This window comes from Peromyscus eremicus, chromosome X (genome assembly GCF_949786415.1).
Source record: "Peromyscus eremicus chromosome X, PerEre_H2_v1, whole genome shotgun sequence".
Taxonomy (NCBI): domain Eukaryota; kingdom Metazoa; phylum Chordata; class Mammalia; order Rodentia; family Cricetidae; genus Peromyscus; species Peromyscus eremicus.
In genome coordinates, this window is record NC_081439.1 from 115,662,167 (window position 1) to 115,944,521 (window position 282,355).

General features: G+C 41.4%; 3 protein-coding genes and 1 non-coding gene across 8 annotated transcripts; 1 reads left to right on the forward strand and 3 right to left on the reverse strand.

The window, feature by feature from the left end:
• The first annotated feature begins 53,665 nt into the window (after window positions 1–53,665).
• Cd40lg (CD40 ligand) lies at window positions 53,666–66,583 on the forward strand. Its single transcript, XM_059251443.1, has 5 exons — window positions 53,666–53,838; window positions 55,855–55,986; window positions 60,572–60,626; window positions 62,693–62,755; window positions 66,142–66,583. Exons 1-5 carry the CDS (start codon window positions 53,683–53,685, stop codon window positions 66,516–66,518), a joined length of 783 nt encoding a protein of 260 aa, XP_059107426.1. The 5' UTR covers window positions 53,666–53,682; the 3' UTR covers window positions 66,519–66,583.
• A 10,076-nt stretch (window positions 66,584–76,659) lies between these two features.
• Window positions 76,660–198,242, reverse strand: Arhgef6 (Rac/Cdc42 guanine nucleotide exchange factor 6). 5 transcript variants are annotated; one of them, XM_059250485.1, is made up of 22 exons: window positions 198,010–198,242; window positions 196,723–196,806; window positions 163,721–163,805; window positions 161,446–161,570; window positions 158,907–159,108; window positions 146,017–146,087; window positions 129,025–129,119; window positions 124,592–124,687; window positions 122,553–122,675; window positions 98,928–99,066; window positions 95,864–95,923; window positions 93,571–93,717; window positions 90,478–90,564; window positions 89,650–89,728; window positions 88,555–88,700; window positions 87,315–87,440; window positions 85,700–85,720; window positions 84,407–84,500; window positions 83,030–83,107; window positions 80,873–80,972; window positions 78,099–78,153; window positions 76,660–76,877 (listed from the first exon to the last, which is right to left on the reverse strand). In XM_059250485.1, exons 1-22 carry the CDS (start codon window positions 198,172–198,174, stop codon window positions 76,737–76,739), a joined length of 2,319 nt encoding a protein of 772 aa, XP_059106468.1. In that variant the 5' UTR covers window positions 198,175–198,242; the 3' UTR covers window positions 76,660–76,736. The 5 variants fall into 5 exon arrangements, with proteins under 5 accessions (XP_059106468.1, XP_059106469.1, XP_059106470.1 ...); XM_059250486.1 differs by lacking the exon at window positions 85,700–85,720 and having other exon boundaries at window positions 198,010–198,241; XM_059250487.1 differs by lacking the exons at window positions 85,700–85,720; window positions 87,315–87,440 and having other exon boundaries at window positions 198,010–198,234.
• A 49,300-nt stretch (window positions 198,243–247,542) lies between these two features.
• Window positions 247,543–254,567, reverse strand: Rbmx (RNA binding motif protein X-linked). The gene is made up of 9 exons (XM_059250819.1): window positions 254,411–254,567; window positions 253,032–253,163; window positions 252,736–252,842; window positions 252,151–252,322; window positions 251,095–251,247; window positions 249,882–249,996; window positions 249,671–249,796; window positions 249,204–249,286; window positions 247,543–248,561 (listed from the first exon to the last, which is right to left on the reverse strand). Exons 2-9 carry the CDS (start codon window positions 253,138–253,140, stop codon window positions 248,251–248,253), a joined length of 1,176 nt encoding a protein of 391 aa, XP_059106802.1. The 5' UTR covers window positions 253,141–253,163; window positions 254,411–254,567; the 3' UTR covers window positions 247,543–248,250.
• LOC131900292 (small nucleolar RNA SNORD61) lies at window positions 252,913–252,984 on the reverse strand. The gene has a single exon (XR_009376194.1). It is a non-coding gene; the product is annotated as a small nucleolar RNA SNORD61 (small nucleolar RNA).
• Window positions 254,568–282,355: the final 27,788 nt, after the last annotated feature.

Sequence of the window (282,355 nt, forward strand, 5' to 3'; positions counted from 1 at the left end):
ACACTTATTACAAAATCAACGATGACTTAGGCCCTAATGGGAGTCTACTATTGTTTTGTTAAATAGTCATATTGTCAAAAACAGCCTTCTAAACATTCGTGATTATACCCATAGATGTGGGCTGCTCTTAATTTTAGTTAGAGGCTTCTTTTTTTTAATTTTATAATTTGATTTAATTTTACATATCAGCCATGGATTCCCCTGTCCTCCCTCCTCCCGCCCCCCTTCCCCCAGCCCACCCCCATTCCCATCTCCTCCAGGGCAAGGTCTCCCCTGGGGATTCAGCTCAACCTGGTAGATTCAGTCCAGGCAGGTCCAGTCCCCTCCTCCCAGGCTGAGCAAAGTGTGCCTACATAAGCCCCAGGTTCCAAACAGCCAGCTCATGCACTAAGGACAGGTCCCGGTCCCACTGCCTGGGGGCCTCCCAAACAGTTCAAGCTAATCAACTGTCTCACTTATCCAGAGGGCCTGATCCAGTTGGGGGCTCCTCAGCTATTGGTTCATAGTTCATGTGTTTCCACTAGTTTGGCTATTTGTCCCTGTGCTTTTTCCAATCTTGGTCTCAACAATTCTCACTCATACAATCCCTCCTCTTTCTTGCCGATTGGACTCCCAAAGCTCCACCTGTGGCATGGCCGTGGATCTCTACATCCACTTCCATCAGTCATTGGATGAAAGTTCTAGCATGACAGTTAGTGTGTTTGGCCATCCTATCACCAGAGTAGGTCAGTTCGGGCTTTCTCTCGACCATTGCCAGTAGTCTATTGTGGAGGTATCTTTGTGGATTTCTGGAGACCTCTCTAGCACTTTGCTTGTTTTTGCAATGAGCAGTGAATCATACCTGGTCAAAGTTATGACAATAAGTGACTGTGAGTACTCAGCTCAAAATGAGACATATTTATCAATAGCATCATCACTCACACACAGCTCATGGAACATTTGGGAAGTGGGGATCCAGAAAGAATGGAGGAAGTGAAGGATGGAAAGAAGTGCTATGAAATGGTTTCCTCTGGATATGACTTAGATGTTGTACTCATGAACTCACCACAGTTGCGGCCATCTGTACACCACCAAGTCAGTCAACATTCCAGCATGGCTCATGCCCCATCCCTAGCATCACTCTCAGACAAGCTAAACTGCAAAGAAGTCCTTAGATAAGCCCAGCTGCCTTGAAGAAGCAGAAACCAGCTGAACTACCTAGAAGAAATGAAGACCAGCGGAGCTGCCCAGATGAGGCTCAGACCAAGGGAGTCACCTGGAAAAGACACTCTCCAATCTACTGAGCTGCCTGCAGGCTGTGCAGTGTGCAGTGGGCTCCAGGTTTCCAGCTGTGTGAGCTGTCACCTGTGCTGGCATAGGCTTTGGTGATGCAGCTGTTTTTGAGGCACTTCTGCTCCTGTAAGTGACCCCTCTCCCATATTGCTGAAAGTAACCCCAATTCTACTCATTGGTTCACTGAGTTGGAGGGTCCTAGTGAATCTGGTCAGTTTCAGGGACTTACTGAAACTATTTTGAGTTGTTTACTTTTTGCCTTAGAGTGTTTCCCTGAAAGATGGAGTGTTTCACCTCCTCTTAGGAATCCTATATCTTAAAGTGTTTCCCTCCAAGATGGAAAGTTTTAACCTCAGAGGAAATTACTATAAGCATGTACAGCCCATACATGGTACCACTATAGTCACTAACAACCTAGCTAAAGAGACTCAAGGTTTGAATGCTTTTGTTCTTTTTTCATCATTTGACAATACCCACTATGGTGGTTTGAAAGGAAATGGCCCCCAAAGGGAGTGACGCTAGTAGAAGGGTGTGGCCTGGTTGGAGTAGGTATGGCCTTGTTGGAGGAAGTGTGTCACTGTAGAGGCAGGCTTTGAGGTTTCATATATGCTCAAGCTAGAGCCAATGAGACAGACCACTTCCTGTTGCCTGCAAGTCAAGATGTAGGACTCTCAGCTACTTCTCCAGTACCTTGTCTGCCTGCACGCCTCCATATCATACCATGATGGTGATAATGGACTAAACCTCTTGTGGAGGCCCACAGAGGCTTCCTAGTAAGACCTTACTCAGGGTCAGAGAATCTGAGCTTGCTTTACCCAGCAGGGCTGCACAATCGGATGATTTGGCCACCAGCGTGGTTACCAGGTGTTTTGAAGGGCCTACACTTGGCTGTATGTTGTGCTTTGATCTTGAAACAGGAAGCCCTTTGGAATAAACCTCGAGGTGGCTGGGTACTGACCCAGGGCCCTCCCAAAGCTATCCTGTGTCTCTGTCTTTTGTCTCTGTCTCCGTCTATATTTCTATCTAATACTTCCTCATTCCTCTCTCCTTCCCCCAAGAACCCTTCGACAGGTCGGAGCTGGACTCCGACAGACTCCCACAACCTTTGAAAATGTAAGCCACCCCAATTAAATGTTTTTCCTTTACAAGAGTTGCTGTGGTCATGATGTCTCTTCACATCACTAGAAACCCAAACTCAGACACCCACTAACCAACAAATCCTGGCAGTGGTGCCCTCACATTCATCTCCTAAATGCAATCCACTTTTAAAGTTTGGTTTTCATCACTTTTTTGAGGCAGGTTTGGGTGCTAGTTCTCATATGCCTTTTCTAAAATGTAATAAAGTAGAAGACAAATGCATAGCAATTGAGTAGCTCTTCTCTGGAAGCTTGCAATTGCACTTCACTTTTGGAAGAGGCACATTGTAAATTGAGTGAGGGCTGGGTCAATCCCAACGAAATGACTGGGGGAGGACAGTGAGGTTCCAGTTAGACGGAACTTTGTTTATCCTGACATAGGATCAGGATATCTTGCCACTATCATCCTCCACCTGAATGCCTAGAAAACAGAGTTTCTGTAGAATTGTCAACAGTATTAATATCAACACAGATTCCATAAGAAAATGGCTTAATGGAGGTACTTATTGGACAATGAAAGTCTGAGTATAGAAGTTTTGTAGAGTATAAAAGTGTCATGAAATGGCTAAGAGGATAAATGCAAGAATGGCATGAAGATGGTGTTGAAGTGCCTTATTCCTTTGGCATTAATATCCAACCAGAAGGTTTCATCTTATGCGTTAGCTTCAATGAAGTTTGCCTTTGTAAATTACCACAAACTGCACCACTTGAAACAGTAGAGACTGATTGTCTTGTGGATTTGGAGATTTGAAATATGAAATCAAGGTATCAGTAGAGTTGATTTTTTTTGGAGGCATTGACAGTGAACATGTGTGTGTGTATGTGTGTGTATGCCTGCGCATGAGCAGTTTTTACAAGGCTGTCATTGGATTGGATTTAACCAGACCAATGTACTCCAACCCAATATGATTTTATCTCAATTTAACTGATTATTATCTGCAAATACTCCATTCCCAAATACAATCATGCTCTGGGATCCTAGGAGTACAAGTACCTTAAATTAAGTTTGAGAATAATTATAGCACCATACAAAGCAGATGTTTGATATGATACCTATACTCTCTTTCACTATTTCTTCAAGAAAAACAAAATTCTTATCCTGAGGGGAGTGTGTGCCATATCGGAATTAAAACATCACGTTTCTCGTTGACATTTCTAAGCATTCCGTTTCTTGGAGATACCCAAGTGTGAGATTGCTGACTTCTTTATATTGGTACTTTGAAAGACTGGCCCCAGATTCTCTCTGAAGTCAGCTAGTCTTAAGATGTCTTCCTGTTATCCCCCTCCTTGTCTCTTGGTCAAGGCACCATGCAAAACAGCTTCCAGAAGCACCCACCAAGTAATCACTGTAGTGTCAAGTAGACTAGAGCAGGTCTCACTGACTTAGGAAAAGGCAAAGCAAATATGAAGAAGTTCTTTACTGATAATTGATACCACTCAGGTCCTTGTATAAGGTGAAGTATGGCAGAGAGACATCAAGGTTCCATCATGATGAAAGCTTGAGCTCTTCAGTGGGCTAGAGAACTTTCTTAACATTTTTTTTTTCTATTCAACATGTTGTTGTTTACTCCCCTCTCCAATCTTTTCACTTTGGGAATCCTAGAGAGAAAAGTAAAGGCCATGGAAATGACCATTGAAATTCTTCTCCTAAGTACTTGAGCTCTTCAGTGGGCTAGAGAACTTTCTTAACATTTTTTTTCCTATTCAACGTGTTGTTCTTTACTCCCCTCCCCAATCTTTTTACTTTGGGAATCCTGGAGAGAAAAATAAAGGCCATGGAAATGACCATTGAAATCTTTTTCCTAAGTACTGATGTAGAGAGAGAATCCTGTTGCTTACTCTTTATTTTTAACTAGACCTATGCAGTTAGTTTTTTCCAGTTTCCAATCACATAAATTGCTTCACTTCCCATGGGACCAAAGATGAAGGAAGATTACTAGCTATTCTGGGAAGACACTTTTGAGGTGATAGATACTTTGAAACTCTGTCATGCCTGTGAGCAGCAAGTGTTCTCAGTAGGGGTACGACAAAAACTAGGCAGAGACAAAGCTTTAAGAAGATCTGTTGCATGTTAATGGCTTGAGATTGTTATGTAACTGAATGAGGAGAAAAAGTTTTGCTGTAACACCTATCAAGAGTATACTGTCCCTATTCTGTACACCTGACTCAGCCTGCATTTGTAATAATATGCAAGTGGAAAACAGTGAAACACCGTAAGTGGCCCAAGCATCTAGTGAAAATCAAAGATGACCCCCAAGCCTCCCTCACATTGACCTCCAGTAGCCTACCTCCCAAATGCAAGAATCCTTATGGGCATAATGATGCTAGTCAACAAGGGTGGTGTGGCTCATTTCATTCATTTTCACTGGACACAAAATATGAGCATTTATTGCCCTAGTAATCTTGGACAATATTTTTCTCTCATTTTCTTTATTCAAGCTACAAAGCTTGAATCCCTTTTCATACAGCATGTTGTGACAATGCAACTGTCTATCGATAAAGAACTGGAGAAGTAAGCTATAGTGTGTCCTTCCCTGGATTTCTGTATAGCAGTAAAAACATGAATTAGATATAGACCAGTTCATGTGAAACAACCTCTGAGTTACTTTGTTTTGTTGGTCTGGGTTTGGTTTTTTGAGACAGAGTGTCACTCTGTAGCCCTGGCCAGCCTGGATCTCACTATATAGACTAGGTTATCCTAGAATTCATAGAGATTTGTGTGCCTCTTCCTCCAAAATGCTGGGATTAAAGGTGTGCACCATCATGCCTGGTAAGACACAGATTTTCATTTTATATTTCTGCGTATTTGAGATTGTGTTTTTGTTTATCTGCTGTTTGAATTTTCGTCAGTGACCTGGTTTTATTTTTCTAAGTTTAAAGACATTTTAAAATCTAGGTGTGGTGACACACATCTGGAATACCAATACTTGAAAGGCTGCGGCAGGTCTATGAGTTAAAAGTTACTCTAAATTACATAGTGAGACCCTGTTAAAAATACTCCAGAAGATATTTCAAGTACATGCTTGTAAGAATATGAAAGTAGGAAAAATTGAAAAAAATATAAGTGGCCTAGAAATCTGTATTTTTAAGAAATATTCCAGATAATCTTGATGCTGGTGATACAAAAAAATTAGTTATTTTTTATTTACATTTCATTTAAAAATTTGTAACATTTTTCCATGCATGATAATACTTGTCTTTAATTTCAGCACTTAGGAGACAAAGGCAGGCTGATCTCTGAGACTTTGAGGCAAGCCTGGTCTACATAGTGAGTTCCAGGGCCTTCAGAGCTACACAGTGATACCCTTTCTCCAAGAAAAATGACATTTTGACACATGTCTTCTATCTCTCTATATACCCTCTTCTCCCTGGCAGTAAATTTGGGAGTTTGAGAGTAAGTTGCAGAAATCTTAGCATCACTCACCCTCTTAACACTTCATTCTGTATTTCTTAACAAGGATATTTTCTGGCAAAAGCATAGTCATTATCACTCCCAAGAAATTTAACATTGATGTAATAAGTTAGTAGCAAAAGTTCACATTTGCCAATAATCTCATAATACTTTTGAAAAATCAATTTTTAGTTAACATACAAAATAATGGGTTTAATTATGGCATTTCCACACACACATTGCAGTTAACTGTCATCTCTCTTTTTTTTTCTCTTATAAAATGATGACTCTCTACCCCACCCCAGCCCTGGACATTGAAGGACAGTATTTTTGGAAGAACTGTTCTATGGCAGGATTTCCTGCTGTGCTTCCCCATCCTTCTATATTCTTTATCTTTTCCTGATGTTCATGGTTTCTTAAGGATCTATCTCCTTACACTATGATATAAACTTGGAAAGGGGAGGAATGGTATTTTGTTCATAGCTGTAGTCCCAGTAGCTAGCCTAGCACCTGGACATCTTCCCCAACAAACATTTTGGAATGAATGAAGAAGGGAATCCTATGCACTTACATAAACAAGTTGATCTCTAAGCATATACACTAAACTTGTCACAGTGGGTACCATGGGAGATTGAGATTTCAGGAAGAGCAGTTTGATGTTTGAATTCATAGGCTTTTCTATTGCTTTCATTAAAAAATTCTATGCATGGGTGCCAATGAACAGATGTATGAAAGACAGAGGACAGCCACAGGTGTCATCCTCAGGAATGTGTCCTTTGAGATAGGACCTCTCATTGGCTCACCAATTAAGGTTGATTGGCCAGCATGCCTGTTAATCCCAGGGAGCTACCTGTCTCTGATTCCCTGGCACTTGGACAACAGGCATGCACCAGCACCTCTGACTTGGTTATGTGGGTGCCAGTGATTGAACTCAGATCCTCATGCTTGAGCTATCTGTTCTGCTCATGCATTATTTATTTTATTTATTTTTCTTTCAATTTTTGTTGCTGCTGTATTTTTTTTTCTGAGACAAAAATTCATGTAACTCAGGTTGACCCCAAACTCTCTGTGTAGCTGACACTGGCTTTGAGCTCCTAACCCTTATGCTTCCACCTTCCAAGTGCTGGAATTATAGGCATGTACCACGATGTTTTGGTTCCTTATTCATGCTTTTATAGCAAGACATATTAGCTTTTTAATTATGAAAAAGACCAACTGTTAAAAGCATTTTAAAACAAGAGCTTGAAAAGACCAAAAGATGCTTAGGACAGCATGTTGGGCAGCAGGTGGCAGGACTGTTTCAATGTTGACTTCTCTCTGCCAGAATGGTATACAAGGGCCCACAGGCATGCTAGCCTGGCATGGATAGAAGGCCAGGAAGACTGACATGAACTGATTAAATAGAAAAACTCCAATTAACAGTGCTATGTGACCAGTGGCTATCTATGGGTCTCTGGGTATAGGGTTACCATGGATTTTTAAGGTATTGTGGTATGTGTGTATGTGTGTGTATGTGTGTGTGTGTGTGTGTCCATGCGCACATGCACAGGTGCACTTAAATTTTCCCTATAGTGAGCACATAGAACTGGTGAGATACAAGAAAAAGAAAAATGTACAACTGTAATCCTCAAACTGGGGATTCAGAAGTAGGAGAATCAAGTATTCAATGTCAGCCTGGGCTATAAGTAAATAGTTTAACATGAACTATCTAGTAAGACCCAAACCAAACCAAAAAATTATAATCCATAAAGCTTTTTAATAGCTTTATTGAAGTATAGCTGATTCACAGACATTTGTATCAGTTTCACATGTAAGTTTAAACAGATGTACACACTCATGATATCACCACCACATCTTATAGGATGTCAAGTGTAGATCCCCCAGGTAGGATCCCACTCATAAGCTAGATTATAGAGTTTATATCACATTGCTTGCTCAAGAGAGTGCCAATTTTGGGATAACAATGTTATACATTCACATTCCCCAATGTCAGTGGTCTGCTGGGGATACCTTACTTCAGGACACTAACCATTTTCCAGGTATTGACTGAGAAGTTTGGGAGTAATGGGTCTGATGCCCCACTAGTTTCATGACTCCAGTCTGTAAATCTCTACAGAAGGGGAAAAATCTAGAAATAGATTCTCATGATATGATACATTAGTGTAGCTTCATTGAATCTGTTGTCATGAAAGACATGTTAAAGCAGAGTAATTCTGTCCCATGATGGTTTTGAAAGATGTAGCTCTAAGTGGCTGGGGTGAACTCACTGATGGTGAAGCCTCACTCTCCCTTACACCACACCACTCTGGCTTCAGAATCTACTGCATGTCCTGCCTAAAATAAGATTTTACTTCAAGATCCTCTCTTGCCACTCCATCCCTGCCATGTGTATGCACCATATAGAGATGTACAACAGTGTGCACACAACATCTGTCTCAGGGCAGGAAGCTCACATAAAGACTCTGTCCCTCTGTACCTTACCATGCCAGATATAAGGCACAATCTTCTTCCACCACTCCATCCTGAAAGATTACACTAGTGCTGAAAAACCAATGCTCAGCATCCAACCAAACATCTGCTACCCCAGTTTGCCTCCTCCATTCCACTGCAAACACCTAACTTGGTGTCCATTATGCACTTTCTTCTATCAGAGTCTCTTAGGATGCAAGCAACAGAGACCCATTAAAACCCGTTTGATAAAATGTGTCGGGGTATCAGGGAGACATAGATAACTGCAAGGAGATGAAGATCTCATCCTGTGGCATTTCTAAGATAGACAGCATCCAGAAGGAGATGGTTACCATTCCTGGCTCTCCCTCCAGATGCCCAGATCTTGCCCTCCATCTCATCTTCTTTCTGCATATTTATTCTTCCTTTTCTACTTACTAGATGCCTCAGAACTTTTGCCCTTACTTATGTGGTCTTTCATACAACCTGCTGCAAGTATGCCTTATAACATTTCAGCCAGATTTGCTAAATCTGGGGATTCAGACTCTGATATTTCCAATACCATACTCTCAGGAGATGAATCTGATCATTCAAGATCACAATTTGTTTTAAAACCAGGCTCCAAGAATTCTACATAGGACACTAAGTGGATACAATTGTATCCAATGCCTGCCAATTCTGCAGCCATCATAAAGAACTGAGGAGTTGATATCTTGGAGATATTTAGAGACCTAAGGGCAATAGGCAGGCAAATGATCGGCATCTCTAGTACACTGAGCCTGAAAACTGATCTGGTAAAGACTCTCTATCCTCATTAGGGAAGCTTCTTTTTGCAGTGAACAGTGGTTCAGAGACCCATAACTGATCAAAGCACAGATAAGAAGTGACTAGAGTGCTCAGCTCTAAACAGGACAACTGTGTCACAGCTCCACCCTGCCAAAATCAGGAAACATCACCGAAGAGGGCACAGAAAGATTGTATGAGCGTGGGAGTGTCGTCTGGACACGACTGGAGGACTACTGCATAGGAGTGTCTTCTGGACATGACAAGAACCTTGTACACATGAACTCACGTTAGCTGTGGTTGCCTACACAAGACAAGATTAAGCCAGTTGATATTCCAGCACAAATAGGCAAGGGGCTCAGGCAGCTCCACTTCTAGCTAAGTAGCTGCTGGCAGTTGGTGGATGCTGGGGGAGGGATAGTGAGGGTTTTTTTTGGGGGGGTGTCCCCAGGTAGGTTGGCCAAGCACCATGAGTGTATGGATAGCACTAATTGTACTCAGTTTCCTTTTAAAGGGAAAAGAAGTTGGGAGGAGGATGTGGAGGATGTTCTTGAAGGAGGTGGATTTAAGTACATTTAATATATTATGAATTTACCACAGAAAGAAATTAAATTTGAGGAAGACAATAACAACAAAAACCTCATGCCAAAGGCCTCTCTGTCTTACCTACAAAGCCATAGTAGCCCTACATGATGTTTCTGTAACCTGTCTTCAGGACTTCCAGAATTGACATGCAGGTACTAAATTCAATCACCACCCACTGAGACCTGTCTTATTCCCTGATCACTACTCCCCATAGACTCTAATCAAGTCCCTTTATTGAAATGACGTATGGTATGTCCATACAATGGAGTACCATCCACCCATAAAAAGGAATGAAATGCTGATATATATTGTGGCATGGATGGGCCTTGAAGCATTACGTTAGAAAGTGAAACAGCCAGACACACCATCCTACATGCTATATGATACTTTTCATATAAAAATCAAGGTTAGAGAAATATATGGAGACATAAGATTAGTGATTTGTTAAAAGTGGAAGATTTTGAGCAAAGTGTAGGTCTATAGTTTCACAAACATGTTCTAAAATTAATGAAGGTGATGGTTGCACACATCTGCAACTACACTAAGATTCATGTCTTTATATTTTTTGAAAGAGAGCGTGGAAATTAGCAACTGGCTTTTTCTTGGACTAGTAAAAATTACTCAAGTGTAAGAAAAGTATTACACATGTTAGGTTGCAGTGTACTCTGCCTCCTCATCAGATGAGTCATGAATTACACGAAGGTCCAAAGTCTAGCAGAAGATGGGCAAGCTAATGAAATCCTATGCCACGGCTCAGGGTTCTTTCTCCCTAGTTTTAGGGATGAACGTGTAAGTGGATACATGTGTGCATAATAGCATTAGATGGTCCAGGACTTGTTAGAAACCTAGGAAACGTTTTTGCCTGCAGGAAGAATTACACTAAGGTCAGATCACGAGGTATGGGCATAGGATGTCAAGGATGATGTGATTTATTATTTTGGAAAATAGACCATGGCTCAACTGCTTTTGCTAACCAATAGGTGATTTTCCATATCACAGTCACATTTGCAGAATTCCAAGATAGGATACTATCTCAAAGAAATCAATTCAGTGCTATGTTTCCAAAAACGTATAGCATAGTAGAAATATGAACAAAAATCCTGCATATAGAGATAATGCCATGCAATGGGGAAAAAACGGAGGGATTTTTTTTTGAAGTCTGACTTTCCCAGAGGTTGGTTTTATATTACTCAGCTCCATGTAAGGGGAAAAAACGAAGGGAATTTTCTTTTGAAGTCTGACTTTCCCAGAGGTTGATTTTATATTACTCAGCTCTTAGTGTTTTGGGTTTTTATTTTTAGGTTTTTAAATTAAAAATACTTTAATTGACATAATCATCATATATATTATAAAGTGTATATATTATAATGTATAATGATAAATTGGGGTGATTAGTATCTTTATTTTCCTAATTGTTTGTCATTTCTTTGTGTTTGGGCTCTCCAAACTCTTCCCCTTTACATCTTTTCTAAAAGATTTGTTTTTATTTGTATGTATATGTGTATGTCTATGTGAGCGTATGCACCATGTGCATGTAGTACCCACATAGGCCAGAAGATAGCATTGGATCTCCTGGGGCTGGACTTATAGGCAATTACAAATCACATAATGTGGGATTATTTCCTGGGAACAGAAATCAGGTCCTCTGAAGAAGAAGAATGTACTCTTAGTCCTTGAGCTATCTCTCTGATCCCAGTCCTCTAGTTATTTATAAAACATGTTTTCTTGTGACCTCTAGTCACTCCATTGTATTTAAGTCACTAGAGCATATTCTTCATGTCTAGCTGCATGTTAGTAATCACTATGCACTATCCCTCTGTACCTCACGTCTCCCCTTCCTGGTGTCCAGTGGTCATTCTTTTATTCTCTACTTCTAGGAAATCAACTTTTTAAGCCTCCACCTATAAGTAAAAAAGAGGCCATGAATTTGAAGGAGAGATGGAAGGGGTATGTGGGAGAGTTTGGAGGGAGTAAAGGGAAGTGGGAAATGTTGTAATTATAATCTCAAAAATATGCATGAAAAGGAAAAATATTCACAGAATTTATTTTTTTTTCTGTGTCTGTCTGGCTTATTTCACCTTAAATTTCCATTGACCCCATCTGTGTTACCACATATAGCAAGGTGTCCATCTTTTCTAAGGCTGAATAATATTTCATTGCGTATATGTCCCACATTTTCTTCATCTGTTCTTGCATTGATGCACACATCCACTGATTTCACATCATGGCTATGATGAATATCTCAGATCTCAAGGGGAAAGCCCTGTGTTTTTCTTTAAAGTTTTTGGTTTTGCTTTTTTGATTTGATACAGGATCTTACTCTGTAGCCCATGCTGGCTTCTAACTCATATCAATCTTCCCACCTCAGCTTCCTGAATTCTAGGATTATAGCCATGAAACACCATTCCTAGCTTTGTATTAGAAAAATCAGGTGCTGTTGTGCATACCTATAAGCCTAACATTCAGGAAGCTCAGGCAGGGGGATCACGAGTTCAAGGCCAGCTTGTCCACAACTCAACAACTTGTTTCAAAAATCCAAAGCCAAAAGGATCTTTCTTTCTATAATACCAAGGAGTGTGATGGAGCAAAACATCTTTCTTTGGTATTTAGAATAAAAGATTCTTGGTTTGGCAGATGTGGGAAATCATAGGTCACACCATAAATTATGAAATCATAAGACAACATGTATAATATAGAGCAGCAGTCAATGAATTAGATCAACATCTTATTCACCCACTTCCAGAAAGTAAGCTTGTAGAATATTATTTTAAGGTGTGTTACTTTTGTTTATGTTGCATTTGTTTAACTCTGTAAAGCTGTGTTACTGTACCTGTCTAAAACACCCAATGGTCTAAATAAAGAACTGAATGGCCAATAACTAGGCAGGAGAAAGGATAGGAGGGGCTGGCAGACAGCAAGAATAAATAGAAGGAGATATTTGGGAGAAGGAGGAAGGAGAAGGAGGACATCAGGGGCCAGCTACCCAGCTACACAGCAAGCCACAGAGTAAGAGTAAGATTTACAGAAGTAAGAGAACGGAAAAAGCCCAGAGGCAAAAGGAAAGTTAAGGAAAGCTGGCAAGAAACTAAGACAAGCTAAGGCTGAGCATTCATAAGTAAGAATAAGCCTCTGTGTGTGATTTATTTGGGAGCTGGGTGGTAGGCCCCTCAAAAAAGAGTAAAATACCAACAATACATAATTAAATATAAAAAATAAAAAGTATGTGCTAAGTGTAAATATGTGTATGTGGTTATGCACATGGACATATTTATTGGAGTGGTAAAGAACACATTACCACTCCTACCTTATTTTTATGTGAGTGCATGGCATTTGAACCCAGGTCCTCATGCTTACATGGCAAATGCTCTTCTCCATGGAAGCATTTCTCCAGTGTTCTTATGTTTTGATGCAGACTCTTCAGTTGAACTTGGAGGTCATTAATTTAGCTACTCTGGATAGCTAGCAAACTCCCAGCATCCTCCTGTTTCCACATCCCCAGTGCTGGAATTAGAGGCATGCCACTGCACCTGGATTTTATGTGGGTACTGGGGATGCCAACTGAAGTTCTCCTGCTGGCATGGTAAGCACTTTACCAACTGAGTCCTCTCCCCAGCCCCAGGCTGTTTTATATCGTTTATCTCAATTAGCTAATCTATAGACCTACATGTTACATAAAGTCCTCTTAATTTACTTTTGAAGAAACCAAGGCACAGGCAAGTTAGTAAGTTTTTTGTGTCCCCCCCACACACACCATACACACACATCCACATCCACACTCCAGCTCTCTGTTAAAGTCTATGACTCTAGCCATTGTGTGGCCATACAATTTCACCAGACCATCCCACAAGGTGTTTCTAAACCAATGGTGCCTAATTAAGATACTGAATCAAGAGAATCCAAGGACTAACTAAAGGATGCCTACAGTTAAATCCCAGCTCCACCTCCATGCATTAGGGTACTCTGAGAAACAGTATGGTGTGGTGAGAAAATGCACAGGCAGGAGCCTCTCGCTGCCCTTATCTGAGTCATAGCCATGCCCCTTGAAGCTGAGGGATACTGGGGAGTTCCCCAGTCCTTCTCATTGTCAGTTGCCTAATGTAGGGATGAGCCTGGTCTTCCCTGCCTCCCAGAGCTGCTGGGAAGATAAGAAGAGCTAATCCTTGTAAAGTGCCTTGAACATGGTAGCGTGCTCATAAAACAGAGACTGTTTTCATCTTTCATCCATTCAACTTCCTGGGGTGCTCAAATGAAAGGCCTTCCCCTTAGTGTTCAGCCAAAGAGGCAGTCTGACTTAAAGCCTAGTGTTAGCGTGGCAGCCAAGAGTCATCACAGACATTGCAGACTTCTGTGTGCTTTAGCAGGTACACGGGAGCACAAGATGGTCAATGAGTGACTGTCACTGTCACTGTCCTGAAAAATGCTACTTCCCCTCATTGGGAACAGGAGACATTGCCTCACCTAAACTCAGGAAAGAAGCCCTCTAGGTCTGAGCAGTGCAAGCCTAGGTTGGGTTTGTAAAAAGCACCATTTACTCAAGCAAAGAAAAAAAAAACAGTAAATTGGAAAGTTATGAAGTGAGCCCTGGTTAAAGCAGGCAAGAGATTTTGGGTATAGGACTCTAGACATAAGGCAAATCTGCTTGTCTCAAATGTAAGATTGTTTCCTTCTCTGTGTCCCTCTACAGAAACAAAGGCAGTCTTTTGGGACTTCATTTTGATGAAGGCTGGGAATGCAGCTCAGTTGGTAGAGCACTTGCCTAGCAAGCGGGAAGCCCTGTGAAGCACCAAATTCAAACCAGGTATGGTGGTACACATCTGTAATCCCAGCACTCAGGATGTGGAGGCAGGAGGATCAGAAATTAAAAGCCATCCTCAGCTATGTAGAGTTAAAGGCCAGCCTGGTGTCTATGAGGCCCTAATCTAAAACAAAAATCCTTCTGATCTATTACTGTCACAGAAATGAGTTAAAAGAGTTTTAACAGAGAAGGGTTGCCATAAAGGGAGAGAAAATACTTCCAGATGACCTAAATGACAGAATGTATCCATGGAAGAGCCTGAAACAGAATTGAAGCTGCACTGTTGGTGACTTTTCTTCTAAGTCACTGGTTCTCAACCTTCTTAATGACGTGACCCTTTAATACAGTTCCTCATACTGTGGTGACCCCCAACCATAAAATTACTTTCATTGCTACTTCATAACTGTAATTTTCATACTGTTGTGAATCATAATGTAAATGTCTGATACTCAAGATTTCAGATACGTGACCCCTATGAAAGGTCTGTTTGACCCCAAAGGGGTCGCAACCCACAGTTTGAGAACCACAGTTCTACTGGCCGCCACCTTAAAACTTATGTGCAGATTATGACTGAAAAAGAAGTTTAACAACTAGCTTCCTGGGAATTTTTTCATTCCATTGTGTTACAAACCTTAGCTCCTGTTCCCAGTTTGACCTATTCCTCCAGGAATGTGGATAGATTACTTGCCCAGAAGCTTTCAGACCCTTTCTCTCGCCAATCACAAGCCTCTGGGGCAAAATACAAAGCACATACATAGTCATCCCCCACTGCCCCTCGAATAAAGCCCGTGACTCTGTTATTGGAAGCACACTACTCTGTATGGCTGCATTACAGATAAGCCAGCCAGTTCATTTCTCTCTTATGAGTCTCAGGCAGGAGGTCTTGTTCTATGGAATAACCAAACTCTGGTTTCTTGTCTTAACTGTTTAGTCTTATTTGTTTCTTTGGCTCCAAGTTTCTAAAAATAAAATCAAAGGTACCTGTCAGGGCTATCTCTGGGCATTGTGCCTACCCGACTCATACTTTCCAGAAAATACTATGGTGCTCATTTGGGCTTTAGATGTTCACAGTCCTGATTCTCTAAGGAAAGAGCAGGTATGAAAAAACACTTGGGGGAAATGTGTGGGTTTGTAACAAATAATTATAAGCCAGCTGGTAGGTGTTTAGTGAATAAGTCATCGCCTCCAATCTTTTCTGGAAGTGGTTGGGAAGACGATAAATAGTACATTAAATCGTATATGAAGTAAGCGGCAGAGGCAGAGTTTAAACAAACATACATGACCGGAAGGAAATATTGGGAGCTTCGGTAGCACCTGCTGTAGGTAGCCAGGAACAGCAGGCCAGTATGATGATTAAGAGACAGGCTTGGACTCTAGACACAGAGATTAATGCATATCTCAATCCTCATCAGAGAAGCATCTTTATGTAATGAATGGTGGTGGTTAATAGACTCACAACCAGTCAAAGGGCAGAGAACAAGTGACAGCCATTAAGAGTAACTGCAAAATAGTGTCTCCTGGATACCACAGGACCTTTGCACTTACAAGTACACAGCAACTGTGGTTGCCTGCACAAGACCAAGCCAGTCAACAATCTAACATGGATGGGGAGGGGCCCACAAGTTCCGACTCCTGATGAGCTGTTGACAGTTGATGGCTTCTGGGAAGAGGACTCTCAGTTTTCTTTAAGTGTTTGGCTCCAGGTAGGTTGACCAAACTCCAGTGGTTACATGAAGAACACTAAATAGACTCAATTTTTAAAAAGAGGACATTGATTTGGGAGGAGGACGTAAGCACATGGGGATCCAGGAGAATATTGAGGAGAGGGTAAGGTTGAGTATGATTAAAATACAGTGTATACATGTACACAATTCTCAAAGAATTAATTTAGAATAGTGTGTGTGTGTGTGTGTGTGTGTGTGTGTGTGTGTGTGTGTAGAGGCTTGGAAAACAGTCTGCCTAGATCCTGTCCTCCTCTTCTAGAGCAAGGCAAGTAACACAAGTGTCCTTGGGCCTCAGTTTCCTAATCTATAAAATGGGAATAATAATAATAATCTGATCTTTACCTTAAAGAGCTCTTATAAGATTGAATGTGTTCTTAGAAAGTGACTAAAACAGAGGTAAAGCACATGCAAAGTGCTATGTACTGTTGTTGTTGGATTCTAAGTGTTTCCAGAGTGTTCAATTGACCTCGACTGTGATCACAGCTTAGTGACAAAACAAAGGAAAGGGAGATAAGAGGAGACCTTCTGTGAGTAAAATTTCCCAGTTCAGGCCTTTGACTACTATCTACAAACTCTACCGTTGAATGATTTTGTGTTCTTGTTCATCTACACACCCACATTCTGAGGGCAGGGGAGAGTGGGCCATGTTTCCACATGGAAATTAAAGATTGAGATTGCTTATTTCAGGAAAGCACAAATAAACAACATGGAGGCCCAAGAGGGGCCGTCCCCGCCTACTTCCTAGGCAGCTTCATAGGAAGCTGGCCTTGGCCCTTTGAGTAGTGTGGGGGTCATCTGGGTCCCAGTCTGTCACACACCTACTCCTTTCTATTCCACCATGTAAGAAAGAACCAAGTCACCGTCCTTTGGTTACTGATCACTTTGATGCGTGTAACTCTTCATTTCCTAGTAACCGTTTCCTTCCGCATTACTAAGCCCTGCCAACCAAAGGCTCGGAGCTCTTCCACTCTGACTCAGAACAAGAGGCGCACACAGCGTGGAAGAGCTCTGAGACCATGAATCAGAGCTTTTCCAGTGTTTGTTGAGAGGAAGGGAAGAATGCAGGTATGGCAACTGTGATTGCAAGATCTATGGCTTTGGAAACCGATTTCTAGTCAGTCATCATCTCAAGATTGCCCCTGAGAGGGTAAAGCACCTTGAGGAGAAGGCGGAAATGATGACGGAGGCGGCCAAGTGATCCACATCTATTTCACATCACCATCTACCCACTAAGACCTTTGGCCTACATTGTACTTCTTCCTTTTGGATGGGGTGAGGAGGATTTGGCACAGAATCCACACTCGGGCATGAACAGTGTGAGAGTGACCCCTTTAGCTCAGATTTTAAGTTTAAAGGGAATCTCAGATAGGTTAAGACATTTCCAGAGGTGAAGTCCAAGCATGGTCACCTCTAGTCCCCAAGTCCCAGGATAAGATGAGTTATTTTAAATGAGACCTTTCTTAATTGTCTCAACTAAACCAGCTTCTGATCCTGGCCATGTTTTTAACTAGTTTGCCCATTTCATTTCCTGAAGAACCTTTATTATTAGTTGAAGTTATCTTTTGAATTCATCCACTTGATCACCAGTTCTCTATTCTCTCAAAAGTATAATGTGTGCAAGGCCAGAGACTTTGGTTTGTTTGCTAGAACAGTGTCTGGCACACAGTGGTGCTCATCGGGCATATGTGGAATGAAAGAGAAGACACTTCTAAGCAAGTTCTCCTGAAAGTAAAGCAATCATCCCTGCCATTGCCTTTGACGGTCCAGACTTCACTCCTGTTGCACAGCTACCCTTCCTTATCCCTGTGTGCACAAGACGACGAAGAAGCCGCGGAAGTGACCGGGACTGTGAGTCATCTGGTCCCAGTCACTCAGTGGACTTCCAGTGAGAGTTAAGCTGGACTGCAAGACACTAAGAGGTCAGAGTACACTCCTGCATCTGAACACACTGGCTTGATAGCAGGAGAGAACAATTCACTTCTAACGCAATTGAAATGCCGAAATGGAGTTTAAAAGATAAAGATAACATGACAACCCCACAGCTCTGAAAGTTCAAAGGTTTCCACTTTGTTAGATGTACATCTTCTAATGATCCCCCGCTCCCTTTGCCTACAAGAAGCCTCCCTACAGCAGTAAGACATGTAGGTGGCAAGTATTATTAGGCCTGTGAGCAGGTGGAGAAAGTGAGGCACAGCCGAGGAGGCGTGAAGGAATCAACAATCTGCCTTACTATAAACTGTAGTCAGTCGCCGCTCCTTCAGTGCCTACTTTGCACAAGAGTGGCGTCACTTGTTCATGCAACTGCAAATGAGCAGAGTTGAGAAGACCAGAGTCCCTGGGACGCTCCAGTGCTTAAGAGTGGTAGGTTCCCTGTATAAAAGGAATCTCCTGATGCTTTATGATCACGACACTCCTTGGGAGACAAGCACTGTACTTTTCCTGCATCTTCTTACTGGGTCTCCATTACCCTTGAGGTAGCAAATAATCTTAAAACCCCATCAATGTATGAGGAAATGAAAGCTCACTGGCTTCTTCATGGCCATGAAGCCACTTGAACATGACAGAACATACCTAGGTCTGTCTGATTCTCTGTTTCCAGGTGCAACCAGGCCACTGGGGATGCTGCTGCATGCAGTGGAGCATTGGGATGCAGCTATGCTACCCAGAATGTGAAGTCTATTTAGCTAGAGACTCATTGGTGTCAGCAAGAACTATAACAGTAACCCTTTGCAATAAATGTTGGGTGAGTACATGAGTGATGCACATACAGAAGCCATGGAATCTTCAAGAAAATGTGACCATACACTTGGAGTCTTCTGTTGTGAAGTGACATTGCAGGAAGATTTCTATCCAACAATAGCTGTTTTTCAGACAGTCTCACATGTACAGGCTAGCCTTTGGAAATAAGCATCTCTAGAAAAGCCATTCCTCTATGACTCCAGACAGTGGTTTTGCTCACCACCATTGTCCTTCATTCATGTGCCCTGACTGGGAAGTATTCAGTTACAGTGATGGTGCACATAAGTTAGGCTGGAACTCTAATCATAGCTCTGCAACCTGCTCGCAGTATGAACTTGGGCAAGCTGTTTCACATATGGGTAACTCCATTTCTCCATTTCTCCATGTCGATTGAATAAGATGCTTGCACAGCACTTATAACAGAACTTGCCATACAATAAACACTACATAAGGCATTATGCTGCTTTGGGTAAGGAATGGTCCTGCCTCAGAAGCCTGTCCCATGGGTAGACCATCAGGGGACTAAGTAAAAGCAGCATGTTGAAGGCGAACCTTGCAGATGAAAACTCCAGTGCAGTATTTCTTCTCCCTCTTTCTACTCTTTTTTTGAGCTCCAGAGTAACTAGACTGTGGCCCACCAGAAGCCACATTCTGTGACCACCAAAACCTAGCATTGCCCACCTTTGCCTTCTAGAAAGTCTGGGTAAGTGACTCAGCACTCACTTTCTAATTCCTCCAAAGTACTCTGAAGCTGAGACTAGCCTGCATCACAACAGGTGCCAGAGCCTATCACGTGGACCCTCCCACTTCTTCCTTCTGCGTGCCCCTCTTTGTTTTGTCAAGGTACTTGGGCCTTCACAGTGCCCCTGGATGTGTAGCCTGTCTTGCAAAGAGGCATCCCACAGATTGTTAGCATGTGGCCGGTGAGGTTCTGATTGAGCAAAGGCTGTTTAAACAACCAAAGCTCACATTCGAAACCAAATAACCCCTGACTTAAAATAGCTTCCTAATCTCTGTTAGTGAAATGTCGAACCCATTCAAGCAAATGTCACCACCACATTTGGCTTTTTCCATTCCCCTCTGCCGTCTTTCCTCTTTGCAGCAGACTACCTTGTAGCTATGTCCTCCATTTTTTTTTCAAGTAAGCCACAGCTACTTTTCACTTAAGGGGCACCTGAATAAGAAGCCTGTAACATCTCTGCCTTCTATTCTCAGTGGGGAAAGATTTGATGATGAATACCTTTTTAGTTTCTCTAAGGTAATCTATTGCTGTTTTCCCCTCAGAGTTAAGAACTTTGGGAAACTTTATATTAGAAAGTTCCAGAGAATAAAATAGTCATAATTGTCTTTTCTTCTTGATTCACAAGAGCATATTTATAAGTAAAATATAATACTAATTCATGCTTGTGGATGATTTTTACACCATCTATTCTTATAAAATGTTGGATATAACCCAAAAAAAATATGGTCCGTGATTTTACTATAGAATTCATGGATTTTTCGCCCTAGCATCTGAATTCTCTCTTCACTAGGGCAGTGTTATGCTTAAGTTTGTTTCTAGTCTTCTGCCCCTCCCTCCACTGCCTTATACCTTCAAGCACTTATCCCTGTGCACTACAGAAATAAAGATTGTGTGTGATGGGGTTGCATTGTGTCTTCCAAATATGCATGTGTTGAATTCCTCATTCCCAATGCTTCAGAATATGATACTGTTTGACAGGAACTGTTTGTACAGGCAATTGGTTAAGAGGAGATTGTACTGAGGATAGGTCCTTAATACAATATGTCTATTATTTGTATCAAAATGGGGGAATTGGCAGAACAGACACATATAGAATGTGATGTTAAGATAGCGGCTGGAAATTGTGATTATATGTCAACAAACAAGGAGCACTAAAGATTGCCAACAAACCAGCAGAACCTAAGACAGAGATAAGGAACAGACCTATCACTGGCATCTCTAAAGAGAATCAATTGTGCTGGCATCTTAAGCTTTGACTTCTAGCCTACCCCAGTCATGTGACAATACATTTCTGTTGTTTGAGCCTTAAGTTTGTGGTTAACAAACTAATAAACTATGCATATGGTCAGTTACATATCCAAATGTTTAATGTCCGGTGTAGGTTAAGGAACTAAGACTCCTAGAGAACGTCCTCAACAAGACCCCTCAATTTCAGGACCCTGGGGGGCCTAGTAACCAAATGTGAAATAGCTAGCTGGTGTAGCCAAAAATAATGATGATTTATCGTCACAGCTTAGCACTCTGATCTGGGAAAGTCGGTGTTGCAGTTCAGCCGGTTTGTCAGTAATAATGAGCTTAAGAGGGCCATATATACATTGTAGGATGCCTCACCCCTACTAGCATAGTCGATTCAGTCTGAGAGCTCTGGCTCTGGTCCCATTTGACAAAAACAGGACTTGACCATTGGCTTAGACTCAAATGAGAGCTCCAAAGAAAAGAACTCATTCTAGGATCCACACAGAAAGGAAAAGCCTCAGAGTTGAGGAGCCAAGGCTTTAGAGAGTTATCATTACAGTCATTAAGCAAATGATATAATCCCCTAAGATGCCTTTTTAAAAATGTGTAAAGTTCATGATTTTTGTGTATGCCGAGGATTCAGTCCCATATTCACTGGGTCAGAATCTCTGCTGCTATGTTCTTGGAATCTGCATTTTAATATGCTCCATTGCTCTGAGACCACAGTCAAGTTAACATTTGATGAATCTATGGTCTTCTGTCCTGTTTACCATATTCTTATCATCTCTTTACACATAATATCACTTTCACACCTGACTTCTTGCCCCTCTTAGCTTCTAGTTGGTAATGTCCCCAGTGGTTTCTAGTTACACAATGCCACATTTCTACTTCCAGCAAAAGATGATCCAGAGCAAAGAGAAAATAAAAAAAAAAAAAAAAAAACAAAGGTTAGGTGGGGTATAATTTTGAAACTGCTAGCTTAGCAAATTCTTTGTGTTTCCTGACTTTTGATTTTCCAGAATTTGTCCTTCCTGAACATAAATGATCAGTAGGTAGCTTCACTAAAAATTTCCTTGAACTGGTTCATTTAACAAAGCAGGAATGAGGATAAGCTTTTGAGTCGTTGTGTCCTCTCAAGAATTGCATATAAAAGATAGCTTTACATATCAGTATATGGCCTTTCCTGCTAAAGTTATTTCCTTGGGTTTGCAAACAGGAGTCTGAGAATAGTCCTTGTACTAACTGAACTTTCTTGGTAATGTCACATTTCCAACCACAAACTTAGTCTCCATTTGAGTCAGATCAATTAGAGGAAGTCTAGTGGACAAAGGTACTGAGATACCTTACTGAGGATGCAAGGGAGGTCCATAACATGGGAACATGTCTTTTTGCCATTTGTATCATTTTGTAGGGAAATGCCCAGCAACCATTTTTACAGGACAAGAGACTATATAAGAGTATGCAAGATTCCCTCTCACAAATGGTAGGAAATGGCACTGAAGGAGACTTCTCTGATCTATTCTTTATCATGTTTTTTACAATCCTACAGTTCAAAGTATAAATTTCAGAGAGATGGATGACTCAGAGGTTAATAGCACTGACTGTTCTTCCAGAGGACCCAAGTTCAATTCCCAGCACCCACATGGCAGCTCACAACTGTCTGTAACTCCAGTTCCAGTGAACCCAACACCAATGCACATAAAATAAAAACAAATTAATAAAAAACAAACCAAAACAAAAACAAAGTACAAATTTTGCTCTTCATGGGCTATGCCAGTGCTCACCTTCTAGTATCTGAGTTGAAACCTCAGTGTAAAGAGCTCATTTCAACCAACCAAAGACACTATTGAACAAAGCCAAAAATACATTCATAAACATGTTCTTGGAGTCAGTATAAAAATATACTGCAGTGTTAGAAAAGCCAAGAATAAAAGTCATTTTTGAGGGGCTTGGAGATGACTTCGTGATATCAAGAATAACCATTCCAACTTATTTGCATCATGACTCTCTTTTTTCCTATGGATCATCTTTAGTAGCTCTTATGAGACCTTGCAAGCCTAAGGATCAAAGTTCAGATCCTTGGAATACACACAAACACTGGGTAGGTGTGGTGACCATTTATAACCCTGGGACTTGGGAGACAGAAGCAGGAGGTCCCTGAAACAAGCTAGCTAGCTAGACTATCCAATTAGCATGTTTGGAGTTCAGCTGAGAGACCCTGCCTCAATGGATAAGGTACAGAGCTATTGAGAATGACTTCCAAGGTCAACCTTCAGCCTCTATATGCTGACACACTCATGTGCACTCCCAAACATCTGAACACACATGTACATATGTGTGCATGCACATACACCATAAACACATACACCATACACATGTGCACATGTAAAGCACATTTTGAAACAAACAAACAAAAAACCTCCAAAAGTGAGTGTTGATATAAGAGTTGATACCCTGCTTGGAAGTCAGGACAGAAATTGACAGACCTAAAGCTACCAAATGATGTTCAAACGGATCTTTACACTTGAGAATATACTGGTGCTGGTTTCTTTCATGAGCTTCACCAGTTCTGAACATTTCCTTGTTTAAGAACACACTTTCCTCCTAGAGTGTGGGATGATACTAAAGAGGACCCTGAGAAATAAAAGGGGCTCATAATGCAAATGATTTGGAGCAGTGATTCTTATGCAAGCCAACCAATGGGAATTCTAGGTTTCCGGATGCCTTAAGCATTTATTTATTGGTCTCTATGAGGTGTATCCCACTCTGAGATCCTTTCCCCAGTCCACTAGTTGAGAATCTCTCATATTGGAAGACTGTTTCTCACCTTAATATTTGGTGCCCTCCAAGATGCTAGAATCTTCTCATTTGGTTACCATGGGGGTGAGGTGTTAACCCACCAGAGCACACTCTCCAGTAACCCAATCAACTAGATTAAAGGGGTGTGAGAGAGGGTTCCACACATCAAGGCCGCTGAGATAGCACTCTTGTTAGGAGTAGTTTGTAGGTTCCAATACAAAAATCTGACTTTGAAGGTGATAGACTCAAATCACTGAAAGCTCACTCATTACATGCATGTGTACTTCATTGCTTCTGGACTGTTCAGATAGACCTCAAGTTGATGCTGCTCACGGATTTAGACCTAATTAGGAATTACAGGAGTCATTGTGGAGCTCTGTCTTGGGCTCAACACCCATCTGTTACAGGAGAAATCTGGACTCATTACAGCTCTGTAACCTCCTCCTATAGAAAGTTCCTTCATAGAGTGGAGGTTAAAGGCCCAAACACAGGAATCAGACACACATGGAGTTTTTCTTTGTGTTACATCCAAGCTTGACCAAATAACTTGACTCTTCCCAGCTTACAAGTTGTTGCTTGGAGCTGTGTAGAGATAAAGCATCTTAGGTCATAAGCCTGGACTGGGAACAATGTAAGTACTAGAACCATGTGAGCTCCATACTGTTTCCTTAGCACCTCCAATCCACATTGGGAAGTAGTGTGGTATTTCACCGGAGGTCAAACAGGAAAGAGTACAGAAACAGTAAGAGGAGGCATTGGGTGGAGAAAGAGAATAGCACTGCAGGGTGTGGCTCTGAAACCATGCACAAGAATTGACGGGTTTTTCCAGAAGTAGTTTATCCTCTTTGAGAGAGCAGCCATGTATTAAATGTCTGAACTCTGCACTTAATGCAAAGAAATAGGAAAACAATCACATGTTCACAATGATGCAATATCACTAAAAAAGAAACATTCCTTGTGCCAGGGACATGGTTCAGTGGATACAAGTACTTGCCACAACATCCTGGCAACTTCCATTTAACCCCCAAAACTCATGTTGGGAAGAGGAAATTGACTCCCAAAAGTTGTCCTCTGACATCCACATTTGTGCCATGGTGTGTGCATGCTTGCATACACATGTACACACACACACACACACACAATCATACACACTCACCCACATACATACACACATACATGCACACACATCATACACACAAAATAATAATAACTTAAAATTTAAAAATAAAATATGGAGCAATATTTTTCATTCCTAATAAGATTCTTACTAAGAAAGTCTACATAAATAAACCAGAATACAAACATTATATAAATCCCTAATTATAACCATGAAAAGCTTACATGAAGCAAAAAAGGAAATGTGACAATCGCCATGTTTTAAATTTTTCTGAGTTATTATATTCTCTTTCTCTTTCTGTGTTTGGCAATAGCATTAATTTCTTTCTAGTCTTTTTCATAATTTTATGTAAAAGAGGGGTTTCTGTGTGCATTTATTGTAAAATTAAGGTTGAAAGCCTAAGTTGATTTTTCCTCTAGCTTAACCCAATCTTCCAGAAACTGAGATTCTCAGTGTGGTGAGCAATTTTTCATCTTAAAACGGTTGCCTAGGGGAAGGGCTTACCTGGGCCCTGGCCTCTTAGTGACTATGCCCAGAGAAACTCTGAGTCACCCCCACCACAAGAGCTCTACGTCTCGTTCTTCTCTTCCGTGCAGTGGAGAATCCTGTGCAGCCCAGTTTTGTGTGAGAGCTCCCCGAGAGCTGAGCACCAAGGACAAGGACCAAGACCTGCCTTCAGCTCAGAGGAGGAGCAGCCAAGAATGTGTTAGGTACATGATGATGCCTGCACTTCCTAGGCAAAGAATGCCATCCACAGCTAAAATCTTCTGCTAGAATGTCTCCTGATCCCTAGAGGCCACCAACTGCATTGCCAGATTCACTAAGATGTTTTTACAGGGGAGGGGTGCCCTCAGTTCATTGACAACAACAACAACAAAACTCTCAAAGGTAATAGTCATTGAAAAATGAAATATATGTACAGAGTACCACAGAAGCTTACTACCTCCTGCTGCTTTTGCAATTCATAAACTATTTATGGATATAGGAGACAGTTAAGTGTCAGTGCCTGGTGCTACATAATTAAGTGCCACACAAATGCAAGAGAATTCCTTGGCTACCAGAACAATTTCTGCATAACCCTTGGCTGCTCTGGACTTTTGGAACCCTTTTATTTATTAGCCTTTTTATTTGAGGATTCTAGAAAGCGCTTCTGGAAAACCAGTGTTAAAATTGACTTAGTTATTTGCAAGAATCAGGTCCTGATAGGGACAAATTCAGAAGCAAATAGAGGACCATTTAAAGATAAGCCAGGTTCAAGGACAGAGGAGGAATGTATATTGATACATATGTATAAAGATGCCACAGTAAAACCCATTATTTTGTAAGCCAATGTAAAATATTAATGTTAGACAGGATAAGGAGGCTACACAGTTCTATTCTGGCTTTGATTTCAATGATGCCTGATGAATATATTTATTTCTTTATTCAGAGAACAGGAGCATGCAAGCTGGTGAGTCTCGGAGGAAATACTCCAAAATGTTATCAGTGTTTATCTCTGGGTTGTGGTGCTTTGCTTCCTTCTCTATATTTCTCTTCATTTTAAAGCTTCCCACAATGAACGCTTATCATTTTTCACATCAGAAAAGCAGAGCTCCATCAAGCATGGGTTGGTAACACATGCTCAAATGTAGAGCTCTTTCTGAAATAATTGGATGGCTTTAAGAACAATTTGTGAGAAAAATCTCTGGCTAATTGAAAATCAGTTCTTGATTAAAGTTTGGCCTCTTTGAAGTCAATGTTCCTCTACTGAGACTCAGGGAGGCAGCCTCACTTTCCCCCAGATTTGCTCTCACCTATCATTATCTTGACATATCACCCAAAGCTGGAGCAATCAAGAGCTTGGTGCCTTTGGGATGTTCTTCATGATATGGAGTGTGATAAGATTATAGTGTGGAGCTCTGTCTTGGGCCCCACACCCATCTGTTACAGGAGAAATCTGGACTCATTACAGCTCTGTAACCTCCTCCTATAGAAAGTTCCTTCATAGAGTGGAGGTTAAAGGCCCAAACACAGGAATCAGACACACATGGAGTTTTTCTTTGTGTTACATCCAAGCTTGACCAAATAACTTGACTCTTCCCAGCTTACAAGTTGTTGCTTGGAGCTGCATAGAGATAAAGCATCTTAGGTCATAAGCCTGGACTGGGAACAATGTAAGTACTAGAACCATGTGAGCTCCATACTGTTTCCTTAGCACCTCCAATCCACATTGGGAAGTAGTGTGGTATTTCACCGGAGGTCAAACAGGAAAGAGTACAGAAACAGTAAGAGGAGGCATTGGGTGGAGAAAGAGAATAGCACTGCAGGGTGTGGCTCTGAAACCATGCACAAAAAAAGACAGATTTCCTATATAGAAGGAAGGTTGTGTGGTAGACAGGTCACTGAGTTTCCAGAAAGGTTTAGACAAACTAGGGAGCCATGGGGCTTCCTGGAGGAGGTCTAGCTGAGGTTGGTTCTAAAGAGGTGGGAGGCATTGCAGATGAGGTGAACAACTCAAGGCATAATGGGAGTGATAATAATGCGGGGTTAGGGGAGCCGAGAACTGGAGGGTGACTAAGTAGGTAAAGTGTTTGTCGTTCAAGCCTAAGGACCCGAGTTCAGATCCTAGGTACTCACATAAAAATCTCGCATGGTGGCATGCATCTGTAAGCCTATGCTGAGGAACAGGCAGCTGAGGAAGGGGTAGAGGTAGTCAGACAGGTCTGTGGAGCTTATTGGACAACTAATCTAGCTAAAACAGTAAGCTCTATACTTGAAAAGTGATTGAGGAAAACACCCAACATCAACTTCCGGCCTCCACACGCATGCACAGGCATGCTCTCTTTCTCTCTCTCTCTCTCTCTCTCTCTCTCTCTCTCTCTCTCTCTCTCTCTCTCTCTCTCTCTCACACACACACACACACACACACACACACACACACACACACACACTGCTAGGCTGTTGAACTAAACTTATACCCTGTTTACAGAGTGGTTTGTGGGTGGAGTACAAGAAGAACAAAGTCTCTTCTGGTGATCCAAAAGCCTTCACGTCTAACAAATGGAGCCGCAGAAAGAGAGGTCTGTAGCATCAAACAGCTGGCCAAGAACACACACTGGCCTTCACTTTAGTCTTTAGATCTCCTCCCCTAGTGTGATCTTGCTGCAATCCAAAACTGAATGGTGGATGGGGAGGAAATGAGACGGGTCTGATAAAAGGAGACATGGTTTCTTTGCGGGAGGGATGAAAATGTTCTGGAATTAGGGGATAACCATGGCTGCACAATTATGCATATACCAAGGATTGTTGAACTCTCTACCTTAAATGGGTGAATCTTATGGTATGGGAATTATATGTCAATATAGGTGCCACAAAATTCCTGACTGAATCCATTCTGAGTCCTGTCTCAGAAGAGGGGCATGGTCATTGGAAGGGGAGTGAGGCTAATGAATGGTAAGCCAATAGAGTGATATTTGTTAAAGAATATATAGCAACTGCGGTATTTCATACATCAAAGAAAAAAAACCCAGAAAACTAGCAACAACACCTTTGAGATGAGGTATTATATTCATCGTTTTAAGTCCTTACATTTGTCTTTAGATGCTATTTCTTCACACACACACACCCGCTCCACTTACCTCACCCAGGATGCCCTTGATCTCTTCATAAACAGTTGAGATCACACGGTGCCCAGGTGTTAGGTTCTGAGGGTTTGCAAGGAGCTGGAGATGGGTGTGTGGAGACGCTGTGGTGAGACTGCCCAAGTCAACAGAGGTGCCAGGCAGCTCCTCAACTGCCCCTGGTAATGTGACACACACCACAGAGGGTTTTCAGCCTGGATGCTCACCCAGATATAAACTTTATGGCTTCTTGGGAAATTCTAAAGGCTTCCTCGGCTTTTTTTTTTTTTTGACATAATGGTAATCAAAACAGACATATGCAAAGTGATTTCTTCCTTAGTCTCTCTCTATAAAATTAATAGTGAAATAATAGTTTTTGAAGACCCATACATGAGCTCCAAATCTACATCACTCCCGCCCCTCCATCTTCAACTCCTCCCAGGTCCTCCTCCAAAATTCATGGATATACATACATGTATATGTGTGTGTGTATGTGTATGTGCACACATGCATATATAACCTACTGAGTCCATTTAGGTTTGCTCATATGTGCTCATCTCTAGTGCTGGCCACTTAGGATTGGACAATCTACGCTGGAGCTCGTCCCTGGAAGAACTGCTTCTTCCTCTCTCAGCAGCCCTTGACCACCTGTAGCTCCTCATGTAGGGGTGGGACCATGTGAAATTTCCCTTGTCCATATTGGCATGACAATGGGTGTTGTCGTTATGTTGACTTGGTTCAGGCAACTATATTGTTGAGAGTTCATGGGTGTATTTCTAAAGTGGGTAATGGCAGCACACAGGTACTACGGGGGGGGGGGGATAAAAAATTGGGAGGCTTTAAATGTGGAGTGGAGAAGGAGAGAGAGAGAAGGAGGAAAGGGAATAAATAACACCAGAGATGTTTGAAAAAACATATGGAATCATGTTGTTTTATGTTTACCTAGAATTACACACAATGTATATGTATATACACATAATCAATCTCTTATTTTTATCCACTTCTTTATTTACTCATTTTACAAAGCAGGCATGGCCTTGTCCTTGGAAAGTCTATGTTCTATCAAGGGAGTAAGAGATTATTCACACAGCCATTGTAATAAGCACAGTTCTATGATGGCCCATAAAATTCCTGCACAGTCACATCCATGTTCATGGCTTATATAATTCCCTCTAGTTGCCTGCCTATGGGAAGTAACTAGTGATAGGATAACACTCTTAGGAATCAGTTATAATACGAGGCAAATATGAAGAAGTGTTGCAGATGTAATTAAGGCTGCAAATAGCTTTAAATTATTCAAAAGGACAGTCAACCTGGTTGGGTCAAATGCAATCACAAAAGGTAAAAACGGAGACAAATGCTAAAGGAGAAAGCATGGTGGCAGGGAGGTCCACAGTAAGGGCATTTGAAATAATAATAGCTAGCACTGTGATTCATTATGTTTCCCAATATTATTCTCAGTGTCTTGGGTAGGCCTCACAATAACTATAGCTCCTGGAAAGAGCCTTCTTGCTGAACTCTGCTGACTGCTGAGGTGCATAAGGGTGAACAGAGAACCCCATCAGTCTCCATTTCTTATACTGTCACAGTCCCATTAAATTGGGCCTCTACATTTATGGCTTCATTGAACTTTAGTTACCTCTTAAATGTGCCACCTCCAAACACCATAGTGAGACGAAAGTTCTACCCTCTTGATACCTCACAATGAGGATAGTGTCAACAAGAGTTATGGTACACCATTCAAACTGTAGCAGCTAGTAGAAGTTCCTAACTGGGGTCAAATTATTACTACATGAGTTCAATTCTATTTGCCCATTTAGAAAATCTGAGGAAACTTCTAAAGTGATTCTGATGTGAAAATAGGTCCAGTAACCACTAAGTTACTACAGCCAAGGAAGCCGATTAGTATAATCACACTTTAAGGGGATCCAGGAGTTAGCATGGAAGGGGCCCAATGTTTTAGTCATCAGGAAGAGTGTTACTTAGTTGACAAGACCATATATGAATAAACAAGCCAGAGAAGCAGTTAAATCACTCTATATCCACTGGTGAAATGGAAAGAAAATAGGAAACGGATGAAACCATAGTCTATCTCCCCTCTTAGTGTGCTTAGCAGTATTAATGAATGTTGCATGGGTGAGAAAATAAGGTAGAAGAAGGGGAGTTGAATATTGTGAGGCAGCACTTTCCTTAGATTATTTTTGAATCTGCATGACTTTATTTTCATTGCTATGATTAAACATTGACTAAAAGCAACATAGGGAGGAAAGGGTCTACTTCATCTTACAACTCTCAGGTCACGCTCCATCACTGAGGGAAGTCAGAACATTAACTCAAGTCAGAAACCTGGAGGCAGGAACTGAAGCAGAAACGTTGCTTACTGCCTTGTTCCCCATGGCTTTCTCAGCCTGCTTTCCTCTGCCCAGGATAGCCTGCCTAAGTGTGGCATCATCTGCAGTGGGCTGTATCCACCCACATAAATGACTAATTAAAAAAATGCCCCACAGACTTGGTATTTTTCCAACTGAGGTTCCTTCTTCCCAGATGACCCTAGTTTGTGTCAAGTTGATAAAAAACAAAAAACAAACAATAAAAATCAACCAACCAGCACACCTTACAATACTGAGTACAAATTATTATCCCTATTAAAAATATGAAAAAAGAGACTAAGCATGTTTTAGCTCAGTTGGTAGACTGCCTGCTCAGCATGCATGAAGTCCTGGGTCCATCCTCCAGAACACTATAAACCGGGCAAGGCGGTGTATACCTATCATTCAAGCACTTGGAAGGCAGAGGCAAGAGGTTCGGAAATTCAAGGTTATTATTGGCTACACAATGAGTTTGAAGCCAGTATGAGCTACATGAGGCCCTGTCTCAAATAGATAAAAGGGGAAAGGAAAATATGAATAAAATAAGGGGACAAACAGTGAGATGTTCCGAAGTGTAAAATGGTAATATGGCTAATTAATAGAGCTTTGGAATGATGAACAGTGGTCTTGCACGTGTTCTAAAAGCGTCATCAGAAATTGCTGCTGGGACCTAGCTGTTTGGAACCTGGGTCTTGTACAGGGACACTTTGCTCAGTCTAGGAGGAGAGGACTGGACCTGTCTGGACTGAATCTACCAGGTTGAGCTGAATCCCCAGGGGAGTCATTGCCCTGGAGGAGATGGGAATAGGGGGTGGGCTGGGGGGAAGGCGGTGGGGGGGGGAGTGGGAGGACAAGGGAATCCGTGGCTGATATGTAAAATTAAATTATAAAATAAAAATTATAAAAAAATAAAAAATAAAAATAAAGAAACAAATAAAAAAGAAAGTCCCTAGAAGAGAGCCAATCAGAATTGTACCTGTACTAGCACCCCTAACTGATGTAACCTTGTGGTTTTTGCCTTTAAAAACTGAGCTTGCGCCGGGCGGTGGTGGCACACGCCTTTAATCCCAGCACTCGGGAGGCAGAGCCAGGCGGATCTCTGTGAGTTCGAGGCCAGCCTGGGCTACAGAGTGAGTCCCAGGAAAGGCGCAAAGCTGCACAGAGAAACCCTGTCTCGAAAAAAAAAAAAAAAGACAGAACTAAAGGAAGAGGTGTGAGCCATGAAGGGCCATGTGGTCCCCAGGGATGCTGAAGAAGCATAATGGGCTTATGCTAGTCTACCTCCAATATCCAGGCCATATTTTATGTGTGAGATTTCATTCACCCATCCATTCTTCCATTGCACAAACATTTGCCAAACACTTCCAATGTTCTAGAAAACAGTGTAGGGGATTCATCACTCTAGAGATGGAAATTCCCACCCAACCCCTCAAATTCAAAAACAAAACAACAACAACAAAAAAACTGAGCTTGCAGAGGGGCGGGCACCTCCTCCAGCCTCCACTGTGTTGGATGGCTTGACAGAGTCCCTGCCTAGGCTTGTATTGCTCCCCAATAAAGCCTTGCTTTTGAAAAAAAAAAAAAGAAAAAAAAAAGAAAAGAAATTGCTGGTGAATGTTTTCGGCTTTGTCGCCATTTATCACAATAATGCCTTTTCTTTACTCTGTTAGTTCAATGAATTACATTAATAGATTTTTAAATATTAAACCATTCTGTCTTGATGTGAAAGGTTTTGTCTTTCTGCAGGTGTAGGAGCATTCTCTACTGCCAGGTTCAAAGCATGAATATTTTTCACGGCGATTTTCAATATATATTTATGTGTGTGATGGATTGGAATCTTCGTTTTTATGCCCTTCGTTAGATGGTTAAATTTTTGATATGTTATCCTGGCTGTGGGAGAGGAGGGGGAAGGGAGAGGTAAAGAAAAAAAGAATGAAAAGGAGAGAGAAAGAAAAGAGAAAGAAAAAAGAGAGACTCTGAGAAAGAAAAACTAGGGCAGTTTCTTATTTTTGTCTGTTCTGGAACATTTGGAAAAGTATCAACATTACCTGTTCCTTGAGAGTATGAAAGAATTCATGGGATGGAGTAACAGAGGACAATGGAGCTGACTTTGATCAAAAACACCATATGTCTATGTCTATGTTTATATGTATGCATATATGACATTGTGAAAGAATGTACGAGCATGGCCAGCTATTTTAGTGTGCTTTATGCAAATGATAGCATTCTGTATGAGACATTTTATGTGAGGCTTTTGTTTTGCACAGAGGTATCCTGGTATGACAACTTATTTGCTTGTTCATTAGAGTTTATTCTTAAAAGCTAAGTTATTTTACAGTGAAGTTACACAGATACAATTGAGAATTTCTATATACTGCTTCTTTGTGGCCAAAATGAAGAAAAAAACCAACCTTATTCATGAAGTTTGTTGAGCCTGATGCTGTTTAGGTGACCTGGCTCCTTCAGAACATTCCACTGGCCTAAAGCAGCTCAAGAAATGCAGTAAAGCACATTGCATTCACCTCCATCTACTGCTTCTTTTCTCTTTTTGCTAAAGTACGTCTCAAGCTTTCATACATGCACGTGTTGTATATTTAGTATATTTTCCCCTGAATCCCTTATCCTCCCGTTTTTCATCCCACACCTTTCTGATGGACCTTTCTGTCCCCTAGACAGCTTTACTTCTGCATACATACCAATGGTGTATATCTACATAAAATTTTATTCAGAAACCACAAATGAGGGAAACACATCGTTCTCTTCTTTGGATGTGCTTAATTGGCTTGATATGAGTACTTGGACTTGCATCCACTTTTCTGCAAATGGCATAACTTCATTCATTATTCTTCTTGCTCACTTGTTCACTAATAACAGCTGCAGTCACAAAGGGACTTTTCCCTTCCTCACTGAAGGCTTGCTGCAACAGACTGACGACACAGAAAAATGGGCGTACAGATGTATTCATCTGCACATGTCGTCAGGAGCCACACAAAATTTCAAACTCCAAAGGATCTGACAAGAGCAGGTAGGACAGTTGAGGCTCAAATGACTTCATAGGAGGAGAAGGAAATAGGAGGACCATAGACAATGGGTAGCTTTTATTTTTTTTTTATTTTTTTTTCTGAGACAGGGTTTCTCTGTGTAGCTTTGCGCCTTTTCCTGGAACTCACTTGGTAGCCCAGGCTGGCCTTGAACTCACAGAGATCTGCCTGGCTCTGCCTCCCGAGTGCTGGGATTAAAGGCGTGCGCCACCACCGCCCGGCAATGGGTAGCTTTTAAAGGGAATGGATGTGTCCAATGTACAGACTATAGTTTGAAAATAATCCTCTTTGGAAATGATTTGAACCAAAGACCAACCAATATGAAGTCTGTCTAGACATAGTGACTTTCTCCAGGCATTCCTGCACTGAATTCAATCTGCTCTGGTGAATGAAATCTCAGAGAGGAGACTGGAAGGCGATTGCATTCCCTTCCATGGGAAGCCTTCTTTGAGGGGGTAAGAAGATTTCAGGCAAAATCCCCTTCCTGGGCATGTGAGGGAAGGTGGGAAAAGGGACAGTCAGGAGGATCTTCGCTGTGAGGCAGCTTCTTTACTATGAAGGGTGCAGCTTAGTCTGTCAAAGAGACAGACATTCGTATGTGTCGGTAACAAGGCTCTCATTTCTTTCTTACTTCGGTCTGGATAGTTTCTGAATCAGCATTGGCTTCTTTTAGGACCATGTCTCCATGCCTGGCATGCCTGGGTGCACTATCAGGACAGCTGGCTACCAGATACAGAGTCAGTGCTTTTGCAGGCAACTTTAAGCTTCAAAGAGTCCTGGACTGCTTGAAATTGGCATTCATTTGTTTCTTCTTTCTTTCCTCTGCTTTCTCCTTTCCTGGCTATTTAATAGAGCCCTCATGCTAGGCTAGAGGTGGTATCTGAGGTCTGCAGAACTGGGTGAGCAGACAGAGGATGGGGGTGGAAAACTATCAGAAACCTTATTGGGCATTAGATTTTCCCTGTCTGGCCCCCTCCTACCTAAAAAAGGCCTACTGTTCTTCCGGGCCATGGTTTGAGCCTGCCACTCTAGAATGTTCCACAGTGCAACTCTTTCTTTCCTGCAGAGGTCATGAAACATAGATTTCGTCTTTCCGGTCTTGCTCAAAGATCTCCATTTCAGTGAAATACCAATCCAGAAGCTACTTTGAAAAGTGTCATATGCTGTCCTCAGCCTTCGTTTAGGAATAGCTTGTGCAAAAGCCACAAATGCTCCTCTTTACAAAACCTCTTCTGTGGTTTTTGCACATCACTGCTAAAGAGTGCAGTCTTTCCTCTTTCTTACAGGAGTAAGAGAAAGTATTAGCACTAAGTCAGCTTTGTTCACATTTCCGGTTTCAGAGGAGCTAGCTCTGTAAATGCAGTAAGTACCATTGTTCCTCAGCTCTGTGAGGGACATGCCCAAATTCCCCACCACTGGAAAAACTCTTACGTATCCCAAGCTGAATGAACACAGCTATCTGAGAGCAGATTGTGAGATAGAGGTTTTGCTTAGGAAGCGAGTGGCCCGAGCTTGTAATCCCAACTCTTTGGAGGCTATGGGGGAAGGATTTCTGTGAATCCCAGGCTAGCTTAGACTACATAGCAAGCAGCTATCTCAGAAAAACCAAGAAGTGAAAGAAGGAGGATGATGAGGAGCCGATGACAGGCACACTAAGAGACAATGGGCATTCATTCTTAGGTATAGGCACATGAGTGACAGTCTAGATTGGCAGATCAGGTTTGATTGTGTTTTATTCTATTGAGTCAAATTCTCTCTGGGTACCTTGGAATGACGTTGAATTTACTGTCCTCCTGCCTCAGCCTCTTGAGTGTTGGAATTTCAGGTATGTACCACTACATTTGCCTGGGACTCATATTTTGTACTCAATGGTTATATAACAGAGCACCAAATTTCTAGGGAAAATGTCTTTAACAGAATTAATTCCTTTCATCTTCCCCTCCCGAATATGTTCCTCATTTTTAAGAGCTCATTCCTTGCCATATGTGATGGTAAATGGCTGTCATCCCAGCACTGGGCCAGTGGGGGCATGGGCAGAAAAAAAAAACACATGTTCAGGGCCAGCCTGGTCTACATGGCAGTACTAGGCTATAGAGTGAGACCTTGTTTCAATTCAGAAACAAAAAACAGAAAGAAAAAAAGAAACTGCTCCTTTCATCCAGTACTCTGAAACCTGGAGAGAGACCCCTACAAGAAAGTCTCTTTGCCTCGGCTTACATAGTTAAGTATCTCAAAAGAAATGTAGATTCTGGTCCCAGGAATAAGGTCCAGATCTTTGGTAGGACCCTTCCTAACTCTAGAGAGAAAGGCTCTGAGGTCAGGGATTTCCTGCCTGATGCCTGACTTCATTCCTTTCTTTTTCTCTCTTAAAAGCCCTTCAGGTTCCCTAGCCCCTAAGATGAGATTTGTGGTAAAAACAAACAAACAAACAAACAAACAAAGTCCCTCTGTCTTCCCCACTGCTCACAGGGAAGAAAACCCCATTCTGTCCACCAACTCCTGTCTCCTTAGTCTGAGCCTTCCGGGGAGCAGCAAGCAGCATGAACCTTCCATTTCTGTGACAAATATTAACCAGCACAGTGAACCTAGAAGTCAGGTAGCAAACATAAGCAGTGCTGGCAAAGCAGAAAAAGACCCCGGAGATTCCTCTCATCGCAGGGTATCTCAAAGGTCCTAGAAGATGTCCTTTATAAAATGTATATGGCCTTACCTGGATTCAGAAATGTGTGATCTCTCAAAATCTTTGGCTATCACCCACAAATAGTCCCTAATTAAAACACTGGTGCCTTTTAAAGTCGTTGGCCCTTTATCCTCTTTAAACTTCTCCTCTCTACCCCATATGGAGAAAAGGGCAGGAAAAGGACAGTTGTGAAATGCTAAGGGGTCCCCAGAATTCCCTGCTGTGCACAGAAGTCTCCTGCTCTCCTTCCCCCTAGGGGAGGGGGCGGAGCTATCAGCTTCCTGGACTTTTTCTCACCTTGAAAGAGACCTAGAGGCCAGGCCTTGGCTGGAAAGGCAATCCTTTGGAAGGTCGCCTTGTGCAAAGTAAAAGATTGGCTTAGGTGAGAACTAGGGAAGGGCAGTTTAGCTGTGAGGGACCACAGGAGATGAGGCTCTTCAGCCCACAGCCATCTCCTTTTCTCCTTTTCGTTTGTTTCCAATGTAAAGGTTCCCATTTATTTCACCAAAGTCTTCCTTTCTGACTTGTTTTTCCCCCCAGATATTTTTTCACTCCTTTTGTTCCTAACTATTCCAACCAGCCCCGCCCCTCCACCCTGTCTCTTCATCCATCTTTCTATTTCTTTGAAGAGTTCCTGTTCTTTAACCCAGACACAAATCACTGTATCGGTGGGTGACAAAGCTCACATGCGCACGCGGAGCCTTCCCCCTCTCAGACCTGGATCTTCTTCCTGGGAGGTGCTGTGTTTGGAGCCTTTTCCAGCGCTCCTGTCCATCATGCATTGCCAACACATAGAAGCCTCCTTGCACCTTCTATGGAAGGGTAGACTGAAGAATGAACTGACAACCTCTGGTCTGGAGCAAAGGTCAGGACACGGAAGGACAGACTCCCTCAGCAGCCCTGCTCATCTTAGCAGAATACCACAGCCTGGTCTAAACAAAACCAGGAGAAGCATGTTTTCATTGCACTATAATTATAGATTTACTCAAATGCGCTGATCGTACTATACCCCAGGAACTACTCCAAGTAATGAAGACAAATAATCTATGAACAAGACAGACTAAATGTCTGGCTTTTACATAGCTTACATTCTAAAGCAGTGGTTCTCAACCCTCCTAATGCTGCGACCCTTTAACACAGTTCCTTATGCTGTGGTAACTCCCAACCATAAAATTATTTTCATTGCTACTTCATAACTGTAACTTTGCTACTGTTATGAATCATAATGTGAATATCTGATATGCAGGTTATCTGATATGCGACCCACAGGTTGAGAACTGCTAATCTAGAAGCTAGTCCTGGGGCAAGCATTAACACCTATGAGACCTTGGAAGCATTGCTTAACAGCTGTTAGGACCCCAGATTCCTTATCTGTCAGAGGGCTTTCAGCTTAAATTGACCAAAACATACAGAGGCGAGCTCTTTGAGGAAGAGCACATACTACAGAAAAATATGGTTTGATTACTCACATTCACCTTTTGAAAAGTAGTTTCTAGCCTTATCTACAAGAAGTGAAGTTGCTCTCAGACTGTTTCACTCGGAAGTGCTCTCCAAATGCATGACAATAGGTGTCCTTAAAGATAACATAGATGGGTTGATAGAGATACAGATCTATATTACAGATACAGATATGTAGTTTTGTGCAAATAATCTATACTCATCTGGGGAAAATTGAATGAGCTAAAGCAAAGGACAAAGATGTCTTAGAACTTATTGCTATGAAGTGTTGTGGGCCTTTTCAGCTTATTCCTCTGCTCAGGCACACACTCTCTGCTTGAGAGTGGGCCCCCATTAAGCATCTGCCCCCTCTGCCTTTCCAGGAGCATATTTCAGAAGATGAGACCAATTTGTTCTGTGAAAGTGCTGTGTCTGTTTTCAAGGGTTGGCAGAACCCATTACCATTAACTGGGGGACCTAAAACAACAGAAGAGTTGTTTAGCCTAGGGGACCAAAAGTCTAAAGCCAGGATGTCAGCAAGGTTACCCTGTCTCTGAAGACTCTAGGGGAGGGTCCTTCCTGGCTTCCTCCTTTTGGTTTCCTGAAGATCTCTGACTTGTAGCAACTTGTCTTTAAACTTCATCCACCTCCTCACATGTCGTGTGTGTGTGTGTGTGTGTGTGTGTGTGTGTGTGTGTGTGTGTGTGTGCATCCACGTCTAAATTGTCCCTCTATTGCTTCTTGGCTTTTTAGCTATAAGCAAGTACAATTTTGTCTCTTTAATCAGGATAACAGCCGTTGAATTAGAGCTCCCCTCCCCAGTATGACATCATCTCAATTTAACTAGCAACATTTGCCAAGACTATTTCTCAGTAAGATTACATTAAACAGACAGGTCCCACATAGATTTGAATGTTGGAGGACACTCTTCAACTCCATAGAAGTGTCACCCCTCCCTACTTATCGAATTGTGCTTCTATGTGGTTGGTTACCCCACCTCAAGAGTTAGCTCTGCAGGCATTAGCAACCTGGTAACTATAAGGGTAACGGATTTCCTGCTCTCCTCAATCAAAAAATATCTTGATATCCAAAACCAGGGCCATTAGGTTGGACGTGAATGTACTCAGGTGGGAAACCTCAAAAGCTGACACTTACCCATATGGCATTGTGCGTTGTGGAACAGTGCAGTGGAGAGAAGTTCTCAACTCCAGTCATTCACAAAGGAACACCTGTCACACCCCAGCTCTGAAAGCTGACACTTACCCATATGGCATTGTGCATTGTGGGACAGGGCAGTGGAGAGAAGTTCTCAACCTCAGTCATTCACAAAGGAACACCTGGCACACCCCAGCTCTGAAAGCTCAGGGTAAGTAGCACTTGCCAACTATTGGCTTGTGGAAAAAAATTGGCGTGGATGCAAAGATGGAGGGAAAACTTAGATAATTCCTAACTACTACTCATAGCTACTTCCCATGTTTTTACAAAAGGGGATTTATGGGAGCACCCTATTTTTGCCATGATATTTTCACTGTCATGACTCCCTCTAATACTTCATTGACATAGTACATCCAATGGATAGCCCTACGTCTTTTAATATAACATCCCCTCCCTGGTATATCTTATGCTGAGAGACTGATTACTTGCCATTATAACCTTACTATTTAGTTGAATGTCTCCACCTCCTTTTGCACCACCACCTCCTCCCCAACTAGAAAAAACAATGTTTCCTGTCCCCAATGTTTCCTTAATCATCTAAAGACACGACTAGATGTCCTTGGCTTAGACTGCTGAGTCAGAAACACAGATGGGCAGCTCTGGTCGGTGGTAATGAAGTAGCTCAGGCAGGAAGTGCTGAGAGACATGGGTGCGCAGTGCAAGCAGTGGGTGGGAGCTGCTGCTGCCCTGAAGCCCTGAGCTTGAGAAAGGCAGTCTGCCTTCTGGAAAAGAGCATGAGGCTGGAAGCCAAGAGGCTCAGGCTCGTCTCAGCCATGTGACTCCTTTGCTGCCTGGCTTGGTAAGTCATTCCCTTTCTCTGAACCTCAGTTTCCCCATTTATAAGGAAAGCACAGGGCTGGCCATGGGAGACATGGGTGGTGGAGCTAGAGGTCTCCTAAGTCAGGATCTTACTGGGAAGGTGGGCGCCTCTGAGGACAACCTGAGGTTGAGTTGGGAGCAGAGAACACATTTCAGAAGCAATGCCCCCACCAGAAGTTGTCAAGAAGGGACCACAGGAGAAATCAGAAAGAAATCAGAAAGGTCAGAGCTGAAGAGGGCAACCTCATGCCTGATAGCAGAAAATGAGAGTGAAGGAGGAGAGTGAGAAGGAGAGGAGTTTTCTTTCGCAAGTTAGATCGAGAAGTAGGACTAGGGTAATGGATCTGAGGGTGGGCAGGGAAAGCTATATGGAAAGATGTCTGGATATAAAAGTTACAGGAGAGCCTAAGGGCATTTTGCAGCCCCAGAGGAAAATGCGTAAGGCAGACTGAGCCTGATCCAATGGGGGGTTTAAAACCTTAAAGGCAGGCTAAAACATCCAGGCAAGTCTGAAATGTTCAAATATGTCAGGCTTACTTTTCAAGATAATAGGTACCAATAATGTACCCCACTCTGCAGGATGCTCAATCTCTGACACACTTAACCATGGAACAAAAAGATTACTAAAAATGATAATAATAAAAACAACCGTTAGGTCTGATTTATCCGTGCTCTTGCTATGAAGATCCCAGAGCAAAGCTTTGGTCCCAAGAATACTGGACCAAGTGGAGATAGATATATCTCCTGACCTTCAGCCTCTGGGTCCTTCCTCATGCTCCCCATTCCCATACCCCATACTCCTACTGCATTCTTCCCTAGCCCAGAAAACTCCCCCAGCAGCCCTGGTGTTAATTCTTCCAGGAAACTCTTGCTTCTTCCCCCACTCCCTCTCTCATGCTGCTGAGCACCCCCCCATCAGTAGTTCTCTAATGTACTGCTTACCCAGTGCACTGGGGTTAATTTCTCCTTTGCTTTTCTATCTTTAGAGTTAGCAGCCCTTTCTTCCTTCACTTTGGATCTTCAGACCTATCAGAGAGCCCTGTACTTACTCAATGACAGAATGTCCATTATCACTAGGTTCCCTGGGTAGTCTTTCCATGGACAACATCAATGGAGAACCTTTTGGACTCATATAATAAGATGTCATAGGGGCAGTGTCTTTCTGCCAGATACACTAGCAGTAGATGTTATAGTCCTATAGAAGGTGTAATGACTTCCAAAAGCCCTGTTATGGCTAGAAATTTCTTCCAAATTTCCCTTGGAGGGAGATCTTCTTGTATTTAAGGGGAGAAGTATGTGTGTTGCAGTTGTTCAGGAGATAGAATTTTACCAATAATACACACTTCTGAACGTTTTCTCCCATAAAGACAGAGAAAGAGAAGGCACATTCTCCTTCAGATATAAGCCACCGACTGTTCTAGAGACACCCTCTCTCACTGACACTGTTTTCAGGATTTCCAAAAAGGGCAGGGAGAGAACACTGATGAACATACACTATGCCTTGCATACAACATGACCTTGTATAATCTTCTCATTTAGTACTAAGACAAGGCTGGAGAGATGGCTCAGCAGTTAGGAGCTCTGTTGCTCTTCCAAAAGACCTGAGTTCATAATCCAGTAACTATGTTGGGTGGCTCACAGCCACCTATAACTCCAACTCTCTCTTCTGGTCTCTGTGGGTACTGCACCCGCATATGCACATACCTACATATAGATATACATATAATTTTTAAAATTAAAATTATAAATCTGTTTTAAAAGATTTAGATAAAAATACTCATAAAACCCTGTGAAGCCATGAAACAGAAAATACAAATGAAAACTGAAATGAGAGAATACTACAGACCTATGAGAATGACTAAGATAATGTGAGTGATACTAAATGCTGGTGGGATAAGAAGCTGGTGAACCCTGTCAGTCAAAAGTAGTCTCTGGTTGTAGAAGACATAAAAGTGGTTATCACTGTGAAACACGAATGTGGCTAGAAGATAGTAATGGGACTAAAATCTGGGTGATGGCTACAAAGAGTGTGTCTACTTTATGAGAATTCATTTGGCTTATGATTTGTGTCCCTTTCTGTACATGAAGGTTCACTTCAATGTACAGTTTGTCAGAAATAACTTATCATAAAGATAAAATTGCTTGCTATAAAAATAGTTGAAAGATCCCAGTGGATCTAGAACAAAAATTAAAATTTGTTCCCCTTCATGCTTTAACTCTACTTCCCAGAAGCAACAATTGTTTCTTGTCTAAGCATACCAATACATATGGCCTATTTTCTTACAAAATTTACATACTGTAGAGATCTGACAAGTGAGCTCAGTAGGTAATGGTGCTTGCCACCAAGCCTGAAGACCTGAGTGCTATCCACCAGAATCTACATGGTAGAAGGACATAACCAAGTCCCCAAAATTGTCCTTTGACATCCACACCCTGGTAAGGCATGTGCACACACACAAACACACACACAGAGGTAAATATTTTAAAACTTACAGTAGAACCAAGAAGAGAGTAAGTTACTCTTAGCTGGGTATCATGTCATGTGACTATATAATTTCAGCATTTAGGATGAGACAAGGTAATGGTGAGATAAAGGCCAGCCTGGACTGCATAGTGAGCCCCTGTCTAAACCAAGCCCCAAATGAATGAAAGTTCACCTTGGAGACCTTGGATGGAGGATACGGATATCGACATTGGTGGTAGATATGGATATTGAGGATATTGGTCTCATTATGGAAACTAAAACCAGGCCAACACTCCAAATACTTGCATTCCCAACTGCCTTTAACTATGCTGAGGGTGATTATCCCCAGTCCTTTCCTAGCCTACTTCTCCTGGACCTTTGGAATGTCAGAGTAAATAGAACCAACTAGAATATTCTGAAGAGAAATTGAGACATGTTTCAGGTTATAAAGGCCAAGGGAAACACTAAGTTCTAAGATTTGTCAAGGAGTGCTGTCAGTCAGGTTGCAAACTTAGCCCAGGTGTTCCTTCTTCAAGGTCTTCTTCTTCCCTAATCTATTTCTTCAATTCCATCCTCCTGAGTAGGTTCTCATCTTTAACTTTCCTGGAGCCTCTATATTTGACATTGCTGTGGTACGTGTCTGTCACATTGCCATTAGTTGTCTGCTCATATACATTTCAACTTTCAAGTTCATCTTGGTTTTTGTATCCCCAGGTCCAGCTCAGTACTTGGCCCACAGTGTGAACTCAGTGCACATTGATTTAGCTGAATGAACTGATTCGAGGGAGTGACTTGTGAAATTGCTTCTTGGTAAGATAGCCAGCAAATACGGGATCTTGGCTGGAGATATCGAAGATGACATCATCTTAGCTTTGTGCTTCAGAACCGCATGGAGAACTTTACACCGCACAACCCAAATTTTTAAGGCCATAAGGGGCTTTACATGGGAGGCTTAAAAACGTGACTTAGAGCTTTGAATAAAGTGTATATATAACACAAATTATTTGTTATGACTTTATCTAACTAATGGAAAATAATCGCTTTGAGTGTGGTGGGTTTTCGAGGTTACAGGTTGATTGACCAATGTTAAGATTCATATGAATTTTGACCTTCTGGAGCCTATGAAAAATGACTGAAAAGTATTTAAATGAGTACTTAAGTACATGGTTATTTGTTATGGCAAAAATATATTATTAGAAAAAGGGAAGTAAGATTAAAGATAATAGAGTTTCTGTTAAGGGGCCTCTGAAATTTGGCTTTCTTATGTTTGGTTGGTGCATGTGGTTGGTGCATAGGGATGAAGTGAGTGAAAATATATTTTTTAATTAAATACCTTTTCCATATATATATATATATATATATATATATATATATATATGAGCATATATATATATATATATGCTCATCAATAGAGTAGCAGATAAATACATTATGGCTCATCATTTATACAAAGGGAACAGTTTCAGCATTCCCAGCTCATGCTTCCAACAATTTTGTCTGATGCTACAATAGAATCCCTGAGACTGAGTAATTTATCAGAAAAGGGGAGAGGGAAGTTTTGGCTCCTAATTCTGAAAGCTGGGAAATGCAAGATGAAGTGGCCACAGCAGGCAAGGCCTTGAAAAAGCACCCGAGACAAATGAAAGAAGAGTTTCAGAGGTTTGAGTTCCTGATTGATTGGCCCTATTGCTATGGTCCTATGCTGAAGGAAAACACCACATCAGGAAGCATGTGCTTCAACAAAGATGCTCATGATAGGGAGCCAAAGGAGGTCTAGGAAGGGACTGAAGACACAGCAATCATTTTCCAAGGCATTCCTCCAGTGCATTACTTCCTCCAAGGAGGCCTGGCACTTCATGTTTCTGCCTCATTTTAACAGCACCATCCGCTGGGGAAGAAGCCTTAAGAAGACAGCCTTGGAGGGACATATAACATGAAGTGGACTGGGGACTACTGTCGGTGGAGGGATACAAGTGTGGGAGGGCTATGGGGAGCACAGTGAGACGAAGGATCAATCAACACAAAGGATGTAAGAAAATGCCATGAAGAAACCTTTAACTTTGTGTTCTAACTAAAACAGTTTTAAAAAGATCCAGTCCCTGTACCGCTTAACTCACGATGGGGAGAGGGGCAAGTAGGCACACGAGAGAGAGAGAGAGAGAGAGAGAGAGAGAGAGAGAGAGAGAGAGAGAGAGAGAGAGAGAGCATGGAGAGTGGTCTTGTGGTCTTGCTTTTTGAACCCAATCTTGGAGTAACTAATACAGTCTTGTGACAAGAGCTGATATGAGAAACGCATTAATCCATCATGAGGACTCTGGAACCAAAGCACTTTCCACTAGGTCTCACCTCCTAACACTGCCAAATTGAAGAACAAAAGTTTTAACACCTGAATGTAGGGAGACACATTCATATCATAGCAATACAGAAGCACGCGCACATGTGTGTGTGCACACGTGCGCACATACACACATATGTGTGCTAAACATAGTTATGATAACATTTAAAAGGCACAGTAAAAGGTTAATAACCAGAACTATAACATGGATGATCATAGAATAACTATACAGCACTATAACTGTACTACACCATACACACTAAAATAAAACTAATTTAAAATGTAGAAATCAGGCCAGTATCGTGGCTTGTGCCTCTAATCTTAGCACTTGGGAGGCAAAGACAGGGAGAGCAATGCCAGCTTGAGACCAGCTCAGGCTACACAGTGAGATCCTGTCTCAAAAAAAAAAAAAAAAAAAAAAAAAAACAATGATAGAAGGTATGTATTATTTCTGTAATTTGCCGTTTAGTAGTTTTGAACTGGGGTTGATTGACACCGTGGACAATAAAAGCATAAATAAGGGAGACTACTGTGCTATGCAGCTGCAAAAAACATACAGCAAGCTCCAAGATACAGTGTAAATTAAAAAAAAAAAAACAAGAAAAGCTAGAGATGTTGCTTGGTGGCTTGGTGGTATAGTGATTGCCTACCGGGCATAAGGTCCTGGGTTTGAACCCTAGCAGTGTTTAAAAAAAGAAAAAAAGACAAGACAGAACACCAAGGAAGCAGAATGCTGTACACATTGCTATGTATAAAAGGATGAGCCTATGTATTTTCATAAATGTTCATGAAATAATTGTAATACACACAAGAAACTGGCTAACAATGAAAGACTCTGCACTGTATATTACATTATATTATCGTGCATCCTTTACATTTTAAGTGCATAAGAATATCATAATCATTGGTCAAAAATAAATATTAAAAGTAAGCACAGCAGTCATGTAAAACAAGAAAAGGTGATGTCAGGACCCGGTAAGATGCCTTAGCAGTTCAAGGCATTTGTCTCATGAACCTAACATCTGAGTTAGAGCCTAGAACCCATGTACATAATACAGGTTACAGGCAATGATGGTGCACGCCTTTAATCCCAGCATTCAGGAGGCAGAGGCAGGAGAATCTGTGAGTTCGAGACCAGCCTGGTCTACAGAGTGACTTCCAGCCCAACCACAAAAGCTACACAGAGAAACTGGATTGCAGCTATGCATTAGTGTAGGTTGTGAAAGTTAATTACATGGAGATTCAAGGCAAATAAAGTTGACTGTTACGTTGTTCTCTTAAAAGCAAATTAAACACACAGTAGGATAGCAGTCTTAAGTGACTAAAGAAGTTGTATTAACATTAACTGTGAGGTCCAGTAAAGCTCTAGTCTCTTAGAATGTGAGAGATATTTTCATAATATTATATTGCCATAATCCACAAAAAATATACAGAATTTTGTTTTATGGTTTTTAATTAGTTCTTCGAGAATTTCACAAAGTTCATTTTAATCCTGTTCACCCTTCCTACCTCATTTCCTCCTAGATCCTCCTCTCTTCACGATCCAACCAGTGTTGTGTCCTTTTTTGAACCCACTAAATCCAGTTTGTTTCGTTCATATCTTCTTAGATGTGCGACCTTCCTTTAAAGGGTAGTCGACCTACCAGTAGTTCCTCAGCTAGAGGAGGGACTTGGGGCCCACCTCCCTCTCCAGGCTGGGATTTGATCTGGCTTGAGCTTGCACAGTTCTTGGGCATGCCATCAGCAAATGCTGGCATGGATGTGAGTAAAGGAGAATACCTATTCACTGCTGGTGGGAGTGCAAGGTGTTGTAGCCACCATGGAAATCAGTGTAGAGGTTCATCAAAAAAAAAAAAAAAAAAAAAAAAAAAAAACACTAGAAATAGATCCACCATGTAACCTGACTACATCAATCTCAAGGATATTCCCAAAGGTTTCTATGTCTTACCATAGAGACACTTACTCACCCAAATTCATTGCTGGTCTATTCACAATAGCCAGGAAATGGAAGCAGTAGAAACATCAACTGATTAGTGGATAAAGAAAATGTGTTACATTTCTCAATGGAATGTTATTCAGCTGTTAATAAAAACAAAATTATGAAATTCACAGGTAAATGAATGGAACCAGAGACAATTATTCTAGTCATGGTAACCCAGACCCAGGAAGACAAATGTCCCATGCTTTTTTCTCATTTGCGGAATTAGTTTTGAATCTTTAAATGTGTGTGTTTCATTCAGAAAACTTGCAGAGGTCAGGAAATTAATAAGAGGCCATGTAGGATGGAGTGAATATAGAATAAAGTGATAAAGTGGGGGGGATACTAGAAGAGGAGGGGTTAGATGTGTGGGGGATGAGAAGTAGGAGTAGAGGGGAGAGTATGGGGATAGTTAAAACTAAGACCTGAAAAAAAATCACATTAAAAGCCACTATTGGAGCTCGGCCTGGTGCTTGGTTGTGGATCTCTGCATCTGCTTCCACCAGTTACTGGATGAAGGCTCTATGATGACAGTTAGGGTAGTCACCAATTTGATTATCAGATTAGGCCAGTTCAGGCACCCTCTCCAGTATTGCTAGAAGTCTAAGGTGGGTCATCCTTGTGGATCCCTGGGAAACTGCCCTAGTGCCCTGTTTCTCCCTATCCCCATGATGTCTCCTTCTATCATGGTGGCTTCAGAAGTCCAGTCGAAGAGAGAGAAGAGGGATTCTATGAGCAAGGGACATCAAGATCCTGATGGGGAAACGTACAGAGACAACCAAACCAAACTAGTGGAGCTTCCATGGGCTAGACTAGGCCCTCTGCACAGATGAGACAGTTGTTTAGCTTGACCTGCTTAAGGGGCCCCCTGGCAGTGGGATCAGGATCCTTTGCTGGTGAATGAGCCCAGTGCCTATGGTGGGAGACCTTACACAGCCTTGGTGTAGGAGGAGGGGCTTGGACCTGCCTCAACTGAACGTACCAGGCTCTGCTGACTCCCCATGGGAGGCCTTGCCTTGTAGGAGGTGGGAATGGGGGTTGGGGTGAGGGGAAGGCTGGGGGCTGGAAGAGGGAGGAGAAGGGGACCTGTGGTTGGTATGTAAAATACATACAAAGTTTCCTAATAATAAAAAAAGAGAAAAACCAACCAAAAAGCCACTACCGTAGAAGCTTCCCACAATATAAACACAGACTTAAAGAAAAAAGTTTTAAAATGGGGTTATCCTATAAGGGAGCAATAAGGTCCCCTCTACTAACACCACCGAACTAACAAAAATCCTCATGTCAGAAATGGGTTATCCCTTTGGAATCGTTGGCCAGTGAGATCCCACTGTACCCCTCCCCCTGCCCAGTATTACAGGCTACTGCCACTGCTCTTGGTTATCCTCCAGAACACGACTGTAAGTCACCTAGGAACATTTCTGTTATCAGCTTTCAGCCTTTGCTCTCAGGCTAAAGTTGTCTGAAAAGGGGCTACAGGTAGGATTTTGAAGATGGAAAGAAAAACCAAATGGAAAAAACAGCATCCATCAGTCAAGACTGCAAGCTTCTAAACTCCACCTCCAGAAAAAAGCCCTCCTTTCCTTATCAGTTGGGGAGGGTTTCTGGTTTTCCTGTCTCTCTACCCACATAACCTAAAGGGAAGCCTGCTTATTGACAGGCCCTACACACTTAAACAGATGCCTCAGCCAGCCCTCCCATTACAGAGAGACATTTGTAGGGGAAACAGATCAACACAGTCACGGAGGAATCCCATGCCATCTCCCCATAAAAATCAACAGTTCTCCACTCATAAATACGGCCAGAACACAAGCAGGGCATGCTAGTACACACCTACAAGTCCCAGCACTCATGAGGTAGGTCTACATAGCATAGTTTCAGGCCAGCCATGGCTCCATAATGAAGCCTGGCTTTAAAACACAGGCTTTGGATAGACAGCTAAAGATCACTAGCCATTTCAGGGAAGCTGACAGTGTGAAAAAGAAGAGACAAAATAAACAAGTGAAAGTGACTCCAGAGGAAAGAGAGATTATTAGAGAAGTAGAATAAGTTTCAAAACAAATACATTCTGACTTGTGTCACCAGCAAGACTGGCCAGTCCTCGTCTTCCTCCTCCTCCTCCTCCTCCTCCTCCTCCTCCTCCTCCTCCTCCTCCTCCTCCTCCTCCTCCCCCTTCCTCTCCTTCCCCTCCTACTCTCCTCCTATTCTTCTTTTTTTTTTTAAAAAAATAAAATGTATTTGAGTGTTTTTTCTCCCACCTGCCTGTATGTATACATATGTGTATATGCCCAAGAAGGTCAGAAAAGAGAACTGGATTCCTTGAGGCTGGAGTTACAGCCTCATGAGCCACCATGTGGGTGCTGGGAATCAAACCCAGGCCGACTGCAAGAGCAGCCAATGTTCTTAATTGCTGAGCCATTTCTCCAGCCCCAGTCCACCCCAGCACTATTCTTCCAGCTTAAAATGTTTTACAGGTTCCCTTTCTATCCCATTAAAAACAGTGTAGTTATATTTACTAATTCCCCGCAGTTTTTCTGATGTCAAACATTCCGAAATTACAAAAAACGAACACTCTGCTCTAGTGGCTAATAGCAGAGCTGTCAGCTAAATCAATTATGATGTGATGTGACATTATTATGATAGACTAAACACAGATGAGGCTACCTTGTGGGAAGGGTATTTCACTTCAAACGTTAATGGTAAGGGACATGGGAATCAGCCTGTACACGTGAAATAGTACAAATAAGTACAACATGTCAAAGGAAAGGAAAATAGCTTAACATGCATGATGAGCAGGGATGAGCATAAATGGGTTGTGAAAGACGAGGAAAGAAACGTGGGCAGGGATTTGCTCATTTCTTGTGCTGAAAAAAAAAACCATGTCCTCTAATGGATAATCTTCCAGATATATTTAGGAAAAAAAGTCTCTGTGGCGCCCTTCATAGAACAAACAAAATACTGATATAGTTAAACTCTTTCATATACACTGGAAATAATTTTCCTTGCAGAAATTATGACTCTATTCTAGATTATCAATATAAAATCACAACCACAAGTGTATTCACACCCAAAACAAGTTGTTGAAGTACAATACACTAAAAGAATGTTTCCCCTTTATAGTTGTTGGTTACAGATCGGAGACTAGGCCAAAAAAAGGAGTAGCATAAAAAGATGGGGACTTAAAAATCTGTATCAGAACAACTGAAAAATGAGACAATCCACATCATTGATTTAATTCTTTCTATAAACTAAATCAACAGTTGTCAACATTTGATTCGAGCTCCAGGTCCTTTCCTGCATGCCATAAATCTCCATATTTGCTGGGAAGAAAGTTTGACTGTCCCTTCTGGATGTAGGAAGTTGAAGGTTTTCTTTTCATTTTTGTTTGTTCTTAGAAGGGGGCTGTGCAGACCAGGACGGTAGCTACCTCTCACTGTGCTTGTGCCACAGGCTCCCAAGTGCTTCACCAGCCCAGGCTTTGCTGAAGAGCTTTCTGTGGGGCCCACCACAATGGCCAGCCCTTCCAGTATTAGAGAGAAATAAGTACAGGAAGTTCCAACAGGAAGGACTTCTGCCTCAGAATGAGACATCATAACAGAGCTGGAGCTTGAAAACTGGAAAACTAGCCATTGTTGCACCATGCAAAAGGACTGTTGTGAAAAGGACAGAAAGAGAGAAGCCGCTGACAGGACACCTCAGTGTCATGCACTTGCAGAGCAAAAAAGAGGCCCTAGGGCTAGAGGGGGAAGAAGGAGGGAAGAAAGAAGAAAGGAAAATAGGGGAGAGAAAGAGGAAGAAAGGGAGAGGAAGGGAGAGACAGAGGAAAAGAAGAGAGGGAGGGAGGGAGGGAGGGAGGGAGAGAGAGAGAGAGAGAGAGAGAGAGAGAGAGAGAGAGAGAGAGAGAGAGAGAGAGAGATATTCAAGGAATGAATTGAAATACGAGTCCAGTACACTAGAACCATTCAAACATTCCAATATGCCAGGGCACATGTCATGGCACTGCCTTGAGTCTGGAACTGAGTCTTAGGTCCAATTGGATTGTCTAATATGGTCACATAAAAGATTTCAATTGAATCTAACAGTGTGGAAGGTAGATGAGTGGGACAGGAAAGGAAGCCAGGAGACAATTTGGGGTGCTACAGTTTAGAAAGCCAAGAAAAGGAAGGAGTCAAGGCCTGGGTTTGGTTGCTGACAGGAGGCATGATGAGAAGCAGTAGTAATCGAGAAGCTGTGGGGAGAAAGAAGACCACTGGAACTGGACAGCCATCTAAGGTAAGACAGAGAACAGATGCGCCAATGACGCTCAGGTCTCTAGCCTCTCTAGTTAGGTGCACGGTGAGGCCAGTTGACTGGGATAAGAAGACGAAGAAAGCAGAGGGAAAGGAAAGACAGATAACCAAAAAGAAGACCAAAGTTTTGTTTGTTTGTTTTTCGAGACAGAGTTCCTCAGTGTAACAGTCCTGGCTATTCTGAAACCCAGTCTGTAGACCAGGCTGGCCTTGCACTCAGAGACATCCACCTGCCTCTGCCTCCCGAGTGCTGGGATTAAAGACGTGTAATGGGTACAAAAACGAAGATCAAATGAAGAGTAGAGAGCATTCTAAGAGGAAACAACTCTTTAGATCCATGAGTGGCTTGTAACTTGAGCAAGGGGATATGTAATAGTAACTGAGCCATATAAATCCCCAATAGTGGAATACAGTTGTATTTGGTAGACACAAGGGGACAACCTCAAACTAGGAATGTGAGCAGGACATGTCATAGATAGCCTATACAAACGCCTGGTGAAAAACAAGATCAATCATTTTCACAATGCATATAGCGTCATGTATACCTGAAATCTATACAGTTTTTAATCAGCCAATCACACTTGGTAAATCTGTCAAATAAAATGGAATAAAGGGTCATAGTGGTACGGAATTCAAGGGTGGAGACTATCCAGAAGAATGGTAAAAAAATAAGTCAGGAGAACAGCAGAGAAGGCACTCAAAAGGAATGCTGAAAAGCATTCAGACAAAACTATAACTGAGCTAATAGTGGAAGCAGCAGTTTCAGTGTTGGGTTGTGGGCAAAAGTCAGGCTTCAGGAGGCTGGCGATGAAGAAGGGGGAGCAGGAAGGCTGACCGACTCTTTCTTGAAGTTGATCACACAAAAAACCCCTGACTTCCTGTCCGAGGTCCCTGGAGCAATCTCTCCCTTAAGCTTGGCTGGGCCAAACTGATCTTCACAGGGCCTGTGTAAATAGAATTTTCTATAATTACGTGAAGTTGACCTGGGACACAGCCCTGAGAGCCCAAGCATGCTCACTTGTCTTAAGAAGCAAAGCCTCTGACTTGACTGATCAAAGTTTATCACTTGCTTTGAAGCCACCTCCTCAGCAGATGTAGTGACAAAGTGCTCAGGTCTGGGCCCAGGACAGGAAGCAGAGGCGTGGGAGGGCAAGACGGCAGGCGCTAACTCCACAGACGGCAATGCCTAGCAGAGCAGTGCTACTATTTCCTATTTGTCTCTTAAAACAGTTTTGTAGGAATCACCAAAGCAGTTTTATCATGGTTTCTACGTGAGGTCGGGATGTGGGAGAGGGATTTCCACAGCTGTGTTCAGTTTGAAGGCCATCTGATATGACATCACAATAGCCACTCATACACATTTAATCCTGCACAGTGTCACAACCTGAAGTCGCTTGGCCATTGCTATTGTTTTTTCTTTATTATATAAAGAGTTAGCAATCATTTGAAAACCTCATTGCTTAGGCTAAGAAAACCATTAAAAATAGGAGTAACTGAACCAGGCAGTGGTGGCGGTGCACACTTTTAATCCCAGCACTCAGGAGGCAGAGGAAGGCAGATCTCTGTGAGTTCGAGGCCAGCCTGGTCTACAAAGCGAGTTCCAGGACAATCAGGGTTACACAGAGAAACCTTGTCTCTAAAAACCAAAACCAACCGACCAACCAAACAAACAAAAACAATAGGGATAACTACATATTGCATAAGATGCCTCAAAAGTCTCTTTCATTCCCATCTTCACCCAAACCTACAGGCTAAGGAAGACAGGTTGCCCTTTATGGAGGAGAATCAGAGCTCTAGAGGAGCAAAGTGATTTCCTGGGGTCTCTAAGGATGTATTGGTACAGCAAGGACTAGAACCTAGGTTTCTTGGCTGAAGTTTGTTCTTCTTATCCTTAGACACACATCAGTATAATGGACTGTAACCACGGAGACAGGCAATGTGGCCCAATCAGCCTAAACATTCTCCTTTAGCTTCATTCCCAAGGTTTGCTCTGAACGCTCCAAACACTGTAGGTAGTTTGGCCTTTTCTCGAATTCTCTTCCCAGCTACAACTTATTTAACAAATAGGGAGCCCTTTTTTGCTTTATGACCTGTAGTTTTGACTAGCAAAGCTAGCAAGATTTCATTGAGCTTAGACATTAAAGAAACAAAGTCTGGAGAAGCAATTGTCTAGTGGCACACTGGGCAGGAAATCAATCCATATTTTTGCTATTTTTCCTTTCCCCTTATACCAGGTTCCAGGTTATATGAGTAAGACTGAAATTGAAATAAGTTCATTACTAGTGGACTCATTTGTCACTTTCCTTGAAACTGGTGAACCCCAAAATTTAGACAGTGATAGGAAAATACTGCCATTGTCTCTTAAGAAGTCTGTGACATTTCAAGGCAAGAATGAATGTATGGAAGAAGAAACTCGTTTCTTCTTTACTAACAAAAGGGAAAGCCTGGAAGTGAATGACATGTGTGTAGTTTAAAAAAAAAAGGAAAGAAAAGAAAAGAAAAAACCTTTACGTAACTTTTTTTTTTTTGACTGGGACAGAAGACTACGAAGCACATTTTCCAGGAAGTGTGGGCTGCGACGATTGTGCGCTCTTAACTAATCCTGAGTAAGGTGGCCACTTTGACAGTCTTCTCATGCTGCCTCTGCCACCTTCTTGGTCAGAAGACACCATTTCAACTTTAACCCAGCATGATAGAAACATACAGCCAGCCTTCTCCCCGATCCGTGGCTACTGGGCTGCCCATGAGCATGAAAATTTTTATGTATTTACTTACTGTTTTTCTCATCACCCAGATGATTGGGTCAGTGCTTTATGCTGTGTATCTTCATAGAAGACTGGATAAGGTAAGGTGACCTACAAGCCTCCATTAACTGAATTGGGGGTCTTATTGATTTGGGGACTGGTTGATTTAAGTTCTACGCAAATGATGGAGGACAGTAGACTCAATCCTTAAGTGGATTAATAGTCTTGTTGCATAATGCTTATTGACTAGACAGCGGGGGTCTCACATTTTTGCCTCTGACTAAGATCTTGGGATCTGAAGTCAGACAGCCTGGTTTCAAATCCTAGCTTGGCTCTTAACTGCTCTGAGATTCTGGGCATGTCACTTTATATTTTTATTTTTCTTTCTATGCCAAGGAAATAGAGGTGAAATTGGTACCCATGCCACAGGTCAACTGAGTCTAGCCCTGTAAAGCACTTAGAATAGTATGTAACACATAATAAGTGCTGGACCAGCAGCAGGTATAGTTATTTCCTAAAATTTGCTTCATTAAGTAAACTGTTTTTCCCCACAAAGACAACATTTTTATTTAAAAATTTAACCCAGACAAAAAGAGCATTGATTTGGTCTAAAATTCCATTGTGTTTTGGATTAGTACAGATATGTACAATGCCCTCAATTTGCAGATTTAAAAAAAAATCAGAATGGTGCTCTCCGTACAATTCTTCAATGTCAACTGCCATTGTAAGCTGCTCTGTGCTCCTCTGAGGTGTTTTACATACTTAAATGATCTGGTATATAGGAGCAAGAGAGGACAGGGAGGGAGAAGACTAAAAAAAGGCTACTTCAGGATTGATCTTGTGTCCATGTATTGGTTCACTTCCACTGATGGGCATGCGGGCTGTGTTACAAGATGCCAAACACAAAAGACTAGGAGAAAAGTCATCGAGTAGCTAGTTGTTCCTAAAGCTTGGAAGTGAGGACAGTGACGAGGCAACAACTGGATGGCTGTATTTTCTCTGGGATCATCGGCTAGCCTTTCTTGAAACAAGACCTAAATGAAGGTCATGAAGTTCCTATCACTATAAGGAGAGGTAGAGCCAGATAACGAGAGTGGAGACTATCTGCTTGCCTACTCAAACTGGATTTCACTGCTGAACAAAGAGACAGGGTCTGGGTCTGACTGCTTATTCGGTGGGCTCTGTCAAATGCCTGTATATCGACATTGAGGGTAATGGAGATATTATAACTCATGTAGACCCAAACACGCTATAACCTTTAAGTAAACCCTTAATGACAGGCAAAGCCATTGGCAAAACTACACCTTATTTTTCTGTTTTGTTTTTGTTTGGTTGATTTGGGATTTTTTTTCTTTTTGAGACAGAGTCTCGTAATTTATCCCAGAATAATCAGGAACTGATCATAGATAGGCCAGACTGACCTTTAACTCACAGCAACACTCCTGCCTCAGGTTAGCAAGTGCAGGGATTGCAGACATCTTCCACCATGCCTGTATTGGTTCTCATTTTGAAAGTTAAGAATCCACACTGAAGACAAAAACGTGGTGTGGGATTAGTTGACAACACAAGTTAATAGCATACATTTAATTACTCCAATATTGGAAAAGTAAATATCTCATTCACTTTGGGGTTGAGAGATAATTTCTTTAAAACTGCATAATGCTTTCTACAAGTATTAAAGAAAAGAGAGATGTAATTATAAATCCACATTACGAATGAACTCCTTTATAAAGCCCCATGTTGTGAACACTGCCATGAAGTAGGCAAACTAGCTCAGCATCAAACTACTTTATTGCTGATGAGAAATATGGCAATTATAGGATATTGCTGTGGTGGTACATTGAAAAACATACACTTTGTGATGAAAGGTCGCCAGAATAGCTGTGATTTCTATGCAGAGTCATAGAGAACATGACATCGGAATCACTGGCTTTTTAGGTTGTTAAATGACAAGCATAAAACAGCAATAATTCAACATAATAACTTATAATATTCTCCATTTATGCTCTCAAAGCCCTCCTCCCTTCAGTGCTATGGAAGCGAATGTGGGTGCAGGCATCGTTAGCTGCATTCTTCTTCTCTATGACACTTCTCATAAGCCTGTTCTTTCAAAACAGGTAGAAGAGGAAGCAAGCCTTCATGAAGATTTTGTATTCATAAAAAAGCTACAGAGATGTATGAAAGGAGAAGAATCCTTATCCTTGCTGAACTGTGAGGAGGTGAGAAGGCGATATGAAAACCCTGTCAAGGTAAGGTGTTCAGTTCCTGACAGATTTCACTGAGAAGTTTCAGTACATTTCCTAGTTGTGCAAACTGAATTCTGACCCTGGAAAGGTTTCAAACTGTAAGCAGGGGTGGTGGTCACACCTTCAATCCTAGTTAGTGCTCTAGAGGCCAAAGCACAATGACAGACCGCCATGAATTCCGGGCCAGTTTGTTCTACAGAGTGAGACATCAAAATGTGTTGTATATAAACACACACGTACATATATACATATACATATATATATATATATATATATATATATATATATGTACGTATACACACACACACAGGTGGATGTGGAAATGGATACATACAAAAAGCACAAATGAGGACAAAGCCTTAGGATAAAATGAAAATAAAAGTTGGACATGTGCATATTACTGCAATAGAAAAGGATTTCTCTAAAGAACATACATACTCTCATGCACAGCGACACATGACTCATCAGTACACACATGCTATCACCACGCAGTAGTTGTGCAGGACATACAGTTGGAATTTTGTATTTCTGTATTTCTCTATTCAACCTTTAATATCCTCCCATTGTGAAACCGGAGTCTGATCTCTATTTCTTAGCTTGGCAGGCCATAAGGGAAGAGATGGCCTGTCCTGATAGTACTAGGTGCTTATCCAGTGGTGAGAGGGACTTCGGGTACTGTGATAGGGTGGTCTTCCCTTCTACTGCACAGGAAGAGGTGGATGCCCATTCTCAGTGCCGCTCACAGTACAGCCATTGTAACATTGCTCGATCAGGAAGCCATTTCACTCTAAAGATTTGAAGCTTTCTAAACATTCCGGCTGTCATCCAGCTTCCTGGTAACTGAATATCTAAAACACAACTTTCCAGAATTTTTCCATTTATTTGTGCATCACAGACATGAGTTTAAGGTGCTCTTTTTTCCTGAAACAGAACATTGAAAACTCTCCCTGCCCATTTCCCTTCAGAACACTGATCCTAGTACCTGTGGCCATCCATTGGCTAATTTAGGGGTTGTTCTAGGAGACAGTACTCACTGCACATTGAGGGCAGCTCTGTGTCAGGTGGGTGGTCATCTGAACAAACCAACAGAAATTAAGTCTTACGTGAAGATAATGTATAATTAAATAATGGAGTAAAGAGCGTAAGATCTTACTTCATTTGTAAATTGAACACACAGAAGTCACAGAACAACTTGCGAGACTTGATTCTTTCCTTCTACTGCATGAGTCCTGCGGATCCAACTCAGACCCTCACGCTTGGCAGCTGGGGCCTTTACCCACCGGGCCACCTCACTGTCCTCTTCAGATCTTGTTTATGGACTTAATATATATCCTCTTGTACTGTCAACAAGGTGGAATTTAATCCAGTGAAGGAGATTCTAAAAGCTTATTCCTAGGCCACTTACTGGGATCAGAATATAGTTCAAATCTGCCACTGGTTTCTAGGATCTTTATATTAAATTAAGTTCTTTATATTAAATTAGAACTTATTTATTTAGATTTTTTGAGACAATCTTGTATAGCCTAGGCTTGTCTTGAACTTGCTATGTAGCTGAACACTTGCACTCCTGATCCTCCTGTTTCTAACCACAGACATGTACCACTGTGTCCAGTTAAATCTAGGTTTTATTGTTTCCATTCTCTATAATGCCTAATTGCTTTTCAAGTTAATTTTTTATTATGCAAGGTTGTAATGTACCTTGTATTAACACCTGTATTCCAGAATCTGGGATTTAGATAAAACCCCTAACATTTTATTTGCAATATTGGTGAGTTCAGGAAATGTCTTAGGTTTCCCCGGTGCTTGCAGGGTGCTGGGTGTAATGCAAGGTACTGGGAGATGTTTCTAATTTTAATGTGTATGAAGTTGTGTTAGAGACGATGGTTGATAATCCCAAATGGCATAATGATTATGTTTTGCTGAAGAGCCTTCCGTCTCTCTGAGCTCATTTCTATTGTGTGACAGAAGGAGGATGAGACTCTCTCTCTAAGGACACTCCCAGCTCTGGCCTTCTCTCACTGTGTGACCAATCTTCAATTTTCTTGAATGGCGGTCAGTGAAAGTGGTTTTTCCCATTTTTCCTTCTTACAGAGAGCTTTCACAGGTGACCTGCCAATTCCCTTTGTCCTTATTCAGGTCTGATGTGGAAAGCTTCCAGAACCATCTACCCAGGATAGGAGTAAGGAAAAGAGCCGGTTCTGTTTGTACGGAAAAAAAAAAGTAGAACTTTTCAAGCATATCGGCCAAGGCCCTAGTAATATACTAAATGCCTGTCGGGAGTGCTCCTTGCATCTACTGCAGCAGCTAAGGAGCCCTAGGCAATGCTGTCTTTACTTTGGATATAAAAGAGCTGAGATGCAAAGTCTTCTGGCCCCTTTTAGACCGCGATTTCACTAGAGGTCTCACTCAGCCTAGCAAGTCAACTATAGACTAAATCTAGATTAGATCTGTGTTTTCTTAGCTAATATTAGCGGGCTTGGGACCTTGATTCAGCTAGCCCAGAGTAACCCTGAAGTCACGGGGCCTGATGGGATCCTAGAAATAGATGCAATTCTCAGGTATTAGAATTTCAGTCTTCTCTCTCCCATCTCTGCAAAGTGCTCACCCAATTTTCATTTAAATACCTCTCATGATAAAGAGCTCACTAACTTCACAGACAAGTATCACAGAGCTCTCACTGTGGGAGGGAGATGCGAGGCAGGGCTCATGGTAGGGCAGTGGAGGCACCACTTTGAACAGCGTAATTGTACCTTAAAATCTCCTTTGCTCCCTGCCCAGAATGGCCAGTCCCATGGTTATCTGTCTACCAATGTCTGAGGTGCCTTGGATGGAATCGAATCATTTCCATTTTAGGTTAAAGGGTACTGTATCCATATCTGCCACCGTAGAGCTACCACTGAGAGCCAAATCATTAATCCGCGATTTTTCTGAAATTTGACTTTAAAAAGCCTTTCAGTTTCAGTGAAGAGTGAAGCCAATAAATGAATAAACAAACAAACAAACAAACAAATAAATAAAAGCTCTGGGGAGTGTGGCTGGGGGAAAGTTCACAAAAAGGCAGGACTGGGTGCACAAAAGACAAACTTTGCTGACTTCACATTTTCGTCTGGGCCAGGCCCCAGCACTGCGATGACTTAGCCTACAAGTAGTATCTTAACTTCAATCATCACACTTGAGCGTTTGAAAGGACACCAAACAGTCATTTGTTTACTTGTTGGCTCGCAAACATTTTCCTGTTGCCACGTTGCCGTAGCACCCCACTGCAGCTCGAGTGGAAAGTTGATCTGTGTAGACCCTGTGAACATCTGTGTAGCCCATGTGAACCTTTCAAGGCTCAGATTCCCCTTTGGGACTCCGTGCCTTATGCCCTCACATCTGGCGGCCAAGCTGAGCGTGTAGCTAAAACAGTGGAGAGTAGCAACACAAATGCCTTTTTGGGGTGAGGAGTGTGAAGGAAGGGCCCTGCAGACATTAGGTTCCAGGAATGTCAAGGAGTACAGGACTATCAGATGTGGAAACGCTACAGTTTTCTTTCCCCTCTTGTTCAGAATGGAGTGATGAAACAGACTGACCCAGGTCTATGAATGTGATCCTACGTTCTGTACTTCATTTAATCCTCAGACCCTCTGGATAACCTCACACTTGGCAGGCTTTTCATCCAGTCTCCTTAAAATGGCGGCAATAGCTTTTATCATCTCTCAGTCTACATAGAAGGAAGTCTGTGTTGGCTTCCTTAAGTATGTCTGGCATTTTTTCACCTTATAAGTAAAAGAAATCTTTAAGTGTTGCATTTAGCTAGTCATTGTGGTACACACCTGTAACCAGCATTTGGGAGGTAGATGCAAGAGGGTTAGGAACTCAAGGTCACTCCCAGCTTCATAACAAGTTCAAGGTTAGCCTAGGACGTATGAGAACCTGTCTTAAAAACACAAAACAATGTACATGGAACTAAAAAAAAAATAGAAATCTTAAAAGAAAAAACAAGAAACTACATGTTTTGAACACCATTGCCAGCATTAAGAGATGGCCTATATTTCCTGAATATTGATTACTCTAAATAAGTACAGGCCATACAGGATAGCAATCCACAAAAGCACATTCAAAGTGAAAATCTGGATTTCTCTCCCATGATCATATTCAAATCTTTTCCTATGAGGTTTCAAAGCAATTTTATTCAAACAGACCCACACCTGCATTGTGTTTAATAATATTCTGTATGCCAGTTCCCAGTTCTGAATTATTGCCCCATTCAGCATTATTTATCAATGTCTGTCAAAGGCAGGGAGGTCAAGGTCATAGAAAGGGTCAGAATCACAACCTCTGGTCTAGGGAGAGCATGGTAATGGAGATAATAAGGCCTGGATTTTGCTTCCAGAGTCTCCCCTGAGTTTTCTGGGCTGTAAGCTCATCTGTCAGAGCCAAGGACTCCCAATCGCTAAGATGGAATTAACGACAGCATCTTAGTCTATATTATAATCTTCCCCAGGCCCAGACAATCCAGTACTGACAGTTGTCAAATGAATGAGACCTTGAACACCCTAAAGCAGAGTTTCTCTCAATTGATCTTTTGCAATGATTCTCCTTTTAGGATATAATGTTAAACAAAGAAGAGAAAAAAGAAAATATCTACGAAATGCAAAAAGGTATGTTGCTATTTACCAATTTCCACAAATGCTTAAAGGGTAATAAGAAGCTTTAGTTTGTCCATATGAAACAGGGAACATTTAGCCCTGGAAATAAAAGAAGGTACTGTTTGTCAAATTGGTACCTTCTTGGGCCTCGGTGATACAGAAAGGCTTTTTATGTCCACATTGATGAGGCTTTGTTCCTGTAATGTGGACAATATCAAATATAAAAGAACCCCACATCCAATACATTTATCCAAGCAATCACACAATCTGGCTCCACTTTCAGAGAACCAGATGACAAGAAATTCATCATTTGGTAAAAAGTGGCATTCATCATTCAATGATAACTATTTCGTGGGAGGACAGTACCCTGTGGGTCTCTGGGATCAATAAATACAATACTACATTCTAATCTTTGCCCTGTTCTTGAGGGGAGAGTGTCCTGGACATCTAGGGGTCAGAAAGGGACTTTGATGGCTCTCAAATCCAGTACACTTCTGAGAATATGAATCCCCTTTTAAAGCATCACTGAGCATATGACCTCTGCTCAGACATGTCTAGAGATAGAACACCTTATACTTAATAAGACAACCTGGTCTATCTTTGAATAGCTCTAATAATAATATTAAGGTCAACATCTACTCAAAAAAGTCTTATCTCAAATTGTGTTCCTGGAATGTCTACTTATTGAACATATTTCTGTTCTTTGAGGCTATACTAAGCAAAGAACAGTTCTTTCCCTATATAGCAGCTGTCTGGTTACTAAAGACAGCAACTGTGACCCTGAGTTTCCATTGGACTTTTTCTTATCTATGCTAAACATGCCCAGCACCTTCCACTGTTCCCTTTATAATCCTTTCCAGGTTCTTTCCTCTCCCAGGTATTTCCTTTTCTGAACACAACTCTCTCTAATTTCTGTTAGAATATGGCATCCCCCAAACCAGTGATACGTGGAGTGACTTGAGTAGCAGAAAAGGGAAAGGGATGCTGTTGCAGAAACTATTACATTGCAGTTATTGAACACAATGCTATACCTACACAAATCTAATGCACATGAAGAAATGTATACATATAAAGGTGTAGACACAATTTTCTTAGGTGAAGAGAATGCTCAGAACCTGTCTCAACCAGTGGTCTGTGCCAAAGGCCATCTATCCGACTCCCCTGAAGCTTTCATCCTCACAGTGACTGCAAGACATGTTCAGTGATGCTATGTTATTTGCTAACTGCAGTGCAATGTTAAGGAAAAGCCCCTGTGGATGTTTGTCTTCAGACAAATTATAAACTTGACCAAATTGGTCTTTCAGATCATACGTGATTTTATCATCAAAACATCTTTCATAATATACCTACAAAATTCTCAGCACTGGGCTCATAACTGGGAAGAAAGCACCCACGGTTTCTACACTTAGGAGATGAGCACTTTTAATTGGGAAGCAAGGCTCTTACAAGAGAAAGAGAGCTCAGTTTGATAGTCTGTACAGTCATTTGACCAAATCAGACACGATAATCATATTACCAGCTCAGTGCCCACGCACAGCTTTGGTGCTCACTACCATTCCAGTGTACGGCAGTTGTTCTTAAAAACAAGATTCACGCTGGGTGGTGGTGGCACATGCCTTTAATCCCAGAACTTGGGAGGCAGAAGCAGGCGGATCTCTGTGAGTTCAAGGCCAGCCTGGTCTACAGAGCGAGATCCAGGAAAGGCGCAAAGCTACACAGAGAAACCCTGTCTCGAAAAAACAAAAAACAAAAAAACAACAACAACAAAAAAAAACACAAAACAAGATTCAGGGTAGATTTAATGTAACATGTTTTAGCCCATATCCATCTGTGTTGAGAGGAACTGAGTATTTAATATCAGGAGAAAGGATCAATAGAAACAGCCAACACAGTTTTTCAAGGATTAGAAATCACCTTTTCCTTCAATGGAAAGGATTACTTACTGGCCCAGTTTTCCTTCCTTTAAGGTAAACTACCTAGCACAGTCACTGTCATGCAGTTGAAGAACTGGACTCATTAACTCCATGAGCAGTTGTCTATTTCTTTGGCCTGACAGTGTGCTTTTGGTTTTATTTCAGGTGATGAGGATCCTCAAATTGCAGTACATGTTGTAAGTGAGGCCAACAGTAAAACAGCATCTGGTAAGTCCCATAGCATCTGAGTGAAAGCCACCCAAGCGTGGGAGTATGTGTGTATATGTGTGTGCGTGGAACGGGGGGGGGGTACTCCAAAGCTATGCAGCCTAATCATGAGACACTTCTCTTTCTCCAGGGACCAATTTACAAACCTACCCATATAACTCTCCAACACTGTCCTTTGTTATCAAAGTCAGCTCAAATTCACAGATGGGACTTAGAGCGACAAAAGGAGATGGGAAGGAGTCCCGATGTTCTCATTATGTTTTTGCTCAGTGGCTGATTCTAAATGATGAATGACTGGGTGGAGGAACCATTATTTTGCAAGCATAAAAAGAGATGGCAGGTAGTGACCTCTTCACTGGGAACATCCCTTCTCCTAAGACCTCTTCACTGTGTATAAATGGGTCTCAGGAGGTCTTTTTTGTCATCTGTCAGTCCCTGTGTGATTAACCCCAGTCTTAGTGGGGCTGACCTCAGGGAAATTAAAGGTAAAATCATTTTGTAATGATCAATAGGCGCCAAGATGTTAGATTTTTCAATGAAGTAACAACAGATGGTATACTCTGATCTTTTCAACACTGGATGCTTTTATTTCCATATAGATCCCACCATTATTCTAGCCTGTAGTTTTCCCCCAAATCTCTCCCTTGTGAGGGCTGATGCTGTAAAATGTGTCACATCTGTAGATGGGTGGAAACATGTATGCTAGCATGAATTTCCCCATGTATATAAAGGCAAGAGCATCAGAGTAGCATTTGAAAGCTTCAGCAGAGTGCTCTACAATGGAGTTCTAAATCATGTGTGTGCATTTGTACCCGTGTGTGTGTGTGTGTGTGTGTGTGTGTGTGTGTGTGTAAGAGACAAAGATAGAAACACAGAGAAATAGAGGAAGACTCTATCTTGTCTTTGAGGTGACTTAAGCTCCTCAGTGGGTATAACACACAAGCACATGCATGATATTGTGGCTCAGAGCATAGAAGTAAGAATCCTGGTTGGCAGTTTGTGAACATTGTGGTTCAAGAGCCATGAACAACTTACTAATTGAGTTTAGACAGATCCCACTCATCCTGTGGCAGTTTTCTTTCTCACATACTTCGCAGGGTAGTTTTGAATATCAACTAATGTGGGAGAAGAGATACATTGTCAAGCTGTGTTATACCAGCATAAGGTGCTGGTACTTAGCTCACTTCACTGTGATATCCAGAGAGTGACATAAAGTCCTTCATGGAGACCAGTTGTTCCTATAATATTTATTCATTTTGTCATATAACATTCTCTAAAAAGTATGCTTATAGGAAAACACCATAAATATTGCCATGGCCAGGGAAGCCATTCACATGATATATTCACTTCTGCACTAGATTACAGCAACAGAGAAACCTCTTGAAATCACTTCCTACTGGTCTTTGTTAAGTTGTACCTAAATCTTTTGGTACTGGGATATATTCAGTGGAATTTTGAATTTTTCAAAACGCTGTGAATTGGCACTGCTTGTGAAATATTTCACAGTCTATATCACAGTAGGTCTTCATAGCACACAGTAGGAAAGACAGTGCAGAGCACTGCAGCTCCATTCTCATTCTTTCCTGGACATGATGCTACAAACTTGACCTACATGCCCTAGTAAAAACTACAACGAAGTAAAGAATTGACAAAGTGAAAAAGCAGTACCTAGTGGCACACATCTGTAATCTCAGTGCTAGGGATGGAAGCAAAAAGATTAGATGGTTAAGATCATCCTAGCATACAAAGCAAATTCCAGGCCAGCCTGGGCTACATGAAATCCTGTCCCCCAAAAGGGGAAGAAACACAGGAGACAGAGGTAGGAAAACCTCTATGAGTTCTATGCTAGCCTGGTCTGCATAGCAAGTTGCAGGCCAACAAAGGATGGGTAGTGAGATCCTGTCTCAGCAAAGAAAAAAAATGTAAGGGGGGGGGGGGACCTAATTCATTGAACAGAAGCAAATCTGCTCATTTTTTTTCAGAATCAAACGGTCTAAAAGTGAAAACACCATAAAACAAACATCTTTTATGGAGAATTTGGTGTACCCAGAAATATCAGGCATGATAAGATGCCTTCCTATGCAAAAAGAGAAGTCTGAACAAGAAGCATCTTATGCCCTAGTTGGTGTAAGACCACCAAGTTAAATATTTCGAAAATATCAAGAAAGCCAATATACCAATACTTTTACCTCTCCCCACCTCCCACCCCTCACCTCCATCAAACCTAGCTTTCTGTGGAAGCTGAGATTTGAAATCATGTGCACACATGACTTTGAACCCACTCAATGTCTCAGCAGAGAAAATGGCACACTGTTGGTGGGGACTCTGCCGTAGCCACAAGAATATGGGTACTTTCAAGTTGGTGGCACCCACTACAATGAGAGATCAAAACGCAGTTAAATGAGCACATGGTTTATTTTCATACTTCCTTACCTATTTTAGGCTTGGTCGTGGGAGGCAGGTCAGGTTTGCGACAGCATAAAGTAGGAGGAAGAAATAGGGTCTTGTCTCTGAGCTGTCACTAATCTAGGTAGACTGACAACTCTTTGTAGAATTCATGATAAGCTAAATATTCACACATTAGCAAGAGTTTTATGCCATGCATAATTCTGAAATCATTTGCACTTCATTTTAAAGGCATTTATTCATTCATTTACGTTTGCATATGTATGCCTGTGTGAATGTATACAGAAGTGAAGGGTAGTGGGAGTACACAAAGGTCAGAAGAGGGCACCCTTGTCTCATCACTCTCCACCTATTCTCCTGAACCAGGGGCTTTCCTTGAACCTGAGACTCATGTTTTCTCATGTAGGGTGGATACCAGCATGTCCCTGTGATCTTCTCTACACTCCACCTCTCCAGTACCTTTTGTGTTGTTTTGAGACAGGGTCTCACTTAGCCCACATGGGTCTCAAAGTCATTATGTGGCCAAAGATGACATTGACCTTGAACTCAAGATTCCCCACCCAGTGTCTGGGAATTCTAGGTGCACATCACCATGCCTGGCTGACCATTTGCACTTTCTTAAATTCAAGGGCAATTGGCTCAGAGAACTCTAAAGAGAGAAAACGTGCTGTTTTCTTGAACTTTCAAGTCTCTGAAATAAGCTTTCATATTGTCTCTGCTCTTTTGCCGAGGAGCTTAGGCTTGGGGAGATCAAGTGACTTGCTCAAGCTTGACGAAAACCCAGGTTGGAAGCTGACACTAACTCTGAAGCCCGTGTAAACTTGGTATCTATACTCACCATGCCTCTGATGGCCATAAGGTGCCTGGAGAATTCATTCTCACATAAAGTCAGCATCCAACCTTAAACTTTATTTCCTGTTGGAAAAATATATGACATGCTATGCTTATGCTCACCAGGGATTTCTCTCTCTTTGTTACAGTTCTACAGTGGGCCAAGAAAGGATATTATACCATGAAAAACAACTTGGTAATGCTCGAAAATGGGAAACAGCTGACCATTAAAAGACAAGGACTCTATTATGTCTACACCCAAGTCACCTTCTGTTCTAATCAGGAGCCATCGAGTAAAGATCCATTTTTAGTCAGCCTCTGTCTGAAGTCCACCAGTGGATCTGAGAGAATCTTACTCAGGGCGGCAAATACCCACAGTTCCTCCAAGCCCTGTGGCCAACAGTCCGTTCACTTGGGAGGAGTATTTGAATTACAAGAAGATTCTTCTTTGTTCGTCAACGTGACTGATGCAAGCCAAGTGATCCACGGAATCGGCTTCACATCTTTCGGCTTGCTCAAACTCTGAACAGTGTGCCGCCCTAGGCTGCAGCAAGGCTGCTGCTGGCAGTCTTCCCTATAGAGCCAATCAGTTAGGACCCGCCCCCTGTTGAACTGCCTATTTATAACCCTTGGACCCTCCTCATGGAGAACTATTTATTATGTACCCCAAGGCACATAGAGCTGAAATAAGAGAATTACAGGGCAGGCAAAATCCTAACGGACCCTGCTCCCCAAGAGCTTGTATTCTGAAACAGCAGCTCTACTGATGTATACAACCAGAGAGCCCTAGGAAAAGACAGAGCCATAATGCACAGATGACAGAGCTCGGATGAAACAGTAGATAATTGGCCAAGCTCAGGTGTGTTGATTTATGAGTGCGTCTTTCAGTGGACAGTGCACTTGACTTACCAGGAAAGATGCAGAAGGGCAAGTGTGAGCCTTAGCTCACAATCTGTTATGGTTGACTTGGGGTCCCTGGGGCCCCAATAGGCTAGTTTCTAAACTCTCCCAAGGAGAACTGAGAAACTCTGCCTCCGTCTTCCCCCCAATACCCAACACTCAGTCTTCAATCTCTCCAATCTCTCCAATCTCTCTCTCTCTCTCTCTCTCTCTCTCTCTCTCTCTCTCTCTCTCTCTCTCTCTCTCACACACACACACACACACACACACACACACACACACACACACACACACCACATACAAAGTCATGCTGTTACTGACTGGTTCTCTTATTAGCTACCCTGTCCCTGTCTACAGGACTGTCAGGGCAGGATAGACAATAGCTCCTGGCCTGCCCATTCCTCCTCTTGGAATGACTGTATTTAATGGAATCTGTTGTAGCTCCCTGCAGTCTTCATTGTTTCTGTAGTGAACTTAATGATTATGTTATTATTTATTTTTGAATAATAAAGAGCCTTTACCATTGTTTTTGTTGGTTAGTACTTATAGCTCTCAGCCTAGTCGGGGGCGGGGAGGAAGTATTTGGAGGGAGTTGTACCAACTCTTTTTGCTGTACCATAAACTTAGTTCTCAAGCTAAGCACACAGCCAGCTATCTTAGTGACAACGTATTCTCTGGAAGTGTGCCATCATAGCCTTTGATAGATGACATGGAAGCCTGGTCGGTGAAAAGCAATCTGGGCCTCTACTTCCAACTTGCTCTGTGAAGGTTGCAAGGGATTGACATTTTAAAAATTGATCCCAGCTAAGAGAGGCTGGAGAGAGAGCTTTAAATGAGAAGCAGTAGCAAATCTTTTTAGCAACTGTTTAGGTGACTCTGCTCTAAGCAGAGGAAATGGAGCTGGAGCATCATGAGGGCGATTATTGGCCCTCGAGCCTTCCCACTGAAATCAACAGAATCATTTCTTGCCACCTCCAACTGTGGTGGAAGAAATGAGTATGTAAGAAACTCAGTTTAACTGGTGGGACGTTATGCTTAAGAGAAACACATTCATCAAAAAACCACTACTGTAGAAATAAAAGGGGGAAGGAGAAAGTGTCTTTCCTCATGTCCTTCCTCTTCAATAGTGTGGCTGGTACAGCTGCATCTTGACTGGAGCTCTTGCATTATGAAAAACCCACTGTAAAGCTGAAACCATGCTGGACAAACTTGTGTGTCTGCACACATCCCCCAACAAAAGACCTTTAGTATGAACAAGAGTGATCTTGGTGGATTTAGGAACTCACTTGAAATTATGTGCACCATGTGTTTGTACCTTCCAGGAAGGAGCAAAGATTCTTCTACTGTATTAACTGCTGATGGGGGTCAGGGTGGCTCAGTGGTAGTGTGCTTTTCTGGCAAGTGTGAGGCCCTGGGGGCCATGTAAAGCACTGCAAAAGGGAAAAAAGCATCAACTGACAAACCTCTGCATAAGAGGTGGGAAGGAATCGAGGCAGCATCGTAGACAGTGGCAGCATCGTAGACAGTGGCCATGATGCTCTTACACTGTGGGCCTTCTTTAGGAAGGCCAGAATCCTATGCCTGCTTTAAGGAAGGCATTGCCTCAGTCAAAAGAAAGAGCAACAAAGCATACATCATAATTCTCTCTTCCTTATAGCAGCTGAATGCCCATGTTGTGGAACAATCTTCCTCTTGGGTTTTGTCTGAGTTAGTGGGGATAGTGTGGGCAAGGGACTTCACTGTTTTGGTAGAGTTTGCCACTTGGATAGATTTATTTTTATTTTACTTTTGTACATTTTAATTAAAATATAATTACATCACTTTCTCCCTTCCCTTTCCTACCTACATCCCTGCCCAAGTTCCCTTCTTCCAACTCCTGCCATGTCCCTCCACTCCCAAATTCATGATAGCGTCTTTTTCTTTGATTATTAGGGTTACATATATAGGAATTTATAAGTATGCACAAGTACATGACTATAACCCATGGAGTTCATTTTTATTTTTGTTGTTTCTGTGTATGTGGTTTCAGGGATGACCACTTTGTAAACAGTATCTTCTAGAAATGTCTGTACAAACAAGACCAGAATAGCCAGGCAGATTTTAAAAAATAACCTTCATAGACTAATGACCTCTGAATTTTTAGCCTACACTCTTGTTCTGTGGGAGCCATTATCTTCCTAGCTATTTCTACTTCTGGAAAGGAATATATTTCAAAAAAGTAGGATGAGATGGCTGTTCACAACTGAGATACAAGCATGGTTTTGGGGAGAGGAAGGAGGATAGAATCAAGTTCAAGGCCAACATGGTTTACATAAGGAGATCCAGGCTAGCCAGGGCTGCACACTGAGACTCTTTCTTTAAATTAATTAATTAAATGTTTGTAACAAGAAGTAATATCATTGATATAAAACCCTGCATTTTTTTTTTGTTCAAGCCCATGGGAGGCCTGCCCCTTTCTGAATGGAGACGGAGGAGTGGATGGGGAGGGGGGTTGATGGGAGTCGGGGGTGAGGGAGGGAGGGAACGGGAGGAGAGGAAGGAGGGGAAACTGTGGTGGGTATGTAAAATAAATGAAAAAAATGTTACTAAAATAATAAACCCTGCATTTTTCTAGGCTGCCTCCTGTTTTCCTGTACTCTCTACTGCCCTCTAGAAGCTGCTTCCCACAACTCCATCCTGGTCCTTTTTCTCTAAGCTTTCACCCCAAGTAGCCAAAGGCCCTCAGCCTCTCATCTCTCAAGGTCCCCTCTCTTTTTCGAAAGACTCTAAGTGCTGCCCTTCACCCTCTCCTTTATGCCATAGGATCTCTGCTAGATTCATAGTTTTAAAAACCACCTTCATGTTACTAGTGGAATACCTTTGGGATGGGGATGTTTGGGTTTTTTGTTTGTTTTGGCTATGCTTTTTGAGACAGGGCCTCACTCTGTAGCCCAGGCTGGCCTAAACCTCACTATGTATTCCTTGCTGGGCTCAAATCTATGAAGATCTTCCTGCCTCCAATTCTCATTCTCCTGGGACGGCAGGAGTGAGCCACTGTACTCAGGTCATAGCTTGAGTAATTTCCCTACACCTCAGCAGTGGGCTCAGGCCCGTAGATCCAATGCATACAGATGGAACTCCCGATCTTGTCTCCTGTGTGATGGGCTCTTCTCTCAGTGTTTCTCATTCCACTGAATGCCATCTTCCTCACCCTGTTTAACAAACCAGAACCCTGACTTTACCAAGGATTCTCCTGCCTCCACCTCCCAGGTGCTGAGATTAGAAGCCTGTGCCACCATGCCTGGTTTGTTCAGTACTAAGGGTTAAACCTAAGGCTTCATGCATGCCAGGCAAGCAAGCAGTCTACCCACTGAGCCAAGTCCTAGCCCAAAGTGCCGGCTTTATAAACACGTCACTTCTACATTCTGTGGAATGGTGGGGCAGGAATAATTTTTTCTAAATAAACAGAAAATGAACAAAGTATAAAATACTGCTGTCTTTGCTATTAGATAGGAAGCAAGTAACCACAAAATGCAAATGTGTGCTGTGACATGCTTTCAGCACAGAAGCACCCTACTTAGAGGGAAGCAGCTGTAGACTCTTGTGTACCAGGCTTTTTCTTTTAGGCCGCCAGCCAGCTCCCAAATCATGACACACAGACTCATTATTAGTTATAAATGCTTGGCCTAGATTAGGCTTGTTTCTGGCTAGCTTTTTTAACTTAACCTGTTTCTCTTTATTTACCTTTTATTTGATTGATTGATTGATTTATTTATTTATTTATTTATTTATTTATTTATTTATTCTCTTTCTGCCAGCCTCACCTAGCGTTTCTCTGCCCAGCTATTGATCGTTAAGCTCTTTATTAGACCAATCAGGTGCCTTAGGCAGGGAAGATGAAAAAGATGCAACTTATCTTTACATAATTAAACACACATCTTTACACCATTAAACAAAAGTAACACACTTACACAGTTAAAGTAATATTCCACAGCATATGCAGAAGTAACTCATCTTTACATAGTTAAAGTAATATTCTACACCACTCCTGGGCTTCCAGTGGGAATATTTTGCAGTGTATTCAACTATCACCACAGGACCAGATCCACTATGTTGAGAGCTTAGGACTTCAAAGTGGGAAGGCACCTGGAACTAATATGATGACTCTTACTCCGTTCTTGCTGTAGTACTGTGGTTAACTCTGGAGCTAGTCAGATAGAATTTTAATCCAGGCTCCATAATTTATCGACTTTCTAACTGTGGACAAATCATTTAACCTCTGGGTCGCAGTCTCCACATCTGGAAAGTGGGGACAGTGAGAATATTGTGTTTTTCAGGGTTGATGACGACTCGAGAAGAGAGGCAGCAGAGAGCCCCAGCAGACTCTGCTCCCTCAGACTGATCATCAAATGAAACATACTGTGAAAGCCACATTAGTGGTCTGCATCCAGCATTGCAAGGGGATGGCGGCGTGTCTGAAAATAGTTGACGCATCTACACTCAAGGATCTTACTTGGCAGCTCTGACTGAGAAGCCTTACCCATGAAGTGGAAGAATGAAGGCACTGAGTATGGAGTGAAGTGAAAGAAAAATACAAAAAGGAAAGAAAGATAGTGGGAGAAAGACAGATTTCTGGGAGGGGGAGAGGGAGGGAGGGAGAAGAGATGAAGGGAAAGGGGGAGAAAGAGGAAGAGAGAGAACACAAGGGGCCATGTGCAGCAATTGCACATCTGTGAATCTGTACTCTAGCATTACAGTGGCTGAGACAGAAAAGTAACAAGTTCGTGACCAGCTTTAGGCTACATTTGAGTTATCTGAGACCAGTTTGAGCTATGTAATATCATCTTTAAAAAACTTGACACCTGCTGGGCAGTGGTGGCGCACGCCTTTAATCCCACCACTTGGGAGGCAGAGCCAGGTGGATCTTTGTGAGTTCGAGGCCAGCCTGGTCTACAGAGAGAGATCCAGGAAAGGCGCAAAGCTACACAGAGAAACCCTGTCTCGAAAAACAAAAAACAAAAAACAAAACAAAAAACAAAACAAAAAAAAAAACTTGACACTTTTGGGTTTTGAAAAGCAGTTTCTTAGATTTGACAATTAAGAGTTCACTGCTTCACTGGAGATGTGGCTCATTCACAAAATGTTTGGATATCATGCATGAGGCCCTGTGTTCAATACCCAGTACCCCATACAACCTGGCATGGTAACACATGCCTGTAATCCAAGAAATCAGAGGTAGAGGCAGGAGAATTAGAACTTCATGGTCATCCCGAGCCACATAGTACATTTGAGGCCAGCTTGGGACACAAAAGACCCTGTCTCAAAACAACTAATGAAATGGAGCTCATTGAGGACTTCCCAGGGTTTGACAGCTGATGTAGAAGCCGCGTTTAAATGGGTATAAAAGGTAGAAGAGGAAATGTGGTATATAGAGCATAAATCCAAGAGGTAGACCAGAATATTGACTCAAATCACCTCCACCATGTATTACCACGTAATTCAACATCTCTGTATTTTTATTCATCTGTAAGATGGAGATAACAGCAAGAAAGTCCTGATAGGGTCATTTGAGGTTTACATGAACCTAAGTATGTGAACCATTTAATACAGTGCTTAGTATGTGGGAGGCACAAAGTTAAATGTAACTGTTCAAAGCATGAAAGAACCAGTCAGGCAGCTGAAGCAGAAAGTGAATTTGGTATCTACAAAAATGTGGGGTCACAGAAGTGAGAGGCAGTTCGAATCTGGTGAACTAATGGCTTCAAAGTCATTCCGTGGCAGTTGTGATCCAAATGTTAGGAAGCTGCTGCTACAACCATGGTCTGGCACTGTTACTGCTACAGTGTCATCCACAAAGATTGAGCAGAGACACTGCAATGGGGACTACAGACACCACAGTATGTTGGGAACTTCCTGCAGACCACCAGAAGACAGACTTCGTCTAAAATATACACTCCCATCTTCTTAGCATAATTGGAAATGTATGTGAACCCTCATTGTATCCAAAACCCTTGCTGCAAGACTTTGGAAAATATGTTTGCCCTTGTGTTTCAGGGGAAGCATGAGGATAAGGACAGACAGTGTGGAGCAGCAAACAATATCCAGTTCAATCTATCTCCTCTCTTCCCTCCCTCTGTGTGTAGAGGGCATAGGTCAACGTCAGGTATCGTTGCACAGGACACATCCGCCTTTCGGATTTTTTTAACTTTATTTTATTATGATGATGTATGCATATTTATGATGGGCAGGGCGTGCACATGCAGCATCCCATGTATGGAGAGGTCAGAGGACAACTTTGTGCAGCTGCTTCGGCTATATGCGTGCTCCAGGGATTGAACTCACATCACTAAGCTTTCACGGCAGGCACCTTTACTCGCTTAGCCATCTCACCAGCCCCACCTTAGTTTTGGAGATAGTCTCTCACTGGCCTGGAACTCAGTGACCAGGCTAGGCTGGCTGGCCAGTAAGCCCCAAGAATCTGCCTGTCTTTGCCATTTTAGTTCTGGGGTTATAGGTGTGTGCCACCACACCATCACTTTTACATGCGTTCTGGTGATCTAGCTCAGAGTCTCCTGCTTTCATGACAAGCACTTCATCAACCGAGTTATCTCACTGGCCCACAGCTCCAATACTTTTCATCCTGACTGCTGACACCAGAGATCACAATTGAAAACATCCCAGATTGACAAACTATTGTAAAATACAAAGAGGAACGAGTACCTGTTTAGGAAAATGAATGTATCTTTCTTAATGTTGCAAGTAAAATTGTGAGATGTACTTCAAGTGGTTTGTAAGTTGAGACCCAGAAGATGAAAGAGAAGTTAAGGGAAGTTCTATGTCACCAGCAGATGACATTTGCTCCCTACTTTACAGGGATGATCACACTATGAAATAGAACCTTAAGTGGAAAAGGTAGGTTGGGGGAAGGCTGATGCGAATGGACTAGCTAAAGTTTCCAACCTCAACCTACTCTTCACCATTTCTGAAAGAAAAAAAATTGGTGTGTTGAAGGCATATATCTGCATTCTCATGTTCATTGCAATACTATTCACTTAGTCCAGATCTAGAATAACCTACAGCTGGGCATGGTGGTGTGCACCCTTTAATCCCAGCACTTGGGAGCCAGAGGCAAATAGATCTCTGTGAGTTGAAGGCCGGCCTGGTATATACAGTGAGTTTCAGGCTACCTACCCATGGCTACACAGTGAGATCTTGCCTCAAAATAGATAGATAGATGTTAGCTAGATCGATATATATAGAATTAAGGTAAGAATCTGTGAATGGGTAGATGGATAAAAATGTGGTAGATATACACACAATGGAATACTACTTTGCATTCAAAAAGAAGAAACTAATTTGTAACAGTATTAATGAACCTGGAGGGCATCGTGCTAGATGAAATAAGACAGGCTTTATATTTATAAAGGTTAATACTGCACATCTCAGTCCTCATATGTGGATTATAAAAACATAAACTCATAGAATAGGGGGTAAAATAGGGTTTAACTAGGGCCTGGGTGGGGAAAGAGAGAGGGCATTATTTTGATCAAAGTAGACAAAGTTTCAGTAGAATAGGAAGAATTCATCTGTGCACAATTCAGTAACTATAGTTAATACTATTTGTATATTTCAAAAGAGTTAAAAGCAAGGATTTTAAATGTTCTCACTATAGATATGGTAATATTTGAGGTAATAAATGATATGTTATATTAGCCTATGACCATAGATAGCATGATATATGTATGGATTGAAAGCTCACACTGTTGTCACCAACATGCAATTTGTGTTTGTCAGTTGAAATAAAATGACACTTAAAAAGATAACTTCCTGAACATCAATCAGTAGAAAAAATAAACAAATGATCTTATTTATAAAGCACTGTTTATTCTTGTTTATTGAAAATGTCCATTTTAAAAGTCTTTAAAATAAAAACAAGTTTAGAAAATTTGAGTTCCTGTAAGAAGGGACATGACAGAGAAGAAACTGAAAGGCCTCTAAGGGCAGCAGTTTAATTACAGAGGAATAGGAACCCATTTATAGAGTACTGTAAACAACACAACTATGGAGACACGGCTGTCGGGTTAACATGGCTTCATTTCCTTTATATTATTTAGTGTGTAAGCGCGGGCAGCCCACTGCACGAGTTTCATTATCCCAAGTACCAAGGGCCTCTCCTCAGAAGGGCAAAGTCCCCAAACATGCATATGTACACATCCTTTTAGAGACCTTTCAATGTCCTAAGCAGTCAACTAAATTATTTGGTAATCACTAAAGTGTAAAATTTGCATTTATTGCAAACTATTGACTAAGCACAGGCAGGACACATGTGAATGTCTGGGTTGCTATTGTTGTTTCTTATTTTAAATTTTTACATGAAAGATGTCTCATAGAAACAGGACAGCCGTTCTCAGAAACCATCACTAAAGCTGCCAGGATGGCTTTGTGCAATTGTCTGGGGTTGGACTTCAGGAATTCTCCATTTTCTGTGGGTGCTATAATGTCATCCATGTAGCAGGAGACAATAGCCCTGTACCATGAAATTATGGAAACTGTGAGAGCTTCCATATCAGAAAGCAAAAAGGCTCCTCAACAGGATTCTAGGACTCAAGTTTGATTTTGAAACAGCACTTAGAGGCACCCATCAAATATACATATAAGACTGTTGGTTTTCTACCTCTCTTTAAAGTGACTTTGCCATCTGGCCCAATTGCCCTGCCATCTGAGGAGGTAGGCAAGAGCTGCGCTGCTCCATCCTGCAGCCTTGGTCCATTTTGACTTGTGTTGAATTTAGGTGTACAGTGTTCTCCTGGGGCTCTCTTCCAAATCTGCTTTCTCACAGTTCGGATTTCTCAACTACTTACGAAGTTAATGGTTTGACATTATAAACAACTTGTGCTAACTAGTTTCAGACAATCAGCATCACTAGAAACCAGTACAGCTAGTGGAGGGGCCCTTTCACTCAGGATATACAAACTGGTTCATCATATTCAAGGCCTACTCCAAAGAGACCAATGATGATTCTAATTGCTCACTGCACAAACCAGAGCTTGATAAGATGGGATGGAAGGTGTGTACTAGGGCACGGGATCTTGTTCCCCAGGTTGTTTAGACAGATGAAAAGGCTGTAGTTTGAATATTCAAGGAAAAGTCACTGCTTGTAGTAACTGACAAAATAAGCGAAGCACATCCACACTAGTTCACACACCACTTGCTATGGCTGGGTAAAAGCGTGGGGAGGGGGAGGTAGAAAACTCACATAGAGGCAGAAGGCTGGGCTGTCAAACTACAGTGCACTAGGAATAGCTGCTCTGCCCTGCTGCTGGGGTGGGGGGGCGTTGCCTGAAGCAGTTTGCTGATGGACTTAGTGCTGGTATGGACAGTTGGAGTTCCAACTCTGCTGACTTGAAATGGACACCAGCACAAAGGGAAGCAGGGCACGACACTGCTCTTGGTCTTTACAGACAACACAGGGAAATCATTTTTAGAGGATCGAGGGGGCCATGTGACAGTCCAGGGAAGGGCAGCTGGATCACTGGGCAAAGGTGTTCATTTTCACCTACTCTAGACATAGCCTGAGAAGCTTTGTCTTCAGCGAATTAGGTAGTGAAGGGCTATTGGGCATAGCAAAATATTGGGGCCATTTTATCACCACCCCAGGTTGTTTCCCCTGTTAAGACAAATATCAGTCTATAACCAAGTAACAAACACTCAAGCAAACAGAGGTGGGCAGGAGAGAGAAAGAGAGAGAGAAAGAGAAAGAGAAAAAAAGATCCCAACACAGCAAAAGCTGAAGTGCACAGTCAAATCATTCAGCTGGCCAACTCAGCAAGTGCTGAAGGCCCTGTGCTCAGCGGCACAGTGACGGTTATGGGAGGATTGGGCTCTTGCTGCTGGATTCAGCTCGGATGCATTCATCTGTTTGCTTCAACAGCTTCCGGACCAGTTTTTCTAGGTCCTTCCTCGACTTCAATTCTTCTTCCAGGCATTGCTTCATTCTCTTATTCTCCTAGAAGGGAAAAGAGTTGTTGATCACTGAGCCAAGGCAGCCTTTCCCAGGCTCCTCCTCCTCCTCCTCCTCCTCCTCCTCCTCCTCCTCCTCCTCCTCCTCCTCCTCCTCTGCACGGCATCCTTCACTCTGACTACATATTCTGAGCCCAGGCTGTGTCTTGATTTTCTGCCTGTGTGTGAGCAGCCTCCTACACCCTTCACTTAAATGCAAGTGCTCCCTAAGACTGAATCTGCCCTGGTTCCAAACCCTTTTGTTTAAGGTCACTTCTCTATCAATGCAAGTGTGCGTTAAGAGGCTTCCCAAATATCTCTGGCGCCAGCTTCATCTTCTGAGTACCAAACTCACAGGACAATGCCAGTGTGGCAGGTCAATCTAGAAAGATTATAAGCACTTTAAACTTACTATGTTCTAAAGGGAACTTAGTATCACCTCCCCCATCACCCCAAACCTCTTCCAGGGCTTCTGAATCTGTATCAAATTAGATCTCCAGGGGAGAAGCTTCTCTACTGTCTGTTCTCTCTTAATCCCAGCACGGTGCCGTCATATGCCATAAGTTCCAACTCTACCATGTCTCTTTACACTTGCTCTACTCCTCATGGCTCAGTTCAGGACTTTGCCATGCCCCATCCGGAATTTCCTAAGAATTACACAAGTGCTCCTCTAGGCTCTTGGCTCTCCTCTTCCTTATCCTCTCCCTTGTCACAAGGTACAATCAGAGTCATCACATAGGTAGAGTGCATATCACAGAGCGAAGGATTGATCACATCACCAGTAAATTCACAAACCACCAAAGACAGTTCTCTTTTCTCTCCTTCCATCTCGCCTTCATTATTCCCTTCCTTTCTTTGCTTTTCCATGACAAGACCTTGCTATACAGCCCAGACTAGCAAGTCCATGATCTCCTTGCCTCAACCTTCCTAGTGGCTAGGATTACAGGCAGGCGCTCCCACACCTGGGCTTGCTTACATTTTTTGAGATGTGAGGGAACAAGAAAGTAGTATCTATGTTTGGGACTCTGCTGCATACATCTAAATAGTAAGCCTCAGAAATTCAAGGTCACATGATTAAAGAAATAAAACCCACCTGGTAACACAAAGAAAACACAAATTCTCCCCCAGTACCTTGCTCCTGGACTCTACCTGACACCAGCTTCCAGCTGGTGGCCAAGAAGACAGGGCACTTCTGTTACCTGAGAAGATAACTTTGACAGTGTGTTACCTGCTTCAGTTCTTTGACCTCATCCTTCAAGGCATAAACAGTATCAACAAGGCTCCTGAAACATACAGAGCAAATTCAGAAATGAATCACTGGTACTGAAGTGCTGATAAATAAGCAACACATAACTCTCTATAAATACAGATATGGAAATCAGTGGGGTTTCTAGCTGATGGGGAATATCCCTGCTCTGAGTGGTCCACATTCTCTCTCTTCATAGGAGAAAAACTCTCACCACACATGCCCACTTCAACACCATGTTAGACCACCATTTCTACACTATCCATTTCCTTCCCCACTCAATTCCAGCTTGAGTAACCAGAAGACAACAGATAGTGGCCATAAAATTTGTCTCTGAGGGTATACCTGACAAATAAAAACTGTATATATTTAGAGTATACAACATGATGCTTTGGTGTGTTTGTCTTATGAAATGATGCCACCAAATGAAATTATTAACACAGCCATCACAAGATGTAGTTGTATCTACTATTTGTGAGTGTCTGTGTCTTTTGAGAACACTGGAGGTCTATGCTCTTAGTAAATGTCAAGAATAAAAGACATTATTATTAACTTTAGTCATTACATTGCTTATTAGATAGACTAAAACCTATTTATCATCTTACGGAATTGAACTTTGTGGGGGTTTTTTAAACCAACATCACCTATTTTTTTTCTACCCCCCTCCAAGCCTCTGGAAACCATTGTTTTACCCTTTGCTCCTGTGAGTTCAATTTTTTAAGATTCCCATCTTCAGGTTTGATTGCTGTAGCTTTAGATTAGGAGTAAATATTACTCAGTATATAATGAGAGGTATCACAAGAATTTGTCTATACTACAATAGCCATGTTATGGTATTATTCTTCCCATTTAGCTAACCTCACATGACAGAGAATCAAGACATTAAAAATAATAAATTTTTTTAAATGTTAAAGTTCCCTGGATAGTTATGGAATTCTTTGTCCCCCAACTATTTCTAGTCAAGGAATTTACAAATATAGGTTTTAGTTAGGGATATTTTAAGTTTAATTTTTATTATTGATGTGCATGTTTATGTGCACATGAGTGCAGGTACTCAAGGAGGACAGAAGAGGGTGCCAGATTCCCTGGAGCTGGAGTTACAAGCAGTTGTGAACTGCTCAACATGGGTCTTGTGAACTAAACTGGGTCCTCTGAAAGATCAGCTGGTGCTCATAACTGCTGAGCCATCTCTTCAGGCCCTAGGTTTTACTTTTGATCCTTCCACTTACTATTACTCTGCCCTTCTTCAGTTTCCTTCTCATCTTGGCCATTGCTTTCTTTACATGTAAAAGAGAGATAATACTACATTCCTTGAAGCCTTCACATGACTATTATGATTACTATACCAATAATGATGTTCTTAATAACAACAATTAGTATACCTGCTAGTAATTTTTGAGTGCTAGCCTTTATAATTACTATATTTGATCACATAACAGCTCAGAAAATATTTCCATCATTCCCATTTTGCAGATGATGAAAGCATATCTGGAGAGATGGAAGAACTAGCCCAGGATGACACTGGCAATACATAGCAAATTGAGAGCAAAACTGAGACTTTGGTCTGTTCTCCTGAGCCCAAGTGCTTTACCATACAGCAGGTGTGAAAACACATCCACAGTGCCGAGCACTGCGAGAGCTGCTGTCCTATGCAAATTCAGGCCTGACTTCCAAAATGACTCAAGTAGAAAGGAGTGAGTTTCTTGGCTACTCCATGCTTCTTTATGAGCTTGAAGGTATTTAACTTGACCCTACGCCGTGTTAAGTCACACTCACAACTGTGAAAGGTAGGCCATAGGCACAGTTTCCCAGAACCTTATTTTCTTCATCTTTGAAAGTGATGCTTTCCCCACCAGATTACTTTAGGACTTTACAAGAGGTCAACTGTGAGAAAAGCGGCTCCTGACTGAAAAGATGTGAGTAGTAACGCTGTGGGCAGGTAGATGCGTGTTAAGGCCTTCTCGAATAACTCCGGACACACTATGTGGAGATCTCTGGTGTTGGGAAGCTGCTTCCTCCACAGGGGAGCAGAAGGCTTCTGTCGCCCTTCTTCCTGCCCTCTTGGGGCTCCCAACTGTATGCTCAACAGAGAAGGCCCTTTTTGTGGAGGAAGGGGAAGAGAAGGATGAGGATGAGAAGAAAGAGGGAGAATGGAGAGGAAAGAGAAGGAGGGGGCCTTCAAGGAAGGACTTGTGTGCTGGCTAGTTTTATGTCAACCTGGCATAGCTATAGGCATTTTGGAAGAGGAAGCTTCAACTGAGGAAATGTCCCCTACCAGATTGGCCTGTGGACAAGACTGTAGGGCATTTTTCTTAATTACTGAGTAATGTGGAAAGGCCTAGCCCATTGTGGGGGGTGCCATCTGTGGGCTGGTGGTCCTAGGTTCTATAAGAAATCAGTCTGAGCAAGCTATGATGAGCAAGCCAGTAAGCAGCGCTCCTCCCATGGCCTCTGCACCAGCTCCTGCCTCCAGGATTCTGCCCTGTGTGAGTTCCTGCCCTGACTTCCCTCAGTGATGGAGTGTGACCTGAGACTTGTAAGCTGAAGTAAATACTTTTCTTGCCCAAGTTGTTCTGGTTCTGGTGTTTGATCACGGCAACAGAAGCTCTAACTAAGACAAACTGCCATACCTCCTTTCAGGCCCCAGACATGTTAAGGGTTACTAAAAAAACAATAAGCAAAACCTCTCCAACACTAATAAACACACGTAGGTTTTGGGAAAAGAAAGAAAGAAAGAGGTCACTTTCTTTACTCACTTTTCTTCAATGATGGTCTGCCCGTTACTTCTGGTTTCTTCAATAATGAGTTTCTCTTCCTCAGGGAGGAGAACTTGTGGAACAGAATCCTTCCGAGTACCTGTAAGTGAAAATGGCCAGAGAGGCTGTTTGGTCTTAGTGCTTCCCACTGGTGTTAGAGCAGCAGCTTTCTTCACACCCCCGCACTCAGAGGAAAATTACGCCACTCTTCAATTTTCTTGACAGAGAGAACTCTAAATGGCCAAATGATGTCATTTGATCTTCAAGGAGGGGGAAATGATGTGCTAAGACCTCCTCCCAGAGCAAAAGAACTGACCAGTGGTCACCCTGTCTCTGCCTTCCTCCAGGACTCACACACTACATCCCACGACTGGTTTTCTTTATTTCAGTAAAGATTGGGCTAAAAGGGTTTCAGAAGCACCATTCGTTCTTTTTGAAGTCCTCCAGGGAAATGTGGAGTACTTCAAGCTATTTTTGGCCATGGGTACAGTGGAGACGGGAGATTATCATATCAGCAACAAAACGCAAGTATCTTCATTGCTCTCTGCCCACACTGTCTCGACAGCCTGGGGCAGAGAAGGTGACAGGTAGTTTCAACTTCTCCACAGCTCAGTCTAGAGCCTTCCTCTCTGGGCTCAAGGAATTAGTCTTTGGTCTGCCTGGGTCACTGGGCCTGTTCTGTTTTAGAACAACATCCTTCAGAGGAGTATGCATTCACTGCTTTTATTTGATCATTCCTGTCTTCCCAGAGGTGAGATGCTTCCATGTCCAGTGACTAGCTGTCATAAGTATTTAATTAGTATGCAGAAGAGAAATGGATGGATGGATGAATGAACACAGAAAGCCAAGAGCAGTCAGTTCTAGGGAAACAGGATATTTGACTGGGGTGAAGTAGAGGGCCACTGTGATGCTGAAATGTTGGCTACATCTGAATGCCAAGCACGGCATTCAACACTTCCCACATGTACAAAGGGAGGGTAGGAACAAAACTGTGCCTCTTTAGGCCAGATTACATGCCTGAGCTTTCACCTCTAATTACTTGTCTGGACTCTACATCTAGGAAAACAAGTGGTACAGAGGTAAGGTATGGTTGGATTTTGTATGAGTGATGCTCTTACGGTGTCTCCTCATCCCCACTTCCATCCTAGCTTTCACAATAAAAACTTCTCTCTTTCCTCTCCCAGCTCATAAAATCTTTCTTTTAGGACCAAGCATGCCAGGAAGCTACAGCCAGATTACATCTGTGGTGCAGTGTCCCTGTTCATGGTGAAATGTATTGATTCCCATGTCAAATGCTCTCCTTTTGTGACAGCCTGTGAGATGTGCTACCTTCAAAGAATGTGTCAAGGCAGTCTCCTAAGAAACGCGTCTCATACCAAGTAAGCAGCTGGTCAATAGCTGTAAAAAATACAGCACGCTAGGACATTTGGTCCTGATGCAGATATGGGAAACTTTCTAAAGGGTGTCCTATATGTATACGATGATAGAAAACAAAATATATAATCTATGTGACTTGGACTGGAAAAAGCACAAGGACTCACTCACTAGAAGGCATCACCTAGCTTTCAGGGTGAAAAGCTGTTTAGGGAAATGCACCTACCTAACAGCCCCTTGAGACATTTTGTTCATTTTGAAGAGCCTTAGCTGTGCAACTACATTTCTAGACTTTCAGAGCAACTTTGAAACCTAAGCCTGGTGAAGCATCGTTCACTTCAATACATAGCTGATGAAAGATAGTATTTTGACTTCCTTTCCAATTCTGCCTATAAGATGAGATTAGCATCAGTTCGCAGACACAGGAACTCTCTGGGCTCTTTAATTCCTAACTAGTGCTGGTGAAGGTACCTGAATAGATCAAAAGAAAGTGACTTTTTAAAAATCCTTTTTGTTTCTATCACCTCCAACTTTTTCCCTCTTGCATATCACTGTCTCTCTGGGGCAAAAGCAACAGTGCGTAAACAAAACACCCAGTAGCTGAAAGTGCCTTATCTGAAAGATTCAGTCCTGTGCCTCTGCTCTGCACTGAGTCACATGCTTTCCATAGCCTGCAACTGATCTGCACTGATGCTCTTTTATTCCCCCTAAGACAGTGAGCAGCAAAGAACAAACCCCATTCATTAGTGCAAGCAATCTGGGGAATTCTACTGGAGCCATTACCTTGTTGAAAACTGGCGCTGGTGCAGTAGGCTTCGATCACCTTAAGAATCTGAGCATCCTCTTCCAGAGCAGCTGTACCTGTCAAATTTAATCAGTAATGACTTCTCATAGATATATGACCCTGGACACTCAAAATGATGCTGTGCCCATCACTGACAAAGATTTGCAGTGTTTCTGAAAGGCAGACAAAAATTTGTTCAAGCCTCATGAGACAAAAGAGTGACACCAACAGTAACCCTGAGAGCTCTGGGGTCAGTACTCAGGGGAGGCGGCTGCTCCTGAAGTTCAGAACTCTAAATTAGTGGGGGTTCTGTTAGTCATCTCTTGAAGGCGAAAATCATGGCTTTGGTGTTGGCTTCAGCACTCACCCAGAACACCAAAGTCTTCCTGGTAATTAAATGTCAAGGCTTACCTTCTTTAAGAGTTTTTCCCTATTAACCCTACCCATCTTCTCAACCAGCCAGTATATCATTGGCTTCCCCCCCAACTCAGTCTTTAAATGCTCAGATGGCAATGTTGCACTAATAAGTTTAGTTGTGGGTGGGGATGGGGTTGCAGGAGCTGGAGTTCAGCAAAGATTTACTTTGTATATAACATTATATTATTTATATTATAATATTATATTATTATAATAACCCAGGCTGACCTCTAACTTGTTATATAGCTGAGGATAAACTTGAACTTGTGATTCTCCAAACCTCTACCTTCCAAGGGTTTACAGGCACATGCTACCCATGCCTGGTTTATGTGGTGCTAGGGATCAAATTTTGGGCTCTGTGCTGGCTAGGCAAGTACTCAATGAACTGAACTATGTCCCTAGCCACAGCAGAGATTCATCTAAGCTAGACTTGCAACTGGTACACACAGTGCTGCTGCAACACTGACTCCTTGTTCACAATTTTAGAGCCACATGCAAGCATATCACTTGACTAACTGACTTGATCAGTCCTCTAGATAAAGCGTTCTTTCCAGATGTCAGCAGACTGACTCCTTGGCCAACTGAGAGCATCCTTGAGCATTAGAGAGCCAGAAGGATTTCTGTCCTCAAGTCCATTTAGTTTACGTGTTCAGAAGACTATCCCAGGCATCAGAAGCCTAGAGGGGAAAAATGTGTCCATAGCAAATGGGCCCCATTGGGGGATGGAAACCAGGAGGAGTGCAGTGTTCTGCAGCATGAAAATGACACAGATTGATGTTTGTCAAAGTCGGCAGGAAGTGCAGCAGGGGACAGCTTATTGAGAAGTCTTACAAGTGACCAAATTTTCCATGTATTTTTACAACAGATGATGCCAAGAACAAACTGCTCTAAGTATCTGCTTTTAAAAAAGTCTCCTGTTAGTTCACCCGTAAATAAGTTGGTAAAGGTACAGAACATACTTTTCCTAATCACGTATTCTTCCTCAGATGCTTTTCTCTCCGTCTTTCTTTTGTGAAGAAACTTCTTCATTGTTTTGGGGCTCTTACTAGATTCCTGTAAGGATAACGGTTTCTCCATGAATTAACATTCTCTCCCAAATACAAATGAAAATAGAGCCAATAAAATGAATCCGAATGCATCTCTCATCGTGATAGCATCCGTTAGGAAAGTGTCAGAATTTTCGATTACATATAATAAAATGGCTTCAATTAACTTGGAAAGGTTCAACAAAGCACAGGCAATGACAGTCCACTCTCAGTTGCCACAGGAACGAGAAGAAGAATGAAGAAGGATGCAGAGTGTGCAGGAGGGCAAGTGCCTTTAGGGTACCATCTGCAGCAAGAGTGATGAGATTTCAACCCCAGAAGGGTACCAGCATTCCTAACTTGGCTGATGTTCCCCATGGAGAGTTTGAAGGGAATTAAGTAAACAATGTAACTGTTACTAGAACAGTTATACCTTTTCTGAGAGTTTAAAACTATTTGAGTAAATTTTGTTTAAAAGCAGTCCCACAAAGAAAACTATAACTCCTGGCAGTTAGATGGGGAAATTAAGGTGGCAAGACTGAGTTATTTTCTCAGAGAGGAGAATTTTGTGAAGGGTTTCCTGATAAATAACTTTGGGTTATATACAGCCAAAGCTACACTTTTAATTAGTAACAATGGAGATGAAAACTGGTGAATTTGGGTTTTGCCATATGTATAACTAATAATTAAAAAAACAGATCAATGTTAATATGAAAGTAAACAGATTGGACTCTTACAATCTTATACTTACAATCCCAAGATATTATCTTGATATTACATATTGTCCATCATCTATGTACGTACGTACGTATGTATGTATGTATGTATATACCTATCTATCTATCTATCTATCTATCTAATACATGAATAATAATTAGTACTTTAATATATATGAAACCAATAATTGAATTGCCTTCACTTAGCCACAGTGGTCCACTTAGACTTGAAAAGAGACAAACATGAAAAACCACATGTGCTTTAAAAAAAAGAGGAAAAGCTAGCATTAAAAACATAGGAAAATGAGCATTTTAAAGGCATGATATATAAAGTGACATTTTACACGTATCAAACACAAGCCTGCTTTTAAAGAAAGTACTTACATGTCAGAATTGCATCTTCACATTTTAGCCACCAATTATAGCAAGGGACAAAACAAGCATAAAGGAAAGCTTCATTCATCAAAGGTTACAGCACAACAACATTACGATGTCACTGTTCTACCCTTACCTTTAAGATATAAGACATCCTCTAAAATGAATATGTAAAGAAAGAGAAGATGAGCGTGAGAGGTCGATGGTTATAATGACCAAATCCACTTATCAATAATTCTAAAACAACATTTGAAATGTTAGTGTTATCATAAATTACATGGAGAGAATATCATCACATTTCCCACATTAGTTTCAGATGCAATATCTTCATGCAAAAGTCCAAAGAATCCAGTTCTGTGCAGAATTACAAATGCTGAGAAATCACCGAAATGCACAGCACATAGCAAGAATATATTAATAACTCTCTTCCCCCAGCAGAAACAAAGAGATCATGCCTTAGTTTTTAATAGATTAGTTATGTGAAGGATTAAGTCAACTTTACCCTTCAGAGCTCACCTTAGTATGAATTTAGTAACTGACAGTTGCAAAATGTTCATTATTAAAAAGGGGACTAGGTTACTATGAAGTGGCACTCCTGGTTTAAGTAATCAAAGAAAGATGAATGGTTGCAGGTCAGTTTCAAAGCAAATCTGTGGGACCACTTCCTGCCCAAACTCTGAATAGAGTTAACTTTAAAAAAAAAAAAAATGCTCGAGACATGTCTCCTATCGTGTCAGTTGAAAGGGTTAAAAAAATCCTGCAGTATCTATATATTGTTCTGTTTCATTGCACTGAGCGATGGAGACAACAATTAATTGGAGCAGAAGCATGGTTGCTCAAGTCAAAATACACTCCAATCCGAGCAAAGTCTCCAAGACCAAAACACATGGGACAGAGAATTTTACGCGGCCTTTACATCAAAATTGTAAGGTTCGTTTCATAACTGTCAGCAACTTACTCTTCATACAACAAGACCTTAAGAGCAGTTATTATTAAATGAGAATCTTTCCTGAAATATGAAATAATTAGAAATAAGTAAGAGGAGGAAAACCTCACTGGGTGGAAAAGTAACACTTGTGTAGTTATGGGGGTAGTAACTGATGTGCCTTGACTGCACTTCTAAAGCAAAGGACCAGACACTCTGGTCATGGTACATCTTAGCAGCACACTAGGCAAATATCAAATACCCTGTGCGGGAAGCTGCTACTGAGAAGTCTGTCTGTAAAAAGGTATTTCTTTCATTATATTCTTCTCTCCTTCTCACTATGGCAAACTTTGATTTCATAGTTGAGACACATGGCTCGATCTCATTGGGTTTCATTGATCAACATGTTACAAAATGCAGAATTGGGTGTTTGATTGGAAATGCAGCTTTCAATGAAGTGTTTCTTGTTTGAGATGTGTGTACATAGTTAACTAATCTAAAGAATTAGTGTCACCATGTAGAGAGACAACAGAGTCACTTAAGGAATAGACTAGGGAAACAGGCAGTGCACTTGAACTGTTCAGTTCCATCAATGTCTGTAGATGGGGAACAGGGAAATGGAAACTTAAGAAACAATCTCTGAATCTAGCAATTCAGGACTGAGATATATATATATATATATATATATATATATATATATATATGTATATATATATACATATACATGTATCCTATCACAAATTCTAGCATATTCTAACTGAACTATTTGCAATAAGCTCCAAAATTAGCTGTCAGAAGCATTTTATACCATATGTAGCAAAATTACCTCTTTATAACCTAGTGCTGCTGATGGTCTAAGTGGAGGTGCAGGTCGTAGGCAACTTAAACTCCACGGTTTTATAATTTGAGGAGGCTCCAAGGGTCCTCGGGGCTGTCCAGTAGAGCTAAAAGACTGGGAAAATGTCTCATGAGATGCTGGCAATTAGCCATCTGAACCCGACCTGGTACCACACAGTGAGAGAATGACAATAGCTTCATTGGATCAGCAAAGCCCGACATGAAAGGGGGAAGATGGAATAGTGAGTGTCCAGTGGGAAAACTAACCGTTTCTAAACAAGGTTATGGGGTCTCTAGGTAACAGCACAAAATGGACTCAAGTGTCCCATGATCCTGTCCTCTTTTTTGCAATTCCATTTAAGGCAGAAATGTTTCCTCTGTAAGGGAGGAAAGTGGAACAGTAGAAACCATTGGAGTTTCAGTAATGTGTTTGGTACTCAATTAGATTCTTAAGTGGGCTCCTTCATCAAAGTAAACAACGACAGACTCAGAGAAGTGAAGTGACTGGCTAGAAACTGGCAAAGACAAGATTTAAACCCAGATTTGATGCCAAAGCCTGTGTTCCGCCACCACAACACACAGCACTCAAAATAGGGCTCCTGGCCTTGCAGGTTTCCGCGTTAACAGACACCAGAGGAAAGCTTCCATTGCACCAGCAAGTACAGTAAAATCTCATTAACTCCAACTCCACAAAGTCTAGATTTCTAAGAACGCAGATGACAACGCTAAATGTTTACCTTTCATGCATGTTACTGAGCAGATGTGAAAGCATGAATGAGATTCCATGAAGATGTTTAAGTATTCAGAGAAGTGAACTACTTGCTTTGACTTAGCATATGATTAAGGTGAGAATAACAGTTACGGAACAAGTTTTGTTTATCATTAAAATCTCTTAGAAGGTCCTCTGGTGGGAAACACTTGATTAGCAGTTAGCAGGAGTACATTGAGACTGCTGACCCAAATCACACATATTAAACTGAAATGTTTTACTAATTTCAATGGGCCTCGCAATGATGAGAAATCAGAATTAGTGAGGTTTAACTGTACTTCAAAATCTACAGAGACCACCCAAAGTCAAGGGGCATGCTTGCTGCTGATTTTTAGAAGTCTTTAGCAGGCAAAGTCTGACAAAAACTTCAACAATCCCAATACTTCAGTAATCCCAATACTTCAACAATCCCGATACTTCAGTAATCCCAATACTTCAATAATCCCAATGAAGTACTTACAGAATGAGCACTACATGATGATGATGAGGTCTTAGATAATGAACTGCAAGAGGCTGGTCCTCTGGTCAGTCTGTTCAGCTGCTCCAGCCATTCCTGGAAGTCCTGGCTATTGTTGCAATAGACCACAGTTCTCTCTACCACATTACCTGTATCACCCAATTAGGAACGTTTAGGAAGAAAATGCAAGGATCTGTCTTACAAACACTCTTCAGTTGGGCATCTATTTTCAGGCATCTTCCTCTCCATGAAATAACCCTTTCAAACTTTAACATTAGGAACAGAGAAGTTATGATAAAATGATTATTCATTTTTATTTCTAATAATGCCCTTGATTTGTACCACTTTGCAGAATCTTAGACATAGAGTAAAACCTCACAATAAACACACTTGCAATCTAAAACCTTAAATGTACTAACTGGCCATCTAGTCCACAGCACAATCTAAGAATATTTTAAGAATATTGGTTTGCCCAGTGTCCAAGGTGGAACAACATGTAGTTAAAACCAGTTGAAAAATCTTTAGGCAAATACCAAATCTTGGGCTCCTTATTGGTGAGTACAGGGTTTGATAAGGTCTAGGGACATTAACACTGTCTTCACCACTGTGTCATCCATGTAGCAGTACAGCCATTACAAGTAAATCACAGAGGCCCAGCAAAGGGGCCAACAGCCTAAAATGTGAGGGATAATTATGAAGATTGGGCTCAATTTGTATAGAAAGCTTTCTGGCTTCTTAGAACAAAACCATGGCTTGCTAGTTTATAGGTTGATAAGACTGGCGACAAAAGTCCACACCTTTGGCTTCTCGGCCACCACGGACCACATGACAGAGAAGGTCAGTCCATTTTGTTATTCTCTGGCTCTCACAAGAGAAGATGGAAAGTAATGGCAAAGCCGAGGCTATTAACTGACAAGCAAGCTTCACTGCTTTAGCAGTCTACTCTAGCTGTCCTGGGGATGGAATGGGCTGTGCCATATCCCTGTAAAACCTGCTTATGGACTATACAGGAGGAAGTAATAGCATTTACTTATTTAAACGCCACTTTATTCCAAAAAGGATTTGAAGTAGTCCCATGAAAAGCAGAAAATGACCTACCTGTGATTTCAAACGCGTACTCATTCCCTTCAATTTCATCTAATCTAGCCACCACCATCCCTGCTAGTGGTATTTTTCCCTAGCAGAAAAAAGAATATTCTTATTAATATTATGATTGCACATATTTCTCTCATACTTTTGATCCTCACAGAAGTCACGTATTTAACTAGTCTGAAAATATATAATGCTTCCCTAGTCTAGATTTTAATTAGACAAGAAAACAAGGCAGAAATGTGTATTTGGCTAATACACCTCAAACCCTAAGCTCATGATTTACAAAACAGTTGCATTTCTGATGTATTTTCATATGAATTGAAAAGCAAAGGTTCACATTTTATGAAAAGGAGTAATGGCCAGGACCACATATAACAGAGAATCATAGCTTAATAGTCTACATTTGGGGAACAGCCTGAGGGAGGTTTCATTGCATATGGCATTTAAGGGCTGGCATCTTACTAACCCAAATAGTATAACATGGCTATAATATGATAATCCCAGGATCAAGTCCCAGCTTTGCGGTTTTCAGCAGTAATGATATGGGTCTGTAAACTGTTATTACTAATTTATCCAATTATAGATTTAGATCTCTATTTATACAACTGGAAACCTAGCTCATAAGCAGAACAGCAGACAGCCAGGACAGGATTATATGACTACAAAGGTCTTTGATCTCAAGAACATCTGTTCTTACAAGCAGTTTCACTATAGTGAAGGGTTAGAACATTGTGCCTTTGCTGACTTGGGCTTACAATGCCATCGTGCATCTATCTGAGCAGAAGCCTGTTTTCATCTGGCCTTTGCTAATTTGTGTTATATGGAACTACTCACCTGATAGATAAAGCCACTCATCCGAGGACTTGCAGACAACATTATCAAGACACTTGAAAACAGCATGAAATATCGTTCTTCTTTTTCCTGAAGTAGAATAAAGATCATGAAAGGGAGAACAGAAATTGAACTGCTTTTGTTAAGACCTTCTGAAAGCACTGCTTCAAAATACAGGCCTTACATAATCATCGATCTAGCATTGGCGGTGAGTTGTAAAATGACAGCCAACTCAAAAGTGCCAACAAGTATGTACATTATTCCCCGAGTGTGTGAAAGTAAGAACCCACACAGATTCTGGACCAGTGTGACATGCTAGTTCCAGACACAAAGTAAGTCTCTCAAAGTACCCCAAACTAAAATATAACTTTATTTTGAATAGTAGCAAAATGAAGCAACTTTTAGCAGATAAGAAATTTATGATCTGCTACAGTTGACCTGAGCTTATGGGAGCTCACAGACTCTGGACTGACAGCTAGGGAGCCTGTGGGGGACCAACCTAGGCCCTCTACATGTTGTGTAGCTTGGTCTGTTTGCAGGTTCCTAGCAGTGGGATCAGGACCTGTCCTTGACACTTGAGCTGGCTTTTGTGAACCTATTCCCCCACGCAGGGTTGTCTTGCTCAGCCTTGATGCAGGGGGAGGAGCTAGACCCTGCCTCAACTTGATGTGCCATGCTTTATTGACACCCATGGGAGGTCTGCTCCTTTCTGAACAGAGGAGGAGTGGACGGAGGATAAAGGGGGCTGGAGAGAGGGACTGGGAGGAGAAGAGGGAGGGGAAATTGTGATCAGGATGAAAAATAAATGAAAAGTTTTAATCAACAAAAAGGAAATTTATGATCTGCTAATATTCCCAATCATTAAATTATTTCTAATCATTAATACTAGGAGGATTATGGGCCCCGTGGCTAAAGTACCTGCTGCTCAAGCATGAGGGCCTGGGTTAGGATTCCCAGAAATCGTACATTTGCAGAGCATAGCAGCAAGCATCTAAAATACTGAATGCTGTAGGGTCATAGCCAAGTGGATCTAGGGGGTTTATTGGTGATCCAGTCTAGACAAAAATCGATAAGCTCCAGGTTCAATAAGAAACAAAATTGGAATGTAATAGAGGAAGACATTTGTTGTTACCTTTGGCCTCCCCCCAAATGCACATATCTAGACAAGTCCACACACACATCTACACAGAGAGAGGTAGTTACTGCATGGCATGTAAGACAAAGACATCAATACATTTAAAAATTGGTGTGGATTATTTGGGCTCTGTGTGTGATATTGGAAACACAACACAGGGCCTTGTGCATACTAAATCCACTGTCCTATTCACCTTCAGCTCAATTTCATGGGTTTTTTTTGATTGGCACATAACATATTTGTACACATTGATAAGAAACAATGTGAAATTTCAATTCATGTATACTTTGTGTAATGACCAAATCCAAGTTATTAGCACATCTACTATCTTAAACTTCTATCATTTTTTCATGACAAACAAACTAAAATTCCTTTATAGGGCCACTGAGATGGCTCACTGGATAAGACTTGTCTGGCAGCAAGTCTGATAGATGATTTGAAGACCTGAGTTTGATCCTCAGGACCCATGTGGTAGAAGGAGAGAACCAGCCCCTACCGGGTGTCTTCTGACCTCCACATGTGTGCTTTGGCACACAGATGTGCATGCACAAAAAAACTAACAAATGTATAAACTGCTTATAAATGAAAAGAAATTCTCTCTTTTAAGATTATTGTAATGCATTTTTGTCAACTACATTTTTTGATTGCACTAAAGTAAACTTGATATGTGAGGGCTGCTCTGATCCCCTTAACAGAGTCACAATTAGTAGATACAAAAAAATCCATTTTGGGGCAAAGGCAAGTGGATCTCTGTGAGTTCGAGGCCAACCTGGTCTACAGAGCGAGTTCCAGGATAGTCAGGGCTGCTACACAGAGAAACCCTGTCTTGAAAAACCAAAAAAAAAAAAAATCATTTGACACAATAATCCTCACGGCTATCTCCTCACTCTTCTTCCCACTTGAATAGAGTAAACCTTCAGAACTAACTGTTGGAACAACGATTATTCTCTCCGATCTTTCTCTTGCCCAGTTTTCCTTCCACAGACATCACCTTTCTTCAGCAGCCTCTCCTGCTCATTGCTATCTTAAGAACCTTTCTCACCCCGTGTGGCTCCTCATTCATAATATCTCATTTCTTGACGTTTTATTGCCAAATTACACGCTACCTTCATTTTCTCTCCATTGATTCCTCCCTAACTGCACTCCCCCACTGCTTTCTCAAAGTCATCAATAACTGCCTTCTAGCAAAATCCAATGGCTTCGTTTTTGTCCTCACACTCCTTGACCTCTGAACCTTCCATAGCACTCAGCTTGCTGGTCACTTTCAAGTACTCCTCCAGGAATTTCAATGACACCACAATCCTCAATTCTATTCTATTCTCCTATTTGTGTCCCCCATTGAGTCCCATGATGGCTCTTCCTCCTTTCACGCAAGGATTTTATCCCAAAGATATGAATGACAAATAGTTACCCTCACTGCATTAACCTTCCCCAGGGTATCTGCATTTTCAATAAGATTGCTTATTAACTTGAAGTAATGAATCTCTGCCACAAGCACATCAGAGAGTATAGGAAGGTGTTTATTGAGAGGGCAGACAACGATAACACTCAATAAATCATATTAGGTGACATGATCAACCTTTCTCTCCTACCCTGGCCTCTTCCTAAAAGAAATAATCCATCTTCAACCTCTGTGCTTCTCTTTGGATATGTACTTCTTAGAAAGGTACATTTTTCAGAGACATCTAAATCTCTGTCTTTAATGCTGACCTCTCACCTATATTTCCATAGTACATTAATAGGACATCTCCATGCAGATACCTAGTTAGCAGGTCTAAATTATATCTGCCATTTTCTGTATCCCGTAAGCTACCCCTTTCTGTTGATATTACCATCTAAATGTGTCTCAAAGTTACCCTTTATTTTCCATTCCCTCTGCCTCTACCCCAGTTGACCTTGACAGAAGGACCAATAAAGGAAGGGAAATAAGAAAGTTGAAAGAAGCAATGCTGAAGACTTACCTCACAGGTTCCATACTGCACCATTACTTGTGACATAAAGATGACATTTCCCAGGGTCTTAATATCGTCTCCTTCCCATGCCTGAATAGGTTCTGAAAGGATCTGCAATTCCAGTTGTTTTCTCTTTCTCAGATCTTGACACTGCCCCTACAGATGTGAAACAGAACATGATGAAATAGGGATTCAGGTGAGACAGATAGGGTAAGTTCTCAGCCCCAAAACAAGTTCAAAATAAGGTACGGCTTTTTACTCCTTGCTTCTCACTGGATCTCTTCATTGTTTACCCTGAATTCTATGGCCATCCCTGCATCCTGCCAAACAAACAAGTACACTACCTAGCTTTGAGCCTCTCAACGTTACAAGAAGAGGTGACAGCTTCCATTTTGCCAAGGAATCAAGATAAAGTGGTAAGAAGGGGCTTATTGCTCCCTCCCCATGAAGAGTTTGGAGATACCAGAAGCAGAATCCCATCAAGTAGAGTCACGATAGCAAACAGACCTTCGCTACCATGGGTAAATAGGGCTGTAATTACAAAATAATTGTATGCTCACTCTCCAACAAGGTACCAACCTGATGATAAGAAAAACGAACAAAAATTACTCTTAGAGTTTTGAAAACAGAGAATGGCAAAAGAATCTATGTTTTTATGCCATAGCAAATTTGAGTTTATCATGAACACATGCACTGTCCTCATTTTGTCTAGGGAGCAACAGTACCTTGTAAAATACTTAGCTTATCTTTAGTCCTGAAGGGATTGGAGAAAACAGATACAAGTGCATTTCGTGATGATTAAATTGGAAATTCAAATCGAGAAACAGTCTGCCAATACTATGTGGGGTATGAAATATAGAGAGATATAAAACCTGTTTCAGAAGAGGAAAGTTTTCTTAGAGTAATTTAACAGTACTCATTCCAAAATGAATACAAGTCTAAGCAAATGTTTCCTTATGCTACTTTGTCCACATGAATGTATGATACTTTTTGGAAGTAATTTTTTTCTATAAAAATCTGTTACATCATTTAACTAAGACTTTTGGAAATAAATACATTATACAGATTTTGAAAGCATGTGTATTTGTAGTAAATATATTACCACCATCACAGCAAGTTTTATAACACGACAAAAAAGAATCACGTCTGCTTTTTGTTGTGGGGGGTATATTGTAGTTTTTGTTTGTTCAGACAGTCTTGTGCAGCCCAAGCTCGCCTCAAACTCAGGAGGTAACTGAGGCTCTGACTTTGAACTGGGCCCTCTGTCTCTGTCTCCCAAGTGGTGGTATATGAGCATCCCCTACCATGCCTGACTGACTCTTGAATTTGTTGTGCTGTTTGCTAACCTGTTTCTTCAAAGGCCTTTTATGTTCATTCACATAAGAATGAATAAAAGCGATACAAATTACAACAAATGCCAATGCCATCCATGGGTTTGAGTGAGCTGTTCTATGAAGTGGAGCCATGTAAAGCTGTTCTATGAAGTGGAGCCATGTAAAACTGCGGGTATTTTTACTACTTTTGCCTGACGACGGGTGCAAATTTATCATAATGCCTTGCCTGATCTTCAGCTTTCCCTTTAAGCACTGACACATCAGTTACATATCTTTCAAAAGCAATAAAAGTGAAGTGATGGTGAATGCTATTCAGTAACCTTCTAGCAAGGATCAAAAGCTAAACATTGGTCCAAATCCCACAGAATGCTTTAGAAATGTCAAATATATCTAAATTTAAATCATTACTCAAAATAAAGTTTTTTTTTCCCTTCTGAAATGGCATCAAAAGGTTTTTCATCAGTGGGTTCAAGGAAACAGGCTAGTGTTGATGCTCAAAGATATAAGATTATAGCTACCTCTGCTAGCTATCTATAGTAAGCAATTTCATTTTAGTACACTATGTTTTCCCTTTTATGAAGGATTACTTTTTCATATGCAAAGAACAAATTCACGTACTTTGGCATAAGTAGTGAAATCCAGTCTTGATGCCAATCAGTGAATGACAAGTTATACAGACATAGGGTGAGCAATGGGGGTAAAGACAAAGGAAAAAAGGAAACCCCCCACCTACACATCAATGCTTAATGTGGCCAAGACTTTCAAATGTGATTGCTTTATACCCTTAGTCTGGCAACCTTTCGTAGGTGAGCATGATTTGCAGAGAACAAAAGCAAATGTAACAATCACGGAGCTTATTGTTTCCACCCCGAGGACCTTTGCTTAAGGAAAGAAATGTTACACGCAAATCATTCTTTCAGCAACAAAGTATACAAAATGGAGTATGACAATCTGAGAGTGTCACCTACCATGAGGGTTTTGAATGCTATGATTGCTTTCAGAATGTCCTGATGATCCGGATGAGTGTCCTATCAAAGGAATACATTTAAAAACAATATCAGCATATGCATATATGTATGTAACAACATTCACGAAAAAAGAGGCCACGAGTGAAAGAGAGCTAGAAGGAGTATATGGGAGGGTTTGGAGGGAAGAGGGAAGGACAAGAATGATGTAATTATATTATAATCTCAAAAAATAAAATAATTAAAAATAAATAATAAAAACAGTATGAGAGGAGAATGGATGCTGCCATGGATGAGGTGGGATGAACATATGGCCACAAAAGGATACCAAGGTAGAAGTGTGTGTGTGTGTGTGTGTGTGTGTGTGTGTGTGTGTGTGTGATGGAATTGTCTTATATCTTCACTATGGTGGTAATTACATGAATTCACACCTGTGTTAAAATTCATGGAACTATGAACCAAAAGAAATTTTATTTATTCTTATCTTTTGAGATGATTTTATTTTTAGTTATGTGCCTATATGAGATAGTGTGTGAGAGAGTATGCACACATGAGTATGTTGGTGTTGGGGGAGGTCAGAGGCTTTGGATTCCTCTGGAGCTGATTTTCTGGAGCTACAGGCAGTTAGTTGTGAGCTGGCTGACGTGGATGCTGGCATCTGAACTAGGGTCCTCTACAAAAGTAGTATTCACTCAACTGCTGAGCTATTTCTCCAGCCCCAGAAAGTTTCTTAATCACCTAACTACTGAAAGTACTGAGATCCTAAATTCTGGTATATTTTTTTAATTCTTAACTTATCATATTACACAACTATTTTGCACATAACATTTGAATTTACTATTATCTTTTCATTTTAATTGACAAGCAAAATTATACATATTTATGGTAGGCAATGTGATGTTTTAATGTATGCATACACATATATACATAGGCATTGTAAACAGCAGTATTTAGCCAAATACTGTAGTTTTTAAGATAGTTTATAACACATTATATGTTTAGTAACAACATAGTAGGTATCATTATTGAGGTAAAATTTCCCATTTCCCTGACCAACAGATAATGGACTCCACAGGGTTTTCTTTGTGTGTGTGCTTTTATTTGGTTACAGTTTGGTGGGTTTGTTTTGTTCTTTTTGGGTGTTGCTGTATTCTGTTTTCTAGGTTTGGGGGGTTCTTTTTTGAGAAAGAACTTAAAGTTGGATGGGTAGGGAGGAGGAGAGAACTTGGGGGAAGGAAAGAATATAATCAAAATATATTTACATTTAAAAATTGTTTTTTAAAAATATTTAATAATAAATATAGTCATTAAATAATTACTTGGAGGGACATCACTGATCCTGTAGTGCACCTAATATTGAGGAACATGGACCTGTCAGGCATACCTCGCCTAGGGGTAACTCAGCTGGAGAAATGAGAAAGTCAGTTCTGCTCATCCAGTCTTGGGTAGAAAACAGGGTAGAACAATTAGAGGTCTGACTCATGCCACAGGCAGGATTGTTCACGGAGAGTCAGTGTGTATTCTTTCGTGGTAAAACTTATCCTAACAGGTGATTAGAAATCTGGATGGTGTTGGCATCCTGGCATGTATCATCTGATGGCGGCAATCCAAAGGAAGTCAAAGCAAATGTGACCAAATGGAGGCTGCACTAGAATTGGGTGAGGGAGGCAGCAGGAGCAGCACCTAGGCCTGGGGGTTTCTTGCCAGCTTAACCGTGTTCCCACTGCAGCAGTGTGCTGCAGCACCGAGAAGGAACAGTTTCTGGGTTTTTGTGATAAGGAAGAAACAATCTGGTGAACTGGCTTAGCATATGGAAAGGCATCCAGAGGTCAACACCTTCCAGAGCCCCAAGTGAAATTTCATTCTGGCAGCCTTTACTCACCAGCTCCCCATTGCCTCCAACTTTGAGGCAGTTCAAATACCCTGAGAATGTGCTTTTCACTCAGAGAGGGTGCTTTCGGTCCTTACAAACGCTGACAAGCACAGCAGCATGGAACCTTTTGCTTTAAAGATAATCAACCCCTTTCAAACCTCAAACCCTTTCCCCAGACACAGGAAGAGCAAGTAGGGTAAACACAGTCTTTCCCACCCACGCCTCCACACCCCATGCAAGATCATGAAAGAACAGCTCAGGGCAATGCTTTTGAAAATCACAACGGGATCTGGGTGCTTCATGTTCAATTATCAGACCTCGTTGCAATTCCTAGTATTTAGAAAAGACTGTAGCTGCACTACAATCATTACACATAAAATTCAGTTTATAAACAAAAATGTGAGTGGACTTTGATGTAGATATACTAATGCACAGTGATACAGCAGTATTGGACCCATTCATAATCTTTAGGGAATGCCAGAGTCAGAAAATCAAATTTCTACAGTGTTCCTATCTGCAACAAACATATTTTTTATATTTCTTTTCTTTTTTGGTTGGTCTCCATGTTTCCTGACGTTGGTTTGCTTTTTCTATCACAGTAATGTTAGTTAAAACACCAGAACAACAGAGATTTGGAGGTCTGATTGCCACTGAACCGTCATCTCCAGCAGCAGTTTTCAACCTGTGGATTGAGACTCCCTTAGGATCACATACCAGCTATCCAGAATACCAGATATTTACATTACAATTCGTAACAGTGGCAAAATTACAGTTATGATGTAGCAAGGGAATAATTTTATGGTTGGAGGTTAGCACAGCATGAGGAACTGTATGAACGGGCTGCAGCCTTAGGAAGGTTGAGAACCACCGCTCTATAGACAAGGCAAAAGAAAACCGAAGTCAATGAATGTGCGTTGTCTTGAGGGAAGCAACAGAGCTGAGGCCTGGAAGAGAGAGAGAATAGGAGGAAGAATGATAACTGTTGAGCAGGAAAGAATGGGGATCTTCTTTCACTGCATAAAGAGGAATGCTAGGAGATCTTTGGGGAAGAGGGAAGATCAGATCAAGTAGAATTTGAAACCAAGCTATTTTCTGGATTCTTAGCAAAGTTAGTTTGGAGGCAGACCATCTGCTTTGTGCAGCACAGAGGACACCAGCAGGCAAAGGACCTTGCTGAAGCTTTTCTTCCCTTACCTCCATATGTCGCTCCAGCTCTTGCAAAAGAGTAACATACTTTTCCAGTCGCATGAATGGTTTGCTGAGGCTTGTTGTTAAAATGAGGATACCCGGGCTGGATGCACCTTGGTTTTCCATGAATCGTTCTAGATCATCACTAGAGTTAAAAAAAAATGGATATACTTTCAATACTGCTGAATATCTGATGTCAAATATCGACTTAATGTGTTAGCATATTTTACACAATGAAACCAGCCATTATTCATCTCTCCAGTGCCATTAGTTCTGTGCCCAGCACAGAGGAGATGATGGTGGCCCACACTTGGGATCCCTGGTGCTATTTACTCAGTCAACACTTACTGATTGAGCATCTACTGGGGAGCAGGCTCTGTCCTGGGAGAGTGCTACAGCAATGAACAAAACAAAAATTCCCCACTTATAAGAAGGCTGTACCCAGGTGACAGGGTGAAGAGTCTATCAGTGACCTCAACCTCAAGTTAAGAGAGTATGTTTGCTTGGTCACTTCAAACATTCTACTTATTTGCTGGTTTGATGCCAAGATTAACCATTCAGTAAACCCTCCCTCTCACTCCACTGAACCAAAAGCTGTATTCAGGCAGCAGGGTGTTGGTTGGTGGGACTAACTAGAGTCATTTTGGCTAGGACTTCAATACAGTTCTGCAGGCTACCTGAACACTCCCATAAGCAGTATATTGATGGGAATAAAGGTATGTTTCATGAGCCTAGCCCTAAAAACATGTGTATCTCAGATACTGCTTTCTCTGTCTTTCAGTACCTTTCCAGATTGTTTCTATCAATGAAGGCTGTGACTTCAAGGTCATTCAATATACCCTTAAAGATATAGAGAACTAGATGTGGTAGCACTTAGAGTCTTAGCACTCAGGACACAGGAGAATCTCCATGAATTGAAGTCAGCCTGAGCTACACAGTCACTTCTAGGACAGAGTGGGATAAAGAATGAGATGCTGTATAAAAGAATGACATTAGATTCAAGTTTATGGATGAATAAATAAATTACCTTATAAAATAAATAATTTACATTTATGTTATACACATATTGTAAATATTTATATTATATTCAAACCATTGTTACTTGATTTTAGTATTTGTTGAATACTCTGCTACTAAAAATAGCTTTCTTTGAAATTAAAAAAAAGAATGAAATAAAAGGAAGAAAAGGGACGAGGAAGATGGAAGGAGGGAAAGAGAAAGAAAAAGAAGAGAGGGAGAGAAGGAGGGATGAAAAGAAAAAGATGGAAGGAAGGAAGAGGGAGAGAGGGTGGGAGGAAAGAAATGGAAAGGAAGATTAGAGAAAGGGATCTACTTCCTGAGAATTGACTTTGAAACTTTTGCTTTCTCCCGTGACCACTTAACCCCCTTGGTCACCTGTACATATTTGGCCAGTTCCAGATCTCCTTGGGGTTTTTTATTCTTGTTCACTCCCACAGCTACCACCTAAGTCCAAGCCTCCGTCATATCCCATATCCCGTCTAGCACACTTCAGTAGGCCGAATGTTTCCCCTGGCTCCCTTTCTCTCCCCACTCACCATCCTGTAAACCAGTACTTTAGCCCCACAGCCTTCCTGCTCAAGAATGTCCAAGTGCCGACAAGGCAGTCTTAACTTTTGAGACTCCCGCTGGCCTCACCAACCTTCCTTGTCACCCCAAACAAGGATTCTCTACTAAGTGGCCAAATTTGTTTTCTTAAAAATAGTTTGTGTAGTGGTCCCCAATTGCAGTGTTACCACAGCTTGTGAAATATGTCCAACGAAACTTACTATCAGCAATCGAGTACAAGTGGGGTTGGAAATGGAGTAACTTGCAGGTGATCCCTATTAAAAATGAATTCTCTCTCCTCCGGTTTCTGAGTTCAGTCAAGGATGCAGTTTCAGCAACCACAACAGCAGCTCTGGCCATGCACTGTCATATGTGTATCAGGGGGAATGGTCTGACAGTGGCTGCCCCAGAGGTGGCTAGTTGTGACTGAACACTCACATCAAATCATCAGTGTTATCCATTATATCCATTTCACAGCCATTTTCTACAAGCAGCCGAGGGAAAGTGCTGGACACAGCTTGAGTCTTGAGTAACTCATCCATAAAACATAAAAGCAGGAACTGGAGAAAGACTTGGCGGTTAAAGGTATACACCACTGCTCTGGAGAGGACCAGAGTTCTGTCCCAGCACCTACATGAGACTACATCAGATTTGACTGCCTATAATTTCAGCTCCAGGGGATCTGACATTCTCTTCTGGATCCTATGTGCACCTTCACTTACATGTGCACATTCCCACACACAGAAACACACATATACACATGATTAAAAGTAAAATAAATCTAAAAAAAAAAAACAGGTAAAACCTATTTCCTAATAAAACTGCTCAGATTAAACAAAACTATGGGATTTGTAAAGTTACCATTTTATGTTAAGCATGTCAGTATAGGTGTTTGTCCCATTTTACAGTTGAGAAACCTGAGGCCTAGAAATGTTACCAGCTGGTAAGTGGTCATGGCAGACTTAATATGGAGGTCTGAAGCCAAACCTTGGGTCTATCCACACTACTACCCTGCCTCTCTACAGAAAGGAATTTTGTCAAATTTAGCCAGCATTATTACTACCTTTTCAAGACACATGGCTGGCTAGAATGTTATCTTTAAAATTTCCTAGTACCCATGATTTGCAGCTTAATGGATAATCAACTGATGTTTAATTTCCAACCAAGAGATTAACGAGACATAAAAATTCATCACTTACGAAATATAATTAAGAAAGTGCATTTGAGCAGACATGCAATCTGAAGAAAATAGCTTTTCTAATTTCTTTTCAGTTTGGTAAATAAGCTTTGTGTTTTCTTTCTATGACTAAATGACTGCCAATCTTCCATATTCTGCTCTCATTGCTGGGAGAGTTGCAGCAATTCATAGCACGGGCGTATGGACACTGTGCTATTATTTTCCATGAAGTATTCTAATTCCTAGGCTTGGGAAATATTATAAAGCAATTTAACTGTTTTTTCAAAATAACATGACACACCTGTCTTAGATTAAAACAGATTATTGGAGAGAAAAGAAAATGTAGTTAATGAAATGAACCAAATTGTTTTTATAGAAACACCACCTGTCATGATGAATTGATTCTAAAAGACACGCTTTACTTAGCCAAATAAGTTTAATATGTAAATTAATATTATATGTAAATAAAATTAACAAATGTATAATCATTATACTGAAGATGAATCTGGCTTGAAATGGTTTTTACTTTTAAATAGCAGTGTCTTAAGACTTGATTGCTTTTTTAGAAAAATCTTATTTTATTTTATGTGTATGGGTGTTTTGCTTGCATGTATGTTTGGGTACCATATGAATGCTTGGTGCATTCAGAGGTCAGAAGATGGTGCAGGATCCCATGGAACTGAAGTTACAAATGGTTGTGGACCAACATGTGGGTCTTGGGAATTGAACCCAGGTCCTCGGCAAGAGCAGTCAGTGCTCTTAAGTGTTGAGCTGTCGCTCCAGCCCTCCCCTCCCCCCCGCCACCCCACTTTTTACTATTTAAGACAGCTCTCATGTATCTCGTGCTGACCTTTGCTATATAGCCAAAGGTAGCTTTGAACTCCTGATCTTGTTGCCTCAGATGGTATTACAAGACAAGTGTGTACTGCCACACCCAGCTCAAGGCTGGTTTTGAAGCCTAATATTATTCAACAGAGGCAGCTTTCAATAAGTTTATAAATGCTGTTTCAAATTCAATATACATTTATTTCATAGAAAATGTGGTGGATGGGGCTCTGTTATATTCTGGGTTGGGCTGGAAGGCTGGAGAGAATTATTCTGTGTCATAATAACACTAGAGAGCTTAACTAATTCATTTACAATGTTTTTAGCGGCTCAGTTGGTAAAAGTACTTGGGGTGAGAGTCTTAGAACTAACCTGAGATCAATCCCCAAAACCCACAAAGGAAAGAAGAGCTAACTCTTGACTTCTACACTTGGGCTGTTATATAGTAAGTACACACACATACACAAACACACACATGTATACACACATACACAATTGAAATGTCAAAAACTGTTTCTGTGGAATCCCTGTGTAGACTTTTAACTTGACTTAACACAACTCTAACCTAACGGAAGCTCAAAGATTCCTCCTCCCCATCCTATCCCCTCCCCAACAGCCTTTCTTTGGAATTGTGGTACCCTGGCATGAGGACTAGGAAGTTTTGACTTCTAGCCAGTAGAAAAATCACAGGGGCACTGCTTCCTCTGGGTTGAACGATCTCTATATTCCTTTCTCCTCTTTCCAGTCCCCAGTATTGGACTATCTGCTTCTGTTTGTTTGGAAATATAGTCTCCTATAGGCCATGCTAGCCTTCAGTTCCTGACTCTCCTGCCTTTACCTCCCAAATGGTGGGATTACAGGCACACACCCACCACCTGATTTGTCTGCTTTTTTGTCTCCACTACATTTTTGTGTGTGACTAGGTAGTCCCAGCACCTAAGAGACACAAACAAAACACGACTGAGGCTTAGAATGTTTCCTGTCTTCCTTGTCCACAGAGCAAATGGCTAGTTCTTTGGGGGTTTTCTCAAAGGCATCATTGCTAGCAACCTGGTAAACAGAGGGAGAGGAAAGTTACCAAGGAGAAAAGTATACGGAGTATCTATGGTAGTCACATAGCGGCAGTGGAAATGAGCTCCAGATCTGGCTTAGTGTGTACTTTCTCCTCGCTTGGCCCTTTCTTTTAACCCTCTCCCTCGTGGAAAGGACAGACAGGTGCTATACTAAAGCATGGGGAAGAAGTGGGTATTTCTGTAAGGAGCAGTTATTCCCAAGAAGAGCCAGAAAGGTATCTTAGCAAGTCAGCAGGGGAGAGAGAGGGGAACTCCCAGAAGACCTCACCCAGTGGATCACAGAAGACAGAGGCAGCCATTCAAATATATGTAAATATGGGGACTGAGCAAAGTTGGTGTCTGATTACATATTCAAATTCAAGCAACACTTCACAACATTTTTAAACAGGCATCTGTATGTAATCATCCAATTTGAAAGCTGAATGCATTCTTGCGGCCAACAGTTGCATGTGAGCATTTCTGGTTTGATATTGCCACCTACAGACCCAAAGGGAGAAGTTCACCTCAGCATGACAACTTGAAAGAGAAATCCACTCATGTCCATATTTCAGCCCTCACGAAAGCAAGGCTTTAATCTGCATTTTCTGTTAATTTCATTCAGCTGTGCTTTGCATCTCATATGTCATGAGTGATCAACAGATGCACACAAAGTAGCAGAGATTATATTCAAAGCACAACTCAGGGAAACCTCAAGCATTTTAATGGAATCTCACCCTGGACGTGTAAATAAGTCAGAAGACAGGAATTTAGTTCTTTGAAGACTCCAGTGAGTCTTTTATCATAAAGTTCCCACAAAAGCACCATTAATCAAGACCAATAGGGTCTTACAGTTCTTAAAATCACAGAGAACCTTTAAAATAATCATGTAACACATTTGAAATCACAATGATTAAAGGGCTCTTATAAGATTCCCTTCATTAAAAAGGTAGAAGATGTATAAAGCTTATACACTATCAGGTCCCTCATGCTATATGCTGTCTACTTTGTGTACACTGTTTCATTTAATCCTCAAGAAAGGCAACTGACATTTACAATTAAGTAAATCCTATCCTGCAATGCAGCTTCTAGTTGGGACAACATAAAAGTGGTAAAAAAAAAAAAAAAAAAAAAAAAAAAAAAAAAAAAAAGGATCAGATCAGGCAAGGGCACATATAGACTTAAAGAGTGAATGGTGGGACTGAAGAGATAGCTCAGTGGTTGACATTGCTTGCTATGGAATCATGAGTCCCATCGTTCAGATCCCAGCACCCAGGTAACAAGCTGAGTGTCCAGAAAACGCCTGTAACTGAGCTCTGAGTGATCCAACACCCTTACCTGGTACAGGTGCTCTCCCTTCTCCTCCCTCTTCTTTTTGATACACACAAATACACACACAAATACACACATACACACATACATACATACATACATACATACATACATACATACATATATACATCAGGAAGCCAAGAAAGTGGTGGTAGCAAGTTCTACTTTCAGGATGGAGGCAAGAGGTGTTCATTGTCCTTACTCTCCAGTAAATCACACATAACTAATGCAAGAACCATTCAGAGTCTCTAGAAATTGTTATAATGGCATGTAACAGAGAAACATTTGTTCACGAAGATGTAGAAAAATTATGAAGGGAAGGGAGGGTCAGTGGCTTCTGAGCCAGTCTGCTGTACACCTCTCTTTTCTTCACAACTCAGTCTTGAAGACACCACACTCCATGAAAATGCCACCAAACAAAAGATGTCCAAATCCCTCAGTACCTGGTCAAGAGATACATTTACCAAAATGGGCACACCACTGGCATATCACATCCTCTTCAGCTCTGAGCCAAAGGGACTAAATTCCAAGTAAGTGAGGCTGAGAAGTAGGACACTCCCTTCCTCTAGCTCTCACACCTAAAGTGGAGGTTATACCCTTAGGAAATACTAAGCAATGATCTTCAGGCTTAAAGCAAGTAAATCCAGACATAAATTTATATCCACATATAAAAACAAAGAGCATCAGTAACCCTCCATTACTTATGGAAGGTGTTATAAACATATGCATCCTGAAATAAAGTCAATTGCACATAGCAAAACCATACAAGAAACACATCTTCACTAGACCTGCAAGAAACGCTAAAGTACATTCTTCAAACTGAAAAAGCTTTAGTAATAAGCACAGGGAAGAAAAAAAAAGCAGAGGATCAGGAACTCAAGGGTATTCCTTACTGCATACTGAGTTCCAGGCTGGTCTGAGCTCCATGAGACCTTGTCTTGAAACAACACAAGAACCCCTGGACCAGTAAGATGACTCAGTGAGTAAAGAGTAAAGGCACTTGCACAAGGCATGACAATCCAAATGTGATCCCTGGAATCTACATCATGAAGCAGAGACTCTACTCCAGCAAGTTGTCCTTTGACCTCCATACACTCTGTGGCACGTGTGTCTCCTGCCTCCCCCTCCACCCACTGCCACACAAATAAATAAATGTGAATTTAAAAGTTGGACATGACAGAGCCATTGCATTCATGAGCTAATAGCAATTGTGGTTGCCTGTACAAATCCTGCTTGGGATCAAGCCAGTCAATACACCAATATGGATTGGGGAGGAGCTCATAACGCCCCACCCCTAGTTGAGAGGCTATTGACAATTAATGGCTTCTGGAGGAGGGAAAAGCATATTTCTTCATGGAAGCAGCTACTGGGATGTTGACCATGATGCAGTAAACAGCTCTATGTCCTTGTGCATGCACAAGATCCTAATTAAACTCAATGGATTATGAAAAACCAAAGACATAGAAGTGGGGAGAAGAGGTGTTCCAGAGGGAATGAGAGGGGACCAAGAAAGAGGAATGGGGTATGATATAACCAAAATACACTGTAGAGCTGAGCATTGTGGTGTACACCTTTAATTCTAGCACTAGAAAGGCAGAGGCCCGCAGATCTTTGAGAGTTCAAGACCAGCCTGATCTACATAGCAAATTTTAGGCCAGCTGGAGCTACACAACGAGACCTTGTCTCAAAAAAAAAAAAAACCAACTTGCATATGTGTATGAAATCATCAAATAATGAATAAAATACTATTAAAGTTTAAAAGTTAAATAAGATGTAAATTTGAAAAAAAAAAAAAAGAGCAAGGCAAGGGTGCTGGAAAGATGGTTCAGTCAGCAAAGTGTCTGCTGTTCAAGCATAAGGACCTGAATTTGGATCCCTAGCACCCGTGTGCTACAGACATCTGCCATCCCAGTGCTTGGAAGGCAGAGACAAGAGGACACTGGGAGCTGCTGACCAGCTAGGCTAACTGAATAGGTGTGGGTGTGGGGTGCCGAGAAAACCAAGCGAACATCTTTTGATTGACATGGTCATGACCATGTCAAGTACCCCAATGCCTCAGACCCATGGGAGTGGCAAAACTTTCCCCTGGGGTGAGACTCAGAGGAATGGTAACGTTTTTATCTGGTGTTCATGGGAAGGTTGATAGTGTGTGCAAGTGTGACTGTTTATGAATGACTGGTCAGTGTGTGTAAACACTAGCAACTCCAGCTTCCTTCTTCTGATGACTACAAGCAGAGACTGCTCCCCTGTAGAGATCTCTTACTGAGACTAGCTGACTCCTCCCCCTGTGCTTTACTTAGTAAACATGCTGAGGTTCTGGGTTGTTGTATAGTTGGTGCCACTATATCAGGACACACACGGCCCACCTGACCTCAGTTTTTCTATACATGTGTCTGTCCTTTCCTCATTCCCTTGTTGCCTGAGTCAGGTCAATCCCTGAAGCCACACTGGCCTCAGCAAATGGGTGAGCTCCAGGTTTAGAGCTTGTCTCAACAAAATAAGGTGAAAAGTAATTAAAGAATACATTGAACATTTGAGCTCTCTGTGAATATGCATGTGTGCACACACGTGAACATGTACATACACATCACACAGAGAGAGAGAGACAGAGAGAGAGAGACAGAGAGAGAGAGAGAGAGAGAGAGAGAGAGAGAGAGAGAGAGAGAGAGAGAGAGAGAGAGAGACACGGAGAGGGAGAGGGAGGAAGAGAGAGAGAGAGAACAAGGCAAGGTCATGTCCTAGCCTTTTTAGCTCCTCATCTGGTGGCATGATTTCTCCTTGGCATGTTCCTGCCATGGTTATGTGAGCTTCCCTGACTTCCTCACCAAAGCCAGGGAAATGTCAGTGCCATGGCCATGGGCCATCCAGAACCATGAGCCTTATAAAGTTGCCCAGATTCAAGTATTTTATTACGGAAATGAAAACATGCAATTATATCTCCCAATTCCTATTTACTAAAGTACCCAACAGTTTTTCTCAAATACATCTTTCTTGCTGCACATAGCTAAACAAACCTAATTTTCATTTGATCACAGCTAAGTCCCTGGTGATTTTTGCTTGATAGGATTCCTTAAACAACTAACAACTTGAACTGCAATAACTCAGATCACTACCTCTGAGGTACTTATTGTCCAGAAACTATTGATAAAAAATTTCAGAAAATTCCCCACATCATGTAATAATAGTATGCAATATTGTATTTTTTCTAAATAAAATTATCCCAACAATATTTCCTGTCTTACATGCTCTTCTGCAATGCAATTAGAACCATCAGAAGATAAAGTCAGTTTCCTTTTTCTTTGAATCTGGACTGGCTTTGCTGACTCTCTAGTAACAAATAAAATGCAATAGAAGCAATTCTTTTTGACTTTTGAGGGTGTATCAAAAAATCACCTGGGCTTCCATCCACCCAGTTTCTCCTGTAACATTATCTCTCTTATCAAACTATCCTTAGATCCTCTCTCAACACAGCCATCACACTATTAAAATCCCAAGCCACATGAAGTGCTGGTATTTAGGATCCAGTTCATGGACCCAGCTGAACCCAACCTGTGAGTCATCCCATTCCAAATGCCAAAACATGTGACCACAGAAGTCTCTAAAATTATTCCTGCCCGCCTCAAGGAGACTATCCAAAGAACCTTAGCAGAAACTAAGTTTTTGGATGTATTTTTGGAAGATAGAGAAAGGGGGGGCCCATTTTACACAATGGTAGAAAGTTTCACAAAACTGTCACCTATAGTAATACAGAAAATGTTGAATGAATTGATGAATCAAAGATTTCCAGGCAAACCACATAAACTGTCGACTGGTTTCTCATAACTATAGAACCTGCAAACAAAGAGAGGGTGCTAAGAGGATTTTTTCCATTTTAAAGAAGAATTTTGAGGTGTTCTAAAGGAGGCAGCATTTCCTGGAATGAACATTCTTGGTCTCTCTAGAAATTAAATGACTATTTACAATTTTAAAAATTCATTTATCTTATGGGTATGGGTTTCTTGCCTGCAGATATGTCTGTGTATCACATACATGCCTGGCACCCATGGAGGCCAGAGAAGGCATAGGATCTCCTTGGGACTGGAGTTACAGATGGTTGTGAGCCACCATGTAGGGGCTAGAAAACAAACCCGGGTCCTCTGACAGAGCAGCCAGTACTCTTAAAGCCTGGGCCATCCCTCCAGCCCCGGCATTAAAAGATTCTTAAACTAGGAAACAGCTTCAGGGCAAAAACAAACAACAAGCAAAACACAAATCAGGAGTGGGCTGTAACATCAGTATTAAGCCTCCGCCCCTAGATGAGGAGCTATGCACAGCTGATAGCTCTGGGGAAGAGATAGTCACACTTCTTCAAGAGTGTGGGCCCTGGTTGGTTGACCGTGCTGTAATGGAAGTAGAGGATATGGGCAGCACAGATGGGCCATTTAAAAAAAAAGGAGGAGATGAAGTTGGGGGTGGTGGTCAAGGGTGGATCTGGGAGGAGTTTATGAAAGGGATGTAAGGTGAATGTGATCAAAACACATTGTATGCCTATATAAAATCCTTGAAGAATTAATAAAACTAGTGCATATTTAAATGTGGGTATGCACACTGGATTTTGTTTATTATTGTTTTTGATTATTTTCTACATGTATGTAATATATAGCGATCATCTCCAATCCCTTTACCTTCTCTTACCCTCTTCCTCCTTCCACTGACCCTCTCCTTCTTCCCAACTAGTTTTTCTCCTACTTTCCTGTCTTCTGTGTGTGATCCACTGAGTTTCTTTAGAATCACTTGCATGGCTAGGGTCATTTACTGGAGTATAAGCAACTTACCAGTGGCTACACCAGTGAAGAAAAGGACTCCTCCTCCCTTGGCTACTCATAACATATTATTTAACAGTTTGGCAGGGGGCCCCAAATAGAAAGGGCTTGGTATTAAAAAAAAGTTTATGGTTGGAGTTTTTATTTTATGGAGTAAATTCCCATTAAGGCATACAATCCACAAAATTTGTAAGAGGTCTACACTGGTCTAAGCATCTCTGGCTCAAACTAAGTGTACCAAAGCTCTCACAAAATGAAGATGCTTGTGCTCCCAAATAATTATGGCAGAAATCAGACTAAAAAAATGACTCAGCTGAAAACATAGAATAAATTTCACAGAAAAAGTGACTCAAAGGGTAAAATTCAAAGACCAAGGATGAAGCCCAGAGCTATTGAGAACTGACACCAGAAAGTAGTACTAAGACTGAATAAAATGACTACTGGAGACAGCTAGCAGCTCTGTGGAGAACTGCTACAGACCAATGGTGGCTATACAATCCCCATTTCCTCCTTCCCATGTCACTTTGTCGTTGGTTGGGTGGTGTTTTACAATTATTTGTTAAATTTATTTTAAGTGACACATACAAAGTATAAAAATGCACATGCTAAGCAAATATAAACATATAAATAAATAACATTTTAATTGTGGCCCAAGCCAGTTGTGCAAAAGGATCACAAAATCCAGGACCTGTCTGGGCTACATGATGAGCCAGCCTGGGCAATTCAGTGAGATCTTGTCTCAAAATGAAAAGTACAAAAGAGGTCTGGGAATATAGGTTAGTGGTCCAGTGTTTGTGTATCATGTATGAGGTCCAAGATTCAATCTTCATTACCAACAAAAAAGAGAAAAAATAACTACATAAATTCAAAATTCTCTAATATCATAATCATTGTAGAAAACAACTCGTTTCTTTAACATGAAGACTAAAAACAAAATTTAAAAATTAATACATTAATGTATTATGAGATATAAAATAGAAAAATTATAAAATAAGACATTGAAATTCAAATTATGTGGAAGAGTGGAACATAGGTATGCACTTTTTATCAGTATATTTTCTGATTCTTTGGTGTTTCTATTTTCATTTTTATGGTCATTTTGATTGCTATCATTTTAAAAAAACTTCTTATCAAAATAGGTTTTTGTAACATTCAAGGTAACCACAAAAACTTCTCTATAGTAGACAAACAAAAACTAAGAAGGGAATGAAAACATACCAATAGAGTAAATTGCATACTTAACTGCAAAGGAAGATTACAAGACAGTGAGGCAAGAGGAAGCTACAATTGAACTTGAAAACAAGTCACAAATGGCTGCAGTCCAACCCTACTATTGACAGTTACCTGAAAGTAAATAGAACTGAATGGATTAACAAAAGGAGGGCCCAAGTAAGTTATATAGAAGAAACTCCATGACATAAACTTAAAAGTGAAGGGGGCTAGAAGTTGGCTTGTATCTATAATCCCAACACTTAGGAAAAGGAGGCAGGAAGATTGTCATGAGTTTGAAGCCAGCCTAGGTTACACAGTACAATTCTGTCACAAAGATGTTCTATACAGAGTCCAAAAGAAAGCAGGAACATTCACACTTACACTACATACAACAGACTCTAAGTCTGAATCAGTAAGAAGACACAAAATAATGATAAAGGGGTCAATTCAGTAAAACAATTCTATGTACTCAATACATAAAACATACGCAAGTAAGTATGTAAAACAAATATCAATAAACCTGAAGAGACAAACTCCAACACAGTAATAGCTGGAGACTCTGACACCCCTCCTTCAGGAATAGTAGACAAATGCAACAAAGGAACATTCGAATTAAATTGCATGCTAGACCAAATGGACCTCACAGGCATCTACAAAACATTCAAGGCATCAGCTGCAGAATACGTATTCTTCTCAGCAGAACGTTCTCCAGGATACATCAAGCAGCAGGCTACAAAACAAACTCAACATGATGCATTAAAATAACACACCTGTAACAAGAAAAACTTTGGAAACTACACAAATACATGTAAATTAAGCAACTTAATCTTGAATAACCAGTGGATCAAGGAAATATTAAAAAACAGATATTAAAAATTTTTTGAAACAAATAAAAATGAAGACACAACATGCTGAAAATTCTCGTACACAGAAATAAACACACTAAAAAGCAATTTTCATTTCTTTGTTGTGACAGTTGACATCATAAGAATACACAAAGGTCTTTGGAGATGATTATTATACAGTATCAAGCTATACAGAAGAAATGGACAAATTCTCAGGCATATACCTAACCAAGATTAAAACGCGAAAAAATAGAAAACCTGAACAGACCAATAAAGTAATGACATTGAATAAGGAAATAGTCTTCCATCTAAGGAAAGCCCAGGATTAGTTGGATTCACTGTTAAATTCTACTTTTGCAAGGAGAACAAATATCAGTCCTTCTTAAATTGCTCCAAAACATAAAAGAGGTGGAAATTATTCAAAGTAGATTTTACAAGGCCAGCATCACGCTTGTAAAACTACAGACCAGTATCCATGATTATCATAGATGTAAAAAGCCTCAACAAAATCTAGAAACTTGATCCAACAGCACATTCAAAAGATTGTTCACCATGATCAAGTGAAATTTGTCCTAGGGGTACAGGCATGTCTCAATATTCATCAATTAATAGACATGGCATCAGCACATCAGCATAATGAAGGGCAAAAACCATATGATTGCTTCATTAGATGAAGAAGAAAATGTTGACTAAAATTCAACATGCCTTCATAATAAAACTACTGGAACAAAGTAGCTATAGATGGAAAGTCCCTCAACATAATAAAGGCTATATATCTGTCCAAAAAGCTAACATTATACTGAATAGGGAAAAGCTGGATTCTTATTTCTCTAGGATCTGAAACAAAACAAGGATGCTCACTTTCACCACTTTTATTTGACTTTAGTACAAGAAATCCTAGCCAAAGCAATCAGGAAGAAGATAGAAAGGAAGCTTGCCTAAACTAGAAAAGAGGGAAGTAGATTGTGGTGTTTGCAAGTGGCATGATTGGGCACAGAAAACCTCAAGACTCTTAACAAGATATACCAGAACTAATAAACAAATTTAGTGAAGTTGCAAGACAGAAAACCAAATAGCATGCTGGGCACTGATACTGAATGATCTGAAATAGAAACCAAGAAAGGAATCTCAATTACAGCAGCTATCAAAAAATGAAATATCTATAAGTTCCGAGGTCAAAGATGTCTACAGTGAGTGTCATGAAACACTGTTGAAAGAAAATGAAGACAACACAAGGAACAGGAAGTCGTTATTTATTATTAAAATGCATAGGGCTGATGAGCTGTCTCAGTGGGTAAAGGCTTTTGCTGTGCAAACTTGACAGCCTGAGTTTGTTCCCAGGACTCCAGGGTAGAAAGAAAGAATCAGCTTCCAAAAGGTGTCCTCTAACTCCCACACATGCATCACGGTATGGGTATATCTTTACTCACATTTATACAACATACATATATATATATATACAATAATAATAATAATAGTTTTATTTAATTAATATTAATTACTTATTTAATAAATAAAGTGCCTATACCACCCAAAGAAATCCAGATTCATTATAATCTTAATCAAAATACCAGTGATATTTTTTGTAGAATTAGAAAAATAATCTACAATCTGTATAGAACAACAACAAAAAGGAAATGCCACAGCAATCTTGAGAAAAAAAACGTGTGGCATTATACTGTTTTATTTCAAAACACACTACAATGTTGCCATGAGCAAACAGTGTAGACTGGCCATTAATACAAACCCAGACACATATACCAATGGAAAAACACAGAGAACCTAGAGCAAAACTATGTATCTACAGCCAACTGCCTTTTGACAAGAGTACTGAGAACACATCACAGTGAAAAGCCAGTCTTAATAAATGATGCTGGGAGAGCTGGGCATCCACGTCTAGTGAAACTAGACCCTTCATCTTTTCTCAGCTACAAAGATCAACTCACAGTTGATCCCAGACTTAAATGTAAGACCTGGAGCTGTGAGTCTACTAGAAAAAACACGGAGGGGTGGGATAAAGTACAAAAATAGCAAAAAGGAGTGGGGGCAGGTAAGATTACTCAACTAGTAGTGACACTTGTGACCAATCCTAATAACCTGAGTTTAATGGTACAAGGAGAGTCCTCTGGCCTTCACACATGTGTTGTAGTACCCATGTGCACATGCATGAAATATATAAATGTAATTTTTACAAGCAGCAAAGGGAGAAATAGGCTTATCTCAAAGTGAAAGCTTACACACAATAAAAAATCAACAGCATGAATAGGGAATAATCTATAGAATGGGAGAAGATAGTTCCAAAATATACTTCTGACAAATGGTTAATATCCAGAATAAAAAACTAAAAAAGTCAGTAGCAAAAAAATTACTTGATTAAAAAATTGAAATACACATTTCTCAAAAGATCACACAAATGGCCAACAAATATAAGAAAATATGCTAAACATCACCAATCACCAGGGAAAGGCAAATCAAAACCACAGTGAGGTTCATTCTAGTCAGAATGCCTATTGCCAAAAGGCAAAATAAATAGATAGATAAATAAATAAATAAATAAATAAATAAATAAATAAATAAATGTGAAGTGATTGTAAGGATGCGGAAACACAGAAGTCCATGCACACTGTTGATGGGCTATAAATTAGCCCAGATATTATGTAAAATGTATAGTATTATGCAGTATGGAGATTCCTCAAAAAATTAAAAATAGGAACTGTCATACGATCTAACAAACACACTATTGAGTATCTGTCCAAGGGAAATGAGATCAGTATGTTGTAGAAACATTTGACTCCCATGTTTACCACAACACTATCCACAACAGCCCATAAATGGAACCACCCTAAGTGTCCGCTATTCAATTAATAGATAAAGACAATGTGGTACATGTGTACAAAGGAACACTATTCAGGCTGTCAAAAATACCATCATTTATGGCAACATAGATGGAACTGGAGATAATTATGATAAGTGAAATAAACCAGGCACAGAAAAATAAATGTCATGATCTCCCTTGTACATGGAATTTGAGAACGCTGGTTTCATGAAGGTTGGCAGTAGAATAATGATTGCATTTGACTAGAGAGAGTGATGGAGTCAGGGGTGGGGGGGAAGCTTGACCCATGGGTATTAAGTTACACCTAGCGAGAAGCAAACTGCTCTAATGTACAGAGGAGTGACTATAGTAACAATAATATATAGTGCATCCAAAAAACAGAGAGAAAATTATTTCACAAGTTTTCACCATAAAAAATGCTAAATGTCTGAATACATAGGTGTGTTTAATATTATTTAAATATTAGACAGTGTATGCATGTATCAAAACATCCCATGGTACCCTGTAAACATGTATAACTTTTATGTGTTTTTCAGATAAAAATAAAGTTCATAAACAGATAAAATATATAAAAAATGAAGATACAGATTGCCAATGAACAAATGAAGGATGACTAATATGATTACTCATTAAGAAAATGAAACCAATATCACAATGAAAAATTACTTTATATCCAATTAATGTGGCTATAATAAAAAAAGAGAATGGGTTGGGAAGGTGGCTTAGTAATTAAAGCATTTACTGTATAAGCAAGATGACCAGAGTTTGGATCCCCTGAACCCATGTAAATGCTGGGTGGGTATGGTGGCCCTTCTGTAATTCTAGCCTCAGAAGGTAGAGATAGATAATTGATCTCTAGACCAAATTGGCTAATGAGACTAGCCAGGCTGGTGAGCTCTGGGTTTGATTGAGAAATTTTGCCTCTGTATATGAAGCAAATGAACAATCAATAAAAAGAATCACGATAGCAACCTTGAGCCTCCATATACATGTGCCCCTACATGCAAAAATGCATACATATATTCATGGAACACACACACAGAGGAGAGAGAATGAGAGGGGGGAGAGAGAGAGGGAGAGAGAAAGAGAGAGAGACTGACAACAGCAAATAACACATTGTGGAAAAAGGAACTCTCCTTCACTGCTGATAGGAGAATACGTTGATGCAGTCAGTTTGGAAAATAGTCTTATAGTTCCTGTAAGGTTAAACAGAGAGAGCTGGAGATGTGATTTGGCTGGTATTACAGTGTCTGTGAGGTCTCAGCACCACAAAGAAAAACAAGATGAAAGCCAAGGCAGCATGGTGGTGCATACCAATAATCCCAGGACTTGGGAGGTGAAGACTGTAGAATCCAGGAGTTCAAGAAATGCAAACATGTCTATACAAATTTGATTTTTCAACACAGAACTATTCATAATCCATCAAGTGGTAAATGGAAGAAACAGTATGTGGCATCTACATAACAGAATTCTTTAAAAAATATTCATTTTGTATTTATATGTATGTTTATGTATCTATATGAGCCTATGCCAGTGGCTGTAAGACCAGAAGAGGGCATTGCATCCCCTGGAGCTAGAGTTACCGGTATTTGTGAGCTTTCTGATGTGGATGCTGGAAAGAGAAGTCAGGTCCTCTGAAAGAGCAGTACACACTCCTAATCACTGTACCGTCTCTCCAGCACCCTGTGTATATATTTTTAAATGATACGCTCATAACCTTATAGTGTGTGGAAAGCTTTAAAACATGTCAACATCAGGGAAGTGAAAATTAAAACTATAATGAGATTCTATCCAACTCCACTAAGAAAACAACAACAAATGTTGTCTGCAGGAAAATGGATGCAACTGGAAATAATCATATTAAGTGAATCAAGAAAGACAAAGATTATTTTTTCTCACTTGTGTTTTTCAGATTTTACATAGATACATAAAATTATATATATGTACATGAAAACAGGTGACATCATCCAGGGAAGTAAAGTGGGCTAACAGGAGGAGAGGGATGACAAAGGGGAGGTTAGCAGGTATGAGGAGACACGCCTAACATTCAACATATACTTTATAAAAACTTTAAAAAAACAAGTAAATTTAATCTGAAAAAAACCGCTGGCTAGGATGAGGAGAAAGAGGAACCTTTATATACTGCTTGTGGGAATATTAACTAGTGCAGCTACTATGAAAATCAGTATGGCGGCTTCTCACAAAAACCAACAGTGGAGCTCAGAACTACAAATAGAATATGAGTCAGCTATACTACTCTTGGGTAGATGCCCAAAGCAATCTACATCGATAGACCACAGAGATACTTGCACATCCATGCTTATTCACAATAGCCAGGAAACAGAACGAGCCTAGAGATCCATTAACAAATGAATGGATAAAGAAACTATGGAATATGTACACAGTGGGCTTTTGTTCAGCCATGATGAATGTGGACTGAACTGAAGAAAATTGTGTTTAGTGAAATAAGCCAGACTCAGAAATCAAAGTGTCCTTAGTTTCATTTCCGTTGCTATAATAAAATACCCTGAATAAAAGCAATTTAGAGGAGAAAGGATTCATTTAGCTTATAATTCCAGGTTACAGTCCATTATTATGGGGAAGTCAAAGCAAGAGCTTAAAGCATAACCTCCACAGACAAGATCAGAACGAATAAACCATGGATCCTTTCTTGTTCTCAGCTTGTTTTTCTTCTCTTACACTGTTCAGAAACCCCCGCCTAGGGACTGGTGCCACCCTCAATGGCCTGGGTCTTCCTACATTGATTAACAATGAAAACAATTACCAAAAATCAACCTAAGCTGGATAAATCTTCCTAGGTGAACCTAGGTTGTGTCAAGTTAACAGTTGAAATGAACCAGCAAAGACAAGTGTTACATTTCATTTCATATGCAGAATACACACACACACAAAAAAAAAATACAAATATATGTATGTGACTCAAAGGTAGATTTGATTGCAGGGAGAGAAAGGGGTCTAAAGGGATAGCAAAGGAGGAAACAAGAGGGTAATGGTGGAAGATAAATATTGCATGTTTGTGCTCATACACAGAATACATAGGGAAGGATATGAAAAAAGTGTAATTTTATATACATATATATTATCAAAATGAAACCCATTATTGTATTTGGTACGTAAAAATATAACTGAAAAGGCAAAAATGCTAAGTGAAAGAAGCCAGATACAAAAAGCCACATATTGTGTGTGTCCTACCTATACCAAGTCCAATATAAACAAATACCTAGTGATTGAGCTAGTTTGGTATGGTTACCTTTGGTTAATTGTTTTTAGACTATGTGGGGTGACTGTTAAAGGATATATTTGCTTAGGGGTGCTAAAACTATTCCAAAATTTATGATGATAACTGTGCGATTTTGTGAATACAGGAAAGATCAATTCATTATATCCTTTACTCTGGGATGAGAAGAATCGGAAGACCCTCAACAGACTGTAATATGATTTCTGACATTTTATGGTTTGTTTTGTTGAAATCAGGTCTCATGTAGCCCAAGATAGGGGCCTTGATTTCACTACACAGCCAAGGATGACCTTGAACTCTTGATAATCTTGCCTTCACCTCCCAGATGCTGAGATCCAGGTGTACATTACTATGTTACTACCCATGCGTTAAACGAGTGAATTCTATGATTTGTGCATTACATCTCAATCTGTGGTACAAAAATGAAATGATAACCTTATGTCACTGAGTTAGGTGGTGGGCTCTTGGGTGCATATTTTATTATAATTCTTCAAAATTGCATTTACGTTATTCTTTGTGGGTAAAATATCTCTCTTACTGAAAAACATTTTTAGAAACCTGACTGACCTGACTGACCTGACTTCTGACTCTACCACTTACCAATTATGAGTTCTTTGGCACATTACTCAACCTAAGCCTGCCAGTGACTTATCTGTAAGCAGAGATGGTAATAATAGTAACTTCCTCATGGCTTCTTACAACTGCATGCCTGGTACATTTTCAGTGCTATTATTAGCTAATGTTCCCTTTAAGCAGTTGAACCACTTGTGGTAAAATGTCTATGGTAATATTTGCTCTTTTTAAAAATACATTTTTTCTCTTTTCAATTTACTTATGATGATGATGGTGTGTGTGTGTGTGTGTGTGTGTGTGTGTGTGTGTGTGTGTGTGTGTGATGTGTATGCATGAGTGAATGTGGGTACAAGGTCAGAGGACAGGTTTTAGGAGTCAGTTCTCTCCTTCCACTGTGGGATTGGGATTCAGGGACTGGATTCAGATTGGTAGGTCTGTGTGGTAAGCACCATTACCCTCTGAGCCATCTCACCAGCCAACAAAATATTGCCAGTGCAGTCTCATGTCTCTGGTGTCCTTGCTTTTTGTTTGTTTGTTCTGGTTGTGGGTTTTGAGGAAGTACTAAAAAAAGAAGTTAGAACCTCATGATTTTATTCTTTGTAGCTGGGAAATATTCCTTTGTTTATAAATGCCACATTTTGATTACTCATTCATCCACTGATGGGCACCTGGCTTGACTTCACATCTTGGTTCTTGTGAGTATTACTATGATAAGCATGTGCAGGTGTCTTTATTGTATACTGACCTTGATTCCTTTGCATACATAGTCAAAGGGGAGATAACTGTTTTAAATTGAGTTTTTAAAGGAACTTTCATACTGATTTCCATATCTGAAATGCCTACTGCTTCTGAGGGTTGATATCAACTAATTTTCTAGCCTGGATAGGGAAGTTCAAGTCTTGGACACATCAAAAGCCTATTCTTTTCTGACTTGAGCTGTGTCCAGAACCCATGTCTGCTCTGAATCCAGTCTGTGAAAAAAAGAGCCAGTGTGTGTTGGCACTATTCTCACCCGACCTGGGTTTCTTACATATGATTCCAGTGGTTAAACTGCATCTTCAGCCTTTAATCCATTTCTGATCCAGATAAATATTTTTGGTGAATGTGTCAAAGATGGGTATTCAGAATTTAAGGAATTGTTGAAGAAATGTGTCACTCATCTAGCCTTGTAAAGACTTATTTTTTCATTTGGGGGGTTTGTGTGTGTGTGTGTGTGTGTGTGTGTGTGTGTGTGTGTGTGTGTGTGTATGTGTGTGTGTGTGTGTGTGAGAGAGAGAGAGAGAGAGAGAGAGAGAGAGAGAGAGAGAGAGAGAGAGGCAGAGAGAGACAGAGAGAGACAGAGACAGAAAGAGAGAGAGAGAACATGTTCCATTTCATGTGTGTGCACTTGTACATTTGCATGTATGTGTGCACATGTTCCATTTCATGTGTGTGTACTTGTTCATTTGCACGCATTGTGTGTGCACACTGTGTGCACATGTGTGTTTGGGTGTGCATGCCTGTGTACATTTAAAAACAAGAAATCAATGTCAGATACCTTCCACCTTATCAATCAATTTGAAATTCACGGTTCAGCTAAACTAGCTAGCCATTGAGCTCCAGGGATCTGCCTGCTTCTGCTCTCCTGCCTCTGGGCTTACAGACAGGCACCTCTATACCTGCCCTAGTTTTTTTTTTTTTTACATGGATAGGTGCTAGAGATCCCAACTCAGGTATTTATATTTGTGTAGGAAACATTTCACCCACTAAGCCACCTTCCTAGCACTGTAAAGATTTATTCTGATGGGAGATAGCATTCAATTATTGTTTTTTTTTTTTTGAAAACTCAAAGCCAATTGTATTCACGCAAATTATTAGAGGAAGTGACACGGAGCTCACAGTCAGTGTTAGGTTCCTTACCACCACCTATTGTTTACCCACTTGACTTCTTGAAACTTGTATCAATCAGCACCCCAGAAGCAGCAGAGCTTGAGGGAAACATTCATTAGAGAGTAGAAGAAAGTGTAAATATAAAATATAAAGGATCAGTGACACACAAAGCTTGGGGAAAACTGGATACACCATGTCAAAGAATGGGACTACTTCCATCTTTCTCACTCTGCACAAACATACATGCAAAAATTGATCAAAGACCTCAGTGTAAGACAAGAAACTTTGAAATGCTAGGAGGAAACCCTGAAATACAGTATAGGCAAGCACTTTCTGAGAACTCCATACGCCAGGAAATCAAGCAAGAATTGGCATATGCCACTCCAGAGATGTTATTTAAAAAAAAAGAAAAAAGAAAAAAGAAAACCTTCCACACTGCAAAAGAAACAACTGAACAAAGAGAAAGCCCACACGGTGTGAGAGAAATCTCCTCCAGATTGTCAAGGAAATATGTCTCAAAACTCAAGAAGTGCCATTGTTGGGGAGGCACCCTAACCCTCACACCCTTTCCTTTCGTCTTTTTCTTTCTGGTACTGAGCAGAGCCTAAGCACACTTTCTCTGTCCTTGAGGTATTTTCTCTCTTTCTGCCATGTTCCCCTGCCTGCCATGTGTCTGCTTGTTTGCCATATGGCTGACCTCCATGCTGGCTTGGCTCAAATGGCAATCTCTCTCTCCTTTCCTCTCTCCTCTCTCCAACTCCCTCCTCTCTGCAGCTGGTGAGATTTACAGCTTGCCAGCCCTGGGATTTTTCTTTTTAACTCTAAGAAAAATTTCTCCAAAAATAAAAAACTCATTAAATTTAGCCAAAGAAGAAATAACACAATAAATAATGGACAAATCATCTGAGTAAACACTTTGCAAAAGGCACAAATGGCAAATTTATGGGGGAAAAATTCAATATTCGGCCATCAGGGAGATAGAAATCAAAAGTGTATTGGGATTCCCATCTCACCCTAAGTCATATGGTTCTCATCAAGAAAGCAACAACCAATGCTGGCAGATACAGGGAAAAGAAACTGTGTTGTCTATGGCTTGTGGGAATATATCTTAGTCTAGCCACTATACAGAGTGGAAGTTTCTCAAAACACTAAAAACAAAACTATCAGCTATACAACCCCTTTGTATATAACTGAAGAAATGAAGGAAGCATATAACAGAGTTATCAGCACACCCATGTATATTGAGGCTCTTCATTGTGACAGCTAAGCACTGAATCAGCCTATGTGGGGTGTGTGTGTGTACCTTCATATTTATATATCTACTTACATCTCTATATCTTTTTATCTGTCTATATGGACTATTATTCAGTCATAAAGAAGTGAATGCTCTTTTTAGGAAGGAAATGGGAATAAAGGTCATCATGTTAAACAAAATCAGTTTAGTACAGAAACACAAAAATCATTTATTTTTTCTCATATTCAGGAACTAGAAATAAAGACATACCAGGTAGTGTGTGTATTTGAGAGGGTGAGGCAGGAGGATTGCCAAGAATTTGGTGCCAGCCTGGGCTATGGACTGATCTGATCCTAAATCAAAACAAAACAAATATCAATCTGAATATAGTAAAGTAACTACTTGTGACTCAAGGTGGAAGAAGTGAGAGAAGTTAAGAGTGGATATGAACAAACCAAGACATGTGCACATGTGGAAATGTCACAGTGAAAGCCAATAATATGTGCAATTAACATACGTTGATCACAACGTAAACAATAATACTTGGTATATGTAGGGTTAACCCGTAATGTTAAATGGAATTTTACTTAAGCAAAGTCTTCCCTGATTTTTCCTCCACCCTAACCCTAACCCTAGCCCTAACCCCACTTACTTATCATATTGCAAAGTTCTCAATATCCTTTTGACAAACCTCTTGCAATACATGCCCACAGTGTTTCACTTGACAACTGCATTTCTCTCCCACAAGAGGTGGGACCCTGTCTTTCCTGATCAATCCTACTATGCTCTTCAATGTATTTACAAGCTTGCCTAGAGTGGGTGCTCAGTAAATTATTTGTTGCATTAGTAGATGACCAAGCCATGGGACAATGAATTCAGTCTTGGTCTGTGGAACAGAGATAACCAAGAGTTGAACTGGAGACCTTGAATTCCAAGAAGTCCTTCTGAGCAAGGCTCTCTGCAGAACAGCTGAGCTGGGGGAAAACAGTACATTACCTGTGCTGAGGGAAATCCAGGACATTACCTGTGCTGGGGGAAAGCTAGGACATTACCTGTGCTGGGTGAGCACGTTGACAGCTGAAGGATGATTTGCACAGTAAGCCAGGTACATTGATTTAAAATGAGGCATGAGGTTCAGTAGACAGCCTCCTACTTTGTGCTGGTTTTCTGGAAACCTGTAAGTAAAACATGTGAAGCATAGAATGTAAACTAGGAAACAGAAGGTAAAGATACTCACAATTAAGCCCAGAAACAGGTAAACCATTTGATGCATTGCCATGGGGATTATTTATTTATTTACTTATTTATTTATTTGTTTGTTTGTTTGTTTGTTTTTAGGTACACTGGAAGCACTTTATCCATGGAATGCAATTTTTGATCACTGATTAAAATTCTAGCCACCTTGCTGGAGAGATGGCCTGGTTGTTGAGAGCACTAGTTGCCCTTCCAGAGTACCCAGGTTCAATTCCCAGCACCCACATGGTGGCTTGCAACCATCTTTAACTCATGCATGTGGTACACAGACCTATGCAGGCAAAACACCAATACACATTAAATAAATAAAATTTAAAAAAATAAATTCTAGCTACCAAGTAAAACTCAGGATAAAATTCTTACTTGGAATTAGCAGGTAGGGCTGTTTGTTTCTAGGATGGTAATATTCAAATTTCTCTTGACACACTAAGAATATTCAAATTCACACCAAGTTCAAACACAGACAAAACTGATTGAATTTAATAGCATAATACATCTTGGACAAAATTTCATCCCATGATGCTCAGAAAACAGGCAATCTCCCAATTTCCGTAGACTGATGAAAGTCACTAGTTTTTCCAAGATACACTGGAAAATTAATTTTACACCAGAAATACACTGCCAGAAGGTCATTCCAGTGAACTTTGTAATATGATGTTTACTAATTCAGAAATCAAGTAGGCATCAAAACCATGCTGTGGGGGTTGGAGAGATTGCTCAGTGGTAAAGATCACTGGCTTCTCTTACAGAGATCCTGGGTTCAGTTCTCCGCATCCTCCCACATTGGTGGCTCACAACTGTCTATAGCTCCAGTCTCAGGGGAGCCAGCCTTTTCTCTGGTTTCTGAGGGTGCTTCACGCACATGGTGGACACTCATATATATGTTGCAGGGAAAACACCCATATACACAATATATAAATAAATCTTTTTTAAAAATCATGCCGTGGTTCACACAAGACATATACTTTTTCTTCTCCAATTTTGTATGTGTTTCAAGTCAGACTATAACAGACACAATACCAGGAGTGCTACAAAGAACCAAGTTGGACATGGTGGTAAGTATCGTAATGCCAGAGACAGAGGTAGAAAGATCTGAACTTCTAGACCCACCTAGGCTACACAGCGAGCTTGGGGCCTGCTGGGACTGAAGAGATGGGGTTGGAGTGGGCAAAGTGAGGGCCAGGGGGTCTAGAGTACACAAGGCCCCAATCTAAGGGGTCAGAAAGGGAGAGATTTGAAAGGAATGATTTAAATGACTTTTCCAAGTAGTTTTCAGCACATCAAATAAAAATGTCTTAACATCAAAGCTGTTATCATTGTCACTGCAGAGATGACTTAGTGGTTGAGCACTCTTGCAGCTCTTGTAGAGGACCAGAGTTCAGTTGCCAGCACACATGGTGGCTCATAGCCATCAATAACTCCAGCTCCAGGGGATCCAACACTCTCTTCTGACCTGGTGCACATACATACATGACAGCAAACACGCATACAAACAAAACAAATGATGCTATTTAAAATGAAAGCCAGAAACAGTGTACTAGATGGAAACCCTTTGCATACACCTAGTGGTTTGACACTAAACCCACCACTGTCTTTGTAGGGTGGGTCATCTTTATATGTTCCTGTGTTCTGGGACAATGGGTTGAAATTGCAGCAAACATATAAATATAAAGAGCCTCGCCTGATCTTATAATCCCAATACTTGGGAGGTGAAGGCAGGAGCGTCAGAAACTCAAGCTCAGCCTGTACTACATAGGGAGTTCAAAGCCAGTCTGGTCTATGTGATACATCTCAAAAGGCATTTTTAAGTATAGAAGGAAAGGGCAAAGTCACTTACTTTGAACATTCTTCCAAGGCTTGGCAGAGTGTCTGTTGAAATGTGCATACTTCTTCAAAGTTTCCCAATAAACATGTAAACTCCACAGTACTAAGGCTGAATAAAAAAAAGGGACATGACGTTCTAGTTAATAGAACGGAAAGATGCATCAGATAGCTAGCTGGAGCTCAGTTAGCTGCTAGCTGGCTGCTAGCTGGCAAGTATGGAAGTCAGAGTGCCTGTGTTTGAATTTCTTCTTTGTTAACTTACAACAGCTCTATGGCCTCTGTCACCCTTGTTTAGCTTCTTCCCTTGCTTTATCTTTTATACGATAAGAATAATGATTGTAAAGAAAGTTGGTGTTCATTAGGGGCACTTACGTATTCTGTTAAGCCATGAGGAAAACAACATGTACTTAATATGAATGTATAACAATAGGTAAAAGTATAAAACTATTTGGAATAAGTTAAAAATCTATGGTATATCTCTTCTAAAGAAAATGGGGAAGTAATTAAAATATTTATGTTCAACAAGCACAGAGAGGAAAAGGTAGCAAAATTAACTTTCTCTAAAATGAAAATATTCAAATAACAACCAAAAACATTCTTCATGAAAGAGAACAGAGGGGAGAAAATAAAATTGAATTTTGTTATTGTTATTTGTGGGATAGAACAGAGTTAAATAGTGGCAAACTGAATGGTTTTATTCAGGGCATCTACATGAGGAATACTCCCGTTCATTTTTCCCTTACCGAGCAGTAAGCGATACTAAGAACAGGAGCCAACCCTCACAAGGCATGAAACAGTCATGCAATCACTTTCCAAACAGGAGCTTCAGTTGCTCTGTGAGCTAAGCTCCATGGCCATTTACAGGCTAAGTGCCATTTTACAGGCGAGAAGACATAGGCACAAGGCAGGTAGTAAGCAAATCCACCGAACATCAAAGAGCAATAAATAGCAAAGAAAAGGTTATCCCAAGCATTCTTACTCTAGAGAGCACGCTCTAAAGCACTTGTCTGAAGATTCACTTGAGAGGTGGATGTACCACACATTCTCTCTCCTTCAGAATATATCATCCTGGGGGCTGCAGAGAGGGCCCAGAGCACTTGCTGCTCTTGCACAGGACCCAAATTCAGGTCCCAGCACCCACATTGGAGCTGCTCACAACTGCATGGAATTCCAGCTCCAGGGATCTGATGCCCTCCAGTATCAGGCTTCCTGCAGCACCTGAGCACACATGGCATACACTCACATAGACATATACATAATTAAAAATAAAAAATATTTTAAAGAAACAAATTACCAGCTCTAAGCACACATACATATCAGCAACACTAAAGGGGCTCAGGGAGACAGGGAGGCACTGGAAGAGGCGGGGGGGAGGGGGGAAAGGAGTGGAAATGGTGAAAATACAGTACTCATGTAAGAAACCCTCACAAATATTAAAATTAAATTAAAAATATATACAATCCTAAAAAGATGCGGTAAGGCACACATGTAATTCCTGCACTTGAAAGGTCCATTTAAGAGGGTCAGGAGTTCAAGCCTGAAACTAGTCGTAAGCTACATGAGAGACACTGTCCCAAAACAAATTTTAAAAGCATGTACATGTCATAGTTAATTCCTAGGGGAATATTTGCAAAGGAGTTTTGCTCATTAATCAAAAAGGGAAGATCCCAGTAAACATTCCCAGTAACCCTCAGAACATGAAAAGCTCCCAGTTCCTCCACTGTTCTGCTCTCTTGAACTGCAAACTGGAAACCCCGCCTCCTGTTGGCCGAGGAGGACTCTGGCAGCCAGCCAGTTTCTCTGGCTGCTTTTCTATCATAGCTGCAGCAAGCAGGGCCCCTGAACTTTCTGCAACCTGTTCGAGAATGTAGCTAGCCTCTTCACCATCAGACAGCAAACAGTCTGGCTTGCTCAAATCTTTGCGGGGTGAGAGGACAGTCAGAACTGGTGGAAACACTCTGACACCAGTGTGAGCATCAAAGTGAGCGTGAGCGCAGGTCTGACCCGTCTCACACCCTCCTCTCCCTGTTTAGGGATTACAAGTCTGCTTCTTCCTCATTTGAAATCTGACCATCCCCCACTCAGGATGACTACTTCAGTGGCCCCCTCTTCTGCGGGTTCCAGCCAGAAAACAGAAGGCACATTTCAGATAGTGTGTAGCAGGAGACATGATAGAGCTGGTCTGGTCACTTGGGGGTTGTGTGACAGGCAAAGCAGTGAGCCTGTCCAGACTTCAGTTTCTTATCTCCTCAATGGAGATGGTCAGTTCTCCCAGGAAACTAGAAAGGGTGGTGTGCTGTATTCCTATATCACTCTATAAACTATGATTCACATAACACTTCACATTTCACATAATAAAAACCAAACACAGGAATGTAAAGCGCTTCCATAGGAAAAACGCTTCCTTTGGCGTCATGAGAACAGTTAAATCAAAGTTCAGCATGACAGTTTGCTTAAACAACATAATTTGGGGAGAAAAAAAGGAGAAAAATAGTTAACTATGTTAAACTCATTTAAGCCTGGAGTTGGTAGTTCAGATTTTGTCTTCCACTGTGTGAGCTAAAGTTTCTATTTCACTTACAGATTATGATAGCTAGCAAAATTTAATCAGTTAAAGTAACAAATAAGGACGGTCATTATTTGTTAAATATGTTAGCCCTATAATAATAAACAATAAATGGTCAGTATTTTTAAATATTTTAACTAAAATCTAATTACATTATTTCCCCCTTCCTTTTTCTCCCTCTAGCTTGCTCCCCCACTCCCTCTCAAACTGATAGTCTCTTTCATTTTTAGTGTTAACATGTATTTTTCTTTCATGAAATCTTAGTCTTTAGCTTATACTTTAGAAAATCATTTCAGGTTTAGTGAGTTTTGTACATTTTGCTTTCAGAATGCTTTCCATCTCATTATCATTCACATGTGCCTGAATGAAATCCTGCCTTGAATTGTGCTCTTCTAAGCATTTGCAAAATGCCACACTCTTTCTTTCCACTTAGGGAGCATGGGAAAGAGGTCTGGCCTGGCAATTGAAAGTCAGAGCAAGCATGAGAATTTCCAATTTATGTGATTTCTGAATAAAAGTACTTCACTTTAATATACACAGGAAATGTGGAAGCTAAAAAGAAGACCCCTACACCTGCACATTGGTGCATGTTGCAGTGCTAGTGAATGGATCTTTTGTTTAATATTGCAGCCCTGTTCATGACAGCTAAGCAACAAAACCAACCCAGGTGTCCAACACTAGAGGAAGGCACAGGGGAAATGTGCCTTCTATGTACAAGAAAATTTTTGTTTAACTATAAAGAATGAAGTTATGTCATTTGCAAGAAAATGGATGCAAGCAGAAAAAAACATATTAAACAAAATAAGCCAGTCTCAGAAAGGCAAATATCAGGTGTTGCCTCTCACTTGTTTTATATAGATACATAAAATTTTGTGTGTGCATGTGAGCGTGCATGCGCATGTGCACGTGTGTGTGTGTGTGTGTGTGTGTGTGTGTGTGTGTGTGTGTGTAATGAAAGTAGAAGGAGGGCTGGAGAGATAGCTCAGAGGTTAAGAGCACTGGCTGCTCTTCCAGAGGTCCTGAGTTCAATTCCCAGCAACCACATGGTGGCTCACAACCATCTATAATGAAATCTGGTGCCCTCTTCTGGCCTGCAAGGACACATGCAGACTGAACACTGTATACATAATAAATAAAAATAAATCTTAAAAAAAGAAAGTAGAAGGAAAACTGTGGGGGGAATAAAGAAGAGTAATAAGAGGGGAAAGGACAAGAAACAGCATGGTAAGAGGGTGGGGAATATGATTAATACATAAACTATGTACTCATATGGAAATGTTTTAACAAAAAATATTTTCAAAGTACATCTTACAGAAACACAGAGTAGAAGAGTAGTTACCAAACTATGAGAGGATAAGGAGGATGGTAGGATGCAGAAAGGACAGTTTAGGGGTACAGAGTATAGCTAGATAGGAGGTATAAATTCTTAATGTTCTACAGAACGGTAGGGTTTCTAGGGATGCCAAAAAAGCAATTGTATATTTCAAAACAGTTGATGGATATGCCGGTTACCCTGATCTGATTTTACACTTTGTAGAGGTGTACTGAAATATCACACTCCATCCTATAAGCATGTACAATTGTTTAGTGCCAAGTGTTGAAGTATAAAAAAAAATAAGGAGGCAAAAAAAAAAAACCCAAATACAAAAATTGTCATAGGCAGAATCTCAGATCAGCTCATTCTTTCCACAGAAAGCAAGCCAAGCTCTCCAAAAGCAACATCTTGCATAACTGCCGTTGTTCTGACCATGTTCTTGGCAACCTGTGATCTGTGGGAATTCTTTTAAAGAGCAAAATCAATTATTCAGTGACATAGGAGTAATGCCTCCAAGTGCTGACATTATCTTGCTGTGTTTTACTAAGGGTTTAAAGAGTCTTACTTGTTATTAGACTGCAAGGGTCTTAGATAAGTAACGAGAAGAGACTGAAGTTCTTTGGCATATTCCTTTTCAGTGTCCAAGATGTTCTGTAACACCTGTAGAGAAACAAGAATTAAGGTCTCATAACTGTCAAGCAAGTCCAAGGTCAGAGCTTTAGATCTTCTAATCAAACTCCTAGAAAAGGCCCGGCGGTGGTGGCACACGCCTTTAATCCCAGCACTCGGGAGGCAGAGGCAGGCGGATCTCTGTGAGTTCGAGGCCAGCCTGGGCTACCAAGTAAGTTCCAGGAAAGGCGCAAATCTACACAGAGAAACCCTGTCTCGAAAAACCAAAAAAAAAAAAAAAAAAAAAAAAACCTCCTAGAAAAAAGCATCCCAGTTTACTTAGGCTGATGCTAGATGTCAGGAATACAAAAACGCATATGTATTTTAGTTCACACTAGAAAAATACTTTAATAATTGTCTGACAACTAGTTGGATGAAGTAACTCATATGAACACAATTATTGTGAATTCTCCACAGCTGGAGGAGCCTTACCACTTACATGGTAGTGGTCACAATTATTTATGCTTTAAATAAGTTCATCGAGGAAAGGGCAAGGTTAGCTAATAAAGGCTAACTATTCCCATTTTATGAATAATAAAAGTATAAAACATAGAGATTCAAGACTAGGAGAATTCAAAGATAATTATGACACAAAACACTAAGGATTTGGTTTCTGTATTGTTTCTGATAAGACATTTATGGAACAAAATCATAGTATATAGTACATTTTTAAGCAGGATTAAAATTGGTCTTTCAATAAAAACAAAGAGTGCCCATATGAACAATTCATATAGAAGAGGAGACAGTACTGTGAAGAATTTAATGAGGAGAACAATTCAATAGTTATCTGTTATTAATAACACAAAATTCTTTTTTGTTCTTGGTTTGAGACAAAGTCTTATTCTAGTCCAGAATGGCTTGGAAATTACTATGTAGCCCGAACTAGCCTCAAACTCACCATAATCCACATGCTTAAGCCTCTACAGTGCTGAAATTTTTTGTCAGTGTATGCCACCACACCTAGCTAATAAAATCTATAGGCACAACAACCAATGTAGGACCCCACAAGTTCTCTTTTCCCACCAGTTCTAAGATCATCCCCCATTTCTCAGCCTGTTCTGGAAGCATATAAAACCTTCATTTCAAGCAATTATACATGACCAAGTTACTATTTTTGCTATATGTTATATTTATATATTTTTTCACGTCTTCTAATTCATTGAAAGATCTTTCCTATGTTAATGGCTATGCTGCTTACAGATAGGGAACTTCCACCATATCTGAAGATGAAGACATTAAATAGGAACCTACAAGACAGAGAGAAACACGTATGGCTAGGAGAAGCACATTAGTCTACCAAAAAGGCAGAAACGCACAGCTTACAGTGTGCCTGTGGCTTCCACATTAGCTGGATTCCATAGGGCTTCAGCTTTCACAGGATTCAGCTAATTTCAGATTGAAAATAGGTTTAAAAGGTCGCCTGAATTGAATCCATATGGACTTTCCCATTGTCATTATTTCTTAAATTATATAGTATATATAACACAAGATTCTAATCCCAGCTACCCTTGGGCCTGATGTAAGAAGACTTCAAGTTTGAGGCCAGCCAGGGTAACTTAGTCAGATCCAGTCTCAAAATAAAAAATGGGAAAATAAAAACTGAAGGTGTAGCTCAGAGGTAGAGCACTTGCCCTGGCATGTGTGGAGTCTTAGGTTCAGTTTCCAGAATCACAAGTAATACTTAATAGTGTAACAATTATTAGCATGGAGCACATACACAGGCAGGCAGCATAGAGATTATCTCAAGTGTAGGAGAGGATGCAAAAAGATCATGTATAAATTCTAGACTATTTTATATAAAATACTTGAACATCTGTATCTGAGGAGGCCCTGGAGCCAATCCTTGTGGATACCAAAGAGTGGCAGTACTCACAAGACAAAGCATGATGACCAACTTTTGAAAAGTGGAGTAGCTGAAGTAAGTAGGGGACCAAGGAACCGCTGGCTTTCTGGTGAACAATTGAACTGGGGGATGGTAGTCCCAATTGTGCTATTGGCTTACAGGCTGCTTCAGTTTTAAGGCATAGCCTACCTCATTTCAGATTGTGACATTTCAGGGACCATTGTGAAGTAGTAGTGAGATGCTGCACAGGTAGGTACTGGGCAAGTGGCAAACACTTTGACCAATTTAAGAGGCTAAATGCATTTCTGCCAATAATAGCACTATTGGAATTTCAGACCAGAAGTTTCTGCTGGGAGAGGAATGCCCTACATCTTGAGGGAAGTTAAGCAGCATCCCTGACCTCTACCCATTAGATGCCAGTTGTGTTCCATCCCACGCTGCAGTTACGACCATCAAAAATGTGCTCAGAAGGGTAATGTCACCTTAGTTGGGAACCAGTGACTTGGAAGGCCATAAGGTGGTTTCCAAAGCTATGGGTTTGCTAAGCATAAAGGCACATGCCTATTATCCCAACACTCAGGAAGCTGAGGCAGAAGGATGGGTTGAGGCCAGCTTATGTACACAGTGCGTTTAAGGCTAGCCTGAGCAGGACTGAGCCTACAACAAAAAAGGAGACCAGTGAAGGGTTAAATTATAGGCCCTACTGACAGCCACTTTTGTCTACTTTCAGTTCCCCTATTGCTCAGAAACTATTCTTTACAAATGTAAATTCAGAGGTCTGAAAGAACTGGTGCTCTCTGAAATTAGTCCAATGATGGAACAGAAATGTTACCGCCTATAAAAAATCCAGTTACAATAAAGGCCACTAGAAACTGCTTTGGGATGACTGAAAAGCAAATTCAGAATGCAAAAACTGGGTCTGGAGCTCAGTTGGCAGAGTGCTTGCCTAGCATGCACAAAGCCCTGGGTTCCATCCCCAGTACCACACAAACTGGGTGTGGTAGTTCACACTTAGAATCCCACTGTTCTCGGGAAGTGGAGGCAGGAGGATCAGGAGTTTAGGATCATTCTCATCTACACAGGAAGTCCAAGGCCCACCTGGAATACATGAGACCTTCTCTTTAAAAAAAAGTGGAAAATCACTGGTTTCAATTAAAATGATGCTTCAAGAAACTAATTATAAATGCAAATGCCCATATTAAGAAAAAACAAGGCACTTCAATTTTAAAACAGATATGCTTCCTGGGTAAATTGGACTCAATGGGTTAAAAAAACAGAGGACATAAAGTTCAGATGGAGACATAGTAGTGGTGAATGTGGTCAAAATTTGTTGTATGCATGAAGGAAATTCTCAAAGAATAAATACATTTTTCAAGGAGGGATGATTTCTAATTTTTCATTTGGCATTCAAGGGACTGGGGAGTCATTACTCCCTTCTAACACACTTAGCTGGATGAAATGAAAACTAAAAGAAATAAATCTGTAAGGAATGAGATTATAGAAAACATCTATTCTGAAGAGTGGATATTGAGACTTACAATGGACCAGCACAGAGACCCACAGAAAACCTCCACAGGAAGCAAGACCAGGGTAGCAAAACCTTTGCTGTAACTGACAAGCTGGTGAGCACTCAGAGCGGATGAATCTGAAAGTTGAGCACTCAGGGGCTCAGTGTCATGAAAGCACACTTACCCTTTTGTGAGTTTTGTTCCAGTAAAAATAGAGGAAATACCCTTACTTTTTCAGGCAGAAGGAGAAGAAAGCAGCCAGTATGACACCAACATATTCTGGTAGCTAAACAACATGGGAACATTTAAATTCCTAACCATGTCAGCCCTCAGGAGAAACTATTTTACCAGCTCATAATCTAACTGACGTGAGAGTCTAACTGACATGGAAAGAGAACATCTCAACTCCAGCCAGCTGGAAAGACTCATGTAGACAGGAACTGAGCAACCTCAGCCCCTCTAGCCATCTTGTGTCACCTGAGAATGGACAGTGAGAAAGAAGCATTAGTAAAGGGCACAGTCGAGGGGCCCAGGCTCACCAAGGGTCTAACACATGATCATGGGAAACTAGAACGTATCCCTGTCTCCACACCTCACCACCATAGTACTGAACACCTGCTCTCCAGTCTCTTTGACCCAGCACATCACATCATGTCAGGCTTCCAACACGAAATGGCAAAGCCACAGTGAAAGGAAAGAGCAGCTGGAGCTCAGGTGTAACAGTGGTCGAGTGCTTGCCTAGCATGTTCAAGGCCCTGCGTTCCATCCCCAGTGCCACGTAAAACAAATGAAGACTAACGATAACCCAATGAATTTGAGGAGACAGTGAAAGCATCAGATAGATTCACAATAAGACAGATTCAGATCGCCGTTTCAGTCTTACAAATGCTGCAGTTTTTTTTTTTTTTTTTGGTTTTTTGAGACAGGGTTTCTCTATGTAGCTTTTGCGCCTTTCCTGGAACTCACTTGGTAGCCCAGGCTGGCCTCGAACTCACAGAGATCCGCCTGGCTCTGCCTCCCGAGTGCTGGGATTAAAGGCGTGCGCCACCACCGCCCGGCCTACAAATGCTGCAGTTTAAAGCAATAGATTCACAATAAGACAGATTCATTGTAATAGTTTACAATGTGTGTAAAATATACGTAGGCTTGAAAGAGACAAAAAAGGTGATATATACAGTTATATAAACAAATACATAGTTTTAAAAAATAAAGTCTTTAAAGAGACAGTAAAATTAATATAAAAAAATAAGCCATGTAAAGACGAATATTACACAGAGAATCTGGATTGTGTTGTCTTTGGGATTTTTAACTGCAGAAAAACATTTGATTGTAAAAGCTGTTGAGTTATGCCAAAATGTTATTTTAAAGGTACCTTGACTTCAAAATTTGGATATAAGGATATGTTGCTTTGGAAAAGAGACTCTGCTTTTGTTCCCACAGAAAGCCAGAGGCTATGGATTTGTTCCAGATTAAAATACATCAGGTTTGACCAGCCAAGACCCCCTGAAAGGTCTCCGATGACACCATGGCCCAGATGATCCAACATCCAAAATGGTTTGAAGGCAACTGGCTCAGACAATACAGCCTCATGGACTATTCCATAATCCTAAAATTTTCTTTGTGTCCCCATAAGATACAGTGCCCCCTTCCAGCAGGAAGTAGTAAGAGAAGCTATGCCCAAATTCCCAAATTATATGTAATTTTACTTTGTTAAGGTTAAAACCTTCCTTTTTGGAAAAAAAAAGGGGGGAGTGCTGTGGGATGTTCTGTATGGCAAATGTGTTGCTGATTGGTCAATAAATAAAACACTGATTGTCCATTGGCTAGGCAGGAAGTATAGGCGGGACAAGGAGGAGAATAAAGCTGGGAAGTGGAAGGCTGAGTCAGAGAGACACTGCCAGCTGCCTCGATGAGAAAACGGCATGTGAAGATGCCGGTAAGCCATGAGCCATGTGGCAAGGTATGGATTTATAGAAATAGATTAATTTAAGCTGTAAGAACAGTTAGTAAGAAGCCTGCCACGGCCATACAGTTTGTAACCAATATAAGTCTCTGTGTTTACTTGGTTGAGTCTGAGTGGCTGTGGGACTGGCAGGTGACAGAGATTTGTCCTGACTATGGGCCAGGCAGGAAAACTCCAGCTACAAGAGACAAAGTCAGATATCGGGAATGTTGGCATTCATTGAAAAGAACCCACCAACACTGAGTTCTTCGGCCTGTGAACTTGTTATTCAAAAGTAAAGCAGACATGAAGACTTTCTCAGACAACTGAAACAACACCCTGAAGGAAATTATCAGCTCCATGTAGGCCTGATTTTCAAGAGATGTTCCTAGAAATTCTTGAACCTTTGTGTCTTGCCCACCACAAGATGAACTATCTCGTCTCCCACACACAGCTGCCACCATGATGTTTGGCCCAAGTCAACAGAGACAAGGACCACGGACTGAATCTTCTGAAGATTCAAACAAATGCTTCCTTTCTTATAAGAGAGTGTCTGGAGGGAAAGTGATAGAGGGGAGAAACTTGCATTTGTGTAAAGAAGAGAAGAATATTCATGAGGGAACAAGTGATGGTCAAAGAATAATTTTCATTTTCTCTCACAGACACACAAACAGCTAATAAAAATTATTCAAAATTGGGTCCTGGGTTCTATCCCTAGTACCAACAGAAATAATGCATTTGATTACATGAGTATCTGTGTACATGTAGTCATGTTTATGTGTGAGTAAAATGAGTGGTATTAATAATACAAGGCACGGGAAGGAAGAATTAGGACTACTTTATTAGTAAAAGATACTTTTACTAACTGAATATTGAGTATATCTTTGTGTAGTGTTGTTTGAAAATGATATTGGAAGCTCAGTGTGGTGATACATGCCTGTAATCCTAGCACTTCAGAGACGGCAAGAGGATCAGGAGTTCAAGGGCAGACTAGGTTACATGAGACCCTGGGTATTTGTTACTTTTCTCATAACTGTAAGCAGATATCTGGCATGAAGCAACTTAAGAAAGGCCTTATTTTGGCTCACAATTTGAGGGGCTAGAGCCCATCATTGACAGTAAGTAGCTCCTTAGCGGCAGGATTGTAGAGCTGAGACTACTCCATTCCTCACATCTCCATGGAACAAGAAGCAACGAACAGATGATGCTGGTACTTTGTTGGTTCCTTTTCCCCCTTTGTATCCAGTTCAGTACCCCAGTTCATGACATGGTATCTCCAACACTCAGAGTGGGCCTTCTCTCCTCGGTTAATCCTCTTAGGAAACACCCACACAGACATTCCCAGAGATCTGTCTCCTAGGTGAGTCTAAATCCAGTCGTGTTAACAATGAAGAGTAACCATCATGTTTTGTCTCAAAAAACAACAACAACAAAAATAAAACACAAAAAAGAAGAGGAGGATACAGATGGAGAGAGAGAGAGAGAGAGAGAGAGAGAGAGAGAGAGAGAGAGAGAGAGAGAGAAGAAGACTGAAGAAATGAGTCGGTGGGTAAGAGCAGTCACTGCACAAGCATGAAGACTTAATCAGATGCAGGCACCCACAGGAAAAGCCAGGCATGGCCACTTGCTAACGCCAACATTGTATACGGGTAGAGACAGGAGGATTGCTGAGATTTGTTAGCCACCAGCCTACCTCCAGGTTCCATAAGAAACCCTGTCTCAAAGGAATAAGAGAGATAGAACAGAACATATGACATCTTTTCTGGTCTCTGTACACACACACACACACACACACACACACACACACACATACACACATGCACACACATATGCATACATACCTGTACAAGCACATATACCACATATTCTCATATACAAATATGAAAAAGAAAATAAACTTGGATTCGATGTGGATTTATATTGGGAACATTGGAAACTCTAAAGCAACCATGAAAAGATTTTTTTAATATAGTAGAAGCCAGGTGGAGTGGCACACACCTGTAATTCAGCACTTTGGTTGTAGAGGCAGGAGTTCAAGGCCAGTTTGGTCTACACAGTGAGTTCAGCCAGGACTATATAGCAAAACTCTATGTCATAAAAACAAACAAATAAAATATGTACACACATATACATACATATATGTAATTGATATGTCAAGGAGACAAATGTGATCATATAAAATACTCAATTAAAACAACAAAAAGCAGGAAAATGTAGGGGAAAATATAACAAAGAACAAGGGTAAAAACAGTAACAAAGGGGACCAACAAGGCACTCAGTTGGTTAAGGTCCTTGCTGCCAAAGCTGATGACCTGAGTTTGATCCTGGGACCCCCACGGTGGAAGAAAGAACTGGTTCCTCTAAGTTGTCCTCTGACCGCCACATGTGCATTGGTATGCATGTGTATGTATACACACACACACACACACACACACACACACACACACACACACAGTAAATAAAGTGTAATAAAAAACGTAATCCACATTTATAGCCAATGTATTATTGTCAAAGTTACCAAAAACACATAACTGAGAAAGGACAGGTTCCTCAATAAATGCAGTTAGAAAAATTGGACATACACATGCAGAAGAATCAAAATGGACCTTATTTCACACCACGCACACACACAAAAAAATCAACTTAAACTGGATTAAATACCTACAGGCAAAACCCAAAACTATAAACCTACTGGGAAAAAGAAACAGATAAAAATCTCCATTGTGTTGTTCCAGGTGATAACTTGTTTTGGACATGATACTAAATTCACAAGAAACAAAAGCAAAAATAGACCAATGTGATTATATCAAACTAAAAAGCTTCTGTATAGCAAAAGAAACAAGAGGTAGAGACATGGTTCCGTGGGTAAAGTGTTTGCCACACAAAAACTAGGAAGTGGTGACCCTGAGGCTTGCTGGCCAGTCAGTCTAACTGAAAAGGTTGAGCTCCAGGTTCATTTTTGTCCAAAAACAAAGTGGTAAGGTAGAAAGCCAGGCACGGTAGCACCGGCTTTTAATCCCAGCACCCAGGAGGCAGATCTCTGTGAATATTATGTATTGAGTCCCAGGCCAGCTACATAGTGAGACCCTGCCTTGACAAAGAAAGAAAGAAAGCCAAAGAGTAAAGCACCCAACACTGACTTTTTGTCTCCATGTGTACATGCACACACACACACACACACACACATATGCACACACATACATGACATACATGTACACACATGAGCATATACACTCACATCCAACACACACACAAGAAACAATGAACAGAATAAAAACAACCTACAAAATGAAAGAAAATCTTTTACAACTATTACCTACTAAGGGGTCAATATCCAAAATGTATAAGGAATGTAAAGAACTCAATAGCAAAAAAAAAAAAAAAAAAAAACCACCCTATACTTTTCTCAGTGTTTTGTTTTTGGAGACAGGGTTTCTCTGTGTAGCTTTGGAGCCTGTCCTGGAACTCGCTCTGTACACCAGTCTGACCTTGAACTCAAAGAGATCTGCCTTGCTCTGTCTCTCGAGTGCTGGAATTAAAGGAGTGTGCCATCACCACCACCAAGCCTACCCTATATTTTTAAAATGAGCAAAAGAGAAATCGGAATACACAGTTTTCAAAATAAAACATATAAGTCACCAGCAAGTACATAATACCCAATGCCACCTATCACAAGGAACCACAAATCAAAGGGCTTTCACCTCATACCTGCTTGTTTGGTTATTGATTGGTCTGGGGATATAAGTCAGTGGTAGAGCACACTTGCCTGGCACACTTGAAGCTCTGGATTTGAGGGCCAGATCCACAAAATGCTAACAGTATTGATGTAGAAAAAAAGGAATCTTTGCACACTACTAAAGGAATACAGCCATTTTGTAAAATATATAGGTTCAATAAAAAGTTGATAATAAAGTCAGGCATGGTGATGCGCATCTTTAATCCTAGAGATTGGGGAGAAGGTGTCAGCAGGAAGATCAGGAGTTCTAGACCAGCTTCAGCTATATACCAAATTCAGGGTGGGGGAGGACTCAGGCTACATGAGACAGTGTTTCAAAACAAAATAAAAACAAACTGATTTTTCAAAAGGCCACCAAAATGGTTCATCAGGTGAAAGCACTTGCCATGTAATCTCCATGTAATGGGAGATTTAGAACCCATGTAAAGGTGGAAAGAGAAAACAGAGACTCCATTTTCCACAAGGTTGTCCTCCACATGCACACCATGGCATGTATGCTCCTGTCCACCACACATCCTGGATGGAAATACACACACACACACACACACACACACACACACACACACACACACACACACTAAAATAAATAGTCAAAACACAGGCTAGTATTAATAAAAAGCTGCTCTGAGTCCTGTGAGCTCAACTTTTTATGGAATATTGTGTGATTTATGGCCTCTTCTAGCCTCTGCATATAGGAGGCACACATGTGGTACACATACATACATACATACATACATACATACATACATACATACATACAGGCAAAACACTCAAATACACAAAATAAAAATATTTAAAAATAAGAGAGCAGTTCTTTTGAAAGTATTTATTTGGTTGTGTGTGTAAATTCTATTGGGATTAAAATCTCAAACTGTGGCATGCTGCCTTCCCTCTCAAATTTAAGAAGGAATGAATCTTCGAATCATCTTTTTGTGCATTTTTTTTCTAAAAAGAGCATGTTCTGATAGTGAGCTACCTCACACCCTCATCCTCCCTTCAAGGACTATTGTCTCTGCCACATGACCTGAATTACAATGCCTATTCAAATGAAGAAAAAGGGAGCAGAGGAGTCTGCTGGAGGAAAGACCTGCCCCCTTCCTCCATGCTGGAGAGGAGCTCAGAGTCTCCCAAAAGCTAGGGAAATGCTCCTCCACTGAAACTGTCCCTCTGCACCCCTGAACGGAAACTCACATAACTGCAAGTTCTAGAGGTGGCAGGATGCCGAGCTCACAGAACTAAAGTGACAAAAGCTTGGTTGGGGCCGGAAAGAACTGAGTCAGTAAAATGCCTGTCATGCAAGCACGAGGAACCGAGTTTGAGCCACAGAATCTACATACAAAGTCATATGTGGTGGCACACGCTTGTAATCCCAGTGCTGGGGAGGTGATGGCAGGTGTAGCCCCGTGGCTCACTGGCCAGCTAGCCTACCCTAGTTGCCAGTCTCTAGGTCGTAGTAAGAGATCCTGCCTCAAAAAAACAAGGTGCATGACTCTTAAGGAGCAACACCCAAGGCTGACTCTTGGCATGCACACATATGCACATACATACATGTGCACCTGCACATGAACAAGCACAAATACACACACACACACACACACACACACACACACACCCCAAAGGGGAACAAAGCTTTCTCATCCCATTATTTCCTCTCAAACCACATGAGATTAGCAGCAGTTTGAGTGGCAGCAGTGCTCATCAGGGGATGCTTGAGATTCTTTCCCAAATTCACCCAGACTTTCCTCACTTTCTTCAAACTCAAGAGAGCGGCTGATGAATGGGGACTGGCTCTTTCTCAGGGCTCGGGGTGCCTCATATAAAAGGCTAAGGAGGGAAGCAGACAGAGAAGGCTGTGTGCTCCATAACAGACGGCCTCAGTGGTGAGTCAGAAGGCAAGGAGCTTGGCAGACCAACCAACTTGAGAGCAGTCCAATTGGATGGGGCTGAAATCCCTTCAAAGTTACTAAGATAGGCTGTGGCCAGACACTACCAGTGCCTCCGTGGTTCTGTCTCCATGAGGACATCGTACATCCATTTGCTGAACTAACCTTTCCCTGACTTCAGAATAGAACATATGGCATGAAGCCCCAGAAAAAGAGGTGGCAATCTTATATCTAGTCTGGACTATTATTTTCCCATAAAATAAATGTCCTACATTTCCTGGAAAGGCTTTGGAGTGAAGACAGCTTTGGAACTAAGTTTTCTAAGAGGAAGGAGCCATGTAAGTATGAGGAAATTGCCAGGTGTGGTGGCATACACCTGTAATTCCCATAATCAGGAGGCTGAAGTGTGAAGGTCACAAGTTCGAGGCCAGCCTAGAGGTGAATTTTAGGTCGGCTTGAGACACAGCAAGACCTTGTCTCAAGAACAAAAATAACAAAATGCATGAAGAAATTGTTTTAAGAGGCTAAATATATAAACAATGTCTAAAAATAGAAGTATGCTTTATGAAGGAAGACTATAGTGATCTCAGAAAACCTTAAATCAAAGCAAAACTATATTGTAGAAATCTGAGATAATTCTGGTGCCTGTAAAAAATGACAACATGTTGGAAACATCCTTTGAGAGCAAAAAGGACACTATATTTCTGTATTTGTGTCATATCTGACTTGATGCCAGTAAAACTGTCTACCTCCCTCCAAGGGTACTGGCTGATTTCACACCCCCAAGTCACTAGCTTTCAATATACCAGCAACCTCATTCACAACACCATAGACTTACCAGCTCCACATAATCCCATCATTTCCTCAACCTCCAGGCTTCAGATGGAACAGATTAGTGAAGAGTAAGATTAGCGGAAGAAGGAGGGTAACAAAATAATGTGGAGTGTGGAGAAGAGACGCCATGGAGACCAGTGTAAGATCTTATACTATGGGATAAGAACGGTGGTAAGGCTGGGCATGGTGGTGCTCCTCTTTAATTCCAGCACTCAAAACAGGTGGATCTCTATAAGCCTGAGGCTAGCCTAGTCTACATAGTGAGCTCCAAGCCAGCCAAGGCTATATGGTGAGACCCTGTCTCACAAAGAGCGGTAGGAGGATAGTAAGGATCATTGAGACAGCTCAGCAGGTAAAATCCCATGCTGCACATGCCAGACAACTTTAATTCTATTCCCAGAAGCCATGTACAAGTGCAGGGAGAGATAGCACAAGACCAATCCAGATAAAACTCCAGCATGATATAGAAGATCGTGAAGTCCCACCCCTAGCTGTTAGGAAAAGTAGAGTCCATTTCTTTCAGGGTAGTGGGTCCTGAGAGGTTACCCATGCTTCAGTAGGTTGTCCTATACCCACAGGAATACAAGTAGTAGTAAATGAACTTGCTAGGTTTCTAAAAGATCACATGAAAGTTGGGAGGGAGAAGTGCTGGGGCAGATAGGGAGGAATTGGAGAGAAGAGACTGAGAGGTAGATCAGAACACATTATATGCACGCACGACATTCTTAAACAAAAAAAAAAGTGGAAAGAGAGAACTGACTCCACAAAATTTCCCTTCAGCCTCCACATATGCCCACAGACATCATAAACACACACACACACACACACACACACACACACACACACACACACACACACAGAGAGAGAGAGAGAGAGAGAGAGAGAGAGAGAGAGAGAGAGAGAGAGAGAGAGAGAGAGAGACTTAAATTTTAAAGGGGGTGGTAAGCTCCCAAAGGGCCAAGAAAACTCAGGGTGGGAGTAAAGGAGTAGAGAGACCAGCAAAAAGGAGGTGAGCCAGTGGAAGGCCCCAGCATGGGTCATAAGAGCTGTCATGGGACTTTTGGTTTGCCATGTTACAGCCATTGCCTCACCTGTCTAGTGCATACCAGTTCTGCAAGCCATATCATTTAAGCACCATGACTATTAATCTACACTGTTAACTTGACTTAATTTATAGACACTTGGGAGTCACAATTTATAGACACTTCTGGGCTTGCCTGTGAGCACGTTTCCAAAGAGACTTAACTGAGAAAGGAAGACATGCTCTGAATGTGAGTGGTACCATTCCAGGAGGTGGAGACTCTGACTGAATAAGAAGGGAGAAAGGGCAGAGCATCACCAATCACCTCTCTCCAGTTCCTGAGTAGACGGAATGGAAGCTGCCTCCACGGCGGACTGCACCCTCCAACTGTGAGCCTAAGAAGCCTTCCTTGAGTCACTCTTGGCACGTATTTTGCCAGTGGCGTTTTCATTCAGTGAGCTACTGAGGGACATTTCAATGGGGGAAGAAACATCGTGTGGGCCGCTCTTGACTAATTGCAGCCAAGTCCTTCTTGCTTGGACACATTTCCTCCAACAGTTGCCCCGCCTAGATTCCCTTTCAGCATCTCTCTGCTTCTAACTCCATTCGAACTCTCTTCTAAGACCTGCCCTAAATCCTGCCTCCTCCCTTCAACCTTTCAGTGATCCTCAGATTGTAGTTTAAAAGATCGCCCAAACCACCTTTGTGTTGAGGGGGAAAATGAAGATGGGCTCAGAACAGTTGATTAAAACACTACAGCGCCATCTCCATGAGCAGAGATTTCTGTAGCAGGTCACTTTGGGGCCCCAGGTACCTATAGTTTTAACAAACTCCCCGGTGCTTTTGCTACAAAAGCTGCTTGGCCACATTTTGAATTGACTGTCTTCTGATGGTTTACAGTTCTGCACTGTTCTCAACTACGTGGCTGATGCTATCATCTCTGCCCTGTACTCCCAATGGGACCACACAACATCAAGCCTGACAGTTAAGATGCATAAAATCCTTCCCCACTCCTGTTCTTTACCTTTTCAATCCCTTCCTCATGTACAACATACAGTTATAAGGGGCAATGTAGTGCATTCCTGCTGAGCTCCTGGCCTGGTTCCAGAGAGCAGCACCTAGCCCTAATCCTTCCTTTGTTTAGCCACACCTTTGTTTCTCTTACCTTTTGCTTCTCTTATCGCCCTATGTGAATCTTGTCTGAGAGTCAAGGATCAGAGAGTCCCCCAAGGACCAAAGGACTACGCAAAACTTGGTCCAGGAAACCCGGAAAACCGAGGTACCTGAGAAATCAGGTAATTTGCACTTGGCATTTGGTCTCTGGGAGCTCCTTTTAGGTTGCTTTGAAGGTACAGAAATTAACTGGCTAAACTGTAAATAGAGAGTAAGTAAAAATGCCCTAGGCGAAGGGAAAGTGCTTCAGTCCTTCAAGGCTGGACCTCCGTGCAGCCGTGAAAGGCTATTTTCATTCTTAAGATGCCTCTGTGTCTTCATTCCGTGGACTCGCGTGAACCCACACACCCGTGCCGCACACAGCGACAGGGCAATGAAAGGCAATGAACAAACATCTGTTAGAAAAGTAAGCCAGTGTGGTTCTACACGTTTGTAATCCTAGCACTCAGGAGGCCAGCCTGATCTACATATCAAGTTCCAGACCAGCCAGGGCTGCACAGTCATACCCTGTCTCAAAAAAATAAATAAATAAATAAATAAAAATAAGTAAAACTAAAATCCCTTGCTTACTCTTTCTCTCATGTGTTGACTATCTCTCTATTTACACCTTTCCCTCCTTCCTTTCTTCCTCTCCTCCTCTCTCCTTCCTCTGTTTCTCTGGAAAACTTGATTAATACACAATGCCAAAGTAAAGTTTGCTGTTCGTAACAGCAAGGACTCACTGAATGAAAGACCTTAAGAAAAGCTCTAGTGAGAGACAATTACAGCTGGAGGGTGTATATAGAGAGATTTCCATAAAGGAGAATAATGAAAATACATAGATCTTATTTTCATATTAAAATATACGTGTATATACACATATATAAGTATATATTGAAATATGTGCGGATATACACATGTATTTCTCAGAAAAGTTAGGTGTTAGTAGCGATCATTTCAAATTAGTTGTATTTATTTTCTTTATACTTTTTCTATATTGTTTCATTGTTATTTATGTGATTTGTTTTTAATGGAGTAAAATTCAGACACTACATCTAGTAAAGAATATGTATTAATTGTATTAATGATGCTTAGAGGGGAGAGTTGATATTAGGTTAGATGGGACATCTTTCATGTGGAATAATGATTTTCAAGTTTTCTGAGTGGGATAGTATTTTTCATTTGTCTCAGATATCCACAGATAAGAAGGATAATCAGATCACTTGGGACATACTTTGAATTCATTACCACAATTTTTTTCCTAACTACTCAACTCCAAAGTAGTATAGATTAAAAATAATCAAACAACAAGAATCTCTTTATAACCATATCTAGTTATAATACACACAATTTATCTGTACTCAATAATAAAACAATAATAAGCCAGACATGGTGATACGATTCTGTAATCCTACCACTTGGAAAGCAGAAGCTAGAAGATTATAATTCAAGGAGTCTGGGCAGTGTCTTGAGTTCCAGGACACCTTGGCCAAAAAGGTCAGACTATTTCAATAACAAACAAACAAACAAACAAACAAACAAACAAACAAACTGGGCATGCTTGCTGTCCCAACACATGCAAAGCAGAGACAGGAAGATTAGACATTCAAGGCTAACCTCAACTATATATGCTTTTCACTAGAGGATGGACTATGCAAACTGTAGTCCATCAAGGGTTTGCATATAATATAAGCATAGGAGAATCACAAGGGTTTCTGTCTTGTACATGCTAGACAATGCTGTACCACTGAGCTACCTCAGCCTATCCCCTCAACATTTTGAACTGCTGCAGTCAGATGATAGTGAAAGGCACAGCCGAGGGCCAGGATGCTGCAGATGCACACAGAGAAGCTATGGCACAGCTTCAACTGCCATTGGACTCAGTCCTTTCCCTAAAGCTGAGATCAGTAGAAGGTCATTTGGAAGAGCTGATGAGGACTGAAGGGAGATGGGAGGTTAGCTCGGCTGAATCATGCCTTTATAACTGGAAGCGGGAGGAAAGCCATGGAGAAAAAGTTCTTTTCTGATTGTTGCCCATGGCACCTATGGAGTTTTTTCATATCACCTACTGTTTATATCACCAGTATGGAACATTTGTATTTCACTGCATAGTGAAATTAAAATTTGGAAGCCAAGTGACACTCATATACCTGTACAGAGATGATTAAAAACTCTTTATCCATGCACAAAATGAAATGAGCATGCAGTGCGAATGCACGTAGAACACTGGGTAAAAACTGAAGCTGGATTTCAGGAGAGGTTGGGCAGATCATGAGGCACCAGACAAGGCAACTTAGAGGTAATGAGGACTTGACCCTTTCATTAGTGACTAGGCCAAGTCTGGAAAGGAAATGAAGGAAAGCAGAGAATAGATTAAGGAGAATGATGCAATTTCTTTTTTCAAACAGGAGCTTATTTTAAGTATTACACATACCCTATTTATAGCCAATATACTTTGACATATCTGTGTTCAAGTCAGAGCCATTTCATTCGTCCTTCTATGTCAAAAGGCAGTCTTCCTTTCAGGCTTTCATCAAAAATAGAATTGATAATATTCCAGCGGGTGTTATGGGTTGATTGACTCTCCAGTAAAATCATAGAACACAATCACTTAAAACTCATTCCGTCTTAGGGACCTGGGGACTTGCCTGCTTTTAAATACATGATTAGGCCATGTCACTGAATTTCAGCGTGCCTAGATATTACCATCTTCTCTTTCACCACTGGTAGGCGGCCTTGCTCTGGAGCATTGCTCAGCTCTTTAGTTTGTCAGTATAGTGGATGTGAACCCTCCAGCTATCTGTAAGACTTCCACAAGCACATGAACACCATTGTGATGCAAACTGCCTTGGAACCTTACAAAGCAACTTTATCCCATCTTTCTTTTGTGTCACCTCAAATGATCAGTGGTTTGACAAGTGAAACATCTCCATGTTGAATTAAAATAATTTTGTCCTCTGAACACTCACCACAGTGTAGTAATTCTTGGTAAGCGGAGCAGTGTCAAATCCTTTGACAGCTTTAGGGGACAGAGGTCTCTCTGTGAAAAAGACATTTAGATAATGTTAACACCAGCTTCATGGTGGACATTTGATAGCATAGGACAACTGACATACTATAAAGTGGAAAGATCAAGGAAATGTACCTTTCTAAGTAAGTGGAAGTATCACTGGACTGCAGAAGGTCAAAGTTCAATCTTTTTGTTACGGTTTCTCAAGTTCCAAGGGAGGAACAGTCCAAAGAGTTACTACATAGCTAAGTAATGGCAGAGCCCGGGCAAGAGTGGCACTCTCCGTTTGGGTCTATTTGCGGAAGTCAGGGTCTTCACTCAATTTATCCCAAACAGGTAAGTGACACCAAAGCAATCCAAGTGTGTTTGTCACTGGCAAATTATCACACAAAGAGAAGAGAACGTAATACCAACCGTGCCTTTCTTGGGATTGCCTACTGTGCCAACAATAAAATAATCAGAATCTCCAACTAACTGAAAACTTCTGTAAAATGCTCCTCTGTTTTCTATGTCATTTTAATATTATTACATTGTATTAGAAAAATGCTGCCCTTCTTTTACAAAGTTAATCTTTTTTATTACATGTTTGGTTTTATTTTTTAAGAATTTTTATTTTACCTCAATTATCTGCTTTTTAAAAAAATTACTATTTGTTTTTATTTTACACACCAACCACAGTTTCCCCTCCTTCCTCTCATCCCATTCCCTTCCCCCACCTCCTTTCTACCCCCCATATCCACTCCTCAGAACTGGTAAGGCCTCCTGTGGGAGTCAACAATACATGGCATATCAAGTTGAGGCAGGACTAAGCTCCTCCCCCTGCATCAAGGCTGAGTGAGGCATCCCACCATGGGGAATGGGCTCCAAAAGCCAGCTCATGCACCAGGGACAGACCCTGGTCCCACTGCTAGGGGCCCCACAAACAGATCAAGTTACAAAACTGTCACCCATATGCAGAGGGCCTAGGTTAGTCCCATGCAGGTTCCCTAGCTGTCCGGTCTAGAGTCCATGAGCTCCCACAAGCTCAGTCAGCTCTGATTTCTCTTCAGATCGTATAAATGTTTCACCTTTTACAAAGTTTATCTTATCCATTAACTCACAACCATTAGATATCCTAGGACAGTCTTCTATTTCAAATAAAACACGAAACACTCATATTTCTATTTATGAGATAGAGTTTTGCCATGTAACCCAAGCTAGCCTTGAACTCCTGATCCTCCTGCTTCAGCCTCCCAAATTTCTGGATTCTGGGTGTGCATCATCACACCTAGCTGTAAATGTTTAGCAGTATCACTGCATAGTATCTTTCCAGTCTGCACTGTCTCCTTTTCTTCATTTTGCTTTGCATTTCATTATCTTCCTATATTATACATTGCTTTACACCCTTTCTGAAGCATGGTGAGCTACACATGACCAAGTAAGAGTATGTCACCACACATTAATATTTCTTTTTTAAATAATATTTTCCAAGTTATGAATCTTTTACAGGATAACCCTAAGAATTAAAAATGGGGAAACATAAATAAATCTCAATGATTTTCCATTATCCAAAGTTAAACATCAATCTGAGTAACAATTATGTCCTTTCATTCTTTTTACGTATGTGTATGTGTGAACACACATATACGCACACATCTTTTCCTGTAGTCTTGTAACTCTATTGCAATATAGTTTCATAAATATTTCCCATATAATATTGATTTCAACTCATTGCATTAAAATATTCCTAATATTTACTTGCAACTAAGTAGCATCAAAGACATTCTATTTATCTTTATAACACCCTGATAAATGGAGATCATCTTATTCTACAGAGAGAGAACATGAAACCAGGGATGCAATGTCCTTTGCCTAAGGTCATGCAGATAGGAAACGGCAGAACCAAGATCAAAGCTGAGGCATGACTTGATAAGGAGGGTCTGCTCCCAATCAATAGGATTTCTGAAGACAAAACTACAAAAGGGCTTGGTGAATAGCACTGGGCAGAAGCTGATGCAGGACTTCAGTAAAGATTTTAATTAGAAGTTAAGATTTTTGTTCAATTATTATTTAAACTGATCTTGATAAAAATAAAATTTTTGAGTCTATTGTGGTGGGTCACACTTATAATCCCAGTCCTAAAGAGGCTGAGGCAGGAGGATTGTAATAATTTTTAGACTAGCTAAGGGTACCTAGGGAGCTAATGGTCGACTGAGCTACACAACAAGATTGTCTCAAAAAAAAAACCGAAGAAATGAAGACCACTTTTTAAGTGTAAAAGCAAGGTCCACAGACAAAACATGTGGAACATGCCTCATCTCCTTTGATCTCAGAAACTAAGCAAGGTCAAGTCTGGTTAGTACGTGGATGGAAGGTATCAACAAGATGTGGTCACCAATCAGAAGCAAGGCTAAGAAAAGTGCATTCCACTAATGGAGTGCCTGCTAAGACACAGACAAGGGCAGGAAAGCCTGAAGGAATGCATAATGCCATTGAAACACAATGTGAACTATGCAAAGTACAAGGGGGAGAATCATATACGAAAGAAGTGGATGCTTTAGAGATTTCTTGATGACTGGGGTGACTGGACCCACACAGTGGAAGAAGAAAACTGACTCCCAAAGTTGTCCTTTTGCCTCTGCACGCATGCATGCATACACACACACACACACACACACACACACACACACACACAGAGAGAGAGAGAGAGAGAGAGAGAGAGAGAGAGAGAGAGAGAGAGAGAGAGAGAGAGAGAGAGATTAATTACCAGTACCAGTAACAGGAATAAAACAAAAGATTTTACTCCAGATCTGGAAAATAGGGAATATTTTATTTATTTTTGAGACAGGGTCTCATATATAAGGAAGAGTATTTTCCTAATCTGCCTTAATGTAAACCTAATTAACCATGTACCTAATCTTCCCCTCAGTTGACTTAATGACTCCTTAACAGGATCAGTTGGAGAAAATAAAATTTGTTCAAAATCTTTTTTTTTTCTAATCATGTTTGTTTCAACATTTTCCTAGCATGGAAATTTTGCATGGAAAATGAGAAGCCTTCTTTTGTTCTTTTTCTTTTTTCCTTTCTTTCTTCCATAATTTTTTTTGTGGGGGCAGGGGGTGATTTTTGTTTTGTTTTGTTTTGTTTTTGTTTTTGAGACAGGGTTTCTCTGTATTGCCCTGGCTGTCCTGAAACTCGCTCTGTAGACCAGGCTGGCCTCGAACCCAGAGATTGTTCTGCCTCTGCCTCCCAAGTGTTGGGGTTAAAGGCGTGCATCACCACCTCCTGGCTCCATGTTTCTTTTTAAGGTAAGATTTTGCCAGCATCACAGGTTGACTGAAAACTCATGATCATCCTCCATCTTCAGTATCCTAAGTGTTAGGATTACAGGTGTAACCCACAATGCCTGTCTTGGGAAAAGGTGAATGAAAAATCTTCACAAAAACCTTAGCTTTTAGGGCTAGTGACATGGCTCAGAGAGTAAGATGTTTGCTGTTTGCCACCAAGCCTGATTGCTTTAGTTTGAGCCCCCGGTGGAAGGAAAGAACCAATTCCAGCAGAACCAGCAGAACGAATGCCTGCTAGTTGTGCTCTGACCTCCATACCCAAGCATTTATACACACACAAGTGAATGAATAAATAAATGAAATAAAAGAAGTGGAAGCCTTGGCTTTTCAGATAACAAAGGCAAAAAAAGCCAAGATTGCTAGGACTATATAGTGAGGACCCCATCTCAAAAAAGTCTCCTTTTTAGATGAATGAGTGGTGTAGGTTGCTATATTACCACAATGCATTGGCGTCAATTTCTTTGCTTTATTAACAACTTGTTAGTTTATAGGTTACCACTGATTTTAAAAAGAGAACTTAAATTATACAGATGACTAATTTTTTATTTATAATATACCTGGTTCAAATGCAATAAAGGAGTAAGTGTTCTTACCATACCTTCTGTGGCTCATAAAATGACAAAATTCATATTTTATGTATTTTTATGCAGTAAGATCGTCAAAAAATGTAATTTTGCTCAAAATAGAGTTTATTTTTCTCATGTTCTAGGAAATAAAAATTGAGGCATGATGAACAGTTGTACATATTTTAATTTATTTTCAGTTTATGTGAGGGAGTGTTTTACATGCATATGTGTACACAAACCACATATATACTTGGTTCCTGCACAGACCAGTACAAGGTGCTGGATTGCTTGGAAGTGGAGTTACAGACCATTGTGAGGCTCCATGTGGGTGCTGGGAATTGAACCCGGGTCCTCAGAAAGAGCAGTAAGTACTCTTAACCACGGATCTATCTCTCCATAGCTTCTTGATGTCACTGATGTTGAAGTTCTGGCCTCTTAGTGAGACATTTTTATCATCATGGTCATAAAGACCTACTGTATCTTTAACCTCAAGCACATGCTGAAAGCTCTCTGTGTCTCTCTGTCTCTGCCTCTGTGTGTGTGAGAGAGAGACTCAACTACTCTATTTCTTGCATTTTTATAATATCTTCTGGGTTGTTCTTTATGCTGCACTTCTCTGAAATCTGTCTCCACTCAAAGAGCAGGGAAAGCAGCTGCCTCTGTGCCTCTGATCACAGTCATTTCTACCCAAGACCTACAGTAGAATCTAGAACTTAATATGCCACTCCCTGAGGACAAATTTACCCCAGCACTAAGTGTTCTTGTAAATGACAGTCTCAAGAGACAGAAACTGCATGGCAGTCCCCTGGCACAACACTCTTCAGTGGGAGGGTTATATGGCTCTGAGCTTGCCTTGTCATTACATGACATTACAAAAATACTCTTAGTATTAGCTTGACTATCTCACCTTCCAGGCCATGTGTGTGAGTTTGTCAGAATTACTGACTGCCCAAGTGACCATAGGGCTACACCTTTGACCCAATAGCAAGCAGATAGAGATCACCCAAGTTCTTCAGTTCCATTCCTGATTCAACTTCAGGAAATGGTTGGAGAGATTGTACAGCAGTGGGGTTTAAAAATGTTGAAGTGAAGGTTTGTGTCTATGGAATACACATTTCATCTATGAATCAATCTTTGAATCATTGTCAACCTCCCTGAAGACTAGTCTTGTTTTCTAAGCTTACATATAAGCAAAGAATTCATGGAAAGAAGTTGATAAAAAGGCAGCCATTCACAATCATTGAATACAACATGTCCTTTGGTGACATTCTAGGTAGATTTGGTAGAGCTAGCAAGAGTTGGGGTGGGAAAGAATTCAAATCAACAAAACTTTATTGCTCACCTAACTTTCCTAACAAAATACCTAAAACCTTCATTTAGACCAAGCTAACCTTTGACACTGGTCCAAAGCTCACTCTGCTCATCTGACCACAGAAGTTCACTGGTTTTCTCTGACCAATTACTAGGATTTACCTTATCCTTCCCTCCCTTACGGGCCCATCTGCGGATTCCTTGTCTTTTAGTATGCAGCTTGAACACTACTTCCTTCATTAAGTCTCCCGTAGCCTCTTCATCCTTAATATACTTTCTGACTCTGAATATTGCTGATCTGCAATATAATTTACACTTCATTAGCCACTGCCTTACACTGCCACTTGTGTGTTTCATCTTCAGTTTTTCCTTCTCCATATTCAATAACCCTCAAACATTTCATCATTTTCTGTACTAACACCTTCCAATCCCAACACACACATATACATACACACCTTTCTCCTATCTTCTCTCTTTATTAGTCCATCCTCTGTTTCTGTAACAAAATATTTATAGCTAGGTGCCTGTAAAACATAGGTTTCCCTATCTCACAATTCTGGAAGCTGAATGTCTGTGATTGGTTGATCTTATTTATTTGGCCTCTGGTTAGAGCCTCTTTGGCTAGATCACAATATGAAAGAAAAACAGAAAGAGAACTGGCCACATGAAGAGGAGGAGATTGCACAGTAAGACAGGAGACCACAGAGATTCAGGAGCCCGGTTTACTCTCTTTATAACAACCATTGTTACAGGAACTAGTCAACATTCCTAAAAAACTACTGTAATCTCTCTTCCAAGTGTGCTGTCCCCAAAGACTTAACTCCACCTGCAGCTCCAGTACAGGAGGTGGAGGCAGGTGGATCAATAATTCAAGGTCATCCTTCTTTATGTAGTGAGTTTGAGGTAAGCCTGGATAGGCTACAAGAGGCCCTGTCTCAAAACACGGAGAAAGAGGAGGAGAGTGAAAGGAAGGGATAGGGAGGAGAGGGGAGAGGAGAGAAAAAGAAACAGAGGAGAGAGGAAGAGGAGGAGGAAGAAAGGAAGGGAGGAGAAGGAAAGAAAGAAGGGAAGAAAAAATATACAAACATGAGCAGTTTTCCCCTTTACCCCCATCTGGTTGGCTTAGGTACCCCTCTTCTCAGCAGTCTCCATAGCATCGTATATTTAGCTAAATAGCTGAATATACTGTATTGTAATAGTATCTTCTCCCACTAACCTGCAAGCCAATGTGGTAAGAGTCATTCTTATGCTTTTCTGTTGCACCAGTGTCCAGAACAAGAATTAATAAGCTAATCACGAGAAACAAAGCTTTGTTGGCCAGTCAGATGAGTGATAGATAACACATACCCTTAAAGAGCTCATCCTCAAGGTGAACTTCCAGATTTGGCGTTCTCCTCATCTCTTCCCTTGTCCTCACAACTACACTCATTGGTTCTGTTTCAGCAATATCTTCCGCATCCATGCACTTTTCTTTCTCTCCACTATTACTCATTATCTAGATTGCCTGGGCCACAGAAAAAGCCTGAACCATCACTTCCCTGAAATCCAACTATTTCCCAGAGCGCATACTATCCTCTGCTTAAAACTTCACATTGAAGAGTTTTATTCTAATGTAAAGATAAATCCAACCGGGATTTGGAATGTAGCTTAGTTGGTAGAGTGCTTGCATAGTGTAGATGAGGTCCAGGGTTCCATTTCCAGCACTGCATAAACAGGGTATGGTAGCACAAGCCTGCAACCCCAGTACTTAAAAGATGCAGGCAGAAAGATCAGAAGCTGTGGGTCATCATCGCATTCTACACAATGAATTCAAGGCTAGCTAGGGCTATGTGAGACTCTATCTTTAAAAGAAAAGTATCATAAAATAGTTATTTTCAGGAAAATGGGTAGAACTGTAGATCATAAAGTTAAGCAAAATAGGCTAAACTTAGACAGATATTACAAGTTTTCTTGTCATACACAGAACTGTTGTGGGATAATCTTTTTTGCACTGTAAAGATATGTCTCTGCCTAAGGTGCCTTCTTATTGGTTTAATAAGTAGTTGAATGTTCAATAGCTAGGCAGGAACGAATAAGTGGGACTTCTGGGGAGAGAGAGGAACTCTGGGAAGAAGAGAGGCAAGAGACACCATCGAGACACAGATGAAGTTGGACATACAAAATAGAAGAGAGGTTAAAAAATGCATAGTAAAATGTAGATTAATAGAAGCAGGTTAATTGAGTTATAAAAACTAGTTGGGAACAAGCCTAAGTGAAAAGCCTACCTTTCATAATTAATAATAATCTCTGTGTCATTATTTGGGGACTGGCAGGCCAAGAAAGTCTGACTACACAGAACCTAGATATATGTAGGCCATGAGAGTAGAAAGATAACTGTGAGGAAAGGGAACAATTATTAAGTCTTAAGAGAATATGATGGTTTGAATAAGAATGTCTGCCCATAGGCTCATATTTGAATGCTTAGTCTACAGGGAATGGAACTCTTTTTTTTTTTTTTTTTTTTTTTTTGGTTTTTCGAGACAGTGTTTCTCTGTGTAGCTTTGTGCCTTTCCTAGAACTCCCTTTGTAGCCCAGGCTGGCCTCAAATCACAGAGATCCACCTACCTCTGCCTCCCGAGTGCTGGGATTAAAGGCCTGTGCCACCACCGCCCAGCAGGGAGTGGAACTCTTTGATAGGATTAGAAGGATTAGAAAATATGTCCTTGTTGGAGTGGGGGTGGCCTTGTTGGAGGAAGTGTGACACTGTGGGTGGGCTTTGAGATTTCAAAAGCCCATGTCAGGCCCAGCCTCTCTGACTACAGATCAGGATGTAGTTCTCAAAGCTTGCCTGCATGCCACCATGTTTCCCCACCAAAATAATGAACTAAACCTCTGAAACTGTAAGCAAGCCCTCAGTTAAATACTTTCTTTCATAAGAGTTGCCTTGGTCATGGTGTCTCTCCACAGTAATAGAACATTGACTAAGACAGGACAGATGAGAACAAGGGTGATGTGGAGAAAGAAAATATTGCATACTTATCTTACATACAGAAGCCACATTTCTCTCTCTCTTTCTCTCTCTCTCTCTCTCTCTCTCTCTGTGTGTGTGTGTGTGTGTGTGTGTGTACAAAATGACATTAAGGAAGAAATGTGGTTATTCATAAGAGTAGAAGAAACAGCAAGAGAGGCAGAGGAGAGCTGGGACAGGGGAAATGGAGTATATGAAAATGTAATAATGAAACTCATTATCTTGTTGTCTTAGTTAGGGTTTCTACTGCTGCGAAAAGACACTATGACCATGGCAACTCTTATAAAGAAAACATTTAATAGAGGTGGCAGCTTACAGTTTTAGAGGTTTAGTCCATGATCATCATGGCGGGGAGCATGACATTGGAGCTACATGTTGATATGCAGGCAAGAGCAAAAGAGACCTAAAGCCCACCCCCACAGTGACACTTCCTCCAAGACTTGCTTCAACAGGGCCACACCTCCCAATAGTGCCACTCCCTTTGGAGGCCATTTTACCTCAAAGCACCACACTTGTATATTACCTTTAAAAATTAATGTTTAAACAAAACATGTCAGTGAAAAATAAAAAGCAACTTGACAATGCCACACCCCTCTTCATAGAGCTCTATCTAGCTCAAGAGCCTGGTCTTTTTCATGTATTTCATTCTCAAGGAAAATCAATCCTGCCTGCTACTCTACACCTTGAAGCATATATCTAATTAATCTTATCAATAAAAACCAGGAGTCAGATATTGGGGTAAAAACCTGAAAGATCAGAAAAGCAGGGGAGCAGCCACCAGCGACTTCCTACCTCTTCTATTCTTTCGACCAAAAAGCCGAGATCCTATCTCAGCCCTGCCTTATCACTTCTTGTCTCCTCTCTCTACAGTCCTCCAGACCTCTATGGTTAACTAGTGACTAGCTCTGCACTCTGACTCCAAGCAAGCTTTATTTGTCAGAACACAAACAAAAAACCCCACACAACAATGTATCCCTGTAACCATTCTTTAACTCACTCTCTCTAACCTTCTACCAGTCAGAACCATCTTCAAATCTTCACGACCCAGTTCGTTCAAGGACTTCCCCTCAACTTAGAATATTACTAATCAACTGGTTTCTTTATTGCTCCAATAGCCACTTGTCCAGACATTTCTCTATATCACCTGCTTTGTCTCATGCTGTTTCTGTAAGTTAAGCATATAAGCCTAAGAGGGTCCTGGGGCAGAGTCTGGGGGCAATATTGCTACAGACACCCCAAGTGATTAGCAGATACTCAGTGAACAAGATAAACGCAATGTTATCACCTACTTCATAATATCCGTTTGTTTTACAGAACGATCTTTTTCGAAGTCTGGAATTTTTATATTCATTGTCCAGTACTAGGTGGCATACACACAATTTCTTTCAAGTAAATCATGTACGTTGACCAAATTTACCCCACACATGTTTTTCTTTTGTTTTAGTTTTGATTTTTTGAGAGAGGGTCTCACTCTGTAGCCCAGGCTGGCCTTGAGCTCATGGGCAATCCTCCCGTCTCACTCCCCAAAGTGCTGTAAATTACAGGCATGAGCCATCACACCCAGATATTTTACAAATATGTAACAAGCATAAACCAAGCGGAAGAGCCTCTTTGTTCTTGTGGCATCTACATTTTAAAGGTGAGCTGTAGGCCGCAAATGAAGTAAAGGAGTAAGTGTAGAGGATGTTTGGGGAAGAAAAACAACAGCCAAAAGAGTGAAACAGGGCGGAGCGATGGGTAGAGGAAGTGGAGATCGAATTCACCTCTGCCCCAGGTGACTCAGGAAGGCACTGCTACAATGTCACAAGAGAGCAGGCCTGAAGGTCACAAGGCAAGCAGTGCTGACATCTGGACAGCCAGGTAGGTCAAGAGAGCAGCATGCATAAAGTGGAACGAGTGAGGTCATCTAGGGACAAGGTTGGGCCAGCACTACTGCGGTGACCTAGGCTTTTACACTTCCTGGGAGAAGCCATGATTTGGGTTACATTGTTAATGAACTGCTCTGATAATGTAGTTTAGGCTAGATTACAGAACTGACGGAACAGCAGTGGAGAAGAAAAGACAGTCATGACAATAAGCTACAGGAGAGATGCTGTTCCACACACATCAAATCCTAGACCTTCCTTGCCTCACAAGCTTCCTGGACTCTGAAGCCAGACCCACCCTCAATGGTAGGATGTTTGTAGGGATCCCCTAAGTGCCTAAGTCTGGCCAGAATTTGCTGATCTGAGTCTTAAACCAGAGTATTCCAAGAAAAGCCTGAAGGGAAGGGAGAGCAAGGCCTATGGTAGTCCAAAGGCACATTGCTATAAGACCCCACAGTGAGTGACATGCTGTCCACTTCTCTACCCTTTAAGCAATGCTTGGGATTTCCAGGTGAGGCAGCAAAAATTGTTCCCTTTAGTTTTGCAGATGAGGACACTGCACCAGGGAGCTTTAGTGGAAATCTGGAAAGTGGTTTAGGGATCCTGACAACTGGATTATGTCAAAGAAAAGATACAGCAGGGAGTGAAGCTCAGCTGTAAAAATAATCAAAACCAAGGAAGTTCCAGACAGGCCTGTGAAAATACTTCCAGAACTTTAAAAAAAAAAAAAGCCTCAATTCCCAGTAAATAAAAATGTTGAGGGCTGGGACTCCGGATCAGAGGTAAATCGCTTGCCCAGCATGTATTAGAACCTGGGTCCCATGCCCAGCATGTATTAGGACCTGGGTTCCATGCCCAGCATGTATTAGGACCCGGGTTCCATGCCCAGCATGTATTAGGACCTGGGTTTCATGCCCAGCATGTATTAGGATCTGGGTTCCATGCCCAGCATGTATTAGGACCTGGGTTCCATGCCCAGCATGTATTAGGACCTGGATTCTATGCCCAGCTGGCAAAAACTGATGAGAAGTCTAAACAAACAAATATTTCTAAGGCCTCCAGTAAATACACTCCTTTTAGTGAGATGCTCCTCTCCCCGTCCCAGAACCCAGAAAGTAGAACAACTAAATTTCATCTTAAGTACTTTAAAGGAAAGCTTTCTAAGAATAATAGTTATCTGGGGACAGCTGTGCAGGGGGAAGGAACTTTTATTATCTATTATACTTCTGAAATATTTTATTTAGAGTGAGTCTATATTTTATTAATTAAATGTATCAATGTAAAAAATATGTTGTGTATGTGTGAGCATGCTGTGTGTGTGGGAGGCGGCACTCCAGCCATGGCACATGTGCTGAGATCAAAGAAGTGCTCTGTGGAGTTGGTTCTTTCCTTCTGCTTTTCCGTGGGTTCTAGGGGTCAGGCTCAGGTCATCACCCACTGAGCATCTCACTGGCCCACAGTATCATTTTTTAATTAAAATTTATTTATTTGCTTATTCCTTTCTTTATTTTAGGGGGCATGCATCATGGTGCATATATGGGGGTCAAAGATCAACTTTTGAGAGTTGGTTTTCGGCTTCAACCATGTGCACTGGGGATCGAACTAATGTTGTCAGGCTTGGCAGGAAGCACCTTTACTCACTGAGCCATCTGCTGGCCCCATCAATTATGAAGCATTAAAATACAAAACAAAGAAGACATCTACAAAAGAGATAATACACTGAGGATCAGGCTATTGAAAAGAGCCCTTGGGTAAATATTTTTGAAAAATGAAGAGATGTAATAACAGCACTTTTATCTGTATTATTATATTCTTTCATAAACTAGATGTGGGAGGGTTCTATTGATTTTTTGTTGTTGTTGTTTGGTTTATTTGAGACATTGAGACAAGGTCTGATGTAGCTCAAGCTAGCCTAGAACTTCTTTTATGGGTAAAGATGACCTTAAACTCTTAATCCGCCTGCTTCCATTTCTCCAGGGCTAGGATTACAGATGTACACCACGATGCTGTGCTAATTTCTGTTTAGTATTACAAAAAGAATCCGCCTTCTTATTTAAGAAGGACAAATAAGTCACACACAAAAACCTCTAAAAAAAAACTTCTAAGGCAGAGCCAGGCAGATCTATGTGAGTTCGAGGCTAGCCTGGGCTACAGAGTGAGTTCCAGGAAAGGTGCAAAGCTACGCAAGAAACCCTGTCTCGAAAAAGCAAAAAACAAAACAAAAACAAAAACAAAAACAAACAAACAAAAAACTTCTAAAGAGCATTTAAAGTCTGTTGTGTGTATATTATTCAGGAAAGGGGAAAGCAGCTCCTGGCGTGCAATAAGCTAAGGACAGTCTTGTTCCTAAAATGGCCAGGCCGCTTTCTGCAGGAGGCCGTTCTCTCTCTCCCACATCTCTGAGGCAGTGTTAAAAAGGGAAGTTAGCTCTCAGCTTCTCTTGTTATTGTATTCTGCCATGGTGATTCTCAGAGGAGCAGGAAGGACTCTGCACTGTGTACTCTGGGCTAGTCAGTGGATAGAAAGGCACGTACTTAAAGTACAGCAGTTGTTCGAACTTTGGATTCCTTTGCTTATTTAGTTTTCACAGAATCTAAATAAAACTTTGTCTCAACATATGGAACTCTTCCAGTTCTGTCCTAGTCTTATTTTGGACATACACATACATGCATCAACTGTTTGTGTTAAGCAATTTCAAATAAAACATTTTCAATGAGAACACTGGGAAGGAACACGTGTCACACGTAAGAAGACTTTTTAAAAGTTTTACTCACCACTTGGTTTAATTTCTCGGACATAATTACTAGGGAACCATCCTGTTCTCCCATTCAGTGTGCCTTCCCACCAGCCTCCTTCTTCAACTCGAGTGACATAAATGATGTCCCCTTTACAAACTGACAATTCATCTTCATTAGTCTGCTTGAAGTTGAATCTTGCCTTTACTATCAACTGGTGACTTCCATTTTCCGTCATCTCCTAGAGAAACAAAAGTCACACCAGATTAAGTGCCCATCTAATTGAGGCATGGGTAGAAATTATGTAGATTTAAGCCAAGTGAAGCGACCAAGGCTATGACCCCAGGGATATGGGGAAATGACTCAGCAGTTAAGAATGCTGGCTGCTCTTACAGAGGAACTGGGTTCAGTTTGTAGTACCCACGTGGCAGCTCACAACTATTTGCAACTCCAGTTCCAGAGAGTTTGTTGCCCTTTTCTGTCCTTCTTGGGCACTTTTGTAAGTGGTACACAGACATACACGCAGGCAAAACACCTAAACCCACAACATTTATTTTAATTTAAAAGGAGTAAAACCCCGGGTCCATCTCAGTTATTCATTTGTCTATTTTGTTCTTTTTTTTTTTTCAGAACAATGTCTCATATTAGCTCTGGCTGGCCTGGAATTCACTACGCAGTCTGGGCAGGACTCACAGCAATCGTCCTGCCTCTCAGCCTCCCAAGTGTTGGCATTACAGGCATATGATATCATGTCTAGCTTAGCCTCAGTTTTGAATTTAGGAGTCTCTGAATGGTTCTCAGGAGAAGTTAATAGCCCCTTCAAGTCCATATACAAGTGTCTGCAGGGCCCTGGGAAATGATGACCCAAGCTCCAGCCTGGGAGTCCATATGGTGGAAGGAAAGAAGGAAGGGACCCCTAAACATTGTTTCCTGATCTTCACATGCACCTGCATTCATATTCAGAGAGCACACGCACACGACAACAGCAATAATAATCATAGAAAAATTTTCTATACAAATTGCATTTGTCAGAATGTGTATTTTCCAGGGAGTCACAGCTTTCTGTTCCCTTTTCTTTCACCAGCTTTCTAAATGTGGCTGCTGAGCAAAGTAATATACCATTCCATCCTGCTTCTCTCCAACATAAAATTTGGTCCAAACGTTAGCTACTAACCTACCCTTATAAAAATCACTCCCATCTTTCAGTTACTAACAAATCTCAGCTAGGCTAGCCTTAAGTAGCAAGTAAAGATCACATATAGCAGTTAGGCTGGGTAGGGGAAGGCACACATCTGTGCTCCTAGCACTTAGGATTTGAAGGGAGGAAGATCAGGAGTTCAAAGTTATCCTCAGCTGCACATCGAGTTCAAGGTCAGCCTGAGCTACATGAAACTGCCTCAAAACACTCACAATTATATAAATAAGAAGTTCTGGGCTTAACTTCCTAGAGTCACAGATCCTTATGAGATTCTGATAAGCTCAGTGTAGTTTTCCTTGCTCATATTAGTTTATCCACACACACTTTTATATGCAATTTAAGAAGGGCCAAAGAGTATGGCACCATAGTATTCATCAGCTTCTCCAAAGGATCTGCTGGGAGAGCTGTGCTGTAACTTAGGTGGTAGAGTGCTTATCCAGAAGCCCTAGTTCAATCCTCACCATCGTATAAACCAAGTATGCTTGCATGAACTTGTAATCCTAGCACTTGGTGGGGGTGAGGTAGGAGGATCTGAAGTTCAAGGTCATTCTACCTCCAAGACATAGCAAGTTCTATGCCGGGCTGGGTTATGTGAGAACCTGTCTCAAAAAGAGGAGGAGGATGAAGTGAGCTCCAAAGGGATAAGCACCACCTGCTTAGATGCTTTGGCAATAACAGGTTGTGGTGGCCTACAGTAAGCCAGTTGCTTTTGACAAGGATGAAAGAACAGGAAACGGCATTTCCTCCCAAATCAAAGTTTCTAAGACCAAAGGCAAAAACACCTAGGAGACCCAGTATACCACGGGCTGATATTTAAAAGTGGGTCTTCTTTTGAGACACTGGTCTTCAGTGTACTATGTAGTCCAGGTTAACCTTAAACTGGTGATGCCTCTGCCTCAGCTTCCAGAGTGCTGCGACTGCAGGTTTGTTCTATCACATCCAGCTATGCTTGGGTCTTGCTCAATAGGAATTCAAAAAAAAAATTGCAATCAAGACCAGAACAACAAGAGTACTGATTGCTTGTGAGTGCCAGGTAATAACTCATTCTAATAAGCTCATGGGCTAGAGAAAGTAACAGCAAAGTGCCATCAGGAGCAGTCATAATGTCTGACATTTGCATAGTATTCTCAATTAAGTGACTAGCTGAATTCTAGTAAACAACAAAGCCGCCCTTGAATTCCTGAGGTAGGGGCCCCACCTACCTGCTTTAGCTCAGCATTCCAGCCTGAACCGGTATTCATTCTGTACCTCTTTGTCCAGTGACACAACAAACAAGCAGGTTATCTATCTACCTCACCACATCTGGAAATACATCTGGGATGCTGATCTGATTTGACAGGTTTGAAAACAGAGGGGGTAGGGAATGGGGACTCTACTTACCACAGCCTTTGCCTGGCTTTGCTGCGCTGGAGTTGTGCTGGGAACTGCTGCCTGGGGGGTTGTGGGAGAGCCGTTGGTAGTGCTAAGAGAAGAGGACCGTCCACATGGTCTTTCTGATAGCTGATCTGTGAAAAGAGGAGGAGAAGACATGGTAAAAGAACCATTCAGGGCAGCAAACCACCTACAACCGGAGAAGCTCCTTCCCAGGACATTGCCAAAGCCATCCTAGCAGCTCCTGGGAGTTCTGTCATTCTGAACAGGCTATGTGTTTCAGGTTCCCCCTCCCTTTTATCTTTTCAATGGCCAACTTTTTTCTTCTTAACCTTACTGGCCACTGCTGTCCAGTATAATGAAAAACAGCGACAGAACCACATTTTCTCCTAACCCATTTCCCTACAACTCTTCCCTCCTGAACCAGTTGCCACAGTATGCCCTGTTATCCAAGGCAGACCTATATCGGGTACCAAACAGCTGTTTGTGGCTCTTATTACTTTTGAAATATTTCAAATTTCTCTCTTTGTTTGCTGGCCCATAACTTAGGGGTTCTTTGCTTACATGTAAAAATATGCATGGCACACATAACACAGTCTCCCTGGTGTGATGGAGTGGGGTTCGGAATCAGAATGAGGGAGAGGGTGTATTTGAGACAGATGCAATCTTGATACTAGAATCGCTTTATAAAATCAAGCACGGGAGCCTTCTCCTGCTTGATTCTTTGTGAAATTTGATCGGGCCAGAACTGAGCTGGGTGTTTTCAGTATGCTGAGCATGTATTAAAGGGAGAGGCTGGCTTCTTGACAAATTCAAATGAGGCTCCTTTTCCTCTCCACTTATTTTTAAAAGATATAAACTGCAAAAGTCTAAAGCCCAAACATTCCCTAGGCGACAGGCTCAGTATCCAAGTAATTTCCTTGAGGCTGTGGGTTTTAACTTTCACCTCCTTGTATTTTTATAAATATCTGTGGTAAGCGAAGAGACTGTAAAACTTGCTAGAAGAGTTTGGCAAAGGAACGTATAATTTGTGTGGCATAATGTTAGAATTATACCATCCTCCCTTCCCAGAACTGGATACTTGTCATGTGCGTTAAATATAGCTCCTTGAATTAGCTGGACTCTCTGCTCTACGCCTCGCAATAGCTCAAAAACGTTTTTTTTGTTTTTTTTTCCCAAATAGCAAAAGAACAACTTTGGAGAAGTATTTTTCCACATCTTGCTATTATCTACAGCTCTTTGGGGTAAAACTATAATTACTTGATGGCTTCCTAGATGCTCCATCCTACTTGGCACTTGATTACATTGTCTGCTCTTGCTCCCTAATTGTTTCACGTGGGTAAGTTGAGTCTCCATAAATAGATGGTAATTTTCTCAAGGGCAGGGCCGTATCTTCTACTTCCTCTGTGGCACCTGGCAGTGCTGAGCACACAGTCTTTGGGCTCTTAAACCATTCAGTAGCAGGATTCATATTTGACATAAGGGCTCTGGACAGTCATGTGTGGGTTTGAATCGTAGATTAGTCATCTGTTTTCTAGTTGGCTAACTGTGGGCCTGGCATTCCTCATCTATAATGTGGACTTCGTCATCACCATATCCCCCAAAGGTGTTTCAAAGATTGAATGAGATCACTTGGAGCTGTTGAGACAGCCTAGACCCATGGAGAGGGCTCAAAGCATTTGAACTCTCAATGACCACTACTGATACAGTTAAGACATGATGTCACAGAAGAAAAGGGTTAATGTAGTTTTATCAATTTCCTCTTTACTCTGATTATACTTAATAACCTCCAATACAGTGGATAGGAAATGTTTAAATAAGCTACTCTTTTCATTCATGGGGAGTCTGAGATTTCATTCACAGTGCAAAGTTACTAAAAAGCTCTTTTTCACGACCAATGGAAAACTAAAAGAAAAATATCTCTGGCAGAGAAAGGGAAGTGATGGCTGTATTTTGTAAACCTTACTTTTTTTAAAGGAGGAACTGGTCTTTCCCTTTTTGTTTTCTGTCATGTTATACTCAACTGGCAATCCAAAAACTTCGCATGAATTCACTTTTTGGTTCTTATTGCTGTATTAAGGATATTAGAATGCGATAGGTAGGCTCGATAGGTGTGTTTTTTTCTTGTTATTCTGTGATAGGTACATTAAAGTTATTAAAAATTGAATTACTTTATATTTGTTTGAATTTATTTGGGGGAAGGGAAGAAATTTGCACCATTTGAACAACTGTAGCCATAGTTGGCTTCTAGAAACATGGATCATAAATCACCGACATGCCTTACCTTCTGTTGCTTTGTTGACAGCTAAAAGAGTATTCAGAACCTTGGAGAAATTGATCCCTGAATAAAGGTCATCAGGCTCAAATACCTATTAGAAAGGAAATTTGAAACTGTAAGACATTGTAAGCAATCAACTCAACAAACAAAACTGTGAAAAGGCCCCTTCCTCAAGTTCTCAAGAGGGAAAAAATATGTACAAGACAAAATGCAAACCTCTGCCTACCTTCTGGAGAAACTAGAGCAGTGGCTAAGCTGCCTAATGGCATGTGGCAGCCATCAATGAGTCAGAACAAGACAGTACTGGGATATGAAAGACAAGCCAAGAAGGCAGCGCCCAGCAGGAAATCTACAGCACATGCTCAGAGCCACTCTCCTGATCTGAACACACGAAGCTCGTCAGACAGTTACAGGAAGCTCATGTGCACAGGTTCCAGTTACTGGCCAACCCCTCTGCGATGGCCCCAGAAGTCTACAAATAAAGAGGGGAGGCTTTCTGCTTTACCGTTTTTTTTTTTCCACTGTCCTTACGAGTGGCACTGTCATAAGTCCCCATCTCTCCTCCCCTTCCTCCATGGTGCTGCCCAACTGCTTAGGATCCCAATACCACATTGCAGAACTTCTGTCCCAACCTGCCTTTTGCTCTGCAGCCTCGCTTCCTGTTTTCTGCTGATTGATCTTGCCCTTCTCATGTGTGAACCGAGAGGTTCTGACTCTCCATCTGCCTGAGTATGTGAGTTCTTCCTGGTTTTGGGTGACTTTTCTAGCTATGATGTTAGGCCTTTCTGACACTTTGGCCAGGCATGATGGGTCACATCTGTAGTCACTACACTTGGCAGGCTGAGGCAGGAGGATTGCCATGAATTTGAGGCCAGCCTGGGCCACAGAGTGAGCTCCAGGTCAGCCTGGGATAGAGTGAGACCTGCCTAAAATGAAAAATCCACATTGCCAGTTTTTGCCACCATTCTGATAGGCTACTGTTCCTACTGAAAATACCAATTACCTACTGATGTATTTTTGTGTGTTTATTTATGTGTATGTGTTAAAAGACAGCTTTTGGGAAGTTCTCTCCTACTATGTCCATCCTAGTGAGTTAACTCTGATTGTCAGGCAAGTGCCTTTAACCACTAAGCAATTTCACTAGCCTCATTGTTTTAAATGCAATATAAAATATTGGTTTTAAAACACATGCCCTGTATTAAGATGGGTTGAGGCTTCTTATAATCTCTGACAGGTATATTGAGGCTAGTATCATCAAGCACAGGAACAATCTAAAGTAGTCAGTCAGCAGCATAGATGTAAGCCAGGCGTGGTGACTCATACTAGTAATCCCAGCACTCAGTAAATTGAAGCAGGAGGATCACCAAAAGTTCAAGGCCAGCCTAATCTACATAGTAAGTATGACAACCTGAGTTAGGGCCCCAGAATTTACATGAAGTAAAACATCAATTCCTTAAGTTGTCCCCTGGCCTCTATAATCATACTGTGGAATGGGTATGGGAGCATGCACGCACACACACACAGAGCAAATAAACAAATAAGAAGCACAGATAGACTTTTAATAAAAGGGTACCATTAATATTTGTGAAGAGTTAAATGGTACTAAATTCCAAATGTTTAAAATGCACTTTTCCGGGAATAAACTGACAGGAGTTCTATTTTAGTTTGCCAAAGCCAAGATAAACACAATGCAGTAGATGATGACAAGAGCATCCTTAACTGCAGAGGATGCCGGAATTAGTCCATCTCCCCTAGAACTGACCCAGTGGGAAAGTGTTCATGACATCTATGCCCAAACAGCCAGCAGGCAGAGTCACTGGTTTCTTTTGTGTTGAATGTGTTCCCTTTACAGTTTCACACAGACATCAATAGTGCACTCTGCTCACTCTCACTCTCGCCCTCTCATCTCCCTCCCACACTCCTATTATCCACCCCCACAAGTTTCTTCCCTATATTTATGTCTTCTTTTGCTTTGTGACCCACCAAGTCTAATCAAGGCTGTTTGTGAAGTTCAATTGGTTTCAGTCTGTAATTCCTAGTGGGACTGCTTATACGTGTGTGTGTGTGTGTGTGTGTGTGTGTGTGTGTGTGTGTGTGTGTATGCATATGTCTGTTAGATAGATACAGAAAAAGTGGGCAGTCTCTACAACGATAAACAAAATGAAATGCTAGGAGAATAGACACATGAGAGTAAAACCTGTGATGAAAATATTCCCCTTGTTTTACTTGTATTCCTTACCCAGGGTGATTACTTGCAAATGGCAACACTAGGATTCTTAAAATAGCCCGGTACTTGACTGAGTTTTAGAACATATGAACTGATCATAAAATAAAACATGCATCAACAAAAGTCACTGTTTAAATGAGGAAGTTGCCTGGACTGCACCCAGTTCCCTTTTGAGAAAACCCAAATATACTTGAGATTATCCACAGATGCTGTTCTTCTCACAGCTAGCCTGTTCTGAAGCAGCAGGAACTAAACAGGAAGACATTACAGGGGGCCTGTGGGGACTAGAAGAAAAACAAAGCACAGGGATTATTGTTTCTGAGCACTTGGGGGACCAGATACCCATACAGACAGCCTTCACTACACCATACATTCCTAAGCTCTAAACTGATTTTTTTTTTTTTTAAGACAGGGCTGCATGTAGCACAGACTGGCCTTGAACATGCTTTGCCGTCAAGGAGGACCTTGAAATTTTGAGCCTACTGCTTCTACCTCTCAGGTGTTGGGATTAGAGGTGTGTACCACCACACCCTGTTTTATGATGGGCAAGTACTTGACCAATTGAGCTACATCTGCAGCCTCTGCAAATTGAGTATTGGAAGTTCTACTCTAGATCTTTCTTCCATGAACTTAACCTGGATCTACTAGAGAGAAGAGCATATCACTTCCATTCATGGTCAGTCATTTAGCCCATACTGCAAAGGAGAAGTGTGGGATCAAATTTACAAATGAGGATGTCCAGAAGGACACTGGTGCCCAACTGGGAAAAAGTAGGGGAGAGTCCCTTAAGGTGGAGTGGGATAAGAAAAACAAGGAGAGCCGGGTGGTGTGGCGGCGCACGCCTTTAATCCCAGCACTCGGGAGGCAGAGCCAGGTGGATCTCTGTGAGTTCGAGGCCAGCCTGGTCTACAGAGCAAGATCCAGGACAGGCTCCAAAAGCTACACAGAAAAAACCTGTCTCGAAAAAAGCAAGTAAGCAAGCAAACAAACAAACAAAAAACAAACAACAACAAAAAGAAAAGAAAAGAAAAACAAGAAGCGGAATAGAAAGAACCAGTTTTCGTTGTTGTTTTTGTACTTTTTCTTTGGTTTGCTTTTGAGGCAGAGCTGGCCTGGAACACACTGTGTGCAGTAATTTCTTCTGTCTCTGCCCCACCCCAAGTATTGGTATTACAGGATTGAGCTACCACACCGCGCCCTAATGTCACAAAATGGAGAATTAATAATCCCTCTTTCTATCTGCAAACCCTGGGACCTGTGCAAAGGTAAAGTGTATAATTGTCCAAAGTGCTCTTCAAAGTTAAAGTCAAATCATGGCAAAGCTGTGATGATGTCATCAAGTAGGACTCTGGGAAACACTCACTAGCCTCTTCAGTGTCTGGTATATGATCAAGATTCTGATTAGCTGAACTTTCTTTATTCCTGCTTCAGTCCAGAAATAAGCCAGTTAGTTCATTTAGATCTGTGAAGGTCAGATAAACAACAAAACTTGCACCTTCTGTTCATTTTACCACTTCTGGAAAAAAGAATTTGTATTATTGCTAGAGAATCCCAAGGTAGCAAACACTCCAGCAATTGGGTGAATTTGGCTCAAGTTTATAAACAACAGAAACTCCACTGTGGATAAGCAATAGCGAAGACAGGCACTAAAGCTCATTAGGGATTCTTCTCTGAACATTCACATACAGCTGGCCAAACTCCATTCCAACATCAGCAGATGAAACGAGACAAGACACTTAGTTGTTACAAGTTTTCCAACATTTTTTCCATTCTGGAAATCCACAATAACATCAAAACCTATTTTCCATCCTCTAAGCACCAGTTGTGAATTTTGAAATCTTGGGGATCTGCCAGTGTAAATTGTGCAGAAGTTACTATTTCTATGATTTTACAAATAGATCCTTTTGGCGTCACTCTCTGTTTCAACATGTAAGGCAAAGAGGCACATTAGAAGACATTTCCTTGTAGTGGGTAGCCATTCCAGCTTTGATCTGGAAGTTCCAACCCCCATTGAGGCTTCGGTAACTGTCACACCTACAAGGCGGGGCCAAGGGAGGCGCCTGGGGACCCGAGATCTGGATGGGCCAGCGCTCTCTCTGTTCCGGGACCCTGGACGGTGAAGGTGGGCCAAGCAGAGCTCCAGCGAACACTGCTGGACTGCGATACACCTTCCCCAGACCCCGCGACCTACCTATCCCTTAATTTGTAAGTTACGCCATTAAATAAATCTCCTTTTAACTACAAGAAGTGGCCTTAATAATTTCACCAATATTCCCTGTTGCATTCTCTATTACCTCACTAACCCTCTCCCCATTTTGGACAAGGTCTCATAGAGTCTAGGCTAGATCACAAACTCCCTATAGTCAAGAATTACCTTTCAAGTATTGATATTTCTGCTCCCACCTCCAGAACACTGGGGTTACAGGCATTGGCCACCACAGCAAGTTCAAAATGGGTGCTGCAGAAGGAACCCAGGGCTTCATGCATGCTAGGCAGACTCTCTACTCACTAAGTTACATCTCCATTCCATCCCTCACTAATCAGGTAAATATGATAACTGATTTGTTGGGTTCCTGCCATCTGCCTGGCATGATGCTTAGAGAGTAAATACATATTGCAATGATTTGAGTGCTTATGTCACCCAAATTCATACATTGAAATGTAATCTTTGAGGTGATACTATTTGGAAGTGGGGACACTGAGAAGTTATTAAGTCATGAGCAAGCATGGATCCCTCATGAACAGCATTAGTAACCTCATTAGAAAACAAAAGTGAGGCTGTGGCTCAATGGTTAAGAGCACTGGCTGCTCTTCCAGAGGACCAGAGTTCCATTTGTAGAACCCACATGGCAGCTCACAACCATCTGTAGCCAGGAAATATGACACCTTCTAGCCTCCGCTGGTATCCAGCACACACATGGTGCAAAGACATACATGCAGGCAAAAACTCACACACATAAAATAAAAATAAATTTAAAATATAAATAAATAAATAAATAAATAAATAAATAAAGGACCCCAAACAGCTGCTTTGCCCTTTCCACCATATGAGGACACTGTGGTCGTGCACTCACCAGCTACTGGCTATACAAGCAGCTTCATCCTGGACTCCCCAACCTCCACAACCATGAATAACAGAAACTATTTCTGTTGTTATAAGGTCATGATATTTTGATATTACCTGAGATTAAGATTAAAATTTTTCATTGTATTTGTTTCTCCCAACAAGCCTACAATATGGGAACAATTGTTTCCTCACTTGCTTAAATGAATAAACTAAATAAGATCCAGAGTAGAAGTCACAGGCAAAGAAAGTGGTGGAACCGATAAGATAAAAATACACACGAAAGGAATCGGGAGTGCGGTTCGCTTGGCAGAGTGCGCTCACTTGGTAGAGTGCCTGCCTAGCTTGCACAAAGTCCTGGGTTTGACTGCTAGCGCTCTGTAAATCAGGAGTGTTGAGACATTACTATAATCTCAATAGTCAGGTGGCTGAAGCAGGAGGATCAGAAGACTACGTTCATCTTCAACTACATATCGAGCTTGAGGCCAGCCTGAGATAGATGAAGCCTTCCCTAAAATTAAAAACATTTACAAGTGGGTGCTCTGACGGGCATGGTAGCCATGCACATACACCTGAGGTTTCCTTGAGACATAGGAAAACACAGAAAAGCCATCCGTGGGTTGGCATAGGAAGAAATCCCTTGCTACTTCAGTCCAAGTAGCATCTGTACCATCTGTAGACAGCTCCATAGAATCCCCAAAATGACAAATTCAACTCACTGCGGCAATGAGAAACTCCCCCGTACTAGACTGCCTCCCAAGGGGCCCTGCCTAATTCCTGGGCTGCCCTTCCCATTTCCTGACACAGCTCATGCTGCATTCGCCAGAAGTCAGGAAGGGCAGCTCACATTTTGTAAGGCACCAGTCAGATGAGTCCAGTTTGTGGTTACAGCAACGAGCTAAGCCCCCTGGGCCCCCTGATTTCCTCATGATCACGCCTTCAGCACCTGAGTTAAGCAGTCACAGCAGCCAGCCACATCCTAGTTAAGAAAGGAATCCACCCCACCCCCCTACACACACACCCATTCTACTTCAGAACCAGCAATACCTTTAATGCCACTGTGCCTTCAACAGCACCCAGTGAACTCCCATTTCAGGTTGCTTTCAGGTTTACATTGATCACAACTGGCTCCATCACTCTTTGTTTTTTTTTTAATCTAATCAACTGAAAAACGAGTGATCCCATGGAACCACAAAGATGCACAGCTTCTCTTTCTAGCCTATTGAAGGAAAAGATGCCAAATGTTTAAGGACATTCCAGTGCTTCCCTGTTCGTCTTGGTCTTATGAAACGGAATCTGAAATTACCTGAGCTCATCTGGAATCACATTCTCTAAGTCTCACAGCCTCTGCTAACCCCTGAACTTTGAAGGAAATGTCATTACATGGAACGACTGAGAAGGCAAAGCCGAGCTGCTTAGTCATATTCCACTGGTGGCACTGCTCCTGGCTCTGTAACCTGTGACGCTTCCACACAGCTCCTGCTAAAAGCACTCCGCAACAAATAATGCTCTTAGCTCACAAATTAGACTCATTAGCCACTGGCATTCCACTTACGACAATACAGGGATGGCATTTGTACCAGGTCTAATAACTGGTTCTATTGATGGGGAGCAGACTTAAAAGAGCAGACCCTGAATTCACTGGACTCTGATTCTCTCCATTTCTCAGCATTGCAGCAGTTTAGGAAACAAGGTCCTGCTTATGCCTTTATTTACAACAGCATGAGGTATGTCGAAAAGAGGTGTGGGAGTCTGGAGACCTCGACTCCAGCACCAGCTGTCACTGCTCAATAGCTATAAGGACCTTAGGAAAACAACACCACTTTCCTGCGGCTTTTACGTCTGGAAAGTGAGATGAATTTGACCAATACAGGACAACAAGATGCCTATTGATCCACTTTCTGAATAGAGAATCTCAAAGTCAACATCTTAGCTAGATCTCTGAGGCCTCAAATCGGATTCAGTTCTCAAGGCTATAGAAAATGGATTCACACTAGCCAACGTCACCAAAAGCCACTGCATAAACTCAAATGCTAAATTTTTGCTAAAATGTATTGCTAAGTGGACAGGATATCACATCCTTATATTATGGCAAGAACATTCTCTTCAAACAGAGATATGCACAGTGAACTGGATCTCATGAAGCAGGCCTATAAATCCTAGATACTTGGGGGCCTCAGGCAGGAAAAACACTAGTTCAAGGCCTGCTTGGTCTACAGAATTACTTCAAGGCCAGCCTAAGCAACTTAATAAGATACTGCCTCAAAATAAAAAGTGAAAAGGGCTAGGGATGTAGTTCAGTGGTAGACTGCTTGCCTAGCATGTGTGTTAAATATATAAAGCAAGGGAATCAGTAGAAATACATAATAGATGTTATATGTTGATTTTTTAAATGTCACTTAAAATGACCTCCTTAAAAATTCAAATTCTATCTGTAGCATTCTGCCACTGCACAGTGCCATTTAGACTGTGATTGTGACTACAGGCACTTCGTTTAACCATATATGTTCTCTCATCTCTGTGGATCTCTATGGTCACTTTATATGACTGACATAGGCTCCTGGATGACTTGAACCTCACCGAATCCAGAGGCAGGAAGCTCAGCCCCATGCTGCTGCTAGGAAAAAACTAAGACCTAAGCTTAACTCCTCACTATTCACATTCTAGATTCACCAAATTGATCTCCCAAGCACCAGTGCATCACAGCCTAGGACTTCACTCTCCCCTGTTATGCCTTCAGGGAAAACCTCACTTTCTCCACACTAGAGATTGATCTTCAGCTGAGGGCTCAGTGTTTAGGAAAGAGGAGAGGAGGCAAGAACTGACAGAGGCATCTGGCGTGAGAAGGCATGGGGTTTAAAAAAGACATTGCAATAGAGAAAACCCACAAGAAAGAGAAAGGGCGTGAAGGACATGGGGGACCAAATCACTCCACCTCCTGTCACCGCAGCCTTTTCAGAACCACATGGGCTGCCAGTTTTCAGGAGGGAAGTGGGTGATACCTCAGCTACTGAAATGTTTTTATGTCAGTACCTGAGGTGGCCTCCCCAACCCCTACCACCACCTGCTTAAGAAAAAGGACTGACTTCAGGGTGTTCTAAATTGGAATGAAGAACACATTTTCCTGGAGACTTAGCATCGCACCTGCTACTTAGTCTCTGTGTGTTTTTATAGTTTAGCCGCAGAAAGTATTAAACAAGCTTCTGTGGGCCAGCCAGAAAACATAATCAACATGTAAAGCCTTATTTCTATGGAGAAATGTTTGCGTTAATAACAATAACTCACAGGTGAGTATTTGGAAAACAGTCTATTTTTGTATTTTATAAATACATTTCATTTATCCATATATTTCTGTGTGTATTTTACATTTTATTCATTTGAGGGTATATGAAGGTCAGAGGACCGCCTGCAAGAGTCACTTCTTTCCTCCCACCAACTGGGGATTGAACACAGGTTTTTGGGCTTTGATACAAGCGCATCTATCCATTGAGCCATCTTACCTGCCCCAATAATGCATTTCAGCTCTTCTTCACTGTTACTAGCCATGCACTCCCAAACCAACTTTAATATCTACAACAGTTTTCCCTCTTCTTTTCAAAGGATGAATAAATGGCCTAGACATTCTCAGTACTGTATATTTTAGAACTCTGTAGTTCAAGGACTATCGTAAATATACGAAGAGTGAGAATCTCCTCCAGAGTGTCAGTGTTCAATCTTGTAACAATCTGGAGAGTTACGGAGTTGGCTATGAAGCCTCTGCTTTCGTGGGGGCCTTGGATGACGGGGTTGGAGCCTTAAAAGATAGCCAAAGCAATCATCCCACTAAAATTACAGGAGTTATGGCTAAAAGTACAGGAGATAGGGCTAGTAAAGAAGGTCTGCACAAAGCTAAGAAATGAAGTTCGCCGGGCGGTGGTGGCGCACGCCTTTAATCCCAGCACTCGGGAGGCAGAGCCAGGCGGATCTCTGTGAGTTCGAGGCCAGCCTGGGCTACCAAGTGAGTCCCAGGAAAGGTGCAAAGCTACACAGAGAAACCCTGTCTCAAAAAACCAAAAAAAAAAAAAAAAAAAAGAGAGAGAAATGAAGTTCATGAACACAGGAATAGCTGCAGGCTACTGTAAGCAGCAGTCCCTTTGGTAGTTTCCATGAAGTCCTCCATACACCAACCTTCATGTGTCTTTTGAAAGAAGTCCTGAGATATGTGATGCTGAGAAGCAGAGCCCTCAGTGATCTACCAGCAAGCCAGCTCTTCATAATCTACATGTCTTTTTGTCTCTGTGGGTATGAAAATTACTCACGGGTTTCCAGTTGGATGGTACAGTCTTTGAAGTCCAAACTGACCTACTACTCTGGCAACACATGTGAAATCCATGATGAATAATCCCTCACTGGTTGACTGACAGGAATCTCTATTAGACAGACAGACATGCAGACAGACTACTTCTACAATGTAAGCCACATGACAACAGTGTAATTTTTTTCACCCCTATACTTTCCATGTCCAGGAGAGTTCCTGTCATGCTGTAAGATCTCAATAGATATTTAAATACATACTGAATGATTAGCTGTTCTTGTCAATAGATAATTAATCACAGCCAAAGAAAAAGCATTGCTGGAAATACAATAAATGCAGAAAGAGAGCTAGAGACGTAGCCCAGTGTTCCAAGTGCTTGCCCAACATATGCAAGGCCCAGGTTCTATCTCTTAACACCACAAAAGAAAATAAATTCAGAAAGATGTATCACTTAAAAAACAAAAACAAAATCGATTATCCTCCAGCTTTGCAATAAACACCTATCTAAAACAAGAAACACCAATATTCATCTGCAAAATTAAGCCATTAATCCCTGTGACTGAGAGGTGACCAGGGACACTTCAGACTCCCTGGTTGTGGATCTTTTGAATCATGTGTTAAATATGGTCCCAGGTCACAGATGTTCCATTAAATCCCACCATAAGCACCATGACCTAAGTATCACAGAGAAGGGAAGCAGGAATGATTTGTGGGTTTTCATTGCCTTGCTAAAATGGACTACATTTTAATTGTTGTATCATAGAGCAGCAAAATTACAACAAATACAAGCTGTACCCACTTACTCATACCCATGTTCCAAAACCAGCTCCGATTTATAGGCAGAGGGCACTGAGATGTGGCAAAATAACCCCCCATAAACAGGAAGTAACTTGCAATTTAAAAGACTATAAACTACACATCCAAAGTCCTTCCAACTCTAGTTTATCTGGGCGGGAAGGATGTTGCATCAAGGTTAACTATCATTTTCTCTCTTTTATAGACAAGGTCTCCTGTAGCCCAGGCTGGCCTGGATCTCACTATGTAGCTAAGGATGAGCTTGAACTTCTGATCCTTCTTCCTTCATCTCACACACGCTGGGATTACAGGTATGTGTTACCACACTGGTTCATGCAGTGTTGGGAACCAAATCTAGGGCTTCCTAGCACTCAACCAACTAAGCTACATCTCCAGGACCTAAATAGAGATCACATTTAGCAGTCCTTCATGTTTCTATCTCTGTGTAAATTTAAAAAATATGTCATTTTCAAAGACATTAATTAATTGGTTTTTTAGTTGGTTAATTAATTAATCAATTTTACACCATTTCATTAAAACCACAATTTTTTACCTTGGAAACAATCCAAACACTGTAAGGTGAGCATTCAGGAACTCTGACATCGGAGACTTCAGTTCTAGTGTTTCAGTTAGCATCTACAGCTCAAAGAACAGCTATCCAACAAAAAGTCCACCTAAAACTGTCTGAAAGATCAAGTTCATAAGCCAGACTTGGAAGCCCAGTACTCAGAAGACAAAGACAGGAAGAGCAGCACAGGTTCAAGGTCCATTTGACTGGGCTACACAGTGACATCCACAACAGCATGAGCTACAGAGTGAGGCCCCGTCTCAAAAACATCAGGAGCTAAGAAGACAGTTCGGTGGTTACAAAGCACTTGCTGCTCTTGCACAGGACCTGGGTTCAGTTCCCCACATTCTGCTGACAGTTTAGAAACTGTCCCTAACTCCAGTTTGAGTTGATCCAATACCCTCTTCTGGTCTCCATGGGCACACAGTGCACATGCGTATATGCAGGCAAAATATTCATACATATAAAATAAAAATACATACATATTAATAACAATACAGAAAACAAAAAAGCATGTTCACTATTCTGAGGGGGTATCGTGCAAGAATATTATCAAACTGACTCCTCCTTAACAAGTTCAATATTTCTCACTACCTTGTCTTACCAATGTGTACCCCATGGGCTCTTCTTTCTTTGCTGTGCCTCTCTTTTGCATTTATAATTCTCCTTTATAAAAGGCTACTTAGGACCTGAACCCTAGCTCTCCCTCATGGTTCAGTTAGAAGGTTTAGCCCAAACACTACTCATCATTATCCAGTGGAATTCTCTATTTCTGAACTTGTCTTGCATTTGACCTCTAGACTCTGGGACCACTAACTTAGACACCTAGCCACACCCTGTTAAATTCCACTTTTTTTTTTTGCTTACTCATAGGCAGGCTCCCACTGGTTACCAGACTCTTTCCTAATCTCAAACTCAAACAGGGGGTAGAGAAATGGTTCTATATGGGGTTACGAATGTTGGTCCAATTCCTAGCACCCATATCGTAGCTTACAACTATCCATACCTCCAGTTCTAGAAAATCTGATAGTTCTTCTCACCTTCATGGACAACAGACACATGTTGGACATACATACATACATACATACATACATACAGGGGAAATATTTATACACATAAAGTAAATATCTTAAAATAAAATAAAATTCAAACAGATATTTCTTACATCAAAATTACTCATCCTTTTGGTATGTCTTTCCAAGAAAGAAGAGAAGGCAAAAGACTTATTTTTTTATTAAAACTTGATAATCAGAGCTCATCAATTTTCTGTGACCCTGTAAAATGAGTTCTTTTATTACAAGAGTGTGATTGGGAGACTTCACTTCACCTTTTGTGTCACTTTGGAAGTGACATGTAGGAACATGTCAAATGTAGAGGTCTCACCTTGAAAGGTCAATGAAGGGGCTAGCAGGATGGATCAGCAGGCAAAGGTGCCTGCCGTCAAGATGGACAACAATATGAGTTCAGTCTGGCAACTGCGTGGTGAAAGGAGAGCACATATCCTCAACAGTTGTTCTCTCACTTCCACATGTGTGCATGGCCATGCACACACATTTGTGTATACATATATATGACGGACACACAATAAAAAAAAATAAACATTCATGTGTACATACATATGCACACAAAAAATAAATATATGTGGTTAAAAAAGGAAAGACCGATAAAACCAAGAGATTTGGGGTAAGATAAGATAAGATAAGAAATAAGAAGTAGGCAGATAGGGAAAAGCCGACTGTTTCCATATGACATCATAGGACCTAAGCTCTCACAACTTTCTTTTTCTAATTAAAAAAAAACTTGAGGGAGGAAACTGAGGCAGGAAAATTGACACAAGATGGAGGACAATCTGGGCTATGTAATGAGACTCTATCTCAAAACAAAACAAAAGTAAAACAAGATAACTTTGAAAGAGCTTGGCTTAAAAAAAAATGTTAGAGAGGACCTAGCTTTGTTTTTCTGTTTTCACTCACTGTACATGTTAGACATCGAAGATATCTAGAAGAAAATATTTTAAAGCTAATTAAAATTAAGGTCAAGCTACTATCTACTGAATAAATACCATCTGAGTAGCTAGTATATACCAAGAATTCATTGTGGTGCTTTGAATGAGAAATGCCCCCCTGTGACCGACCTCAGGCATTTGAACACTTGTTCCCTGGTGATAGCACTGTTTGGGGATGTTTAGGATGCATGGCCTTGATGGACCAAGTATGTTATCAGAGACCAGCTTTCAGAGTTGACCACACTGGCACCGTTTCCAGTTTCCTAATTCTGTTTCATGCTTGCAGTTCAATGTGAGCTCTCAGCTTTCTGCTCCAGCTGCCACACCTGCCTGCTGTCACGCCTTCCGCCATGATAGGTTCTTAGACCGTAAGCTTAAATAAACTCTTTCTCCCACAAGTTGCCTTAGTTTTGGTGTTTTATCACAGCAACAGAACAGTAGCGAATACACTAGTTTATTCCTTTCTTTTAAGACAAGTAAAGGGATACTCTATGAGATCTGCTAAACGGGCTGGGAGATTGCTTAGTCAGGGATGTTTCTGACATGCAAGCATGAAGATTTGAGTTTGGATTCCTAGCATTGACATAAAAACCAGGCACATTTCTATAATCACAGAGCTGGACAGTAAGAGACAGGCAGATCCTTGGGGCTTACCTGCTAGCCAGTCCAGCAGAATTGATCAGTTCCAGGTACAGTGAGAGCTCATGTCTGAATAAAAAGGTAGAAGTCTGGAGAGATGGCTCAGTGCTTAAGAGCACTTGCTGTTCTTGCAGCAGACATGAATTCAGTACACAGAGCCCACATCAGGTAGCTCATAGCTGCCTGTAACTCCAGCTCCAAAGGCTCTGATGCCTTCATGCCTCCTTGAGTATCTACACACACACACACACACACACACACACACACACACACACACACACACACACACGGCATACACTCACAGACACGCATACATGTACATAAACACAAATTTTGACTTCTGACCTCCTCATGCATGTGCGCCCATACACAGAAATGCATACTACGTACACACACTTGAAAAAAATTAGGAAAGAAAGAAGTCACCCCCATGTATACTAACTTCCATTTCTCTCTCCTCTCTCTCCTCTCTCTTCTTCCTCTCCTCTCTCTCTCTCTCTCCTCTCTCTCTCTCTCTCTCTCTCTCTCTCTCTCTCTCTCTCTCTCTCTCTCTCTCTCTCCCTCCCTCCCTCCCTCCCCTCTCTCTCTGACAGTGTCTCATGTATCTGAGGCTGGCTTTGAACTCTTGATCCTCTTCTACTTCCCAAATGCTGGGATTCTATGTGTGTTTAATCAAGCTTTCCATTCTGTTGTCTTCCCTTGAAGGAAAAATTTTAAATCCCACAACAAGATGTACCCCAATATATAACACATTGCCAGGTACCACCCTGCCTTCAGAGAATAAAAACATATTAGGTTACAATGTCTCTTAGAAGTGTAAGAGAAGCTACATCCACAAAATCTCACCAGCATGAATGCCTAAACAAGGCATGGACAAGAAGACCCCAATAGACATGCTAACATGAGACAGAAATCTCCCGGAGCCTGGACCCTGGATAAAGAACTATAAGCAACACAGAATATTGAGAAGGGAAGAGCCCCCAAATTGGTTACCCAATATCAAGTGGTCAGCCCTGAAATCATATACATACAAGTAATATTACACAGACTGAGAGGTTGTATTTATATTTAGGAGTGTGTGTGTGTGTGTGTGTGTGTGTGTGTGTGTGTGTGTGTGTAATAACAAAGAAAGAGGTCTTGAATTTGAGAGAGAGAGCAAGGGGAATGCACGGGAAGGGTTGGAAGGAAGAAAAGGAAGGGGGAAATGTAATTATATTTTAATCTCAAAAATAGTAAATTCAAAGAAAATACTTGCTTACAGTATATTTCACCAAAAGTTGCTAGATTTCATTTTTAATTAATTTATTTTATATGTGTGAGTGTTCTGCCTATATGTTTATCTGTGTGTCATATGCATGTCTTGTACCCATGGAGGCCAAAAGAGGCATTGGATCCCCTTACACTGGAGCTGCCACGTGGTGTTGGGAATCAAACTTGGGCCCTCTGGAAGAACAGCCAGTGCTCTTAACCACTGAGCCATCTCTCCAGCTTTCTCAAATTCTATTTTTGAGATGGGGTCTTGCTATATAGCTAAGGTAAATCTGGAAAGCATTATGTAGCCCAAGATGATCTCAAACTTGTGACTGTCCTACCTCAGCTCCCTTAGTGGTAGGCTTACAAGCATATGCTGCCATGGCTGGCTTTAAATTTATTTTGTTTGTCAAGTACATCATTCTTTTGATTTGCATATATTTCTCTATAATTATTGAGAAGATAACCTCACTTCACTATAGATCTAGCCTTGAATACATAAATTACATAAAAAAATGTTTCTTAGTATTCAGGCCTGCTTCACAGGCACGGCTCTTCATAAAAGATGTTGGGAACTTGACACCTTAAGCTGCCTCTTAAAATAAAGTCAACACTTGCAAGAAGTAGAAAAATGTCTTGTTATTGTGTCTAGGGTGAAAGCAGTCCTTAATAATGCTTTTGCTTGCCACTTTGCAAGCTGCTGCATGCTATCTCACCTTGATTTAATTCCTTCTTTTCCCTCTTGTCCTATTCAATCCCTCAACTGACATGTCTGATCTCTGTAATAATATTCAAGTCCCTAAGAACGAATAAAACTGGGATTTTACTCTATTTGTCTAAGTGGAACTTAATTAGGAAGGTAAATCTTCTGCCAGAAGCCAAACAGAAATGCTGTGTGACTAGGTACTCTTGGGAGTCATTGGTACACTCCGAAGGCCAGCATCAGAGGTCCTCATCTCTAAACTGGGCATGGTGCTGTGAACCTGTAACCTCAGCACTTCTGAGGGGAAGGCAGGAAGATCCTGAGAGCTCAAGGTCATCTTCAGCTGCAGAGTGATAGAAAGTTGGAGGCCAGCCTGGGCTACACAAAACTGTCATAAAACATAAAAAAAGACCCATATCTCTGAATCTCTGAACCAGACAGCTTCTGGCCAAGGTGGGACAATTACCTTTTATAAAATGCTGGTAAGCAAGGGCCTTAAGGGACCGGTGTGTGCCTTCACACATCTCTCATTTGCAATTCAAAAAGCACACCCTGTACAGCAGGAAAGCCCAGGCAGTAAAAGAACTGGCTGTGCAAGCCTTACACCCGAGCTCAATCCCTCAACCCATGTGGTGGAAGGAAAGAGCTGACACTTGCAATTGTCCTCTGACCTCCCTCCACATGCATGCCATTGGCACACTTGCACCCACATTCTCTCTCTCTCTCTCTCTCTCTCTCTCTCTCTCTCTCTCTCTCTCTCACACACACACACACACACACACACACACACACACACACACACACACACACATCCACATTCACACACACACAGACAGACACAGAGAGACAGAGATTGTAATGAATATTTTTTTAAAGCACGTCGTGAGACAGTCAGGCATCATAATCCTAGCACTGGGGAGTCAGAGGCAAGAGGATTCTAAATTTGAGGCCAGCCGTGACTACATGGTGAGACTCTGTCTGAGGGGGATAAACACCCAGAGAGAAGCATCATACTTGTAATCCTTGCACTTGGAAAGGAAAAGCAGGACGATCGCTGCAAGTTCAATGCTACCCTGGGCTAAATGTAAAGTTCTAATCCAGCAAGAGCTTCATAGCGATACTGTGTCTCAAGAAAACAAGAACAACAGAAAAGTTCAGTGTGCATTTTTGACTTGTACTAAATCCAATGGCATCACCAACGGTAGCACATACCTTATGCTGTGTGGCCAAGCCAGCACAAACTTTTACACTGATTTGAAGGAGTGTCTAACCAATGTGTGTGACCAAGTTAGAATGAGCTGGAGTTGAGGATAGCTGAGCAAGGCTGCATGGTTTAAATAAAGAGGCACATTGTACTCAGTTGCCCTCAGAAACAGCCTGGATTAGAGTCAACATTAAAAGCAAATTAGAGTGAGTGAGATTTAAAAAGAGAGAATTTACATTTCTAGTCAGGAAGATTGCAGTGATCCAATTTACTGACAAAATGCATTCCTTTTCATAGATAGTGGGTCCATACAACTCAACTCAGAAACAATGGGCTCCCTTTTTAGAAATTACATATTTTAGTTTTAAAAAATAGAGGCCATTAATTCTGATCCCCCCAACTATGCTCAGTTCAACAGGTTTATTACTTATTTCCTGTGTGCAAGGGGAATGTTTTACAGTCACCACCAAAAATAAAAGATCATTCATTGAATTGTTTAATTTAAATGAAACAATAAGCATCTTTCTCTAGGTTGGGTATTACACTTTACATTTTGTGCTATTTTAATGTCACAATAAACATGTTCATTTGAAAAGACACATGAACTAAGCTCTTTTCATAGAGGCAAAAACAAGAAACTGAAAATATTCCTTTTCTATATTTGTCTAATTGGTGTGTAGACCAGAAAATAATGGACAGCTTGCCTGGGTGTTCAATTTTAAGAAGAATCTATCCAAGCTGTTTCTATTACTAGAGCACAAAATGGCAACTAAAGAAGTTACTGTAGTTAACAACTAAATAATTCAGTCTCCTCTTTACAACTGGATCCTTAAGTGCATTTCTAGTCTTGGCTTGACATAAAGAAAAACATATGCAAATTGTTCCTATCAGTTAAAAAAAAGAACAACCTTGGCCAGGTATGATGGCACATACCTTTAATCCAAGCACTTGCAAGGCAGAGGCAGGCCAGGTAGATTTATTTCTGTGAGCTTGGGGCCAGCTTGTTGTACGGAGTGAGTTCCAGGACAGAGGGAAGCCCTCTTTAACAGATATATGGCCTGGGTATGCATTCAGAACAACTGTAAGACCATGAGGTAGAGAAAGAATGAGAACGCTGCAAGCTGTTCTTAAAACTCAGATGACTTTGTATATTGTCTGAAACTACAGTTAAGAATTCCAACCTGTGTTCCACGGGTTACAATGAGCTATAGTAGCAATGAGTATGAACTGTCTCCCCGTAGTCTCCCAAAGCAAATACGTTAGATAAATTATTTTAAACACATTGCAACCTACTCTAAACTTCAGTGATTGTGCTTGATGAGAATTTCAATTTCAGGGGGAAGGGCCCTTCAATTAGGAAAGACACTGACAATGCTGAATGGGTCCATCTCTGTAGTCAATCATGAGAACCGGAGCCAATCCTGCCACCACAATTCATCTGAAAAGCCCAGAAACATTCAACTTTGTTTTGCTTTCTGAAAAAGGCATGTGTTAAGTATTCCAAACTATGTGAGGCTTTCACCTTTGGTTTTACCGTTTAAGATGGTTTTCTCAAACTAGGCAGTCTCTGCCAAATAGTACATAGTAGTGAGTTGCAAAATGGCTGGATGTTTTTGTTTCCCAATTTCAAGTTCATCCATGTCTAACTTTCCAGCATAGCTAATATAAAAGCACAGAACCCTGGGAGAGCCCACAGGTAATCCTTGCTCTACATCTAATCTGTTTAAATGTTACAATTTCAAGAGATCATCTAGCTCACTTATCAAATGGGATTATTTCAACATAACCAAGAGAGCTGCTGTTTTCATAATGCAGAATGACTTATGAGTAAGTCTACTAGAAGACATCAAAATTCCAATTAGAAATGAGCTTTCAGGGCTGGGAGTAAAGCTCATTTTGTAGAGTGCTTTCCTCGAATGAACAAAGCCGTGGGCTCAATCCTCAGCATCGCATAAAACAGGCCTGGTGGCATGCACCCATAATCCCAACACTCAGGAGATAACGGCAGGAGGATTGGAAGTTCAAGGTCATCCTCTGCTGTGTAGAGACTTTGAGGGCAATCTGGGATACATAAGACCAACTTGAAAGAAAGAAAAGAAGAGAAAGGAGAGGAGAGGGGAGAAGAGGAAAGGAGGGCAGGAGTCGGGAGAAGAGGGGAGAGGAGAGGAGAAGTGAAAGAAAAAGAGGAAAGGAGCTAGCATTCATTGAGTCTATACTTGGTACCAGGCACTGTGCAAACTGCTTTTCTTGCCATCTGTCACTAAGACTAAGGGTAACATATACCTCATCAGTGGTCCTATGTACCACTACCACCTGCAAGACTGGCCTATCCATAATAAGTAGCCAACCCAGGTCAGACCAAGGGCAAAGCAAGGCTGAAGCTCTTAACCACTGTGCTACTATACCACACACACACACACACACACACACACACACACACACACACACTCACACACACACAGACTTGCTCGCACAGGGGACAGGGAGATGAATGAGAATGTTTGAAGCAGGAAACAAATGCAGAGCAAGGCAGGGCAAGAAGAAAATTCTAGTCACCAAGTCCCACATAAAGTATGCCTGGCCTCCCACTCAAAGGACCTCAGATGGTTCTATGTTTGGGGGTCTGATTTATATAGTTTTTCTCCCTTTTGGTGGTGTACCATTGATTTCATTCTTCCATGCTTTGTACACACACACACACACACACACACACACACACACACACACACACACTTTTTTGGCATCTCCATCATGTCTAATCTGCATTAGGCCTCTTTTCCTTTATCCCAGATTTTTGTCCAGGCCCTGTGTCCCAGTTTGCCAAGTCCTTCCACACACCTTCCCTCATCTCACCTCATCTACCACTTCTAATCAGTTCTGGGTGAGCAGCCAGGTTACCCTTAATGCTCACATGCTCAGCTAAGTAAAAACATGTTGTCCCTGAGTGGGAGACTGAGGCAATCTCATAGGAACAAAGCATGTAAGTCTCAGTGCAAAAATGGACCGCTTCCTTTCTAACTAAAGACTCCCCTGACTATTCAGCCATTCCATGGGACAGTCATTTATTTAGTGAATATTAGTGAGGACCTGCTAGAAATCTTGCTCCATCCCAAGGACTAGGGCCTGCTAGGAACCTTGCTCCATGCCAAGGACTAGGGCCTGCTAGGAACCTTGCTCCATCCCAAGGACTGGGATCTGCTAGGAACCTTGCTCCATCCCAAGGACTAGGGCCTGCTAGGAACCTTGCTCCATCCCAAGGACTGGGATCTGCTAGGAACCTTGCTCCATCCCAAGGACTGGGATCTGCTAGGAACCTTGCTCCATCCCAAGGACTGGGATCTGCTAGGAATCGTGCTCCATCCCAAGGACTGGGGTTACAAGGATTAAAAATCTTTGTTCTCTGCCTAGTAACTTTCAAGACAAGCCAACAGATGCATTCAAACATAAGCACAGTGAGTCCTGACAATTGTCCTCTAACTTCCATGTGTGCAATGGCAGTTGTGTGTACACACACTAATAATCACAACAGTAATAAACAAAGTAACAATTGTAAAATAATGTATAAGGGATTATGAGAAAATATGTATAAATTACCTAACCCAGCAGTTCCCTCTCTCTGTCTCTGCCTCTCCCTCTCTGTAGCTCAGGCTTGCCCAAAACTCACTATGTAGTCCAGACTTCCCGACAACTCAACAATCTTTGTGCTCCAGCCTCCCAAGTGCTGGAATTACAGACTTGTGCCACTACACTCAGTTTAGTATTTCTTTCTTTAGGGTCTCAGCCATGTGGCAAATGCTTGAAGTGGCCAGATAGCCACAATGTGAATAAAGTAGAGAAATGCTTCTCATCCCTTGATGCACACCAGAACTGTTTGCCTAGTTCTCAAAACACATCTTCTAAATGCTCAGTCCCTTCAGTAACCTTTCTGGTGGTACTTCCTAAAGCAGAATATATACAAACTGTATGATCAGGCAACTCTATAACTATACATACATTCAACAGAAATGTTCCTCAGGGAATATCCACAAGGATATTCACGGCAACATTGTTCATTGAAAGAACAACAACAACACACACACACCCCAACTGGAAACACTCTAAATGTCCATCAGTGAGTGAATAGGAAAAATAAAGTTTGGTGTATCCATACAATGGAATACTACTCAGCAATAAAAAATAATTAAACAGTAGTACCTACAACAGGCTAGTTCAAATATAATGCTTAGTGGAGGAAAATTTTTTGAAAACAACTACACACTTTACCATCCCACTCATATACCAAAACAGGAAAAAAACCACACCAACCTATTCTTGTAGGAGTCAGATGGTGAGCAATCATGACTGGGAAGGCACACAAGAGTACTTGAAGCTATTGACAATGTTCTGCTCCTTAAGCCAAGTGAAGATTATATGGGTGAATCAGTTTGTGGGGATTCATCAGCACAAACAATTAGAATATTTTCAATTTTTTAAAAAATTCATGTTACTAAACTGACTTAAACATTTAAAAATACCAATGCAAAGGCCTCATTGTAGATCAATCAAGTCAGAATCTCTGGGCAATGAGACTCTAATACTTGTGGTTTTAAAAGTACCCCAGATGCTTCTGATGCATGGTCATGTCTGAAAACCAAGGTTCTCCACGTTTCTGTATGTTAACAGTGGCTCCTTGATGGCCACAGTGTGGCTTGTGACAGAGGAAAAGAGGTCTGGCTGACTCTCCTGTGTCTGCTTTGGACTGCCAGGATGAGGCACAAGTATGGATCTTCCCCAAACCTCGGTGTGCACCACTGTTGTAGTGGGTACAATGTCACAGCCTGCCTCTCAGGCTGTGAGGATTAAATTAGATAATGTACTTAGAGTAGGCAGCCCACAGTCTAGAACATACCAGGTGTGGGAGGGAGAAATGGTGTTCAGCTACTTTTCCTCCTTTGTACCTAAGCTCCTGACAGCAGTGATGAACAAACACATTGCTGTAAGCGAAGCAAACACATGCCCTTTCTGTTGCCTCATGAAGAAGTTTCTAGAGACTGAAATGATCCTCTATGCATGCTGTCAAATGAGGATTGGAAATTTCTAGGTCCTGGCTGCTCCCTCTAGCCATCCCTTGCTACCCCTGAGTATGACTAGAAAAGTGGTAGATGAGAGAGGTAAATACAAACTCCAGACCCTGCACTCACTGTAACTACAGAGCAGACTGTGCAAGCAAAAGAGGCCAAAGTGAGAGCTAGCAAATGAACAACAATTGGTTCAGAGGACATGGACCACTCATACAATGTTCCAAATGAAACACTTTTGTACAAAGCCTCACCTTTTAGTGAAAACAAACAACAAAATCTGGGTGGGAAGCAGGAGCAGAGTTAGCCTTTTGACTCTACTACTGGAAGCACTATGACCTTGCTTAGCCAAACTTTTCTGTTTCTTTGATAATCGCAAGAAGATGCCTGTTCTCAAATGCCCTTTATAAGGAGTTGGAGTTTGAATAAGTGGAAAGCATTCCAAAAAAGAAAACAAAAACAAAACAAAACAAAAGTTAAGCACCAAAGAAATGCAAGGTGAGATTATTAGCTGGCCATTTCTTGTATTCAAAACTTCACTCATCCTTCAGCAACTCCCATGGAAAGAGTGAGCCCCTCTCTTGTTTTAAGAGCTCCAAGCATACCCTGTGCCACATGGGCCTGGAGTTTGCTTATGTAAGAAGGGACTGCAGCATTGCCTGGCATGGAGCATCATATTTTGCTGAAGTCCAAGGGCAGGCCCAAGCCTTACATTTTTGGACAGAGGTGCTCTCAGTGGTGGAACACTGAACTGTGGCTGGAGCAAATGATGTCATCAGAGATCCTCTTACCATGGTCAATGTCAAAATTAAGATAGCAAGTTCAAGGACAAACTGGATTTTTCCAGGCAAATATAAGTAAGGAAAGCAGTCTAGACCTCAAAATCTTGCCTTTAAAATCAATACCTTAAAAACTTAAACAGCAACTGAGATTTAGCCCCGTTCTGTGTGGCTGTTCTGGTTTATGGGGAGGTCTTATTGAAAAATATAGTTTCATAGCAGAATATATTCTTTGAGTATATTTTTACTCCCACTACACATTAAGAAAAGAGGGAAAAAACCATGTGACTCACTCCTACATTCAAAAACAATAACAAAACCAAACTAAAAATATAAGGTATTGAGAAGAAAGATATTTGAGACAGAGATAAACATGAGAGCTCTCTACTCTAGAACTAAGAAATGAAATAGCGGGAATACCTGTTGGGTCCTTCAATGACTGGAAAATGAAAACTCGAAATCAACTACAGCTACTTTGGAATACCAGGTAGAGTCCACCCGAAAACCACTCCTGCGACAGACCTGTGTCAAACATTCCCCAATGCATGGACTGCTCCAGCTTGGGAGAGCATCAAATGAATATCAAAAACAGTACCGTTGACTCTTTGCTCTGGCTCCAGGGAGGACAGAAGACAGGATCCAGTCTGCTACAAACCTTGGCCGAAGCTGGACAACATGCCCCTAAGTTTGGCGCGTCCTCACCCTGTGCCCTGGCCCCCGCCCCCGCTCTGGGTACCCAGGGACTCAGTGCACCAAGGAGAGGCCCTGGCAGAGAACAGACTGGCGGCTGGGGCTGCAGACCTAGGCGGTCAATCCTGAAGCAAGGGCGGCTCCTCCCCTGGCTCCCCCAGCCCCCCAGCCCCAGGCCCTCAACATTCCCCTCCCCCTGACTCCTTGCCCCCCAGGCAGGTCACCTGGCTTGGCTCACTTGTCCTCTTGCTGCTAGATCCCTGTAGCCTCCTCCTTGGAAGTGGCTCGCCCTTCCGAGTCACGGGGCCGCCGAGCGCCGCCAGCCTGTGCCAAGGCTGCGGGAAGTGCTGTCCCCAGATGGAGCTGGGACCCTGCCCCGCGCGGCTGCCACCAGGGCGAAACTGGAGAGCCTGCTGGTATGGCCGGCAGGGAGGGGCGCCTGCAACTTTGCTCCTGGACGCGCGAGGAGGGGGCGCCCGTCTCCAAACTCCTTGCTGAGCTTCCAAGCTTCCCAGGCAGAGGATTTTATGTATTTATTTATTTATTTAATGAAGAGGGAAGTCAGATTCTTGCCTTCAAGTTCTCTCTCTAGAGCTCCGATCCCAGGCTGCGGGAGGCGTGCCCCTGTGGGGCGGCCACAGGAGGGAAGCGGGTGGCCAGTGGGAGCCTGGCCGCAGGGTTCCTCCAGACCCAGTTCTGCTGCCTGGAGCCAGAACCCGGGAGGGAGAGAAGCCTGGAGAGACCCGGCCAGCAGCGGGGAAGCGATGACCCGGACCTGGATCGCAGAAGTAGGAACTGGAAGTGACAGCGGCACAGGGCAGAGCAGCAGCAGCAGCAGCAGCAGCAGCAGCAGCAGCAGCGGCAGTGGTGGTGGCAGTAGTGGCAGCAGTCTCAGCACCCCAGTAGTCAGGGAAAGAGCAAAAGCCGCGGTGTAAGGGCTGCAGCTACACTGCGCATGCTGCTGCCACCCAGTTTCCAAGATCAGGGCTATCAGTGCCTAAGGCCATTTCCAAAACTCCCCGGTTGGGAATGCTGGGGTCAAGGACTAGCCATTACTAGCTAGTGGGCTGCTTTCCTTCCCCATCCAGGGATGCAACTTGGGACCTGCAATTTGTATGGTGACCCACTGAGACATCCTCCCACCCTCTTCCCCCAAGCAGAGAAGTGCTTAGTGGCCCTTTACACCCATCTCTTCCCTGAACAGACCCCAAATCAGCCTTTTCAAAGGAACTCATGCTAGGCAAGTGTTCTACCACTGAACTGCACCCCAAGCTCCTTATAAGTTTAGATATATGATCTCATATGTAACCCAGATTGACCTGGAACTCACATCCTCCTGTCTTGGCCTATGGAATAGTTGAGGTATGTGCTATGGTGTACATCTTGAAGCTCAATTTTTATAGAAATGCAGCATAGTCAGTAAAAGATTAGGACAGCCAGAGTAATGGATAACATTGAATCTTCTGGAATTCTATTAGGAGTGTCACATTGGCTCAACTAGTAAAGAAGAAAGGTGCCCAAGCCCTTTTTAGTCTTCCCATAGTCCAACTGAGTGGAAGCTCTGCCCAGTGGAAACAGATGGAAAAGGGCCAAACCACGAGACATTCTCCAACTTCTGTGCAGGCTTCTTAGCTGGGCAACGGTGGCGCACGCCTTTAATCCCAGCACTCTCAGGAGACAGAGAGGATCTCTGTGAGTTCGAGGCCAGCGTGAGAGGCCTAGAGAGAGAAACTCTGACTTCAGGCAAGTACCTCTGCCAAGGCGTGAAGAAGTCTATTGTGCCATTGGTTAGTGGTCTGGCCTATTTCTACTTTCTTAGAGCTGGAGTAGGAAGGTGGCAGATTGAACATTAACCCCTGAGCATTGGTAAAGCTGCCTTACTTCTAGGACTGCTTCCCTTCGAACAGTCCTTGGGAAATGGCAAACGGTCCATCCCACAGGCCTCACTTGAGGGAGAGCACCCGTGCTGTTACGGTGACAAGGCAGATGGAGTGACTCAGGAAGTCAGGAGGGAATAAGGGGGAGGGGCAGAGCAAAACCATACTGCTACCAGCTGATACTGGAAAGATGGAAGGAAGGAGGGAGAGACTATTTGAATCACATATTCATCCAATAACCCCATCATGAACAAAACTTTGTTTATAAAGTAAGTTGGGTACAGAAGCAGGAGACATGTCTAGTCTGCAAAATGGAGATGGGAGGGTGTCCTAGGCAGGGCTCCACGGTAGAAGATGACAGAGGAAATATTTCTACTGGGGTAAAGGAAAAGCCCCCGGGCTAGAGCTTCCACAGACCAGCATTCACATGGCTGTTGTCGAAGAGTACAGCCAGAGAAGTAGCACTCAGGACACTCTCAAGTGATCAGACTCCGTGCATGTTGCTGAGTGACTTCCTGGTCTCATTAGTGACTTTACCTCAAAATAAGGATCGTTCATATGTTCGCTATAGTTTTTATTTGACTGAATATCCTCCCTGCCTCCTCCATTCTTTGAGAAAATAAAAAAGATGGATTTGGTTTACAAAGAAGAAATACAAACGGACTATAAAGGAGTGACAGTATGTCCAAATTCATTTGGAATCATGAAATACAAATTATAGCAAGAAATACTATTTCATCCATCACTTTGGCAAACTTTAAAGATAAATAATGTGCAATGTTGACAGAGACATGAGAAAGAAAACACTTTCTATGATTTTGGTGGAAATGTAAGTTAGTAGAGCATTTTTGTAGGAGAATTTGACATTATCTATCAAAATCTGACACAGTAATTCATTTCTATGATGAAAGAGTGTTCAAGAATAATCACAAATGCACAAAAAATCCTCTATACATAAACAACATAAGTCACTGGGATTTATCACAGGAATGAAAGATGGATGCAACATTGGAATATCAATCAATGTAATACATCATTATTATAAAGAATCTAAATTAATGATCATCTCAACACAAGCATAAAATGCACAAGTGAAACTGGGCTGGGGATGGTGCCTCAGTGGGTAAAATGCCATCCAAGCATGAGGACCTGGGTTCAAATCCCCAGAACTTATACAAAGCCAGGCACAACAGCACACATCTGTAATCTTAGTGCTCCTCTAGCAAGATGGGAGGTGGAGACAGAAGCATCATCCCTGGAAACTCCATGTAGAGCTGGCCTACAGTATGTAGCATTGAACAGTAAAGAGACTCAAGATACCGAGGGGTAGGTGCAGTCCCCAAGGTTTTCCTCTGACCTCCATATGCAAACCTCGACTTACATATGCAAGTACACTTACAACATAACATACACATGGGGAGCACATAAATGTAGCTGAGGATGACCCTGAACTCAGAACTCCCTACTTCCACCTCCCAAGGCCAACTGGCAAAATGCATCATCTTTTGTAACTTAAAAAACAAAACAAAACCCTTGACAAACTAGGATTACAAGGAAATGTCCTCAATACTAAAGTCCATTTATGAAAACTACACAGCTGACATTGTACCCAGTGTCTAACACTTTCTTTTGTAAGATCAAAAGCAAAACAAGGCACATGCTTCTACCACCTCTACTCAATATGTACGAGAGAGAGAGAGAGAGAGAGAGAGAGAGAGAGAGAGAGAGAGAGAGAGAGAGAGAGAGAGAGATAGAGAGAGAGAGAATTGAATTTTCAGATAGGGTCTCACTATATAGCAGTCACTGATCTGAAACTCACAGGAGTCTAACCGCCTCTGCCTTCTATATGTGGGATTAAAGGTGTACACAACCATAACTGGCACAAATAATTAAAAAATAACATTCCACGTATAATAGCATCTAGAAGTGTATCCCAGCACTTAGAGGAAGAGGCAGGAGGTTCAGGAGTTCAGGGTTATCCTTAGCTACATAGCTGCCTAGCTACATAATTTAATTCAAACTAGGTTGCATGAGACCTTATTTCAAATAAAAATATATGAAATACTTGGGGCAAAAACATTGACCCAAAGTGGTATAAGACACATATGTTATAAACTATAAAAAAAAGATAGAATGAAATTAAAGAAGACATAAGTGCATGGAAAGATAACCATATTGACAGATCCAAAGACTTAGTTACTAAGAGAACACCATTCCTCAAAGTGATCTGTAAGTTCAAAACAGTCCCTGTCAAGGTCTGTTTTTAAGAAATGGAGACAGACATGGTGACACACACCTGTAATCCTAACAGTCAGGAGGCAGAGGCAGAAGGATTTGTTGTAAGTTCAAGGCTAGCCTGCTCTACATAGCAAGCTCCAGGCCAGCTGGGACTTTACAATGGGTGGGTGGATGGATGGATGGATGGATGGATATAGATAGATAGATAGATAGATAGATAGATAGATAGATAGATAGATAGATTATTGGTGAAATTATTACCCACTACAATAGATAGATAGATAGATAGACAGACAGATAGACAGATAGATAGATAGATGAGAAAAGAAAACACAGGCAGGAGATGATATAAAACTCATCCATACATTCAAGTATTCCAAATTGGTTTTGAAACTAAAACAAGTTGGAGGACTCATGTTTTCTCATTTTAAAAGCTACTACAAAGCTATGTTAATCAGGTAAGGGAAAGAAAAGTAGTCTTCTCAAGAACTTGGTAATTAGAAAACTGCATCTCCACACCCAAAAGAATTAACTTGGGGCCAGTGAAATGGCCTCATGGGTGAAGTCCCTAAACCCACATAGTAAAAGAAAAGAACCTCCATTTGTGGTAACATTCTTATGGGAAAATACAACTATTCATGACCTTTGATTGTGCAAGTGTTTCTCAGATGACACTAAAAAGTCAATGTAAAAAAAAAAAAAAGGTGAGAGTTGGGGAGATTGCTCAGTGGGTGAAAATGCTTGTTGGGCAGGCACGACAACCTGAACTGGATGTCCAGAACCCAGTGGCTCAGTAGTTAAGAGCACTAACTGCTCTTGCAGAGGACCTGGATTCAGTTCCCTATGCCCACACGGTGGCTCACAAGCAGCCATAACTACAGTTCCAGGGGATCTGACATTTTTTTTCTGTAGTCCATGAGCACCAGGCATGCAAGTGGTGCACAAACACACATGCAAGCAAACCACACGTACAGATAAAATACATTTTAATTGAAAAAAAAAAGAAGCCAGATGCCTTGGTGCACATCTGTAATCCCGGCACAGTGAGATGAGAAGCAAAGAGGAGGAAACCGCTGGGAAGCTGTCAGATCAGCTAGCGTAGGGGACACACCACAACAGCAGAAATGAGACAGACCCCGCCTCAACAAGGGAGAAGAAATAATTACTGAAAGACACCCTACCCTCTGACCTACACACATACATTGTGGCTGACACAGACATACACACACATGCACGCATACATATACACACAAAAATAAACGAATCTGACTTCAACAAAATTTAAACAATGTCTCAAAGGATAGTATGAAAGTTGGAAGGAGTTTTTGTTTTCCAGATTTCTCTGTTATTAGCTGTAGGAACCACTATTGATCCTAAACTCTAATATCCACAGTCAACAGCAGATAGAGGGCATCTGGAGAGGCCAAGTGATCACAAACCTGTAATGTGGTCCCCACACCTCTGAACCCAATACTCAGTCACCACTGTCTGATTCAGTGTTACAATCTTCCAAAGTGACTGATTCGAACTAGTAGCTGTTTTTCAGATAAATGATAGTGTGCTCTGGGAAAGAGTCAAGCCCTCTTCTTGCTTTTCATACATTTAGAGCTTTACAAAGTTAACTGAGATCCACCAGGCATGCCCTATGCCACACTGTTTTGAAGGACTTGGTGCCTGAGACCCGCCCCCTCTCTCATGACCTCTGTGAATATAGATCTGTTTTTCAGCTACCTAGAAGCTTGGAGACTGGACTGGCCATGTACGTGGCTGCTCCGTGCTTTCCAGCTCAGCTTTCAGTCTCATGCCTTCTAAGGTGATTCTATGTGTCTTCCCTGAGGGCTCTGTGAGTGACTTAACGTGGCTCAGTTTTGTGCATAACAGTACAAAGAGCACTTAGTCACAAGGTAACAGTAAGCAGTAGGACTAGGGTTTAGATGCAATGATATATTGAGAGCTGTAGATGCATTCTTTCATTCGACCCTTAAAATAGTTCTCTGTAACGAAACCCACCACAATGAATGCTAAACTTTAAAAAATAATTTTAAAATCGTCTGCAGCCAGGCTGGAGAGATGGCTCAGCAATTAAGAGCACTGACTGCTCTAGCAGAGGACCCAGGTTCAATTTCCAGCAACCATGTGGCACCTCAAAATCATCTGCAACTCCAGTTCCAGGGGATCTGATGCCCTCTTCTAGCCTCTGCAGGCACCAGGCACACATATGGTGCACAGACATACATTGAAAAGGAAACATCCAGACACTATATATACATATATTCTCAAGTCCTCTGTACTGTTAGTCCCCGTCATACAGTGATGCCAAGGAACTTTGTGAGGAAAGGTTCTAGCATACGGGGTTAGTGAGATGGCGCAGTGGGGAAAATGTTAGCTACATAAACATGAGGACCAAAGTTTGGGTCCCCAGCACCCATGTAGCTAAACATTGTCAGCAACTGCCTATCCCCCCCCCACCCCATGCAATGCTGGGTGGGTGAGGGGCTTGTTGATCAGCCAGTTTGTCCACAACAGCAAGCTGCAGGTTCAGTGAGAGATTTTTATCTCTGAAAGAAAGAAAGAAAGAGGGGTGGGGGAAAGAAAGAGAGAAAAGAAAGACAGAAAGAGAGAAAGAAAGAAAGAAAGAGAGAGAGAGAGAGAGAGAGAGAGAGAGAGAGAGAAAGAGAGAAAAAGAAAAAGAAGGAAGGAAAGAAAGAAAGAGAAAAAGAAAAAGAAGGAAGGAAAGAAAGAAAGAAAGAAAAAGAGAAAAAGAAAAAGAAGGAAGGAAAGAAAGAAAGAAAAAGAAAGCAAGCAAGCTTCCTAAAATTCAGCTGTTCATATAAGGGATCTAGACTGTTTCAAAATGGTTTTGGTAACCTGGAGAGAAATAGAAGAAGACATCAACTTTGACATCTAGCCTGTACGTGTACCCCACATAATGTACATACATCACACACACACACACACACACACACACACACACACACACACACACACACTCACACATCTATGAAGCTATAGAAGGAACATGATAACCACAATGTCAGATACTCTTCTATTACAATGTTCATATCATGTCAGTCTGATACACTTTTTAGTAAAATTTCTGCCCAAAGTGGATAGAACATTTTCTGATTTAAAAAAAAATGACTATTTTAAGTATTTGTGCTTAAAGGAATAATCTTTAGTTATCAGAAAACCCCCAACAGTGGAGCAGCAGGAGGTGTTTCTCTATCATCCAGTATTCTTAGAACTGCAAAGAAGCACAGTACACCTTCTGGCAGCTTCAGCACAGAAATCACTGGCAACTTCACCATGTTTTTATTTGAAAAATCAAACAAGAAATGTCATGGTCTGTTCCACAGTAGACAGCATCCTATAATGGATATCACATGCTCTGAAGTCACATGGACTGTGAGTCTCAAGATGGGTGAGGGGTCTCTCAAACTGGAAAGCAGGGAACATTGGAATAAGATATTCTGACCCAGATGTGGCTTTAGATTAGGCTTAGCTTCAAGAAAAAAAAACTGGTTTTGAGACAAGGCCTCATATCATATCCCTGGAACTATCTTTTTAAACCAAGATGGCCTCAAGCTCATAGAAATCCACTTGCCTCTGCCTCCCACGGGCTGAGATGAAAGTTTTACACCACCACACCCAGTTGGCTTTAAGAACATTTTTGAAGGAAACAAAGTTCAGCTGAGACAACAGCTAGTAAAGATAATAATAATAGTAGCAACAATAATAAATAGCTACTTGAAAAATAATATGCCCCAGTTTCTCTTCCCAGGTTTTTGCATGTATTAATTCATTGAAATTTCATACCAGTATCAATAGACAGGCAGGTGCCATTATTATTCCTATTTTACAGGTAGAGAGGCCAAGGCATAGAAGCATAGTTAAATAACAGATTCAAAGTTCATAATGTGACTAGTGAGTATGAACTGAGATTGAATCCCAAGATGTCTAACATCAGAGTCCCTGCTCAAACCCTACCATTTGTCCACAGATAATACTTGCTTACTGATGTAGAGCACCTCTGACATGGCTCTGAGCTGAAGATAATACACAAATTATCTTACAGATTTTAGGACATTGACTTTCTTAAGCCTACATATTTAAGCAATCTCTCCTTTGACCCCGAAACAACATCATGAGGTAGTTAATATTATGTCTATTTCACAGACAAAAGCGTTGTGAGAGAGCATGAAGGTGCAGCTCCATGCTAACACTCCCCAGCACATGTAAGAGGAGGATCCAGTCCCTGCACCACAAAAACAACACGGAAGCACAAAAACGTAACTTGGCACACACAGAAATATCGAACTCCTTTTCAGTAATACAGTGTATGCATGCAGTAGGGTTCTTCATGCAACACAGTTTAATGTGGCTTGGGGTTTTTTATTTTGCTTTTCATTGTTTTTCTTTTGGTGCTTGGGACTGAATCCAGGGCCTTTGCATTGCAAGCAAGCCTCTACCACTGATCTGTATCTCCTGCTCTGTTTAAATACAGTTTTGACTTGAAGACTAGGTTCTTGTAGTTTCCCAAAGCCTCCCTCTGTTCCAAAGTGTTAATGAGAGTAAAAAAGACCATTTCTTTTTCTGTTTTCTTTCTCAAGATTTTCTTTTTTTTCTTTTTTATTACAACATTTCTCTGTTCCTTTATCTCCCTCCAAATCCTCCTGCTCCACTCTCCTTTAAATTCATGACCTCTTTTCCATTAATTGTTACTACATATATATATATATATATATATATATATATATATATATATATATATATATATATATATGCAGATACATATATATTCTTAAATAGAACCTGCTTAGTCGGTATAATGTTGCTTGTATGTATGTTTTCAGGGCTAATCTTTAGGCACCGGGCCATTTCTTTTTTTAAATTGATTTTAATGCAGCTTGCTGAGACCCTTTGTAATAGCCGGTGACTCACTTTTTCCACCCATTAATAAGGAAGCACACCCACAAAAATCTTGGTCATCTGAAAAGAAGCTGTGTTTAAAAGTCATCATTTTGCATTTAAAAAAAAAATTCTTTCCTGTTGGTTCTGTTTTTTTTCTTTCTTTTCTTTGTTGTTGTTTTTTTTGAGAAAGAGTTTCATTTAGCCTAGCCTGGTCCAAAACTTAAATGTACAGCCAAGGGTGGCCTTGAACTTCTGATCTTCCTGCTTCTACTACCTTAGTGGTGCAGATTGTAGGTGTGTGCCACCATGCCCAGTTAATGATTTTGCTTTGTTTAGAATTAGGTTCTGTAAGACACACACTGGCAATGCACCCTTGGGGATCACTAGTCTCAACTCTGGTTTCTCTAAAGGGCCACCTCTGTTTATCTTTGTGGCTACTGGCAGTGAAAATTAATCACATACTTTTTTTTTTTTTTTTTGGTTTTTCGAGACAGGGTTTCTCTGTAGCTTTGCGCCTTTCCTGGAACTCTCTTTGAAGACCAGGCTGGCCGCGAACTCACAAAGATCCGCCTGCCTCTGCCTCCCGAGTGCTGGGATTAAAGGTGTGCGCCACCACCGCCCGGCCTAATCACATACTTTACGGATATTTTTTTATTAACAGGACAGAAAACAGTGGCAAAATGAAAGGCAAGGCAGGTTAGCTTACTTCCACTTGAAGGGTTGCACATCCTTTCAGGAAGTCATTGATGTTGTTGATGCAGTCGGCCTCAGTTTGGGGCTCCAGACAGTACTAGAGAAAGAGTCAAATGTCACTTAGGGATTGCTAAGCCATGACAAACGATCATCACCACTTGCAGATAACTAGATAGGATCAGCTTTTGAAGGCAGAGGGCAGCCCTGCTCTCCATCCAGGAAGAGAATAACCACTTAAGGAAGTGATGCAAATGTCTAAACGGTTGGTTTTTGTTTCAAATGTCTGCGAGCCGTTTCTACTTAAAAAGGTTTCCTTGTACCTTCAAGTCAGTTGTGAGAATAGCAAACTGGAGAGATTAAGACATTCACATATAACGTATTAGTTCCTGCTTTCATTTGAGAAGGCCACACGGATTACCTTCCTCTACTCCCCATGATAATTTGTTGGTATTAAATTTCACTTTGGCTGGGCACTACATGTTATCATGTCGTTCCGAATCTTATCACCAGTTGAATCACTGTTCCTCAAGTTTAAGAAATTAGAAGTAAATACACTTGTTCAATAAAAAAGAACTGATTCCAAAAGGCAAAAGAAGCCTTACTTACAGTCACATTCCACAATGACTTTGAGAAAAGAACGGCAAGAACTCTACCTTTAATGCCACAAAATTGTCTACTTTAGAAACCATCCACTGTCGTAACATGGCCTTCTAACCTCAAATATCTTGGAATTTTTTTGAGCAAGGTTTAGTTTCACTTTGAATGCTCACTGCATTCAATACACACACTTGGTTTCTCTTTGGTTTTTGTGAGTTTTATGTAACACTGACTTTTGTGAATAGACTTTTCTTCAACTGATTTTTTTTTTTAAAAAAGGAACTCTGAATCAACTTTTAGGCAGCTTCTCAAACACCAGAAAGATCTACTACAAATTATTTCATTATTCCACAGACTTATGTACCCAAAGTTCAAAACATGTCCGAAGTGCACAGGGAAGTTCAAGATGCATCTCCACAACACAGCGAACTCATGCATGATAAGCGTGTCCTCCCATCCCGGACCGCCAGTGCTGGAACAGGTTTTTAGTAGGGTAATATTTTGGGGCCAGTTACTGAAGGATATTTCATTTTCTGACTTTTTCAAAGTACAAGGGCAGTAAGAAAGAATGCTTAACTCTTAGAAAGATATTGAAGTAGGGGATTCCCATGACCAGGCAACAGAAAAAAAAAAATCTCAAGAATGGTATTATTGCTGCTTCGTGGTGAAAGCAATCCCAAAGACACTGCACAAACAACCTTACCTTCTCCACCGAACCAGGCAGAAGTCTGTTGATGAGTTTGCACAACACTACCCCATTTTTCAGAGAGGACTTCAAGAACTCCTCTGGATCACAGATGGTCTTTTTGGGAGACTCTAAAACTCCCAAAGATATAAGCCATGTCACAACGCGTTCTTCTGGATTCATGATTGAGGCTCGTACACTCTGAACAGCTCTCCGGGGCAGCTGCGAGGACTAAGCCACATCCGTGATTGCATCTGCCGCTGTCTTCCTTTTTATGAGCTCTCTTCTGGTGCTTGCAGGGCAAAGGTTTAAGGCAACTTTTCTTTAACAACAGTGGAACGCGGGATTTCTAAACCACAGAGATCATACTCAAAGATATGGAAGGGATGATAAGGAATGGACAGACTCCTGGAATAACATCACGGGGATTTTTTCGAAACCTGCAAAACACATTCATTAGTTGGTTTTTTTTTTTTTTTTTTTTTTTTTTTTTTTTTTTTTTTTTTTAAAGGGAGGAACACACACAACACTGCAAGAAGCTGTAGGGAAGGAAGTGAAGAGGATGCTGGGGAGGCAGAAAGTAAGCAAGGGCTCGTGGAGCCGGGAGTGAGCCAGCACTTCAGAGGACCTTGGAAATGAGACATGCATGGGGCGGACTGGGAAAACATTGTCGGTACAGTCTAGCCCCAGTGAAAAATCCGGCTTCTGTCAGAAGGAAGAGGCCAACTGCCTCTTAGGTCAGACAGCTCTGAGCCTCGTGGGGAGCTGTGCTGGTCAAACAGAGCTCAGAGACTTAGGTGGGTTGAGACAATTCCTCCCAGAAATGGCCAGATGTCCTCAGACAATCTCACAGAGATTTTGTGTGTCACGATCATTTCTTCCTTACAAAACACGTGAAGTCACAAGGTGACAACTTGCCAAGCAGAGGAAGATTGTCCCTGCTGTCAGCCATCACTGCATATAAGCAGAAGCTGAAGAATGGCATTTTACTTTGTAGCCAAAAAGCTATGTTTAGGGAAATAGGCTAAGGATAACATCTGCCATCCTGTTTACTTGCATTCTTTAGCAATTCTTTTTCTGGACCTGGTTCCACTCCACAGTCCAGCTGCAGTACCCTTAGCAAAGACTCAGACACAGTCAGAGAAAATGAGGGAAATATGCTTGGAGACAGAGCACTTGAGAACAAAAGAGCACTTGTCCTCTCTGTCTACACTAGAGACTGAAAAATTCACTTTTCTCCATCAACAAACACTCTGCATTTAAAATGATGACCTGAAAACAAGCCCCAGTCATGAATCCAGAAGAACTATTAAACTTTGCCTTATCATAAATTTCTCTGTAGTATGAGCAAGAGGGGTCTGTTATTCTCAAACATTTTCCGCACCAGGTAAAATAGTCATACTATAGAGAAACTTTAAGGCAGAATTGAATTGCGTAGCTCTATGTTTGCAAATGCAGGGCATTTGCCATCAGTATCTCTCCTTACATATGGGAGGCATCCAGGTAATTACAGCTGTTTGCTGCTAAGTCTCACAACCCTTTTCTTGTCACCCCCTCCTCCTGCTTTTTTGATGGTGATAGTGATTGGGACAGTTCCATGTAGCCGAGGCTGGATTTGAACTCCTGATCCTTCTGCTTCCATTTCCCAAGTGCTGGGATTATAGCATGCAGCACTACACCCAGTTTATGACGTGCTTGGGATTGATCCTAGGACTTTGTACGTGCTAGACAAGCACTCTACCAACTGAGCTATTTCCCCAGGCCAACTTAAGAATTTTGACATTCTCAGGCTATTTGGTTACAATCTCACACAATCTAGATCAGTGGTTCTCAACCTGTGAGTCACAACCCCTCTGGGGGTTGATGGACCCTTTCACAGGGGTTGAATATTATGTATCCTAAATAACAGGTATTTATGTTACAATTCATAACAGTAGCAACATTACAGTTATGAAGTAGCAATGAAAATGATTTTATGGTTGAGGATCACCACAACATGAAGAACTATTTTAAAGGGTGGCAGCATTAGGAAGGTTGAGAACCACTGCTCTAGATGAACTTTTCCTCTCAGTCTGAAAAGTGTGCATGTGCCCTTTCAACTCCTTCTTTCCTACCCTTTCTGTACATCACAGGTAACTGCCCATCTGCTTTCAGTCCCTTTATGTTAGCTTGTATTTTTCAAGGATCTTGCATAAAGGGAATTATATAATATGGTAGTGTTACTGGTGGTCATAATCTGGACCAGGTGTTTCCAGGTTCTTGGTTTCTCAATCAAATCACTGAAATAAAGGCTCACTTATATTGTGAAAGTAGCAAGGAAACTTTATTCAAAGTGAAGCAACAGTACAGAGCAAAAGAAACACTATCAAGGTTGAGAGCAGCCAAAGAATGGAAGATACTCAAGGGCGCCTGATTGTCAGACATTAGCAAAATGTTTCTAAAGAGACTGACACATTTCCATTGTTTCAAGCAGGAATGTGTGAAGCCTAAAGCAGGTGGGGGTCTCGGGTTGCCAACATGTTGCTAGATGCATTGTTAGCAAAGGGAGGTGCACACAGCCCAAGCCAAGTGGAGTCTCACGTTTCTAAGTCATTCCCTACGCTTACCTGCCTCAGTACTTGGCTTTGTGTAGTTTCTTAACACAAACATTTTGAGATTCAGTGATGATGTTGGGTCTATCCATAGTTCTATAATGAAGATTTTACCTCTGTGTTTTTAGCTTGTTGTACTTATAAGTAAAATAAATATAGTCAATCAAAATTTTAATTGGATTTGACCCATGGCCAAATCTATGTAATGGAAATAAACAGAACCCATTTGTTGATAAATTTATTTCCTCAACTGACCTATTTAAACACAGTTTTGTATGTCATTTGGATAGCGTCACAATTGCTCAGGCGACTTTTACTCCACGGGCAAACATAAGCTGGCAGTATTACTGAGGTACTACTTATATTTAAGAATGATGAGCAAAGCCTGAGTCACTTCAGGAATATAGTTTAGCCCAAAATAGGCTCTTGTCCAGTGTCACCTGGATAGAGATGTGCCTTGTTTTGATTTTTGTTTTGTTGAGACATGGTTTCACTGTATAGTCCTGTTAGCCTGGAACTCAAGAATGAAGACCAAGCGGGCTTCAAACTCATGGTACTCTTCCCGTCCCAGTCTCTTCAGTGGAGGATAAACGTGTCCCATCACTCCCAGCTTCCTACCTCAGTTTAGACACTTAGCTATAGCAAATTACTGTAAGTAATAAAGGAAAGGCTGAGAGTGGCACAAGCCAGCATCCACCAAGGTAAAAGAAACAGTTGTTAACATTGAGATTTCAAAGTTAGATTTGTTACAGGATAATGTCAGGGTGGGCAAGCTTCTACCTGAAGTGACTCACCATAGAGCCCAGGCTGGCTTGGGAAGCAGGTAAAGACAAGAAAGGAGATGATGTGCTTGGAAATAAGGTGAGGGCAGATACTGAAGGTCACAAGAGCAGAATAGGCTTCCCAGAAGGGCATGAGGACAAAAACCAAAAACCTAGCATCACACCCTCTGCCTCACTGAATCTACCTGCTGAAAGGTTTGCCTACCTCCTCCCATCCTAATGAATACTCCAGAAGACCCCAGTTAGCTAGTTTTGTTCTGATGCTTCTGGTGACATCCTGCTTTACAAAAAAAAAAAAAAAATCTTCAAAGGAGCGGCACATGATGGTTCATGCTTGTGATCCAACACTTGGAAGGCAGAGGCGAGAAGATCAGGAACGCAGGGTCATTCTTGCCTGCATAGCGAGTTTGAGGCCAGCATGGGTTATATGAAACCCTTTACAAAAAAAAAAAAGATAAAACCCTTCAAAGGCCTAAAGCAGTGATTGACAAACAGGAATGTGCATGATGATAACCTCCTGGTTGCAACAGAGGAAAAGGAATGAGGGTAGGATTTGAGCTGAAATAGGTAGCTTTTTGTTAGAAATAAAAAGACCTAAAGGAAACGAGGCATATGTGAGCATACATTAAAGCTGGCTAATGGGAAAACTGGGACCATTTTCTTTACTTTTATGCATTGGAAATATTTATCATTTTAACCACAAACTGTTGGGGCAGTTAAAACAAAGATCTGGTGGAACTAGGCCCAGATATTCTAGTTCAGAAGACTTGCAGTAGAGTCCTCCACTTGCCTCAGATGCGGGCAGACCCAGGTTACACTTCTGAGCTTCTACTCCACGCCAGGCCCTGGCAATAGCTGCTTGGTTTCAATGCCCACAGGAACAAGCCAACACTATGTCCGCCAAGTTCCTCAGTTCGCAGACTGCCTCTGCCCGTGATTGCTGTAGTACCTCTCAGATTGCCTTTCTGCCTGCTCTCTCTGCAAATGGAGCTGGGATTTTAAAATACTTTCTGCTTTGCCAGCTGGCACGGTGTTAAGGTTTATCACTGAGGGATGAAGGAGAAATAGTACAGAAAGAAGGGTTTTTACTTCCTGTTTCCTCACTCCACGGGCTGGGCCCCCAGCCTTCTTCACACTCACCTTCTGCAGCTCTGGCTTCTCTGCTGCATGGAGGGGAGCAGTTTTCCTTGACTTTTCCCTTGAGTGGTTCTGTAGCCAAGTGTCTCTAGTGAGACACCTCCCATGGTGAAGAAGCACCACAAAAAACATATTTTCAGGAGGTTGCAGACCACGTATGTCCACCAAATTCCACTGACTCTGTAGTTCAAGATCTCTAACAAGGCCTGGGGCTCAGCTATGGGTTGAGAGGAGGTTATCACAGTCCTGGGGCATTGGATGTGGCACATTATCTTTATCATACCTACTATTCTATATTAATCTACTAGTTGTACATTCTTTCAGAGTTCCCTTCACTTCTTCTGTACACTATATGAATTTTACTTCCAGCGAATCCTTCAACACCCCCATTCTCTAATCCATTACTGTTGGCTTCTTAAATTTGTAGCCTACATTAGCCTCAAACTTGCAAAGTGAATCAGCTTAATCTCAATAAGGATGTAGAAACCTTACAGTAATTTGAAAAGGAAAAGTTTCACGTACAAATTAGCAGCCCAAACCAGGCATGGTGGCGCACGTCTTTAATCCCATCACTTGGAAGGCAGAGGCAGGTGGATCTCTCTGAGTTCGAGGCCAGCCTGGACCACAGAGTGAGTTCCAGGAAAGGCACAAAGCTACACAGAGAAACCCTGTCTCGGAAAAAAAAAAAAAAGAAAAAAAAAAGAATGAGAAGCCAGAGGGGCTGAGGAGATGGCGCAGTGGACAAAGTGTTTGCTGTACAAGCATTTGGACCTGAGTTCTCAGTACTGGAATTCTAGGGGCTAGCCACCATACCTACCATTATTTGTTCCTCTTTGAGGTAAGATCTCATGTGGTCAGGCTGAACTTGAATTCTACCTCCCAAGTCCTGGGATTGCAGTAGGTATGCACCACACCTGGCTGCTAATTCTTTGTATGTGTGGTATGCATACCTGTGCAGGTCTGTGGGCAGGTACACAGAGTTACACATAGACTTGTGGAGGCCAGAGTTTGACTTCAGATAGCAATCTCTATTGATCCCCACATTAATTTTTGAGACAAAGGCTCTTACTGAACTTAGAGCCCCTTGTTTTGACCAAACCAGCTAGCTAGAAACCCAGAACCTGTGTGTCTCCAGTCTCCAGGAGCTAGGGTTACAGACTCTCCTAGTTTGCCTCTCTGCTGCTGTGATAAAGCCATGACCAAAAACAAGTGGGGATGAAAAGGTTTATTAAATAGTACAGGCTTGAGTCCATCATAAAGGCAAGCTAGGGCAGGAACTGTAGCAAAGACCATAGAGGAACACTGCTTCCTAGCTTGCTTCTAATGCATTGCTCAGTTTGCTTTCTTATACAACCTCAGCCTACCTTCCCACATTCACTCATTAATGCAGAAAGTGCCCCCAACAGACAGGCCCACAGACCAATGTGATGGAGGCAATTTCTCAGGTGAGGTTCCCTCTTCCCAGGTGACTCTAATTTATGCCAAGTTGACAAAAACAAAAGAAAGAAAGAAAGAAAGAAAGAAAGAAAGAAAGAAAGAAAGAAAGAAAGAAAGAACAAAACTGACAACAACAAAAGACCCAGCAGCAGGCCCAGCTTTTAGGTGGGTGCTGGGGATCGAGCTAAGGCCATCATACTTAGAGAGCAATTGTTCTAGCCACTGAACCATCTCCTCCAGCTCTCTGGCTGCTCGCTCTTTATGCTAAACTTTTACTTTTCAAATTACTATAAGATGTCTTAACCTGATCGCATCTAAACAGATTTACTTCATTGTCTTCAAAGAACACCTACTCTCCACTTAAGCAAACTAATTGCAAGGTTATACCTTGTACCTTGTCATCACATAAAATGTTCCACATCCTGAATCATGAATTGAAACATTTTTTTCTATCTCTCTCTACAATTCCCTGACCTTGTACAGACCTTCAAATAATTTCCCATAATGATTGTATACGTTTGAATTCCCACAAAGATGTTATGATTGCCTATTGACCACTTGATAGCTCAGATTTCTAAATTTTTACTTATGCCCATCCACATGAACAAGGGGGGGAACAGGGGAGGGAAAGGATGAAGACAGAAAGAAATGAAAGCTTTGGTATGGTGGTACTTGTCTAGAATCATAGTCCTTGAGAGCTGAGGCAAGGTGAATGGATCATTTGAGCTCAGGAGTTCAAGACCTGGGCAACATAATAATATTTCATCTCAAAATAAAATAAAAAAATAAAACTGAGCCAAAAACAACAACATAAAAACAACTCATAGAGTGAGATGAAAATATTTACATATTTGCAAATCATGTATCTATGATAAAGGACTTGTAAAAAAAACCCACAACTCAATAATGTGACAACTAAAAGTAAGTAAATAGACATTTCTCCAAAGACAATATGCACAGATCCAATAAGCATATGAAAAGATGTTCAACGTCTTCAGCAACCAGAGAATTATAAATCAAAACCACAACAGGATTCCACTTCACAAGCATTAGGATGGCTGTAATCAAAAAGGCAGACAAACTGGGCATAGTCGCATATGCCTTCAATCCCAGCAATATGGAAGGAGAAACAGGAGTACCAGGAGTTAAAGGTCAGCCTCAGCTACATATTGGGTTCAAAGCCAGTCTGGGCTACATAAAACTATTGGTGTATTTGTACATGTGTATACGTGTGTGTGTGTGTGTGTGTGTGTGTGTGTGTGTGTGTGTGTGTGTAATCCAGAGGACAACTTCTAAGAGTTGATTCTCTCCTTTACCATTGGCTCAGACTTCGTACAGTAAGTGTTCTTACCAGCTGAGCCAACTATCCAAGCCTCGATCATTTTTCTACATCTTGGAATATGTAAGACTGAACACAACTTTTTATGGCCACAAATTTGAGATACTGCCACAGAGTGCAGGAAGGAGGGAGAGGGAAAGAAAGATGATGTCTACTCCTCCCCAAAAAGAAAGAAATGCAACCAGGAAAGTAGCCAATTAAGAATATCAGCCAGTACTTGTTATTCTAACAACCTGATGGTAAGGTGCTATTACCGAAGACAACATTTGTTTATGTCACTGAACATGAAGAAGTCAAGCTGGAACCTAAGTAGAAGCTTCACCCCTATTGACTAGCATTAATAGTACTGGAAGGTACTCCAAATGCTACCAGAACAGAAAGGTAATCATCAATACCACCCAGCTACAAATCCTGTAACCTACAACAACAACTTGCCTGTAAAACATACTCCTGCAATATGGGAATAACCAACCACTTTTTAAAATTAGATTTAAGGCCCACTCCATGAGATAGAACCCATACCTGACATTGCTGAAGTGACCAAGAACCTGAAACTAGATAGGCCAGGGACCTAGGGGAAACCTAATACTATTATTCTGCTAATGGAATATAGCAATAAAATGACTCCTAATGATATACTGCTATACTCATAGATCAGCGCCTCACTTAACCCACATCAGAGAAGATTCTTGTAGTAGATGACAATTAACCCCAAAACCCACAGCTGGACAATGTGTAAGACGCTTTAGAGCACTCAGCCTTTATCAAATCCCTCCCCTCAAGACTCAAGAATCTATGTGAAAGAGGAGCCATAAAGATTATAATAGCCAGAGGTGGTGAATGACTCCAAGGAAACAGCATCTTGTGGACACAACAAGGACCCACGTAGACGGTGACATCATGCACAAGACCTGCACAAATTCAAACCAGACAAAACCCTAGCACTGAGAAGGGGAAGTAGACCCAAAGTCCAACTCCCTAACTAAGGAGCTATTTGCAATGATACCTGCTGGGAAATGGAAAATCCGTTTTTCTAATGTAATGTCCCTGGGTAGATCAGTCACACTCCAGCGCAGGCCCCAGGCCTAGGAGTAGTTAACCGACACAAAATTGATTCCATGGGATATTTTGTTTGTTTTTGTTGTTTTGTTTTTTACTTTTAGTTTCATTTTGTTTTGTTTTGACACTTTTTTGTCTTAATGGTCTTTTTGTTTTCATTTTCATTTTTGTGGTTTTATTTTTGAAAAGGGAGAGAGATAGAAAGAGGAGAGAGAGAAGAGAAGAGAGAGAGAGAGAGAGAGAGAGAGAGAGAGAGAGAGAGAGAGAGAGAGGAGGTTCTGGGTGGAGTAAGGGTAGAGGGAAAATATAATCAAAATATATCGTATGAAAAAGAAATTTTAAGACCATCCAGATAATTACAGGATTACACTAGGAGGCTGAACTAGGGGTATCACCTGAATTCATCTCAGCCTGGACTAAATACGAAGTAGGCTAGAGACCAGCCAGGGCGACATAAGGAAACCATCTAAAAACAAAACCAACTAAACACAGCCAGGTGTGGCAGCTGACACTAGTAACACCCTGACCCCTAATCCCCTCCATCCACCACAAGATTGAGACTAACCTGTTTTACATTGTGAGTTCTAGGCTGGACTAAAAAATGAGCCTTTGTCTCAAAAACTGGTTGGATTTATTACCATAAAATTATAATTTACAAAAGAAGCTTAGGCCTCATGTAAATTAAAAAAGCTTGCTCCATAAAATCCCATTTCAGGAGAATGAAAAGTTGCAGCCAGGAAGAAAATACCACAAGTCACATATCTGATGGTGTCTTTATAACTAAAAAGGACTTGTAAATTCTTACAACTCCTTGAACAGTGGGAGGGAAATTAATTCACCGGTTCATAGTGGCTCACTCTTATAATCTCAACACTAAGGAGACCAAAGCAGGAAGATTGTCATGAGTTCAAGACCAACCTGAACTGCATAGTAAGTTCCAGGCTAGACTGAGCTACAGTAGTACTTGTCTCAGCCCCTCCCCAACCTCAAGCCAATGGAAAATGGACAAAATATCTGAATAGACATTTAATTAGATGGGATATTTATATATAAAATACACACATGAGAAGATGCATAGCTTAGTTAATTACTGGAGAAATGACAACTCAATGTTTATCTGATACACGATACACAAGTACATAGAATAAGGGCTAAAATAAAGGAACAGTGATGGGTGCCACCAAACACTGGCGAGAATACAGAAAAGCTGGACTTGAATGTCGCTGGTGCTCACAAAAGTGCTACAGCTGCATTGAAAACAGTTTGCAGTTTCTTGGGGAAAAAACCTAAACAAGCACTTACCATATAATTACATTTGTGAGCATTTCCCCCAGAAATAAAAAATACTGGAACCTATACATGAACGTTCTTGCATCTTTATTTTGCACAGCCATAAAGTAGAAGCAATTTTATTCAAAATACTTTTTTTATTTTTTTGAGACAAGAGTTTGCTGTGTAGCCCAAGCTGGCCTTGCTCACTCTGTGACTCAGATGGCTTTGACTCTTGGAATTCCTTCTGCCCATGCTTCTGGAGGGCTGAAATTACAAGCATAAGATACCACTCCTATCTGATTCAAATGTTCATCTATAGGCAAATGCCTAAAACTGTTCTATATCCATAGTATAGAATACCACTTAATGATAAAAATAAATTAATGATAGATATATACAACAATTTGCTTGGATGGAACACAAAGCATTATGCTGAACAAAAGTCAGTTTCAAAAAATTGCATACTGTAGGGTTTTATTTATTAATACTCTTTTTTTTTGAGACAGGGTCTCACGTATCTAAGGCTTGCCTCAACTATGTAGCCCAGATTGGACTTGAGGTCCTAGCCTTCTTGCCTCTACCTCCTAAGTGCTGAGAATATAGGTGTGTGTAATCATCCAGTTAATTAATATTCTTGAAATAATAGATGCTCAGAGCTATAACATATCCATGAAAATATTGGTGACTAGCTGGGCAGGGGTGGCACACACCTTTAATCCCAGCACTTGGGAGGCAGAGGCAGGCGGATCTCCATGAGTTCAAGGCCAACCTGGTCTACAGAGTGAGTTCCAGGACAGGCTCCAAAGCTACACAGAGAAACACTGTCTCAGAAAAAAAGAAAGAAAGAAAGAAAGAAAGAAAAAATGGTGATTACAGAGATGGCTTGGCAGTTAAGAATGTTTGCTCCTCTTCCAGAGGACTTGAGTTCAGTTCTAAGCACCCATGTCAGATGGTCAGGTGGCCAGGTGGCTAAACTCCAGCTCTGGGGGAGCTGACACCTCTGGCCTTCATGAGAACCTGCACTCACATCACACACATACACACACACACACACACACACACACACACACACACACACACACACTTAAAATAATAAAAAATATTACTGCCTTCAAGGCTCAAGAAACACCCCAGAAGAGGGGCAGTAAAAATGTTAGAGCTAGAGGAAGGGACGGAATATTGTGGGACTCTGTCTACTGGGCATAGCAGGGTTACTGCACTCTTGAACTCACAGCAGCTAGGATTATCTGCATCAGATTGGGCCCATCACAGAGGAGATAGGGACTCATGAAGCTCCACCCCTCCCTTGGGATACATAGGCACTTCATGGTTGCTAGGGGATTGGGAGACATTGTCTTCAGTGATATGGCCACTGGCAAGGTGCCTTTGCTCCAGTAATGCTCCTTCATGTGTGCTCCTGTAAGCAATGCTAATAAAATTCACTGGGTCTCTCTCTCTCTCTCTCTCTCTCTCTCTCTCTCTCTCTCTCTCTCTCTCTCTCTCTCTCACACACACACACACACACACACACACACACACACACACACGGAAGTAGAAGAGGGGATAGTTGGGAGGAGAATTAGCAGGAATGGGAGGAAGACAAGAAAAGGTATTGAGGGAGTGAGTATGATGAAAATACATTACACACATGTCCTAGTTTGCTTTATTGTTGCTGGGATAAAACACTGGCCAAAACCAAAATCAAACTGGGGAGGAATTTGTTTATTTCAGCTTACAGCTGTAGTCCATCATGAAGGGAAGTTGGGACAAGACCTCAAGACAGAAACCTAAAGGCAGGAACTGAAGCAGAGGCAATGGAGGAGTGCTGCTTATTGGCTTACCCTCAAGCTTATGTTCAGAGCTACCTTTTAATACCTCTCAGGCCCACCTGCCAAGGAGTAGCAGTGCCTGAAGTGAGCTGGACCCTCTCATATCAATCAACAATCAAGAAAATGCTGCATGGGCATGACTACAGGCCAATCTGATGGAGGCATTTCCTCAGCTGAGGGACCATCCTCCAGGTGACTCTAATTGGTGTCTAGTTGACAAAAAGTAACTATCGCAATGTAGGTTTGTAAATGTTATGATGAAATCCATTATTGTATGTAATTAATACATGCTAATAAAAACATTTAACTAGTTTGCTGCTGATAGACCATACAGAGGCACACATTGTGCTTCTGCTTTCCCACAGAGAAGTGAGTTCTCTTCTCTATGGTGTATTAGTGAGGGTTCTCTAGAGGAACAAAACCTATAGAATGAATATATGTTACAGGGGGTTAGTTGGGGATTCTGCTGGTGTAGTAAAGTGACAATTCTAGGTTCTCCACCAAGATCCATGACCTCACTAGCCCCGGGTAGTTGGCTAGGTTTCCAGTACCAGGCGTGATTGCCCTCTTGTTGAGCAGGTCTTAAGTTCAAGTAGAGAGCTGTTGGTTCCTGACAAGTCATGCATGCCACTATTGTACCTTTAGGGTTATCATACCATGCTGATCATTGTTGTAGCTCATAGATATCACGGCTTTGCGACTTTCCTGGAACTCACTCTGTAGCCCAGGCTGGCCTTGAACTCACAGAGATCCTCCTCCCTCTGCCTCCTGAGTGCTGGGATTAAAGGCATGTGCCACCACCGCCTGGCGGGAAGAGGCCTTCATATCTGTTCCAGCTCAGGGGATTCTGGGTCCCGTGTCTGAAGTGCATGGTGTCTTCAGCAATAGGGACTTACCTTCCACCTCTCCTCATACCCACAGGTAAGTGTAGTCCTCACCCCTCATCAAGGAAATTGTTCTCTGTAACCGAGACAATCACAGAAAATCATAGCCAATGAAATGTATAGATGTGGATCCCAGTCTCAATTGATACATTTACAATACAATTTTGCACCTAAGGCTCAGAGATAATTGCAGAAGAGAGAACGGAAGGATTTTAAGAGCCAGAGGATCAAGGGGCTTGTTGTGAGATTGTGTTTCCTAGTAATGTAGAAGTTACACTCATAAAGTCTCACCAGCATGACTGCCTAAACATGATCTGAAACAAGGACAACACCAATAGACATGCTAATATGAACAGGGGGAAAGCCCACAAAGCCTCATCCCTAAACAAAGAACTACAGACAGCTAAGGAATGCTGAGAGTGGGAGAGAAAGGCTTCCCCAGGGGAGAGCTAGCCAATTGGTTATTCAATACCAAATGGTCAGCCCTGGAAACATACATACAAGTAACACACATAATGAGTAGGTTGTATTTATGTATTTAGGAATATATATATGTATATACATACTCATAGATGTATGTAATAACAATTAATGTAAAAAGAGGTCATGAATTTGAAAGAGAGCAGGGAGGGGTGTATGGGAGGGTTCGGAGGGGGAAATGATGTAACTTTATTATAATCTGAAGAAAATAAAATAAATATTTTTAAATGTGCATTTATTGGAGTGGCTTACACAATATGATCTTTGTAGTCCAACTATGACTGTGCACACTAGAGAGGTAGCAAATCCAGGAGTTTCTCAGTCCATGGGACTGGATGTCTCTACTGTCCCAATATGGCACTAGAGGCCTAGAAGACTCATGAAAAGGTGTTGATCTTCAGTCCACATCAAAAGTTTGAAGTAGCTGGTTCCCAAAAACAGCCAAGGGATCAGCAGTGTCTTCAGTCCATACTGGCAGCCCAATGAAGCTGGTTCTGTGTCAGTTAAAGAATCATCATCAGCAGTAATAGGACTGATGAACTCATCAGTAAGAGTGAACTCCAGCAAGCAAAATGCAAGACACTTTCCTTCTTCCATGTCCTTTTATGTGGGCTGCTCCCAGAAGGTGCTGACTGTAGTGGGTAGCTGTTCTGGCTATGACCTTGAAGCATCACCCCTAGAGAGGGAGCAGGTAACTGCTCTACCTGCCTATGACCTTGAAGTACATCCTGCTGGGGCATGGCATCTTGGAACCCTTAAAAACTGAGATGCACATACGCAGTATGTTCTCTCTGCCTCATGGTTTTTAGATGCTGAGACAGACCAGGCAGAAGAACAGCGTGGACCATAGCTCAGCTTTCCAGGATCCTATGATAAATCTCCCATGCTGTGGTGAGTTTTTATCCCCTAATAAATTCCTTGCCATTTAAGCAGACTCTGTGGATTTCTCACTTTAGCTGCCCACATTCATTGTGGGTATCCCCACACCAATTAAGACAATAAAAATAATCTCCCATAGATATGACCACCTTCCACCCCAATGTAGACAATGTCACAAAGATTCTCTTCCCAGGTGATTTTGGGTTGTGTTGACAGTTAAAGCTAATAGTCATAAAAGGTAACTTGGAAGAAACCATCATACCCATCTCCAATCAAACCATTCATCTTACCATTATGGTTAAGCAGGATCTTGTGGTGAGTGCATATCATATATAGTTTGCTAACAATATAGCTTGTGTTCTCACATCAGAAATTGCTCCTTTCAACTTTCTATTCTGTAGATTGTGCCAGAACCAAGATGGCAACCAATACTAGGAAATGAAAGAAGAATGGAGGGCTTAAAACACTCTTGTGCAAATCACCAAACTGGGTAGTTTCATGGCCACCCTTCTGTTCCACACTATAAACAGCAGGTGATGATGCAGTCTGCTCACAAAGAGCTAACATTGCATGTGATGGAAATTTCATATACAGTGGGCTGAACATTTTAGAAATGAATCCAGAAAAGCCTTTAAAAAAGATTTGTTATGGGCAGGTATGGTGGCACACATCTCTAATCTCAGCATTTGAGAGTCAGAGGCAGGTGAATCTCTGTGAGTTTGAGGCCAGCCTGGTCTACACAGTGAATTCCAGGTCAGCCAGAGCTATGTCTCTCTCTGTCTCAAATATTAAATGATGTGTGTGTGTGTGTGTGTGTGTGTGTGTGTGTGTGTGTGTGTGTGTGTGTGTGTTTTGTCCTTAGAGGCCATCAGATCCAGAGCAGCTGGAATTACAGGAAGTTGTGAGCTGCCCAATATGGATCCTGAGAATCAAACTCAGGACCTCTGGAAGATCATCTAACATTCTTAACTTCTGAGCCATCTCTCCAGCCCTGAATAGAGAAAAGCTTTTTATCAAGGGTCCATGTGGAGCTCAGCATGGTGGCTAATGCCAGCCATCTTAGCACTCAGGAGGCTGAGGCAGGAGGATTTCCATAAAGACGAGGCCATCATCAGCTACATAGTGGGCTCCAGGTCATCTTAGGCTACAGTGTGATACCCTGTCTCAAAGAAAAAATTCTATATGGCTCATTGACCTCAGAGGCATTGGTAAAGTACTGACTTTGTACAACACATTGAAAAAGGTCACCTAAGCCCAATCTTACTAGAAGTGGAAGCCAAGAGAACCATGAGACTATGAACCACATTTATCATTTTTCTTTATTTTTATTTTTATTTTTATTTTTTGGATTTTTGGTTTTTCGAGACAGAATTTCTTGGTGTATCTCTGGCAGTCCTGGAACTAACTCTGTAGACCAGGCTGGCCTTGAACTCACAGATATCTGCTTGCCTCTGCCTCCGAGTGCTGGGATTAAAGGCGTGCGCCACCATGCCTGGCAAACCACATTTATTATTACCATCCACTGATGAGTGGAAAAATCCCAGCCAGTTTCTCCAGGCCAGATATGTCTGTGGAAAGCTATAAGAAAGAGAAACATCATGATCATTTGATCACTGGCACCACTGATGGCTTTGGCATCATTATAGGTCCACATAGGAGGAAGCTCAAGCTAGGCAGATGTAGAAGCCATTTACTTGACATTTCATTTTTTTTTCAATATTTTTGATTGGTCCCATTTGCACTTAAGCATCATATACTATTTTGCACATCTAACTATTTGAAAGTATAATGTAGAACACTATTTTTTCAAGACAAGGTGTTTCTATGTAGCCCTAGCTGGCCTGGGTACTTACAGGCTTGCAAGGATCCTGCTACCTCAGTCTCAACTGCTGTGATTGTGGGCATCTGCCATCTCACCTGGCCTTACAATACTATTTTTAAAAGTTATCCATTGAGGAGTAGGCATGTAGCCCTGTGGTAGAGTGATTGGCTAGCATATACAAATCCCTGGGTTATTCAGCCTCATAGATAGGTAGGTAGGTAGGTAGGTAGGTAGATAGATAGATAGATATTGATTTATGTAGGGTTGGTTTGCATTGTAAAATAATCATCAAATCGAATCTTTACTTTCTAAAAAGAGTAATACAAAGCATGTGCTTAACATAGAAAAATATCAAAAACAATAGTAAAGTTTAAAAGCATTTTCAAAGCCAAGCATGGTGACTCATTCCTGCAATCCCAGCACTTGGCAGGCAAATGCAGGAAGATTGTTGTGAGTTTAATGCTGGCCTAGTCTACATAATGAGTTCTAGGCCAGTCAGGGCTACTAGGATGACCTTGTCTCCAAAAACAGCAGAGGCATGGTGGTTAACACCTATGCCCAGCAGCACTTGGGAGACAGAGGCAAAAGAACTGCTACAAGTTTTGAACTGGCTGCACAGTGAGTCACAAGAGAGCCATGCTTACATAGCAATATTTTGCCTCAAAAAGTGTCCCCAAAGTACAATTGCGATATAGCATATACGATGTGCTCCCCATTCAATATGTATTATATATATGAAATATGCTTGTAAAAATATATAGCATGTGACATGTTCCCTTTTCAACAATGCACAAACACATACTAAAACATGCTTGTGAAAAAAGCATCTATTATTACTGAACACTCATTATTTAATTTCAAATGTACAAAATCGAATTGATGTTTCATGCATACGACTCTATTTTTTTTTTTTTTTCATTCACAAGCACTGGTCCTTTCACGGATGCCATTCTAAAACAATAGCAAATGTCATTAAGTATATATCATCTCTTTTATAGGACACATGTGATTTTGTATGTATCTCTTTTCAATGTTTAAAAAATTTAGCAGTGTACATATACAATGTGTGTGGTGGTAATGTCAAGGGCATGCATGCCAAAACACACCTGTGGAGGTCAGATGACAGCTTACAGAACCAAGTTCTCTTCAGTCCAGGGATGGAACTCAGGTCAGTCAGGCTTGGCAGCAAATGCCTGTACCCACTGAGCAGTGTACCAGCCAATATCTCTCTCGTTTTTTTTTAAAAAAATGGGATAGCATAGGCTATTCCAGAACTCTAGACCCTCCTGCCTCCACCAAGTTCTGGGATTACAGGAATAAGCCTGCACAACTGGCTTTATCATTGCTTTTATATCATTAGATAACCACTTTAATTCCTATCCAGCTGAGGCTCCACCATCCATTATTATAATTATTTCTTCACAAATTCCTTCACATTTATCTGTTGTGAGAAACAATGAGCCTCATTTCACAATAGGAGTTCCAGAGACTCAGAATAGCAAGAGTGGGAGTTCATGGCTTTGCAAGCCAGCCATCAGCCTAGAATAATAGGCAGGTGTGGTAACTGAGCGCAGAGAACAGTTTATGAATGCTAAGGCTAGACTCTTCTGCCCTTTCCTCTTACTGAGTAATCAGGAGGGTAAAAACTTAAACACCATCTAGATGTTATCCTTCTCTCTGTTGCTTGCATCGATCTGTTTCTCAATAAGACCATGCATGTTTCATCTCTGTATGCATGGATTCATCTGCATGTTTTACACTGTTTATGTTAAAACTTTTCAGGCTCATGGCACTGCAGACAAGCTTAGCTGTTAGGAATTTTCTACTCTAAACTTCTTGCTTGGGTGGGAGAGTGGCATACCATGGTCTTGAGGATGGGGCTAGCTAGGAGACATCTAGTGCTTTTTGTTTATCTATATTTGGAACTAGACTGGCTGTGGGCACTTTTGAAAATGAACCAACAAGTTTTATTTCTTACATCTTTCAAGAACCCAACCCTGGATAACCTCAACTTTTCACTGGCCTGGCTTTAACTGGGTTGTTAGCACTGCCCAACAATCTTCGTACACTTCTTCAGTTGATGGCTTAGAAACAACAGAAATTTCCCACAGCCCTAGAGGCTGGGCATTCCAATACCAAGTTGCCAATGTTTGGCGTGTAGCGACAGAAGGAGCCAGGGGTCTCTCGAGTCTCTTTCATCCAGGCACTAAGCCCGTTTAAGAGGGATCCACCTTCAAACTTTAGGAGAGATCTTCTTTATTTTTACATTGTTTCTTTCTTTGTTTCCTTTCAGACAGGGTATTCCTAGGTATTTACGGCTGGAACTTACTTTGTAGACCAGGCTGGCTTCACGCACTTAGCAATCCTCCTGCCTCTGCCTCCCAAGTCCTGGGATTGCAGGTATGTGCTACCACACCTGGCTCAGAGATGATTTTAATTTACGGTATTTGAAAAAAACAGCACTCACCTATCAGAAGACTATTTAAAACATTTCTCTCTCATCAAATCTGAAATTCCCTGCCTATTTCTCCCACTTAGTTGAAGGTCTTGCTTCATATTTAACTGATGAAGTGGCAATTCATGTCTCCAATCAAGCAGCCTGCACAAATCTGCAGCTGTATGTGCTGTATTTACCCTTCCTGCCTCCCTCCCACTCCAGTAGGCTACCTAGTGTCCCTCACTGATCTGGGTCTTAAACACTTGAATACTTTTATCCAGCAGTTATGTCCATGTCATCTCCCATACCTCTATGCTACTTTGCTGAGGCTGTCAGGACAAGATATCATGGACTGGGTGGCCTAAAATAGCAAAGTTTATTTCCTCCCAGTTGAATGTTAGATAGACAGCTATCATGTGGCTGTCAGTCAGGGAGTGGAGGAGGGGACTCATAGGCCCCATGAAAAGCTACTGGTAGTTAATAGTTGCCCAGGGGAAGGAAAGACACTTTCTTTAGTGGTGTAGCTACTGGTAAGTTTCCCGTGCTCCAGTCAATAATTCCCCGCCCATGTTCATGTAATCAATCATAATTAAACTCATTGACTCATCAAAATAGAATAGATTTCGTTGGTGGACTGGGAGTGGGTGGGAATGGGAACAGGAGGGTTCAGGTGTGAGAGAGATGGAGGGAGAATGTATATACATGAGAGGTATAATATATGAGAAGTAACATATGAGAGGAGAATAAATTAAAAAAAACTTAACCTCATTATGAAAAATAAAATCAAAATTAATTATGCTGCTATGGAAAAAAACCAACAAAATGTCACTAGAGACCTGGGGATATGGCTCAGTTGGCAGAATGCTTACCTGGCAGGCACTGGGTTCAATCTCCAGAACTGCATAAGCCAGGTCTGGTGGTACACACTTGTAGTTACAGCACTTGGGGTAGAGGCAGAAGGATTAGAAGTTCAAGGTCATCTTTAACAACATAAAGAAGTTGGTGGCCAGCCTGGACTACATGAGACCCTTCCTCAAACAACCAAGTGTGTTCACTTGGTCATCACTTTGTGCATCCAAGTGTCGTCTACATGTCCTCTTAGAAACACACCAGTCATGCTGGATTAGGGCCCACTATGTAGAGTTCATTTTACGTTAATCATCTCTTTAAAGATGCTATTGCAAAATCAGGCATAGTAACGTATGCCTGTAACCCAGCACGTGGGAGACAGAAGTATACGAATTCCCACAAGTTCACGGCTGGCCAGCCAGGGCTACACAGTGAGATCCTTTCTCCAAACAGCACAATATGCCGTGACACAAAATACAACAAAACAAGCCCTATCTCCAAATATGATTACATTATGACATTATGAGGCTCTAGGGATTCAATATCCATATGGAGCTCAGGATAGGCTTGGACTCTTGGTAGTCCTCCTGCCTTAGCCTCTTGGGTTCTGAGAATACAAGCACAAATCATTATACACAGCCAACATACAAATTTTAAGGTGACAGAACTGAGCCTCATGTAATAAACTCCATGTTACCCAATGATCAACTATGGGTTCCCTTACCAGACTTCTCAGAATTTGTACAATGTTCAATTACTACCCTTTGGAAACCCATGTCACTACAAAAGCATGTCCACTGTTCAAAACCCTAACAGCTAAGGGAGTAAGCTGTATACATCTATTTAAAAAGTTTATTATTTTTAAGTGAGTGCCTGTGTGTGTGTGAACAAGAGTGCAAGTGCCTTCAGAGGGCTGAGGTATTAGATCCCCCTGAAGCTGAAGTTACAGTAGCTGTGAACTGACCAACATGGGTGCTAGGAATAAATTCTGATGCTCTTCAAGAGCGCTGTGCTCCTACCCACTGAGCCATTCATAGACATCTTAATCATTCCATTTTTTAAAAAAACATTTATTGATTCTTTGTGGATTTCACATCACGCATTCTGATCCCACTTATCTCCTTGTCCCCTGGCATCCACCCTCCGCTCTTGCAAGCTCCCCCCATCAAAACCAAATTTAAAAGAAAACACAAAAAAAGAAAAAGAAAAAAGAAGAAAAATCTTGTCATGGAGGCTGTAGTGTGGCCCATTGTGTCACACAAATTTTTATATTTTTATAGTTCAAGGACTTGGTTTCAAAGCTGAGGATTTTATTATTTTAAATCCAGTCTTTAAAAAAATAATCAAAATAGTATTGCTATAAATTTATTAAACTGGGAACTTTAAAAAATAAAATTAAAGATATATGTTATACTAGTCTCTCTCTCCCACCCCACATGAAAAATAAGACTGTTGGAAACCATCAGTGGGAAATATCTTATTTCATGTTTATTGGTAAATAATTGCCAACTTAGACTTTTCTGAAGACTAGATCATAGAAGTGCTTTGAAATTGTCTTAATGATATTTGCACAACTGAAAATGTTAACATTTTCTTTTGTGGATGAAATATGAGCAAGTTCTAATACAAGCTTAACATCTCTACTATGGAAACTGTCAAATATTTGAGGATATATATCTTCAATTCTGGAGGTGGGGTTGAGTTTAGACTAGTGATTTGAACATGCTACAGTCAACTGACACTCCCCTACACCCCATTCCTGTTTCCTCAGTTTCCTGAGAAGCATTTGGAGAGTCTCAACACTCAGTTTGCGAAGTCATGACCACTCAAAATACGAGTCATCCAATCACATGTGCTCCTGTAAGCACTAAATAACGTTAGAAATTAATCAGCAAAAATTGAGCAATAGTGTTTAAGAAAAATTTATTAATGGTGCTAAATGAATTATACTGCCTGAAAATTGACACCTCCCAGCTAGGGATACAGTTCAGTTGATTACTTGCCTAGCTTTCAAGAAGCCCTCTGTTCAATCCCTGGCACCATGTAAAGCAATTATTTTTACTTGAGAAAGAGACAGGACTTTTTGTTTCTGTGGTTTTCACAAAGGAATCATATAGTCTCATAGAGGCTCTTCTGGAAACATCTTTCATTATGCTTCTGTGACTTCAGTTCCTTCTGACCTCATTAGTTTCCATGAGTCTCTTCTGCTGGTCGCTCTTCTTCCTGATTTGGGGACAAACAGAGTGGCCCGGGGCTCAAGCCTTAGGCATCTTCTTTCTTCTAGCTATATTCATTTCCGGGGTGATCTCATACTGTAATGGCTAGGCCTGACCTGTGTCTTGAACTTGAGATTCATATTTCAACTGCCTACTCACCATCCCCACTTGAGTGATCTAATCTCCAAGTCAGCGTGACTCAGACTCCGTGCCTCAATGCATGGGGCCTGTTTTCCTTAGTTCCTAAGGAACTAAGAGGGAGGGAATTAACTGGACCATTTGCGTCAGTTCTGAAAGGAAGGTCGGAAAGTCTTGGAGTCAGATTTCACTTCCTCTTATACCCCAAGTTTAGGCAATTAGCAATGCTGTCCCCTTTCTACAAGTTCAGAAGCCATCCCTCTACAACTCTCTACCGCTGTCATGCTGCTCTGAGCTGCTTTGCTTCTCACCTGGATCACAGCTAATAGCATAAATGCCCCCAAAGTCCTGCTACCTCTCTTCTTGCCCTACTGTACTGTAGAGGACAATAAATTGTGTTTACATGATCATCTCTTTGTGCATGCAAGTGTCAGATAGTACTCTCTGCCTACATGTCTTCTTATAAACACATAGGGAGGCTGAGCAGTGGTGGCACATATCTTTAACCCCAGCACTCGGGAGGCAGAGGCAGGTGGATCTCTGTGAGTTCGAGGCCAGCCTGGTCTACAGAGGGAGATCCAGGACAGGCACCAAAACTACACAGAGAAACCCTGTCTCAAAAAAAAAAAAAAAAGAAAAGAAATACAACAACAAAAACAGCACATAGTGAGACAGGATAACATTTAAAAATCTATTATTTTTTATTATTTTTAAGTGTGTGGGGTACTCACATGTGGGTTTGTGCACATGAGTGCAGGTATCCGGGGAGACCAGAGGTCTCGGATCCTCTGGAGCTAGAGTTATAGGTAGTTGTGAGCTAACTGATGTGGGTGATGAGAACCAATTCAGGTCCTCTGAAAGAACAAAAAGTGGTCTTAACCTTAACCATCTCTGCATCTCCAGAATATTTGTTTAGACAAGATCTCAGGAAGCTCTTGAACTCCTGTTCCTTCTGCCTCCATCTCCCAAGTGTAGTCACAAATAAGGACTACCATGCCCCATTTATTTGATACTGGCCATACAACATAATGTTTGATACATGCTAAGAAGGCACTCTACCGACAGTACTACATTCCCAACCGTCACAATATATATTTTTTTTTTTTTTTTAGTTTTTCGAGACAGGGTTTCTCTGTGTAGCTTTGTGCCTTTCCTGGATCTCACTCTGTAGACCAGGCTGGCCTCGAACTCACAGAGATCCGCCTGCCTCTGCCTCCCGAGTGCTGGGATTAAAGGCATGTGCCACCACTGCCCGGCATTTTTGTTATTTTGTCTTTTTTTTCAGAACTGAGGACCGAACCCAGGGCCTTGCAAGTGCTCTACCACTGAGCTAAATTCTCAACCCCTAATTTTTAAAACACAAATGAACTAATTGTATGTGTTAACTCATTCCTGTCACCCCAGAAGAAGGGCCAGGAGTTCAAGATCATCCTCAATTACATATCAAGTCTGAGGCCAGCCTAGGATACATGAGACCTTATCTCAATAACCAACAGAAAGAAAAGAACTAATCTTTTTCTTGTGTTCCTACTCTTTAGATGGGGGTTTTCATCACATTTGGGATAAAATCCAAAGGGCTTACCCTGGACGACTAGGCCTGCATGATTTGGCCTCTGCCTACTTTATATTTCCTACTAAACATCTTGCTTGGCCTGCTCCTGCTCCCATGGATTCTTTTCACAACAAATCAGTCTAAACCTCAGGGCCTTTGCATTTGCCTTTATCTCAGCTACTAAAATATCCCTCCTTTAGCCAAGGGGAGTAGTGTGCAACTATAATCCCAGTAACTAGAAGGCTGAGGCACAAAGATCTCAAATTTGAAGCTACACTGGGCTACATGTATGTCAAAAGATAAAACAAGGACTCCATGGCCACCTCCCCCCACCATGCTGGGATCTTGTCTGACTTGAGTTTACACAGGCAGGTCTGTTTTGAGTTCATATGTACAAGTGACCTTTTGTTTTCCACACGGGGAGAGGGACAACCAGATTCTTTCCAGGGTGTGATCCCTGGTACTTTGACCACATTCCAAGGAGTGGCTCCATACCCAAGATTATTTGGGCCGCACAAATTGTTACAAAACCAAAGGACCAGAAGTGAGTAGGGAGATATGAGTGGACCTGGGGGGAGTTGGGAGAAAAGGTACATATGATCAAAGTTCATTGTACGAAATTCTCAAACAATTAATAGAATCCCTTTTAAACTACAAGGGCTAGAGCTCAATCGGTAAAGTACTTGCTTAGAGGTGCAAAGCCCTGGATTCAATCCGCAGTATTGCAGAGACCGGGCATGGTGTGACTCCAGCTCCTGGGAAGCTAAAGCACGAGGATCAGAAGTTTAAGGTCATTATCAATTACATTTTAAGTTCTAGTCCAGCCTAGGCTATGTGAGCCCCTATCTCAAAACAAACCAACCAACAAACAAAAAACCTTCCAGTAAAAGATTAAAAAAAATGACTATTTAAAACCCTGTTTCACTTTCTTTTTGCATTTCTATTTTATCAAAGCATTTATCATTTACTCAGCATATTGCATATTTGGTAGTAACTCCTACCACAAACTAAGTTTCATGATGTCAGCGACTTTTTGTTTACTGCTACATGTATACTTGGCATAAGAAAAAAATGTCCAGCATATAGAAGACACACAACAAATGATTGTTGAATGAATGAATACCTAAAAAGAAATCAGGCATGGGGGCACAAATCTCTAATTCCAGCTCTTGAGAAACTGAGACAAGAGGATCATATAAAGTCAAGGCCAGTCTGAACTACAGAGTTCCAAACTGCCTGGAAACAGAAACAAAACAAATTGTAGCCAACTGAGGATGTGGTTAAAAACAAAACAAAAAACCTGTCCAGCAAGGCCCTGAGTTGTCTCCAGAATCACAAAAACAGAAAAAAGTTCCATGACTTCTCAAAGTGAGGGCTGTCTTGAGTGCATGGGAAAATTAGGAAAGACTCTCTTTATAAATGATGGGTACAGTATATACATATTTTATACAATAAGTATACCTTACTTTTGTAACCAGAATAATACAATTTGAAGATGGTGAAGATCTATACTGTCACGAAAATAAGAAAAAAAAGATTACAAATTAGTATGATGTTACTGTTGTAGTTGTATCTGAGTATGTATAAACTGCAGAGAAAAGATGTCAGAATGTTGAGTTATTACAAATACATAAATATTAATCTCACAGGAAGGACTTTAACATTTTGATTTTATTTTTAATAATGTGTACATATGTGTCTATATGCTGGTATGTACACACAAGTGCAGTGTTCTTAGAGGCCAGAAGGTGTCAGAACCCCTAAGGTTAGAGCTACAGTTGATTGTGAATTAGCCATGTGGGTACTGGGAAGTAAACTCAGAACCCCCCTCCCCAGTTTATTTTATGTGTATGGGTGTCTCACCTGCACATATGTATATGCACCATGTGCTTGCCTGGTGCTCATAGAGGCCAAGAGAGGAGGTTGAATGCTCTGGAACTGAAGGTACAGATGTTTGTAAGTCACCATGGGGGTGCTGGGAATCAAACTCAGATCCTCTGAAGGAGCAGCCAGTGTTTTGAAGTCTCTAACCCCGACAGACAGAACTTTTGTTTTGACAAAGGTCTCACTATATAGCTCTGGCTGTCCTGGAACTCGCTTTGGAGACCAGGCAGGCCTCGAACTCAGAGAGATCCGGCTGCCTCTGCCTCCCGAGTGCTGGGATTAAAGGCGTGCGCCACCATGCCTGCCCCTGCTCCTCCTGCCTTGTGATGGTGGTACTAGGGTATGAACTGAGGACTTCCTAAGTGCTGGGCATCACTCTGTCACTGTATTATCTCCCAGCCCCGGAATTATAGAAAATAACAGATGAACCTCTATGTGGTGCCTCATGCCTGTAATCGAGAGAGAGAGAGAGAGAGAGAGAGAGAGAGAGAGAGAGAGAGAGAGAGAGAGAGAGAGAGAAAGAAGCTAGCTTTCAAGGTAGTACACATAAAATTACTTTTATAACAAGGAAAATGAATGTTATAGTGTGTGTAAAATACTGAAGTCCTTTGCCATTTAATTTGTACTCTCCCACCCAAAAAACTTTGGAGACAGTTGATATTCTGAGTAGAGAGAAATGAACTTGTTGCTTTGGCAAGCCATCTGGGAGGCCATGAGGATCTAGACTCTAGCTGTAGAACAGAAATGAGGAAAATAAACCCAAAGAGATCAAGGAGACTGAAGGCAAAATGGATTCTGTCAGTGAATAGATGTTGATGGGAACAGAACGTGGATGAGTGGTTCTCAGCCTGTGGGTCACGACCCCTTGGGGGGTCAAATGACCCTTTCACATGGATTATATCAGAGAGCTTGCATATCAGATATTTACATTACAAATTGTAACAGTAGCAAAATTACAGTTATGAAGTAGCAAGGAAACAATGTTCTGGTTGGGGTGACAATATGAGGAACTGGGTTGGGGCATTAGGAAGGTTGAGAACCACTGGCTTAGAAAGCAGAGAGCCTGACACCAGGCTAACAACCTCAGTGTAATCCCCACAGCCCACAGGGAGGATAGCAACCTACATGGTAGAGAGAACCAACTCACAGATTGTCCTCTGAGTTCCCTGCATGCACCCTGACTCTCACACATGCACGTGCACGCGCACACACCCCCACATCCACACACACATGAATCCACATATGAAAATAAATAATTGCAAAAAATTAGGAAAGATAAGAATACTAGAGCCAGGTGTAGTGGCTCCTACTTTTAACTCTAGGGCTTATGAGGCTGAGTCAGGAGGTCTGCCATGATTGGTCTACATAGCAAGGCTCTTATCTCAAAAGAAAATCTAGAACATATTCATGTGGCATGTACTGCTCTTCTAACCTCCAGTCTCTCCTTTCCTCTCTCATCTTTCTCCTTCTGTAACCATGATCTGTCTCTCTGTCAACAATAAGTCCTTTTACACTTCTACAACTTCCAATAAGTGATCCAGGTGGTGGTGGCGCACGCCTTTAATCTCAGCACTTGGGAGGCAAAGGCAGGCAGATCTCTATGAGTTGGTGGCCAGCCTGGTCTACAGAGTGAGTTCCAGGACAGCCAGGGCTACAGAGAAATCCTGTCTAAAAAAAAAACAAAAAACAACCCCCCCCCAAAAAAACTTCTACTAAGTGTAAATTTACACTATGTTTTTAAAATCTCAGCTTCTTTCATCAGCTGTTTTTGAGATTCACCCATGCTGCATAGGTTACCCCCGACTCCACCCTACCAACCCTTTGGATTTGGGGGACAGGGCCTTTCTGGCCTGGAACTCACTGTGTGCTTCTCCTTACTGCTGTGATTATGGGCAAGTACCTCCATCAAGCCTTGCATTAGTAATGACCACTGAGTAGTATTTAATTATATAATTATACTGCAGTTTATCTATTCTACTGAAGATGGACTGCTGGCCTGTTTCTAGTTTGAGATTATTACGAATAAAGCAGCCATGATCTTCTTATATGACTTCGAATATCTAAGCTTTACTTCTATTTGAGTAAGTTCCCATTAGTAGTATTGCTGGGCCATATTCCTGTTTTGCTTTCTAAGAAACTTACACTAAATGGTCTTGTCAAACCACCATTCTAAGTACTCATGTTTATCCCCATAGATTGGTGCTGCACCAGCTGTCATCAGGGATACTTCCTACTGCAATGGGTGACAGTTAATGCAGAAATCCTTAACTGTCCAAAGTGCTGGGAACATGTGACGGTGGAGTGGTTGGCCTTAAATGGAATAGCTGTATCCTATTCTCCAAGGCTGGGGGACTGGAAGCGGGAGCACGAAAAAAAACATGGAAAAGACAAAAGATAGGGAGATGTGCAACCAAAGTACATCTTCCAGACAAGACACACCAACCATACTCATGAGCTCACTGCAGCTGTGGCTAGCTACACAAGAGCTGCAGGAGACTGGACCCTCCACATTTCATCATAGGGAGGGAGGGGTTCAGGAGACCCAACTTGGTCCTGAAGGACTATTAGCAGTTAACAGTTGTTGGGGTTAGGGTGTTATTTTCTTTATGTGGCTGCTACTAAATTCTCCTTGCTCCAGGAAATCTCCCAGACACATCCAGGGAAGAATTCTAACTAAACTCAGAGGGCCCCACACAAAATGAAGACTCAAAGTTAGGGAGGAAATTTATCAGGAAATAGAGGGAGGGGGACGGGAGTCAAATGAAGGTTGAAATGGCTAAATTTCATCATCTAAATGTATGAAATTCCCAAAGAATTAATCAGGTAAAACTAATCAAAAAACAATAAAAGAACTTTCACATGGTTTTCCCAAGTTGTTATACCAGTTTACCCACATAGTAGCATCTAAGAGTGTCCAGATGCTGCACATCTTTCTCATCATTTGCTATTTAGGTCGCTACTTTTTAAAGATTTATTTTATGGTCTTGTGAGATGGTTGAGCCAGTAAAGGAGCTTGCTACCAAGCCTGAGGACTTAAGTTTGATTCCTGGACCCCACATGGTGGAAAGAGAGAATCAACTCTGTTGTCCTGATAGCCACAAGCATGCTGTGGCATGTAAATATGCTCCCTACATATCATGCATGTGCATTCACGTGCTCTCTCTCCTCTCAGAGCACTTTTAAACATTTTATTTTGTATTTGTGTGTTTGTTTGACTGTATGCATGTGTGCTCATGGCTGTACCCATGGAGGCCAGAAGAGGGCAATAGCTCTCTCAGAGGTAGAGTTATGGACATTGCTACCTGAGTTCTGCCATCCAAACTCCAGTCCTCATGGTTCTGAACAAAATTTCTTAATCACCAAGTCACCTCTCCATACCAATTTAGCTATTATTGCAAATATGTAATTTTGCAATATCTCATAGCAATTTTATTCTGATGATTAACAAAGTTGAACAATTTTTTTCAAGTTTTTTTTTTGGTGAGTTTCAGATTTTGCTAGTGAGTTATACAAGTTATTGTACATATTTTGTTACAAATCTTTTGCCCAATATATTTTGGAGTGTTAGTCATGATTTTCGTTGCTGAGACAAATTAGCTGAAAGAAATCATTTAAAAGGAGAAAATTTTGAGTCTCTCCGTTTTAAGACAGAATTTCAAGCAGCCCAGGTTGGTCTCAACCTCTAGTGCCAGGGCTGGACTTAAATTCCTGATCTTCCTGCCTTTATCTCCTAAGATTACAATTCATTCCTTTTATTACTAAGTAGTATTCTTTGGTACGGAATATTGAACTATTCACTTATAGAAGCATATATAGGTTGTTTTCATCATCTTTTTAATGCTCCTAGTGAAATTATAATAATCTCATACTTTACCATTACTTTTTTTAATTTAAAATTTATTTTATTTTATGTATTTGTGTCTTGCTTGCATGTATGTCTGTGTACCATGCCTTGTGCTCACAGAAGCCAGAAGAGGGCATTGGATCCCCTGGAACTGGAGTTATAGACAGTTGTGAATAGCCATGTGGATGTTGAGAATCAAACCCTGGTCCTCTGGATGAACAGCTAGGATTCTTAACCACTAAGCCATCAATCTAGCCCCTAATTTTTTTTAAATTCTACTGGTTAAAAATACTTTTCCTGGTTTGTAGGTTGCCTTTTCCTTTTCTTCATGCAGGCCTTTGTTGAATAAAAGCTTGACTTTTCATAATATTAATGTAGGCAAGGCTAGTCTCAAACTTGCTATGTAGCCAAGGCTGACCTCCTGTTTCTACCTCCCATGTTCTGGGATTCAAGGGTGTGCCACAATGCCTGATTTAAAGTTTTAATTTTGATGAACTCTAATTTATCAGTTTTTCTTTTTATGAGCCACACACAATTGGTTTCAAGTCTAAGATGATTTAAGCAAAACAAAGTTTGAATCTTTTTTTCTTCAATATGTTAATAATACGTCATCTGTTCCAACAAGTAGGGATACCTCTCTCCTTGTTTTTCTGGCTCTAAAATATAAAATAAAGACAACACTTTTGCTTTTCTTTTGAGACAGGGTCTTACTATGTAGTCCTGGCTGGTCTTGAACTTAAAAAAGAGATCTGCCTGCCTCCTTAACTATCATGATTTGTAAAACATGATCATTTAAGATTTCCAACACTTCAACCATTTTGATTCCATTTCTCAGTGTTGGGAGTATAGTAGTGGTCTCTCTTACTGCTACTTCTGTCTGTTCAGAGTCTGCAAAGGCAAGATGTGAGTATGTCAGGAATGCTGGGTGTAAACAAATGAAAATTCCAACAAAATAGTTCAAAGAAGTCACCACTATTAGATCTAATATTTCACTTCTGGATTCAAGTCTCTTTATTTGAAAGTATGATTGAACTATATCATTGACAATTTCTCAAAAGATTAAACACTGGATTAACATATGACTCATCCTATTTCCAAGTGCTGAATGAGAAGCATATGCCTCCATACTTGACCCAATTTATTGGCTTAAAATGTTTTTATTAGTATATATTAATCATACATAGTGTATCAAATGTTCCTTTACACTACAGTTTGTGATTGTCACTGTGATTGGTTTAATGAAGAAGCTGAGAGGCCAATAGTTGGAGGTGGGAGAACCAGACTAAGGACACTGGGAAGTAGAAGGGTGGAGTGAGAGAAATTGCTAGCCAGACACAGAGAGGAAATAGGATGTGCAAGATGAAAGAGAGGTAATGCCACATGGCAGAATGCAGATTAATATAAATGAGTTAATTTAAAATATAAGAGTTAGCTACTAACAAGCCTGAGCTATTGGCTGAGAATTTATAATTAATATTAAGCCTCTTTGTGGTTATTTGGGAAGTGGTGGATGAGAAAGAAAACTCTGTCTACAATAGTGGGTTTTATTATGACATTTTCACAAATGTACATTGTTTCAAGAATCTTAAAGAGTCTTATTAATAAAATCAAACCTGGGGCCAGTTATTGGGGTGAATGCTGAAAGATCAGAGAAGCAGAACAAGCCACAGCTACCTCACCTTGCCAGTTCCTCAGTTGATCCTGTTTCCTCATGCTGGAAGCCTCTGAGTCCTCATCCCAATGGGTCTCAGCTGAACTGCTGCTCAAAAGCCTGAAAGCTTAACCAGCCAAAAGCTGCTAGTTTCTGGTCTTCAAGCCTTATATACCTTTCTGCTTTCTGCCATCACTCCCTGGGATTAAAGGCTCACTTCTTGGGATTAAAGGCATGAGTCACCATGCCTGGCTGTTTCCAATGTGGCCTTGAACTCACAGAGATCCAGAGGGATTTCTGCCTCTGGAATGCTAGGATTAAAGGTGTGTGCTACCACTGCCTATCCTCTATGTTTAATATTGTGTCTGTCCTGTTCTCTGACCCCAGATAAGTTTATTAGGGTGCACAATATTTTAGGGAACACAATACCACCATAGTACATAATGTATTGTAATTATATTCATCCCCCATTACCCTTTCTTGTCCCCCAACTCCTGCTAATCCTCTCTTCTGAGATAGCACCCCTGTACTTTTAAGTCTTTGTTTTTTTAGTGTGACCCAATGAGTTTCATCAGTTTTTTTATAAGAGCATTGGCACCTTGCCAGTAGCTAAACCACTGAAAGAAAATGTCTTTAATTCCCTCACCAGCCTTTAACTGCAAATAAGTTCTCATAGCATTTTTCTTTTGTTGTTGCTGCTGCTGTTGTTTTGAGATAGGGTCTCTTTATGTAACCCTGGCTGGCCTGAAACTCAGAGATGCACCTGCATCTGCCTGTTGAGTACTGAGATAAAGGTGACTGGCACCATTCGTGACCATGATGGGGTTTTGACAGGCTCAATCTTGTGGAGACGCTATGCTAGGAATCACAGCTGTTTGGGGCCAAGAGTGCAAGAGCCATGGCATTCCTGGAGGTCAGCGTTCTGTACTGCTCCCACCCATTCCTCCAGCTGACATTCTTTATGCTTCTTGGTCTGTGAGCTATTCTTAAGGATAGTACCAAATTATATAACTATCATAATAAATCTGTTTTAATTCATTTACATCCCACTTATTTTAAATTCCTTCTCTTGTCATAAGGTTCCTGCAATCATTGTCTCTATGAATTTGTCTATTAGGAACATTTCATATAAATAGACTTGTACAACACTTCATCTTTTATGTCTGACTTCTTTCATTTAGTATCCTGTGTTCATGTTTCATCCAGGTTGTAGTATGTATCAGTACTACATTTCTTTTATGGAATATTGATATTCTACCCTCTATATTTATTTACTCAGTAGCCAGTGGATGGGTATTTGGATTATTTCCATTTGGGCTATCATAAGTAATCCAGCTATTAAAATTCTTGTACTAGTCTTTGTGTATTCATACTTATCCATTCTCCCTTGTGCATACAACCTGGAGGGGAATCTCTGGGTATATGGTAAACTAATACCTTGCTTATTAAGAAACTGCCAATCTATTTTCCAAAGTGAGCACACCATGACTTTCAGATCAGCAACTTATTTCTCCACATCTTCCAGCAATTCTTACTTTCTAAACTCTTTATCCTTTCCAGTGGACATATAATGCTATGCCATTGTGGGTTTATTTTATTCTTATTTCAAAGATTCTGGAAAGTGCTAAGGATCAAACCCAGAGTCTTGTATACACTAGACAAGCATTCTCCAGTGGCACCATATTCTAGGCCTATTTTACTTTTCCCTATTGCAGTGTGTGTGGGGGGTGCTGAACCTAGGACCTCACATGTGGCATATGAGTGTTGTGCCACTGAGCTACATCCCAGTCTTTTTTAAAAAAAAAATTTTATTATATTTTTCATTATTTAAAAACATTTAAATTTAAATGTATTTTGATCATATTCTTCCCCTCCCACAAGGCCCTCCAGCCTCCTCTCCTTCCTGACCCACCCAACTTCAAGTACTTTCCCAAAAATGAAACAAAACCTCACTATAACAAAACCCCCCAAACCAAGAAACCAAAACTGTTATGGAATAATCTTTATGTACACTGTGAAGATATATCATTCTTATTGGTTTAATAAAAAGCTGAATGGCCAATAGCTAGTCAGGCTTTTCAGGCACACAGAGGATGCTGGGAAGAGAGGCAGACTCGCCAGCCAGATACAAAGGAAGCAGGAAAGCAGCATGGGCAGAGTAAGGGTAATAAAGCCACAAGGCAGAAAGTAAATTAATAGAAATGGGTTCATTTAAGTTATAAGAGCTAGTTAGAAACACGCCTAAGCTATCAGCTGAGCTTTCATAATTAATAGAAGTCTCTGTGGTTATTTGGGAACTGGGTGGCAAGACAGAAATATCCAATTACATAAAACTACATCCAAACAGGAAAAAAAATACCAAATTGTAATTCTTTTTACTTTTTATTCTAGGATAGGGTCTCACTAATTTGTCCTGGCTGGCCTTGAATTTGTGCTTCTGCCTGAACCTTTCTACTACGTGGGATTGGGATTATAGAATTGCACCAACAGGCTAGCTCTTAATTTGGTTTGTAATTCACAGATACTTCTAAATACTTATGGAGTCCAATATGAAATCTTGAGAGGTTAAATAAGGATAATTAGCATATCCATAACCTTAGATAGTTATATCTTTACAGTAAGAGCACTCACAATATTCTAGCTATTTTGAAATGGATAATACGTCCCTGTTAACTAGCCACCCTGCTGTGTAACAGCATACCAGAACTTCTTCCTCCTGTTTAACTACAGCAGCATACCTATTGCCCAACATCTCCTATTTGCCCTCCTCAGGGTCTCATGACTGTTCTACTCTTGATATGCAAGAAGTCAATTTTTAAACAGAACATTCCGTTCTGTTTAAAAATTGCACTGCACTCTTATAGTATACTAAATAAATAAGTACTTTTGCTTTAAAAAGTTCTATGCATGACTGACATCAGGTAGTATATTTATTTCTCTGTCTGACATGTCATTTAATATAATGTCCACTAGCTTCATCCATGGTGTTGAAAAGGACAGAATTTTATCCAGTTTATGGATGAATACTATCACATCTCTCTCTCTCTCTCTCTCTCTCTCTCTCTCTCTCTCTCTCTCTCTCTCTCTCTCTCACACACACACACACACACACACACATTTTCTTTTAGTAATTCATCTGTTGATAGACAATTAGGCTGATTTCTTATAATTGGCTATTGTGAATTGTGACATAGTGGAGTGTGAATACAGATGTGTCTTTCACATACTGATTTAAAGACAAAAATAGTTACAACTAATAAATTCATTCAGGTTGCAGGATAAAAAATAGTATATAAAAAACAATAGCACTTCTATATATTAATACCAAACAATCTGAAGAGATAGAGAACACATTATTTTTGAGGAAGGGCCCAGGCTGGCCTCAAACACATGGTGACCCACTTGCCTCAGCCTACCAAGGGCTCGTACTACAAGTACATGTCACCATGCTCAGCTAATAATTCCTTTTTACAATTGATAAAAATACCTGAAAAGGGCAGGCAAGATGGCTCAGTGGGTAGAAGCACTTGCCACTAAGTCAGATGACCTGAGTTTGATCCCTGGGCCCCAAGTGGAAGAAGAGAACCAGTTCCCTCAAGCTATCCTCTGACTTTGACATACACAAATCAATAATGTACAAAGACCTAAGAATAAATTTTAACCAAGGAGATTGTATTAATCCATTTTCTGTTACTGTAATGAAACTCTGAGGTTAGGTAACTTTATAAAGGCAAAGAGATTTATTTATTCCAAAGTTCTGGATATGCAAAGGCAAAGCATCATCATAAACTTAGCCCTGGTAAAGGTCTCATATAAAGGCTTTCATAATATGTTGTCTTGGCAAGAATTTAGTCAGCCTCAATCCCCGCCTGTGAGGACTGGAGAAAGTCCTGAAGGAGTAAAATCTTGAAGCAATGTGTGTTGCTGACACAGGCAGGGGATGCCTCCAAAACCATGCACACACTGGCACCACTGACTAGACTTCGGGGATTACTGTTCAAAAGACGAAATTGGAAGGTGGACATGCTGGGGGCTAAGAGGGGTCAGAGGAGGGAAGTGGGGAGGGGAGTTTTTAATTGTAGATATGCTTGAAATTCTCAAAACTAAAGAAGAAAATTAAAAACAAAAAATTAACTCACAGTCCCAGAACAACTACCTAATTACTTCTGTTGACACATCCTAGTGACCTAAGGACCTCTCACTAAGCTCTTAAAGGTTCCATAACACAGCCCTCTTCAGGACTAATCTTTTGACACATAAACTCACAGAGTACAAATGACATCCAAACCATAGCACAGGTACAATCTCTCCAATGACAAGTATAAAACATTTATGTGGGTGGTGGTGGCGCACACCTTTAATCCCAGCACTCGGGAGACAGAGCTAGGCAGATCTCTGTGAGTTCAAGGCCAGCCTGGTCTACAGAGTGAAATCCAGGACAGGCACCAAAGCTACACAGAGAAACCCTGTCTTGGAAAAACAACAACAACAACAACAACAAAAATGTATGAAAGAAATTGAAAGTGATTCCCAGCAATGAAAAGGTAGCTCATGTCATGGATTGGCAGAATTGATATTGTTAAAATAGCCCTTGGATACAAAGTGATCAACAAATTCAAAACAACTGCTTTCAAAATTCTAATTACATTCTTTACAAAAATAGAAAAGTATCCTAAGATTGGTAAGGAACTACAGAAGACCCTAAATATCCAGCATTCTCAGTGAAAGGAACAAAGCTGGAAGCATCATACTCTCTGACTTCAAAATACAGCACAGGGCTGGAGAGAGGGTTTCGTGGGTAAGAGCACTTTTGCAAGTTCAATTCCCAGCATCCACAAACACCTCTAACTCCAGCTCCAAGGGAGCCAGTGCCCTCTTCTGACTTTCAAGGGCACCCACATGCACCTGCATACACAGGATCATACACACAAAAATAAATAATAAAATGGATCTTCCTTTTTAAAAATAATACATTATCAAACTATAGTATCCCAAATACTATGCTACTGATAGAAAAATGCACACAAACATCAAGGAACAGAATGGAAAGCACAGAAACAAACCATATATTTATAGCCAACTGACTTTTGGTTTTGTTTTGGGTGACAGGGTTTCCCTGTACAGCCCTGGGTGTCCTGGAACATGTTGTGTAGATCAAGTTGGCCTCAAACTCAGAGATTCGCCTACCTCTGCCTCCTGAGTGCTGGAATTATAGACCACCACTGAGCACCAACTGATTTTTAACAAAGGAGTGGATATACAATGGGCAAATGACAGTCTCTTCAAAAATGGTACTAGGAAAACTAGATATTCACAGCAGAAAAATGAAACAGGATTCCTACTTTTCACCAGTTATAAAAAACAAGCCCAAGCAGATAAAATACTTAGTGTAAGACCACAAGCTAAGGGATTACTTAAAGAAACATAAGGAGACCTCATCACAGCATTGATAAGGTACCAATAGCACTGGAAACAAATAGGCAATAGATAAGCGGGATTACAGAAGAAGCACAGTGCTTTCCTACAGCAAAGGAAACAATCTGACTAGAGGGGAAGATCCAGAATTTTCAGTTGTACTCTGTGTGTATGCATAGGTCAGAGGACAACTTTCAGGAGTTGGTTCTCTCCTCTCATGAGTTCAGGGGATTCAGTTCATCAGATTTTCAAAGCAAGAGCTTTTTTACCCAATGAACCATCTTGCCAGCCCTCATTTTTTCTTTTTAATATCTAAAATTGATAAAAACAAACAAGTTAAAAGCTAAAAAGCAAAAAAAACAACTCCCCAAACTAACCAACAAAAACTAGTCCAGATATTGGGGGCCCACCCCTGTAATCCTAGCCCTTGGGAGACTGAAGTAGAAGGATTCCCATGAGTTTAAGGTTAGTCTGGGCTAAAAGGAGGGGGAAACCACATGGAAGTAATTTTTAAAGGAAGCCAAATATCTTAATACAATTCTGTTATTCACCCCCTCTCCACATTGTCATTGTTTCTGTTGTTATATTTTAGACAGGGTCTTACTCTTATGTAGGCCAAGACGACCTTTAACTCACAATCCTCCTGCCTCTGCCTTGTGAACAACTAGATTCAGAGGTACATGACACTACACTTAGCTCTAAACAGACACTTCTTAAAAGACATCAGAACCAGGGTTGGGGATTTAGCTCAGTGGTAGAGCGCTTGCCTAACAAGCGCAAGGCCCTGGGTTCGATCCTCAGCTCAAAAAAAAAAAAAAAGACATCAGAACCAGGTGAAGTGGTACATACCTGTATTCCCAGCACTCAGGAAGCCAAGGCAAGAGGACTGCCATGACTTTAAGACCATCCTACACTACAGAGTGAGTTCCAGGCCAGCCTCAATTACAATTTGAGGCCCTGTTTCAAAACAGAAACAAAAATAAAATGAAAAGATGACCCACAGATATAGGTGAAAATGTTCCACATCACTATCAGGCAGATGGAAATCAAATCATGTTGAAATGTCGCCTTGACCCAGTAGGAATAGCTGTCATGAAAAACACAAAAATAAGGAGTTTGAGTGAGGCTATGAAGAAAGGGGGACCATTATACATATTTGATGGGAATATAAGTTAATAAAGCCACTGTGCAAAACATTGTAGAGTTCCCTCAAACACTAAAACACAGGAACATGTACAAAACTGGAAAAATCCAGCAATCCAGTTTCTGGTTATATATCCAAGGAAAATGAAATTATCGTGATCTTAGAGTGTATTCCCATAACTACCAGTGACGGCGATCACAATTTTGTGTTTACCAGATGTTTTTAAAAATAGCTTTAGTGAGGTGTCATTTAGAAACCACAAAATTTAGCTATAATTGTTCAATAGATTTTCTTTTGGTAAACTTACAGAGCTATGTGACCATCTTCAAAATCCAATATGATTTTTTGATTAGATGAAATTGTACATGGATATAAGGAATTTCCTTAGATGAAATTCCATGCACAGCTAATCTCTACTTCCTCAAGCCTAAAAAACAACACATCTATTTTCTGTCTCTATAAATTCATCATTTCTGAACACTTACTGTAAATGGAGTAAGAGGACATGGTTGTTTGTAGTTATTACTGAGTGCCTGCATGTATGTGTATGCAAGATGTGCATGCAGTGCCCACAGAGGACAGGAGAGGGTGCAAAAGCCCCTGGAATTGGAATTACCCTTATGAGGTGCTACGTGGTGCTAGGAACCACTGAGCCATCTCTCCAGCCCCTCCTTTGTAGTTTCTGAAGTTCTTATGTTGTATTATATATTCCTTTTATTGCTGAACAGTACACTGAATGATTATATGACCTTTTGTTTGTTTATTCATTCACCAGTCTACAGACATTTGGGTCATTTCTGATTATCGGCTATTTTTCATTTGGTTTCGCTTTCAGACAGGGCTTCGCTCTCTAATGTGGACTAGCCTTCAACTCTTGGTGATATTCCTGCCTCAGCCTCACAGTACTGAGATTACAGGCATGATCCACCATGCCTGGCCCTAGTTGTTGACAATCATAAATAAAGCCAGTATGAATATCTGTATTTTAGCTCTCTGTTAAACTACAAATACCTGAGACTATTAGTATATTGCATATGAGCCTGCAACACATGGCAAACTGTTCATCTAATGCCTCATACAGAAGACAATAGGAAGATGAGGAGGCTGGAGTCCCAATATCCTCCTTCAACAACTTTCATCCTATGGCCAGATGGCCTTCTCTTAGGTTTGATCTTTTAAAGTTCCTATCACCTACCAATAATGTCATAGGCTGGGGACAAAAACTTTTAACACTTGAACCTTTGGGGACATTCTCACTTTAAACTATAACAATAACAGTGTGAACCATCTTTAAAATCCAGTATGAAATTTCCATCTAAGGAGATTCCTCAATGGATCTGTTTTCTGTCTCTATAAATTTTCCCATCTATCCCAGGCTGGCCTTAAATGTTCCTGGGGACATTTGTTTGATTTCTTTGAATGGTTGTACTAGGTCTCAAGCTTTCTGAAAGAGGCTGTACCATTTTACATTTCCATCAGTAATGTACGAGGGTTTCAACTACTCTACATTTTGTTTAAAACTTGCTGTCTTAGCCGGGCGGTGGTGGCGCATGCCTTTAATCCCAGCACTCGGGAAGCAGAGGCAGGCGGATCTCTGTGAGTTCGAGGCCAGCCTGGGCTACAGAGTGAGTTCCAGGACAGGCTCCAAAGCTACACAGAGAAACCCTGTCTCGAAAAAACAAAAAAAAAACCCAAAAACAAACAAACAAACAAAAACAAAAACAAAAACCTTGCTGTCTTTTTGAATATAGGGTGTCACATATCCCAGGTTGGCCTTAAATTCTCTGTGTAGCTAAAAGTGACCTTGAACTCCTGATCCTTCTGCCTGCTGCAGGATGTCTTTCTATATGCTGTGAATATGTGTTGCTCTGATTGGTTGATAAATAAAGCTATTTGGCCTATGGTAAGGCAGCTTAGAGACAGGTGGGAAATCCAGGCAGATATGCGGAGAGAAGAAAGGCAGAGAGGAGAGATGCCACCCGCCAACGAAGGAGAAGCAACATGCCAAGACCGTTAAAGCCACGGAACACGTGGCAAAACATAGATTAATAGAAATGGGTTAATTTAAGATATAAGAGCTAGCTAGCAAGAGACCTGCCATAGACCATACAGTTTGTAAGTAATATAAGCCTCTCTGTGTTTAATTGGGTCCAAGCTGCGGGACCAGGAAAGACACAGGAAAACTTACAGCTACATATGCCCAAATTTGTTACACTGTTTTTTGAAAAAAAGACTTTATATGTATGTTTTACCTGTATGTATATTATGTGCATCACATAAAGTATTGATCAAGGCATGGTGGCACAAGCCTTTGATCCTAGCACTTGAATTTGAGGCCAGCCTACTCGACATAGTGAGTTCTAGGCCAGCCAGGGCTTTTAAGGTGAGACCATGGCTCAAAAAACAAAAACAAAACCACCACCAAAAAAAAAAAAAGGGAAGGAAAGATGGAGAGTTCAAGGCTAAGTCAGTTTAATGCTAGCCTGAGCTACATGAGACCCTGTCTCAAAAAAGAAAACATGTTTTAAAAAAGGAGAACATTGTTTTGAGAGGCAGTGAATTTCCTTGTTCCTTGATCCTGGTGAAACACAATTTAGGCTTTGTTAAGGCAAATTGAGAGTCCTTCCTCAGGGAGAGGTTCTCAAGTGTGGCTTTTCAACTGAATGGCTGTGTGTTAAAAACATAAAAAATGGCTAGGTCAGAGTCCCAAGAGCTTTGACACTGGGTGACCTCTAGTATTTCTATTCTTCTTTCAACTCCAGAGCAGCTAGAATTCTTTCCAGGCCTGGCAAAATGTCACGCTGTGAATGTACAGGCTAGCTGTTAACTAATGACCCACAAGGAAAGCACAAAGTGACATCTGGGGACCCTATATTTTTCTTACTCTCTGAAACCCTGATTCTGATCTCTGCCCCCTATGTCCAGTGACACTAATGTACTGTGCTCAGACTCTACTTCTGTGTGCTGCAGTCAGAAAATTCTTCCCCAGGCAGTTGTGAACATGGGGCTCCTCTCATGTGGTTCCTCCTGTCACAGAATGTACTGGGAATGCATGTGTGCACAACCATGCCCAGCTATAATTCAAATTTTAAAAATATGTAAATGTTATAATTTTATGTTTTAAGTATATACTGTGTGTTGAGTATATTCTCACACCCACCCTCAAAACCTTTTCTTGCCTCTTCCCCCTTGCCTCAGTCTCTCCAAACAGCTTCACTTCTATAGTCATGGAACATATGCTTCTGTGATCTATACAAAATTTAGGAACTACAAACGAGGGAAAACATATTTGTCTGAGATTGGCTTAGCTCCCTTAATGATTATTTCCAGTTATATCTATCTTCCTACAAATGACATGGCTGAAAAAAAAATCCCCTTATGTATAGACACCACATATTCTTTATCTATTATTCCTCTTCATTTGACAACAAGGCTGATTCCATAACTTAGCTGTGTTGAACAATGCTGCATTACACACTGATGAGCAAGTATCTCTGTGACAGTTGACTTGAAGTCCTTTGGGTAAATACCCAGGTATGGATGGCACAGCTGGGGTATATCCAATATCTACTTTTAGTTTTTCCCAAGAAACCTCCATCCTGGCTTCTAGAATGGCTATCCAAGTTTACATTCCCACAAGTAATATATAAGGGTTCCTTTTTCTCCACATCCTTGCCAGCATTCCTTGTTATTCTTTTCTTAATGAGTGCCACTCTGAATAGGGGAAATGGAATCTCAACATAGTTTTGATTTGCATTTGCTAATGAGGTCCAACGCCTTTTCTTGTTTATTGGTCAAGGGGATGGGAAAGATGACTCAGCAGTTAAGAGAACTGACTGCTCTTCAAGAAGATCCAGCATTCACATGGCAGCTCACAACCCATCTATAAGGTGATCTGACACCCTCTTCTGGACTCCTCAGCCACCAGGCAAGCAAGTGGTTCACAGACACACATGCAGTCAAAAGACTCATACACATGAAATACAAATAATTTTAAAACTCGAAGCCAGGGCTGGGATATAGCTCAGCAGTGGTAGAATGCTTGCCTAGCATGCATGAAGCCCTGGGTTCAATCACCAAATAAAACTGGGCATGGTGGTACATGCCTGACATTCTGGTACTTGAGAGGTAGAGGCAGAAGAAAAACAAGTTCAAGGCCAGCCTTATGAGATCCTGCCTCAAAAAAAAAAAGTTAAGCAAGGTATGGTGACTCATGCCAATAATCTTAACACGTGGGAGGCAAAAGCAGAGAAGGATCACCAGAAGCCAGCCTGGTCTACAATAATATATTCCAGGCCAGACTGGGCTATTTAGTGAGACTCTGTCTCAAAATACCTTTATCAAGCCAAACCAAGTAACAGACTGAAGATATAACAAGGCCATAGATAAATTCCACCATAAAACAACACATAGGTAGAATGTAAAAGGCTCAGCCTATGAAGTGATTAAGTCTTAGATTATACCAAATAAAACGCTACCATTAACTAAGAAACAAGAAACTATGAAATGGACACAGCCTGATCCTCTAGCCTCTACGTTACAAATGCTAGTATTACACGTGTGGACCGCCGTGCCTGTCTAAAGTGCACATGATTCTACAGCTAAGGTATTGGTGAATGTAGAGGAAAAGAATGTGGTGGGGACATGGTTCAGTTGGTAAAGTACTAACATCACATGCGAAACATCCTGGGTTCTATCCCTAGAACCACATAAACTAGTCATAGCGGTGATACATGCTTGCTTGCAATACCAGCACTTGGGAAGTATGAGCAGGAGTTTAAGGTCAGCCTAGGCTGTGTGCTATCTTTAAAACATGGTCTCACTTATGTAGCCCTGGCTAACCTGGAACACACTATGTAGACCAGACTGGCCTCAAACTTACAGAAATCTGTATGGGACTAAGTGTTGGGATTTAAAGATGCCTGGCTGTGGCATCTTCAGGAAAAATAGTTACATAGGAGGAAACATTTCCTAATTCAGTTTAGACTTTACACTCGTTTCTTTTTTCTTTTTTCCCCTAACTGCCTGACTCCAAATTCACTTTATTCTAGTTCCATGAAAATGAATCCTGGCCCTTCGCCAGCTGGCACACTTGCAGCTCTTGTCGGTGAAGTATTAGTAAGGCAGCACAGGACTCGGGTTTGCTTCCTGGTTCCACAGCATGCATGTCTCTTGCTTGAGGAGCCTGTCTGGGCTGTGCTCCTACCGGGCACATGTGGTCTGGACTCTGTAACAGCTTCCCCAGAAACACCTTAGGCAGTTTTTACAGTTACCTACATCTGGCAAGACACTTCCCTCTGTAATTTCTCCAACAGCTAGAGGGCAGACTTCTAGTAAGTTCTGCTAGTGTGGTACCAGTGCCTCCTTAAACATTTAACAAGTCCCAGCTACGCCTCTCCAAGTTTTGATTTCTCAGAAGTAGGTGGGAGACTCTTCCTTGATCTTCTAGAATAGTCCTGCAGCAGTTTTGGAGGACTACAAAGGTAGGAGGTCTCCCAAGGATACTCTAATCTCAAGCCTAGCGTTAGTAATTATAGTAATGTTATGCTTCTTATTCTATCCAGTCCTCCTATATATATATATATATATATATATATATATATATATATATATATATGTATGTATGTATATTCCTTAGTTTCCTTTATTTCCATTACTCCTACCCATTAAGGAATTCTTCATACTAAATTTTCCTTGTACAAAATATCTGTGTTCTTGCTCCTCAAACCTAGCCTGATAATAAATTGGTATCAAAAAGATCCTAGAGAGGCAACTCAAGAGAAACCCACAATAGCATATGGGAACTGTTAACTAAATGCCTTCAGACTGAGCACAGTGCTCTTTGCAAATGGGAAATGAGCTGCTATGTTTGGCAGGCAGGAAAATCACAATCAAGCTACGTTCTGTGATTCATAAAGTACCAACTGACACAAATGTTTGAAGTCTCAAGTGACTGCTGCACTGTGGTAGCAGTGGAGATGACCTGCAAACCAGGGACTGGGTGAATTCGTGCCTTTTTCCTTGTGCCTACAAAGAAAACTGCAAGCTCAGGTGCATTAAGTTTCAGCCCAAGTTGCTCTGAGAATCAGAGGGCTTCCCAATAGCTCTACAAAAGTTGATTTCTTATAATCTTAAGACAGATACTGCTGAATATCAGCTGTGAAGAATTCTGACTATGACAACTGAATCTTATCATGTCTCTTGTGGGCTACTTGGACCCCTCCCAGCTGAAGCAGAAGCAGCTTGCCCCACAGTCTGTAGAAATAAGCTTCCCTCTGCTTAAAAATCACAACTTGTCTGGGATGATTCTTTGAAATATACTATCTTCCTCTACATTCACCACAGCCATATTCAACTAGCACTAGGCTCACAGCCAGGGTCAAGTGTCAGCATGATCTGAGCAGGCACAGACACACAACCTAAGGGCTTATGAACCAAGCTGGGAAGAATGTGTAGGCAAAACACGGTGGAGTGTCAGTGTGGAATAAACGTTATGCTATAATCAGAAGTAATAGACTAGATTCATACTTGCCCTCGGGGTAAATCTTTCAAGCATTGCTGACAAACTGTGCATAAGGAAGAGATACACACAATACTATAAACTGAAGTAATTTAAAACATGCATGCAAAACATCAATATAGGACTAGGGATGTAACTTGGTAGAGTGCTTACCTAGCATGAACAAAGCCCTGAGTTCTATTCACTTTATAAACTGGGTGTGGTAGTATAATCCTAGCACATTAGCGGGGAAAGAATGGGGAGATCAGCAGTTCAAGGACAGCCTGTGTTATGTGAGACCTTGTCTCAAAAATATCAATATGAGGGCTGGGCCAGGTATGGTGGCACACACCTTTAATCCCAGCAGGCAGAGGTGGATCTCTGTGACTTTGAGGCCAGCCTGGTCTGCATAACCTGTCTCAAAAAAAAAAAAAATAAATAAACATTTAATAAGATCTTACACAAAAGGACATACATTGTATTAAAATAGTTCCTAATGGGGGCTTGTGAAGGGAGGAAAGCAAAATCAGAATGAGAATGCTATGTGAACTAATTGTAACACAGTAAAAAAAAAAATGGGAGGATGACTAACCCAGAAGAACAAACACTCAGCTTGTAAGAACTTTCAGTCCCTGACAAAAAGGAAATCTAACATAAGGTACTGGATCCCTCCCCCAAAGCCCAGTCCTGAAGATAATACAAGAGGGAAATTGATGGAAAATAATATTTAATAATTATCCCGGGTTGTGGTGGCACATGCCTTTAATCCTAGCACTGGGAAGGCAGAGGCAGGTGGATCTCTGTGAGTTCGAGAACAGTCTGGACTACAGAGCATATTCCAGGACAGCCAGGGATACACAGGGAAACTCTGTCTCCAAAAAACAAACAGCAAAGCAAAACAAAAAATATGTAGCATTTACTATGAGCCAAGCACAGGAATTCAATCATTTCCACCTCTGGAATACATATTACCAACCCTCTTTATAGGTGAGAAATCAACTACAGAGGTTAATTTCCCCCATGTTCCACAAGTGCTAATGCTGAAACTGGAATTTAAAATCACTAAGAAATGCCTAGAGATAGGCAACAGAGACTCCAGGACGGAGAGGGGTATCCTACTATGAATACCACCATGGATATAGGAGGCTAGGGGAGAAATTATACATACATGTCCTGTCCCCAACTTAGTGTTGGGAAGACCATTCCCTACTCCATCACTACTGTAAGCCAGCAAACAGAACTGTCAAGTCACAGTAGTACCGAATCATGGAGCATGTTACATGGGTCACACTGAAGAGCCCAATCTTAGACCCTCAGGCATTGGGTATATCCTTCAAGGCAAGGATCTGCTGGAGCCTTTCTTAGGGAATCTGACAAACTCAAGAGAGAAAAAAATTCTCTCAGGCACAAACCCCAGATTTGTAAAACATATTAAGACATAGTTTCAGAAATCATTTCTATGGTTCATTAAAATGTATTCTTTTTATTTGAAGCCTGGGGTATGCAAGTCCCACAATGCACATGTGCTAGTCAGAGAACTTACAGGAGTCCATGCTCTCTTACCATGTGGATCCTGAGGACCAAACTCAGGGTGTCAGGCTTGGTGACAAAGGCTTCTTTACCTGCTAAGCCATCTCTACAGGTTTTTTTTTTTTTTGAGATCAAGTCTCATGTAGCCCAGGTTGGCCTTAAACTTCCTGCATACATCACTATGCCTAGTTTATACGGTGCTAGGGACTAATCCCAGGACTTTGTCCATGTTAGGCAGGCTGAGTATAGATTTTTTAATATAGATGTATATACACATGAGTGGGAAAGGAGGATGTGGTCTAAGAACTAGAAAGGGAGCTATGAGGGAAACAGATCTTAAGTGGGGGTTCATAGAAGGGGAATAACAAGAGGGCAGCAGCAGGGATAGAAGAGAGAACCAACAAAAACAAAGTGTATGTAAAGATTCTACAATGAACCCCATTACTTCCTATGACAATTACAACGAATTCTAAGAAATGGGTATCAGGAGTTCTCCAACAAATTCTCAATGTCAAAAAGCCTTCAGAGCATACATGTTAACCCCCTACTCAGTTTTCCTTTCTTTGAGACAAGAATTTTACTGTTGAGCCCTGACTGGCCTTGAACTCAGATCTCCCTGTCTCTGACTCCAGAGTTCTGAGATTAAAGACTTGTGCCAGCACACCTAGCCAAAATGCCATAGTCTAACAAACACAAACACAAAACCCACTCATTTCAGGAGAGCAGAGAAGGGGCTGGAGGTGTGGCTCAATGGTTAAGAGCTTGTACTACTCTTGCAGAGGACCTGAGTTTGGAGTTAACTCCAGTTCAGGGCGTCTGATGCCTGTGGCCTGTGGGCACTATATGCAGGCACAAATTTAAACAGTAGTAAAAGAACTTAGAAGAAAATGTATAAAAGTAAGAGGGTAGTCTTTTCAGCAAGACATTGGAACAAATGGTTATCTATATTTAAAAAAAAAATTAAATTTCCAGTCTCACACTACAAAAATTGATTCAGAAAGTATTATCCCCCTAACATAAAACCTAAAACCACAGGATGGAGGCCCACAGAACAGACTAGATTGTCTGGTCAGCAAGCCCCAGGGATCTTTCCAGCTCCTGAGCACTGGGATTACAAATGGACCTCCATTCAGGGCTTTTTTACTTGGTTTCTGGGGATGGAGCTCCGGTCCCCATAGTCTGCCGATTAGGGTTTGTGAAATCAGCATTCTGCCACCCTTAAATGTATACTTCACAGAAAGTTAAGAAACTAGAAACCTTCCCCACAGAAGCATAGCATTGTGGGTTGTTTTATTAACATCACTGAAGGACTCTGGTCCAAAAGTACTGAAACTCTCACTACCATAAGCAATTTCTTACTGACTCATCCCCATCCTTGCCCCTATCGATCCAAGATATGCAGGAAATCCAGGTAGAAGCAACAGGGGAAATTCTTGGTAAATGAGCCTTACTTAAGTCTGATAGCTCTCTCTCATTTCATTTTTAGGTTAAGGATTAAACAAAATCATCTGAATGACCATGTTCATCTAAGGTTAACTCATCACAGCAGACAGTGGCCAGACCACCTCAGAGACTCTGCATGGCCCCTTATGTTAAGTATCAGCAGTGCCTTAGAACTGAAAGTTTGAGGGAGAGAGTTAAGAAAGAAAAAGAAAAAAAACCACTGGAAAGCCTAAAATTAATTTCTACTTTCAAAAGGGTTAAAAAAAAAAAAAAGAACCCAACACCACAAAGATACATGTTCAAGTTTTATTGGGTTTCCACACAAAACATTCCAAAAAGTGATCCATAATACCTAAACTCTACATCCAACTACCAAAATATACCACACTTCCTGTATTATTCAAATTCGTTTACAACCACTATATAGCCAGAAGAATCTAGGACAATTTTTTTCTAATTGTGTATTTTAGGCTTGTTGGTTCTGTAAACTTTACTACTTGTCAAAAAGTTTTCTTGGCAATTTTTACCTGCTCCTTACTTTGAATTTAGCATTTATTTTTACCCTAGTATTCCCTATGCTAAATTGTCTTTAAGAAATCTAAATAAATGCTTGAGAGTCAAAAGGTCTTGACAAAAGCACCTACTCAAGGAATTATTAGAATATAGAAGGCTTGAGTTAAGATATCTATTCAAGTACAACTACTGAAATTTGGTCAGGACCCTGTCATCTGATGAGAAATGTGACCAATGGGGTTTAAAAGTTTCGGATCATTTCCCCTAATCATAAACAGTAAATGTAATAGTACTAAATGGCTTTGTAAGAAAAATCTCAGAAGTTGAGTTAAATCCTTTAGCCCTGCAACTCAACCTGTTTCCTTTGAGAACATCAACACTTACATTACTGGCTCTTAGTTTCCAAAGCAATAAACTAGAGTTGTATCATGATTTAATTCCAAGATTGAGACCTGAGGGTTAAGTACCTTTCTAAAACTACAGTGACCTGGTGACCTGTATTTGTTTCCAGCATCTTTCCACTATCTTAACAATGTTTCAGTTTTTACTTTCATTTTGTAGCATTGCTCCCCCCTTCTAAGTTTTATAGGACAAGTAAATGTTTTTTCCTGATAAGGTAATTCCCCAAATGGTTTACTTGGTGAAAATCAGAGACATCAGTGGATAAAGTTATCACGGAAGCATCAGTTTTCTGATTGAGTGTTCTTTTCTGTGTGTGGTGCCAGGGATTGAACTCTAGGCTTCGCTCGTATTTAAGCAAGCACTCCACCATGGAGTTACAGTCCCAGCTAATTCAATTTTCTTATAGTAAGTGATCATCAGCTCTAAATTGCAGAGTTGTCCCATTATTTCACCCAAACTACTGAATGTGTACAAAGAGCCATGCGAACTTCTTGGGTAGGTACCTCGACTTACCAATTTCTTTGTCTCTCTCTCCTCATTTGGTCAAGTTAAGGAATCACCACTCCCTAATTAATGTTTAACCAACACTGATGCCTCCCTCCCTTGAAGACAAAAAAACCCTCTATTGCCTGTACCAAACCAATTCTGATGAGCACTGGGTATGTAACTGCTGCAGCTTAGTGTCAGCATTCCTCTGCTTCAACAACTCTGTAAAAAAAGCATGTGATCAAGTTACAGAGAATTTTATACTGCAAAGCACTTTAATCCTCTCTCTTAAGTGCACACAACTTGGGTTTTCAGTTTAAGTATTAGCGATAAAGTGCCAGCTTCAAAATGCGGCCATATTCATTACAATTACTATAAGCATCAGCTTTGTAACAGTAAAATCAGATACCCTGCCATATTGCACTCATGAAATTTGGAAGTTGCAGTGGCAGCTGTATCACTAACTAGTCAATTGAAAATAAGCAAGCACTGACAGCATGCATGCAATTCATATAACGTTGCTCACATAGCAAACCATTGACTAGATAGCTCTTTGCACAAGAACTCTTGCAGGCAAAGAGCTGTTAGTAACTATTTCAGAAACAGCTATTAGTAGCATCTTACCAGTACTCTATTTAATCAAAATATATCTATATACCTTCACTTAAAATGGATGTGCTAGGGTTTTTTTTTATGACAAAACAAATTCATTCTTATGTCCAGAGTTGAGCATTATCCCATGTTATAGACAAATTAAGGGTCAGAAAATACTTGCCAATACCATAGCCACACAATGACAAAGCTACAGTGTTTAAACCTTTGATGGACACTACTTTCAACTCTTACCTGAGCATTTGATTTTTTCATACTGCCAGCTTTCTCTACTGTGAATCAATCAGCACTCCATGATAGTATGACTGTTAGGTTCAACCTGCAAAAATTACATAAATGAAAACTAGTTATTTCTCTAAAGGAAGTTCTTTAATACTTGCCTATAACTGTCCTTTTTTTTTTTCCAGAGAGAACAGGCAAGTTCAGACTTGCAGCTTAATACATTATTTCATGTTCTACTACTTCTCTTAATTGGTGGAAGGTTCATTGGCTTGGGATGGACTGGAATGGCTTAAATGGTTAAGTCGCATGGCTTATGGATTCTCATTCTTTTCCAATGGTGCACTGCCACGTTAAATCCATAAGTTGAACTGACAAAACATTTGAAGGAATAAGTGCAGTCTAAGGATTTTTAGTTGGAGGTCTTCAAGTTTACTATATTCAAGAGCATCTTTTTCAACTTCATGGCTGGACCTGGGTCATGCTGCCTCAGGTTTTCACTTTTTTAAAGACCACTTGCAATACATTTTTTTTCTCCATACAGTGTAGTTTCATAGAACTAAAACAAGTCAGGCATCCAACTAAATGTCAAGTTTGCAATGGCTTATAGGGGCCAGATGGGAGACCCCAATCCTAAGCCATTTTTTATATTGACTAAAAGACTAATTTGAAAAAAAAAGTCAAAATATGAAGCATGTTTAAAGGTCTTCATCAAAAATTAAAAAAAAAAATCACCCCCTCCCAATTTCCAGATTGCTATTGATAAACAACAGCTGCATTAGTGCCTTTAAGTGCCATACATGCTTTAAAAAAAATCCAAGTGTTGAATTTGGAGGACTTCTAATATGCTATTGAACATTTGTGGTTTTTTTCAAAAGTTTTTTTTTTTTTTTTTACTCTAGAAGGCATTTCCATTGCCATGAAGTACAGTATGGTTCACTGTACTATGAGGAAGGTAAGTGCGCAATTTCGACTTAGACGGAAAAACTAGTTTGCTTTGCTTACCATCTTTGCTGTTTCACAGGCATTTGGTGCTTTAAATCTGATGTGGAATGCTGATAGAGTCACTTTTTAGAAGTCATAAGCCTTTAGGAAGTTGGAGATAACTTCATTGCTTATCTATTTTCTCCTTTGCAATCAAGCTGTTCCTTTAAAAGTGAGACACTACAGAGTTGCAAAAATTTGAAACAGTAAGAGCAAGCATCGTTTTGCAGCTTCATGGTTGGTTTTGGCCAAACTTTTTATTTAGTATTCTGTAGTTGTTTAACACACACTTAAATGGTCTTACTAAGGGAGGGGAAAAGGGAGGTCCTTGTAGATTCCCAAGGAAATGTCAGAAAAGCAAAATACGGCCTGCATCCATTTGCTTTTTGGGGTTTCTGGGTAAACAGCACATTCCTAGGAATCTGATCTCAGGTTTTTTTTTATACTGTGAGCATTGAGGTTTCACTTGGAAGACACCCTGAAATCATGAAATCCTAAGAGCAGCAACACCCAACCAACCCTCTCTAATAGCACAGGCAGGGCGATTCATCGCTCAGTGGAGACCACAGGACATATAGATGGCTTAATGTTTGTGGAAGATCTTAGGATTGCTTTCCTCATTAACTGGGAAAAATCAGGAAATGGCCTTCAGGGACATTTTTACTTGGAAAATTACAACACTAGTACAAGTCAAGGCTTACACATTTAACATTTGCTTGTTGAAAGCAACTCATAATATCAAATAAAATTAAACACGTCTTACTTTTTCCCTCACAAGAACATAAAAATTATTAAGGGGAACAGGAAATTTTAAAAAGGTAACACAATTTTTCCTTTTAGTAGTCCTTGGGAAGTTTATGACAGAAAGTTTCCATTTTTGTTTGTTTCTTTGAATGGGGATTTTTTTTGGTCCAAAAGTTTTGTTTGTTTCTAGTATCTGCTTCTGCCTCCCCCTCTATCAGATCGGCTTCCTCCACGGCCACCACCTCTTGGTGCTCCGCGGCTTGAACTGCTGTAGGAATCACGTGGAGGAGGGTACCCCCTTTCCATAGAAGGGGGAAGCCCTCGTTCTTGTCTGCCAACGCGATCACGACCACTTGAGTAGAGATCACTTCGGCTGCTTGAGTAACTGTCTCGACTTCCACCATATCCGTCACGTGAGCTGCTGTAATCATCATAGCGACTGCTTCCACCATAAGATGGCGGGGGCCCTCGTGTAGGTGGAGCACTACGTGAGTTACCTGCAGGGTCAATGGTCAGGTAATATGGCAACACTATAAATTGTATATATACAACAGTTAAATCTGAATTTACAGAATTCTTGTATTATAAGTTTACTTTCTCAACTGGGAAGTTTTAAACTCTACCATTGCTGGCCACAAAAGGGAATTGCTCATCTGCTGAAATACGGAAATGGATTGATTTTAATGTTTGTTTGAAAAGACTGAAGACGTTGTGTATTTCAAGAGGACATTCCAGACAGCTTGTTATTTTATAGTAGACACTCAGCCACTTTCCAGTGATAAGTTGCAATTTTGAACTGTTGAGTTTCCTTCATATTGCAATGGTAAATATTTGATCTTGTTAATAAAATTTTTAAATTGTATTTTCACTGTTGGGGGAAAACACATAAGGCTGCCAATTTAAGCAAGCAAAATCCCCTCCAAAGCAAGCGAACAGCCTCAAAAGAAAAGACACAAAAAACGAAACAAGGAAAGAACCAAAAAGCCCTCACAAAACTAGGAAAAGCCCAGCTGATAAAGTTACCCCTTGAAAGCAAGCAAAGGTCCCTTGAAAAGCAAGCACCACGCAGCCTATTAATCCAGCTCATGAACCTAAAACCTCAAGCTGGTGATATTTAAGATCCTTAACCGGTATCTTACCATAACTCTCATATGAATCTCTGTAGGAACCTCCACTTGGATGATCTGAATAGTCACGATCCCGACCATATCCATCTCTATCACTAAATAAAAAGCAATTTTTTAATTAAAATATATATTTTCCCCTAAATTACATGTTTATTTCATAATATAAATGTAATACACTCTAAAAATTCCCAAATCCTTTAAAAATAAAAGGCTCAAATCTCTTCATTTTTTTAAGCTGTCCAATGTAAAATAAATTTTGTGAGGATGAAGAGACATGGGCATGCCATGATCCTGTAGAGGTCAAAAGACAACTTTGTGGAATCTCTTCTCTCCCTTTCACCTTTACATGGGTTTCAAGGATGGAACTTGGGTTGCCAAACTTATTTGGGAGGTGCTTTGAACAGCTGAGCCATCTGCCAAGCCCTGGAGGCATGAAGTTTTACAGCAAATACAAGGAAACCACAGAAGTAGCCACTTACCTATAGCCTCTTGATGGGTAGTCGTCACGTGAACTGGAATGACCATAATCACGGTAAGGATAATCTCTTGGCGGTGGTGCATAATCACGGGTATCTCGAGAACTTGGGTAGTCTCTGCTTGAATAGCTACAGGAAGAGAATTTGGTTTATGCTTCTGATGTGCTCTCTTTCAACAGAATTCTTCATAAAAGAAACTGTGCTTTTCTGTTACCTGTCTTTAGTGGAATATCCATCATCTCTCGGGGACAAATAAACATCTCTGCGAGAGGGAAGGGGCTCCCTTCGTGGTGGGCCTCCATAACTATCTCTTCCACGTGACACAGGGGCTTAAGGGAAAAAAATAACCATCAAAATCTAGCCATCGAAAAGCTAAAGTGTGAACTTATACTCAGGCTAAAAAAAAAAAACTGATTTAATCAAATATCATATGTAGCTAAAACAGAATGCTTCCTAGTCACATAATTTCAGTGCTCATTAATTGTAAATATGAGATTAATTAGAATCCTTTTAAGCATAAGCATTAAAAAGAACTTACTAATGTGTGTGTGTGTAGCATGAATCTTAGCAGGTCTTATTAATAAAATCAAACCTGAGGCCAGTTATTGGGGTGAATGCTGGAAAATCAGAGAAGCAGAACAAGCCACAGCTACTTCACCTTGCCAATTCCTCAGCTGATCTTGTTTTCTCAGACTGGAAGCTTCTGTGTCCTCATCAAATGGATCTCAACTGAACTGCTGCTCCAAAGCCTGAAAGCTCAACCAGCCTAAAGTTTCTAGTTTCTGGACTTCATGCCTTATATGCCTTTCTGCTTTCTGTCATCACTCCCTGGGATTAAAGGCTCACTTTCTGGGATTAAAGGCGTGAGTCACCACCACGCTTGGCTATTTCTAGTGTAGCCTTGAACTCACAGAGATCTACGCCTCCAGAAGGCTAGGATTAAAGGTGTGAGTGTCACCATTTTCTAGCCTCTGTATCTAGTGTCTGTTCCATTCTCTGACCCCAGATAAGTTTATTAGGGTGCACAATATTTTGGGGAACATAATACCCCTGTGTGTGTGTGTGTGTGTGTGTGTGTGTGTGTGTGTGTATGTGTGTGTAATGGTGAGGGCGTGTGCATGCTATAACACACATGAAGGTCAGAGGACAACTCTGTAATCTCAGTTCTCTTTCCACTTTTGTTTGTGAATGGGGGATTGGATTCAAGTTCTTGCACTTGAGAAGCAAATCCTTCCCCCACTGAGCCATCTCACTGGCCAAGTATTTAAAAAGAATAAAAAGAAAACAAAGAGTCTCCCTAGGTAGGTCTTGAACTCATGTCAATCCTATTTTCCTCAGTGCTAGGACTGGACATGAACCAACCACCATGCCTAGCTTCAACATAGTGTTATGGTAGCAGCACAGATTGTAAAGCATGCAACAGTTACCTCTTCCCGCCATTCCACTGCTGCTACGAACTGGTCCTGAAGGTGCTGATCTTTTAGGAGGAGGACCCCCACTTCGTGGTGGTGGTCCTCTTTTTACTGGAAGAGGTCCCCTCGAAGAACTCATGGTAAAATTCATGGAATAGCCACCATCATCTATGTTAGAAAAGAAAGAAGATACATCGACCCAATAATCAAGAAAAAACCATTATAACACTGAAGAAAAAGACTGAGAACTATTTGCCTCAAGGAAAACAACAGAAAGAATTAATTATGTGCGTCATGACCATTATCTTTTCTGCTTAGCTGAGGAGGCTATCTTTGTTTTCCATTGAGCAAGAGTTAGGACAAGAGTTCAGGACCAGCCCGAATTAACAACAGAGACCTTGTTTCAGAAATCCACAAGTCTTTTTTTTTTTTTTTTTTTTTTTTTTTTTTTTTTTGGTTTTTCGAGACAGGGTTTCTCTGTGTAGCTTTGTGCCTCTCCTGGAACTCACTTGGTAGTCCAGGCTGGCCTCGAACTCACAGAGATCCACCTGGCTCTGCCTCCCAAGTGCTGGGATTAAAGGCGTGCGCCACCACCGCCTGGCTGAAATCCACAAGTCTTATAGACTGGGAAAACAATAGTCCTAGTCCTGAGCCATTTGGTCCATAGTTTTAACACTGTAATTTAATTTAGGCCTCCCATATTTTCTTCTCAAGTCATGAACACTACATTAACGGGGTGAGTAGTCTCCATGTCAAAGGCAGCAGTTCTCAACCTGTGGGTTGTGATCCCAGGGGTGGAACAACCCTTTCACGGGGGTCGCATATCAGATATTCTGTATATCAGAGACTTACATTACAATCCATAACAACAGCAAAATTATAGTTAGAAAGTAGCAATGAAAATAAGTTTATGGTTGGGGTCACCACAACATGAGGAACTGTACTAAAGGGTCGCAGCATTAGGAAGGTTGAGAACCACTGATTTAGCCTTTCAAAAAGAATGCATATACTGGTTGGTGTGGGTCTGCAGCTTTTAACTTAAACACCAAGCCTGAGTTCCAATCAAATTACCCATGTGTCCTCCACGTGAGGGTGGTCCTCTAGTCCCTCCACTTCCTCCTCTTCCTCCTCGAAGGCCTCTGGGAGGACCTCTGCTTCTTGGAGGTGGAGGTAGTCCACGTCTGCTAGTTTCAAATGATGGTTTGGTGGCTTGCTCCACCTTGATGGCTTTTCCATCTAGGGACTTTTAAAACAAAGAAATTTTATCAAGACTGAAAAGAAACACAGGAACTCTTGTTAGGCATATAACTTTCAACATTAGCTACAAAATTTGGTTGTGGAATCACTATAAAATTCAGAATAGAGACTTGGTGTGGTCTTTTATTATAGCACTCTGGGGACATAAGCAGAAGGATCTATCTCTGAGTTTGTCAGCCTGATCTATAGTCAAGATCACATGGAGACCCCCTTCTTACTAAATAAAATTAAAAAAATAAAATAAAATTCAGGATAGTACTACCAATGGCTATGATCAAAAGTCTCTGGATATACACACACAAAATAAAAATTCCAGAGCTGCTCTGGACTCAGACTTGGATAACACTTTAGTTATTTTTGTCACCAGAAAACCCCTTTATATTAAACAGAAAATCATACCTTTCCATTCATATCTCTGGCAGCATCCTTTGCATCTGCTGGGCTTTCGAAAGTGACAAAAGCAAATCCTCTGGACTTGTTGGTTTCTCGGTCCTTCATCAAAAGCACTAAAACAGTTTGGGAGGGGGAGGTTACTTTCGTTCAAACAAAAATAACCTGAGCACATTTACAGAAAGCAAGCTCAGAACTTCTTAGAGGACAAAATACGTTATCATGTCAGATGATCAGTGGATTCAAATTCATCACAGCTTGTCTTTTCATTACAGTAACACAGCATATAATTTTAGATAACTCACCTTCCACTATTCGTCCATATTTGCCAAATACTGCTTCAAGGGCTTTCTCATTTGTCTCTGTATTGAGCCCACCAATAAAGAGCTTTCCTGGGCGATCTGCTTCAACCATTTTTTCTTCCAACCGATGGGAGTCTGCTGAAAAATAATATTATCTCTCTGAAGAAAGTTCCCTAAGTTTACTGAACAGCTTAACTGTGGCGCCTGTTTTATAAAATCTTTATTCTTTAGTAACTAAAGACTCTGATAACCCTCAAGAACAGTAGAAAACCAACTGAAATACTTTTGGTTAACAGTGCAGTGCAATTTTCATTAACCGGGTTAATAGGGTCTGCCTAATTTAGCAAACCTCTGCCCTGGCTGCTTTTAGTCAAAGAACAGCTATTCAACATTTGAAAAGGCAATTTTTACTTTTAAGTGTATTTTACTTTTTTGATACAAAGTTGCAGCCTTAAGAGTGCAGGAATTAACAAACTGGGCCACCACACCCGGGTACTATATTGACCACTTTCAAATGTATTTTACTTTTTTTATACAAGGTTGCAGCCTTAAGAGTGTAGGAGTTAACAGACTGGGCCACCACACCCGGCTATTGTGTTGACCTGTTATCTTTTAAACATTCCGTTACTATCACCCTTCTCGCTCCCCCGCAGCGAAGGCTATAAAAGACTTCCTATTCATTCAAGGTCATCAGCCAGATGCACCAAGTAAAGACCAAGCCCTTTTCTGGTTTAGATTACCTAGTAAGTTTAGGCACAAATCTTTAAGTTAGAACAAAGTCGCCGCATCTAACCCAACAAAAGATTGTTATCTGGTTGAAAAGATAAAAAGTGTCAAAGTCAGAAAATAGCGGAACTCAGAATCACACACTGTTCACACTCCTTCCCTGTGCCGGCACCTAATTAAGACTCATTAAAAACCGCGTGTTAAAGACAAAATGGCGACACTTGGATCCAACCCAGAACCACCAACAACCGCTGGGCTAACTAACTTTTGCATTGACACTGGCAGCGAAAACTCCAAAGGCTTCCTCTCTTTACCGCCAAGGACCAGAGGAAGCCGCAGAGAAGTCAACCAGCCCATCATTAGCATCGGCGCTGTCCTGGTGCTAGTCCCGTGGTAGCTCTGTGTCCCTCCCGCCCCACCTACAAAGCTGTGCGCTGCGCCCTCCGCCCTCAGGCGACAGCCAAACCTCCCGGAGACGCACGCAAGATAATGGACCCCCTAGTGTGCTGCTTCCACCCCTTCTGCTTTAAATAGGTTGACACCTTTGGGCGTCTTAAAATGGCGCCCGCCACCACTCTCTCCAGGGAAACAAATGATCTCCAGCCTTAACATGACAAGACTGTACGGAAAACAGGTCAAGGAAAGCAGGCTCCTACCCGAGGGGACTGCGACGGTCTCAAGCTCCTGTGAGCTCGTTGACAGGACCTTCACCGCTTCAGTGACAGCTGCCGGATTCTTGAAACGGAACGAAATGACGCTAGGAATACTGCGCAACGAGGGCGAACAAAGGAGACAGCAATCTTTATACTACCCGGGAACGAGGCTGAAGAACCCGGATGGAAATTAAGCTTAGAATTTGAAGCACGAAGGGAGGGAGGGCAGTGGTTCCCAGACTCTTCATTGGCCGTCTCCTATGTCATTTACTATTTGCTCCGCCTCTTCGTGTCTCTTAAAGTTCTTGCCGGTGTACAATTTTTACTGTTTGCCCTACCCCCACCCATTCTCCTCCAACGCGCCTTTTAGCTTTGTGCTAAAACTGCACCCTGATTTATTGAATACAAAAGTAAACTTATTGAGCGGCCTAGTAGGCCAAGCATGGTGTAAAAGTTTTACTTTTGCATAAAATCTTAATTCCAAAAGCAATGTGAAAATGGTAGAGGTACAATGCCAATGTTGTAGGAATAGCAAACAAGTTTAGTTGCTACCTATAACTCCCTACATTTTCTTGAACAATAACTAATAAATGGGAAGAATCTGGCAAGTAATTGTTAGGTGAAAACAAATTGAATGGCACAGAAAAATCATCCATACAGAATAATTACCGACTACCTATTAGATTCCTATAACAACCGTGAACAAGTGAGACTAGGCTAGGGCAGAGTTAAGACTGCCAAATAAAAATACACGATGATAGCCAGGGTGCTGGCCACGCCTTTAATCTCAGGACTTGGAACGTTGAAGTAGGGCAGCTATGAAGCTATGAGTTCCAGAACAGCCTGGATTTGTTAGATGCTGTCTCAAAAAGAAAAGGCAAAACAAAACCAGGAAAAAAAATGCTACCAGTTATGTTTGAAGTTCAAGTGAGCATTCATACTTTGTTTCGTGTTTTGAGGCTAGTCTTGGAACTCACAGCAGTCCTCCTGCCTCAAACTCTCAAGTAATGGGATTACAGGCATAAGCTACCATACCAGGTTCTGATTCTAAATTTTTATGTGCCCTGTGGAGGGAAAATTACATTTTTAAACTCTTTTGAGGCAGGGGAGTTCTCCCCCCACCACACACAGTGTTTCTCTCTATAGCCCTGACTGTCCCGGCTCTGTAGACCAGGCTGGCCTCAATCTCAGAGATCCACATGCCTCTGCCTCCCAAGTCCTGGGATTAAAGGCGTGTGCCACCACCGCCTGGCTAAGAGTTGTTATTAAATAGGAATAATTGTGAGGTGAGTAAACTGAAGCTATCTTGAGGAACTTACATTTTTACATGAAGGACATCTGTCAGTCATTCCAGCAATATCTATATTACAAAGCACAACATGTTTTTAAGTCTATTGTCTCGACTTCCTTCTCTAGGATTGAAACTAGGAAAGATCAGAGGGAGGGAACCCAGACCCGGTAAGACAAATGTCTCATGTTCTCTCTCATCTGAGGTTCCTAACTCCAAATCTTCAGATGTGAGTACACAATCTGGATTAACTGCAGAAATCAAGAAAGTAAAAATGGTATGATTTTGGAGGAGCAGTGTTGCGTGAAACCTAAATAGTCTTAACAAAACCCAGAGCCATATCAGGGTGAAAGATCAGAGAAGCAAAACAAACCAAAGCTACCACCTCTTACCTCACCAACTCCTCAGCCTGAAGGGCTGAGTTCCTGTCTCCTCCCGCCTTATATTCCTTTTTTCCCCCAGCCATATCATTTCCTGTTTCCACCTTTCTCAGTGCTGGATTAAAGGTGTGTGATCCCAAGTGCTGGAATTAAATGTGTATGCCACCACTACCTGGCTCCGTTTCTCTTTTAGACTGGATTAATCTCTTGTAGCCCAGTGTGGCTTTGAACTCACAGAAATCCAGACGGATCTCTGCCTCCTGAGTGCTAGGATTAAAGGTGTGTGCCACCACTGCCTGACCTCTATGTCTATCTAGTGGCTGGCTCTGCCCTCTGATCTTCAGGCATATTTTATTTGTTCAAAATATCACCACAGAGCAGGGAGGGTGAGAGTAGAGAAGGGAATAGCAGGGGACAAGTGATATGATAGTAGAAATGGGGAGAAAGGTACTCTAATTAGGGAGAGGAAAATAACCTTGGAAGAAGGAAGGAGGAGGGTGAAAGAACAGTAAGGATGTCTGAAAAGGTCATAGGAATCATAATATTAAGTATTTACCGAAAATACCTATAACACGAATAAAATGGTGTATGAATACAAATGAAATTTTCTCATCAGGCCTGACAATGCTCCCTCCAGGACAAACTCCTGGAGCTCTCATTTGAGTTGGTCAGGGTTGTCCAAGGACTAACAAAACATTATTATTATTATTGCTGAGCGGGGCGGTGGTGGCACACGCCTTTAATCCCAGCACTTGGGAGGCAGAGGCAGGCGGATCTCTAGCCTTGAACTCACAGAGATCTGCCTGCTTCTACCTTCTAAGTGCTGAGATTAAAGGTAGGTGCTACCATAGCCTGGCATATGGGAACTTCTTTAGCTTCTGACTACAAACATGTGTATGTATACAACTGTGTATCCACCCTATTTCTTTTCCTCCTACTATTGTAAAATAGTACATAGTAGTTCTCAGACTGTAATTAATGCTCCATAACAGCACAAACCCTCTGTCTGTGCATCTCCAGACCTAAAGAAACACAAACCTGGGGTTAGGGTGAGGAAAAAGGTAACAATTTTTTTTTTTGTTTTTTTGAGACAGGGATTCTCTGTGTAGCTTTGGAGTCTGTCCTGGAACTCACTCTGTAGCCCAGGCTGACCTCGAACTCACAGAGATCCACCTGGCTCTGCCTCCCTATTGCTGGGATTAAAGGCGTGTGCCACCACCGCCCGGCAACAATTTTTAAAGATTTATTATTTTATGTTGTTTATGTTTGTGGTTTGCCTGTAAAAAAGGCCAGAAGAGGGCATTGGATCCCCTCTGAACTGGAGTTACTGACAGTTGTGAGCCTCTATGTGGCTGCTTGGAATCAAACTTGGGTCTTCTACAAGAGCAGTAAAGGTTCTTAACCTCTGAGCCACCTCTCCAAAACCAGGGGAAGCATTTTGTATTTCAACACCCCTCCAGGGGTGGATATTTATTTTAATAGGGTCTCACTCTGTAGCCCTGGCTAGTCCTAAACTTGGTGTTGTGACAGGCTCCCAAACGTTAGCAAATCTAACACCATGTAGAGACACTGCACCATTCTGACCTAAGAGACCAGCATGTAGACCTTAACATCTGCTAAAATGGGAGCAAAGACATAATCCATCAAACTCCAGAGTTCTAGGAAAGTCCCTAAATGTACTAACCTTGCTTTTTAGCTTCTGTAGTTCCAATTCTAGGGCTGACTGCCCTTGCTAACTGAGGTATGTCAACCCAGAATGTGGTTTTTGTGCTTAAAAGCTCAGCCTGAGAAAGGCTCAGGACAGCACTTGGGTTTCAGATACCCAGGGTAGTGGCTAGCCAGCTAATAAAAACTTTCTGTTGGGTTTAATCAGTGTCCCAGTGGCCTTCTCTGGTGGATCCCTCATGAAACTATGTAGATCAATCTGGCCTTGAACTCACATGTATCTATCTGCCCGTCTACTCCTCCTGAGTGCTGGGAATAAAGATGTGCGCTATCATGCCAGGCTTGAAAAAAAGCCATTTGTTTGTTGTTTTTTTATTTTTGAGATTAAGTCCCCACATAGCCCTGACTTGCCTCACACAGTGTATCCATAGATGACCTTGCACTTCTGATTCTCCTTTCTCTACTTCCAGGAATTTGTTTTTTCTTTAGAGACAGGGTTTCAGTGTAAAGGTCAGGTTGGTGCCAGATTTGCAGTTTTCTTGGGTCAGCCTCCCAAGTGCTGGGCTTCTCAGCATGTGCCATCACTCTCTGTTCCTGGAGGAGCTAGGCAAGCTAGAGACTCACCACAACAGAAACGCAAAGCTTCTTCTCCGCTTATGCTTCTTCCTGTGCCTTGGCTCATCCTCTTAGGACTATGTGTCATTAAATATTCTTTTCTTCCCTCTGGAATACTCAACCAGAAACTTCTCTTGCACATTAAAACATGTCCAGGACTTCTTCGAACATGTCCCTCCCTCTCTTAATCATCCATCTTCTAGATATGACATGCTTTACATAATTTACTTCTCTGCAGCCAAACATTTTAAAGAGTCATTCAGGAATAGCAATCATCTCATGCAGCAATCCAACTTTCATGATTAATCTCAGAGCATTAAAACTGAGATCAAACCACAGGAGCTGATGGGATGGCTTAGTTGAAACCCCAACATCCACATTTAAAAAAGTAATAAAATAAAATAAAACAGGAATCTGCAAGGCCAAACACAGTGGTGCAAACCTTTAATCCTGGCAGAAACAGGCAGATCTCTGAGACCTGAAGGGCGGAGATTGGTCTACACAGTGAGGTCTAGGACCTCCAGGGCTATGTAGAGAGACCTGATCTCAAAAACAAACAAACAAACAAACAAACAAACAAACAAAACTAAGAATGGCTCTGTGTGTGTGTGTGTGTGTGTGTGTGTGTGTGTGTGTGTGTGTGTGATCTCAGGCTAGGCAGATGGAGACTGGAGGATCTCCAGAGCTCATTGGCCAGCAAGTTTTGTACAACCAGTGATCTTTAGGCTTAGTGAGAAGCCCTGTCTCAAAATAAGATGGTGAGCAGTGGAGGAAGACACCTGATGTCAACCTCTGGTGTATACACACACACACACACACACACACACACACACACACACACACACACACCTGAACTCATATGGTAGTAATACTCCCATGTTTGTTACATTGCTATTTATGATGCTTAAGAGTAGAAACAACCTAAATAATGCTCGGTTGTTTCTACCAAACAGATAAATGGATAAAGATAATGTTGTCCATGACCAGGCATGGTGGCACATGTTTGGAATCCTAGCCCTGTGGAGGCTAAGGCAGGGCGTGGTCTTTAATTCAAGGCCAAACTGGATTATGAAAGGAGACCTTATTTCAAAAAGTGTGGGGCATATATATTGGTGAAATTATTAAGGCCACTCCACGTAGTTAAAAGGGAGGTTTATTTAGTGTCGTAACTTACAAATGAAAGTATAGGTAGGCTGCAGGGTCTGGGAAAGACATAGCGCAGTCCGGCAGCGTTCTCTGGAGAACTCTGCTCTGTCTACCTCCAGTGTACAGGGTCCAGGAACCAAGAGAGATGGCGCATCCAGATCTTGGGTCTTCAGGATCCTCTCTTGTCCCTGCCTTGTAGGCATGACAGTTACCGAAGCCTCAATGGGGGTTGGAACTTCCAGATCAAGGTTGGAATGGCTACCCACTACATCTCCCCCTTTTGTCTAAAAAAGAAAGTTCTAACCTAATACAAGAATATATACAAGGAAAGATTATCAAATATTGTCCAGGAGTAAAGAGGGTTAATGACCTAGATAAGATGGAACTACAACCAATGTGAACAATATCAAGCAAGAAACACATATTAAAATCCAGAGAAGTCCAGCGTGTAGGTAAATGGCATGTTACAAAGATCATTGCAAAAGGTGTCCTATCCTAAAAAACCTGAATCTAATATGTTCTATCTAAGATATTATATATATATATATATATATATACATATATATATATATATATATATATTAAGTTGTAACTATAACTATTAGTCTTCAAAGACCTGAGAAGGAAAATAATGGTACCTGAGAAATGGAAGGTGGATGTAAGCAACTTTCGGGAATCTTGCAAGAGTAGGCCAAGGCAGCTGGCAACCTGGACAGTAATTTCTTAGGTAATATTATATCCTTCTGAGGTCTTTGATGTAGTTGAAGCTAGATAGTTACAATTTTCCTTAGTTATGATAAAAGATAAGTTAGATATAAAACCTTAAACTCACAAATATAAGATACATAGGATCTTCTTTAACATTGTAACTGTAATTCTTGCTCAATAACTGTTTTGTTATGTGTAATTTTACTATGTTAAAGTTAAAACCTTCCTTTTTGAAAGAGAAGAAAAGGGGAAGTGCTGTGGATATCGCTCTGTATAAATAAACACTGATTGGCCAGTAGCCAGACAGGAAGTATAGCCGGGACTAACAGAGAGGAGAATTGAGGGAACAGGAAGACAGAGGGGGATACTACTGGAGCCGCCGCCAGGACAAGGAAGATGTAAGGTACCAATAAGCCACAAGTGATGTGGCAAAGTATAGATTAATCAAAATGGGCTAAATATAAGAGTAAGAGCTAGACAATGATAGGCCAGAGCTAATGGCCAAACAGTTTAAATAATATAAGCGTCTGTGGTGGTATTTTAATAAATAAAGTTGCCTGGGGTCAGAGCTATTAGAGCCATAGCAAGTGCGTGGCAGTGGTGGTGTACGCCTTTAAGGACCTGGAGGGCGGTACATACAGGCAGTGACGAGGCAGTCACATGATTGGGTTTACAACCAATCAGAAGCCAGAACAGAGAGACTATAGAGACAGACACACAGGAAGGAGGGCCCCTCTTTCGGAGAGCTCTCTTGGCTGAGGAGGATCCCTGAATCAGAAAGGGTGAGGCTCTTGGCTCTGACCTCTTGGCTTTCTTCTCTGAATTGGCTCTGTGTTTTCTGTCTGATAAAACCATTGGCTACATCTACACTGAATTACATCTACAAGCATCTGTATGTTTTTTTTTATAAGTGGACTAAGGGATTGCCAGGGCTTGCTGGGACCCGGAGAGAAAACTCCAACTACACATATGTATAATAAAATACTATTCAGACTTAGAAGAAAATAAAATCCTGCAATCTGTAACAGTATAGATGACCTCTGAAGGGGATCATATTAAGTTACATGAACTAGTGACAAATAGAGAAATGCTGTATGAATCTGCTTGGATTAATTATCTAAAATAGCCAAACTTAATGTTCTTTAGCTTTCCATTCTTATTAATAAGTACCTGAAATAATCTATGTATGAAGAGAAAATAGTTATTTGGGCAGCTAGTTGGAGAAGTTTCAACCTGTCCTCAGTTGGCCCTGTGGCTTTAGTCCTGTGGAGAGCATATCATAGAAGAAGCACTACAGAGAAAGAGAGCAAAAGCCATTGACTTTATGAGCAAGAGGCATGCAAAAGAGGAAGATGAAAAGTCTAGAGACCCAATATCACTTTCAAAGGCATATGGCCAAAGACAGACCTCCCTTCTAAGGGCCTTTGGGGGACACTTATCCAAACCATAACACTGAATTACTCATGATATATAACTACTAGCTATCTACTATGCAGCCTTATGTCTATAGATATCAACATCATATTATAAGCCCAACAAAATTGTTCATACCTGTTAATTCCAGTGTTTGGGAAGCTAAGGCAGGCAGATTGTTGTGAGTTGCAGGCCAGCCTGGGTGCAGTTCGAGACCCTATCTCAAATGACCAAACCAAACAAAACAAAACAAAAATAAATAGTTAAATAAACAAAAGATATACTGTGTACTTAAAATATATTAAGAGAGTAGAACCAATGGTAAGTGCTTACCAACATGAAAATAAAAACAGAGAAAATCCAAAGAGCTATTAAATATATATTATAGGTTAATATTTTGCTTACAGGATGGGAAATTAGCACAGGAGTACAATTTGGTAGGACATATTAAAATGTAGAAAGTACAAGTAGGAGCAGGCATTCCTTGGGAACCTCTCAGGTCATGCTGGCCAGGGAAGCAGGTAGGCTAACTGCAGATCTTCACCTAGCTTGAAATATTAAGAGGTGGACAGGTCTGGAAAGTAAGTGTGGCATCCTCTAGTAATGCCACCTGGAGAGAAAGAAACAGGGAAGGAGGTAAAGTTTGTAAGCCTTTATAAGCTAAGAGATGGGACAGGTTATGGTGAGAGAAGACAGTAATAGGTGACCCAAAGCTTAGCTTCTTTGATTCCCGAATAAGGAGCTCAGCAGCTGCTAAGGCCTGGATGCAAGGTGCCCAGCCCTGACTGGTGAGGTCTAACTTCTTTGACAGATAGGCTACGGGTACAAAGGAGGGTCCCAGCTGATACCCTAGAGTTCCCAGGGCAAATCTCTCCTTCTCTGCTACATAGAGGGAGAAGGGCCGGGTTAGTTCTGGGAGGTGAAGCACTGGGGCCTGGAGAAGAGGCTGTTGGAGCTTCTGGAAAGGTTTAGTAACAGGGTGAAAGAGGGGCTCATGTGGAGAACCCTAAGCCATCTTGTATAAGGGGCAAGTGAAGAGAGAAAAAGACGGAACCCAAGACCGTTCCTAGGAAGCCAGCTATTCCTAGGAAAGACAGAATCTCCTGTTTAGTAGAAGGGACTACAAGAGACTGCATTAGATGCTTTCTATCTACAGTAATAGCCTTGTGGGTTGGAGTAATGGTTAGACCCAAATAGGTGACCTGGGGAGTGGACAGCTGAACTTTAGAAGGGGATACCCTGTAACCTCAGCTGAATAAGAAATTTAGGAGAGCAGAGGTGTTAGTTTGGCTAACCTGTAAGGATGGGCTACAGAGTAAAATGTCATCTACATAGTGTATTAGTTTAGAGCCAGGGAGAGACAGAGAAAGCAGGTCAGAGGCCAGAGCCTGACCAAATAGATGTAGACTGTCCCTGAATCCCTGTGGCAGAACAGTCCAGGTCAGCTGTGTGGACCGGTGGGTGTCAGGGTCAGTCCAGGTTAAAGCAAAGATATTTTGAGACTGAGGACTGAGAGGAATAGAAAAGAAGGCACCCTTGAGATCTAAAACTGAGGAGTGAGAGGTTCCTGATGGGACAGTATAAGGGTTAGGCACTACCAGATGGAGAGGGACCACTGCAGAGTTAATGAGCCGGAGGTCTTGAACCAGGCGGTAGGTTACATTAGACTTTTTAACTGGTGGTGTTAAAAGGCGAAGAGGTTGAGTGGAGAAGATTTTTCCTTAGAAGGTCAGAAATGATAGGCTTAAGTCCTCTTAGGCTCTGGAGTGAGAGATGGTACTGAGCTTGGGTGATATATTTGGTAGGGTCCTGTACCTGGATAATAACAGGCTGATGGTGTCTAGCAATAGAAGGGTTCTGGGTTTCCCAGATTTTTGGGTCTACTTGAGAGGCTGGTAAGGGAAAAGAACTGTTAGAGTCAGTAGGGTGGGTGGCTAGGAGAAGAAGAAGAGGAGCTGCTGGTGAGTCTGGGGTGATGCAAATGTGGGGAGAAAAAGAAGTGGATGCTCCTACCTTAGCTAGAAGATCTCTTCCTGTTAGAGGCACAGAGCAGTTTGGCACCACTAAGAATGTGTATGTAAGAGGGATGCCTCTGAAAATCCAGTTAAGTGGTGGGGTCTGTTGAGGTAGATAAGGCTGTCTCCTAACCCAGACAATAGGGAGATGAGAAGGAGAAGTAGGCCCCCAAAACTCTCTCAGGACAGAATAGGTAGCTCCAGTGTCTAGAAGGAAGGAGATGGGGCGCCTAGTTATTATTATCACTACCCTGGTTTCCCTGTGTGAGATGGGAGTGGCCGGGGTGGGAATCGAGCAGCATCAATCATTGTTGTAAGCCAAGCCTACAAAGTCAGCTGGAGGGTGGTCTTCATCTGGTGTTCCTATGCCACCAGGTGCATTAGGACAGTCAGCTGACCAGTGACCCTTTTGGCAACATTTTGAGCAAGGCCCTATCAGTGCCCTCCATGGAGCAATGGTGTAAGCCTGGGTCCAATGGCAGTCTTCCCTGCACTTGAAACAGGGTCCAGGCGCCTTTTGGGGAGCCGGTAGGACAGCGTGTGCAGCATCTGGCATTTATTTTTGGGCTTTTTCATCTCTCCCATGGTATACCTTGAATGCTACCACTAACACTTCTGCCAGTGGGGTCAGAGGGCCTTTCTCTAAGCGTTTAAGTTTATCCCTAATGCCAGGGAAGTTCTTTGAGACAAAGTGGGTCATTAGCAGCTGCCTGCCCTCAGAGCTTTCAGGATCTAAGCTAGTATACTGAAGGAGGGCCTTAGTGAGCCGTTCTAAGAAGTGAGACAGATTTTCGTCCTTATCTTGAATTATCATTTTTAGTTTTTCATAGTTTACTGGTTTTAGGGCAGCCTTATGGAGGCCTGTCAGGAGACAGGTAATAAACCTATTCCTGGCTAGAGATCCACCCTGGGTGTTTTAATCCCAATGTGAGTCCTGATAGAAACCGCCTCAGCCCCTGGAGGGTGTGCAGGGTTAGTTTGGTGAACCTCATCTGCATGTGTCCTAGCCTGCTCCCAAACCCGGCTGTACTCCCCAGGAAGCAGATTATTAGCAAGTATCATGTATACGACATAAAAGGTGAGACTATAAGATTGAGTTATATATTGAAACTGTTTAATAAAGGAAGCCGAATTAGAGGTATAAGAACCCAGTTTCTTTTCTTTCTGAGAGAGTTCTGCGAGAGAGAATCGGACATGGACCTTAATCAGTCCATCCATTCCAGCCACCTCTCACAAAGGAGAATGGTTGGTGGGTTTGAATGGCTGGGATCAGACCCTTTAGCAGTCCAAGAGTGGGTAGCAGGAGGAGTAAATGTTGGAGCCAGAGTTGGGCCTTTGGAAATGGCCACTGCTGAAGAAGAAGAGGAATCCAGTAGAGGAGCTGAAGGAACAGGCTCCCTGGGAGCAGGGGTAGGAGCAGAAATTCAGATAGGTGGAGGTTCGTTTGCAGGATCTAAGGCCAGAGATTCTGGAGTCAGGGAATTGTCTGGTTAAGGCATAGCTAAGAGCATATGAGCAGGAGAGAAGGAATCCAGAAGAGACGATTTAGCACTTAGATAGAAGAAAGCTATGATATAGGGCAACTCTTTCCATTTGCCTGTTTGCTGGTATAAGTTAGATAATTCCTGTAAAATATTGGGATTTAAGGAACCACTTGGTGGCCATTTTTTGTTATTTTCTAAGGCATATTTGGGCATCTCTTAGTACAGAGATGGACAATCTTAGGAAGCTTTAAGCAAGGCATTAAGCTGAGAGGTTTTAAAGCTTCAAGAAGACATCCTAGGGGAGAGGTGGGACTGATAGGATTGGAAGCCTTATTTCCCATGTCTGCAGAAGAGAGACAAAAAATAAAAAGTAAAAACAAACAAACAAACAAACAAAAACCAAAAATACCAAATGTGATCCTAATCCAAGGCCCCAGGTGTCCCTAAGTCCAAGGACAGATCAGTAGCAGGCACAAACCACCAGACGCCTTGTCAGTCACAAGGCAGGGACCTAAGGCATTTAAGGCAAGGATTCCCCAGGAGTCTAGACAGCATTGACTGTGTCAGCCTTACATAGCCTGAGGATGCACCTGAAGGTGGGGTCCTACTGTGAGGAATATATCTCAAACTGCAGACGTGGGAGATGGCTAGAAATTCTAGCCTGGGAAAGTTACACTGTGTGCTTCACGGTAGCCAGTGAAGACCATGGTCGGGGTTCCCCCAGGCTCAAGAATGCCAGAGGGATGCTGGACGCTCAACAGTCATTCCCACGGATCCAGGAGACTGTTTATGCTGACTGAAAAGTGGGGGACTCACCAATCGAAGTAGCAGTGTTGTGTGCAGGATCTTCTGGCCAAGCAAATGGAAAGTGGAATGTCTCGGATGGAGCAGACTCCCCGGTTTACAGGTTTACAGGCACAGAGCATCCGGAATGGCCTGTTGGGCCATGGTACCAGATGTTGGTTTTTAGCAGCACTCTTACCCTGTGAGAAAAAGTCATGAAACATAACAGAATCCACTAACAAGAGTTTTATTAAGATGTGGAGAGGATAGATATGATCAGGCCTGCTGAAAGGACACCTGTGTGAAGGGGGTGGGGGAACCTGGAGGCTGGCTTTTAAAGGCGAAGCCGCACCTGCACACACAGGTCCACGTGGCTACTCCATGCATGTGCATAGATCACGTGGTTGCACCGCACTTTCTGCAACCTTGCAGCCATGGGGTTATGGGTCACACAGGATGTATGACCCAGAAATGACTAGGTGGAAATGACTAAGTGTCCCGCCGGGCATGTGCAACTGTAGGGGTGTGGTGGGAATTCCTATCAAAAAACATGTTAAGTATTCACTTATATGTTGATATTAGCTATTAATTTGATTATAACCAAGCTACAATTTGTTGGATCATGGAGATTATGTTTAGAGTAAGGGACTTGTGTGTGTGTGTGTGTGTGTGTGTGTGTGTGTGTGTGTGTGATAGATCTCATTATGAAACGGAAATAGAATAGATAGTATGGATGGATGAGGTGGACTGGAATTAGAGGATCAAGTTGTGGGGAGGGAAGAAGGAGGACAAGGGAGGGAATATGGGAGAGACAGCTAAAATTAAGGGCCACTTGAAGGATATGGAAACCTAACATAGTAGAAACTTTCCACAAACTGACAGAAAGACCCCATTGCTGAAGACAGCACCTACACAATTCATTGAACATGGAGCAATTGAGTTGACGATTGACACTTCACCCCAATTCTTGTGGGCTGCAAGAATATATTATAGAGATTCAGCTGTGTATTAAAGATATACTTTGACTGGCCAAGGGTCAATCAAATGGGAAACCGTTTATCATGGAATATTTGGTGTTATACAGTTTTTAATATTTCAGCTGTCTTCTGCTATAAAATTCTTGTGTGACCAAATACTATAGACCATTTGGCAAACAGCTAAGCTCAGATCTGCTGAACTTCTAGGTAGCTAACTCCCCACTAAGTCTAGGAGACAAAAGGCTCCTAAATGCATAGCTTTGTTTCTTGAGCAAATGAAGCTCATACCATCCCTTGCCTTCAAGCCTAGTGGCTTTCCAGAGCAATTGATTAAGGGCAATAGGGCTTTTGCATAACCAGGTGCAGTAAGGACTGGAGCAGAATACCAAAGGAGACACAGAACTGCATGGACAGAGAGAGGAGAGGAAGACAGAGGTTGAGTAGAGGGTAAAGCAGATCTCTTGTAGAGTTAGTTTATCATGACCAGGGGTAAGGAGCCAGGAAGGATATAGATGGAGGGTGAAGGAGTGGAGGATGAAGGTCAAAAACATAAGAGCTTACTAAATCTATGAGGACAGGAAAGCTGGGTACAGAGAGAAGCTGAATGTAAAGACAGAGCTGAAACTGTGTAGATAGAATTGACTTAGAAGAATAAGGTGAATGGACTAAAGAACTGAGTGTGCTTAGATTCATTTGATATCCTTCAGATTAGTATCTTTAGCTGCTTGTAGCATCTGTTCTGGATCCTGACAGAAATCCCCTCAAGGCAGGCACTGGGGGTGAATTCGTTACCCAATGTTATAGCATCTTTGGTACAGGAAGGTACTCTGCATGCTATCAAAAAAGAAACATAAATGCAAATGCAGCCACAAACTCTTTGATCTACAAGGGTGTCCTGCCTGCCAGATATGCTAGTGAAATGGTGGCACAAAGCTTGTGGGAGTAACCAACCAATATCTGATTTGATGTAAGGTCCTCTCCGAGGGATGGAACCCATACCTGGCACTGCATGGATGACCAAGAATTTGAGACTAGATAGCCCAGGGATCTAGGGTAAAACCAAATGCTACTGTTCTAAAAACAAAAACAAAAAATGGAGCAATAAAATGACTCCTAATGACATTCTTTCATACTCATAGATCAGTGCCTTGTTCAGCCATCATCGGAGAAGCTTCCTCCTGCAGCAGATGGGAACAAATACAGAGATCCACAGCCAGACATTATGTAGAAAGTGCAAGACTTCAGAACACTCTGCCCTAAACAAAATGTCTCCATCAAATCCCTTCCTTCAGGGTTCAAAAAACCCCTCAGGAGAGGAGGCAAGAAGAATATAAGAGCCAGAGGGAGTAGAGGACTATCAACTTCCATCAACCTGTACAGATCTGTGTCTGCCAGACATGAGATCTGAGGACCTGAAAGAATGGGGCAGGCTACAGTCTAACGCTGTAGACAACCTTACTTCAGTTTCTGTGTACTTTTATACATGAATGTAACAAAAAAGCAATGATCTAAGGAAGGTTGAGTTCAGAAAAACATGATCAGAAAAACATAAATAAATGTTAGTAAGCACATACTTAATATTGACAGAGCAACCCTTTTCCAGAACGTTCTCAGGACAGATCAATTAAACACAATTACCTGGCATATAGTATAGACTATATCTGGGAAAGCATGAAAGCAAGGCAGAAGTCCATAATCAGATTCAGGGCACATTGACCAGATTGGATTCTATAGCTATGTTCTGACATCCAACAAGAATAAACATGTCTCATAAATTGTGTGTAAATGTTTGTCACAGGAGGTATGAAATCACACACAAGAACAATCCAGTGAACAAAATGCACCTGAGGCAAAAGGCCCTCTGCCATTTTTCCTGGAGCCTCTCTCACAGCTCCCTAAGACATTGCTCACCATGTGTCATTCTTTTGATTATGTTCCAACAGAGGACACCCGAAAGACAAGGTCCTCTAAATCACATATGAACTTACAGAGACTGGGGAGGCATGCACAGGGCCTGCACAGGTCTGTATCAGATGGGGTCCTGGAGTCTAGGGTCAGAGGAAATGCTGAAGGAAGACCCCAGATTCAAATAGATGCCAACCTGCCCTGTGGCTCTAATGGGAAGGAATTTTCTAGCTAAGGTAGGAGCGTCCATTTCTTTTGCTCCCCACATTTGCCTCACCCCAGACTCGCCAGTAGCTTCTCTTCTTCTCCTAGCCACCCACCCTACTGATTCTAATAGTTCCTTTCCCTTGCCAGCCTCTCAGGTAGATCCAAAAGTCTGGGACACCCAGAACCCTTCTATTGCTAGGCAACATCAGCCTATTATTATCTAGCCTAACCCTTATACTCTCCTATCCACTGACCCATCAGGAACCTCTCACTCCTCAGTTCTAGATCTCAAGGATGCCATCTTTTCTATTCCTCTCAGTCCTCAGTCTCAAAATATCTTTGCTTTCACCTGGACTGACCCTGACACTCATCTGTCCCCACAGCTGACCTGGACTGTTCTGCCACAGGGATTCAGGGACAGTCTACATCTATTTGATCAGGATCTGGCCTCTGACTTGCTTTCTCTGTCTCTCCCTGGCTCTAAACTAATAGATTTGCTTCCTACATTCTTGGGTTCCATCTTTTTCTCTCCTTGCTTGCCCCTTATACGAGGCAGCTCAGGCCTCCCCACATGAGCCCCTCCTTCACCCTGTTACTAAACCTTTCCAGAAGCTCCAACAGCCTCTTCTCCAGGCCCCAGTGCTTCACCTCCCAGACCTAACCCGGCCCTTCTCCCTCTATGTAGCAGAGAAGGAGGGATTTGTCCTGAGAACTCTAGGGTATCAGCTGGAACCCTCCTTTGTACCTGTAGCACATCTGTCAAAGAAATTTGACCTTACCAGTCAGGGATGGGCACCGTGTATTTGGGCCTTAGCAGCTGCTGAGCTCCTTATTCGGGAATCAAAGAAGCTAACTTTTGGGTCACCTATTACTGTCTTCTCTCACCATAACCTGTCCCATCTCTTAGCTTATAAAGGCTTACACACTTTACCTCCTTCCCAGGTTGATTCTATCAAGGTGGCATTACTAGAAGGTGCCACACTTGCTTTCCAGACCTGTCCACCCCTTAATATTTCAAGCCTCCTCACTCAGCCTAATGCTAACTATTCTCCTTCTCATTCCTGCACTGAAACTTTAGAGGAACGGTTACCTCACCCTTCACACATATAGAAGGGCGCATTGCCTCAGGCTACTTATACCTGGTACACAGATGGCAGCTCCTTTTTATATGAAGGGACCCGTAAAGCGGGTTATGCCATAGTGTCAGATACTGAGATAATAGAGGCACAGGCATTACCCACACACAACACTAACCAACAGGCTGAGTTGATAGCTCTCACCCATGCCTTCCAGTCGACACAGGGACAATCTCTAAATGTTTACACAGACTCCAAATATGCTTTTCATACCCTCCTGACCCATGTGTATGTAAGAGGGACGCCTCTGAAAATCCAGTTAAGTGGTGGGGTCTGTTGAGGTAGATAAGGGTGTTGCCTAACCCAGACAATAGGGAGACGAGAAGGAGAAGTAGGCCCCCAAAACTCTCTCAGGACAGAATAGGTAGCTCCAGTGTCCAAAAGAAAGGAGATATGGTATCCAAATATTATTATCACTACCCTGGTTTCCCTGTGTGATGGAAATGGTCGGGGTGGGACCCGGGCAGCTTCAGTAATCACTGAATGCCAAGCCTACAAAGTCAGCTGGAGGGTGGTCTTCATCTGGTGTTCCTATGCCGATAGGTGCATTAGGACAGTCAGCTGACCAGTGACCCTTTTGGCAACATTTTGGTTAAGCCCCTATTGGTATCCCCCATGGGTTGTTGGTGCAAGCCTGAGCACAATGGCCGTTTTTCCCACACTTGAAACAGGGACCCTGTGGCTCTTGGTGGTCCAGTTGGACAGCATGTGCCAGCATCTGGCAGTTCTTTTTTTGGGCTTTTTCATCTCTTCCATGGTATACCTTGAATGCCACCACTAACACTTATGCCTTTATGGTCAGAGGGCTTTTTTCTAAGCATTTAATGTTTGCCCTTATGTCAGGGAAGCTCTGTGAGACAAAGTGGGTCATAAGGAGCTGCCTGCCCTCAGAGCTTTCAGGATCTAAGCTAGTACACTGAAGGAGGGCCTTAGTGAGCCGTTCTAAGAAGTGAGACAGATTTTCATCCTTATCTTGAATTATCATTTTTAGTTTTTTATAGTTTACTGGTTTTATGGCAGCCTTACAGAGGCCTGCCAAGAGGCAGGTAATAAACCTTTCCCTGGCTAGAGACCCGCCCTGGGTGTTATAATCCCAATGTGGGTCCTGATCAGAAACTGCCTCAGCCCCTGGAGGGTGTGCAGGGTTAGTTTGGTGAACCTCATCTGCATGTGTCCTAGCCTGCTCCCAAACCCACCTGCACTCCTTAGGAAGTAGGTTATTAGCAAGTATTATGAAAGGTTAGACTATAAGATTGAGTGATATATTCAATTGCTTAATAAAGGAAGCCGAATTAGAGGTATAAAAACCCAGTTTCTTTTCTATCTGAGAGAGTTCTGTGAGAGAGAATGGGACATGAACCTTAATCAGTCCATCTACTCTGGCCACCTCTTGCAAAGGGAGAATTGTTGGTGGGTTTGAATGTCTGGGGTCAGACCCTTTAGCAGTCCTAGAGTGGGTAGCAGGAGGCATAAAGGTTGGAGCCAGAGTTGGGCCTTTGGAAACAGCCACTGCTGAAGAAGAAGAGGAAGCCAGAGGAGGAGGCGAAGGTACTGGTGCCCTGAGGCAGGTTTGGGAGTGGAAAGTTGGATAGGCAGAGGTTCATTTGCAGGATCCAGAGCTAGAGGTTCTGGTGTCAGGGAGTCGTCTGGTTCAGGCATAGCTAAGAGCATATGGGCAGGAGAGAAGGAATCCAGAAGAAACGGTTTAGAACTTAAATAGAAAAAAGCTATGATATAGGGCAACTCTTTCCATTTGCCTGTTCACTGGCAGAAATTAGATAATTTCCGTAAAAGATTGGGATCTAAGGAACTGCTTGACAGCCATTTTTTTGTTATTATCTATGGCATATTTGGGTCATCTCTTAGTACAGAGATGGACAAGCATAGGAATCTTTAAGCAAGGCATTAAGCTGAGAGGTTTTAAAGCTTAAAGAAGGCATCCTAGGGGAGAGTTGGGACTGGTGGGATTGGAAGCCTTATTTCCCATGGCTGCAGCAGAGAGGTTAAAATACAAACAAACAAACAAACAAACAAACAAAAAAAACGTGATCCCAAACCAAGGCCCCAGGCGTCCCTAAGGCTAAGGATGGATCTGTACCAGGCACAGGCCACCAGACATCTAGTTAGACGTAAGGTGGGGGCCTAAGTCCTGTGAAGGCAAGGACTCCCCAGGAGTCCAACAGCACTCACTGCTTCGTCAAGCCAGAAAAATGTGTCAGCCTTACACAGCCTGGAGATGCACTCGAAGACAGGGGTCTGACCGCAAGAATTGTATCTCAAACTGCTGACATGGGAGATGGCTAGAAATTTTAGCCTGCGATAGGGACCAATGATAGCCAGTGAAGACTGTGGTCAGGGGTACCCTTAGTTTCAAGGATACCAGAGGGATGCCGGATAATCAACGGTCATTCCCACAGATCTGGGAGACTGTTTATGGTGGCTGAAAACTGGGGGACTCACCAATCTAAGTAGCAGGTATTGTGTGTAGGATCCTGTGGCCGGGCAAATGGACAGTGGACTGTCATAGACGGAGCAGACTTCCCTGGTATAGGTTTACACGTTTCCAGGTGCAAAGAACCCAGCAGGGCCTGTTGAGTCACGGCACCATATGATGGTTTCTTTTGCATGGAGAAGTCACAACACGACAGAATCTACTAACAAGAGTTTTATCAAGACAAAGAGAAAGGGATAGTCGTGATCAGGCCTGTGGAAGGACACCTGTTAGAAAGAGGCCGGGGGAACATGGGGCCTGTCTCTTAAAGGCCAGGATGCACCTGTGCACACAGGCCCATGTGGCTATTCCACACATGCACATAGACAAGGTGGTCACGTCCGTGCAGCTATGCGACCATGTATCCATGGGGCATGGGTCACATAGGACGTATGACCCAGAAGTGACTAGGCAGAGATGACTAAGTGTCCCGCTGGGTATGCATGACCATGGGGACGTGGTTGGAATTCCTATCATTTACCACTTGAGTGAAACAATTCTTATAATAAATCTCCCTGTCTACCTGTCTGTCTATCATCTATCTATCTATCTATCTATCTATCTATCTATCTATCTATCTTTCTATTTATCCATTTATCTGGTTTGTTTCTCTGGAGAACATTAACACAATATTCTCCATCAACATAAGGAAAATTTCTTCTATTTAAAGTTTGTTTATGAATCTTTGTTCAAAATAAACAGAGGCATTTTAGACAAACTATCACATCATTTAAAAAACTTTTGGAGTGAGTATTTCACTATTGTTCCATGCTAATTATCTTTCTATGACTCTTACTAAATTCTTAAGGAAAGCACTGTGTAAGGAATGGAGGTCTAATTTGGGCTTACTCTCAGAAATTTCAGTCCATGGTTGATTGCTTTTGTTGCTTTGGGTCCAGTCTTGAGGCCATCATGGTAGAGAGCATAAAAAATGCTCACTTCATTGAAACCAAGAAGTGAAGTGAGAAGAGGAAGAGGTCAGGGTCCCTGTAACCTTTCCAAGGTCATAGTCCTGGTCACCTAACTTCCTTCTACTATGCCCTAATGCTGAATGATTAGAGAATATCCAGTACTTCCTGGCTGGCAATAAAGTTTAACTTCTGAGAGTTTGAGGCACACTCCATACATAATTATGAATATTCCAACTAAAAGGTGAGGAAACAGGCCTGCTGGTTCTGAGAAACTTCCTCACATTTACATAGACCTTAAGCATCAGTGCCAACAACACAGTTCGAATGCTAGTACTTCATAAAACTTCAATTTTTGTGTGTAGCTGGAGAATTTCTCTCCAGCTCCTGCCACCAAGTCCCGCCAGTCCCAGAGCCCACTTATAAAATAAACACACAGACTCTTACATTATTTAAACTGCTTGGCCATTAGCTCAGGCCTGTCATTGTCTAGCTCTTACTCTTATATTTAGCCCATTTCTACTAATCTTTACTTTGCCACATGGCTTGTGGCTTACTGGTACTTTACATCTTCCTTGTCCTGGCGGCAGCTCCAGGCTGTCTCTCCCTTCCCTTCCTGTTTCCTCAATTCTCTTCTCTGTTAGTCCCGCCTATACTTCCTGTCTGGCTATTGGCCAATCAGAGTTTATTTACATATAGCAATATCCACAGCACTTGTGCTTTATAAAATGTTGGAATACAGAGGCAGAAGAAATGCCAGAAGTTTGAGGCCATCCTGGTCTACATAGATCTGAAAGTTCTAGGCTACCAGGATTACACAATGAAACCTTATTTCGAACAACCAAAAGGAAGCCAGATGTGGTAGTGCATGCCATTAATGCAAACACTCAGGAAGCAGAGGCAGGCAGATTCCTGAGTTTGAAGCCAGCCTATTTTACATAGTGAGTTGATACAGATATGATAGGATGAAAAAGTAGATTATTGAACCTACTTTTAAAGAGCAACAACTTGTTTAAAATGTTTTACATTGTGATAGATTTTAGTTTATTACAAATTTAAAGTTAATTTTGTTATATTGTATGTATATTTTTACTCTTGTTTAAGGTATTATGTTTGTGCAGCTCATTTGAAATTATAATGTATAATTAAGAAATACAGATTAATAATTAGCCATCTATGATAATCTCACTTACAGTCATGTTAGTTAAGTTTTCTAGGTATACATAGATATACTTCAATTAGGTAGGTAATCTTCAAACACTTCAAATATCTATAGAATATGGCATTTAAAATGTTTTAAATCTTAGACTTTCTGAACATTTAGACACATCTGCTCCTGGCAGCACTGATTTTCTTCAAAAAAAAAGATGGGCATCGAAGACACCCCATATGGAGGTTATCTTCTTCTTGGCAAAAATAGCCATTTGGGCAAGAAACTGTTCTTGCCTGGACTGCTTGACAAAATATTATATTAGCTGGACATGTAGGACCCATAGGAAGGTGACCACTGACCTTTGCAAGGCAAGATGGTCCTTCAGGTTCCTGATTCATGTAAGAGCTAGCTAGCAAGAAGCTTGAGCCATAGGCCATCTAGTTTGTAAATCATATAAGCCTCTCTGTGTTTACTTGGGTCTGAGAAGCTGCAGGACTGGGCAGGACACAGGAAAGCTTCCGACTACAGTGAGTTCCAGGCCAGCCAGGGCTACACAATGAGACTCTGTCTCAGAACAAATAAAAACAAAATTAAAAACTATCAAGGAGGCTTAGTTACAAATGAAAAATAGTTCAGAGTGGTTTTGTATACTCTTCACCCAAATTCTACTAAGGTGTCCATCTTACACAATCATGGTACTTTGGCCAAACTACAAAATCAGTATTAGTATTATACTAGTAAGTAATACAGGATTTATTTGTGTTTTTACCAGTTTTTTAGTAATGTCCTTTTAAGTTGCAAGATCCCACATTACATTTAGTTGTCTATTCAATAAAAAAATTCATTCATTCATTCATTTATGTATGTATATATCTATACACATATTTATTTATTTATGCAGTACTAGGGATTGACCCTAGGGTCTCACACATATGATGTAAGTGTTCCACCAATAAGCTATATCTCCAGCTCTTTTCAGTTTTTCTGTGTATGCTTGTGTGGGTACACATGCATGTGTGCACACATGTCTATGAAGGCCAGAAGTCAACCACGGGAACTATCTGTGAAGTCTATGTTCCAATGCTAGGAAAAGAGGAGGGTCATGGGAGCCTGGGACGCTGTAGAGGTTTCTAGGACTCACAGGCAGATAAGGCATACTTTATTCTTTCTAGATAAAGGCTGTTAGGTAGGTAACTGTAAGCAGGCTCTCAGGCACTCAATGGCATACATGGCCACACACAGGTGGGTGGGACACAGGCCTAAAGACAGACACATAGAAGCAGGCTGGTAAAGGTGGAGACAAAAGCTTAGGACTCTGGTCTCAAGGCTGTATTTATATAGAATCACACAAAGGCGACATTTTGCCAAAACCAGTTATATAACAGATTACTATTTAATTTGTGTTTCTAGGACACCCTGTGACAGCCATATATTTACTGACTCATATTGGTTATCCTTGTTGATACCATGTTGTCTAAACATAAGCAGACCCTTAAGGCATTCTGTTCCCTACATTCCACCCCTTTTACACAATTGGTATCATTTTCCTGGTTTCTACACTTGACCACATAGGAGCAGTGTAGGGCTATGTGTTGCCCACATTATACTGCTGTATCCAGCAGACACCAGGTTCTGGTGGACCCTACTACTCCTCTTGGTGTTGGCAGCCCTTGGGGAGGAGGAACATGGCTCCTCACCATTGGTTTCACATTCTTCACTTACAGTTAGAACTCCTGGGAGGTTGTTTGGAGGCTTGCTGCCCCTAGGATACATTAAGCTTCAAGAGAAACATACATTGTATCTAGCCAGGGGTCAAATGAGAGATACCCCAAATAAGTCACTGGGTTTAGATTGACCATATGACCACCATACCTGCCTACATATGTGGCTGACCAGGGAAAGCAGGTTAGATTTCCATGAACTAAAGTACAGTCAGCTCCAGTGTCAACAATGGTTAACACTCTGTACGTTAGTGGAAGATTAATGAATAATGAGTGAACATAATGCCTCTGCTCTTCCAGGATCCTTCCTAGCCAGGCATCTTAGCTCCATACCTAGGATATACTTAGCCCTAGAGAGACACACTAGACCCTCATTCTTCCTGAGTCTGTGGGCTCATGACTTACAGGCACTGCCTTAAAGAGAACTGGGTGGCGATAGAAAACAATTTCTCCATCTCCTTCCCTCTCAGTAGGACACTGTCTGTCCCCTGGTTTCACAGATATGGGGGCTAGATCACCCAGGCTATAACTGTACTACTTTCCTTCTGATTTTATATATATACATAACATTAATACATATACTAATATATATTTATGTTAATGAGCTCATGCGCCAAATCATAAATGCAGCTGAGCTTTCAGTTTCTCTCCTGGCTACCAACTCACATGCCTCAGTTTCTCAGCACAAAGTTTCCTCATAGCCTTCTTTCAATAGTCAAAACAGCCATAGACTTTTACTTCCTCCATCTTCACTGACTCCTCTTTTGGCAGTGTCTGACAGGGGAAGATTTTCCTGGAGTTGCAGGACTTCAGTCCATCTCTTCTCTGGTCCTTTTCTTTTTTCTTTTTTTGCCCTACAGTTGCATCCTGATGTGAGGTGTGAGGTTCATGCCCCAATGCAGGAAAAGAGGGGAGGAGGTTCATGGGACATTGGGAGGTTGAAGAGGTTGCTAGGACTCAGAAGTAGATAAGACATACTTTACTCCTTCTAGACAAAGGCCGCTAGGCAGGCAGCTTGTCAGCAGGCTCCCAGGCACACACTGGCATGCATGGTCATACACAGGCAGTTGGCACACAGACTGCATGGTGACAGACACATACAAGCAGGCTGGTGAAGGTGGAGACCAAAGCTCAGGCCTCTGGCCTCAAGGCTGTATTTATACAGAATCACACAAAAGTGACATTCTGCCAAAACCATTTATATAACAGATTTCTTTACTGTTTAATTTGTTGTCCCAGGACATCTAGTGACAGCCATCTATTAGCTAACTCATTAGAGACCCTTATTGGTGCCATGTTGTCTCAACATAAACTAGTCCTTAAGGCCTTTGGTTCCCTATACTACCCTCATTATTGTTGTTGTTATTGAAACAAGGTCTCAGTGTGTAGCCCTGGCTGGCCTGGAACTCACAGAGAGTTGCCCACCTCTACCTCCCCAGTGCTGGGATTAAATGTATGTAGCACCACACTCTGTTGCATCCTGATAGTATTTTGAGAGGGTGTCTCTCACTAGTCTGGAGCTCATGGAGTAGTCTAGAGCTGGCTAGTCAATGACTTAGGATTCTGCCTATTGTCTCAGCCTCACCAGCACATGATTATAAACCATCATGTGGGTTCTGGAGATCCATTTCAGGCCCTCATGTTTACATGGCAAGCTCTTTACTGACAAAGCTATTTCTCCAGCCAGCCTCACCTCCTTTATTGTTATTGTTATTGTTATTATTATTATTATTATTTGCAGTGCAAAGAATCAAACCTAGGGCTTTACATATGCTAGCTAAGTATTCCATTCCTGGTCTCTCTTTTCAGCTCCTTTTTATATTTTCTCCTTTTGATGCAGGTTCTGAGTTGTCTGGGCTTTCTCAAATCCCTCTGTAGCTAAGGAAAATCTTGATTTGTCTATCTTTCTGTATTAGCTTCCTGAATAGCAGGACTTACATGCTTATACCATAAGGTCTGGTCAGCAGAGTGCTCTAAAGAGGTGGGAACCATGATCTGATTTGAGTTAATTTATTTAGAAGAAACATAATCTGGAGAAATTGAAAAGGAAAAAGTCAGGACTGGAAGCCCTAGAGATAGTCTAGTCTGGCACTATCAGCACACCATGAAAGATACAGTATGTCCTCTGGAGGTGGGGCTTCCTTGACTGTGGCACACTTGTTCCTTTTTTGACACTCTATGGTGCTGATTTATGATTATAGCCTAAACACAGTATGATTCCATGAATCACAGCATTTCTTTGCCCCAATACTTGAAATTAGTGTGTACACAAGGAACTGTTGGATACATACAGCCTTTAGTGGTTAGAAATTTAGAAAATTAACTGTTTAAGATCTGGTCATTGCACTAATATATTTATGTATTTTCTATAATATGACCAAAACACCCTTGTTTGTATTCACCACATACCACAAATATCATGTTTTAATTTCTATCTTTTAGGAGTATAGGTGTTTTGTCTGCATGTATGTGTAAGTACCCAGGGTGTTTACAGTGCCTATGGAGGCTAGAAGAGGCATTAAATCTCCTGGAACTTGAGTTAGATGAGGTTGTGTGTTGCTGGTGCTGGGAACTGAACCCATGTTCTCTGGAAGAGTAGCCAGTGCCCTTAACCGCTGAGCCATTTTTCAAGCTCCATGTTTTAATTTCTTTAGGTATTGTCTTAGTTACTTTTCTACTGACATGACAAAATACCGTAACCAAGGTAATGTATAAAAGAAAGCATTGAATTGGAGCTCATGGTTCCAAGATGGTTAGAGTGTGGCAAAAAGCATGGCCGCAGGCAGGCATGAGGCATGGCAGTGTGAGCTGAGAGCTCCCATCCTGAGACAACAACCACACATCAAAGAGAAAGAAGAGAGGGGGGTGGTGGAGAGAGCTAACTGGGAATGGTGTGGGCTTTTGAAAGCTTAGTGCCCAGGCAGCCCAGTGACACCTCTTCTCCAACAAGGCCACACCTCCTAATCTTTCCAAACAGTTCCACCAACTGGTGCTAAGTAATCAAATACCTGAACCTATGGGGAATCATTCTCATTCCAACTACCACAAGTATCATCACACTCTCCTCCCTTGAGATTCACTGGTTTCAAGGAACTTTTAGGTTATTTATTTTTGAAACATTCTCAGTTGATATAGATTGAAACTTAACAGGTACATCAGGTTATTTTTGTACTGCTACACATTTCACATTTCCTTTTGCTACCATTAAATTTGATAACTACATTAAGTACCAGACATTCTCTCTAGTCTCCTCTTTTTTATTTATCAGTATCAGTATTAGCATTATTTTTTCCTTTGATTGTTTTTGATACAGTATCATGTAGCCCAGACTGGCCTCAAACTTACGTCTAGCCCAGGCTAGCCCTGAATTTCTGATCCTCCTGCCTCCTGCTGGGATGACTGGCATGTGCCATGACTGGCTAGCCTCACCTTTTCATGTAATAACTGGGTAGCCTAGCACAAATTAAGTTTTCTTCTCCTGGCATCATTTACCTCACATAAAATGGAGATATCAATTACTACCTCACATTGGAAAAACGGACACTGGAAAACTCACATGAGACAATGGATGATTCGTTATTGTAGTTTGTACATGAAGTACCCCCTTCCCAAGTGTCTATATTCCCAGAACTCAGGAGTTGGAGACAGAAGAATCAAGAATTCAAGGAAGGAAGAAGTATGTGGGTCACCGGGGCACATCTTTGAAGTGTTTCTCTTGTTCTTGGCTCCTTCCCAGCTCATTCTACTCCCTAGTTCATGTGAAGATAACAACTTCTTCCAGCCACATCCTTCTGCTATGGTGCTCTGCCTTACTATGTGCCAAGGAATAAGAACCAAGGGAGCAGGTCTTGAACCTCTGAAAACAGGAGCCCAAAGAATTCTTCCCTCCTTTAAATTGTTCATTTCAGGTATTTTCCCATGGCAAAAGAAAGAGGATTCTCAATGAACCAGAAAGGGAAGCAAACTTCTTAACCTGTTAAAGAGCTCCATGAAAAAAATACATAGTTAATATCAACACTTAGTGATGGAAGGCTGAATACCATCACCCCCTCTAACAATGTGGGAAAAAAGGCCAAGAAATCCACCCTCTGCATTTCTGTTCAATATTCTATTGGAAATCCTAGCCAGTTCAACAGTGCAAGAAAAAGAAAGGCAAAGACACACAGATTCCAAAGAAAATTAAGCTCTGTACAGAGGTGCATGCCTTTAATACTAGCACTTTAACCCCAGATGGATCTCTGTTCCAGACCAGCATGGTCTACACAGTGACAATATGGCAAAAAAAAAAAAAAAAGAAAGAAAGAAAGGAAGAAAGAAAGAAAGAAGAAATTAGTCCCTATTTTACAGTATAAGCCAGGCCAGATTGCACAGACCTGTAATCCAAGTTAGGAGGCTGAGGCAAGGCGACTGTAATTTCACTTGTCTCAAAACCAAGAAAAAATATTTAGGGCTTTGTGATGATATTTTGTTTGTACTTTAACAAATAAAGCTTGCCTGAAGAGCAGAGGGCAGAGCTAGCCACTAGTTAACCATAGAGGCCAGACAGTGGTGGCACAAACCTTTAATCCCAGCGCTAGGGAGGTGGAGACAGGAAGTGATATGGCTGGGAGGAGAAAGGAATATAAGGCAGGAGGAGACAAGAGCTCAGCTGTCTTTCAGGCTGAGGATTCAATAGAGGTAAGAACCCTAGTGGCTGGTGCTCTGCTTCCTCTAATCTTTCAGCTTTCACCCTGTTATCTGACTCAGGATTTTTATTGTTAAGACCAGTTAGGATTCATGCTACAGGGCTTCTGTTTGACCAGAGACAGGTGGATTTCTGTGAATTTGACAGTAGCCTGGTCTACATAGTGAGTTCCAGGCTAACCAGGGCTACACAATGAGACTATCTTTAAAAAAAAATGGAAGGAAGCAAAAAAGGAAAGGAAGAAAGAAAGAAACTTTTGAGGCAGAGTACAGTGGCATATGCCTTTAATACTCCCTCTCAGGAGGCAGAGGAAGGCAGCTCTCTGTGAGTTCACTGGGAGGCAGGGGAAGGCTGATCTCTGAGTTCAAGGCTATCATGGTCTATGTAGCAAGCTGCAGGCCAGCCAGGGCTACAGAGTGAGACCCCATCTCAAATAAATACCTCCTCCAATTCTGGTAGCCATATTTAAAAATATTAAAACATCCCCCATTCTGGTAGCCATATTTAAAAATAGGTAAAATTATTTTAAACAAAACAAAATAAAAAATCTTACATTGTTTTATTTATTATTATTTATTGCCTCATAACAAAGAAAGCTATATAAAATCAAAGTACTTGGTTGACAGTCTACCCACCCCCAAGCCCCGTTTTGAGACATGGTTTTATTGTGTAGTCCTGGCTAGCCTGGAATTAGCTATCTAGTTCAGCGTGGCTTCAAACTCACAGAGATACACCTGCTTTGGTCATTAGAGTGCTGGGATTAAAGGTGTGCATCTATGCTTGGACCATATGGCCCTGAAATCCTCATACACAGCCCCACCTCCCCTCCCAGTGCATCTCTCCAAGCTCTGCTACCAGAAAAGATGGGGGTGTGATGGTAATACTATTAAGAGTATTTTCTTAGCCTGGCAGCGGCGGTGGTACACGCCTTTAATTCCAGCACTTGGGAGGCAGAGGCAGGTGGATCTCTGTGAGTTCGAGGCCAGCCTGGTCTACAAAGTGAGATCCAGGACAGACACCAAAACTTCACAGAGAAACCCTGTCTCGAAAAAGAAAGAAAGAAAAAAAAAAAACTAAAAAAAGTGTATTTTCTTTTTACATTTTAATTACATGTGTTTATTTGTTTGGGTGGGGACATGTGCCATAGTAAGGCCAACTTATGGGGGTCTGAGGAGAACTTGTAGGGCAAGTTAGTTCTCTTCTTCCATCAAATTCCGGTCCTAGGCTTGACAGCAAACACCTTTACTCACTCACCGAGCCATTTCCCTA

Excerpts from the sequence above, each read along its gene's own strand:
- Cd40lg (XM_059251443.1), top strand. The coding sequence starts at position 53,683 with ATGATAGAAACATACAGCCAGCCTTCTCCCCGATCCGTGGCTACTGGG. Across the intron at positions 53,839-55,854 it reads TTCATAGAAGACTGGATAAG|GTAGAAGAGGAAGCAAGCCT; the intron begins GTAAGGTGACCT and ends CTTTCAAAACAG. Across the intron at positions 55,987-60,571 it reads GATATGAAAACCCTGTCAAG|GATATAATGTTAAACAAAGA; the intron begins GTAAGGTGTTCA and ends TTCTCCTTTTAG.
- Arhgef6 (XM_059250485.1), bottom strand. The coding sequence starts at position 198,174 with ATGAATCCAGAAGAACGCGTTGTGACATGGCTTATATCTTTGGGAGTT. Across the intron at positions 99,067-122,552 it reads AACGTGCTCACCCAGCACAG|TGATGATCTAGAACGATTCA; the intron begins GTAATGTCCTAG and ends TTTTAACTCTAG. Across the intron at positions 87,441-88,554 it reads CATCATGTAGTGCTCATTCT|TCTTTTAGCTCTACTGGACA; the intron begins GTAAGTACTTCA and ends ACATTTTCCCAG.
- Rbmx (XM_059250819.1), bottom strand. The coding sequence starts at position 253,140 with ATGGTTGAAGCAGATCGCCCAGGAAAGCTCTTTATTGGTGGGCTCAAT. Across the intron at positions 252,843-253,031 it reads ATATGGACGAATAGTGGAAG|TGCTTTTGATGAAGGACCGA; the intron begins GTGAGTTATCTA and ends AAACTGTTTTAG. Across the intron at positions 251,248-252,150 it reads CTCACGTGGAGGACACATGG|ATGATGGTGGCTATTCCATG; the intron begins GTAATTTGATTG and ends TTTCTAACATAG.